At 44.1% G+C, this 287490-nt stretch overlaps 8 protein-coding genes across 9 annotated transcripts in view; 3 read left to right on the top strand and 5 right to left on the bottom strand.

Moving 5' to 3' along the window:
• Positions 1 to 3003, bottom strand: part of LOC116519307 (kinesin-like protein KIF7) — a 41538-nt gene extending 38535 nt beyond the window's left edge. Inside the window, exon 1 of the mRNA XM_032233145.1 lies at positions 2962 to 3003. Within this exon, the coding sequence (XP_032089036.1) occupies positions 2962 to 3003 (42 nt within the window). The remainder of the gene's footprint in view (positions 1 to 2961) is intronic.
• Positions 3004 to 4789: 1786 nt separating this feature from the next.
• On the bottom strand, positions 4790 to 33305 carry LOC116519306 (ammonium transporter Rh type C-like). The gene is given in 13 exon segments (XM_032233144.1): positions 4790 to 4861; positions 7645 to 7718; positions 10510 to 10634; positions 11462 to 11598; positions 12148 to 12168; positions 12170 to 12219; positions 12222 to 12252; positions 12254 to 12286; positions 13284 to 13450; positions 15969 to 16116; positions 22121 to 22271; positions 24694 to 24880; positions 33101 to 33305. Coding segments are annotated over 13 exon segments (1401 nt in total).
• Positions 33306 to 62469: 29164 nt separating this feature from the next.
• LOC116518936 (treslin-like) lies at positions 62470 to 89387 on the top strand. The gene is made up of 22 exons (XM_032232493.1): positions 62470 to 63545; positions 65343 to 65631; positions 67085 to 67326; positions 68269 to 68518; positions 69463 to 69592; positions 70357 to 70499; positions 72275 to 72484; positions 73506 to 73639; positions 75318 to 75418; positions 76147 to 76240; positions 76349 to 76428; positions 77100 to 77339; positions 78313 to 78409; positions 78676 to 78739; positions 80076 to 80222; positions 80840 to 80930; positions 81062 to 81123; positions 82782 to 82910; positions 83887 to 84029; positions 84774 to 86919; positions 88066 to 88185; positions 89069 to 89387. Exons 1-22 carry the CDS (start codon positions 62889 to 62891, stop codon positions 89182 to 89184), a joined length of 5685 nt encoding a protein of 1894 aa, XP_032088384.1. The 5' UTR covers positions 62470 to 62888; the 3' UTR covers positions 89185 to 89387.
• Positions 89388 to 89811: 424 nt separating this feature from the next.
• On the bottom strand, positions 89812 to 116694 carry KIF7 (kinesin family member 7). 2 transcript variants are annotated; one of them, XM_032233329.1, is made up of 19 exons: positions 116404 to 116694; positions 115134 to 115520; positions 113153 to 113353; positions 112090 to 112510; positions 108281 to 108821; positions 106837 to 106974; positions 105824 to 106021; positions 103912 to 104087; positions 102762 to 102871; positions 102279 to 102428; positions 101178 to 101380; positions 99280 to 99477; positions 97663 to 97788; positions 96205 to 96381; positions 95245 to 95460; positions 94253 to 94459; positions 93424 to 93622; positions 92385 to 92525; positions 89812 to 90963 (listed from the first exon to the last, which is right to left on the bottom strand). In XM_032233329.1, exons 2-19 carry the CDS (start codon positions 115459 to 115461, stop codon positions 90593 to 90595), a joined length of 4101 nt encoding a protein of 1366 aa, XP_032089220.1. In that variant the 5' UTR covers positions 115462 to 115520; positions 116404 to 116694; the 3' UTR covers positions 89812 to 90592. The 2 variants fall into 2 exon arrangements, with proteins under 2 accessions (XP_032089220.1, XP_032089221.1); XM_032233330.1 differs by having other exon boundaries at positions 115134 to 115517.
• Positions 116695 to 119512: 2818 nt separating this feature from the next.
• On the top strand, positions 119513 to 129855 carry LOC116519463 (ras-related and estrogen-regulated growth inhibitor-like protein). Its single transcript, XM_032233331.1, has 4 exons — positions 119513 to 120409; positions 121751 to 121804; positions 125680 to 125756; positions 128877 to 129855. The coding sequence occupies exons 1-4, from the start codon at positions 120268 to 120270 to the stop codon at positions 129300 to 129302; spliced, it is 699 nt and encodes a 232-aa protein (XP_032089222.1). The 5' UTR covers positions 119513 to 120267; the 3' UTR covers positions 129303 to 129855.
• Positions 129856 to 143186: 13331 nt separating this feature from the next.
• PLIN1 (perilipin 1) lies at positions 143187 to 163580 on the bottom strand. The gene is made up of 6 exons (XM_032233143.1): positions 163536 to 163580; positions 161882 to 162083; positions 160510 to 160592; positions 159376 to 159610; positions 151998 to 152170; positions 143187 to 143599 (listed from the first exon to the last, which is right to left on the bottom strand). The coding sequence occupies exons 1-6, from the start codon at positions 163578 to 163580 to the stop codon at positions 143261 to 143263; spliced, it is 1077 nt and encodes a 358-aa protein (XP_032089034.1). The 3' UTR covers positions 143187 to 143260.
• A 9533-nt stretch (positions 163581 to 173113) lies between these two features.
• Positions 173114 to 183415, bottom strand: PEX11A (peroxisomal biogenesis factor 11 alpha). Its single transcript, XM_032232434.1, has 3 exons — positions 183303 to 183415; positions 177837 to 177952; positions 173114 to 173844 (listed from the first exon to the last, which is right to left on the bottom strand). The coding sequence occupies exons 1-3, from the start codon at positions 183359 to 183361 to the stop codon at positions 173285 to 173287; spliced, it is 735 nt and encodes a 244-aa protein (XP_032088325.1). The 5' UTR covers positions 183362 to 183415; the 3' UTR covers positions 173114 to 173284.
• A 1260-nt stretch (positions 183416 to 184675) lies between these two features.
• Positions 184676 to 209011, top strand: WDR93 (WD repeat domain 93). Its single transcript, XM_032232436.1, has 17 exons — positions 184676 to 184996; positions 185576 to 185771; positions 186081 to 186145; positions 187346 to 187424; positions 189907 to 190055; positions 191229 to 191264; positions 193109 to 193196; positions 196223 to 196406; positions 197380 to 197450; positions 198135 to 198221; positions 199563 to 199694; positions 200798 to 201011; positions 202401 to 202461; positions 204111 to 204267; positions 205250 to 205409; positions 206238 to 206357; positions 208451 to 209011. Exons 1-17 carry the CDS (start codon positions 184730 to 184732, stop codon positions 208515 to 208517), a joined length of 2133 nt encoding a protein of 710 aa, XP_032088327.1. The 5' UTR covers positions 184676 to 184729; the 3' UTR covers positions 208518 to 209011.
• The last annotated feature ends 78479 nt before the right edge of the window (positions 209012 to 287490 follow it).

Here is a 287490-nt window from a genome sequence, read left to right as displayed (position 1 = left end):
TATGGAACAATCTCCCCGTGGAGATCCGCACCCTCACCACCGCCCAGGCCTTCCGCACGGCCCTTAAGATCTGGCTATCCCGTCAGGCCTGGGGATAAAAAATCTGAGTTCGTCCCCTCCCGAATGATGAATGAATGTTGTGCTTTATTTTTAATATTATGTATTGTCTTACGTCTTTTGTCTTTGTACCCCCCTCCCCGTGTTTTGTAAGCCGCCCTGAGTCCCCTCAGGGAAAAGGGCGGCCTATAAATTATAATAAACACTCTAAACACTCTAAATTATAATAAATTATAATAAACACAAAGCACCCAAGGGCAGGGCAAATGGAAACTAATCAAAGAGAGATGCAGCCTAGAACTAAGGAGAAATTTCCTAGCAGTGAGAAACAACCAACCAGTAGAACAACTTGTCTTCAGACGTTGTGGGTGCTCCATCACTGGAGGCTTTTAAGAAGAGACTGGACAGCCACCTATCTGAAATGGTGTAGGGTCTCCTGCTTGAGCAGGGGGTTGGACTACAAGACCTCAAAAGTCCCTTCCAACACTGATATTCAATGTTCTAAGGACCAGTCTCTGTGGAAGATAAAACACGGCAAACGTCGGTCACTTTTTGTAAAAATGCCTTTACTTACAACATTTACAGATTTAGGAAAGCAAAGTTGTGTGTTGCAGCCTCAAGGCCTTAATTGGTTTTGACGAAGCCTAGTGTCCCGTTGGGTAGGTCAAGATATTCCTCAGACTGTGGTCAACCATTCAAGACCTGTAACATAACTTAGGTGGTGGTTCTTCCATGCCATGAGAAGGAATCTCACCTGGGAGCCCTTTGAGGGCTGGTTGACATATCCCCCCCCCCCCGATGATTCCAGAATAATCTGGAATCCTTTGCAAAGTCAACCACTTTGTTGCTCTAGGCTGTCCATCACTAGATCTTTTTGCAACTACTTTATTCAAATACCCCCCCATCTTGATGACTTTATTTTCTGGCATCCCTATTTTGGCAAAATTTGCATTACATTCATTCTCTTTTTCTCAGTCTTACAACATCTATGAAAGGAACGGTCTTCTCCCTTGATTGGCAGGTTAACTTTGGATTCCTTGATGAAGATGTTGGTTAAAGCATCCAGCTAAAAAAGATCCATCGGGTTGACTCCTTTAAAAAAAAACAACAACTCTAAAAAATTGGGGAGGTGACACTCGCCTGCCCAGAAACCATATCCATTCTTCCGTATGACTTCTAGTTTTATCTTTCCTAATGCTTTCGACAAATTTACCTAGAATGGCAGCTGTAATTTTTAGCTTCCTTTGCCTTCTTTCCTTATCGGTTTTTTTTTTTTTTTTTTTTTTGAAAAAAAGAAAACTAATCTCCAGGCCTTTAAAAAAAAATACACCAGCCAATTTTAGGGAAAGTTATATGCTTTTGCTAAAACTTCAGCGATTTCATTTTAAGAGCTCTATGGGGAAGGCCTCGCTCATCTTTTTATTTATCAATACGCTCTAAAATTGATTGCTCATTACTTCAAAGGTTTTTTTCTTCTCATAACTTGTTTTGGTTTTAGCAATGTGCTTATGAATCCAGGGATCCCACCCATCTCAACTTCCTTATTATTTGGTTGCATAATTGTTTAGTGCCAGAAGTTCATGTTAACAAAATATCTTCATTTGAGTGATAATATTTTTCCCTTCTTCAGTTTCCTTGATTCTGCTGTTTTTTTTTTAAAAAAAAGGAATTCCAAAAGCAGAAGTTGATCACCCTATAAGAGAAAGCAAGAAATCCCATGAGTTTAGCTTACCTTAGCTTAGCTTGGTTTAGCCATACAACGAAATTAAATGCCGCCTTCAGTGTACATTATAACTATAAAAATAAAAACACAAACACACATCCTTCACGTTCTATATAATTAAAATTGAAAACCTGATATTGCATTAATATAGCACTATACCGTAGAATTCAATATAGTTACTGCTCTGGGATAGAAGCTGTTTTTCAACCTATTTGTCTTTGTTTTTTATTATCCTGTACCGCAGTGGTTCCCAAACTTGGCAACTTTAAGACTTGTGGACTTCAACTCCCAGAATTCTCCAGCCAGCAGAGCTCTGCTGGCTGGAGAATTCTGGGAGTTGAAGTCCACAAGTCCTAAAGTTGCCAAGTTTGGGAACCACTGCTGTACCGTCTGCCAGATGGTAATAGATTAAAAAAAGGGTGCCCAGGATGAGATGGATCTTTAAGAATGTTTCAAACTTTCTTAAGGCAGTTGACTTTGGCTGCCAGACCTGCAGTTATATCCCTTTTAGGATCTTTGGCCTGCCACACTCTCATTTCATTATGCTGTTTCATTAGTGTAGTAGTTGGGAGTGGGGAATAGAAAGGAGTAGAATTGTGGAATGTGTTGTTGTCATTCCTTTCTAGAAGCCCAAGGTCATCTTTTGTCTCTGCACCTCTGCACCTGAACGGAACCAGCTGGGTGGGGATGCCAGCGTGGCCGAAGAAGATTGGACCATGTGATGGATTTATGGGTGTGGGGATAAGATCATGAACTTTCAACTGGGTGGAATCCAAAGAAGTTTTTCAGATTTGGGATTCCACAGATGTACCAAGATGTCTGACTTATTAAATTGGAACTTTAAGGATAGTTTTGCCTTGGACTCTGATTTAATTCTACATGATACTTGTAATGCTGACACTCTTCCAAAGAGGGGAGAGGGGCAACCCATGATCCTCTGAGCAATGACGTTGACCCTCTGGAGTGCTGTCCTATCTGCCACTGTGCAATTGGGAAACCATAGATAGTTGTAGTAAGTTAAAATACTCTCTATGGTGCAGAGGTAGAAGGTCAACAGCAGTTTTTCATTCAGTTGTTGTTTCCTGAGAAGTCTCAGGCAGTATAACCTTTGACCAGTGCTACAATGTGAGTGACCCAGATCAGGTCTTCTTTTGTGATAACACCCAGAAACTTAAACTCACCACTTGCTCCATTCGGTCTCCATTGATAAGCAAGATCTGCATGTCAGATCTATTCCTTCTATAGGCCCCTTGGTCTTATGGGTGTTAAGGACCAAGATATCATCTCCACACCACAAAAGCCACCAGTCCACCTGTGTCACTTGGAAATATTTCTTATTGTCTACTTATCAGTCCCTTCTCCAGCTTTGGACCTGACAAATATTTTGTATTCTGTAACCCAGTGTTTCTCAACCTTAGCATCGTTAAGAGGTGTGGACTCTTAATATGGTGGATTATGCAAAATATCTTTAAAAGAAGGATAAAGTTTACTCCTCAGTTATTCTTACTAGGTATATGTACTGATTTTACAGTGGTAGAGAGTAACTTGATTCTGCACCTAATAATGGCAGCAAGACTATTGGTGGCGCAATACTGGAAGAAGGAAGACTTGCCTACAACTCAAGAATGGACATTGAAAGTTACAAACTTAGCCAAGATGGCTAAAATATCGGCATATCTTAAAGATCACTCAAATGAGAGATATAACGAGACTGGAAAAAATGGATTGACTATATACAAAATAAATACGGGACCAAGAAATTCCAGTTAGCCTATGCTTAAGATCAGAAATGATTTAAATTGTTTAAAGTTAGTTCAGCAAGAAGAAGCTAAGGTCAATGTAGAATGTCATTAATTTCTTTATTTCGTTTTTTCAATAGATTTTAGACTGTGTTTGTTAAAAATCCATACCGTGTACGGGTTCTGGGAAGTGGGGGGGGGAAGGAGGAGGGGGGGTTGGGGGGAGGGGGGAGGGAGGGAGGGGTATGCATTAGGCTAGACAAGAATTTGGTGGTAAACTAGAATTATTTTGACATACAAAAAATTGTACTTCGATGTCTTACTGATTGAGGAATGATGAAATGTTTGTTTTAAAAGAAATAAAACTTTGAACACAGAAAAAGAGGTGTGGACTTCAACTCCCAGAATCCCACAGCCCTCTTCTCGCGGTCAAAGGATGTTGTTGTTCCTGCATTGCTTTAGCAGTAAGGTCAACAAAGAGAGCATGCAAATATCTTTCTTGCTGCAAATTTTCGGACCTCGCAGGCTTCCACCAAATGCTGAGGCCTTATGATCAGGTGTCTCTTCTATGGAGATTAACAAGATTTTGGAAGTGGGAGCAGCCAGGAAAGTCACAGAAGGACGGGAAACATTTGAAACCCTCTGAACATAAGGCAGAAAAACAGAAGCCCTTTTCACAAGGGTGGGGAGAGGAAGGGAGGATAAGATTATGATAGTGCAGGCTGGATGTTGGCATTGGAGTGATGCGGTGGCCTAGAGGTGGAGCTCTCACCTCACAACCAGGAGGCTGTGAGTTCGATCCTAGGTAGAGGCAGATATTTCTCTCTCTGGGCACACTAAGAATATATCTGAGCAAAACTCCGCATTGGAGACCGGAATGGCATCCGGCCAGTAAAAACTCTGCTAGCTCCATTCAATTGCCCAGACTCCATCCCACAAGGGATTATGGGTTTGTTAAACGATGATGGATGTTGGCATTTTGAAAATCAGCTGGCCACTAAAGAATATCAGGAAGGAGATTGGAAGCCTGCCTTATAAATTAAAAAAAAAAAAAACCTCCTTTCCATTGAAAGCATATAAAACTCAGACTTTAGGCCCTATTTTTGATGAGTGGCGCAAGATATTTGTGCATTGGTTTCATTTGGACTTTAGTGCCCTTGGAGAACCTGATTGGGTCTGCGCCGTCCTGTAATATTAAAAAAAAAGGAAAGAAATGAGATGGCATATAAAAGAGTTGGCTGTCTTACCCTTCGTCTGTTGATGTCCCAAGTTAAGGGTTAATCCCAGGCTTAGCATTGGAGTCATGCATGCAGTAAAGGTTGCTCTCTTCATCACCCGGCACCTTTGGAAGGGGGACAGAATGCGGGGTGAGTCCGAATCACCTCTTTTTTTTTAAATCCCTCTTCCTTTTGTATCAATTGCTTTTATCCACCTGAAGGCACAGCACTCTCAAGATATCTGGACTAGGGTGTCTGTGGCACACAGCTAGGTGGCTGAGAAGGATGGGAGTTAGAATCCAACACGCCTGGAGGGCATGTATCTTCGGCAAAGCAGGAAAGCTGGCAGCCTGTTATTTGGCAGGCAACAGTGCCACCTAGTGGCCGAACATCTATCCTCATACAGTACATCAGGTAGATTAGATAATACTGTACATAGATGGATGGATGGATGGATGGATGGATGGATGGATGGATGATAGATGATAGATAGATAGATAGATAGATAGATAGATAGATAGATAGATAGACAGACAGACAGACAGACAGACAGACAGACAGACAGACAGACAGAGATAGATAGATAGATAGATAGATAGATAGATAGATAGATAGATAGATAGATAGATAGATATAGGTGGGTTTGGTGGGTGGGTGGGGGATGGATCGATGGATGGAGGGATGAATGGAAGGATGGATGGATAGATGATAGATGATAGATGATGTATGCATGTATGTATGTAGGGCAGACAGACAGACAGATAGATGATGGATGGATGGATAGATGATATAGATAAATGAGAGAGAGAGAGAGATACCGTAGATAAATAGATGATACATAGATAGATAGATAGATAGATAGATAGATAGATAGATAGATAGATAGATAGATAGATAGGTGGGTGTGTGGGTGTGTGGGTGGGTTTGGTGGGTGGGTGGGTGGATGGATGGATGGATGGATGGATGGATGGATGGATGGATAGATAGATGATAGATGATGTATGTATGTATGTATGTATGTATGTATGCATGTATGTATGTAGGACAGACAGACAGATAGATGATGGATGGATAGATGGATGGATGGATAGATAGATATGGATAGATAGATATTGATAGATAGATAGATAGAGAGAGAGAGAGAGAGATATGAGAGAGAGAAAGAGAGAGATTTCTCTTTCTGTCTCTGCTCCCACATATCTATCTGACATATATAATATATGCTGCGTTGTTTTATATCCAGAATAATAAAATTCAAGCACTTTGAAACACTTGAATGTGAGCTCTGTTCCAGAAAAATAATAAAATGCACAATTAGAGCGCTAGGTTTGGCCATATTGATCTCAAGACAGAGGCCATCAATAAACAAGACAGAGAAATTAAATTCCAACATTTTGGCACTAACACAGAAGAGGGAGCATTCTTATGGTATGTTCCTGAGGGGCAGTGAGGATAAACCAGTTTTTAAGTTACCATATCAAAACAGTCCTCAACCTGAGTTAAGGATCACGGATGCTGATTGATTGATTGATTGATTGATTGATTGATTGATTGATTGATTGAAATTTGGACTGGATTTTATCTTCCTTCCTGTTCCGAAAGAGAGCCAATGTGATTGCAGAGATCAAGCTCCTGGATTGGGGATGGATAACCCAGATTCTAATCCACTCGTGGATGCAACCTGGGGGATTTGGGGCCAGTTGTGATCTCTCAACCCAACCTACCTCACAAGGTTGTTGCTGTGGAAACTAGGTGGAAGGTGTCTGTGTATGCGGACACTGAGGTATGTGTATGCGGTATAACAATCCTGAAAATGTCACGTTCACCTTCTCCATCAGATAAGACCCATGTTTAAAAAGGAGAGAGGAAAAAAAGGAAAGAGGAGAGCCTTCTCGGTGGTAGCCCCGACCCAATGGAACGATCTCCCCATGGAGCTTCGTACCCTCACCACCCTCCAGACCTTCCGCACAGCCTTAGAATCTGGCTATCCCGTCAGGCCTGGGGCTAAAGATGTAACCCGCCCGAATGGTATGAATGTTGCGTTTTAATCATGTACTGTCTTATATGTAAAAGTCTGTCCCCCCCCCTTCCTTTTGATTGTGAGCCGCCCTGAGTCCCCCCAGGGAAAAGGGCGGCATATAAATAAACAATCCAATCCAATCCAACCTGGAAGCAGTTTGCACTTCAGAATTGCTTTATGCTTACTGAAATATGTGTTGTGGCTTGACAGTGGCCAGTGGAGCTGGCAGCTGATTCGAACAGTGAGAAGGTTGGGGAGGAACATGGGCCAATCCTGGAGTCTGGGGAAGGCTCGGATGGGGGCTCTGTGTCGGAGGCAGAGAAGGGGTACCAGAGCCGTATGCCAGTTATCAGCTGCCTTCAGAGTCAGACATCAATGAGGCAGACAAACAGCTGGAGCCTGTTCCCAGGGTGCGCATGCGCTGAGTTTCCAGATAAAGGGAACAGCTAAAGAACAGGGGTCGACTTGGGAGTAAGGCCACAGGTGGATGATGACTGCTTCCCCGCCCCCAGGAAATAAAAGAGGAGCAGAAGGGGAGTGGAGTTTGCAGGAGACAATTATTTTGCTTAATTGGTTTGTGACTCTCCGAGACTCCTTGCCAAGATATCGGCCTGGCAGCTCTCCAAGCCAGATAAGGTCTGTGACTGTAATTCCTCCCTTGAAAGACTTTGCTGGATGTGAATGAGCAGAATTCACAGTCAATTAATAAAAGGGGTTTTTGTCAGGACCAAGAGTTTGCTTCATGCTCTCGGTCAGACAATATATATTCCTTTGCTTTCAGCCAGATTACATCCAGGACCATGAAGTAAATCATTGGTGCAGATTCCACAGAGGGAGCTTCTCCCACAATCTGGATTAATTTAATCAATCCAAGTCTAATCCACTTACTTCCCAGTAGACATTATCTTCAAAGCAGTTTTCATCCGTAGGGTCCCCAAAGAAGGGCAGTTTCAAAATTCCACCTTCGGGAAAGAAAACCAAATACTAAAATTCACTTACAGTGCATTTAAATTTTAAATTTTCGTTTTTATTTTCAACTGAGAAAGCACTCTGTACTACGGAACAAATCACAAAAAGGGGAAAAAAATATGTTGGGGAAAACATCCACCAAGATACACACAACAATTCACGAGAAGTGGGGGGGGGAATTACTCTTAAGTTTGATGATTGAAATTTGAAAGAGCTGCCCAATGGGGAACATGAAAGAAATACTTCCTATCATCCCAAGAAAACTGCAGGAATTTCCCATGTCAGTCTACAATAATTGAGCTCAGAGGGAAGATGATTTTACTTTTCTATTTTATTTTTTAACTGAGGCTTAACAAGCCAGAAGATGGCAGCAGGGAGACCTAGACACTGGTTGAGTCATAGAAATTAGAGGTTCATGAATAGGCAGAGATTTCACCTCTTGCTGGCATAAGAAAAACAGCTGTTCTGCATGAGGATTTTTCACTTAGAACATAGAATAATAGGGTTGGGAGGGCCCTTGGAGGTCTTCTAGTCCAACCCCTGCTCAAGCAGGAGACTCTACACCAGGAGTCGGCAATCTTAAACACTCAAAGAGCCACAAAGGTTCTAACTGGAAGCCCACCCCCACCCCCGCACGTTTAATTCTGGAGGCAACCGGAACTCCAGTTCCCACACCATAGAGTCTCCTCCTAGCACAGTGTCCTTTTTCTTCTGCCGACTGGAACTCCAGTTCCCCCACCATAGAGTCTCCTCCTAGCACGGCGTCCTTTTTCTTCTGGCGACTGGAACTCCAGTTCCCACACCATTGAGTCTCCTCCTAGCACAGCGTCCTTTTTCTTCTGCCGACTGGAACTCCAGTTCCCCCACCATAGAGTCTCCTCCTAGCACAGCATCCTTTTTCTTCTGCCGACTGGAACTCCAGTTTCCCCACCATAGAGTCTCCTCCAGGCACGGTGTCCTTTTTCCTCTACCTGTCCTAACCGAAAGCCCTATCAATTGTGGAGCCAACCGGCAACAGGGAGCCGCAGCAGAGGGATGAAAGAGCCACATGCGGCTCCAGACCCGCGGGTTGATGACTCCTGTCCTACACCATTCTGGATAAATGACTATCCAATCTTTTCTTGAAGACCTCCAGGGATTGAATATCCACAACTTCTGGAGGCTAGCCATTCCACTGATAAATTGTTCTCATGGCCAGGAAAATCCTCCTTAGTTCTAGGTTGGATCTCTCCTTGCTTAGTTTTCCTCTCATTTAAATCTTGGCTTTGCCTCAATAACAAATAATATGTTCTCAAATTACATAACCCAGAGAAAGACTCTCATCCATTTTTACCTTCAAGCAGGAGAGAAAATACAAAAAGGCTGGCATTGGAATACAGAATATGATTCAGAAGGGACCCTGGAGATCTTTTTGTCCAACCCCTGCTTGAACAGGAGATCCTAGACCATTCCAAACAATGGTGGTCCAATCTCTTCTTGAAAACCTCCAGTGTGAGAACATCGCAAGCCGTTCCTTTATCTAATTGTTCTCACTGTACAGGAAATTCCTCCTTAGTTCTATGTTAGATCTCTCTTAATAATTAGAATAGAATAAGAATAGAACTGGAAGGGACCACCGAGGTCTTCTAGTCCATTTCCCCTGCTCAGGCAGGAGAACCTATACCATCTCAGATAAGTGACTGTCCAGTCTCTTCTTAAAAACCTCCATGAAGAAGGACTCACAATTTCTGAAGGCAAGCTGTTCCATTGGTTAACCATCCTCACTGTTAGGAATTTCCCATGACCCGACAAAAAGGGCGAACGTCAAAACCGCACCCAACTAAACCGCATCGCTGACATCATCAACGCGGCGACAACAGCCAGTGCGGAGAAAGAAGGGCGCTTTACAATAGCGCATCGAAAGAAAGCCAATTTAACTTAAGGTAAGGGTTAGGTTTAGGGTTAGCTTTAGGGTTAGGTTTAGGTTTAGGTTAAGGGTTAGGTTTAGGGTTAGGTTAAGGGTTAGGTTTAGGGTTAGGTTAAGGGTTAGGTTTAGGGTTAGGTTTAGGGTTAGGTTAAGGGTTAAGTTTAGGATTAGGTTTAGGGTTAGGTTTAGGGTTAGGGTTAAGTTTAGGTTTAGGGTTACTTTTACAGCGCGCTTCTGTCTCCGCACTATTGTCGCCCTGTTGATGACGTCAGCGACACGGTTTAGTCGGGCACGGTTTTGTCGTTTGCCCTTTTGTCGGTGAACCGAATTTCCCCCTTAATTCCAGGTTGCTTCTCTCTTTAATTAGTTTCCAACCATTATTTCTAGAACTGGGTATGTCTAGTCATATGAAAAAAAGGACTAGGAGTGACATGATAGCAGTGTTCCGATATCTCAGTTGTTGCCACAAAGAAGACAGAGTTAAGCTATTCTCCAAAGCACCTGAGGGTAGAACAAGAAGCAATGGGTAGAAACTAATCAAGGAGAGAAGCAACTAGAATTAAGGAGAAATTTCCTGACAGTGAGAACAATTAACCAGTGGAACAACTTGCCTCCAGAAGTTGTGAATTCTCCACCACTGGAAGTTTTTAAGAAGAGGTTGGATACCCATTTGTCTGAAGTGGTGTAGGGTTTCCTGACTAAGCAGTGGGTTGGACTAGAAGACCTCCAAGCCCCTTTCAACTCTGTTAATCTATATAAAGTACAATGCCAGATGTTTTGATTCTTGCCCTGCTTGGGAAACAGCTGACCCCCTCTTCTTTGGGAGCAGCCCCTCCAATACTGAGATACTGCTGTCATGTCCCCATTCTTCTACTTACCTACAATAGCTCCTCCTACCAAAGCCATAGCTAGTGATACTGCAATGCCAGCTGCTTGGAACCCCCCTTGGATGCTGGGAGTTCGATCCTGGTATTCTCCGGTGAAGCCAAACATGTTGATGAGACTGTGAGATGGAAGTGAAGTGGAAAAGAGAGGAAGGTGAGGATTTCCCTCAATATCAAGGACAATTTTTATTCCCAAGTTCTTTTCGGTGGACCAGGGGGCATGGCCAGCTTGATGTCTCTCGTCAAGGCTCCATTTTCAGCCACAACGGCCTCCTGCAGCCCTCTGCCAGTCTCCCTGAACTCCATTTTCACTGCAGGAGGCCGTCATGGCTGTAAACGGAGCTCGGGAGGGCTGCATATGGCCCTCCCAAGCTCCATTTTCACCCAGCAGAGGCACCACAGGCTGATCCTTTGTTGTTTCCAGGGCAGCCCCACAGGTCAGATCTAAGCACCCTGCAGGCCAGATCCCACCCCAGCCCCTGAGCCTGGAGTTTGACACCCCTGCCCTACATAGGCGGCCCAAAGCCATGGCACGACATAACCGCAAACGTCAAAAGCGCGCCGACAACACCGCGGCGCTAAAACCGCGACGTCAAAAGCGCGCCGACAACAGCGCGCCGACAACAGCGCGCCAACAGAAGCACGATTTAACTTAAGGTAAGGTTTAGGGTTAGGTTTAGGGTTAGGTTTAGGGTTAGGTTTAGGGTTAGGTTTAGGGTTAGGTTTAGGGTAGGTTTAGGGTAGGTTTAGCGTTAGGTTTAGCGTTAGGTTTAGCGTTAGGTTTAGGGTTATTTTTAGGGTTATGTTACAGCGCGCTTCTGTCGGCGCGCTGTTGTCGGCGCGCTGTTGTCGCGCGGTTTTGACGGTGCGGTTTTGTCACCGCGCTTTAGTCACACGCGCTTTAGTCTACCGCGGTTTTGTGGTGGAACCGCCCAAAGCACCTCACCCTTTCTTTCCGTAGACTCCTTCTGTAGCAGCGGCAGCAGTGACAGCTCCCACGATGCCTCCAATTAAACCTGGCATTCCGTGAAGGTTGTGGATGCCACAAGTGTCCTGGATATGTAGCTTAGCATCTAGGAAAGGCTAGAAGAAAAGGAAGGGAGGACAAAACATGAGCACTGCACAGAGGAAACTGCCACAAGGATGTGATGTAATGCATTCCAGTTAGCCTATGCTTAAGATCAGAAATGATTTAAATTGTTTAAAGTTAGCTCAGCAAGAAGAAGCTAAGATCAATGTAGAGATGTCATTAATTTCTTTATTTCTTTTTTCTCAATAGATTTTAGACTGTGTTTGTTAAAAATCCAGACCATGTACGGGTTCTGGGAAGTCGGGGGGGGGGGGAGAGGAGGGTGGTTGGGGGGGAGGGGGGAGGGAGGGAGGGGTATACATTAGGCTAGACAAGAATTTTGTGGTAAACTAGAACTATTTTGACACCAAAAAAATTGTACTCCGATGTCTTACTGATTGAGGAATGATGAAATGTTTGTTTTAAAAGAAAATAAAACTTTTGAACCAACAAGGATGTGATGTAATGTAATGTAATGTAAAGAAGTAACATTTCCACTTTTTCTGCTGCTTGGTCCTGCTATCAAGGCTCGGGAAAGCTTGGTGCATTCAGAATGTTCTTACTGTGAAGTAGAAGTATCCAATGGGTTGTCACAATGCCACAGATGAAGCCCACAATGAGGGCACCATATGGGTCAGCATCATTTCAGCAGAGGTTCCTACGGCCACAACCGCCCGCCAGGGTTGCATTTTGAATATGGACCTGTGAAGACACAGCGATTTTAAGTCCTGATTTCCTACTTTGATTATATTCCTTTTTTGCTCAAGGGTCATTTTCACCTCCTCCTTTGACACAATGCAATAGTCTTTTAAAAGTGCAGTCCTACTAATGATTAGCACAATGGCTTTTCTGACCTACTGTGGAGGAGGAAGGAGAAGGAGAAGGAGGAGGGAGAAAGAAAGAAATAAAGAAATAAAGGGTGGGAGGGAGGGAAAGAAAGAGAAAGAATGAAAGAAGAGAAGAATGGAAGGAAGGAGAAAAAGACAAGAAGAAAGAAAGAAAGAAGAAAGAGAAGAAAGAAGAAGAAAGAAAGAAGAGAAAAGAAAAAGAAAGAGGGACAGGAAAGGAGGGAGGGAGGGATGAAGGAAAAGAAAGAGATATAGAGAGAAAGAAAGAAAGAAAGAGGGAAGAAGGGACAGGAAGGAAGGGAGGGAGAAAGGAAGGGAGGGAGGGATGAAGGAAAAGAAAGAGAGAGAGAAAAAGAAGGGAAGGAAGGAAGAAAAAAGAAAGAAAGAGGGAAGAAGGGACAGGAAGGGAGGGAGAGAGAAAGGAAGGAAGGAGGGATGAAAGGAAAAGAAAGAAAAAGAGAGAGAGAGAGAGAAAGAAAGAAAGAAGAAAGAAAGAGGGAAGAAGGGACAGGAAGGAAGGGAGGGAGAAAAGGAAGGGAGGGAGGGAGGGATGAAGGAAAAGAAAGAGAAAGAGAGAGAAAGAAAGAAAGAAAGAAAGAAAGAAAGAAAGAAAGAAAGAAAGAAAGAAAGAAAGGTTATACACACACCTGTGGTGGGGGTTCCATGAAACTTTGTACAAGATAACAGAAAGCACATACACCATTTTTAATGATTGATTGATTGGCAGGCAAGCAGGTAGGCAAGTAGACACACAAGCATTCCCTCCCCCCCAACACCCCTGTAGTAAGAAATGCCATGAAACCTTGTGAACGAGAAGAGAAAGGTGTGGCATCTTGCCTCACTTTACTCACCATGCTCAACCTTCCCTTCTTTTGCAAGAGGCTAGAGAAGGCCACAGAAGTGAGGACACAAGCAGCAAGTGAACAGTAGGTGTTGATGGCCGCTCGATGCTGGGCATCCCCATGGTTGGAAATAGCTGAGTTAAAACTAGGCCAATACATCCACAGAAACAAGGTTCCTGCAATGATAGTGAAGAAGTAGCTGTCAGGCCTACAGCGGTTCCTTTAAGAATCTTTGGTCTGCCACACTCTCATTAAGGGAGGTGGGAAATAGCAAGGGGTAGAATGTGTTGTTTTCAAAATAAAAAAAATCCTTTCTAGAAGCTCACGGTTGTTCTTTGTCTCCGCACCTTTGCACCTGACCGGAAGAAGCTGGGTGGAGATGCCAGTGAGGAAGAAGAGGATTGGACCATGTGATGGATTTGTGGGTGTGGGGACAAGATCATGAACTTTAAACTGAGTGGAATCCCAGGAAGTTTTAAAATTGGAATTCCATAGCATGATGCCAACATGTTTGTTTTATTAAATTGGAACTTTAAGGATAACTCTGCCTTGGACTCTGATTTAATTCCTCGTGATATTTGGAACGCTGACAGTAGCTATTTATAAGGGCAGAGCAGGAATTGCAGGCAGCTGACTCTCCTGGATAAAGCATGAGCGATGAACATAAACCCTTGAGAAGCTCTCTAGCCCAGGGGTCACCAACCTTTTGGACTTCAGGGACCACTAAATTCACAATTTTAAATCCTGCAGACCACTAATATGACCTGCCTAATGACTGGCTGGGTGGGCGTGGCTAGGTGGTCATGTGATTGGGTGGGCGTGGCCAATTCAATGTCATTCACATTGAGGGGTGCCTTGCAAGCCTCTACTTGCCCCTCCCCTCCCAGATATTCCTTGCCTGCCAGGAAGCTGTTGTTGGAGCTAAGCAGCCACCAAGAGAAAGAGTTGGCAAAACACTTCAGTTCAAATTGAATCTGACCAAGAAGGAGGCTCAGCAGAAGCACCTGACTGAGGACTACGAGCATAGGCTTTCCAAGCAGAGGGAAGACCTGCGGGAGTGCAAGGCCAGGTACAGGCAACTGGAGGCTCAGTGGGCTGAGATGGTTAGCCAGTTCCAGGCCACGATGCAGTCCCACTGGAAAGAGGCCCTCCAGCTCTGTGCCACCAGTGGTGCTTCCCTCCAGCCTTCGCCCAAAGCCCCACACCAGGAGGCTGAAGCAGACCCCAAGTCGGAATTTCTGCCCCCCTCCGACCCACACAAAAGACCCCAAAGGAGGAGACTCTCTGCAGCAACACAAGCGTTCATTGCATGTATCCAGCCCAGGGGGTGTAGTTTGAGGACCCCTGATTTAGTGCAATATAAAAAAATGCAAATAATTTTTCTGTGGACCACCAAAATTTTCTCACCAGTTGGTCACCGCTGCTTAGCCCAACTGGGCAGGAAAAATAACTTACTAATCAATTAGTAATATTGATCTGTATAACAGCATGTTTACTGGTTTCTTGTACAGAAATACTTCTGGGTCTATCAGTATGCATTAAAAAAAAGAACATCCAAATTAGGACCTGGAAGTTAAAATAGCCAAACCAGAAAACTAAGCTCCCTAATTGAATGAGATGTTTGCAGATCTGTAAACGGGTAGTTTAGAAAGAGCTCATCAAGAAACTTCTACATTCCTGTCCGTGTGATCATAAGGATCAAAAGAGGTTTCAAGATTTCCAAAACAATGACATGCCAAGCGTATCTTTTCCTGCTTTCCGAGATGTGATGGACACGCAGCTGTGTGCATGACGGATTAAAGGCTCAAAGTCCACAGTACCATCACAATATTTTCCACTTTAAGTACCTTCACTTAGGCTACCTTAAACAGAAATAAAGATAGAGAAAAGGCCAGGGGATGGGCTTCAAAAATTTCAGCAATGGGTTCTCTGCCCAGTTGCTGGGTGGGCGTAGCCATGATGGGCGTGGCCTAGTTGGCCTTTTGCACCACGGTGGGAGGGGGGCATTTTCGCCTTCCCCAAGCAGCTCCAGAGGCTTTCCTTGAGTCTCCGGAAAGGCAAAAACTGCCTCCCCCAGGCTCCAGAGGCCCTCCGGAGACCAGAAACGGGTCCATTTCTGGCGTTCAGGAACTTCGAGGAGGCCTATTTTCCCCTCTCCGTGAGCCTGAGGGGAAGGGAGGAGTGAGGTGGGCAGGGCCAGCCGAGGATGGGATTTGGAGGTTCTCGGAACTGACCATAACATTAGCTACAGGTTCTCCTGAACCTGGGCAAACCCATAGCAGCCCACCTCTGGAAAAGGCCTCTTCATCAGTAGCCTGAGCTCCTTTTTCACTATTTCTATTTGTCTCAGAAAGCGAAGGATCTCCTGTCTAACAGGGAGATGAACTCAGGGGTGGGTTGTGCCGGTTTTACTATTGGTTTGTAACCCACACGCAACTTGTGCACTGTGCACGCATGAGCTGTTCAATGTAAATTGTTCTTAGTGCATGTGCAGAACAATTTACAGTGAATTGCACATGCGCAGTCACTAGAAAACAAAATGGCGGCAGCCCAGCAGCAGCAATGGAACCAATTCAGGGGCGTGGCAGGACTGGGTCGCTGCCGGTTCTGCAAAGCAGGCCTGAATTCCACTACCAGTTCAGCCAAACCGGGCCGAACTGGAAGCAACCCACCTCTGGAGGAACCACAACTCACCAATCATGGCAAAAAGATCTGAATGGTAAACAGATTCCTGCTTGTCTTTGGTCTGCTCGAGGTTGGGCCGGTACAAAATGGCAGTCACGGTTAGGCCAAAGTAAGCACCGAACGTATGAATGGTCATGGATCCTCCAGCATCTTTCACCTGCAGTAGCCGATATAAAAGAGATTGAAGCCTACCCAGAAGTAATTGGTTTATTCTACAGAGAATCAGTATATATCAGTATATAGATTCTGATAAGGAGTCGAGCTCTGTAGCTCAATGGTTAACACATCTGCCTAAGAGGCAATAGAGCACAGGTTTGATTCCCAGCAAGGGTATGGCTAGCTGATGAGAGCTAAATAGCTTGAAATAGATCTATACTAGTCTCCCTTTATTTATTTATCAGCACAAATATAACATACATACATACATACATACATGCATACATGCATACATACATACATACATACATATATATTCTCGTATTTGCGAGACTGCCTACTGCCACATACCTCCCAACGGCCGACAAGATCCCACAGGGTGGGCCTTCAGCCGGACAGTGTCGGCTGGCGGGGCCTCGGAGGAGAGTCTTCTCTGTGGCTGCTCCGACCCTGTGGAATCAGCTACCCCCAGAGGTCCGGACCTCACCCACCCTCATGGCCTTCAGGAAAGCTGTTAAAACCTGGCTGTTCCGGCAGGCCTGGGGCTGTTGACCTTATTATGTAGGGTCCAGCCCCGATCAGAATGTATGCGTGTTGGGAAATTTTTAATTTTTAATTTATTTTTTATTTTTATTTTGTTTTTCTTTTCTTGTTCTTTGTAAGCTTCCCGGAGTCCTCCGGGATTGGGCGGCCTATAAATCTAATAAATTGAATTGAATTGAATATCACAAATGAAACTCGAGCCCAGTTGCTTCACAAGCTAAATAGAACACGTGTACCTTTGGGCATCCGAAAGTTCTATTTCTGGATGTCCCAAAAGGTTTTTTCCAAAGGGCAACTGGACTTTCTTGGGGGTTTTGCATCTCATTCAAGAATCTCCTTCAGTGAAATTCAGAACTGAAGCAGCTTCTTGGATTTGAGACATTTGAGACATTTTATTAAGACTTATAGGCCGCCCTTCTCCCTGAGGGGACTCAGGGCGGCTTACAATCACAAGGGAAGGGTGTGCAGTAACAAGAGACAAACAATAAGTGACCAAAATAAAATGGTAAACCACAACATGCATTCAACAGTCAACACTCGGGCGGGTAAGTTGGAAACCTATCCCCAGGCCTGCTGGGAGAGCCAGGTCTTGAGGGCTGTGTGGAAGGTCTGGATGGTGGTGAGGGTACGAATCTCAACGGGGAGATCGTTCCACAGGGTCGGAGCTGCAACAGAAAAGGCTCTCCTCCGTGTAGTCGCCAGTCGACATTGACTGGCGGATGGAATCCGGAGGAGGCCCAGCCTGTGCAATCTAATCGGTCGGAGGGAGGTAATCGGCAGAAGGCGGTCTCTCAAGTATCCAGATCCACTACCATGGAGTGCTTTAAAGGTGGTCATCAGTACCCTGAAGCGCACCCGGAGACCGACAGGTAGCCAGTGCAGCTCGCGGAGGATAGGTGTAATGTGGGCGAACCGCGGTGCGCCCACTATCACTCGTGCGGCTGCATTCTGGACTAACTGCAGTCGCCGGATGCTCTTCAAGGGCAACCCCATGTAGAGCCCATTGCAGTATTCCAGCCTAGAGATCACAAGGCCTCGAGTGACTGTTGCGAGAGCCTCCCGGTTCAGGTAGGGCCGTAACTGACGGACCAGGCGAACCTGGGCAAATGCCCCCCTGGTCACAGCCGACAGCTGATGGTCGAGAGTCAGCTGTGAATCCAGGAGGACTCCTAAGTTACGGACCCTGTCTGAGGGGTATAAAATTTGACCCCCCAGCCTGAGTGTTGGAATGTCGGCCAAATTATTGGGAGGGAAGCACAACAGCCACTCGGTCTTGTCCGGGTTGAGTACCAGTTTGTTAGCGCTCATCCAGCTCTTAACGGCCTCAAGGCCCTGGTTCATCACGTCCACCGCTTCATTGAGTTGGCACGGGGCGGACAGATACAATTGTGTATCGTCCGCATATTGGTGGTATTTTATCCCGTGCCTCCGAATGATCTCGCCCAGCGGTTTCATGTATATGTTAAATAGTAGAGGGGATAAGACCGAACCCTGCGGCACCCCATATGTTAGGGGCCTCAGAGACGATCTCTGCCCCCCGACCAACACCGACTGCGACCTGTCCGAGAGGTAAGAGGAGAACCACTGCAAAACAGTGCCTCCCACCCCCACCTCCCGCAGTCGTCGCAGAAGGATACCATGGTCGATGGTATCGAAAGCCGCTGAGAGGTCAAGGAGGCAAATTGCTGGGACATTTTGAGACAGCAAAATGAGAAGCAAAATGTTTTCAAGGGGGGAAAAAAAACTAAGAAAGCCCAGTTATCTTTTGACAAGCACCTGTGGGGCAACCATGACTCAGATGATTGAGACATGGCCTTCTGGATCTTCATCCAGACAATATCTCTATAGTATAGTCTTCATTGTCATTGTACAAAATAAATACAATGAAATGGGTTATATTATATAAATATCTTTAATTTAACTTTCCTCTATCTGTACTCAGGAAATATTGCTTTCATTGCTACTCCTACGCAAGAAACTGGAGCCTTGACAAAGAACAAGCTGCAGACTTTTCATTTTGCTTAGTTACACAACCCACAGCACGGACTATGCTAGTATCATAGCTTCTGTTGGCCTTCCTCCCTTCTCCCTCCCTTTACTTTGCTAAGAGAGCTTTTAAGTTGTAAACCAGCAGACCAGGACTATCTTATCTGAAAGATGCCCTGGGAGTCTTTCTGGCTGAACAATGAGATTTTTTTAAAATATATATATATATTGCAAGCAGAAACAAAAATGAAACATTGGGAAAAAAAATATGCATGCAATTGCAACTCCCAAGAATGGAGTTGTAACTACTTTGCCCTTCAGAGGATACAACTCTTATCTCTGGTTTTACAATGGATGGAAGAATAATTCTGGATGTCGTATTTATTCACTCTTCTTGTCCCTTCAGCCTGAAGGAGAATAGAAGATGAACTGTATAAATTTAGCAAACGAGATGCTCCTTTGCTTGCAAAAATAGCAGGTTGAGCTGAAGTCATGGAGATCTCCCTGCATTCCACAAGGCTGGTAATATATTATTTTAAGTCTGCTTTTCCATTCAGACCCTCAAGCTACAATCTCATTCAATCCCCCTTATCTGATTGTTAATCTGTTCTTCTCAGGGGCTTTTATGTACATTCAATCAAAGTGTGCACTACTTGTGCAACCACATTCCAAAGCCACAAGAGTTGTCTCCTGCATCTTGTGGATAAGAAGCCAACGATGGGCTTTGCTCCCTCCCTAATTTGACTCTCATCTCACTTACCTAGTGGGTACGAGCGGGGACTGTAATATAATAGTCTCCCATAAAGTGCTACTTTGACCAGGAACGTGTTATTACCTCTGGGCCAGAGGTGGGTTCCTACCAGTTTGCACCTATTCGGTAGAACCGGTTCATCAAATCTACCGAACCGGTTAGAAGAAGTTCCACCAGTAGACCCGGAAAGCAGGCCACACCTACAGAAGAGGTTCCAAAATTTTTTGAAACCCACCACTGCTAAAGGGTTAGGGGTGCAAGGATCTTGTAACTTGGCAGCTTTAAGACTTGCATGCTTCTATGCCAGAGTTCCTGAGCCAACGTTACTGGAGGAGGAACTCTGGGAGCTGAAGTCCACAAGTCTTAAAGTTGTCAGGTTTGAAGACCCCTAGTTTTTTTTTTTCCTAAAGGGTTAGGATCTTGTAACTTGACAGCTTTAAGACTTGTATGCTTTAATGCCAGAGTTTCTGAATAAGCTACTTGGACCGACCTAAGTACTAATTCATAATTTCATATCCGGTCACATGGGAGGCAGGTCACTCCCATCCGGTCACATGGGTGGCAAGCCACTCCCACAAAGGAGGTCACACCCACAGAGTAGGTTCGAACAATTTTTGAAACTCACCACTGCTCTGGGCATTAAGCAAGATACCGTAACTTATTATCTGGTGATAATAAAATATAAGAATAATACAGTCATAACAAATCCAAGTGAAAGAACACAACAGCTCCATCTGTTCCCTCAAAAATAGAATGTACGCAACATCAAAAAGAACTGGCAGAATGAAATGGGAAGTGTAGCAAATAAAACAACAGCTTTTGATCAGTGGTGGGATTCAAAAATGTTTACTTCCAATTCTGTGGGTGTGGCTTGGTGGGGGTTGTTTGGTGGGCACAGCAGGGGAAGGATACTGCAAAATCTCTATTCCCTCTCCACTCCAGAGGAAAGTTACTGCAAAATCCACATTCCCTCCAGATCAGCTGGGACTCGGCAGGCAGAAAATAGATAGGGGTGGGGCCAGTCACTGGTGGTATTTACCGGTTCTCCGAGCTACTCAAAATTTCTGTTACCGGTTCTCCAGAACTGGCCAGAACCTGCTAAATACAACCTCTGTTCTCAATGTTTTAGAAGCCTTAAAGAGCGGTCTTCATCCAAGGTAATTGATAAAGTAACATGGTGGGAACCAAGCAAGCTTCTCTTAGTAGAGGAGCCATTACCAAGAAAGTCCTGTCTCTTTTTGTCACCCTTCTTAAAGCTGAAGAAAATCTTAGCAAATACTTTTCTGGTGCATGTCTAGTTGTGAGTTTTTCATTCGACACCTAGGAGGTTTAGCAGAGGGGGGGGGGGTTGAGCAAATGTTCCTAAATTAATCTCCCCAATCTGGAGACCTCTGCAGGCATTTGGACTGCAAAATTCCACCCTGCTTTCTAAATTATGCTGGTGGGAAATTCTGGGAATTGTTAAGCAATGAATTCTAGAGAGCACTTACTTGGGGAAAGATGTGTTACAGCAAGGGTATAAAAATGTAACTACCAGTAGTAAGTCACATTGACACTTAGGTTCCATTTTTGCAGTCACTGGGGACCATGAGCAGACAGGCTAATATTTAAATTGGGGTTGGAGGTTATTTAGAAAACAGGGAGCAGTCCTGCAGGAATTGAAGGCACCTATTTTGCCCCTTAAATATTATTAATTTCTTTTTCCCTTTAGACCATGGTGTCATCTACTTTTGGAACATATTTCATGGGTGGTGTTAGGATTTTCTTTCTCAATTGTAAGACTATACCTCGAAGGGCACAAAACCTCTGTCAAAGTTTTATCCCTTAGAAAAACTATGTCACGAATCCATTCCAAAAGATTGTCAAGTGACTGCGTGCATCAAATGCAAAGCATGCCAAAATTCGAATTTCTGAGCCTCTTCCTCCTGTCAGTGTGTTATGATGAGCTAGAAGATGATCTCTATGGGGCGGGAGGATTGGCTCCACCCATGTCTTGTTCCAAGAATAGTCTGGTATCAGGATATTTTCTTAAAGAAATGTCTCTTACACCCAGCCCTGCAAAGCTTAGAGCTGAAGGGAGTTTCTGTCAAGTCCCAAGAACCAAGAACAATAGCTGGAGTTACTTCCAAGTAGTTTCCTTTATTGTTCTTCATTGTTCCACTAGACCTATAAGTGAGAATCACTAGGGAGGAGCTGTTTTAAGCCTCTTCCTTCTGACCAAACTGTCCAAGCTTCATTACCTCTTTGCTCTCTGGAATGTTGCCCCTTCCTCCTAGGAATCCAGATTACATTCCACCCCAGTAAGACATACCCTTAAGCTTAAACCAGGGGTTAGCAACCCACAGCTCTGGAGCTGCATGTGGCTCTTTCATCCCTCTGCTGCAGCTCCCTGTCTCCAGTCACCTCCACAATTGATAGGGCTTTCAGTTAGGACAGATAGAGAAAAAGGATGCTGTGCTAGGAGGAAGCTCTATGGTGGAGGAACCGGACTTCCGTTCCAGAATTGAATGGGGAGCTTCCAGTTAGGACCTTTGTGGCTCTTTGAGTGTTTAAAGTTGCCAACCCTTGGCTTAAACCACTGTCTTGTGTCTGCACAGAGTTATTCAGGAATGGCAAGCAATGACCAAATACACAAGGCAACTTTGTCACACACACACACACACAAAACAGAAATTAAGACAGGGAAGCATCTCTGAATGTTTGAAACCAAGGTGAAGAGCCTTACATGGAGCAGGTCAAGCAGGATATATTCATTGACGGAGAAGAGGGTCACTTGAAACAGTGTCATAATGAGCAGCTGGACGGGGCTGACTTTGCCCAAAATGGCACCAAAGGCGATACAAACAGAACCCACGCAGAAATCTGCATTAATCAGGCTGAGAGGAGAAGGAAGAGACGGGGAAGTCAGAGAGAAGGCTACTGAGGCAACACAACAACGAGCATCTTGGAATTGCAGTTGATCACATGAGCCAGCAGTGAGACATGGCTACAAAAATGACACCTGGAGTTTCATGATGCGCCCTTGAAGTCGTGGTTGACCCTTGGGGATGATATAGAGGATGACATTAAGAGCCGTGGTTGCACAGTGGTTAGAGTGCAGCACTGCAGGCTACTTCTGCTGCCTGCCGGCTGCCTGCAATTTGGCAGTTCAAATCTCACCAGGCTCAAGGTTGACTCAGCTTTCCATCCTTCCAAGGTAGGTAAAATGAGGACCCAGATTGTTGGGGGCAATAGGCTAACCCCATAAAACTGCTTAGAGAGGGCTGTATAGCACTGTAAAGCAATATATAAGTCTTAAGTGCTATTGCTATTGCTATGTAAAGCACTATGAAGCAGTATACAAATGTAAGCTCTATTATTATGTAAAGCACTATGAAGTGGTAAAGGCTAAGTGCTATTGCTATTGCAAGCTAACTCTGCCCAGCACACGCAGTTCAATCTTGACTGGCTCACGGTTGACTCAGCCTTCCATCCTTCCAAGGTGGGTAAAATGAGGACCCAGATTGTTGGGGGCAAGAGGCTGACTTTGTAAACCACTTAGAGAGAGCTGTAAAGCACCATAAAGAGGGATATAAGTACCATTGCCATAGGTAGATTTTATCCATGATGATCTGTCCCTAACCTAGGCTTTTAGGTCATCCAATGAGGCCTCATCAAGAGAAGGTGGATTTCTAAATCTTAGAAGCTCACAATTCTTTTCTTTTTTCCCCCCTTTTTTGCCAGAAAGTATTCAGGCAAATTGGGAAAGGGTCAGATCAGAGCAATGAGGATTGAAGAACTTGATTTGTGTAGCTTTGAGATGATTGACAAGGAATCTAACAGCACTCTTCCAATTTGTCAAAGAGGGCCACCCAGAAGCTTTGACCTGATAGACTTTTTCCATCATCCAATCTGCAAAATTTACAATAATGGTCTTAGCTTGGTCTAGGGCAGCATGAGCTTTCAGGCCCCAACATCCCTTCAGGTACCATCCCTTAGTGCCCATCACTTTTTTCGTCCCATTGACCATCTTCTATTTTTAAAAAAACTGCAAACAGCAATTTTGCATGCTGTAAAGTAGAACATCAGCCTCCAGTATCTTATCCGTTGGCAGGAGACATCTCTGGATTCACAAGATCTTCTAGGATGTCCTCTGGAGCAGGGGCCTCCAACCTTGGTGCATTCTGGCTGAGGAATTCTGGGAGTTGAAGTCCACAAGTTGTAAAGTTGCCAATGGAGACCCTTGCTCTAGAGAACATCCTGAAAGTCTAGCTCATTATTAATAAGGTAAGAGCCTTGGTGGCGCAGTGGTTAGAGTGCAGTACTGCGGGCTACTTTTGCTGACTGCCGGCTGCCTGCAATTTGGCAGTTCAAATTTCAGCAGGCTCAAGTTTGATTCAGCCTTTCGTCCTTCCAAGGTGGGAAAAGTGAGGACCCAGATTGGTGGGGCCACGAGGCTGACTGCGTAAACTGCTTAGAGAAAAGCAGTATATAAGTCCGTGGCACGACAAAACCGCGCTCCACTAAAGCGCGCCCGATTAAACCGCGTCGCTGACATCATCAGCAGCGCGACAACAGCGACCGCGGAGAAAAAAGGGCCCTTTAAAAAGCGCTTTGAAAGCCAGCCGATTCAAGTTAAGGTAAGGGTTAGGGTTAGGGTTAGGGTTAGGGTTAGGGTTAGGGTTAGGGTTAGGGTTAGGGTTAGGGTTAGGGTTAGGGTTAGGGTTAGGTTAAGGGTTAGGGTTAGGGTTAGCGTTAGGTTAAGGGTTAGGTTTAGGGTTAGCGTTAGGTTAAGCGTTAGGTTTAGGGTTAGGTTTAGGGTTAGGTTAAGGGTTAGGTTTAGGGTTAGGTTTAGGGTTAGGTTTAGCGGGGTTAGGTTTAGGTTTAGGGTTTAATTTTAGCTTTAACGTTCACAGCGTGCTTTTTTCGTCGCGCTGTGATGACGTCAGCTACGCGGTTTCGTCGAGCGCGCTTTAGTCGAACGCGGTTTTGTGGTGGAACCTATAAGTCTAAGTGGTACCATAGCAGCCATTTTGTCAATGCACTCAGAATATTCACTGCAAATTCCACCTGTGCCTTTGGTCCAAATTCCAAGTGTGCCTCAAAACAAATGGAGTGTTTCAGATGCTGTTTTTGGATGTCGTGGATATTTATTTTGGGCTCCATAAATGATAAGAGATTCCATCTTATCTCTCTCCCAGTGCACATCTTTGCATTCCTCAGCCACAAATGTAATCTATCTTCGTTATCGTTTCATGCCCGTCTTGTGTTCTGCTACCCAGAAATTCTTTCTTTCCCTGTCCATGCAGGCCAACTTACCTTTCTACTCCAATGAGTATCTTTCCATGCTCAAAGGTGTGGAGCCAGCCCTGCATCAGAAGAGCCCACTGGATCCCAAAGGCAGCGAGGAGAAAATTGAAGCCAACAGCTCCAAAGCCGTAGCGTTGAAGAAAAGTCATGAGGAAGCCAAAGCCCACAAAAATCATCACATGGACATCTTGGAAAGCTGCAATAAAGAAAGAGGCTTCGTTACGTGGACTTTCGCTCTCATTCCACACTTACCTGCATGCTTACCAAGCACCTCGCTCAATGCTGGCTACCAGTTTACCCATGAATGTTCCTTACTTATGCTCTACAACAGTGTTTCTCCACCTTGGCAATTTGAAGATGTCTGGACTTCAACTCCCAGAATTCTCCAGCCAACTGGAGAACTGTGGGAGTTGAAATCCACACATCTTAAAGAGGTTGAGAAACTCTGGTCTACAATCAGCAGCTTGTGCCAGAACATTACATACAATAAGCATCTTCCTTAGGATCCATCACAGTGCTGCCTACAATGCAGATGTTCTATAAAGAAGACTTCAAGCATACTGTAGGAGATAAAGTAGTATGGACAAAGTTCCTTAAAACCTGAAAAACACTGCTTGAGTGCAAAGTGAATTCTTTTCTCTTATTCCCGAAAACCACAATTTATTCTGAATTAATAGGCAATGCTGGTAGACATGATGACTAGAATAAGTTGCAGAGTCAACTTTTGACAGGTGAGGATTCCAGTCAAAGGGTAACACTAGTTGCACGTAGGAGATCTGAGTCCAGTTAATGTCCATTTATTGGTTGATCTTCAAACTATCTTTCATTTTTCTTTCTTTCATTCAATACACCACACAGGAGTGCTGTGAAGAACATCTATTATCAGTGGCCCTTCACTTAATAACCAAGAAAGAAGCCACTCAACTCCATGTTTCAGAATTAAGTGTACTTTTACTGATTATAACCGATGAGAAGCGAAGCAAAGCTGGATCTGAGTAAAAGAGTGCAAAAGCAATAGATATCAATACATGATTCATACCCCACCCCTTGGTACCCCAGTCCATAGTCCAATCATATATCACCACAACTGTCAGGTGGGAAACATCTTCAAACATCATCAAGTTGGAATGCTGGACAGTTGGCCTTGGCGGGAAACTCCCCTCCTTCCACATGCGCAAACGAACGTTGAGAACAACTCCCAATTAACAGTCCTCCTGCACAGATCATTTCCCCCACCCAAATACCATGCCCTCCCTCCCCGTTTCAATGGCAGCCAAAAAGCAAGCAGCAAAACAGAGGCTGACATCAAATAAGTTGCCTTGAATTTAGGAAGATTTATTTATTTAGCATATGGCAAATACATGGACTTACAGTGGTTCACATGTTAATGTCCATTCCACCCAGCCATTCAAGGAGAGGGTGGTCTATGTTGAAAAAAAATCTGACATTAGGTCAGTGTAAGCTATTGATGGACATTCGAACACAATGTAGTGGGTATTTTATCAGGGAGCATCACAGTCACAATGAAGTGTAGAGACAAGACCCCACTTAAATAATGAGACCTGGCAGACACCATGTTGGGTACGGATCCTGTTCAGAGTTGACCAATGCTGGCAAGGAAGATCGAAACCTGGCACCTTTTGTGTAGGGTCATCTCTGAAACTGCCTGTATCTGGGCATTCAGCAGCCCATTTGGCTTTCCACTGTGTGTTGACGTCAACGTTGTTGGACAGCTGTTGAGTAAGTGCCAGAGAGGGCTTCCTGGATTTAAGCCTGCCAATTGATAGATGAGGAAGATCAACGTGCACAGGAAGAAGTGGGTTTCTCATAATTTTGTGGTACTCCTTCACTAAGGACCTAGGAGGACTCATCTCAAAGGATCTAAGCCCCAGAGCCCACTGTAACAGCATTGCAAAAAAGGCATTAAGAGTTGTCAACCTACTCTTGCGAAGCTTCTTCTCTGGTAATATTGTACTACGGTTTACAAAACCTTTACCAGACCAATTCTCAAATACAGCTCATCTGCCTGGAATCCACATTGTATATCAGACATTAACACAATTGAGCGGGTTCAGAGGTACTTCGCAAGAAGAGTCCTCCACTCCTCTGCTCACAATAGAATTCCCTATGCCACCAGACTTGAAATTTTGGGCTTGGTCAATCTGGAACTGTGCCGCCTGTGGTATGATCTAAGAAAAGTGCACAAAATTGTCTGCTACAATGTCTTATCTGTCAACGACTTCTTCAGCTTCAACCTCAATAATACGCGGGCAAACAATCGATACAAACTCAAGGTAAACCGCTCCAAACTCAATTGCAGAAAATACAACTTCAGCAGCAGAGTGGTCAATGCCTGGAATGGTCTACCTGACTCTGTTGTCACATCCTCTAACACTCACAGCTTCAACTTTAAACTGTCTACTGTGGACCTCACCACATTCCTAAGAGGTCCATAAAGGGCGTGTGCATAAGTGCACCAGCGTGCCTACCATCCCTGTTCTACTGTCCCCATCTATTTGTATTCATTTCTTTTGTTCATGTCCATGTTTATATTTATACCTGCTATCTTGTACATGTTTGACAAACTAATAAATACAAATACTAAGGTTTCCTGTCTTCGTAGGGCTGTTGGTGCAATGTGGCTCAAGACGGGGAGCCAGCAAGTAGGAGTAGATTTTATGCAACCCCTTAAGATCCTCATTGTATCATTTAGTCTAGTCTGTCATTGAGGAAGAAGGTAGGCGTTCTGTTCTCACAATAGGTTTGACCAGGCCAAGTATAGTTCTCTAGCAGAATCATTCACACAAAATAATAAAACCAAGTTAATGTCAAACTTACTTATTACTTTTGCGGCTTAGCAGGTTGTGTGAATTCAGCCCCTTTGATTAGTTTATGGTTTAATGCATTGTGGCATCCCACAAAAAGTGTGATTTTGGTAACCGGGAGTACATTTATTGTGTGAACCCAATCAATATTGGCCTAATTTCTAATGAGAAAAAAATGCTATTGCCAACATTTTTTTTGGTCAAGATCTTCAGCATCTAATAGTGAACTACTGGAATTTTCTCTATCTGTATGATAAATAGCAACATTCATCCTATACCCCAGGCAGTGGGGTAGAGAGATATTTTGTCTCCAGAACAAACAACTTCGTAGATCTTTCACCAACTTTGCTGCTCATCATATCCTCAAGATAGGAATCTGCTCTGATGCTGTAAAATGAAAATTGGCAATTATTGGTGGTCCAGGAGATGCCGAAGGCAAGGCAGTAAATTGAAGGTGGGTGTTGTGTTTCTTCCCTCACTGGCTTAGGAATCTACCTTTTCCCCCACCTATTCATGAAACCAGAAAACTACATGCATTGCCCCATTCCCCACTAGTAGTTTTGAGAAGTATTTTCACTGCAGGAGGTTAAAAAAACCCACCATTTGCAACAGATTTCACAAAAATAACAGGATAGATTTAGTTCTGTGTCCTCAGTTTGTTCTGTTCTGGCTTTATTTATTTTTTTAACTGTTCACAGATATATATATATATATATATATATATATATATATATATATATATATATATATATATATATATATATATATATATATATATATATATATATATATATACACATATATTCATAGAAGAGCAATGCATTTCTGCAGCTTACTATACCTTAGTTATGAAATGGCCAAAGAATGAGTGCGAACATTTTTTTTAAAATTTCATTGTACGATCATCCCTCCAGCACTCTGCAACTTTCCTGGCTCCACTTCCTTCCTTTCGATGTTATCAGGAAGGACATTTTTCATTCCTCCCGTTGTATTTCTTCAGATTGCGAAGCGTGGACACCAGGAAGGTTGCAGAATGAAGAAATGTCCCCCCAAAATTAGAGGAGCAGCTGTAGCATGTTTCACCAAGTCAGGAAGTTTGTATTAGCAAGGGAAATTTGAACGAATTTTTCAAGCTTCCTTAGATTCACATAGAAAAATAGAGGAAACATCCCATAGGCGGATGGGAGGCAATAGAATGGAATGGAATAGAATAGAATAACAGAGTTGGAAGGGATCTTGGAGGTCTTCTAGTCGAACCCCTTGCCTAGGCATGTAACCTTACACCACTTCAGACAAATGGTTATCCAACGTCTTAAAATCTTGCTTTCTTTTTCTCATTTGGGTGTATCAGAGACATTTGTTTGGATTAAGGATACAGCAAATTTGAGTGAATCATTGGGTATTTAACCTTCCTTCCTTTTTCCTTCCTTCCTTCCTTCCTTCCTTCCTTCCTACCTACCTACCTACCTACCTACCTACTTACCTACCAACCATCTTACCTTTCTACTTACCACCTACCTACCATAGGTAGAAGAGGAAGAATGATTTATTTGGATAAGTAGTCCTGCCTTCCTACCTACCTATCTTACCTTCCTACCTACCTATCTTACCTTCCTACCTACCAGTTACCTATCTACCATAGGTAGAAAAAGAAGATTGACCTATTTGGGTAGACAGTCCTCCCTCCCTCCCTTCCTTCCTGACAGAGCATCCTACTGAACTCCAAAGCTTGCACAGCATTCTGTGTCCTCTGATTTGTCACAGTAAATACATCTTCTTAATTCATTTATTCATTTCAGTTGGTTTTTATATGTAGATTCATGAAAAAAGAAAAAGATTCAGACTGAAGCCCCATTGCTGCTCTCTGAAAGAAGAGAGATTGGATAACCATTTGTCTGAAGTGGTGTAGGGTTTCCTGCCTAAGCATGGGGTTGGACTAGAAGACCTCCAAGGTCCCTTCCAGCTCTGTTATTCTATTCTATTCTATTCTACTCTATTCTATTCTATTCCTCCAGATTCAGGGCCTTTTCCCACATGCACAAAAGCCTAGCATAAGCATGACTTGGGAATCTGATTCCCCGCCTCCTGCCCTGTCCCCATGATGTTATCTTTCATCTTATCCACAGTCCATGAATGTGACACAGCGTAGGCCACGCTTAGCTGAATCGGGAGAATTTTAAGCTTTTTTTCTGATACTATCAAGGACATTCTTAAGGTGTTTAAAATTGTTTAAACTTCGTCACCCATTCTTTGGAGGGAAGTCGAAGGTGTGGCACTGGCTCAAAAGAGAGGTCATAGAAGCAAAATAGTGCTTCTCCAAAAGGAAACTGGACTTCCTTGGGGTTTTCCCCCCTGGAAAACATTTTGCTTCTCATCCAAGAAGGTTCTTCAGTTCTCAGAACTGAGAATCTCAGAAGAGAGCTGGAAGGGACCTTGGAGGTCTTCTAGTCCAGCCCGCTGCTCAAGCAGGAGAACCTATACCATTTCACACAGGTGACTGTCCAGTCTCTTCTTAAAAATCTCCAGTGATGGAGCAACCACGATTTCTGGTGGCAAGCTGTTCCACTGGCTAACTGTCCTCACTGTTAGGAAGTTTCTCCTCAATTCCAGGCTGCTTCTCTCTTTGATTAGTTCCCATCCATTTCCTTGTCCTGCCTTCTGGTGCTTGGGAGAATAATTTCCCCCCTCTTCTTTGTGTGAATAATTTCCCCCCTCAAATACTGGACCACCGCTATCATGTCACACCTAATTCTTCTTTTTTCTAGACTAGCCAAACTGAAATCCTGCAGCCGTTCTTCATATGGTTTGGTCTTGTGACTGATTTTCACACTTATGACCATTGCGGCATCCCCCCCGCGCGGTCATGTGAACAAAATTTGGGCACTTGGGACGCACTTATGATTGTCACATTGTCCCGGGGTTATGGGATCTCCTTTTGCGACCTTCTGATAAGGATATCAATGGGGGAGCCAGATTCGCTTAATGACTGCAGTGTTTAACAACTGTGGCAAAGAAAAGGTCGCAAAATGGGGCAAAACTCAACTGAGAGGCTAGAGTCTCAGTCTCCCAGTTTCCAGATTGGTGCCTTGACCATTACAGAATACTGGCTCCCTCTACCTATTTTGAGACCTCAGAACTTCAGTAGAAGCTTCTTGGGTGAGAAGTGAAATGTTTTCAAGGGGAGGAAACCCCCCCCCCAAGGAATTCCAGTTGCGATTTGAAAAAGCACTTTTGGGACAATCATGACCTGGATGATGGAGAATCTCCATTGATATGATAGGGAGCAGAGGTGGGTTCCTACCAGTTCGCACCTATTTGGTAGAACCGGTTCGTCAAATCTACCGAACCGGTTAGAAGAGGTTCCACCAGTGGACCCGGAAAGCAGGCCACACCTACAGAAGAGGTTCCAAATTTTTTTGAAACCCACCACTGGTCCTTGGATATGATTATTCTACACTATCATGCTCATATTTATAAAACTCAGGGCCTCTGTGAAAGGTAAGGAGGACTACTGCGTTTGCGGTGCAATCAGAACATTGCATGTGTTGAAGTTGTTTTAACGCAAACCAAAGATGCCTTTTAAAAAACAAGCATACATCATATTCTTATGCATGCCAGTGCTGTGTGTGAGGTAATTTAAGGTGGTTCTGACAAGTGTCGTCAGCATCTTCATATCCGGTCACATGGGTGGCAAGCCATTCCCACAAAGGAGGCCACACCCCAGAGTAGGTTCGAACAATTTTTGAAACCCACCACTGATAGGGAGGGACAGTGGGGATAACCTATATAGCTTTGTGTTGGAAATAGAAAAGCAAAGAGCATTCCAGCTTCGCAGCAGGAAAAGGGCCAAAGGACCAACTTAAATTTAAAAAAAATCAAATTGTAATGCTAGAACATTGAGACACCTGGACAAGGTTCATACAAGGATTGCCTGGAATCTTAATAAAGGCATGTAATTTTCATGTAGTTTTGAAGAGTACAGAGAGATCAAAAGATTCTCTCTTTAAAAAAGAGGCTTTTTGTTAAGCCTTCCTTTCCCCATTTCAGCGTTTCTCAACCTCAGCAACTTTAACATATGTGGACTTCATCCCAGAAACAGACAAATACAGAGATATAAGAGAGGAATTTGGGAGGCAAGTAAAAAAAAAGAAAAGCATAGCAATTAAAGTATTAAGTGAGCAAAAGACAATGGGTAGATGATTTTATTGTTTATTGTTGTTTTGATGCTCCTTTCCTTTTTCCTCTCTTTCTTTTAAAACACAGCAATTAAGGTACAAAGTGGGCAAGCGATGGTGTGGATGATTCCTTTTCTTTCGGTTGTTGTTTTGAGTTGCTTTTCCCTCTCTATCTCCCTCTATTCTCCCCCCTCCCCATTTTTTATTTGAGGCAGATGACATGATTAGAAGTTAGACAGGAAAGAAAGAAAAAGTTTCTTAATAAAGAGTGACATAATTAAAAGCTAGAATAAGTGATAGAAATAAGGGGAATATTAATGTATACATTTTTATTTCCTACAATGAAAGCAGTAATGGGGAAAATGGGGAATAAATTGAATAATGATAAACTGCAACCTAATATAAATGTGTTTTGTTATTGGAAATGCATCAGTTGATTGAATGTCATAGTTATATTTCATTTGAGCAGTTTCATTTGTATTTGAATGTATGGTGCCCAGGTGCCACACTATTCACGCATTGATTTTACATTTTTATTAATAACCCCCCAAAATTAAAAAAAAACTTAAATCATCAATTAAGAGTCCCGTGTGGAAATTCCTTTGAGAAAAGCTGGATTTCAGTTGTGATATGAATATCTTGATTCACTTTTCTATTATTCTCTCCAGACTAACCCTACCTAAGCACCGAAGGGATTTTTCAGATCAGGACTTTAAGGGCTGGCAACCAGAACTTCACTCAGTAAACGAGGGAGAAACTCAAAGCAAAGGCTTATCTTGTACAGATCGTGAAGAAATACATATTGCATGCATACATAAAACAGGAGGAAGTGGCATTAGATATTTGAAGGAGATGAAACAATCCAAACTGTAAGTGAAACGATCCACATTTTCATTTCCACATGGAAATGTAGTACTTCTAAGGGTGATAGATTTCTTCTCCCAAACTCTTGGAGGCATCCCCCAAACCTTCAAAACTGCCACTTTTTAACAGGGCAGGAAAGAGAAAAAGGATTCATTTTAAAGATGAATGGAAATACATGTTATTCGTTATATCTGATCTGGCTTCAGTGCACAGGCGAGCAAAGTGAAATCAGATTAAAGCCTTTCTTGTGGTTTGCAGCCACTCTGTTTTGGGTCGTGATCCAGGATGCCATCCAAGGCAGCGCAGGGGAAGTTGTGCAGCCCAAATCAAACAAAGAAACTCCCTGCAAAAAGTCATGAAGTCCACGGCTGATTATATAAAGCCAGTAAGCCTAGACTCAGGCGGACTAGGCTACTGTATATTACGGCATTAAATCAGGAGCTCTGAGCAGCCTTGTGGCTTTTCTGCCATTCAGAACTCTGCAAAGTGCAACAGAAAAAGTGTGGCAAAGAAACCCAAGGCTGGCTTGTTGCCTGGTATAATTATACTCACAGGGGTACCTGAAGTAGAATTCATTCTGAATATCAGAGATGTTCTTCTGCTGTTTTTCCTCCTCCCAGCCAGCCACGTTCGCCTCCGGGTTGAAGCGCACGAAAATCCCAAAAAGGACGATCATGGCCACCTCCCAGAGGAGGCAAACCAAGGGTAAGCGCCAGCGCATGTCGGTGTTCCTCGCCATCGCGCTCAGGCACACCATGAGATTGACTCCCTCGCTCCTGTGTTCAGGGAAGACGGCAGGAAAGAGAAGTTTGCAAAGTAACTCCACCATCCAACCTGTTCATTCATTTTATGTAATCTGGAGAGAAGTGGGTGTGGCTCTGAGGCTGCCGGTCATCACAGCCACCCGGGAAGGGCATCTGCCTCTTCACTCTCTCTCCTTCTAGTTCAAAGAGAATAAGTCCAGCGAGCATCCTGGCTTTTCTTAAGAATGGATTCCACACATCAGTTCGACATCACAGATGAATGGATTCTGTGTCCAGCATGACAAGCCTTCCCTGCCTTGTCACATTCCAAGTGGAGGTGGAGGGAGATAAGCCAAGGAAGTATCTAAGAAAGACAAGGCCAAGCCATTTGGGGATGATCCTGGGGAGGCAGATGTACATGAATCTATGGGACTGACTCAGGGGTGGGTTTCTGCCTGTCTAACCTCTTCTATGGAAGAGGTTCCACAAATCTACAGTGCTGTTTAGAACCGGTTCCAGCTCCCACCCACCCACCCCGTCCTCACATCATCAAGATGAAGAGCGAGAAGAGGAATTCTGGGAGTTGAGGTCCACAAGTCTTAAAGCTGTCAAGTTTGAACACCCATGGGGTTTTTCTTTCTAAAGGGTTAGGGGTGCAAGGGTCTTGTAACTTGACAGCTTTAAGACTTGAGTGCTTCAAATGCCAGAGTTCCTGAGCCAACATGACTGGAGGAGGAATTCTGGGAGTTGAAGTCCACAATTCTTAAAGCTGTCAAGTTTGAACACCCATGGGGTTTTTCTTTCTAAAGGGTTAGGGGTGCAAGGGTCTTGTAACTTGACAGCTTTAAGACTTGCGTGCTTCAAATGCCAGAGTTTCTGAGCCAACATCTTGGTTGCTAAGCAAGAGCGTTGTTAAGTGAATTTCACCACATTTTACATATTGGCCATGCCCATTCAGTCACATGGCTGGCAAGCCACTCCTACCCGGTCACATGGCTGACAAGCCACTCCCCACCCGGTCACATGGCTGGCAAGCCACTCCCACAAAGCAGGCCACACCTACAGAAGATGTTCTAAAACATTTTGAAACCCACCACTGGGCTGACCTCAAATACCTTTGCAGAGAAAGGATGCCGGTTGAGATCCTGCTCCTTTGACCTCTCTATATTTCACCCCTCAGTTCTTTGCACCTGTATAAGCAGGAGCCAAAGCAAGGGAAAGCTCTTCCATTCTTTTTAATATCTGGAATCCAGACAGGCTGCTGTCTGCTTATTTTTAAGATTTCTATGTTTGTGTGTGCATGATTTAGAGACGTGATGGCAAACCTATGGCACATGTGCCACAGGTGGCATGCAGAGCCCTCTCTTCGGGCATGCAAGCTGTTGCCGCAACTCAGCCCTGCCGTGTATGCGTGCACCTTCCACCACCCAGCTGGTTTTCTGGATCTCTGCCGTGCATACACGGGGCATTGCAGGAGGCACACGTGCATGTAAGGGGGTGGGGCACATGGAGTGGGTCATGTGTGCATGTGCGGAGGTCACACACGCATGCGTGGGAGGAGGGGTGTGTGCGGGGGTCACGCACTCATGCGGAGGGGTGGGTGGGGTGGGGGGTCGTCCATGTGGTTTCAGCACTTGGTGCCGAAAAGATTAGCCAACTCTAATTTAGAGGTAAACTTTACCTTCCTGAAACTATCCTGTTCAAAAGTTTCAGCTGCAACCTTGTGTCTGTTTTTTCTGGGCCCAGTTTGGACTTAATTTGGCAGGATTTCTTTCTGCTTCTGACTGCACCTCTTTTGAGGAAATGACACCTGGCATTTCATCCAGTTTGTCTAAGATATACAGTATGTCTTTGGGCCTGCGTGAGATAGAGGGAAAAGGAGCACATCTTCACGAGACGCTATTTCAAAACATCTCAAATCCTTACCAATTCTAATTTTAACTCACTTAAACAAAACAATATATATATATATATATATATATATATATATATATATATATATATATATATATATATATATATATATATATATATATATATATATATCAGGGATGGGTTCCTGCCAGTTCTAACCTCTTCTATAGAAGAGGTTCCACAAATCTACTGTGCTGTTTAGAACCGGTTCCAGCTCCCTCCCCCTGCCCATCCGCACATCATCAAGATGAAGAGCGAGAGGAGGAATTCTGGGAGTTGAAGTCCACAAGTCTTAAAGCTGTCAAATTTGAACACCCCTGGGTTTTTTTTTTCTAAAGGGTTAGGGCTGCAAGGGTCTTGTAATTTGAGAGCTTTAAGACAGCTTTAAGACTTGCGTGCTCAGTTTCTGAGCCAACATTTTGGTTGCTAAGCAAGAGCGTTGTTAAGTGAGTTTCACCACATTTTACAAGTTGGCCACGCCCACCCAGCCACATGACTGTCTAACCACTCCCACCCAGTCACATGGCCAGCAAGCCACTCCCACAAAGCAGGCCACACCTACAGAAGAGGTTCTAAAAAAATTTGAAACCCACCACACACACACGCACACACACACATTGCAAGCTGTTTGAAGTCAAAGCAGTTCCAGAAATACAACTTCCCCTTTTAAAACCTCGTTTTGTTTGTGTCTGGGGTGAGAAACTAGGTTCCTTGTGAAGGTCCAATTAAATTGATTTATTACTAAAAGCTTATGCATCTTCTCAACTAGTGGTTAGCACCTGCTTGAATACACTCAGCATTGACAAAATCGCCATCGGTCAACTGCACAAAGCAGACTTAGTTGTAACTGCTTACATCTTGCAATGCTATTTTTAATACCATGGGGGGATGGACTTAGTCTGCTTGTGGCTACATAGGGATTCTAGGCTGATCCCTCTTTTGACTGCACCTCCACATTCTGCTACTTCATCTTCTAAAGTATGAGGTATACACTGTAGGTACTCTGAGCAGCTTTAAGCTGTCTTCCACTTTGTGAACCCAGCAGTCAGATTCTTCTTCATGATAATTTTATCACCTTTTATGCACATCAAAACAACAGAATTAATGATCTTGGGATATGTTGGGCCATGATTCTCGTCATCCCCACCCAGTCGAGAATATATTAGCTCTGTAGGATTGAATGGTTACTAAACTCTGGTGCTGGAGAAGACTCTTGCGAGTCCCTTGGACTGCAAGGCGATCAAACCGGTCAGTCGTAGAGATCAACCCTGACTGCTCTTTAGAAGGCCAGATCCTGAAGAGGAAACTCCAATACTTTGGCCACCTAATGAGAAGGAAGGACTCCCTGGAGAAGAGCCTCATGCTGGGAAAGACTGCTGAGAGCAAAAGAAGACAGGGACAGCAGAGAATGATGGAGGGATGGAGTCACTGAAGCAGTAGGCGTGAGCTTAAATGGACTCGGGGGGGGGGATAGTAGAGGACAGGAAGGCCTGGAGGAACATTTTCCATGGGGTCGTGATGGGTTAGACATGACTTCGCAATTAACAACAACAACAACAAGTGCATGAATGAGTGAATAAGTGAGACCACCAGCGCCCCAATGAAGTTGCAATTATATATTCTGTGTAGAAAGCAGTTGTCTCCAGCCCAATAACTTCCAGTGTCTTGATTTAGTTCACCTCTATTTTCCTCCAGATATTGACCAGGGAACTTGAGGTTGTTGTCCTCCCATTCTGGACTATGAACTATGACTTAAGCTGGTTGAGAAACTCTTGATATTAATTCTTAGCATTCCAACAAGCGCTACATGGAACATTTCTTCTCCATTTCTTCTATATATTTAATTGAATGAAAAGGAAATAACTGGCACAGTAATTGGGTAGAGAGAGGGGCATTTCACGTATTTCCCTAGGTGGGAACCAAAGGGGGTATGTCTGAATGGCTTGCCTTTGGAGCAGTGGTGAACTTCAATTTTTTTACCACCAGTTCTGTGGGCGTGGCTTGGTGGGCGTGGCAGGGGAAGGATACTGCAAAATCCCCATTCCCTCCCCTCTCCTGGGGGAAGGATATTGCAAGATCTCCATTCCCATCCCATTCCGGGGCCAACCAGAGGTGGTATTTGCCAGTTCTCTGAACTACTCAAAATTTCCGCTACCGTTTCTCCAGAACCTGCTGAATTTCACCCCTGCTTTGGGGAAACAGCTGTGTCTTCAACAATCTGCACTCTCTTTGGCTTCTTAGGATCTTATTAAATCGCAAGGGAATATATCAGGAGGAAAATCCTCCTGTGGGCAGTGGAGATTCAGGTGGATGGGAACATATGTTGCCAATCACCAACGGTGACAGCCACCATTACCACTTCCAAGTTACAATCAAGTTCAAAAACATCTCCAAGAGGAAAAAAAAATAATTTCTCAAACATTCTCCAACAGAAACATCTTCCACAGAAGATGGAAACATCTGAGATGTCGTAGTACAGTTTTTGGCACAATACATTTTTCTAGGGTTGACTCAGCCTTCCATCCTTCCGAGGTGGGTAAAATGAGGACCCGGATTGTTGTTGGGGGCAATATGCTGACTCTGTAAACCGCTTAGAGAGGGCTGAAAGCCCTATAAAGCAGTATATAAGTCTAACTGCTATTGCTATTGCTAGACCTAAATCTGATTAAGAAACAAACCGCATAACAGAATAACAGAGTTGGAAGGGACTTTGGAGGTCTTCTAGTCCATCCCCCTGCTCAAGCTCAGACAAGTGGTTGTCTAATCTCTTCTTGAAAACCTCCCATGATGGAGCACCTACAACTTCTGAAGGTGAGCCTTTCCACTGATTAATTGTTCTATTGTATTGTATTCCTACCTAGGAAGTATTTTCCCATATTAAAAGCATACACCTTCTCTCTATCTTCCCTCTACCTATTCCTGGTTCTTTTTTCTATTAACTCTTTCCAGGTTCACTCTATCCCCCTGATGGCGAATCTATGGCACATGTGCCAGAGGTGGCACACAGCACCCTCTCTGTGGGCACTCGTGCCGTGACCAGCTGCTCTTCTGGTTTCTGGTGGGCGCATGAGTGCCAGCCAGCTGCTTTTTGGATTTCTGGTGCTCTGGCATGCACGAAAACCAACTGCACATGCCAGAAACCCAAAGACCAGGTGGCCAGCGCATGCATGCGCACCAGCCAGCTTGTCTTTGTGCTTCTGATGCTCCGGTGCGCTTCAGTGCTGAAAAGGTTTGCCATCACTGCTCTATCCTATATAGCTATATGGCAGTGGTAGGTTTCAAAAAATTTTGGAACCTACTCTGTGGGTGTGGCCTCCTTTGTGGGTGTGGCTTGCCGGCCATGTGACCTGGTGGGAGTGGCTTGCCGGCCATGTATTTTTTCTTTCTTTCTTTCTTTCTTTCTCTCTCCCTCTCTCTCTCTCTCCCCTTCCTTTTGTCTCTCTATCCCTTTTTTTCTTTTTTTCTTTCATCTCTTTCTTTTTTTCTTTTTTCTTTCTTTATTTCTTCCTTACTTTCTCTTTCTCTCTGTGTGTGTGTCAGTCTGTCTGTGTGTGTGCGTGTGGGTGTGCGTGTGTGGCAGTGGTGGGATTCAAAAAATTTTGGAACCTCTTCTGTAGGTGTGGCCTGCTTTCCGGGTCCACTGGTGGAATCTCTTCTAACCGGTTCAGTAGATTTGAAGAACCGGTTCTACCGAACAGGTGCAAACTGGTAGGAACCCACCTCTGTAACAAACTACTGTATTTTGGATTCTGCCCTCAGCTGTGTCTGGCACGTTGAACATTCGTGTCAGTACAAAGCGATTACCAATTTGCAAGTGGCTGTTGATCTTTGCATGCTGGGGACATTTAAAAAAAATGTTTAGTAATCTGCTTCTCTGGCAAGTAGAACCACTAATTAATTTGCCTGCCAGGGGAGGATGTAATTTCCCTGAATTACAACTTTGAACAGATTTCAGCATTGTCTACGGTGGCAGAAGCTGCTGTCAGGCAAAGTTCAACCACAATCTAAAGGCCATGGGTTCTCTATGCCTTTTCTGTATTGTTCTTCTGCTGTTACTTATAATGTCACTGAGTCTTCTCCCTCCTTATTCTTAATTTTCTTAATTGTATCTTCCCCCAGGCCAACATTCTGCTAAACACCTAAATCCCACAGAACTGTTTTATGCCTAAAGATATTTACCCACGTAGTCAGTGGTGGGATTTAGCCAGTTCGCACTTATTCGGGAGAACCGGTTGTTAACTTTCCAAGCAGTTCGGAGAACTGGTTGTTGGATAAAAGCTCCTTTTGTTTTTTTCCACTTTACAGGGCTAATCCTGTAAGGAAGGCAGGAAGGAAATTATTCTGGTGTTTCTAGCCTAATGTTTATTGCCCTGCTTACAGAAACTGCCTCTCCGGATAACCCTGATTACATTGAAACAGCTAAGACAAAGCACCCATCGACGTGAGAGATGTTGAGTTGGCCACGCCCACATAGTCACATGACCACCAAGCCCCGCCTTCCCAGCTGGTCATTAGGGCAGAGAACCGGTTGTTTAATTATTTGAATCCCACCACTGCACGTAGTAGGGCTATTTTGCTATTATCTTCGTCATCTTCTCATCTTTTTCATCTCTCCTACTACCTTCTCCTATAAATATATTATTATGTATCAATTGTTTGTATCTTATGATTTATGATTTATGATCTATGACTTATCACTGCTGTTTGTATGTACACTAAAAGCTTCTCTACCAGAGACAACTTCCTTATATTTCTAACCACACTTGGCAAAATAAAGTATTCTGTTCTATTCCATTCCGTTCTGTTCTGTTTTGTTCAGTTCTGTTCCTTGTCCTATTCCATTCCATTCCATTCATTTTCAAAGAGCTCCTACTACTGATCCTGTTACCACAGTATTTATTTAGTCCAGAATCTCTTACATTAAAAAGACAGGATATAATATTTAAATTAGTATAGTGGTCCAAATTTAAAAACGACTTTCAATAACTATGTAACAGATACAAAAATTAAAACACATTGTTTAAAACGCACCTATGTGACTTTATATGGCATTTGAATACGAGAATGTAGCAGTCTGAATAGCATTAGCTATTATTATTATTAGCCAGGAACATATCACTCATTCTACAGGAAATCCTCGTCTTAGGACCACAACTGAGACCAACATTTTTGTTGCTAAGCGAGAAAGCTGTTAAGGGAAATTTCCCCCATTTTACTACCTTTTTTGCCAGTTGTTAAGCGAATCATGGCTGGCTACCCTGTTGACTTTGCTTAAGAGAAGGGGATCACATGACCTCAGGACACTGCAACCGTCATAAATATGGAGTCAGTTGCCAAGCATGTGAATTTTGAGCATGTGACCATATGGGGTGCGGCAATAAGTGTGAAAAAATGGTCATGTCACTTTTTTCAGTGCCATTGAAACTTCAAACAGCCACTAAATGAACTGTTGTAAGTCGAGAACTACCTGTAGATGGTCCAGCAATACTTTGCATGCCAATAAATGTGCAATTCTCCACATTCTCAGTTCACATTTGCTTCACAAAATGGTCACTGCAGTGTATTTACAGATTATTAGCCGATAACCCGGCATTGCCTGGGTATTTATTTATAGAGGGAAAATGTCCGGACCCAATGGACCTAATGTTGGATTTTCCCCCTTACCAGAGGGAGCCCCCTTGTGGAGTACTGTGAAGCCATTACCATGGCAACTTTGCTGCACTGTACAGTAGAAGCCATTTTAAGGCGCAATAGGCTGTATTTTAACGAAACACACACCCCGAGGGCTTTAGGGATGTCTTGCCCCCACAATATTTTTTTGCAGAGAGTAAGTCATCAGTGTACAAAGTTTGGTTGAAATTGCTCAAGGTGTTCCAGAGTTATGCTGGAACATACACACACAGCCATATATATGTGTGTGTGTGTGTGCGCGCATGCGCATACATATATGTATATGTGTGTGTGTGTATGTATACACACACACACACACACATGTATGTATGTATGTATGTATGTATGTATGTATGTATGTATATGATGAAGTATTTACATCTATAGCTCCCCCTTTCCCTGTGAAACTCGGGGTCATTTTTTATGACTTTATCCTTGTTAAAAACAACAACAAAATCCTGTTATGCAGCAGTTGAGAGAATGGGAAAAAAGAGACAGCCTTCAAGGTCATAGCATATAAACTCCAGGTCTGAATGAAACACTGAAACTCTAATCTTCCTTGGCTGAAGTCCATCATTCTCATTAGAGTTATCCTATTCTCCCTCTGACATATCTATGTCCTGATTTAGAAACACAACACAAAACGTGGAAAAATTGTAGCCCCGTCGGTGTGTAGGGGGGCAGTGAGGGGGCAGAGGAGGCAGAAGAGATTTATCCAGCCCATCAAGCTGTGGCAAGGATGACCCTGGGGTCAGGACTAAGACTCGGAGCATTGATCAAAAGCAATTTACAAGTTCAGCTCTTATGTTCTTCCTGGCCCATTACAATTCTATAGGTCAGCAGTGAAACCTATTCATTTTTAGGTCACTTTTCCTGGGGAAAAAAACCATGACAGAAACATGGCAATTCTGCATCTTTGTTGTTGTTAGTTGCAAAGTCATGTCCGACCCATCGCAACCCCATGGACAATGTTCCTCCGGGCCTTCCTGTCCTCTACCATCCTCCGGAGTCCATTTAAGCTCACACCTACTGCTTCGGTGACTCCATCCAGCCACCTCATTATTTGTCGTCCCCTTTTTCTTTTGCTCTCAATCCTTTCCAGCATGAGGGTCTTCTCCAGGGAGTCCTTCCTTCTCATTAGGTGGCCAAAGTACTTGAGTTTCCTCTTCAGGATCTGGCCTTCTAAAGAGCAGTCAGGGTTGATCTCCTCTAGGACTGACCGGTTTGATTGCCTTGCAGTCCAAGGGACTCGCAGGAGTCTTCTCCAGCACCAGAGTGCAAAGACCTGCATCATTCTACATACAGAGAAAAGAAAGAATATGACCTACCATATTTGCTCATCTTTTTACAACTTTTCCGGCAAACCTCAGCCCTTCTGTTTAACGTCAGGGCATCCTGCTTATTATGTCCCCCAGTTAAAATACAGGTTTGCCCACTGAAAATTCGTCAGTTGGCTTTCCGATCAGGAAAACGTTCATTTTGGGAAGTCCTGTAGAATGCTTCTTCCCCTCCAGGGACATTCTAACCTTCTTGCTCAAATGTTCAACATCCACTCTATCTTTTTAGGCTGTACAATTGTATTTTGAAACCTGTGCTCATCCCTACTGCTGAAATTATGGTCCAATACGAGAAATGCTCTGATTTAGCAAATAATTCCCAAACATTTTTGAAAACATTCTAAAAAGTAACATTTAACATAGTTAAATCACTCATTTGACTACCTGAATCTGACTGCCTGTTATGCGTTGAATGTTCTACCATCTGTTGTGCCCTCAGGCTTTCTTGCCAGAAAAGACCTGGCTACTCTCCAGTTTCAAACACCTTCTAGCCCAAATCAACATGTACAACAGAAGAGAGATAAGGTGAAAAGCTCTGTTAGACCCACAAACAGAGTCAGTTACTTTGCAACAAGAAGAAAGAAGACTGAGATCTGGTAAATTAGGTTGCTCACGGTTTTATGGCAGGGGTGTAGAGATCAAGTCAAACCTGATTCGAACTGTCGGTTCAAATCCCTGGATCCATCCAATTCAGTTTTTCGAACTGTTGTTTCAGGTGGCTATGATTCTGAACAACACATGCTTTTGTTTGTAGTCGCGAAAGGTCATTGAATCGCTTGGTTTGACTCTGAGGTTTGATGCAAATCCAGAAAGTCAATTTGATTCAGAGATTCGGTCCAAGTGCCCCCATACTGAATGGGCTAATCAAATCTCTGTGAGTTCATCCTAGGGATTTCGTTCGATGGTGACAGATCTCTAGAATAGGTTTTTGTAACTTTTGCATCTCCTTTAACTGTAGACACGGACGCAAATAGAATAAGAAATGCAATTCAGCTCAACCTAGAAAACAGAAAAGGTTGTGAGCAGATCATTCACGCTCCTGATCAGCCAGCAGCCTTGGTGTTAAATGCAGATGGACAACTTCAGGACAGTGACTCTTCCAGCTCCAGGTTCTTGAGTTCAAGCCAGATTTAATACTTGGCTGCTTTTGACTTTTCTTGACTGGAAAGTAAGCTGAAAAGCCACACCATCTCTGACTTCTTACTGTTGAACAATATCATATACATCGCAGGGGTGGGATTGAAAAATGTTAGCAACCAGTTCTCTGCCTGGTTGCTGGGCAGGTGTGGCCATGGTGGTTATGGTCTACTCAGCCTCCTGCACCCCGGGGTGGTGGTGGTGGTGGCATTTTTGCCCTCCCAAGGCTCCGAGGCTTTCCTTGAGCATCCGGGTGGGTGAAAACCAGGCTCCAGAGATTCTCTGGAGGCTGGAAACGGGCTCATTTCTGGATTTCTGGAACTTCCGGGAGGCCCAGTTTTTGCCCTCCCAGAGCCTCTGTGCAGGCTCTGCACTTACCTGGCATCCAAAATGGGCTGCATGGAGACTCCTTGGAGGGGCGGAGTGGGAGGGGCGAGGCCAGCCAGTCCTTTCAACTACCGGTTCGGCCAACCAGATGTAAAATTAGCATCTGGTTTGCCCGAACGGGCTGAATTCCATCCCTGTATACATGGCTTCTATTCTACTCTTGAGATGGAGGATTTCAGGCATAGACCTGAGTATACAAATGCAGGCCAACCCAGTTGGGACCAGTCGTTGGTTTTTTTAAGGGAGGGAAGCAAGTCAAGAATTGACTGCTTTTTAGCTCCATCCTCTCCTTTATGCCACAATTTTGCACCTGGCCCTTAACAGAGGAATGTCTATCTTCTGGTTAAAAGCAAAATATCACATTAAGCCATAATGAGATTGATGTAGTTTGAGTTCAGCTCACAATATAGATGCAGCCACAGGGCTTTATAAATTATTTCCAGAGTCCAGCTGGACATATTCTCTTCCCAATAAAAGATGGACTTGATGAAGCTGACCATACAGTAAACCAAGGCAAAGGCAGATGAACCATTCGAGATGCCAGCCTATTGTTCCCAATCTTGATATGAACAGCTTTGACCTGGAACAGGAGAAACAAGTTTCCCAGTCTCTCAGAATACAAGTTGGGGAGGCTCCTAGTGGAAATTGAAGCTCTGTAGAAGAAGACCTGATAAAAATCATAGTTGCTTGGGTGATGTCTGCAGAAGATTTAGGTCTTCAGGGCTGCTTCTAAATGGACATTTCTTGGGGAATGAACTTCAGCAAAGCTCCTATCAGGAAGCTACAGGTATTACAATTGATTGTGTGAATTCCTTGAACATGAGGCCAGACCCAGCCCAAGTTGGTGATTAATATCCTTGAAGCTTAATGCTGGACGTGGATGTTTGATGAAACCTTGACGCTTGTTCTGACTTGAACATGGGTGTGGCCTCACCCCTTACATCCCTGACAATAGACTTTGGCTAGCTTAAAGGTTTTATGATTAAGCATGGTCATAAGTGCTCTTATTGGTGGATGCTCTCTTACTTCTTAAAGAAGTCTTCTTGATCATTAAGGCTACTTATCAACGAAGCTCAAGGTGGCATACATGGGGAGGGGAGGGGACATTAACACCCCTCATTTTATCCTCACCATAACCCTTTGAGCTGAGTTGGACTGTGAGATGAAGCTTGGTTCAAAGCTGTGGTGGGATTCAAATTTTTTTACTACCGGTTCTGTAGATGTGGCTTGATGGGCATGACTTGGTGGGCATAGTGCGGGAAGGATACTGTAAAATCTCCATTCCTTCCCCATCGTGGGGAAAGGTTACTGCAAAATCTCCATTTCCTCCTAATCAGCTGGGACTCGGGAGGCAGAGAATAGATGGGGATGGGGCCAGTCAGAGGTGGCATTGACCGGTTCTCTGAACTACTCAAAATTTTCACCACCAGAACTGGTCAGAACCTGCTGAATACCACCTCTGATTCAAAGCCATTCAATAAGTACCCCCAACTTCAGAAGTTGTGGGTGCTACATTATTACAGGTTTTTAAGAAGTGATTGGACAACCATTTATCTGAAATAATACGTGACCCGTCAAAACTGCGCCCGAATAAGCCGCGCCCGATTAAACCGTGTCGCTGACGTCATCAACAGGGCGACAACAGCTAGCGCGGAGAAAGAAGGGCGCTTTAAATAGCACTTTGAAAGCAAGCCGATTCAACTTAAGGTAAGGGTTAGGTTTAGGGTTAGGTTTAGGGTTAGGTTAAGGGTTAGAGTTAGGTTTAGGATTAGGTTAAGGGTTAGGATTAGGTTTAGGGTTAGGTTAAGGGTTAGGTTTAGAGTTAGGTTTAGGGTTAGGTTAAGGATTAGGTTTAGGGTTAGGTTTAGGATTAGGTTTAGGTTTAGGGGGGTTAGGTTTAGGTTTAGGGGTTAATTTTAGGTTTAGCGTTTACAGCGTGCTTCTGTCTCCGCGCTGTTGTCGCCCTGTTGATGACGTCAGCTATGCGGTTTAGTTGAGCGCGGTTTATTCAAGCGCGGTTTTGTGGTGGAACCAAATAATATAGGGTGCCGTACTTGAGCAGGGGGTTGGACTAAAAGACTTCCAAGATCCCTCTGTTATTTCATCAAGCTTAGTGGCTGAGAAGGGATCTGAACAGAGTGTCCTATTCCCAGTCGATCATGTTAACCATTATTCTACTCTTTCAGTTCAAACTAGACTGTTATCATTTTAAAGAATCAAACATTATGGGCAGATCTCCAACTTAAGCACCTGCCTTCCTGGTCCAATGACTTCTCCAAAGCTCTCACCTTCCCTCCCCACCCCCTGCTGGGTTGTGAGACCTGGGACTCACTGCTGAAAAGCCTCCTGCTGCTTCTTCTTCTTCTTGAGGTCACCATTTATGAACAGAAGACGCAGCATTGCTGGAAACCGATAAGTGTAAACAAAGGAAATGAATAAAATTAATGGGGAGAGTAGGACAGGGATGGTAGGCACCAGTGGTGGGCTGCCAATTATTTTACTACCGGTTCAGGCGCGCTCCCACATGCGCAGAAGCGTCCGGGTAGGTGGGTGGAGCCTCCCACCACTACTGGTTCGCCCGATCTGTGCCAAACCGGGAGCAGCCGACCTCTGGTAGGCACGCTGGTACACTTATGCATGCTCCCTTTATGGACCTCTTAGGAATAGGGTGAGGTCCATCGTAGACAGTTTAAGGTTGAAGCTGTGGGGTTTTTGAGGATGTAACAACCGAGTCAGGTAGAGCATTCCAGGAGTTGTCCATGTTAATACATCTGGAATGGACATGTTTAAGAAAAGCTGGTGTATATTTATTTAAATATGTAACATACACTCATACCAGATATTTAATATTATGTTAATTTATTTTATTTCCATAAACAGTATGTACCTGCCCAACTACCAAGCGACCAGAGGTGGGTTCCTACCAGTTCGCACTTATTCGGTAGAACCGGTTCGTCAAATCTACCGAACCGGTTAGAAGAGGTTCCACCAGTGGACCCGGAAAGCAGGCCACACCTACAGAAGAGGTTCCAAACTTTTTTGAAACCCACCACTGGTCCTTGGATATGATTATTCTACACTATCATGCTCCTATTTATAAAACTCAGTGCCTCTGTGAAAGGCAAGGATGACGACTGCGTTTGTGGCGCAATCAGAACATTGCGTGTGTTGAAGTTGTTTTAATGCAAACCAAAGATGCCTTTAAAAAAACAAGTTTACACCATATTCTTATGCATGCCAGTGCTGTGTGTGAGGTAATTTAAGGTGGTTCTGACAAGCGTTGTCGGCATCTTTATATCCGGTCACATGGCCGGCAAACCACTCTCATCCGGTCACATGGGCGGCAAGCCACTCCCACAAAGGAGGCCACACCCACAGAGTAGGTTCGAACAATTTTTGAAACCCACCACTGCAAGTGACCTCGAGAGGCTAACATCCAATTTAAAAGCACAGAAACTAATCCGCCCTCCCCCACAACATACAAATGTGAGGCTACTGACATATCTACGTAAATAAATTCCTCAACTAATATCCTGGGCCTAAATAGATATATAGATAGATAGATAGATAGATGATAGATAGATAGATAGATAGATAGATAGATAGATAGATAGATAGATAGATGATAGATAGATAGATAGATAGACAGACAGACACCCCCCCCCCCAATAATCCGAATTCTGAGTGAGTGCTTTGGTGAACTTCCTATTCCTATGAAAGCTCAATTGATGGAGAGCTTATTAATATAATTCATAGCTGGCACAGAGAGGAGGGGGTCAAGTTATTTTCCAAAGCCCCTGAAGGCCAGACAAGGAATAATGGATGGAAACTTAACAAGGAGAGATTCGACCTGGAAATAAGGGGGAATTTTCTGACACTAAGAACAATCAACCCGTGGAACAGAAGTTGCCTTCGGAAGTTAGGGAGCTTCGTCACTGGAGGCTTTCAAGAAGAGACTGGACTGTCATCTGTCAGAAATGGTGTAGGGTCTCCTGCTTGGGCGAGGGGTTGAACTAGATGACCTACAGCAGTGGTCCCCAACCCCCGGTCCGCGGACCAGTGCCGGGCCGTGGAGTACCTGGCACCGGGCCGCGCAGCGGCCGGGGACCATGATCGCTGCAGCGGCCGGGGGCCATGATCGCTGCAGCGGCCGGGGGACATGATCACTGCAGCGGCCGGGGGACATGATCACTGCAGCGCAAAGGCTCCTGGGCCGTGCGCAAAAGCTCCTGGGCCGTGCGCAAAGGCTCCAGGGAAGAGAGCCCCGCGCAGGTACGCAATCAATGTGTCGTTGCGAACAACGCCCCCCCACCCCTGCGCGCGCTCAGCGGGCCACGGTAAAATTATCAAAGGCTGACTGGTCCGTGGCGATAAAAAGGTTGGGGACCACTGACCTACAGGATCCCTTCCATGTCTGTTAATCTGTATGACTATCTGTCTATCCCATCTCACAAAAAAACTGGCAAAACCCTGCATCGGTTCCCTTTGGCTATAATTCCAGAGGCACGTAACAAAATCGGCTTTCCTGGCACGTTACTCCAAATGTGTTTGAGATTACCATTCTTATTCTTCCTGAATCATTCTGATTTTGGTTTTATTTACAGGGCCTATAAAGTCTTGTTTCTGGTGGTCCCTTCCTATGAGATGCTTCAAAGGTCTTTCAGTCTTTGCATTTTTTTGAACGCACTACTTAGAAGAAGGTTTTGTATTCTTCCCACTGCATATTGTAATTCTTAGGAACAAAAGCTGGCTCTAATCAAGCAGACAAGTCAAGGCCAATGTCACAGATAAGCCATGGAAAGGAGGATTCGGAATACAATGGGGTATCAGTTCAGGCTGTGTAAATGTTGCCTTTTCCAAAAGAGAGCTGGGGTTTCGGAATGGGTCGCTGTATCATATTTTCAGACTGACTACCTTTGGCAATGAGAGCCAGGGAGATACTTTTTCCACCAGAGATGTTGATATCATTGCTTGCATTTTACCCAGCTTTTTAGACAATTCCTGTCTCTCAAAGAAGCCTAAATTAATTCAAAAGGAAGAAGTGGAGGGAGGCCAAATTATAGCTCCATCTTTGGATAAGGCAACCCAGGGGAAGGTAGAAGGGAACCAAGCAATCAACTCTTTCAGGCCAGAAAAGGAAGGGTGAGAAACATGCTAGCATGTATAGGCCATTTAAAATGGAATGGAATAGAATAGGACAATGAATGGAATGGACTAGACTAGACTAGACTAGACTAGACTGAACTGGACTGGACTGGACTGGACTGGACTGGGCTGGACTGGACTGGACTGGACTGGAATGGGAATAGGAATAGAATAGATTAGGACAATGAATGAAATGGAATGGAACAGAATGGAATGGAATGGAATGGAATAGAATAGGACAATGAATGGACTGGAGTAGACTAGACTAGATTAGACTAGACTAGGACAATGAATGGAATGGAATGGAATAGGAATAGAATAGAGTAGGACAATGAATGAAATGGAATGGAACAGAGTGGAATGGAATGGAATAGAATAGGACAATGAATGGACTGGACTAGACTAGACTAGACTGGACTGGACTGGACTGGAATAGACTGGACTGGAATGGGAATAGGAATAGAATAGAGTAGGACAATGAATGAAATGGAATGGAACAGAATGGAATGGAATGGAATAGAATAGGACAATGAATGGACTGGACTAGACTAGATTAGACTAGACTAGGACAATGAATGGAATGGAATGGGAATAGGAATAGGAATAGGAATAGGAATAGGAATAGAGTAGGACAATGAATGAAATGGAATGGAACAGAATGGAATGGAATGGAATAGAATAGGACAATGAATGGACTGGACTAGACTAGACTAGACTGGACTGGACTGGACTGGACTGGACTGGAATGGTCTGGACTGGAATAGACTGGACTGGAATGGGAATAGGAATAGAATAGATTAGGACAATGAATGAATTGGAATGGAACAGAATGGAATGGAATGGAATAGAATAGGACAATGAATGGACTGGAGTAGACTAGACTAGATTAGACTAGACTAGGACAATGAATGGAATGGAATGGAATAGGAATAGGAATAGGAATAGAATAGGACAATGAATGGACTGGACTAGACTAGATTAGACTAGACTAGGACAATGAATGGAATGGAATGGAATAGGAATAAGAATAGAATAAAGTAGGACAATGAATGAAATGGAATGGAATAGGAATAGGAATAGAATAGAATAGGACAATGAATGGAATGGAATGGAATAGAATAGAATAGAATAGAATAGAATAGAATAGAATAGAATAGAATAGGACAATGAATGGAATGGAATACTTTATTGGCTAAGTGTGATTAGATAAGACAAGGAATTTGTCTCTGCTGTAGAAGCTCCGGAGTGACTTTCCCTTCATGAAGCTTCACCCGGAAGATGAGTACCCAAGTAGTCCTCAAACCTTACAACCACATTTATCCACCCTTCAAGTTACAATGGCATTGAACAAAAAAGTAATTTACGACCAGTCCTTCACTTATGACCGCTGCAGCCTCTCTACTGTCACGTGATCAAAACGTGAGTGCTTGGCATGTGGTTACAACAGTTTCAGTGTCCCCGGATGTCAACCCTGAAGCCAAGCAATACGCCTATAGCAAACAGAACTCTGTACCAATACGATATCTCGAAATACCCTTTGAGGAATCTACCCGCCTCGGAGCTTTGTTTGCTGTGGGTGTGTCCCTTGGAACGCTGACCCCGGGGTTGTGTGATTGCCATTTGTGACCTTCCTAGCTTGCTTCTGATTAGCAAAGTCATCGGGGGAAGGCAGATTCACTTAATGCCTGCACTAATTGGCTTAACAACTGTGGCATGACTCTCTTAACAACATAGCTTGACAATAGGCATTTTGGTCACCGTTGTGTTTTTAAATCAAGGCATGGCAGATGGCAGCACAGGACATCAATCACAGCATTTATCAGAAAAAGCTGAGTGCCTCAACACAATGGTCACCAACCGGTGGACCGTGGACCACTGGTGGTCCATGAGAACATTTTGGTGGGCTTTGCATTTTGGCATTTTTTAAAATATTGCACTACATCAGGGATCCTCAAACTACAGCCTCTGGGCTGGATAAGGGCCACTGAAGCAATTACTCCTGCTCGCTGACAGAATGGGGTCCAGAGGTGGGTTCCTACCAGTTTGCACCTATTCGGTAGAACCGGTTCGTCAAATCTACCGAACCGGTTAGAAGAGGTTCCACCAGTGGACCCGGAAAGCAGGCCACACCTACAGAAGAGGTTCCAAATTTTTTTGAAACCCACCACTGGTCCTTGGATATGATTATTCTACACTATCATGCTCCTATTTATAAAACTCAGTGCCTCCGTGAAAGGTAAGGATGACTACTGCGTTTGTGGTGCAATCAGAACATTGCATGTGTTGAAGTTGTTTTAACGCAAACCAAAGATGCCTTTTAAAAAACAAGTTTATATCATATTCTTATGCAGGCCAGTGCTGTGTGTGAGGTAATTTAAGGTGGTTCTGACAAGTGTCATCGGCATCTTCATATCCGGTCACATGGGCGGCAAGCCACTCCCATCCGGTCACATGGGCGGCAAGCCACTCCCACAAAGGAGGCCACACCCACAGAGTAGGTTCGAACAATTTTTGAAACCCACCACTGATGGGGTCCTTCAGGCACTTAACTTGACTGCCTGTTTAGTAGCTCCAGCCCCCCCCCCCCTTCCTCCCTGGGAGTCCAGGCGCTTCAGCAAGTGGCATGGGAATTTTTGGCTGGGCTCCTCAAAAGTCAGAGTTTTGCAGGGGGCCAATCTAGCGCCCGTTGGTACAAGACAAACGTTCATTCTTGGCCGTATTTGAGATTCCTAGCTGCAATGGACCACAAACCTAGGGTTGACCCCAGGCACTTTTCTCCGCTAACAGGTGGCCAAGCTAAGTGCCTGAAGGACGCCATCCCGTTACTAATTCATATTAGTGGTCCAGGGGATTTAAAATTATGGGTTTAGTGGTCCCTGGGGTCCGAAAGGTTGGTGACCCCTGCCTTAACAGGAAACAAGGATGGAAAACTCACTCCTTTTCTTCCTTGAATTGTCCCTATTTTAGACGCAGTTCTTTTCCAGGGACAGAATGCAGAGCCACCTCGGATATCAGATTATTTTTTTAATTCCATGGAAATGATCAATCTTAAGCCCTGCTGCTCTTGATTTGATACTTTATCGGCGTCTTCTCTCTGACGTCTCCTCAAGTTTAAGAGAATCAAGGAGGAGGCCAAGACATTCCTTCATCCGCATTCTGAGCACTTTGTCAAAATTAGGTGCCATTGGTGCATAAATGTGGCACGGGACTGGCCCTAGAGGTCACCAAACATTCAAGAGCCAAACCTGATGCCCTGTACTAGGTGTGGTAGCCATAAGAGAACAAAGGATTATGTTGCAAAAATGTCAACAAGCGGGAAGTGCTGAAGATCAGCCACAAAGCTTAATGTAGACATTATTGTAAGTTTCACCCAAGAATTGGAAAATAACTAGCTAAAGGAATTTGGATTGTCCAGTGATAAAAAAAAGAGGAACATTAGGTCTGGTGCAATTTTATTCCGCTATAACAAAATAAAGTCTTTCCACCCAGTTTGGAAGAATCCAAGACTACAGACTCACCCAAAAATGAAGAAAAGAACTAGATTTCGGCGCTCACAAAATCTTTGTTCTGGAAGAGAGATACTTTGGCAAAGAGGGGAGTGTGTGAGCACCCCACTCAATCATGGAGACCGTGGGTTATGGAGAGCCTGTGGGTTAGTCTCAATCCTCCATATATTTAAACAGGATTATTTTTTTAGGTTAAAACAGGGGTCTCCAACCCCCACTCTGTGGACCAGCACTTGGCCGAGGCCAAGGGTGACCTTCAAAAATTTCAGCAACGGCTTCTGCCCTGATGCTGGGTAGGCGTGCCATGGTGGGTATGACCTAGTCGGCCTCCTGAACCATGGAGGAGGTTTGTTTTTGCCTTCCCCAGGCTCTGGGGGCTTTCCTCAAGCCTCTGAGAGGGTGAAAACTGGGCCCATTTCTGGTCTTCCGGAACTTCCAGGAGGCCCACTTTTCGTCCTCCCAGAGCCTCCGGACAGGCCCCGCACTTGCCTTGCATCCAAAACGGGCCACATGGAGACTCCTGGGTGAGGAGAGGTGGTTGGGGCCAGTCAGGGGTGAGATTTGGAGGTTCTCTGAACCGGCCATAATGTTAGCTACAGGTTCTCCCGAACCAGGGCAAACCTGTAGCAGCCAACCAGCGGTGGGATTCAGCCAGTTTGCACCACTTCAGGAAAACTGGTTGTTAACTTTCTGAGCAGTTTGGTGAACTGCTTGCTGGAAGAAATCATTAGGGCAGAGAAACGGTTGTTAAATTCTTTCAATCCCACCACTGACCCTGGCCGCAGTATGCCAGCCCCTGGGCCGCACGAACAAGCAAAGGCCCATATGTGGGATGCAGGCAGCACATGAAACCACGTTCCCTCCGTCCACAGGAAAAGTTTTCTTCGCGGAACTGGTCCCTGGTGCCCAAAATGTTGGAGGCTGCTGGGTTAAAAGACTATGTGCTCCAACACAGTAAGTAGGTTCTATACTGTGGATTTTAAATTTTATAAGCAGCCTAGAGTCATTGTCTCTAAGTTAAGTGGTCATATAAATGTATTCAATTAAAAAAAAGTTCTTAATTGACTAGGACCTAGTCAAGATCATTATGTGATTTTAATGTGACACCATCAGCAGAATATCAAATATCTGATGGGGGGAAGGGGGAGAAATGCGGTTACTCCTCAACTTTCAACAGTTTATTTAGTGACCATTTAAAGTTACAACGGCACTGAAAAAAAATGAATTATGACCGTTTTTCACAGTTGCGGCCTTTCCAGCATCCAGAGGTGGGTTTCTACCAGTTCGCACCAGTTGGAGTGAACCGGTAGTGATAATTTGGCATGGGTTGCAGAATGAACAGCGACCCAGGCTGGCCACGCCCCTGAACTGGTCCCCCCGGTCTCCGCTGCCATTGCCGGCATGCTTTTTATTAGTATTTCATGGGTTTTGCGCATGGACAAAACAACTTGCAGTGAAATGCACATGCATATCCCTGCCAGGATCCCCATGATCACGTGGTCAAAATTCAAATGCTTGGCAACAGGTTCATACTTATGACCTTTGCTGTGTCCCAAGATCTTGTGACCTCCTTTGGCGACCTTTGGACAAACAGTCCATGGGGAAACCAGATTTGCCTAACAACCCTGGTTACTAGCTTATCAACTGCAGGGATTCAGTTAACAACGGTGGCAAGAAAAGTCATACAATGAGCCAAAAGTTACTTAACAAATGTCTCGCTTAAAAAATTAATTTTTGGCTGAATTGTGGTCACTCTCTAGGACTAGGCACCTGAGGACAGAACAAGAAGCAATGGGTGGAAACTGATCAAGGAGAGAAGCAACCTAGAACTCAGGAGAAATTTCCTGACAGTTAGAACAATTAATCAGTGGAACAGAAATTGCCTCCAGAAGTTGTGAATGCCCCAACACTGGAAGTCTTTAAGAAGATGTTGGATAGCCATTTGTCTGAAACGGTATAGGATTTTCTGCCTAGGCAGGGGGTTGGACTAGAGGACCTCCAAGGTCCCTTCCAACTCTGCTATTGTATTGTACTACCTGTAGGTCTGTTTGCTAACTAGAAGGATGTAGGATCACCACTGGGAGAATCCCGAGGCAGAGAGCAGATTTCAGAATGTGGTGAGGATGAGTGGGTCTTATCACTTCGCACAGAACTCTTCGGTTCTCCAGATTGATTCAGCTGCCATTTCAGGTGAATTTGGCTGCAACTGCAAACTGCAGGAATATTCTGGTAGCGGTAAGAAGCTGTGAAAAGTGCGAATAACAGGGCAGAATCATTTGCTCTTGCCTCTGGCAGGATAACCCGGTTGGATCAGCCTTCAGCCCCTAAAGTGTTTGACCTTAGCCATTCTTAGTGCAACGGTGTTAGCCAACACTTTTTATGCACCATATCTATCATCAAAAGTCAGTTAGTAAACTCCTGGGCTCTTTGGCTGTTTTCTGTTCTCATGCAGTTACTGATAGATAAGGCAGATTATGATTGCATTTACCTCTGCATCGGTTTCAGGTCACCGGGACAAGAAAGATCTGGCGCGGGCCTTTGGTGTTCCTGGAATGACGTCCCAATGATTCATACAGTGGTGTTTATCTAGCTGATTTGTGAGAACTTGTCATTATAGGCAAAAGACCTAAACCTTTGATGGCGAACCTATGGCACACATCTCTCCAGGCATGCCAGCTGTCACCCGTTGCTCTTCCGGGTTCACTTGCATGCCGACCAGTGGTAGGATTCAGCCAGTTCGCACCACTTCGGGAGAACTGGTTTTTAACTTTCTAAGCAGTTTGGTGAACTGGTTGTTGGAAGAAATCATTAGGGCAGAGAACCGGTTGTTAAATTATTTGAATCCCATCACTGACACCAACCAGCTGGTCTTCGCGCGTGCGGGAGTGTCAGAAACCGGAAAAGCAATCCCATGGCATGCATGTACGTGCTGGGAAGCTGAGCTTCCAGTTTCCATTTCATGCTCGCATATGCGCCAGAAACCAGAAGACCAGATGAACAGGGAGCATGGGCACACTGAAAACCGGAAGGTAAACTTTCCAGCATAAACATGTGCACTGGGGAACTGCGCTTCCAGTTTCCAGTGCTCCCCCACACGCACATGGGCTCTCATTTCAGCACTCGGTGCAGAAAGGTTTCGCCAACACTGACCTAAACCAAAATCTCAAAGTGTACTTTTACTGCTTTGAATCAATTGGTGTTGCAAAGCCACTGAATTGGATGCTTTAATTTAATTGTTTTACTTAGAGACTATTGCTGAATTTTTCATATGAAGGCATAATTTTTTGTCTCCCTCCTCCTCCTCCTCCTCCTCCTCCTCCTCCTCCTCCTCCTGCTCCTCCTCCTCCTCCTCCTCCTATCCACTGCAGGATGAAGGCTTCTTCCACATGTTTCCAACCAATACAATCTTGAGCTTTCTTTTGTCACTTGGGCTTGTTGGAAGAAACGTCTATCTGGGTTCAGCTCCAAGTGGGGAAAAAGACACTGGAGACATGGAGGCTGCTTGGAAAGATGGTTTTAATGGTAGACAGGACCACATGGCTTGAGTCCTGAACAGAAAAGGTGATCGCATGCTTCAGTGTTGGTGGAGAAGAGAAGAGAGAAGGGAAGAAGAGATGCTGTGACCCTGGTTTTATGCCCTCTCTGGCCTTTGATCTTGATCTTGTATTCTGATTGGTTGTCAGACTCCCATGGGCCCATGCAGGGGCAACTCTCTAGGCTGCGTTTTGAATCCAGGTGTGGTTGAGTTCTCAGATGCCATGTGGCGAGTTGGGTAAAGGGCCAATATTATCATGCCTTAATCCCATCACTCTGGAGCTGAGGAGGAGAACTCCTTATTATGTAAAGTGAACTAGCTCAGGCTTTAATGGCTCATTGACAAAGGGGGATTGGCAGGAAGCTGCAGGCAGCTATTCTGTCTTTTAAAACACGTTTCTTCCTTTTCACATTCAGAGAAATATTCTGCCTTTTCAATATTTCCTAGGATATTTCATTTTTTTTTCTGGGAGAGGGCTGGGTGATAACTTCCTACAGGCCCATAATACTTGCTGATGCCATCACTCCATCTTATTTTAGGTCTCTTTTGTGGATGCTTTTTATAAAGTGGGATCTGTTCTATGATCACCATGGTCCATCAGCCATCAGTTCTTGCTATGTAACCAGACGATTTCCATTTCAATTCTTTTACTCTCTTGATGATATCGTATAACTTTCGTTTGTTCTCTAATCCATCTGCAGGTCTTTCTATCTTGTCTTGTGATGCCGAGCTTGTATCTTTCCAGGATTTTTTTTTTTTACAAATAGAACATGTATCTTAGGTTTTGAATTAAAAGTAAATAAAAAAAAATGAAGTAAAGGCCTCAGCTCCATTCAATGACTCCAATATTATTCTTAATTTTATTCCAGGCTTTACTGTATTCACTGGAGTTTAGTCGTGCAAACTTCCCTGTGTGTTATGCAAAGATTATATTCTAATCTTAGTAAAGCTTCTCATAGCTTTATAGTGAGCCAATGGTGACATCTAGTGGACATAAAACGGAAAATACATCAATCCCAGTGGTCCCAGCAGTTTTTGATTATGTACAAAATTTAGGCAAAGGAATCAGGAGAACACTGGCTTGTAGGGGGAATATCTGTGCAATATTATAAATTCTTTTGATTTTATATGTATTATAAATGTCCTTATGCTGGCATTTTGCCACGATCCCAAGGAGAAATTAGCCTTGAAAAATTGGATCTAAGACCCCTAGAGAACAATAGAAAAATAGAAAACACTCTTTACTTCCATCAACTGGTGGGTGTGGATGTTTGTCTGAGATATAATAACTCAACTAAGCACAGTAGTAACAATCTACCTTCAAGTCCTGGACAAGAAAATTAGTGTAGGAAGTTATCACCCAGCCCTCTCCCAGAAAAATAAAATATCCTAGGAAATATTGAAAAGGCAGAATATTTCTCTGGATGTGAAAAGAAACAAACATGTTTTAAAAGACAGAATAGCTGCCTGTAGCTTCCTGCCCATCCCCACTTTGTCAATGGGCCATTAAGAAGGCCAAGCTAGTCTACTTTACATAATAAAGGTTTCTCCACTTCAGCTCCAAGGGGATGGGATTAAGCATGATAGTATTAGCCCTTTACCCAACTCATCACATGGCATCTGAGAACTCAACCAAACTTGAGACTCAAAACACAGCCCAGAGAGTTGCCCCTGCATGGCCCCAGGGGAGTCTGACAACCAATCGGAATGCATTTCTTACACAGGAACAGGAAACAGAGAGGTGGGGCTGAATAGATTATAAAAAGCCTAGCAAGCCCCTCCCTCAGGCCTTCTCTTCTTCTCCCCCAACATTAAAGCATGTGATCACCTTTTCTGTTCAGGGCTCAAGCCATGTGGTCCTGTCCACCAATAAATCATCTTTCCAAGCAGCCTCCATGTCTCCAGTGTCTTTTCCTCCACTTGGATCTGAACTCAGAAGGCCATTTCTTTCATCATAACCATGTTACTACTTTAACAATGGCAGTGATTCACTTAACCGGGCCAAGAAAGGTTGTAAACTAGGGCAAAATTCACTTAACAGATGTCTCACAACCACAGAAATGTTGGTTGTGAATTGTGGTCATAAGTCAAGGATTACTTGTATATTGAAGGCAACTCAACTAATATTCCCAAAGATGCTTTTTCAAGAGGCAAGTGGATTTTGTAGCTTTTCTTTGAAGATGTTTCACTTCTCATCCAAGAAGCTTCTTCAACTTTACAGAGCTGAAGAGAAGGGCTGAGGGAGGGGCTTGCTAGGCTTTTTATAACCTGTTCAGTCCCACCTCTCTGTTTCCTGTTCCTGATGAAAGAAACATCCTTCTGGGTTCGGCTCCAAGTGGGGAAAAAGACACTGCAGACATGGAGGCTGCTTGGAAAGATGGTTTTAATGGTGGACAGGGCCACGTGGCTTGAGTCCTGAACAGAAAAGGTGATCACATGCTTCAATGTTGGTGGAGAAAAAGAGAAGGAAAAACAGAGATGCTGAGTCCCTGGTTTTATGCCCTCTCTGGCCTTTGATCTTGATCTTGTATTCTGATTGGTTGTCAGACTCCCATGGAGCCATGCAGGGGCAACTCTCTAGGCTGCGTTTTGATCCAGGTTTGGTTGAGTTCTCAGATGCCATGTGGCCAGTTGGGTAAAGGGCCAATATTATAGCAATAGCAATAGCAGTAGACTTATATACCGCTTCATAGGCCTTTCAGGCCTCTCTAAGCGGTTTACAGAGAGTCAGCATATTGCCCCCAACAATCTGGGTCCTCATTTTACCCACCTCGGAAGGATGGAAGGCTGAGTCAACCCTGAGCCGGTGAGATTTGAACCGCTGACCTGCTGATCTAGCAGTAGCCTGCAGTGCTGCATTTAACCACTGCGCCACCTTGGCTCTTATCATGCCTTAATCCCATCCCCCTGGAGCTGAAGGGGAAAACTCTTTATTATGTAAGTGGACTAGCTCAGGCTTTAATGGCTCATTGACAAAGGGGGATGGGCAGGAAGCTGCAGGCAGCTATTCTGTCTTTTAAAACATGTTTCTTACTTTTCACATCCAGAGAAATATTCTGCCTTTTCAATATTTCCTAGGATATTTCATTTTTCTGGGAGAGGGCTGGGTGATAACTTCCTACAGTAGGCAACTCAACTAATATTCCCAAAGGTGCTTTTTCAAGAGGCAAGTGGACTTTGTAGCTTTTCTTTGAAGATGTTTCGCTTCTCATCCAAGAAGCTTCTTCAACTTTACAGAGCTGAAGAAGCTTCTTGGATGAGAAGCGAAACATCTTCAAAGAAAAAAACCAGAAAGTCCAGTTGCCTCTTGATGGGAAAGAAAAGTATATTTGGGACAACCATGACTTGGATAATTGCACACTGGCAGATAGGACACCGCTCCAGAGGGTTAATATCATTGCCCAGAGGATCATGGGTTGCCCTCTCCCGTCCTTGGAAAAGCTTTATGGCTCCCGCAGCCTTAAGAAAGCTCAAAACATTCTTAATGATCCATCTCATCCTGGCCACTTTTTTTTTTGAACTATTACCATCTGGCAGGTGGTACAGGACAATAAAAACAAGGACAAATAGGCTTGTTGAAAGAAATGTCCTTCTGGGTTCAGCTTCAAGTGGGAAGACGACACTGGAGACATGGAGGCTGCTTGGAAAGATAGTTTATTGTTGGACGGGGCCACATGGCTTGAGCCCTGTACAGAAAAGGTGATCACATGTTTCAATGTAGGTGAAGAAGAAGAGAAGGGGTGAGGAAGGGGCTTGCTAGGTTTTTTATACTCTGTTTAGTCCCACCTCTCTGTTTCATGTTCCTGTGTAAGAAATGTATTCTGATTGGTTGTCAGACTCCCATGGGGCCATGCAGGGGGCTACTCTCTAGGCTGTGATGAGTTCTCAGATGCCTTGTGGTCAGTTGAATATATTATCATGCCTTTCTGTAGCTGCTGGTGAAGTCTTTATTATGTAAAGTGGGCTAGCCTGGCCATCTCAATGGCCCATTAACTGGGGATGGGCAGGAAGCTACAGGCAACTATTCTGTCTTTTAAAACATGCTTCTTTTCACATCCAGAGAAACATTCTGCCTTTTCAATATTTCCTAGGATATTTCATTTTTTCTGGGAGAGGGCTGGATGATAACTTCCCACAGGCTGAAAAACAGCTTCTATCCCAGAGCAGTAACCATATTGAATTCTACTATATAGTGCAATATTAATGCAATATCAGGGGTTTTCACTTCAATTATATAGAATGTGAAGGATGTCTGTTTTATTTTTATAGTTATAATGTACACTGAAGATGGCATTTCATTTCGTTGCATGAGGTGCAATGACAATAAAGTAAACTAAAGTAAACCTGGATGATTGAGAATCTCCATAGATATTCAGCTATCACTCCTGCCTCCTATTTTCTGCACAACAACCCTGTGATGTAGACTGGGCTGAGAGGGAGAGGGAGAGAGAGTGGCAAGTCCAAAGGCACCCACTGATCTCCTATAGCTGAGAATAGATTTAGATCTCCCTGGAGTCTTTGCCAAAACCCTTAACCTCTATACCATGCTGGCTCTCTCTCTCTCTCTTAACCCATTTTTAATGTTTGCACAATAGATTGAAATCGGGCAGTTAACAAATGTGCTGGGTTGACACAACACACTAAACCACAAAGCAAAGGTGAAAATTAGTCAAGCATCGCTCGCAATCCTCTTATCCCTTTGACCGGAGTGCAGTCAGGCGACACGCGACCTTTAAAGTTTTAAAAATCAAAGCGAGGCTGCCTGTCAACCAATCAGCGCCACGCGTTCCAGAGCTCTCGGCCAATGACGGAGAAACGGGAAGAGAATTTAAGAGAGGAAGAGAACGTAGAGCTAGGAAAGGAGTAGAATGACTCCATCATCCCCCCCCCCCCAATCCTTTGCAAATGCACAAAGCCCAAAAGGGCCGGCGGCGTTCACAGTCGACGTCAGTACTTTTCACCCTTGGCAGCTTTAAGATGGTGTGGACTTCTTAGCCCGTGCTTTGCGTTTGTACAACACACTGAATAGTATATGAATGATACATGACATATAATGATATATGGTGCATAAAGGCTAAGTCTGCATTGCTATTACTATTAGTCTTTCATCGTTCCTATCACTCCCACTTATGACTTCAGGACTGTAACTTCGTTGCTTGTATCCTTAAGATTTATATTGATATTGTTTCCTGATTGCTTATTTGTACCCTATGACTATCATGAAGTGTTGCATCTTATGATTCATGACGAATGTGTCTTGTCTTTTTATGTACACTCAGAGCATCTGCACCAAAGGCAAATTCCTTGTGTGTCCAATCACACTTGGCCAATAAAGAATTCTATTCTATTCTATTCCATTCTATCCTGCATTTCTATTCTATTCTATCCTGCATTTCTATTCTATTCCATTCTATCCTGCGTTTCTATTCTATTGTATTCTATTCGATATATAAAGAGGCTGGGTGGACATAACCACCATACTCAGCCATAAATCAACCTCCTCTAAATTTTTGCAAGGCTGGCTGAGCAGTTGAAGTGTCCACGCATAGCTTCAAATTCGCCAGGCTGAGAAACATCGAAGTCAGTAGAGCTTTGCTCTCAAATCTTCCATTTAAGGTTTTAAATCTTAAAGGAGCCGCGAAAGAACTCCCCCCCCTCCTCCCCGATCCTCGAGTTCCTTCTTCCGCCTGCGAAGGCGCCTGCGCCGATGGCAGTAGCCAATCCGAAGAGCAAGAGGGAGGAGTCCACCTGCCGAGCGGAGAGAGGCGGGGTTTAGGCTCAGCCAATGAGGAGCGCGCCAGGCATCCTCTCCCGAGCCAATGGGAAAGCAGAGCGCGAAAGGCGCCATCGGTTGGATGGGCCGGGGCCACCAAGAGAGTAATGGCGGCGGTTGGAGCGGCTTCCTCGGCGTAGCTGGCTGCTCCTCTCCCAAAGGAGGACTGCCCGAGAAGGACTAGAGGCTGGGAGAACCCTCGGGCGTCAGGGATTCCTGAGAACGGCCGTTAACCCTCTTTTCTCTTACTAAACTCTCGAAAGTCTTGTGAAGGGAGGCAGGCAAGCCGTGAGGTAACGGAGAGTAGTTAACAAGGCAACCGGACGGGCAGGAGGATAGTTACTAAGGCAATCGAGAATAGTCATCAAGGTAAGGGGGGTAGTTACCAGGGCAACGGGGGGACAGGAGAGTAAAGTTGGGGGGGGACAGGAGAGCGAAGTTAAGAGGGGTTGTTACCAGAGCAACCGGGGGGGGGGGCAGGAGAGTAAAGTTGGGGGGGCAGGAGAGTGAAGGTAAGGGGGGGGGTTGTTGCCAGGCAAGAGAGGAGTCATCAAGGTAGCAGAAGGGGGGGGTATTTACCAGGGCAACCAAGGGGGTAGGAGAGAAGTCATAGGTAAGGGGCAGAGTAGTTACTAGGGCAAGTGAGGGGAGCAGGAAGATAGGCATCAAGGTGGGAGGGAATAGTTACCAGGGCAGAGGAGGGGGCAGAAGGGTAGTTATCAAGGTAAGAGAGGGGATAATTTTCAGGATAACAGGGGAGGGGAGGCAGAAGGATAGTCCTCCCACCCACTAGGAACAGAGGGGGGGGGGAGCCGCCATGATAGACTTTCCAGGTAGCGCCTCCATTTGCAAAAGGGCCCAGTGGATAGAGTAAAGGGGCTCGCTTGACTTTTTGCAAACGAGGAGAGGGCATTGCTTTTCTTTGAAAAGGGTGAGCTTTGGAGAGGGACGGTGCTGCCGCATTGCCTGTGAATGCCAGCAGAAGCTTAAGTTCCTCATTTCCCAAGCCCTGGCGTGAGCATGCTTGTTTGGAAAGCCAGCCCCAGTGACTGTAGAGCCCAGGGATCTATTAGCCTGCCTGGGATCGGATTAGGATGTTGAAATAAGTGGGGCTCCACCTTGGGATCTCGGTTCAGGCGGATGCCCTCTCCTGGCGCTTGGGATCCTCCAGGATAACCAGCGGCTGAAGCATCATGACCTGCTCCCACAATGTGGTTTTCCTCTTGGACACAGCGGATTCCGCGGAGAAAGATCACCTTCACCTGGGCACCTTGAGGATCTTGAACTTCTTGGGTTGCAAGTTTGGCCTAGCTAAGGTCCGATGGGATTTCAAATTCTTTGACTCCGCGGGAATCCACGCCCGGGCTTCGCGTGTAGGCAGTTTCCGGGAGCTTGGGTCCCGCAGCTGGGAAGACTTTGAGGAAGAGCTGGCGGCCAGGTTCGGGAAGCAGCTCTGCCCGCCGGGCTCACCTGGGCCGACGCCACGATCCGCCGTCACTCGGAACATTCTGAAAGAAACGCTGCTGGACTATCAGTGGGACCGCCCTGAAATAGTCTCTCCTACCAAACCAGTGCTGAGGAGCCAAAAAAACAAATTAACGGTGATTGTGGACAACCCTCCAGCACAATCCACTCACACTGGCTTTGCTAATGCCATTTTCGTCTTATCTCCCTGCCCTCATTCCCGGAGGGAACTATGGCAATTTATTTCTGGGAACTATGCTCCTTTGCCAGAGGAGCTGCCTGCTTCGCATGACCTGGCAGAAAAATTCCTCCCTAAGAGAATTCAAGACATGATGGTCAGTCATAAGGTCACTCTATATTGGATGGACACCACTGAATGGTCCAAGGTAAAAAAAAAATCTCAGATTATTGTCTAGTTTGCTATATCGCTGCATTCATTTTAGAATATAGAGTAGCAGAGTAGGAGACCTTGGAGATCTTCTAGTCCAACCCCCTGCTTGGGCAGAAAACCCTATACCATTTCAGGCAAATGGTTGTCCAATATCTTAAAAATGTCCAGTGTTGGAGCATTCACAACTTCTGGAGGCAAGTTGTTCCACTGACTCAGGCTGTCAGGAAATTTTTCCTTCATTCAAAAATCATATGTACTTTGCTTACTGTTTTATTTGTACTACTTGAGCTGTAATAGAACAAATGATTCCATGTTCATCTACTGGGTTTTATGACTGATTGATCAAATTCAGTTGTAAGTCGAGGGCTTCCTGTATAGGTGTTTCTGATCCTAAGGTTTTCAGACATGCTGATCACCTCTTCACGAATTATGCAAACTGGCCTATGCCTAACAGCTCTTCTTTCTACCAAATGAACAGAAAAGACTAACTGCATAATCCTTGTATAAATATTTGTGCCTTTCTCAACATTGTTTCCTTGGAGGAATCCTTGAAATGTTTTAGTCTTGGGAAACCCTTGCATTCAAACCCTTGCAGAGCTGCCCTGGAAACAGTGAAGGACTGGCCCACAGTGCCTCTGCCAGCAAAAACAGGGTCGAGGGCCGTGGGTGGCTCCCCCCATGCCCCGTTTTCACTGGCAGAGGGTTGCAGGAGGCCGTCGCAGCCAAAAATGTAGCTCGCAAGGCTGTTTTCACTGGCAGAGCGCTCGGGCCACCACAGGCACCCCTGACACAAGTGACGTTGAGCTGGCCACGCCTACCCTGGCCAGGCCTACCAGCCCCGCCTCAACCCCCCATCCTGATGTCAAACACAACCTTGCTGCGGCTCTGAATGAAATCGAGTTTGACCCTAGTGGTGGAGCTCTCGCCTCACATTCCAGAGGTAGAGGCAGATGTAGGGTCTCCTACTTGGGCAGGGGATTGACTAGATGACTTGCAAGGTCCCTTTCAACTCTGTTAAATCCCTGGCTTAGATGCTATTGTAGAAACAGCATTCTCCCTTTTGCAAAGATTCAGTATTCCTGGGGAACACGGAGAAGATCCTCTGTTATTGAAAAGAAGCTTCCAGCAGCCTTAGGTGGGGATCATTATTGGGATGCTGAATTCCTTTTTATTTATTGATTACATTTATTTGCTGCTCATCTCATATTGAAACGACTTGGTGGTTCGTTGTAACATGCGGTGCTCAAGTGAAGAAACCATATTGCAGCTCAGCATAATGATGTGGTTCAAATGTCACAGTAAGCTAAGCACCAATTGTGCAGCTCAATGTTAACCTACCCGTATTTTTCAGAGTATTAAGATGCACCAAGATTTTGAAGAGGTAATTTTTTTTTAAAAAAAGTTTTTGCACTCTGCAGACCTTCCAAACCCTCTGCACGCCTCATTTTTTTTTTTTTTTTGTGAAGTGGGGCATGCAGAGGGTTTGAGAGGCCTGCAAAGTGCTCCTGGGGGCCGGACAAAAATGAGCAAAAAATGGCCCATTTTTAGCTCATCGTTGCCATCTTCAGCCCCCTACAAGCTTCCTAAAGCTTCTGCAGGTCTATTTTTGTAAAGGGGGCAGGGTTTCAGGAGGCCAAAAATGCTGTGTTCAGTGTATAAGGCACATCCAGATTTTCACCCTCTTTGGGGGGGGGGAATGCGTCATACTCCAAAAAATACGGTAGTCTTGTGTGTTGCTCTGTCCTATTATGATTAGCCTTATTCCGGTCATCTTTGATTTGCTTCCTTTCAGCTTCTTGAACCCCCTGATCACCTTGGCTACCTCACCTTGCTTGAAGTGATGTGCATCCTGGGAGGCACCATTTTCCCTTCTGAGGTCTTAACGCAGCATTTAGATCATCAGAAAAAAAGGACCATCCCGGCTCTCCGGGATGCGGAGCATTCGTCTTCCGAACCGTCGTTCCCTCCTTGGACTAAAATGCTGCCTTTGGATTCCTCTTTGAACTGCTTGTTTTCCTCACGCTCTTCTTTACAAACATCCTTCCCAAATCTGGATGGCGTCATGCTCCTGAAGGCGGATGGTAATGAAAAATAACATCTGTGGTTTGTGAGGGTTTACAAGAGTTTGTTTGATAACTATTCAAAGTTACAACAGGACTGAAAAAAGTGACAGGCCCTTTTCTGACCATTTCAGCATCCCCCTCATCACATGATTTATATTCGAATGTTCTCAGCGTTCCCCCCCATGATCATGTGATCAAAAACTCAGATGCCTGGCAACTGGTCCATGTTTATGACTGTTGTTGTGTCACAAGGTCATGTAATCTCCTTGGGTGACGTCCTCAAAAACAAAGTCTGGCAAAGCCAGATTCACTTATCAACCAGGTTACTAACTTACCAACTGCCTTGAATCATTTAACCACTGAGGGAAGAAAGGTTGTAAAATGGGGCAAAACTCACTTAAATGTCTCACTTAACAACAGAAATGCTGGGCTCAATTGTGGTCGTAAGTCAAGGACGGCCTGTATTCTATTGTAGTTGCATTTTAAGCAGATCAAATCAACCCTTCTTATAAGGCACATGTGTGTGTGTTTTTTTATTTGTGCTGATAAATAAATAAAGGGAGACTAGTATAGATCTATTTCAAGCTATTTAGCTCTCATCAGCTAGCCATACCCTTACTGGGATTTGAACCTGGGCTATATTGCACACTAGGCATACTAGGCAGAGATCTTAGCCATTAGGCCACAGGCTCTTATCCGTTTATCAGCGAAGCCAGGGTGAAAGGTATCTATTAGATTTTTTTTTTACAACCCCTGGTAAGCCCCAATTATGGGAGGAAGCTAACTGCTTCCATCATCTGTCCTTCGGCTCGTCACAAGAGTCCATCACGACAGAAACCCAATATTTTTTTTACTGTTGCCTTTGTTATATTTGTGTTTTTTTATTTGTGCTGATAAATAAATAAAGGGAGACTAGTATAGATCTATTTCAAGCTATTTAGCTCTCATCAGCTAGCCATACCCTTACTGGGATTTGAACCTGGGCTATATTGCACACTAGGCATACTAGGCAGAGATCTTAGCCATATATACACACACACACACATACACACACACACACACATGCTGGTCTTGTTGTATTCGGGTCTTTTCCAGCCATCTTCAGGCTGATGTTTTCGGCTTTGTGCTTGTGCAAATAAACCGTGGTCGGAGCTGCCGTCTTTCTATAAATCTTGGTGGGGGGGTGTGGAGTGCCGAAACGTTGCCAAGACAATATCAAGCTTACACGGGAAAAGACACAAATACAACAAGACCAGCATACCTACCCGTGAAAATCTACGATATATATACTCTGTGTGTGTATCTCCCTTTATTTATTTATCAGCACAAATACAACATTATATATGTATGTATGTATACACACACACACACACACATATACAATTTTATTCATTACTGTATACAGAAATTAAAGAAAGTTTGCTTGCTTGATAAACAAAGTAATAACCTTTTTGATCTCTAAAATGGGCAGGAAATGAAGAAGCCCGGAGTTGCGCTGTGGTGCTGGAGCCCTTAACTCTGAACCAGAGGCACTTCGAAGGGACAGTCACGATACATCTTAAAGGCACCATGACAGACTGGAAGTCAGCGCACGTTAGAAATCTTCACACGGAGAGCTGGACACTCCGGAGTAAGCCGATGGGATCTTCAGCTCGAGAGATTTCTTGGTTCCAGCAGTTTGTAAGATATATTCTGTCTCAAGGACTTCATATGGTAAGTCTCTCTTTTCGTTCTGCAAAGTGAATCTCATGATAAGTAATTGATAAGCCTGGTGATGTTGATTAGGTTTCATTAATAAGCAAAATGAATGTTGTCCTCAGCTTACAAGCACAATTGAGCCCAACATTTATGTTGTTAAGTGAGAAGTTTGTTATGTGAGTTTTACCCCATTTTACAACTTCTCTTGCCAATTTGTTAAGTGAATCACTGCAGTTCTTAAGTTAATAACTCAGCTGTTAGGTTTATCTGACTTCCCCATTTGACTTTGCTTGTAAGACGGTCGCAAAAGGGGATCACACAACCCCAGGACACTGCAACTGTCATAAATATGAACCAATTGCCAAGCATCCATATTTTGACCCATGGGGATGCTGCAGTGATCCTAAGTGTAAAAAATGGTCATAAGTCACTTCTAATACTCTTAAGTAAACTTGCAGTGTGCTTTATTTTAACATGGTTCAATATCAGACGTATCCAAAGTGATTTCAAATCCCTATCACCACATAATGGAGTGAGCTCCCATTACTTGTCCCAGCTTCTGCTAATCTAGCAGTTCGAAAGCACATAAAAATGCAAGTAGGAAAATAGGGACCACCTTTGGTGGGAAGGTAACAGCGTTCCGTGCGCCTTCAGCGTTTAGTCATGCCAGCCACATGAACATGGGGACATCTTCGGACAGCGCTGGCTCTTTGACTTTGAAACTGAGATGAGCACCACCCCCTAGAGTCAGGAAAGACTAGCACATATGTGCGAGGGGAACATTTACCTTTACCTTAGACATTAACTGAAGCCACAGAGCAGCTTATCAATTTCAAAGGAGGCTTTGCTGAAAGGATAGTCAAAACAAAATCCCTCCTTCAAAGCATCTTTTTTTTGTTTCCCAGGAAAGGTTTGTACATCCCCTCATTGTTCTCATGTTTCTCTTCTGTTGGAAAGGTGGCTGAAGTGACATTTTCATCCGGAGCTCATTCTCCTTGTACGGGGGTTTTCTCCCCCATCTCTGGCACCACTGCACTTCTTTCCCTGCTCTTTGCTGAACAAGTGGCAGAAGCTGAAGGGTCCCTCCTTCAGACACCTGCGGCAGAGAACACATCCGAGGAGGAGGATTTCTGTCTGCCAGATGTTGTGAGCAGCGTGCTACGTCAAGTTATGGAGGACTCTGACGAAGACCATCAAACAAGTCCTGGTAAGCATGATCTTTTTTTTACCACTCTGTTTTTCAAATGTTCCAAGATGTCTGAAAAAGAACCTTTTGCAGTGTCTCAGTACAGCCAGATTTTCTTGGCCAATGACCTGTTTGGAATTGTTGGGGCCTGTCGGCCACCAGCCCCTCCAGCTGACTCAGATGAGGGGGCCTGGGAGCCAGGGTCAGCATCAAGGCAACCTGAGAGCTCTGAGGGGGAAAAGGGAATGGAGCTGGCAGAGGCAGAGCCTGGACCCTCCATCAGCCCTAGGTCTGGAGGTGACTGATGAGGAAGAGGAGGAACAGCTGGGTCCAGTGCCTGATGCGCAGAGGAGAGGAGAGCAGTGGAAATCTATGGGCCAGTCCTTGCGATGGAAGAGCCACCGCTGCTAGCAAAGCCCCGCCACAGCTCCGGGTATAAAAGGCAGGGGGCGAAGATGAACAGATGTGGCAGACAGCTATTCATCTCCCTTCCAGACAGACTTGTTAGCCTGCTGTGAAAGAGAGACTTTTTGCCGGGGCTGCTGGCGCTCCTAATAAAGGAATCATTGATTTAACTACAGAGGGTTACAATCATGTTTGGAAGACTGTCTTGACTGTCTTGTAAATGCTGATTGTAAATGTCACTATGTACAGAGTAAAGCATAAAAAGCCTCTATATTCCTAACAACTCAGAGTTGCTAGGATTTTGCTACAGTGAGTTCCCCTCCCCCCAGGCACCTTGATTTCCTAACCCATTCAAGGAAGTCTGGATAAAATTAGGTTGGAGAAGGAGATAACCAATTTTATTACAAGCTCATCTATAATATCTAAGTGTTTCTTGCTCAGGGTTGCCTAAAATAGGTTCTATCTAGACATGTGTAAGAGTCGATGCAATTTCTTTCTAATAAAGTAGTGTTTATTTTATTTTTTATTTTTTAAATGTTTCATCTATATATGTTAAACAGAGAGTTTATGTCCAGGATGGGTCCAGCAGGAGCTCACCTGTGCTCAAAACTGGTGTCCTGCAGTCCTTGAAGATTGGTACAATGTGTCAAACCTTTGCGGGCCAAGCTCACGCTTGATGGAATCATTCAGGTAATTCCTCTTTCTTTTTTTGGCTTTATTTTAAATGCTTTAGTTTAGAGACATGGTGGCTCAGTGGCTAAGACGCTGATCAGAAAGTTTGGCGGTTCAAATCCCTAGCGCCACGTAACGGAGTGAGCTCCCATTACTTGTCCCAGCTTCTGCCAACCTAGCAGTTAGAAAGCATATAATGCAAGTAGAAAAATAGGGACCACCTTGGTGAGAAGGTAACAGCATTCTGTGTGCCTTCGGCATTTAGTCATACCGGCCACATGACCATGGAGATGTCTTCAGACAGCACTGGCTGTTCGGGTTTGAAATGGAAATGAGCACCGCCCCCTAGAGTCAGGAACGACTAGCACATATGTAAAAGGGGGAACTTTGCCTTTACCTTAATTTAGAGAAGAGCAAACCTAGACACCAAATACTCCGCGATAACTAGTGCTACTATAATGCCATTAAATTGGAATACATTTCCTTCCCATACTCTTCCAAAGGGTTAGCATTTGTGCTCAGTAAAGTCGTATGTCTAAATAAAAAGAAATGCATCTGGATAAAACCTCATCTGGGCTTGTTTTGTATGTGCAGCCTTTACAGATGTTTTTCAGGTTTTCAGATTCATTTCTGAGTGAAATAATTCTGGGAAAAAGGAATGTTTAACTGTTAGCCCCATGTGCAGAATTTTGCTAATTGTTAAGCCTAGTGAAGAATGGCCATTACTTTTTGGCTTTTATCCATTTTCCTTGGCGTTTTTTTCTTTCTTTCTCTCTCTATAGGATGCTGCAAGCAAGTTCTGCTAAAAACGAAGAGGAAACCCCAACATCAGAAGCGGAGCTGAGACAGTCCCTAGCAGAGTTTTACCAGAAAAAAATTTCTGAGCGGACAGTTTCATCTCACCCCCGAGATCAGAAAAAGAGAGGTATGCAGTTTGCATATATATATTTTTACAATCAAGCAGATGAAAGCACAAGGGAACACATCACCCATATGGGCAGTTCTTGATTTATTACCACAATTAAGAACAGAATTTCCATTACTAAGCAACGCGGTTGTTAAATGAACTTTACACCCAATTTTACAATTATTATTTTTTTTGCCATGGTTGTTACGTGAATCACTGCAGTTAAGTGACTTGTGGTTGTTAAGCAAATCTGCCTTTTCCCGCTGACTTTGATGGACGCCAGCTGGGAAGGCCATCACATGACCCTGGGAATTTGCAACCATTGTAAATACTTGCCGGTTGCCATGCATTTACATTTTGATCATGTGACTAGGGATGCTGCAACAATCATAAGTGCGAGAACCGGTAATACGTCACTATTGTTATTGCTGCTTTAACCTTGAATAGTCACTAAACAAATACAGATTGTTCTCAACTTATGACCACAATTGAGCCCACAATGCATGTTGCTCAGTGGTGGGATCCTCCCAGTTTAACAACCGGTTCGGTGATCGTGCGATTTGCCATTTGATCGTCGGGGCAAACCGGTTCGCCCGGACCAGTCTGAACCTGTAGAATCCCATCTCTAAGGTTGCTAAGTGAGAGGTTGAAGTGCGTTTTGCCCCGTTTTACGACTTTTCTTGCCACAGTGGTTAAGTGAATCACTGCAGTCATTAAATTAGCAACACGGCTGTTAAGTGAATCTGCTTTCCCCATTGACTTTGCTTGTCAGGAGGTCACAAAAGGGGATCACGTGACCCTGGGATGCCACAAGCATCAATAAATATGAGCCAGTTGCCAAGCAGCCAAATGTAAATCACGTGACCATGGGGATGCTGCGATGGTTCATAATTCACTTTTTTTAGTGCTGTTGTAACTTTGAACTGTCACTAAGCAAGGGCTGCCTGTAGGTGTAAGACAAGGATTGCCTGTCATTGTGGCCCGCCGGCTGCCAGCAGAGCTGGCAGCAGAGTTGGACAGTGAGGAGGTTGGAGAGGAACATGGGCCAGTCCTGGAGTCTGGGGAAGGCTCTGATGATTGTAGATTGTAGATTTAATTTATTTGTATGCCGCCCTTCTCCGGGAGGGACTCAGGGCGGCGAACAACTCAAAAGGGGAAAGGGGATACAAACAAAAGGGCTGTGTCAGAAGCTGAAAGGAGGCCGTATGCCAGTTATCAGCTGCCTTAGACAGCAGTGAGGCAGAGGAACAGGTGGAGCCTATTCCTAGTGTACGCATGCACAGAGCTGCCAGAAGATAAGAACAACTAAGAAAGCAGGGTCGACTTAGGAGTAAAGCGACCCCTTGGAGGTGATTGGCCACTCCCATAGGAAACAAAAGAGCGAACGGGGAGTGGGCTTTTGCAGGAAACAATTTGTTCCTTCAGTCGTTTCAAGAATGGAAAGTTCTGTTTGTGACTGTAAGAGACTCTGTGCCAAGTGTTGCCTTGCCCTGCGTTTGGAAACTAGTTATCTGGCAGCTCTTCAAGGTTCGTGTGGATAAATATTCCTCGGAAAGACTGTTTGCTAACCCTTGCTGATTGAATGAAAGGAATTCACAGTTGTGTAAATAAAAGGGGGTTTACCAGGGCCAAGGCTCTGCTTCTTGCTTTCTAAGGAAGCCTGGGTCAGAACATGTGTAAAGATCACATCATTCCTGATAAGCAGTTGTGTGTTGTAGAATCTGTAATGCTACTCATCTGTTGGACTCTAATGAACCATGCTCACATTCCACTTTTGTTTTCCGCTTGAACAGCCGGGGTTCCCCGGACACCCATTAGGCAGAAGATGAAAACCATGCCCCGTTCTCTTCAGATGCTCAACGCTGCCATGTTCAACGTGAAAGCTCAGAAACACCAGCCGGATGGAGAGCTGCCAGCACATAAAAAGCCACGCCAAAGGCTGCTCTCCAGAAGATTGGATGGCAAAGGGGAAAGAAACGGAAGGAAACGGAAAAGCAAGATAGGTGCGTGGAGATCAGCTCTCTGTCATGTGCAGTAGCTAAACCAAAAGTCCTGTGTTTCAGAACAAAGAGTAGGATTCAAAACTGGGTGTCTTAGTGCAGATTTAAAGGAGAATTGCAAACATTCTAGAACAGGGGTCTCCAGCTCCAGTCCACAGCCCGGTACTTGTCTATGACCTGTTGAGAACCAGACCACACAAGCTGCAAGTGAGCGTGCGAAGCTTCATTAGTGCAAGCGGTAGGCACATGCATGAAACCATCCCCTCTCCCACTTCTCCCCTACCACCCATCTGCAGAGTGAGAAAGCTTGTGGACTGCTATTCTAGAACAGGGGTCGGGTCGGCCACCTTAAACACTCAGAGCCATTTGGACCCGTTTCCCACAGAAAAGAAAACCCTGGGTTTTCCCACAAAACCCTTCCCGTGCCTGACTATTTCCTGAGCAGCCACAAAATTAGCATGCGTAGTTGAATTAAACATTCTGTTTTCTTCTGAAACTTTTCTTTTCTTGGATTTATCTATGGTTGACGTACTGGAAGTCGAAAAGCTCAATAAATCGCGTGCCAGCAGGTGTCGCACATTGGCGGTGTGCGACGCATATTTTGAGCGACGGGGAGCCACAGCAGAGGGATGAAAGAGCCACGTGCGGCTCCAGAGCCGCAGGTTGCTGGCCCCTGCTCTAGAAGATTGAAATTCCTCTTCTCAATGAGATAGCTGAATATGGATGCTTGTATATTATAAGAGGCTTCTTAGTGTACTAAGTCAGACCGCATGGAGAAATCTGGCATGTCAATGGTGGAATTGTGAAGTTTGTGAGTGAATAGAAATGTGTTAATACTAGGGAGGAAAAACTCAACAAATGAGAGAGGATCATTTGCCCCATCATTTGACTCTGGTCTTCATACCTCAAGGTTTTCCTGACCCACTTGCTGCAAATTCACCGTTATCACAGAAGCAATTATGTTATATTCAATTGCACTGCCATTATATTCCAACAAGATATTTCATTCTGTGTGTTTTTACAGACTTCAGTACCGAAGATGAAATGCTTTCTTACCTCAATGCAAACTACCAGAACGCTATGATGGATGGAGAAAATTTGTTTGCTCGTTCCCAAGATATGGTGACAGCTGTTAATGCGTTTCAGAACTCCAGTGAGGTAGAGTCATTGCTTACATACACCTGTCTTTGCTTTCCCAGAGGTTTTTCAAAGGTCTTTCAGACTTAAAGCCATTGAAAGGGAACCTAAAGAGAACCAGCTTATATTTCTATTATTATAGAAACATAAATCCCCTGTCTAGGTGGTGAAATGACATTAGCAATCAAGAAAAAGTTTATACTGTATTTTACCAGTCTTTCTAAGTCCAGCTAATTGATTGTCTCAAAGGTGCATTCTCAGGAGGCAACTTGGACTTTCTGGTTTTCTTTGATGACTGAGAATCTCCATAGACATCCAGCTAATTGGGTTTCAGGAATTATTTTTGCCTGCCTACACACAAGCAATAAGGAACATCCTGCAAGGCACCTATTGGTCATGGTCCTTTGTAAGATGGACAATTGAGTTGGTTTCTTTGTCTCTCAGATCTTTTCCACATTATATGCCTTTGGTTTAAAGACCACAAGAAAACTGTAGATGCTAGGATAAGAGATTAAATTCTTCAGTTCCAAAAGAGAATCCCCCCCCCATTTTTTTTAATGAAGAAACAATAAACCTGATTGGATTAGAACAAGCCACTTCCGGTGAGACTTGACTTCAAAATAGTTATGTCATGTTTTCAGCATAGTACAAATTACATTCAAAGATATTGAAACAGAGCAATACGATTTTGTTCTTGCTTGAGAAGGACATCTTGCTGAGAACATCCTGTGAGTGTTTCCTTTTTTCTACTCAAGTGTCATCTGTTCCCATATAAAGGAAGAAAAACTGATTTCATTCTGTCTTAATTTGTTTGCTCCTTAATATAAGACTCTAAGATTTAGCAGTGGCATATAAATCTATTAAATAAGTGTCTCTCTGAGACACTTTTTCCACTGCTTTGTTGTGCGCATTTAATTACTGTATTTTTGGGAGTATAAGACGCTCCAAAGTATAAGACGCACCTAGCTTATGGGGAGGAAAAAAAAATATGCCTCTGCCTCCCAGAAATTTGCCTTCTTACAGCAAACAGCCAATTTCAGTTTCAACACAGCCCAATTAACACAAGCAGCTGATTGTCGGATCTCCCAACAATCAGCTGTTTCAGGCTGCAGGGATTGCCATAGCCTATTGCAGCCTCCACGCGCCCCATTTTTGGCCTCCGCATCCCATTTTCAGCCTCCCCACACCTTGTTTTTGGCCTCAGCGTGTCCCATTTTTCACCAGTTCCAGGTGGCGGGGATCGGAATGGGTGGAAAATGGGACACACAGAGGCCGGAAATGGGGTGCACAGAGGCTGAAAAGGATGTGGAGGTCAAAAATGTGCATGGAGGTGGCAATGGCAATCCCTGAAGCCTGAAACAGCTGATCATCAGGAGGCCGATCCAACCAACAATCAGCTGCTTGCGCTAATCTGGCTGTGCTGAAACTGAAATAGGCTGTTTGCTGCAAGGAGGCAAATTGCTGGGGGGCAGAGGCCAAAAGGTGGAGGCCGGCGGGTGAGCGGAGCTACATTCAGTGTATAAGATGCACCCAAATTTTCACCCTCTTTTAGCAGGGGGGGGTGTCTTATACTCTGAAAAATACAGTAGGTAGCCTCTCTGTTTTTGTGCTGTTATTCCAATGGGCTGTTTTTGTGATTGCCACTTGTATTTGGTGCATATCTGTAGTAACACCTTTATCTCTGATGTTGTGTTCATAGGCAACTTGTCTAGACACGATCCAAAGATGTCTCCTGAAACCCCCCAACACTCTTCGTCAACAACTTGCCACTGATCCTGATAAAGAAATCAAAATCAAAGAGTACGAAGCCTGATTTTTGCTTCTAAAATAATTGACTCAGTTAATTTTAGATGAGGGGGTTCTTCTGCGTATAATGGAGGGATTCAGTTGAATACTTGATGTGATATAGTCCATGATTTAAATTCACTCCCATTATGTTGTTCTGAAAATATTTGCATACCCATTATATAATTAGCCTTGACAAAATGTATTATTTTGTTTGTATGGTGTAAGGATAAAACTATTATTGAGGCCTGATTATGCAGTGGTTAGAATGTAGTATTGCAGGCTAATTCTGCCGATTGCCAGCAGTTCGATCTTAACCTGCTCAAGATTTACTCAGCCATCTATCCTTCCGAGGTCAGGAAAATGAGGACCCAGACTGTTGGGGGCAATATGCTGACTCTAAACCGCTTAGAGAGGGCTGTATGTAAATCACTATGAAGCGATATATAAGTCTAAATGATCTTCCTACTATATATATACATTTGTAGACTGTTTTTTTTCATTCATACTTGATAGTAATTGATTGATGAACAATTAAAATACCCTTAGTATTTTAATTGGTAATTGGTATTAATTGAAAATGTTTGCAGCTTTGGGTGCTGTGTGGAAAATGCTTTTCAGAGTAATTTCTCCCGCACTCCCTCCCCCACAGTCCATTTTTATTGCTATTTTGAACAGTTGAAGGGGAAGGAGAAACAAGGAATATTCCCCTCAATCTGTCTTTTCCTTTTTTTTTTTTAAAGGTGCCGACTTCAAGTGTATTTGCGCCTGGAGATGTGCCTGCTACATCCTTCTTTGCAAAATAAAACAGACAGAATGGAGCAGCTTGTTCAAGAGGTAAATAAAGTGTGTGTGTGTGTTTTACACATCTCTAAAGTCTTGGAAAGTAAGACTTTGTTCTTCACTTTGAGTGTCATGGATTTGGGGACTTTTACTCTCTTGCAGATGACGGAGTTACTTAGGATGTTGTGTTTGACTAAAGATCCAGGATACCTCAGCAGTTTTTTGGAAGAAGTTGTAGATATGTAAGTGATCAAAAGTCAGAGGCAATTGATTTGTATTTGTTTGTTTGTTGATTGGTTAAACATGTACAAGATAACAAGTATAGGTAGGACATGAACAAAGGAAGTAAATGCAGATAAATGGGGACAGTAGGGCAGGGAAGGTAGGCACACTGGTGTGCTTATGCATGCCCCCTTTACCTGACCTCTTAAGAATGGGGTGAGGTCCACGGTAGACAGTTTAAGGATAAAGCTATGGGGGTTTGAGGATGTAACAACAGAGTCAGGTGGTGCAGTCCAGGTGTTGACCACTCTGTTGCTGAAGTCGGATTTTCTGCAGTCGAGTTCGGAGCAGTTTGCCATGTATTTGTATTGATTGTTTGCCCGTGTATTATTGCATTATTTATGATTGTTGTGGCGTCCCAAGGTCTGGTGATTAACTTTTGCGACCTTCCGAAAAGCAACGTCAACGGGGAAACCAGGGTCACTTAACAACTGGGCTACTAACTTTATCAACTGAAGGGATTCACTTAACCAAGAAAGCAACAAGCAAAAGGGGGCAAAATTCACTTAACAAACATCTTGTTAACAACAGAAATGTTGGGCTCACAAGTAGAGGACTACCTGTACATAGATAGCTTGGTATCTAAATTTTGCCAAGATTTAAATCCTGTGGTTTTGCGCTCTCCCTACAGATATCTGGAATCTATGCCCAAGACTCTTGGTGATTTGTACTACAGCCTAGGAACAGAGATTCCCGCTAAGTTAGCTTCTGTCCTCCCAACGGATTTCTTTAGCGATGATTCCATCACTGAGGAGACACAGATTCCGTCCCTTCCTGCCTCTGCCGCCTCTCTTCCACTTTCTAAAGCAGCTTCTTTAAGCGCCGAAGCAGACGAGCTGGAAGCATTGCGCACCCGATCTGCCAAGAAACGGTAGGTGTATGTCAGAAAAGGGCACAATCCCTGCAAAATGTAACATATTTTTCGGAGTATAAGATGCACATTTTTCCCTCAAAAAAGAGGGTGAAAATCTGGGTGCATCTAATACACTGAATACAACATTTTTGGACTCCTGAAACCCTGCCCCCTTTGCAAAAATGGCCGTGCATAGCCTTTAGGAAGCTTGTAGAGTGCTCCTGGGAGCTGGGGAGGGCAAAAATGATTGAAAAACTGGACTTTTTTTGCTCATCTTTGACTCCCCAGCCCCCAGGGGCACTCTACAAGCCCCCTAAAAGCTGTTTATGGCCTTTTCTTTTGACAAAAAAGGGCCATTTTTGGGAGGTTTGCAGAGTGCAAAAACTTTTTTTTTAAAATTTGCCTCTTCAAAATCTTGGTGCGTCTTATACTCCGAAAAATATGATAAGTTCTGTCTACTCCTCCCAGCCCCAGTGTTTCTTCTGCTTCTGTAATTGATTTCTATAGAGCCACAGTATTGGCTGGGTTGTTGAGTGGAAAACAGAGTGGGTGTCATCCTTATGTGTTGGGCTTACAGTGTGGGAATATTCTGAAGTCATCCATGTGCGAAAAACTCAGGTCTTCTGCACCTTAAAAACAGGCTTGATTCATGATTGGGAAGGGAAGGAAACATCCTACATCTTATAAAGAGCCGAGGTGGTGCAGTGGTTGGAGTGCAGTACTGCAGGCCACTTCAGCTGACTGCTATCTGCAGTTCGGCGGTCCAAATCTCACCGGCTCAAGGTTGACTCAGCCTTCCATCCTTCCGAGGTGGATGAAATGAGGACCCAGACTGTGGGGGCGATATGCTGACTCTGTAAACGGCTTAGAGAGGGCTGAAAGCCCTATGAAGCGGTATATAAGTCTAACTGCTATTGCTATTGCTAAAACAGCAGCTGGAATCGAAATGTTTTTGCCTCACTTGCTGAAAACATATGTCTTCTGCTTTCAGAAAGTATCCATTAGCCAGACATAGGAGTATCACAGAAATGTCACAGAACTTACGGCAAATAGAAATTCCTCGAGCATCCTGGAACCGCAGGAGAAAGGTGAAACTTCCGTTCGGGAACAAATGGCTTGCAAGGTTAAAGGGAGGGAAACATGCGCAACGGTTAGAAAGGGCAACTCTGCTTCATAAAGAACTTAGTCCTTTGGAAAGTGTGATCGTTTTTGAGCATAGAAGAGAGAGGCATACTTTACTTCCTGTAGAACTTGGAATGAAGACGTTTTTATTCACTGGTATTAGTTTTCCACTGACAGCTTGTAAGTGATGTGAATTTTGCAGGCTTTCTAACGCTGCGTTCTAAACTTTCAGGACGCTTCTCATGTGCCCCTGGATGCCAAACTGGCACCCATTCCCAAGAAAATGGGAGTACAAGGTATGTCTTCTATCCTAAGATTTGTTGCAAGATTGGTTTCTCTCACCATGTACGGATGGCTTACATCCAAACTAGAGTGTTGTTTCTCCGTGTCATATAACACACATGTGGGTACATGCATAATTTTGTATTTATTTATCTTGCCATGTTTATGTTTACATTAGAGGTGGAGGCCCTTTGAGAGCTGCATGCAATGTAATTTCATTTTAACGTAATGCCGATTAGTGTATATTGAAAGTGACAATAAAGTGTTCTATTTTAAGCAGGAAGTGAGGTGATATTTCTCTCGCATTGCAGGTAGTTCAATGAATATGCTTTTTATCACAGTCACCGACCACCAAACAAAAGAACATTGAAAATAAAACAAAGCAAGATAAAAGATTGCAGTTGGTGGCAGATTCATCAGTGTCATAATTGAAATCTGCCTAATTTTGCAAGCAGCATAACAAAATTTGGCTACATGCAAGGGACGGAATCGCACTGATCTGGGAACTGTACATAAAAAAAGATCATTACAAAAACATCCTCTCCACTCAGTCCAGTTGCTATTTTCACTGCTGCTTTGGCATAACTGAAAGGTTAAAGGAAAGGTTTTAACTTAAAGGCTTACAGGAAATTCAAGCTAATTGGTAAAGTTAGTCATTGCATAGCTAAAGAGATGATTCCTTCACAGATACTATTTTAAAAAAATCTAGCATGTATATGTTACAACTTTCTTTAATATTTATCTTGGGCACCCTTAATTCTGCCATGTATTACATCCACATTGTATCAGTTACCTCAAAACTGACTTGAACTGGAGCAATGAGATGTTTGACTTAAAGATGTTTTACTGATATTTTTCTTAAATATCTTACTGATTGATTGATTGATTGATTGATTGAGAGTTTATTTATATGCCGCCCTTTTCCCTGGGGGGACTCAGGGCGGCTTACAACTCGAAGGGGGGGGGGAACAAACATTTAACACGTAAAACAGTACATACTTAAAAGCACAACATTCATACCATTCGGGTGGGTTACAGTCTTTAGCCCCAGGCCTGACGGGATAGCCAGATTTTAAGGGCTGTGCGGAAAGTCTGGAGGGTGGTGAGGGTACGAATCTCCACGGGGAGATCGTTCCATAGAGTCGGAGCTGCCACCGAGAAGGCTCTCCTCCGCGTAGTTGCCAGTCGGCATTGACCGGCAGATGGAACTCGGAGGAGGCCTAATCTATGGGATCTAATTGGTCGCGTGAAGGTGATTGGCAGTAGGCGGTCTCTCAAGTACCCATGATGATTGGTTTTGTCCAGGAAATGCTTGCGTACCAGAAAATCTCTTGTTTTTGTTGCTTTCAGAAGTGACAAAGGTGAGAAGAAATCTTTTCAATGAAGAAACTCTACCTCTGGGGAAAAGTTCTTTACCAAAGATGGCTCGGAGCCAGTCAGTTTCCATTTTAGAAGATCAAAAACATAAACGCAGCAGATCTAAGGAAGATATTAGAGGTAAGGGAATAATGGATAGAATACTTAAGAGACTTGAATAAAGGTCATGAATGACTTTTTATTTACAACTAGCTGATAACCTGAAGTTGTCTGGTATTTATTTATAAGGGGGAAATGTCCGGACCAAACGTAATTTCTAATGTTGGATTTTCCCCCTTACCAGAGGGAGCTCCTTGTGGACTAATGTGAAGCCGTTACCATGGCAACTCCACTGCGCTGTACAGTAGAAGCCATTTTAAGGCACAATAGGCTGTATCTAAAAGATGATGACTTGCTGTTTATATGTACACTGAGCTTATGCACTGGAGATAAATTCCTTGAATTCCTGTTATTCTATTCTCTTCCTATTCTATTCTGATATGGAATTTCTTTTCACAGCAATATATTCCCTACATCTGATAAAGTGGAGTTCATCCACTATAGCTTATAGGAAAAAAATGTGATTGTGTTCAAGATGCTACAAGTGTTTGTCCTGATAGCATGGAGTAGCAGCTGATTTCAATACAAATTCAGTCCTGAAAAAGAACTTCTGTCCTTGCTTGCTTCCCAAGCAGGAAGCAAACAGATTGCTTGCTTAAGTATAATCTTATTTCTCTACACAACTTGCTCTGTTTCAGCTCATCACAAGCTATTGACCAAAAGCGTGGCAGAAACCCCTTTGCACAAGCAGATGTCCAAGAGGCTGCTGCAGAGGCAGATTACAGGACGGTGAGTGAAAGCTTTGGATTCATTTAATAGCAATTTACCAATCATACTTTGGAATAAAGTCAAAATCTTCCTTTCTTTACTTCTACGTGTCTTACTGCTCCACTAAGTCTCAAACGTTCTTTTCTTCAAAGGTGTTCGGATCCTGGGTCTGATGTTGGCATTGTAGAAGAATCTCCTGAAAAAACCATAACCTGTAAGTACCAATTGACGGGCTATTTCTTTGCAAATCAAAGTGACTCGAGGATTGAGAGACGCTGGTTACATGAGTGCAATTAAAATTATCTTCATAGCAGAGCAAGAAGGGGAAGCGTTCCTTATGAATCTCTAACCTCAAATTCCTCAACAGAAACCTGAGAAATAGCAATAGCACTTAGACTTATATACCGCTTCCCAGTGCTTTACATTCCTCTCTAAGCGGTTTACAGAGTCAAACCTATTGCCCCCAACAATCTGGGTCCTCATTTTGCCAACCACAGAAGGATGGAAGGCCATCAACCTCAAGCTAGTGAGGATCGAACAGTTGGTAGTTGGTAGCCTGCAATGCTGCATTCTAACCACGGCCCCACTACAGTCCTTTTTTCCTTCCTTCCTTCCTTCTCACTTAGCAATAGCACTTAGACTTATATACTGCTTCACAGTGCTTTACAACCTTCCTTCCTTCCTTCCTTCCTTCCTTCTCACTTAGCAATAGCACTTAGACTTATATACTGCTTCACGGTGCTTTACAACCTTCCTTCCTTCCTTCCTTCCCACTTAGCAATAGCACTTAGACTTATAAACAGCTTCACAGTGCTTTACAGCCCCCTCTAAACAGTTTACGGAGTCAGCATATTGCCCACAACAATCTGGGTCCTCATTTTGCAGACCACAAAAGGATGGAAGGCTGAGTAAACCTTGAGCCAGTCAGGATTGAACTGCTGGCAGTCGGCAGAATTAGCCTGCACTACTACATTCTAACTGTTGCGCCACCACGGCGCTTATGACTAAATTCTGGCTTTGGCCAAGAGCCATGCACCAGATACAGCATTGTTATCTCAGCCATGTCACAGGATGGAAAAAGAGACTCAGCCTTTTGACACTGGTACGAGGTGGCTCCAATTTCATCTAGCTTATTATTGGGGGCGGTAAGAGAGAGAAAGGCAGTTTGAAGGACACCGAATGATGCTGACTGTAGCCCTTTATAATTGTGTGTCCAGGTTTAGTGTTGTTCTGTCTCTTAGTGGAGATGTCTCGAACCCTTAGTTGCTAGAGGCAGAGATCAGCAGTCTTCCCTCTGGCCAATGTAGGCTTCTGAAAATGACAGTATCCAAATAATTCTTCATGAACTTTGAAGTGTTCTTTCCTTTGATAAGTGGGGCTTGCAGTATTCCTCAGTATTTCCTTCCAAGGGTGACATAGTCTATATCAGTGAAGGCGAACCTTTTTGGCACCAAGTGCTCAAACCAGAATGCCTGTGCATGCACTGGAGTGCCAGAAACCCGAACACCAGCTGGCCGGTACACATGCCAGCCAGCTGATCTTCCGGTTTCTGGCATGCGTGCCGGCCAGCTGGTCTTCACATGTGCAAGAGCACCAGGAACCCAAAGACCAGCCGGCCCGCATGGGCATGCCTGTTTTGGGCCATTTTTCAGGGCGTTTTCTGGTGTGTTTTGGGGGTCGTTTTCCAGCAATCTGGCCCTTGCGACCACCAGTGCGCCAGAAACCAGAAGAGCAGCTGGAGACGGTATGCGTGCCCACAGAGAGGGCTCTGCGTGCCCCCTCTGGCATGCGTGCCATAGGTTCGCCATCACGGGTCTGTATCGAGCATTGACGATCCTTGATTCTCTCCTTTTCGTTCTCTCTTCCTAAAAGATGGTTTAAGAAGAAGTCCGCGGATCAAGCAACTGATGCAGGATAAATTTCTCTCCAGCAGCATCCACTCCGTAGAGCCAAACAAGGCGAACACAGCACAAGTGCTTTCTGCACAGCTAGAAGAACCAGGTGAGGAGAGAGATCTAATAGGGATGTGTTCTGACTTCCTCCTCCGTCCAGTAACAAATGCCGAGACAAGCTTAACTGGAATGTCCTTTAATAGAAAGACACCAAAACCTCGGTGGCTGAAAGCCAAGCAAAACAAACATATAAGGACCTTGGCAGTAACTCAGACAAACTCAGGCAGCAATAAACACAGATAAGGCTTGGCAGCAATCCAGCCTGCCAAGCTCACAGTATTGTCCTCCAACATTCAATTCCTGCGTTGACTTCTGCAAAGCGGGCTGTGTGCACAAGTAGCTTTTTATAGTCTGGAGAGGAGCCTAATGACCACCAGCAGAGTACAATCACCTTCTGTGATTGCGTAATTGTTCCTGACACCTAGTAGCTCTTTGATGGCGTGCATCCAGGAACAACTCACTGCTGGCCTCCGGCTCACTCTCCCTTCTCCTCCACACTGGTCCAAGGCTCAGGTGCCTCCTGGTGGCCAACCAGCCTCTCTGTGCCCTGCTCAGAGTCGGAACCCTGTCCATGGTCCTCCACCTCCTCCAGAGCCGACTCAGAGGGCCCCTCGCTGTTGGAGTCTGGTGGCAACTCCAACGGCACCTGCTGGGCCACAACAGGGATGTAAGCAAGGGAGAGGTTGTGTTTCCTGACTTGTATCAGTATTTATGTGTCTACTATTTAGAACGGGTTTCTTTTCTTATCACTGATTTAAATCGAAACCAAAGACTTTCCTATTTGCTAATACAGAGCAGACAACCTCCAACCTTCCAGATATTATTTCCCTGAAATTCTCAGCATCCCTCACCAATGACTAGGCTGGGTAAATGATGCCAGGAGGTGTATTTCAGTAGTATCTAGAAGGGCATGGGGCTTTCATTTTGATTTATCACGATAAATGGTAATCCTAGGTAGAGTTTCTCCTGTAAACTTACAGATGCATTTAGCTTAAGCTTGTCTAAACTTGGATTTTTATCCACAGGTCTGGCTTCACCTCCCGCAAAAGCCCCCCAATCTCCAAAGAGTATACTTTTTGGAGAAGTTTGGGGCGGATTTAGTTTGGGGAGAACAAGCTGTCCCCAAACGAGAAGAAAACAATTAATCTTTGATGAGCCTGTTCCTCAGGTAGACCTGCCATCTTTCTATTTTTTATTGTTTATCTTTATTTTTTAAAAAAATATTAATCAAATGTATGCCCATCTCACCAAAAGCAATTCTGGGTGATCACTAACACTGTTTTTCCCAGTTTCTTTGCTCTTTTTAAAAGTTCTTGGATCTAAACTGTAGTTTAACCATTTGTGAGGCATCTGCTTGGCAATTGTACACTTAAAAATGACCTCAGCCTACTGATAGGTAATATATTCTTCCTTGGGCATTTATCTAAAATGTATTAGGATTCAATGACATGAAGTTGCTGTTCATAGAAGAAGATACATGCCCTTTTTAAAGCGGGTTCTTATATGAACTGCAGCTATTCTACAAAACAATTATTACACACCGCAATTCTGCTAAGATCTTTGTTTTCAACATTTCTTGAAAACACTGAGCTGCAGTGACACAGTGTTAGAGTGCAGTACTGCAGGCTACTTCTGCTGACTGCCGGCTGCCTGCAATTGGGCAGTTCAAATGTCACCGGGCTCAAGGTTGACTCAGCCTTCCATCCTTCCGAGGTGGGTAAAATGAGGACCCAGATTGTTGGGGGCAATAGGGCTGATTCTGTAAACCTCTTAGAGAAGGCTGTAAAAGCACTGTGGAGTGGTATGTAAGTCTAAGTGCTATTGCTATTGCTATCTTCATGCTTTAAAAAGTGCACAGCTCATCCTGTTCTTCTCTCTGTATCTCTGATCTTTTCCCATGCTTCTTTCACAGGCACCCGGGAAGAGCTCTTTTCAGTCTTCCCAGGAGCTCTTAAATCCCAAAGATTTAAGCACGCTGAGAAGATCTCCTCGGATTCAAGAAAAGGCACGGCGGACTCCCCAGAAAACTCCAGCCCTTAAAAACTCGGTGGCCAAATGTTTGGGAAATCTTTTCTCCCCTCCGAGACAGAAGAGCAAGTCCTTACCTGCATCCACTGGAAATCAGGAACCCTGCCTGCCTTGGATTGCCGAGAAGAAAAATGGGCGTCCTTCCTCACCCAAAGCAGCAGGACTCCAAACCCCAGAGAAGGCACCACTCTCTGACATGCTGGATGATGTGTTCGCTTTGCCTGCGGAGGGTCCCGATTCACCCATTGTCCTGTCGCCTCCTTCATCCCCATTTGTCCTTCGGGGGAAATCGTGCTCAGAACCGCAGTCCTCCAAGCATTCCTTGAGAATCGCCCCCCACAGAATCCCTACAGTTTGCTCTGAGAACCGGACTCTTGAATCGCGAAGGAATACCTGTCCTGAGCCAGTCTCATCTGTGGACTTCCCCCCTCTGTTGCCAGAAGGATCATCTGCAGCTTTCGAAGACACACATCCAGAACTGGGTTTGACACACATTCAGAAGAGTCCAAACATTAGGACTGTTTCTGAATCCGCTTTGGAGATTCGTTCGGCTTTCCAGTTTGATGGCATCTCTCCGTCCTGTAATGGGTCTGCAAAAGCTGCGAGCCCTTGCACGCGCTCTCCAACTGGGGAAAAGCTAGGAAGAAACTCTTGTAGTCCCCAAGAAACACAGAGTGTCAGAAAGACCTCCCCCATAAAAGCCCTCGGCTCCCCTCCTTCCTTGCCCAGAGAGGAGCATCCCTCTATGGGCAGCAGAAGTCTTGTTGCTGAGACCAGCCCATTCATTAAACCAGAAGAGGATGCTTCATTGGATCAGAGACCTGAACCAATAAGTAAAATAATAAGTCCGAGTAAGAGGAAAGGTTTAGAGAGATGCCTGTCCCCTTCCAATAACCCCATGCGCTTTACACATGCTGTAGTATTGTGCGAAAAACTGGAACTCAGCAAGTCTCTTTCAGATGGTTCTCTTGTCGATCCGGGCTGTAGCAGTAGCATTTCTTCAGAAGAGGACGCTGCGGGTGGGCCGCCTCCGCTCTTCTCAAGTCCTCCCAGACAAGAGCGGGACTCCCCGCTTGCAATCTCAAAACCCGGGTCTGGCGCTTACGCGTTGCGCTGCACTGCCGACAGAAGGCAACGGGAAGCTGCCGCACGGCTGGAGAAGGAGGAGAAGACGGCCAGCTCTAAAGCTCTCGGGGCCACATCTACGCCGCTGACCTATGAGGTCGAGCTTGAAATGCAAGCTTCCGGCCTGCCGAAGCTCCGTATCAGGAAAGTCGCTTCCAAGGCCATGCAGCAGCCTCTCGATTTGTGCGACAAACTCAAGGGGGAGGAAAATGATCGCGCTGTGGGGGATGTTTCAGTGGCCTGGTGCAGTAAGCACCCGGAGAAATTGGAACCCGTCTCCATCTCGCCGTCCTGCATTCGCTCCGCCCACAACACCCCTGGGAAGTTTGGGATGGGCGGGCAGACTTACATATGCCATTCCTATTCCCCCACTCTCTGTACCTCCTCTACAACTTCCCCCTCCCAGGGCAGCACTGGCGTCCCTTGGACCCCGTCTCCCAAACGTAAAGGGAAGGTAACCCCCGAGGCCATCAAAGATTGGCCACGAAGGAAAAGAGCCGCGGTGGGCTACAGCAGAAGCGAAAGGCCGGCCGAAGCCGTTGGGGAAGAGGCAGCCCCACCTCCTGGGGGCAAGGAAGCGTTCGAACTCTTGAGTAGCCGAAAGGTTCGGCTCCTGGGAGACCCGGAACTTGACGGAATTGACAAGCTTCAAGATCCGTCCCTTGGCAGCGATACAGAAGGCCATAAGGATGAGAACATCTACAGAGACACTCTGGTGCTAGAGTCTAGAAAAAGGGCTCAGGAGCAGAGAGCATGGGGTGAGGAGGCCAGCCAGGAAACGAAAAGGCCATGCCTAATAAAAGAGAACCCCGGAGCAGCTGCCTACTCAACCGAACTGCTGAGCACGGGAGAACAGCCCGTATCCTCAAAGTCAACAATCTTGGAGGACATCTTCAACTTCTCAGGTACTTTGGAGGCTGATCGTCCCTACTGTTGTCTTGTCAAGGCAGCTATTAGATAAGTCCCATCTGCCAGACCAGCGGTCACCAACTGGTGGTCTATGGACCATTGGTGGTCTGCAAGAAAATTTTGGTGGTCCGCAGAAAAATTATTTGCATTTTTTTATATTGCACTAAATGAGGGGTCCTCAAACTACACCCCCTGGGCTGGATACATGCAATGAACGTTTTGTTGCTGCCGAGAGTCTCCTCCTTTGGGGTCTTTTTGTGTGGGTCGGAGTGGGACAGAAATTCCGACTTGGGGTCTGCTTCAGCCTCCTGGTGTGGGGCTTTGGGTGAAGGCTGGAGGGAAGCACTGCTGGTGGTGAAGAGACGGAGGGCCTCTTTCCAGTGGGACTGCATCAAGGCCTGGAACTGGCTGACCATCTCAGCCCACTGAGCCTCCAGGTGCCTGTACCTGGCCTTGCACTCCCGCAGGTCTTCCCTCTGCTTGGAAAGCCTATGCTCCTAGTCCTCTGAGTTGCTTCTGCTGAGCTTCCTTCTCGGTCAGATCCAATTTGAACTGAGCTGCTTTGCCAACTCTTTCTCCTGGTGGCTACTTAGCTCCAACAACTGCTTCCTGTTGGAGCCCTAAGGAGCCCGGGCGGCAGGCGAGGAATGGCTGGCAGGAGAGGGGCGAGTAATCACATGACCACCTAGCCACGCCCATCCAGCCAGTCATTAGGCAGATCATATTAGTGGTATGCAGGATTTAAAATTATGAATTTAGTGGTGGTCCCTGAGGTCTGAAAGGTTGGACCTGTGCCAAACCTTTTCATAGAAGTCTAGTTAAGAGTACAAACCTTAGTTGCAGGAACCCAAATTAAAGCATTTCCAAGCAGGTGGCTGTTCAGACTCTCTCAGACCTTGGTTAATTTCTTCTGTGGCTTGTTGATGTCATGAGAAAGGGCTTGAGTCTGGATCTTGATCTTTAATTTTCGTGAGCTTACCAGGATAAACCTATACAGAGCTATTGATACATTGCTTTATTTTCTACTTACGGCCAGTAGACTCCCTGAAAGCTGCTTATCTCTCCTGTAGAGCTCAGATTTTTCCTCCAGTGTTAGATGCCATTTTCTTCAATTAAGTTGAAACCTGTTTTCCCAACTCCAGATACGACTCCACCCAAATCTTCAGGAAACAGCGTGATCTCTGCTAGTGGCCTTTGGGCCCTGGAACAGTCCCCGCTCCTCTACAAGGGCCCTCCTGCAACCCAGAAGAGGTGCCCAAAAGGTATGCCAATTTGCATTTCAAACCCTTGATGTAATGAGTAACAATATTTCAAGGGAGCTAAATTTCCACATTATTGTGAGGGTGCAATTTCCCAGTGCCCTCCCAAAATCAACCAGAGGCTTGCTTATTTGAAAACGTCTCTGCTTTCTTTTGAGCCGAGAGAGGGTTTTTCCAAGACCAGTAAAGGCCCCTGCTCTCTCTGAACGTGGTTTTAAAACACGAGATGTGAAAATGATAGGAAAGAGAGAAGGTGTGGAAGGAGAGGAGTTTGCTGTTGCCGAGTGCCCAAAAGCGGCCACAGGACTGGGGGAGGGAAAACTGTATGAGAACTTCAAAACCAGGTCTTAAGTACTTTTTGAGGAGGTTCAGCATAACTTCAGAAGCTCGCTAAGCAATTGGTCACTACCTGTGTAGCCAAATTAGGATCGATAAAGGGGAAGGATGCCGATTCCTTTCCCTCTTTTCCATACTAACCTAGATGACAGCAAACTCTTGTTCATCTTTCATTTGAAAAGACATTCCCTTGAGTGGGGCGGTAGCCTAGAGGTGGAGCTCTCGCCTCACAATCAGGAGACTGTGAGTTTGATCCTACGTAGAGGCTGATATTTCTCTCTGCACATAATGAGAATATATCTGCTGAAAAAAACTCTGCATTGGCAACAGAAAGGGCATCTGGCCATTAAACACTCAGCTCCATTCAGTTGCCCAGGCTCCACCCCACAAGGGATTATATGGGGTCATTAAAAAGAGATGATGATTGGAAAAGACATCCCCTTAAGAAAGCTAGAAAGTTGTACACACCCTTTAAACAAATTGTGAGTGCCCCCATTTCTGTTCTTAATGGTGTTCCATAAGGATCTTTCACATCTATTTTCTCCTATAGGAGAAGACCTGGATACATTTGGAGCTGCATACGAGGACTTCTCTCTTTTCCGCAGCACGCCATCCAGAAAGAGGTCCATTACCAGGACTTACTCACGGAAAAGGCCACTCAGCTGAAACGAGATGACCGGTGGGAATATTTTGGAGCCAGGTCTTCAACCTCTTTGGGACAAACTTTGCAATCCAAATCAGGGTTCAGTCACCAAAAGTGATTGCTTGTGTGTGGCTGACAGTGACTCATTGCTGAGTTCCAAGAAGAGCAGAAATCAATTCTGTGTTTCAGGGGTCTCCAAGCTTGGACTCTTTAAGACGTGTGGACTTCAATTCCCAGAATTCTGGGAGTTGAAGTCTACAAGTCTTAAAGGGCCCAAGCTTGGAGACCCCTGCTGTATTTTTATAGGTTTTTTTTTTAAGTAAGGGCTGTGCCACTGTATGGCCTTTGCAAGGTTTTAAGAGGAATGTCCAGAACCGAGAGCAGTGAAAGCAACCACTTTTAAATTGTTCTTTTGTAAAATAAATTAATTTCTTTTGACAAGTCGATTATTCAAATGGCCGCTAAAGGCTTAGCGTATCTTAGGTTTCATGCTTAATTATTCCAAGGCTCTAACTTTGATTCAACCACCCTTTTTGAAGTCCTATTCCTGAACCTGTTAGCTGTTATCTGGAGGGAAAGAAAAGTCAAACACCCCTTTGGTCAGGTTTATGATCAAACTTTCTCAAGGGCAAACTGTAGACAGATTTACAAAAAGCTATGGTAGTTTATTGAAAGTACAGCCCAAGAAGCTACTTCAAATATGTGTACATATTTGCAAAGAGATCAAATTTACTGTCTCTTTATTTGAATGGCATTCGTTATGGGAAATCCAGATTTGATGGAAACAACCAGTTTTGTTGTAAAAGGCAACTATACAAAAGTAGCGAAGCCCAGGTAGAAAAAGATCTGCGACATTCGACTGGGTTCATCCATTACACTAAAGCAGAATGCGATTTATACAATCTGGAGATTGTACATGCTGGAAGGGATCTACTCATCATCTCTCTGATTCACCAGTATAGTGGTTTCCGGTAAGACCGCTATCTAGCCTCTGTTTGAAGATCTCCATCGAAGGAGACCACCAACTTTTCCATGATTGGACATTTTCTATCATTAGGAAAGCAACAATGAAAAAAATCTAAGGCAGAGGTGTTCAACGTTGACAATTTTAAGACTTGTGAACTTCCAATTCCAATGGCCAGCTGGGGAATTCTGGGAGTTGAAGTCTACGAGTCTTAAAAGTTGCCAAGGTTGAACACCCCTGATCTATGATTTCTTGTTCTGTCTTCTGGAGCAATTCTGCCACACCTATGGAACAGGCCTTCAGATACAAGGTGGTTATCATGCATCCTTTCGTTAATCCGAGCTATCGTTTCTTCAGATTTTGCATAATGGATGAACCCACCTACTGCCTTTTTGGTAATTTATCCACAGTTATCTTCAGAAGGCGCTTATTAGCTTATTTTAGATGGAACAGTCAACATCTCAGAACTAGAGTGGATTTTTTCTAACGTCAATGATTTCTGGATAAGACAACCCAGGGATGGAGTTCTGGCTGGCCCGGTGCAATTCTTTGCGGGATCTCGGATGCAAAGGGATATCCTTGGCTTGGTTAAATCTTAGGAGAAAATCTGTCTCCATTTGACGAAAATCTTCCACTATCAAGTTATTGGCACTAGACAGTGAGCAGCGCCTCCAGGTGGACGGTAACGGCGTATGCACTAAGTCCTCTCTCTTTCTTTGATTTCTTTCTGAGGGCTCCAGCTGCAAGGATGGTTCCAGCTGGCTTTTTTTGGTAAAATCTTCATGTGTGCTGAGCGAACTGGGTCCGTCCCCAACTGCAAAGATGCTCCTCTCCATACCTGTCGTGAGAAAAGAATCTTTTAGTGAGAGGGATGGAACAACATGGTTGGAGTGGTGCGGTGGCCTAGAGGGGGAGCTCTCGCCTCAGAATCAGGGGGCTTCGAGTTCGATCTTAAGTAGAGGCAGATATTTCTTTTTCTGGGCACAATGAGGCTACGTCTATGAACTCTGCATTGGTAACAGGAATGGTGTCCAGCCAGTAAATATTCTAGCATCATTCAGTTGGCCCAACTCTACCCCGCAAGGGATTATGGGGTCGTTAAAAGTCCAATAACAAATAGAACAACATGGTTGATCTATTTAGGTGGTACATCATATCAATTAGGCAAGTGGCAGGTAATGTTCAAAGCTGTGGTTTGGGTTTCACAAAGTCAGTTTGCATGCAGTAGAGCCATTTTCAATATACTGTACTTTTCAGAGTATAAAATGCACTTTTTCCCCCTCTAAAAGGAGGGGTGGGTCTTATACACCGAATATGGCCATTTTTGGCCTCCCAAAACCCTGCCCCACGGGTCCCATTTTCGATAAAAACAGGCCCATTTTTCGCAAAAATGGGCCGTGTAGAGGGTTTGAGAGGCGTGCAGAGTGTTCCTGGGGACTGGGAGGGCAAAAATGAGGTGTGTGTGGGGGGGAGGCCAAAAACAGGCCTGATTTAGCAAAAATGGGGTGCACAGAGGGTTTGGGAAGCCTGCAGAGTGCTCCTGGGGACTGGGGGGGGGCATTTTTTCCTTGTTTTCCTCTTCGAAATCTTGATGCGTCTTATACTCCAGTGCATCTTATAGTCCGAAAAATATGGTACTTGAGCGATGTACCTAGGAGGCGCATTATATCAACTAGGCAAGTGGCAAGTAATGCTCAAACAAGCTAGACTAATAAGGACAAAGACCAACAGGATCCATGTACTCAGACTTGATACCCCCATAGTGCTGGGAACTCTATGCAGTGCAACCTGCGTGTTTAGCTCCTAGTTCTTCTAGGACAGCATTGCCAGGCACAGTTGGTGCCATGGCTCCTTTGCCAAGATGCCTCTTGGTATGGACCCTGAGTCCAGATGCATGCCGTTCCCATTTGGGAGCATGACTAGATGAACTAATTCTACTTTACTGCAAGTCTACACTAACAGAACCTTGCAAGTCTTGAAAGGACATTTCCCATCTCCTTTTAATGCCTTGATCTTTCCGAAGTTTCTTTCTCTGACCATTAAACAGCTGCAGTTTCCTGTATCTTGCCTGGTAGTTTCCTAGGCAGTATCTCTTCCTCTCTTTCCCCCTAAGTCATTCATTCATTCCATTTTATCAGGTTGTCTTCCTGCCCTCTCTTAGCTGAGCATTTCCTCCTGTCCTCAAGGCCATTTCCTCAGTCCTCTCCAACCAGCAGAAAAGCAAAGGCAAAATTTACCACGCCAGAAACCTGGCCTTACCTCCGCCATGTCCCTCCAGCTGCTTTAACTTTTGGCTTAATTCCTCGTTTAGCCATTTGTAATGAGCCAATTCCTTTTCCAGCGTCTGGATCTTTTGTTCATACTGAAGCCTGCTGTTTGCCTGTCCTTCTTCGATATGTTCTGCAAAACGACGAAGAAAATAAAATCTTGTTAAAAACACAAGAGATGGGGACAAACCATGGACAAATTACTTGCGCAGTAACAGAGACAACAACCCTTTTTTTAAAAAAACCACAAAATTATAAAGCAATAGCTGAAGGAACACAAAAGGAAACTTCAAGTGTGTGCATATGAATACGTTTTATCTTAAGGATAAACATACATTTCTATATGCAATAGAATGTAAGAACAGCTAAAAAATAATGAGCTTATTCCTACGTCACAGTAGAGAGTAGCACTTTAGTTGATCGGACTGATCTTTTAAAAGTGCTCAGCAAGGTTGGAGGTACTTAAATGGGGGGAGCACAAGAAAACAGAGCTAAAGATTTATTTGCAAAGTTGGAAAAAAATCACTCCAGAAGAGAGAAATGACAAGCTCTCCCTCACTGCTATCTGAGATGGTTGGGTCCATATAGTCCCCTAAAGCCCAATTTTGATTAGAGGCTTAACTTTACCATTCATTGTGAGGTTATTCAAAGAGGTCTGCTGTTGTGTCGGTTTTTCAGCTAAATACGATTCTACGGATTCAATGGAAGTGGCCTTTCAGGTTTCCAAATCGGCAGGAGACAAGAATGGAATCGGTTTCTTATGTGGCATCAGTTTATATGCCTTAAGAAATATGGATGATAAACCATTGGCAGGGTTCATTTCAGTTGAGAAGGAGGCGATTTTTCCCAATTCAAGAAGTCTCCAAAGCAGAATGGTTAATTAGGGCATGGCCACCACAGATGTCTCCATCTTCCTTACAGCTCCAACTAGAACTATTATTATTATATAGTGTGTTTTTAGGAGAGGCAGTGCCACCAGTGATCAAATACGGATTTAACAGACCAGGATCGCTCCTCAGTCCTATTATTACCCTGACTCTGCTGGAGCAGGAGCTGAACGTCCTGTTCGTGTTCCTTCTGTTGCAAGGTCAGCTGACGGTCCATCTCCAAGCGCTGACGTTCCAGGGCCACCTCCAACCAAAACACCAGCTGTAGCTGCTCTTCCAGCTGCATTTCCAGTTCGGAAAATGCCACACTCTGTTTGTGCTGGTCTTCTCGCAAGGTCACCACCTGATCATTACATGGATGTTTGGAAGATTTCAACTCACAGCGGTTATGACAAAGGCAACAGGCAGTTTCACGAGGCCAAACTCTACAACAGTTAACGCAGAACTGAACAGGTTGTCAATTTGCAAAGCATCCCTGGACTGCTCTTGAGTTGCCATAGGCAAGAGGGATGGGAAACTGATGAAGCAGCATGGCAGCCATAAACAGAAGCACATTCCAGGCATATCTTTCTCAAGGCTGTCTCCCAGGTTACCCACAGCAGTCGGAGGGGAAGTGATCTCTACAGCCCTGGAGTGCTCCAGTTGGAGAATGTGATTTATGACACACCCAGGGGGAGGGGGGAAAGGGTCATAATTGGGCTGTAAATTACATGGGGTCAGAGCTGGTTTACTTGGGTATGTGCTGACATGCTCCTAATAAATAACTGGATTTCTTTTGAAGCTTGGCTTGAGGCTCATGATTTAATTAGGGCATAAGGGATCTCTTGGAACTCTGGCACAGATACACAATGATTTAATTAGCTAAACGTTCTACAAAACCAATTAATTTCTCAACAAGGTAAAGTGACATGCAAAGAGAGAAGTCTACAGTATCTCTGATGTTCTTCTGAGCCACACATTATTGGATGCCTACCTTATCAAAGTATTTGCAAAGCAGTGCCCGGGTCTCGGAGGAAGAGAGGTAGCTGAGCTTTGCCATAAGGTTCATCTCACATTGGGAAAGAAGGCTGGCTGAGGATCTCAGAACTCGCTGTCTGCAAGTAATGGACTCGTTCTTATATTCTATGGCAGCATCCAGAGCTTCAATGGCTTCGTCCAACTGGAAAAGAATCCGCTCTTCCTAAAAACAGACCAACATCCCCCCCCCCAAAAAAATTATTTGATCCTCATGAGTGGTAAATTGATACTTCAGTCAATTGACTAGAATTCCAATCCTCATTTTATACACCCACCTGTCCATCCACCCACCCACTCAGCCATCCATTTATCCGTTCATCTATCATCTATCTCACCTATTCATCAGCTATGATATATCTCTTTCTTATCTGTCTGTCTATCTTCTATCATCTATCAATCATCTATCTATCTATGCCTTCCTTCCACCCTCCTTCCCTTCCTTCCTATAATACAGTTACTGTTATGGCCACAGATAGAACAAAGGGAGATCATGTTCTAAAGTAAGGATTTCCAAACTTGGCAACTGTAAGATTGGGGGATTTCAACTTCCAGAATTCCCTAGCCAGCATGGATGGCTGAGGAATTCTGGAAGTTGAAGCCCACAAGTCTTACCATTGCCAAGTTTGGAGACTCCTCTTCCAAAGTATCACCAAGTCCCCAAATGAATGATATTCATGGTTCAGTACCAACTCCAAGATACCTGATCATCCTAATGATTGCAATTTAAGTGTACTTGGTAATCTCAACCCAATCTTTTTCATGGAATTGCTGTTGTGAGGATAAAACAAAGGGAAACCTCCATACAGAATTATCTGTATGGAGTGGCACAGCATTTACTAACTTTCATGATGCTTCAACCAAACATGGATTTTGCATCTGGGGTTTTTTGCGTGTGGGTGCAATGGGGTTGTTATCTATTTTCAAAACAGAGCAACCAGATCTGCTTACTTCAGGTGACAGCAAGGTGCCCTGACGTAATTTCTCATCGATCTCCAACCTCTGCTTGAGCAACTGGTCCTTCTCCTGCCGCAAATTATTAATTTCTTGCCTTATGAGCTGCTGGTCCTGTGCGCTGCTGTGACCAAGCTGCCCACTCCTCTGGGTTAGCTCTTTCTCCAAGTACTCCAGACGGCTGGAGACACGAAGAATGTCATCATTCAGAGCCTGAGGCAGAGAGAGAAGAAAAAGATCTTAAGGAACATTCAGTGCCCAACAGTCAGAATTGGAGTCTGCAAATTTGGCAGACTTCAATAACTCCTGGAAAGTAAATGTTTACTGAAAACAGGCCAGGAAAGCAGAATTAGAGAATGTCAACAGATCCCAGGAAGATACACCTGCTTCAAAGTGCTGCAGAGAGATGTTGTACTTACACCTCTCAATGTTCCGAAACTTCTTTCTGAAGTCAAGTCCAAACCATTGCACTGTGGCATCATTAGAATTGCCTAACCTTAAAACGTACTGATTCAGAGCGAGTCACCCTACATTTAACAAAGCTTAAAGCTAAATCACCGTAGCAGAGGAGTTAGGAATCTATATATGTTGTATATATAGCAATAGCACTTAGACTTATATACCGCTTCACAGTGCTTTCACAGCCCTCGTTAAGCGGTTTACAGAGTCAGCCTCTTGCCCCCAACAATCTGGGTCCTCATTTTACCCACCTCGGAAGGATGGAAGGCTGAGTCAACCTTGAGCCAGGTGAGATTCAAACTGCAGGCAGCCAGCAGTCAGCAGAAGTAGCCTGCAGTACTGCACTCTAACCACTGCGCCATCGCGGCTCTTCGTTCTTCATTCGCTCAGCATCTCTTACACAAGTTATCCCTGTGGCCGTCTTTCGTTTAATCTACTTTCTTAACCAAGGTTGATCGCTATAATGTAACTCAAAAGCAACGGGACAATTTCGCCCACCTGGCTAGACCGGAGTCTCTTGTTTTCCAGGTCATTTTTCTCCTGAAGGAGAGCTTCTTTCTTGGCGACGATGGCTTCTCTCTTGGTCAATTCATCTTCTAGCTCACCCAGGGCACGCCTCTGCTTGAGGATTTTTTCCATCTCTACATCCAACCACTTCTTCTGCTCTTCAATTTTCTGATAAGACAAGCAGGAGAAAAAAAGAAACCAAGTTGCCCCAGTGACCAGACATGCTAAACAATGTGTAAGTTTTTTACTGTCAACTGCCAAACAGAATTCCTACTCCAGAAATCCCCCCCATGGCAAGAAGAACCTCCAATCGTCTCCCTGTGGGGTTCATGGCTCACGACTTACAATTAACTTCAGAAAGCAGAATAACTTCGTGATACTGTTTTTATTTATTTATCCATTAATTTGAAATCGAATTCAAAATTCATTAAAGGAAATTTTACAAAAAATGTCAAATCTGAAAAACCATCCCTTAAATCCCTGAGGGCGAATCTCTGGCACACGTGTCGAAAGTGGCATGCAGAGCCATCTCTCCGGGCACGCCAGCTGTCACCCGTTGCTCTTTTGAGTTCCAGCAAACACAAGGGCACCAGCCAGCTGGTCTTTGCACACACAGGAGTGCCGGGAACCGGAAGAGCAGCTTCCCGGTGTGCCCATGCGCACCTGGGAACTGCTCTTCCAGTTTCTGGCATCCCCTCCCCCTGTGTGTGCATGTGCTCCCCTTTTGGCACTCAGTGCCGAAAAGGTTTGCCAACACTGTCTTAAATACAGCATCCCTTTTGCTTTCAATGGTGGCAGTCACTTAGGGAAGAAATAAGCGTGACCTGACAAAAGCTCGCCGACAAAACCGCAGTGAGAAAACCGCGACGTCAAAATTGCACCCACAACAGCGCGCCGACAAAACCGCGCCCACAAAAGCACGATTAGGGTTAAGGTAAGAATTAGGGTTAGGGTTAGGTTCAGGGTTAGGTTTAGGGTTAGGGTTATTACATTGTTTTCATGTTGTTTGTTGAAGGCGCGCTTTTATCGGCGCGCTGCTGTGGGCACGATTTCGACATCACGGTTTTCTCACCACGGTTTTGTTGGCGCGCATTTGTCGTGCGCGCATTTGTCGGTGAACCGAAATAAGTACAAGCCACCATTTTAAAGGGAGTGTCTCTTTGGTAATGGAGAAGATCTATCTATGAGGTCTTCAGGAGTTGAGGATGACTTGATGGCATCATGTAAATTAATCAAACCATCCCTTTGGGGAGAAACATTGGGGAGAATTGGAAGAATTCAAGATCAAAGTCACAACTAAGTCCAGATGAGGATGAGGATGTGTGCGTATCCTCAATATCGCTGTGCAAATAACACCATTGTCCCACTTGTGTTGTGATGTTCATTTTGTCCTTGGCTCTACTTGTGGCCCAGTTTCCTGCCAAGAAGCTCCTGGGCATCCACCTTTACCTGCTGCTGTTCAAGACTGATCATAGAGTCATTGCTGCCGCTCCTGTGCTTCCGCTGGTAGGCAGCCACCTCCTCCGTTTTGATCCTCAGAATCTTCTGATGCTGCTCGTGCTTCAGTTCCAACTCCTAATGATGGAAGGAAGGAAACGCACAATTTAGCTACTGTTTGTGAATCTATTTAAAGCAAGGGAGAACCACCTGGATCTTCTAGATAGCATATATTTATTTTATATATCTTTCTATTGAATTTATATTGCCGCCTTTTCACCCATTTAATGGGCCACATCCCAGTCTGGGTTCCTCAGGCCCACTGGCAGAACCAGGTCTTCAGCGCCTTCTGGAAGTCTTTCAGAGTGGGGACCATTCTAATCTCCGGGGGAATGAGGTTCCAGAGAGAAGGAGCCACCATGGAGAAGGCCATTCTTCTGAGTCCCGCCAGGTGTATCTCCCTCGGGGATGCGACCCACAACATTCCCTCCCTCCTGCTCTGATGTGATGGGCAAGAGACGGTCCCTCAGATAACCTGGTCCCAAGCCATTTAAGGACTTTTAAGGTGACAACCAGCACCTTGAATTGCACCTGGAAACAAATCGACAACCAATGCAGCTCCCATAGGAGAGGGGATACTTGTGCACACCACGGTCGGCACAAAACCGTGCATGCCGCTGCATTTTGCACCAACTGAAGCTTCCGGATGCTCTTCAAGGGCAGCCCCATGTAGAGCATGTTGCAATAATCAAGATGGGAAGTGACAAAGGCATGGGTGACTGTGAGTAGGAATACAGCTTCTGAACTATTTTAAATAATTCCTCAGGTCAAACTCCAACCATGACTACTGAAAATTGATCAGCATTTCAAAGTGAGAATCCTACATGTGCAGCCTCCATCGACGGGGAAAGCAGCAGACTCAGACAGTGAGGAGGTTGGGGAGGAACATGGGCCAGTCCTGGAGTCTGGGGAAGGCTCTGATTAGGGCTCTGTGTCAGAGGCAGAGATGAGGCCAGGGCCATCTGACAGTTATCAGCTGCCTTTGGAATCTGAAATCAGTGAGGCAGAAGATGGGACCAGGGCCGTCCGACAGTTATCAGCTGCCTTTGGAGTCATAGATCAGTGAGGCAGACGAACAGCTGGAGCCTGTTCCCAGTGTGCACATGTGCAGAGTTGCCAGATGAAGGGAACAGCTAAGGAACAAGGGTTGCCTTGGGAGGAAGGCCACAGGTGGATGATGAATGGCCCCTCCCATAGGAAATAAAAGAGGAGCGAAAGGGGAGTGGAGTTTGCAGGAGACAATTAGTTCATTCCTGCATTCTTGCTAAGTACTGCGATGTCTGAAGGATATCAGCCTGGCCACTCTCCAAGCCTGATAAAGGTCGGTGATTGGTGAACTATCTTGAGAAACTGTGGGCCAGGACTTTGCTGGAGAGGAATTCTACTGTAAATTAAATAAAAGGGGTTTATTGGGCCGAGGAATCGGCTTTGTGCCGCTGGGGAAGCCTGGGTCAGAACTGTCTTGAGTCCTATTGCTAATAAAAGAAATACAATTCAAACACAGTAGACAAGCACTGTCTATCTCCCTCTTTTCTCGCTTGGATGCTGCTGGAGCCCAGCTATCTCTACCTTGACCCGATGCTGCCTCTTCTGCATCTCGGTTTCCAGACGTCGCTTCTGCTCCACTTCTTCCCGCAAACGCTTCTGGAGCTGGCCTTGCTGTTGCCGCATCAGCTGCACGTTCCTCTCCAGCCCCAGCAGGCGCTTCTCGTTTTGAGCAGAGAAGGAGGCCAGCCTCTCCGTCGCCCGCTTCTTCTCCTGCAGGATCTGTCCCAAGCAAGAGAGACGATGCAGGGAAAGTAGCAGATGGTGGGACCGGACCAGTGGTGAATTCCGGGAGCAACAGGCATCGTTCCGGTACGGTACTTCAGAGGGCCCACCCACCCGCCTGCATTCCTTAGCTATATTGGATCCAACTGGGCCACTTGCTCGCGTGCATGCAGCATATGCACCTCGGAAGAGCCGAGGTGGCGCAGTGGGTAGAGTGCAGTACTGCAGGCCACTTCAGCTGACTGCTAATTCGGCAGTTCGGTGGTTCAAATCTCACCGGCTCAGGGTTGACTCAGCCTTCCATCCTTCTGAGGTGGGTAAAATGAGGACCCGGATTGTTGTTGGGGGCAATATGCTGACTCTGTAAACCGCTTAGAGAGGGCTGAAAGCCCTATGAAGCGGTATATAAGTCTAATTGCTATAATTGCTATATGGCGCCTGCGTGACGCTCCGCTGAGCAGCTGGAGCCTTGCAGGTGGTGGGTGCGCATGCGTGCACCTGGTAGACACCCGGCCCCGTCGCAGTGTACCGGTTGCGACGGGATCCTGAACCCACCACTGGACCAGACATGCAGCTCCGACAATGAATAGGAACGAGGGAACCATGTCCTCATTACAGGCAGTCCTCGACTTACAACAGTCCATTTAGTGACCGCTCAAAGTTACTGAAAAAAGTGACTCAGGATCGTTTGTCGCGTCACCATTGCAGCATCCCTGCAGTCACTTGATCAAAGTTGGCAACGGACTCACTTATATGACGGTTGCCGTGTCCCGGGGTCATGCGATCCGCTTTTGTGACCTTCTGGCAAACAAAGTCAACGGGGGAGATGGATTCACTCAACCGCCATTCCCTTGATTTAACAACTGCAATGATTCATTTAACAACAGCGGCAAGAAAGTTTGTAAAGTGGGATAAAGCTCGCTGAACCAATGTTTTTCTTAGCAACATAAATGTTAGGTTCGATTGTGGTCGTAAGTCAAAGATCGCCTGTACTTGTCCACTCTTCCTTCTAAGTCTGAGTCGCCAGATGTTTCCAGCATCAGGCAGGGAAATGCATAATCTAGAATATGCATGTGACATTTTAATTTAAAAATGGCCAAAAGAACAAGTCAGATTTGCACTGGCACGTATGATTACAAGCCACAACAGCTGGGTGCCTAAACTAGAATAATTTAAACAATTTTGCATTTATAAATAGTATAAATGGCATCACACAAATTAAAGGTAAATGTAAATGTTCCCCTTGCACATATGTGCTAGTCGTTCCCAACTCTATGGGGTGGTGTTCATATCTGTTTCAAAGCCGAAGAGCCAGCGCTGTCTGAAGACATCTCCTTGGTCATGTGGCCGGCATGACTAAATGCCAAAGGCGCACGGAACGCTGTTACCTTCCCACCAAAGGTGGTCCCTATTTTTCTACTTGCATTTTTATGTGCTTTTGAACTGCTAGGTTGGCAGAAGCTGGGACATGTAATGGGAACTCACTCCGTTATGCGGCGCTAGAGATTCAAACTGCCGAACTGCCGACCTTTCTGATCGACAAGCTCAGTGTGTTAGCCACTGAGCCGCCACGTCCCTTGTCACACAGATTACTCTATGCCATAATACCCCATTTACAGTGGAGGTCAGTCTTTGCTAAACAATCTAAGCCATTTTGGCTTCAGAACCTATGATAATCTCCTTCTTTTCTAGGCTACCTTTGCCTTGCTCTGCGCGGCTTCCACTCTGCTGCGATATTCCTGGAGTTTCCACTTTTCCGCAGGGTCACGAGATTCTTTGCCTTCCAGCTCTCGCAACTCCCTCTGTCCATCATTCAGTTCCAACCGCACCTGCTCGGCTTCCTGCTCCAAATGTTGGATTTTCTGCTGGTACTGTTTGTTCATGGCTTGAGCATGCTTGCCTGAAACAAATAGACGTATGTGACTCTTGTGGCCCTCCAGCAGAGCTGCTGGCAGACTTAGACAATGGGGAGGTTGAGGCCCAGTCCTGGAGTCTGGGGAAGGCTCTGATGAGAGCTCTGCGTCGGAGGCAGAGATGAGGCCGGGGACATCTGACAGTTATCAGCTGCCTTTGGAATCTGAAATCAGTGAGGCAGAAGAACAGCTGGAGCCTGTTCCATGTGCGCATGTGAAGAGCTGCCAGGGGAGGGGAACAGCTAAGGAACAAGGGTTGATTAGGGAGTAAAGCCACAGGTGGACAGTAAATGGCTCCACCCATAGGGAATAAGAGGAGCGTAAGGGGAGTGGAGTTTGCAGGAGGCAATTAGTTCAATTCATTAGGGTGAAGATCTGTTCCTGACTTCTTGCCAGGTAATTGCTGCTACAGCATGGTGTTTGGAAGATATCGGCCTCACCACTCTCCAAGCCTGATAAAGATCTGTAGTTGTGAAATCTCATGGAAGACTGTTTGCCGGGACTTTGCTGGAGAGGAATTCACTTTAAACTAAATAAGGGGTTTTATCGGGACGAGGAGTCTGCTTCATGCTCTTGGGAAACCTAGGTCAGAACAGTGACATGGGAGAAGATCAGCCCACAGAGCTACCTCCTGAACAGAAAGTTGGATATCAAATGAATTAGGGAAAGAATGATGCCGAAAGATACAGCAAACAAAGAAGAAAAAGGCAAAGTCTGATATTCCAAGAGAAAGTTCGGCTAGCCTTTTCCACAAGCAGGGAAGAAGAGAAACAGATGACATGGGGAGGTAGGATTGTTGTAGAGGCCATGAAGAATGGCCTTGAAGAACAGAAGGAAAAGGATCAAGCATGAGTTGAGTTCAACAACAGCTCAACAGCTCTGTACCTGTTTTAATGAGCTCTCCTATCAGGTCTTCTTTCATACGGATGTTGATGGCCAGTTCACGGATCTTCTGGTGGGCCTGGAGTAGCTGCCATTCTGAATCCTTGCCTGGAAAGCTCCCTGCTGGACTGCTCAGCTCTTGTTGCCTACCATCTGGGAAAGAAAATGTAAACGAGCACGGTTTGGTACAAATTTATCACAATAAGGGTTGGAACCAGGGGTGAAATCCTCCCAGTTCGGCCAAACTGGCAGGGACGATTGGCATCGGTTCTCTGAACCAGTGACAAAAATCTTTGGTGGCCCCTGCCCACGCCCGCCTTCTTACTTTTTCCAACTCTTACCATTTTCTCCACGTTTCTCTTGAGTGAGGATTCAGGACTTGGAGAAGGAGAGGAGTGTCTGAAATAACATGTTTATTCCAAGTATTGGGAATAAACAGAATAAACGTTCCTGGGTATTCTTGGCTTGGCTGAAAGTATGCCGTACCTTTAGATAGTTCCAAAGAATTCTCTTGTACTCCCTCTGGGGATTTTGAGTTGCATTTTTTATTCTTCTTGGTTGAAGCCTCCTCTTTGCTGCAGCTGTGGGTTCTGTTCCTACAAGAACACCCAGTTGTTGGGTTGAATGAAAACAACAATCAATAAGGCAGAGGAGACAAGGAACACAATTGCAAATCCTTTGAGAATTGCCTAAATTAAGTCAACTTATACTTGCATATTTCCATGCGATAACTGAAGGGTGTTCTACAACAAATATGAGAGATAAAAGACCGTAGTAAATTTCTGTGTCTGGATTATATGTGGTGCTAAGGCAAAAAAAATCCAGTTGCAATGGATGGCTGTGAAGGTTGGACCATAAGAAAGGCTGAGCGTCGAAGAATTGAAGCCTTTGAACTATGGTGCCGGAGAAGACTCCTGTGAGTCCCTTGGACTGCAAGGCAATCAAACTGGTCAGTCCTAAAGGAGATCAACCCTGACTGCTCTGAAGTCAGGGTTGATCCTGAAGATGAAACTCAAATACTTTGGTCACCCAATGAGAAGGAGGGACTCACTGGAGAAGAGCCTAATGCTGGGAACGATTGAGGGCAAAAGAAGAAGGGGACGACAGAGAATGAGGTGGCTGGATAGAGTCACCAAAGCAGTCGGCATGAACTTAAATGGACTCGAGGATGGGAGAGGACAGGTAGTCCTGGAAGAACATTGTCCATGGGGTCTCAGTGGGTCAGACACGACTTCACAACAACAACAACAACAAAATCAAGGTCTCTTAATCCAAGAGACACAAGCATCATCCTTTGTAGATGCAATTTATAGCTTTGATTTGGACTTTCAATAAGAAGGCAATTTTATTGAAAGTCCAATCAGATCAGACTGGCTGATCAGGCTGAAGATGGGGATGAAACAGATGCTTGCAGAAAGTTTTCTCCTTTAAAAAATAATAATTCAGAAAAATGAATTAGTATCTAGAATCAAGTAGAGGATTTCAATGGAATCAATGTTTCAAACTTGAAGCGACCATTTTGAATTCAATGCAGATGCTTCCTACTTTTTTTTTAAAAAAGCCATATTTGAAACACTGTGGATACCACCAGACCCAACAATCTACAGGAAGATTTAACGTATCACTCATGACTCACCTGTATTGCTGAAGGGACCAACATCTATTCTCGTCTTCCAAAGATGAATCAAAAACATTGTCCAGTGTTTTCATTTGTGGCATTTCCTTTGTCCCCAGACTGTACATATTGTCTCCAGAGAGACTCTGACTTCGAACCAATGAGTCTTCTCCATTGTGAGCTGTGACACTGTGCAGCTATTTAAAGGAAAATGTGCAATGAAGAAAAGGCTGCATGATGAGTCTAAGAATTTGCTTACAGCTCTAAACTATTTCCCCACAAGACGGTTTGCGGTTACTTATAGCTACTAAGATTGAATTTTAATTATCTTTTCCTTGCTTCTCTTTATCTATTTCCAAGGGGTTTTCCCAGTTGCAATGGATGGCTGTGAAAGTTGGACCATAAGAAAGGCTGAGCGCCAAAGAATGGAGGCCTTTGAACTCTGGTGCTGGAGAAGACTCCTGCGAGTCTCTTGGACTGCAAGGCCATCCAACCAGTCAGTCCTAGAGGAGATCAGCCCTGACTGCTCTTTAGAAGGCCAGATCCTGAAGAGGAAACTCAAATACTTTGGCCACCTAATGAGAAGGAAGGACTCCCTGTAGAAAAGCCTCATACTGGGAAAGATGGAGGGCAAAAGAAGAAAGGGATGGCAGAGAAAGAGGTGGCTGGATGGAGTCACTGAAGCATTAGGCGTGAGCTTAAATGGACTCCAGAGGATGGTAGAGGACAGGAGGGCCTGGAAGAACATTGTCCATGGGGTCGTGATGGGTTGGACATGACTTCGCAGCTAACAACAATAACAACTTCCAGGGGAGGAAAATAACTGATTATACCACTAGTCAATCTCATTTTTGATCAGTAAGTTGCACAAGATCAGGTCATGTAATTACATAGGTTAGGGTTCGGTGTGTTACATGAACCCCCAACATTGGGTGAATTGAGAAAACTATTGCTAAGTTAAACATATAATGGGAATACGGTCAACGTGCCTCCTCATTATATTTTTGTTTTATTTTTCATTAATTCATGCAATACCCAATAAAATGATGCTCAAACTGCTTGCCCTATTGTTAGGAAAAATGCATTATGTACATGCATATTTTCAGTGGAGCAACCAGGCCGGGGGCTTGGAATGCGCTAAGGACCCTATCAATTGGCTTTACTATTAGTTGATTAATCATCATGGTTGCCATTTGTACTTATTTATTTTGTGGATGTTCTTATGTTAATGGCTGCCATTTATACTTATTTATTTTGTGGGTGTTTTGTGGCTGTATTTATATTATGTTTTTTTATTAATGTTTAAAATTTCTTTAATTTTTAATTTAATGAGCCACGGTGGTGCAGTGGTTAGAGTGCAGTACTGCAGGCTACTTCAGCTGACTGCCGACTGCCTGCGATTTGGCTGTTCAAATCTCACCAGGTTCAAGGTTGACTCATCCTTCCATCCTTCCGAGATGGGTAAAATGAGGACCCAGATTGTTGGGGACAAGAGGCTGACTCTGTAAACCACTTAGAGGGGCCTGTAAAGCTCTGTGAAGCAGTATAGAAGTCTAAGCGCTATTGCTATTAATTGTTTTATGATTTTAGAGTTGTCAGTTGGTTAAGTTGGATGGCTACAGAAATCAAATCAATAAATACAAACTTTCAAGAAGGAGCTATCATCCTTTCCTCTCCCCCAAGATTATTAGGTGATCGTGCACAGTAGCTTCCAAATTCCTGAAGCATCACAAGAGTTTGGCATCCTTTCAAGAGATTTCACAAGTGCATGCAGAAATGTTCATTTGGACGTGTATGGCAACCTCTTCTAAAAGTGAGTTTATTTAACTGGATGATAGTAGTGGGGTAGGAAGGGAGACACAGCCTCCAAGTTGTCTCCAATCCTAAGAAAAACATAACTCCTGCTTATAGGACAATGAAACAACTCACAAACCTTACTGTGGTTATTACAGGCGGGCTTGAGCCAGCGATGGGACTGATATGTGTCCACAGGAGCTGTGTGGGGCCTTTGGTCAAGCTGCACCAGGGAGACACTCCCTAGCATTTCAGGGATGCCCAAATGGGGCATCTCCATCTTTAGGTGCTTCTGAAGTTGAGAGATGATGTCTTCCTGTTCTCGCAATTTGGCACCCTGAAAAAATATAACGTGAGATCAAATGTGATTCTTCAGGGCCACGGGCACCCCAGTTCTTTATTGTTCCTGGTGTGTTCTGACCGAGGCTTCCCGAGAGCATGATTCTGACAAAAAAAACCTTTTATCAATTGACTGTGAATCCTGCTCATTCACATCCAGCGAAGTCTTTCAAGGGAGGATTTACAGTCACAGACCTTATCTGCCTTGGAGAGCTGCCAGGCCAATTATCTGCTAAACTTGGCAAGGTGTCTCAGAGAATCATGAACCAATTCAGCAAACTAATTGTCTCCTGCAAACTCCACTCCCCTTTCGTTCCTCTTTTATTTCCTGGGGAGGGCATTCATCATCTGGCCCTACTCCCAAGTCGACCCCTGTTCTTTAGCTGTTCCCTTCGTCTGGGAACAGGCTCCAGCTGTTTGTCTGCCTCACGTTTGACTCTGAAGGCAGCTGATAACTGGCATACAGCTCTGGCCCCCCTCTCTGCCTCCAACACAGAGCCCTCATTAGAGCCTTCCCCAGACTCCAGGACTGGCCCAGGTTCCTCCCCAACCTCCTCACTGTCTGAATCTGCCACCAGCTCTGCTGGTGGGCCATAACATGAACTTTGGGATTCAAATGAAGCCAGGCAAGTACCACAAAGAAAGGCCTGGAACAGAATGGAGCTGTTGACCCAAACTCCAAAGATGAGTGACTTCCTTTTCCCAAATTCAGCTAAAAGATGAGTTCTAAAGGAGACCAAAGTGGAGAAAGAGAATCTGGCTGCAAAGATGAATGGCAGGGATGAGAAGCTTTCCAACCTAACAAGGAGATACCTGTGCTTTGTACTGCTCCATAGCATCCTCAAGGGCTGTCAAGAAATCCTGGTTCTCTCTCTCTAAGTGTTCTACTTGCTCCTCCAGCCTCACCATCTCCTCCTGTCTCACCATCTCAGCTCCTCGTTGATGCCCCTCCTGAAGGAAAGAAGAGAAAAAGGAGGGAACGGTGGGATCTTCTTCTTGGGATCTTCAGAAGGTTCTTGGGTCAGCTCCCCAGCCAGACGAAAGAAGGAGCAGAGCATCTTTATAACCGACTCTCAGTATCCACCCAGAGATGCTATTGGCAGAAACATCTCCATGTCTTGTAACCCACGGAAGGCTATTTAATTATATCTCCACCTTGAATGGTCCCCAAGAGCAAACAACAACAACACACACATGCAAAATCACCTATCATGTCCCTTCTAAAGACTTCACAAGCATAATAGTCTCTGGCAGCTCTTTCAAAACCAGCCACAATTGGTTGGTTGCTGGCTGCTTATCTTTAAGACACTCAGGTAGTTAGGTAGGTAAATAGGTGGGTAGATGGAAGATATATTAGATAGATAGATAGATAGATAGATAGATAGATAGATAGATAGATAGATAGATAGATAGATAGATAGATACATAGATAGATAGATAGATAGATAGATACATAGATACATAGATACATAGATACATAGATAGATGATAGATAGATAGATGATAGATAGATAGATAGATAGATAGATGATAGATAGATAGATTGATAGATAGATAGATAGATAAATAGATACATACATACATACATACATACATGAGATAGATAGATAGATGATAGATAGATAGATAGATAGATAGATAGATAGATAGATAGATAGATAGATAGATAGATAGATAGATATGGATGGATGGATGGATGGATGGATGGATGGGAGGGCAGGCGGATATAAATATACAGTAGACATAGATAAATATATAGGTAGATATAGACAGATATATAAAATAAATAAATATAAACCAGAGTATCTGAAAGATAAGCAGCAACCAACCAATTGTGTCTGGTTTTTAAAGATATAGAGATATATAGAATACACCAGTGGTGGGATTCAAATTTTTTTACTATCGGTTCTGTGGGCGTGGCTTGCTGGGCATGGCAGGGGAAGGATACTGTAAAATCTCCATTCCCTCCCCACTCCAGGGGAAGGTTACTACAAAATCCCCATTTCCTCCCAACCAGCTGGGACTCGGGAGGCAGAGAATAGATGGGGGCGGGGCCAGCCAGAGGTGGTATTTGCCGGTTCTCCAAACTACTCAAAACTTCAGCCACCAGTTCTGCAGAACTGGTCAGAACCTTCTGAATACCACCTCTGATATAGTTTGACCCCAGATGTTTCCTCCCTTCAACCAACTCCACTGCCTCTTTCCTCCCACAAATGCCCCCCATCCTGCTCTTCATTTGGGGGTTCCACCACAGTACCTGAATCTTGACCAGCTTGGAACTGGAGGTTTTAGAGTGCGGCTCCTCAGCCGAAGTGCTCCCAATCCCGCTGTCTATGCCGGAGGTCAAGCTCGGCTCACCTGCCCCATTTTCCACCGCACAGAGCCAGCCTTTCACCTGGAGCCCCTGTTCCTCTGTCAAATTGCCCTCCCCTTGCAGTTCCATCAAGAGCTGATAGGCGGCGTCTGTGCAAGTCCGGTAGTGGTTGCACTCTGCTCGTAAGCGAGCCACGCTTTCCTCCAAGTGTCCCTTGACGGGCACCACCTCCGATCGGTGGATGATGCGAGTCTCGGACCGGTGTCTCTGTTCCACGGCCCTCTGAAGCTTCTTGAGACGCAGCTGCAGGGCTTCTACGGGCTCCACCTCCTTGCTGCAATTCACCACAGCCCAATTTTTGATATTCTGAGCCCACCGGGCATAATTCAGAGTAGTCAGGCTCTCATCAAAGTCGGAGGAGGAAGGGCTGACGCAGGCAATCATCACGGTTTTGGCGTTCCCACCTAAGGAGCCTTTCAGGATCCTAAAAACCAGAGCAGGATCTCGTATTAGCAAGACTGAAGAAGAGCAGGAGGAATCAAGGTTAAAGAAGGAACAACGCGGTCCATGTTTTTTTCGTTTTGGGTCATAAATAGCTCCTGAAGAAGGAAAAACCTATCGGAGGCTGCAAATGAAAATAATGATGCCATTGAAGTTTGTTATTTATGCAGTTCTTAGCTTTGAATCAATTTTATTTCAGGGAGCAGGCAGCCCAAATTGATGTAGTAGCCTCATTTTAAAATCCAACCTTAAAGCTTTTTTTAAAAAAAAGCAACACAGCCAATCACCCAGCCTTCAAGAGGAACTTGAAAACTACAGTATTTCTGCACTTAATAACGGCAGCAAGACTGTTGGTGGCGCAAGACTGGAAGAAGGAAGACTTGCCTACAATTCAAGAATGGACATTGAAAGTCACAAATTTAGCCGAGATGGCGAAAATATCTGCATATCTTAAGGACCACTCAAATGAGAGATATAAACGAGACTGGAAAAAATGGATGATTATATACAAAATAAATACGGGACTAAGAAATTCCAGATAGCCTATGCTTAAGATCAGGAATGATTTAAATTGTTTAAAGTTAACTTAGCGAGGAGGAGCTAAGTTCAATGTAAAGATGTTATTAATTTCTTATTCTTTTTTCCAATATATTTTAGACTATGTTTGTTAAAAATCTATACCGTGTATGGGTTCTGGGAAGCCGGGAGGGGGTGTAGGTTGGGGGGGTTGGGGGTGAGGGTGGGGGTGAGGGATATATATTAGGTTTGATGAGGTATTAGATTTTAATGTAATTGACCCCATATGTATACTGGTTTTTTTCTTATATTTTCATTGCTATCATTACTACTATTTTTTTTTAACCTAGGATATGTTAAGCATATTGACATGTAGCGGAGAGGAGGAGTGGGAAATAGAAGGGAGAAGAAAGATGGGAAGAGAAGGATAGGAGAGGGTAAGGGGGGAAGATGGGAAAGATAAGGAGGAGTGGATTGTAGAGAGAGGAGTAGTAGAAAGGGAGGGGAAGTAGAGTAGAAAAGGATGATGGAGGGAAGATAGAAAGTTGGAGGGTGGTAGAAGAAAGAGGTGTATGGAGAGCAGAAGAGCTATAATGGGTTTCTATTTTTCTGGGCATTGTTGACAAGGGGAACTGATGTAATTATTATTTAATACCATATGATACGGGCTATGTATAGTATACATGTGAGTGTGTGTTATGAAAATGAAAATGGAAATAAAAATATTCATTAAAGAAAACTACAGTATTTTTCAGAGTATAAGATGCACCGGAGTATAAGACGCACCAAGATTTTGAAGAGGTAATTTTTTTTAAAAAGGGTTTGCACTCTGCAGACCTCCCAAAAACACCTTTTCAAAAAAAGGGCATGAATTGCCTTTAGGAGGCTTGTAGAGTGCTCCTGGGGGCTGGCAAAATTGATCAAAAAAGGCCCATTTTTTTATCATTTTTGCCCTCCCCAGCCCCCAGGAGCACTCTACAAGCTTCCTAAAGGCTATGCACGGCCATTTTTGCAAAGGGGGCAGGGTTTCAGCAGGCCAAAAATGCTGTATTCATTGTATAAGATGCACCCAGATTTTCACCATCTTTTTTGAGGAGAAAAAGGTGCATCTTATACTCCGGAAAATATAGTACATTTTGCGGGGATCATGCAAAATTGCTCCTACATTTTAGCCTGAAGTAAACTCAACACTGTCAATTCCCTTTTCTGCCTTCCCCAGCCCCCAGGAGCACTCTATAAGCCCCTTAAAGGCTATGCACAGCCATTTTGATGAAGGGGGTGGGGTTTCGGGAGGCAAAAAAAATCCTGTATTCAGTGTATAAGACACACCCAAATTTTGAGGGGAAAAGGTGCGTCTTATACTCTAAAAAAAGGTATTCTTCTGTAGGCCGTTTGGACACAGGTCTTTTAAGAGGGTTAATTAAAAAGATCAGATCCATCCGTGTTTGTATTCATCAGCAAAATTTCTTGGAGTTCCATAACAACCATGGAGAGGATGGAAACAGCCAGTTGATCAATGGCTACAGGTGATCCTCAACTTACAACAGTTAATTTAGTGACTATTCAAAGTTACAACGGCACCGAAAAAAAGTTATTTATGACGGTTTTTCACTTAGAAGTGTTGTGGCATCCCCATGGTCACGTGATCAAAATTCAGACACTGGCCACTGACTCATAGTTACGGCAGTTGCAGTGTCCTGGGCTCCTGTGATCCCCTTTTGCATCAATTCTGTCAATGGGGAAGCCAGATTCACTTAACAACCATGTTACTAACTTGGTTACTAACTGCAGGGATTCATTAAACTGTGGCAGGAAGGTCGTAAAACGGGAGCAAAACTCACTTAACAACAGAAACCTAGGGCTCAGTTGGGGTCAGGTTTATTACTACAGTCAGAGACCAGAACAAATAAAAACAATTCAGGGATTTATCCAGTTAAAAATTCTAGAATAAAATAATAAATAGCGAGAATACTTGGACTTACATACTGCTTTACAGCCCTCTCTAAGCGGTTTACAGAGTCAGCATATTTGCCCACAACAATTTGGTTCCTCATTTTACCCACCTCGGAAGGATGGAAGGCTGAGTCAACCTTGAGTCTGGTGAAATTCGAACTGCCAAATTGCAGGCAGCAGGCAGTCAGCAGAAGTAGCCTGCAGTACTGCTCTCCAACCACTGCACCACCAGAGCTCATTTTAATAACAGATATTAAAATCCAGTCTGTCAGTTACACCTGGCCTAACTATACTAGAATAACAATCCATAAACTGTGAGACCCGGTGTTATTAAATACTAAAAAAAGATATTTGTTCTGGTCTCTGTCTATAATACGTGTGATTTGATCTGATTTTGATTTGATTTGAATACAACTATTGCTTCAGCAAAGCCGATAAGAATAGAAAAGAATAGAATAGAATAGAATAGAATAACAGAGTTGGAAGGGACCTTGGAGGTCTTCTAGTCCAACCCCCTGCCTAGGCAGGAAACCCTACACCACTTCAGACAAATGGCTATCCAACATCTTCTTAAAAACGTCCAGTGTTGGAGCATTCACAACTTCTGGAGGCAAGTTGTTTCACTGATTAATTGTTCTAATTGCCAGGAAATTTCTCCTTGGTTCTAAGTTGCTTCTCTCCTTGATTAGTTTCCACTCATTGCTTCGTGTTCTGCCCTCAGGTGCTTTGGAGAATAGTTTTTAAGAGTACATCCTAACAGTGAGGAATCAGAAGGAGACTACCTGGTGATTTTGGAATCCCGATACGGGATGTGGCTGCTTTTCCGGCGGGGGTCTCCCAGGGCACTGATGACATTGCCCAAAGCCAACAGGCTGGCATTGATCTGGATGCTCTCCTTCAGCCTTTCCCCAGTACATCCAGACTTTACCACCCGCTCAGAACCGGCCAGATCCACAAAGTGAAACTTGGACTTCAGAAGCTGCCCAGAGGTTGGTGCCACCAAAGTTTTCTCCGGGCAGGCGAAGCGAGCGAGGCAGTTGCTGCCCTGCCTTCGCGCCATGGTCACCGTGAAGATGGTGTGGGAACGGCTGGACCTCCGGTTGAGGTGGGTGCTTCCCGTGTGCTTGGCTGCGTTGCCCATTTCCAGCAGGCTCAGAACCTCATCCAGACCTTCAACTTCCGTTTCCTTCACCCCATGCAGCACTGCAACAAGAGAAGGAAGGACAGAGACTGGGCCCCCTTGTTGTAATAGCAATAGCACTTAGACTTATATACCACTTTATAGTACTTTACAGCCCTCTCTAAGCAGTTTTACATAGTCAGCCTATTGTCCCCAACAACCTGGGTCCTCATTTTACCCATCTCGGAAGGATGGAAAGCTGAGTCAACCTTGAGCCTGGTGATATTCGAACTGCTGGCAGTTGGCAGAGTTAGTCTGCAATGCTGCATTGTAACCACTGCACCACCATGGCCCTGCCTGCCTGCCTGCCTTCCTTCCTTCCTTCCTTCCTTTCCACTTAGCAATAGCACTTAGACTTATATACTGCTTTACAGGACTTTGCAGCCCTCTCTAAGCGGTTTTAGAGAGTCAGCCTCTTGCCCCCAACAATCTGGGTCCTCATTTTAGCAGCAAATTGTGCTATCAAACTCTTACTACAAAGGAGGAAGAAAACATGTCCTAAGGGAGGGCTGTCCAAACTTGGGAACTTTAAGACCTCCAGTTGGGGAATTCTGGGAGTTGAAGTCCACAAGTCTTAAAGTTCCCAAGTTTGGACACTCCTGTCCTAAGGGGTTCTTTATGGAGGAAAGGTGGGGGGGGAGAGAAAAGCGTCCTTTGGCTTATACCCATATTCCCCCTGTCATCTTCCCATATCTGGATGTCCTTGCTGGCTGTGTCCACCTGCAACAAGTCTCGGAACTCCTCCTTGTAGACTTCCAGGTAAGAGACACGGACAGTGTAGTTGAGCAGATCGTTCTCATCCATCAGCTTGAAGGCCTCAGCCATGGCGCGAGGGATGATGCCCTGCTCATCCTCCTTGATGGAAGCTGGATGGGAGAAATGGAGTTATCAGAGGCACTGGCTGCAAGGCGGAAGCATCCCCTTCCTAAGGGAAATGGACTGATGGCACTGATACACACACACACACACACAAACACTCGCATTTCCATCAAAGGTAGACCTCCTAACAAAGGCACGTAGGTTTGGCAATACTTTGAAGAAAGCATATTACACAGGTTGGAGATATATATATCTCCATATAGGTTTAGGATTAGGTTTAGGGGGGTTAGGTTTAGGGGTTAATTTTAGGTTTAGGGTTTACAGCGTGCTTCTGTCTCCGTGCTGTTGTCGCCCTGTTGATGACATCAGCGATGTGGTTTAGTCGGGCACGGTTTAGTCGAGCGCGGTTTTGTGGTGGAACCTACATTAATAATAAAACGAGTGTTTTCAGGGTTCTTTTCATCAAACTAATGGAGGGGGGGAGAAGAGAGGAAGGAAGAAAGGAAGAAAGGAAGGAGGGAGGGAGGGAGGGAGGGAAGAAGCAAGGAGGGAAGGAAGGAAGGAAGGGGAGGGAGGATTGGAGAAGGAGGGAGGAAGGAAGGAGGGAGGGAAGAAGGAAGGAGGGAGGGAAGGAAGGGGAGGGAGGATTGGTGAAGGAGGGAGGGAAGAAGGAAGGAGGGAGGGAAGGAAGGAAGGGGAGGGAGGGTTGGTGAAGGAGGGAGGGAGGAAGAAAGGAAAGATGGAGGGAGGGATGGGGAAGGAGGAAGGGAAGGAAAGAAGGGGAGGGAGGGTTGGTGAAGGAGGGAGGGAAGAAGAGAGGAAGGAGGGAGGGAGGGATGGTGAAGGAGGGAGAAAGGAAGGAAGGCGGGAGGAAGAGAGGGAAGAAGGAAGGAGGGAGGGAAGGAAGGAAGGGGAGGGAGGGTTGGTGAAGGAGGGAGGGAGGGAGGGAGGAAGGAAGGAAGGAAGGTCATGGTTGTCCCAAAGGTGCTTTTTCAAGAGACAACTGGACTTTCTGGTTTTTCAGCTGTTCCGAGCTGTAGAAGCTTCTTGGATGAGAAGTAAAACATTTTCAAAGAAAAACTAGAAAGTCCAGTTGCCTCATGGAAAAGCCCCTTTGGGGTAAGCCCTCGACTTACAACAGTTCATTTAGTGACCATTCAAAGTTACAACGGCACTGAAAAAGTAACGTATGACTGTTTTTCTACAGTTATGACCCTTGCAGAGTTCCCACGGTAACAGGATCAAAAATCAAAATCCAGATGCTTGGCAGCTGACTCATTTATGACAGTTGCAGGGTCCCAGGCTCACATGTCACCTTTTTCAACCTTCTGACAAGCAGTGTCAATGGGGAGGCCAGATTCAGTTAACAATGGTGTTACTAACTTCACAAGTGCAGTGATTCACCTAACAACTGTGCCAAGAAAAATCGTTAAAATGTGGCAAAATTCAACTTTACAACTTGGCAACAGAAGTTTTGGGCTCCCTTGTACTCGTAGGCACAGAACTACCTGTATTCATGCCTTCTAAAATAAGAGCGACCTTAAAGGACCTAACTCATGGGGGGGGGGAAACCCTGGGAACCAGAGGTGGTATTCAACAGGTTCTGACCAGTTCTGGAGAACTGGGAGCGGAAATTTTGAATGGTTTGGAGAACCGGTAAATACACCTCAGGCTGGCCTCGCCCCCATCTATTCTCTGTCTCCCGAGTCCCAGCTGATTGGGAGGAAATGGGGATTTTGCAGTATCCTTCCCCTGCCCTGCCCACCAAGCCACACCCACAGAACCGGTAGTAAAAAAATGTGAATTCCACCACTGCAGGGAACTTACAGAGACGTGCTTCTCCAATGGTGTAAGTCTTCCCCGAGCCCGTCTGGCCGTAAGCAAAGACAGTGACATTAAATCCTTCCAGGAAGGCTTCCACCAGCGGTTGGATACAGGTGGCATACACAGACACCTGGTCTGATATTTCGGTGAAGATTGTGTCGAACTGGAAATGTCGGGTATGGCCCAAAGTCACTTCTTTCTTCTCAGGGTCTCCCCGGAGGCAGATCTGGTGCCCGTGTAACTGTTCCTTGGGCAACAATGGCCGAATGCGCACGGCTACCCTGACCGGGGTCTCTTCCATCAAGGGTTGGGTCTTGGCTTTCAGACCCATGACTGGCAAAGGCAGGAAGTCAGGAGAGACACAAGCCAAAAGAAGGTAGCATCTTTCTGCTAGGAGAAGAAAGGAAGGTAATAATCACAGAATAACAGAGCTGGAAGGGACCTTGTATGTCATCTCGTCCAAACCCTCCCACCCACCCAAGCAGAAGACCCTACACCATTTCGAGACAAATGGCAGTCCAGTCTCCTCTTGAAAGCTTCCAGTGATGAAGCTGCCACAACTTCCGAAGGCAACTTCTGTTCCATGGGTTGATTGTTCTCACTGTCAGAAAATTTCTCCTTATTTCTAGGTTGAATCCCTCCTTGATCAGTTTCCATCCATTATTCTTTGCCTGGCCTTCGGGTGCTTTGGAAAATAGCTTGACCCCCCCTCCTCTCTGTGGCAGCCACTCAAATATTGGAAAACTGCTATCCTGTCTCCCCTGGTCCTTCCCTTCACTAGACTAGCCATGCCCAGTTCCTGCAACCGTTCTTCGTGTGTTTTTTTTTAGTCTCCAGTCCCCTAATCATCTTTGTTGCTCTTCTCTGCACTCTTTCTAGAGTCGCAACATCTTTTTTATAGTGTGGTGACCAAAACTGGATGCAGTACTCTAGGTGTGATCTTACTAAGGCTTTATAGAGTGGTATTAGCATCTCACGTAGGTCTAGAAGAGGGAGCTGTGTAGGCAGCTCCTTGGCTCTTCTGGTCTAGTCCCATGACATTCCCAAGATTTAAGAGGAAGATGGAGCCAGAAGAGAAGGTGGGACCTACAACATCCCCTATCCCAAGGATGGGAACTGTGACCAAGGCTGCTCCTAGGGTAGAAGCTGGTCCGTTAGACCCACCTCTTGGTTCCTTCCACTCCCTTTCCAGGAACAAACCACTAGTCCTCTTCATCCGTTCAGAGGCATCTTGTATCCAAAAAGAGGGAGCCGCCTCTCTGTTCCGACTCACCTTATGCCGTCTCCTCCTTGCGAACCAAGACCTCCCCAAGTCCTGGGATAGCCGGCGCCGAGCGATGGCGTCAAGGGGCGGCTCCTTCACCCGCTCCCCCGTCCGAGGAAGACTGGGGGGGAGGAAGGGGGGAGAAGAAGGAAGAGGGGAGATTCTGGATCCGCGGGTCCAGGACGCGCCGCTATCTCTGGGAAGAAGATGAAGCGGCGGCTGCTCTCTGCAGAGCCGGACTGCAAAGCGCATCTGGGAAGCAAACAAGAACCGCTTGAGTTTTTTCCAGATGTTGGCGAACTACAGTTCCCAGCAGCTCCGGTGGAAAAGCATGCCGGGAATGGTCCTGTATCCACATCTGGGAGGGGGAATGGGATGGCGGTGAGGAAGCCGCCTCCTTGGAAAGGAGGCGCATCCTCTTTGAGGGCGAACGCGGGGTGGACGCAGCCTAGCTTTGCTGTTAACTCCGGGAGAAAAATTCTCTCGGGCGATCTGGGTTTCTCCCCCGTCCCCCTTCGGTGTAAACCTGTCCTTCCCGCAGCCTGGGACGCATCAGTAGCAGCCTCTTTTGAGTGGAAGAGTTTTAGGAGGCGGCCTCGGCCATTGTAGGCGAACGGTAGATTTAATTGTGAATACTTTTTTCGGAGTTCTAGAAAGTCTTGCCGCGTGGTCCTTTTAGGGACCACGAAATCCGCTGGGATCGGGCGCGGGGAAGGGAATCGGACTGAACGGAAGGAAAAGAAAGTTTTGATTTTAATGTGAAATGCGCGCCAGAAAGACGGAGGGAATTCTCCAGGCGCCTGTGCTTTTTAGGAGCTAAATCCTGGTGGCTTTCTTTTTTCAATAGCTGGAGAAGTAGTGATTGTTCCAACACTGGACGTTTTTAAGAAGAGATTAGATAACTATTTGTCTGAAGTGGTGCAGGGTTTCCTGCTTAAGCAGGGGGTGGACTAGAGGACCTCCAAGGTCCCTTCCAACTCTGTTATTCTATTCTATTCTAAGTGCACTCCTTTTTCAAATCCAGGAGGAAGGTGGATCTGTTGCTCCACACTTAAAAAGCAGTGGCAGAGGCGGTACATGCTGGGCCCTTTTTGATTCAGCTTTAAAAATTAGCAAAATTCCTTCAAAAAAAGCCACGATCAGCCAGGTTTAGCCAATAGACCATGGATGGTGGGGGAACATGCCCTTGCTCCTTAAAAAGGAGGAGGAGAAAACAGACATACCAGCACATATTTAAGGAGTTGTGGCTGTCTTAGTAAACCTTTTACAAGTTTATTTTGGAAATAATGTGATTTCAAAACCAGAAAGGTAGCACAGCTCCGCTTTAGCCATGAAAGCTGGGTGACTTGGGGCCAATCACCAGCTGACTGAGTTAGACACAAAATGCAACAGGTGATTTTGGGCTCAGCCCAATCCCTCTCACAGGTTTGTTGTGGCCAAAATAGGAGGAGGAAGATGTGTTAAATATGTTCATCTCCTTGAGTTATTTGCCAACATAATAAAGGTGGGATACAAATAAATAAAAATAGTACTGTACTTCCAGTAGTAGTAGTTGTGCATTTTGTTGTGCTTACATTGGCCACGAGAGGGAACCTTGATCCGTACAGATCCAAGCCTGTAGTATTCATCTACATAAAATGAGGGTAGAGGCACCGATGGGGTGCAGCGCCCCAAGATTGCACTACTGGGGAAAAAAGTTGGTGGGATCTTTCGCCATTTTCCACACAAGGTGCTACATCTATTTGAATGCAATTTGTTTCCTTTAAATAAAAAAACTAGAAGGAGGGGGAAAATGATATTTTCCTATCACCACCATTCCCCTGGCCTTTGGCACGTAGGGAAAAAAGTATGATTTAGATCAGTGCCCCCCCCCTCCCCGCCAAACCTCTGGGCATCGGGGACCAGTTTCATGGAGAGAGGTTTTTTCGTGGACTGGAGGGGACGTGGTTACGTGGGCTGCCTATATCCGATGGATGATTAGCGCGGCCTGGTTTCTGGCATGCTGTGAATCAGTGCTAGTCCCCAGACTGGGGCTAGGGACCCCTGATTTAAATAGCAGAAAGGTTGCTCATCTCAAAAGTCAGCAATAATAAGGCAGACTTGGTTGAAGATACTGTAGTAGCAATAGCAATAGCACTTAGACTTATATACCGCTTTACAGTGCTTTAAAGCCCTCTCTAAGAAGTTTACAGAGTCAGCCTCTTGCCCCCAAACAATTTGGGTCCCCAAATTCTACCCATCTCGGAAGGACAGAAGGCTGAGTCAACCTTAAGCCGGTGAGAATCGAACTGCTGGTAATTGGTACAGTTAGCCTGCAATACTGCATTCTAAACACGACACCACCACGAACCTTCCTTCCTTCAATTCATCCATCCTTCCTTCCTTCCTTCCTTCCTTCCTTCCTTCCTTCTTTCCTTCACACTTAGCAATAGCACTTAGACCTATATACCACTTTACAGTGCTTTACAGCCCTCTCTAAGCGGTTTACAGAGTCAGCCTCTTGCCCCCAACAATTTGGGTCCCCGTTCTACCCATCTCAGGACAGAAGCTGAGTCAACCTTGAACCGGTGAGAATCGAACTGCTGGTAATTGGTACAGTTAGCCTGCAATACTGCATTCTAAACACGACACCACCATGGCCTTTCCTTCCTTCCTTCCTTCCTCCCTCCCTCCCTCCCTCCCTCCCTCCCTCCCTCCCTCCTTCCTTCCTTCCTTCCTTCCTTCCTTCCTTCCTTCACACTTAGTAATAGCACTTAGATTTATATACCACTTTATAGTGCTTTTACAGTCCTCTCTAAGCAGTTTTAAAGAGTCAACATCTTGCCCCCAACAATCTGGGTCCTCATTTTACCCACCTCAGAAGGATGGAAGGCTGAGTCAACCTTGAGTCTGGTGAGATTTGAACTCCTGGCAGTGGGCAGAGTTAGCCTGCAATAGCACTTAGCACTTAGACTTATCTACCATTTTATAGTGGTTTGAAGCCCTCTGTAAACTGTTAGATTCAGCCTCTTGCCCCCAACAATCTGGGTCCTCATTTTACCCACCTTGGAAGGATGGAAGACTGAGTCAACCTGGAGCCTGGTGAGATTTAAACTGCCAAATTGCAGGCAGCCGGCAGGCAGCAGAAGGAGCCTGCAGTACTGCACTTTGCACCACCGTGGCTCACAGAAGAATAATGGGACTGCTTTACAAGGTGGCAAATATGACCATTTAGCACCAAAAGCACTGAATCTAGGAAACTTCTCCTCCTGAAGCCTGGCAGATAGATATAAAATTAATTTTTAAAAAAAGATTAAAAGTAATACCTTGGCCTGAAATTGCCTCTTGCAAAACCTAGAGCCAGCCCAACCTGCTTACAGATTCCTACCTTACATGAATACGTTCTATGTGACTCTCGTGGTGTGGCTTTCCTGCATAGGCATATTGCTCTGCCTATGCGCTTTGAACATCGGTAACTGGCCTCATCAGAGCCCCACCCTATATGGGAAGTGTGTGCAACACACCAAAAAGACTTGAGTTCCTCCAGATACAGGAGACTGTGAGTCCCATCCAAATCCTTTAGTTCCTCCAAGGTGGGTCCTGTCTATCGTTAATTTTCATTTTATCCATGGATGCAGGGTGGAGTAGAATTAGCCTGCTACATTTGTTCACTGAGTGACGACCACTGACATTCTGGTTTTATTGCTCTTAAGAATTTGTCAGTAGCTTCCAAGAAAGGAACCCCTTCCGTTCTTCTGGCTTGGTATGATCCATGCAAATAACTCCCACTGGTGGCAAGTGAGAAAGACTCATTCTTGTTTTGACTGAACGGGGGAAAACAGCTGAAACACTCTCCCCAGCTGATAGCCTGGACGAAACAAGAGATCTTTATCCATGGTCCTCCGAATCCCCCTTCGCAGGAGTGCCAGCTTCACTCCTGACCACCACCAGCCTGGGGCAGAGGTGTCTACTTCTACCCCCATAAAAATGGAAGCCAACGTGGTGGTCCTGGGAGCAGACAGCGTGGGAAAGTCAGGTAAGTTTTGGCGACAAAACTATTCCGGGGCGTTTGCAATTCTAGGCTGCGAAATAATCTCTCTCCGCTTAAAAAAAAAAAAAAAATCCACAGAAAGAAATTTGCAAACAGTGCAATACAGTGCAGGGTATCAATGAAAGATGAAAGTTGCCCTGCCCAGAAACAGTAGACAGGTAAAATGTAATGCTGCAACATTTAATGAGTGATACTATGTAGATGTGTGGCTAAACAGTTCTCTCTGCTCCATTAACCAAACAAATTACTAACCGGCTTGTCAAATTCCATAAGTGCTGCAGAGGAGCGAAAGGGAATTAAGGTAGTTGTTCACACCACTAGTAACAATTCTGAGCTTCCACATGCTTCCAGCGCAATTATCGGCATGTTTAACACTGAGTGAGTCTTACTGAATTCAGAGATCTTATGCCCAGCCGCAACCTTAACCTTCTGAGCTCAGATGCTATGATCGCAGTTGCACATTATGTGCTTTTTATAAGTTGCCGACCTTAAGATGTGTTTGGGGAACAAATTTTTGAGCTTCCTTCCCCACCCCCAAAAAATTAATACATGGGTTTATCACTGAGTAAAGCAAAGTCTCTAGAATAATGGCTAAATGTGTTTAGGATGATAAGCAAAAATTTGATGGTTGCAAACAAGCTGATGATTTTTTAGAGGAATTGATTTTCAGCTCTGCAAAAATGGAATAAAGGCTCAAAAGATTGATTCTACAAAAGTTTTAGCGTTATTTTCTATTGAAATTTACAGAGTCTACATGAAATATATAAGGGATGTGGTGGCTCAGTGGCTAAGACGCTGAGCTTGTTGATCAGAAAGGTCGGTAGTTTGGAGGTTCGAATCCCTAGTGCCGCGTAATGGGGTGAGCTCCCTTTACTTGTCCCAGCTTCTGCCGACCTAGCGGTTCGAAAGCATGTAAAAATGCAAGTAGAAAAACAGGGACCACCTTTGGTGTGAAGGTAACAACATTCCATGCGCCTTTGGTATTTAGTCATGCCGGCCACATGATCACGGAGATGTCTTCGGACAGCGCTGGCTCTTTAGCTTTGAAACGGAGATGAGCACCGCCCCCTAGAGTCAAAAACAACTAGCAAGGGGAACCTTTACCTTTATATGAAATATTAAAAATAGGGTAATGTGTTAAGGTACAACGGTAAATTTTGAGGATACGGGTCTTTAAATATTTAAATTTGATTCGAAACCTGGGCTTTATTTTTAAGGGGGGGGGACAGCTTTTTTTTTTGCTGATGAATGATAACGTCCTTTTCCATTCCTCCTCCTGCCCCATCTGTTCTATATAACAGTTTCAACTCCCACTCTTTTTCACAGCTCTGACGGTGCGTTTCCTTACCAAAAGGTTCATTGGGGAATATGGAGACATGGGTGAGTGTTCGGATCTTTACCCAGTTTGGGACTGGTGAATAATCTCTTTCATCCTGGAAATGGTGGGTGATAGGTAGACCATCGAATTGGACACCCACAAGAAACCTATCAGAATATGTTTTGGGTAAGGCAGTGTTTCTTAATCTTGGCTGCTTTATCATATCTGGACTTTAACGCCCAGAATTCCCCAGCCAGCAAAGCTGGCTGGGGAATTCTAGGCATTAAAGTCCACACATCTTAAAATAGCCAAGGTTGAGAAACAGTGGGCTAGAGGGTGATAGGATAGAAAGAAAGATTGAGATTCCTAGGAACATGAAAAGCACACTAAAATGCTAGCCTAAGTTTTGTTTATCCTTGATTAAATCATTCATTTCTTTTGATTAGCATTTTTCAGATTAGAATAGAATAGAATATAGAATAGAATAGAATATAGAATAGAATATAGAATAGAATATAGAATAGAATATAGAATAGAATATAGAATAGAATAGAGAATAGAATAGAGAATAGAATAGAGAATAGAATAGAATAGAAAATAGAATAGGAGAATATAATAGAATAGGAGAATATAATAGAATAGAGAATAGAAAAGAATAGAATAGAGAATAGAATAGAATAGAGAATAGAATAGAATAGAATAGAGAATAGAATAGAAAAGAATAGAATAGAGAATAGAATAGAATAGAGAATAGAGGATAGAATAGAGAAAGAATATAATAGAATAGAATAGAAAATAGAATAGGAGAATATAATAGAATAGGAGAATATAATAGAATAGAGAATAGAATAGAGAATGGAATAGAAAAGAATAGAATAGAGAATAGAATAGAATAGAATAGAGAATAGAATAGAGAATAGAATAGAATAGAATAGAGAATAGAATAGAATATAGAATAGAATAGAATAGAGAATAGAATAGAATAGAATATAGAATAGAAAAGAATAGAATAGAGAATAGAATAGAATAGAATAGAGAATAGAATAAAATAGAAGAGAGAAGAGAAAAGAAGAGAGAATGGGAACTGAACTGAACTCAATTCTTTATTGGCCAAGTGTGATACACAATGAATTTGGAAGGGACATTGGAGATCTTCTAGTCCAACCCCCTCCTCAAGCAGGAGACCCTATACAAGTCAGACAAGTGGGTGTCCAGTCTCTTCTTAAAAGCCTCCAGTGATGGAGCACCCACCACTTCTGAAGGCAAGCTGTTCCACTGATTAATGGTTCTCACCATTAGGAAGTTTCTCCCTAGTTCTAGGTTGCTTCTCTCCTTGTTTCTTTTCCATCCATTGTTTCTTGCCTTGGCTTCTAGTACTTTGGAGAATAAGGAAACTCCCTCTTCTTTGTGGCAGCCCTTCAAATACTGTAATACTGTTTTCACATCACATATGACATATGTATATCATGTCATATATGCTATATGACCACATGTCAGTGGTGGGATACAACCGGCACGCCCCAGTACGAGCATACTGGTGCCTGCTGGGAGCACCAGGTACTGTTCCAGTATGCTGCTCCGGAGGGCCCACCCGCCCTCCTTACCTGTATTTGAGTCTATTGGGGCTTATGTGCACGCAGCGTATGGCGCCTGCACAATGCTCCGCCGAGCAGCTGGAGCGTCATGCTGTGTGTGCATGCATGTGGTGGACGCCCGGTCCCGTCGCACCGTACCGGTTGCAACGGGATCCGGAACCCACCACTGCCGCATGTGTAAGATGGCTAACAACTTGAAAAAGAAAACGGGTTGTAGTTTTAAAATGCAATTTCAAATCAACCGTTCCATAAGGCTTCAAAATCATTTAGCATTTAAAATCCTTGCAAAAGAGATGTTTCCCCCCACAAAACAAAAATGCTAAGAGTGGGGGAACTGAGCAGCAGCAAATTAAGCAGCACAGTTCTTGACCAAGCTCACAAGATACTCTGAAGTGATAAATGATTATTTTAAGATCACAGCGGGCATTTTCAGAACACTTGAGGTAGAATCTAAACAAATCCAGGCCAATTTAGCCAGGCCATTAGCAAGTTTTACACATCTTGTCCAAAAGGAAAATCACTCTTTATTTTAAAGCAATATCTCAAAAGAAGAAATTAGGCTGAAAAAAGCCAGGTCTGCTCATCATACGTCATCCTCAGACCCTTTCATTTGAAAGGAAAATTATTTATGTAAAACTTGTTCAGATAAATGCACAATAATAATAGTAAGCTATAAGCCATAGTTTATATTCTCCAGTGGAAGGACTTGCCTATCACGCTAAAGGGGATTTATTTCATTTGACTTAGTCGAATGTGAAAACACAGTCACTTGTGGTTTCTTTTAAAACCATTCTCAAGCAAACCTTGGCTTGGTCACCAGCTTGTTTGAGGACCAAATCCTCTTTCTTTTCTTTTGCCATGAAATTAGCCAATCTAATATCATGCTTAGATGGTGAAAACATTTTTTAAGCCCAATGAAAAGCCAGCACAGGACATGTGTTAGGGTTGAACTGGGATTTGGAAAAACCCAAGTTCAGATCTCCTCTCAACCATGAGGTTCAGTAGTTTGTCTCTTCTATTTCTATTTCTCTTTCGTAAGGTTGTTGTTAAGGATAAAATGAAACAAAACTTTCTGGCACTTGGATCAGATGCCCCAGATCTGTGATAGATAGATAGATAGATAGATAGATAGATAGATAGATAGATAGATAGATAGATAGATAGATAGATAGATAGATAGGTAGGTAGGTAGGTAGGTAGGTAGGTAGGTAGGTAGGTAGGTAGGTGGGTAGGTGGGTAGGTGGGTAGGTGGGTAGGTGGGTAGGTGGGTAGGTGGGTAGATGGGTAGATGGGTAGATGGATGGATGGATGGATGGATGGATGGATGGATGGATGGATGGATGGTGGGTGGGTGGGTGGGTGGATGGATGGATGATGGATGGATGGATGGATGGATGGATGATGGATGGATGGATGGATGATAGATGGATGGATGATAGATGGATGGATGGATGGATGGATGGATAGATGGATGGATGGATGGATGGATGGGTGATAGATGGATGGATGATAGATGGATGGATGGATGATAGATAGATAAAGAAAGCTAGATAGATAGATGAGATAGATAGATGATTTAGATAGATAGATAGATAGATAGATAGATAGATAGATAGATAGATAGATAGATAGATGCTATAGATAGATGGATGGATGGATGGATGGATGGATGGATGATAGATAGATAGATAGATAGATAGATAGATAGATAGATAGATAGATAGATGGTATGGATGGATGGATGGATGGATGGATGGATGATAGATAGATAGATAGATAGATAGATAGATAGATAGATAGATAGATGCTAGATAGAGAGAGGGGGGTGGATGGATGGATGGATGATAGATAGATAGATAGATAGATAGATAGATAGATAGATAGATAGATAGATAGGGATGGATGGATGGATGGATGGATGACAGAAAGACAGACAGACAGACAGACAGGCTTAGGCAGTTAGACAGACAGACAGACAGACAGACAGACACTGTAGATAGATTGATGATAGATACCATAGAGAGAATGCACACATAACACATACAGTACATACAGAGTGGCACATATGGCAGACTGTGTGCTGTTCTGTGTGTGGTATTTAGAGTGCCAGTTGTATCTTTTTTTCATCCGAACAACTCCAATCAGGGCGAACCAGGCAGAGGTTGGGCAAATGCATGATGTGTGTAAAACGCTCAGGCTTTGCTCTGTGGAGCTGCCCTTTTGTTACCCCCGGAGCCGCTCAAAGGGAGAGGCCAAGGAGGAAATACACAGAAGGGAGGAAAAGGATGGAGTTCTTGAGAATGGCTTGTGGCAACCCGAACTTTCTGCTTTTCCCCACCCAGAGTCTATCTACACTCACAGTTTGGCAGTAGAAGGCAAAGAGATTCTTTTCCACATCTGGGACTTTCCTTACTCGCAGGTAAGGAAGCAAAGATCACTTTAAATACGAATCAGTGTCTGTATTTGTGCGCATGTTTAACTCCAACAGAGTTCTACAGTTACCTTTCAATAACAAAACACATGCCTAATAAAATCATTCTTCCCCTCCGCCTGCATTGTTGTTTTTGAGCTAATAACCATTCAAAGGCTAATGAAGTAAATATATATCCAGTAGGATTGTGCACTGTTCGTTTTAGAAGAGGGTTTTTAGAATACATGGCTGTGCAAACGCAAGACTTTTTTTTGTAACTCATTAAAGCACCCATGCCTGCATCAGCCTGGAAAAAGACATAGTTTCCTTAATGAGTTCCAGACAACTAAGGTGTTTGTGCTTCCACACATTCCAAAGCAGCTTATCTTACATCTAAGGCTCTTGAGTTGACATATATAGGGTAGTTCTTCACTATCAAAGTATGGAAGAATATAGAACATGATAAAATCTCCATGCTGGTTGGTTTTGTAAAAAATAAAATAAAAATCCTTCCGTTTGCATCCTTTAAGAGCTGGATTCATTGTTTTCTATATGCCTCCTGGCTATTACCTATATGTGGTTTAATTTTGAGGTTACTTTTCTTTTCATTTCAAGCAACCACATAAGTATGTCAAGGCGTAACACCGAAAAAGGCTTGGGGAAGAAAAAGTGAGAATAAAAACTGGGCTTGACGTTTAATTTAAATTTAATGAAAATGAAATTGCATTAATTAAGTACAATTATGTGGATGTTTCCGATGCAATCAGGAATTTTCACCTTTGGACATGTTGGGATTTGGCAGATCCTTCTGGAAGGACCCTGGGGGTCATATCCCAAAATTTAGAGAACTGCATTCTGCCTGGGAACACCGGCTGAATGTGGTTCTCTACGTTTTGGTTAACACAGATGTCTCTCACTCATCAGATTTCATTTGGGAAGACGTTGTGTTTTCACATTGCACCAAGCCCTAATATGATTTGCTTGCTTGTAATTGTGAACATTGTGGTTTATAAACCATGTTGTACCTATTTTTATTCCATTATTGTTGTTGTTGTCAGTATTTTCATGCAAACTACTAGATAGTTCTGATAGGATTGGTTAATTTTGACTGTTGTCTCCTTCCCAAAGGATAACATTGTATCCTTCCTTTCAATTAGAAAGGCTGGCAGTTTGGCGGTTCAAATCCCTAGCGCCACATAATGGAGCGAGCTCATGTTTCTTGTCCCAGATTTTGCCAACCTAGCAGTTTGGAAGCATTAAAAATGCAAGTAGAAAAAATAGGAACCACCTCTGGTGGGAAGGTAACAGCATTCCGTGCGTCTTTAGTGTTTAGTCATACCGGCCACACAGTGGTGGGTTTCAAAAATTGTTCGAATCTACTCTGTGGGTGTGGCCTCCCTTGTGGGAGTGGCTTGCCACCCATGTGACCAGATATGAAGATGCCGATGACACTTGTCAGAACCACCTTAAATTACCTCACACACAGCACTGGCATGCATAAGAATAGGATGTAAACTTGTTTTTTAAAAGGCATCTTTGGTTTGCATTAAAACAACTTCAACACACGTAATGTTCTGATTGCACCACAAACGCAGTAGTCATCCTTACCTTTCACAGAGGCCCTGAGTTTTATAAATATGAGCATGATAGTGTAGAATAATCATATCCAAGGACCAGTGGTGGGTTTCAAAAATGTTTGGAACCTCTTCTGTAGGTGTGGCCTGCTTTCCGGGTCCACTGGTGGAACCTCTTTTAACCGGTTCGGTAGATTTGACGAACCGGTTGTACCGAATAGGTGCGAACTGGTAGGAACCCACCTCTGCGGCCACGGAGATGTCTTCGGATGTCTGTAGGCTCTTCGGCTTTGAAACAGAGATGCGCACCACGCTCTAGAGTCAGGAACGACTAGCACAAATGTGTGAGGGGAGCCTTCCTAAGGATGTAGGAGAGCCAAAGACATTGTGATAATATTGGTGCACAAAGGCGCAACTTTTGTAAATACACGAGTTGAGGTTCTGTCCATTTTGTCCAGGTGCTTTTCCAGCCAAGCACACCAAACATTACCGGCATGACTGTTATTGTTTTCCACATTTCCTCAAATCATTATGATTTTCAGTCCAACAAATCTATTAGCCAAATGTTGCAAACCTATGTGTGGCGGTGACGCAGTGGTTAGAGTGCAGTACTACGGGCTATTTCTGCTGATCACTGGCTGCCAGCTGTTTGGCAGTTTGAATCTCACCAGGCTGAAGGTTGACTCAACCTCCCATGAAATGAGGACCCAGTTTGTTAGGGGCAATAGGCTGACTCTGTAAACTGCTTAGAGAGGGCTGTAAAGCGGTGGTATATAAGTCTAAGTGCTATTGCTAAGTGGGAAGGAAGGAAGGAGGGAAGGAAGGAAGGAAGGAAGGCTGTAAAGCACTGTGAAGTGGTATATAAGTCTAAGTGCTATTGCTAAGTGGGAAGGAAGGAAGGAGGGAAGGAAGGAAGGAAGGAAGGCTGTAAAGCACTGTGAAGTGGTATATAAGTCTAAGTGCTATTGCTAAGTGGGAAGGAAGGAGGGAAGGAAGGAAGGAAGGAAGGAAGGAAGGCTGTAAAGCACTGTGAAGTGGTATATAAGTCTAAGTGCTATTGCTAAGTGGGAAGGAAGGAAGGAAGGAAGGAAGGAGGGAAGGAGGGAAGGAAGAAAGGCTGTAAAGCACTGTGAAGTGGTATATAAGTCTAAGTGCTATTGCTAAGTGGGAAGGAAGGAAGGAAGGAAGGAAGGAAGGAAGGACGGAAGGAAGGACGGAAGGAAGGACGGAAGGAAGGCAGGCTGCAAAGCACTGTGAAATGGTATATAAGTCTAAGTGCTATTGCTAAGTGGGAAGGAAGGAAGGAAGGGGTCGTGGTGCCACAGTGATTAGAATACAGTATTGCAGGCTAATTCTGCCAACTGCCAGAAGTTTGGCTGTTCGATCCCGACGAGTTCAAGGTTGACTCAACCTTCCATCCTCCCAAGGTTGGTAAAATGAGGGCCCAGATTGTTGGGGACAACAGGCTGACTCTGTAAACTGCTTAGAGAGGGCCATAAAGGATTGCAAAGTGGTATATAAGTCTTCTAAGCGCTATTGCTCTTTTCTTACTCAGGAGAAGTCAGAGGAGAACTTGTCCAAAGATAAACGCATCCAGTGGGCTGACGGCTTTGTCTTGGTCTACAGCATCTGTGACCGTGCCAGCTTCGACAGCGTCCAGCCCAAAGTCCAGTTCATCAAAGCCGCCAAGGAAAGCCCAAGCCAGGAGAAAGTGCCCATTGTTATTGTGGGCAACAAGCGAGATCTACACCATCACCGGGAGGTATCCAGTGAAGAGGGGCGTCTCCTGGCCCTCTCCATGGACTGTGAGTTCTACGAGGTCTCGGCAGCCGAAGCCTATCACGGAGCACTCATGGTCTTCCATGGCTTAGCAGAACGCATCTGTGAGGCCAAGTTGGCCCTGAAGAAAGGCACAGGAATCCGGAATATTGTCAAGAGCGTATCTGCTGTTTTTGCTCGGAAAAGAACAGACTCAATGTGAAAAAAAGAAAGAAAGCTAATGTTCTGTAAACACTGTGGGAGAACATCCTGTTTTTCCCCCCTCTTATTTGGGCAGAGTGGAGCATGGATTTTGCCACTGTGGAGTCAGCCTCCTCCTTCCGCTAATCCTGAAGGGGAATCAATCCAAGGGGTGGTCTATAGGGCTGTCCTGGGTGCAAATTCAAGAAGAATGGGGCTCTCCAAGGAAGGAAACGGACATGCCTGTCTCTTCATGCTGAAATGCCAGAAGAAAAGGATTTGCCCAAGAGGAAATTAACATCTTGCCCAAATCCACCTAATAAGGTGGAATTGGAATTCGAGAGTCCTGAAATAATGTGTTACTAGTACTGTGTAAGCTCCAGTACTGTAGTCTCTTTGGTATTTACAAAGAGCTATATGGATGGAACATCCTCACTCTGTCCCCTATATAAACAGGGCTGAACCAAAGCTCATCTAACCATGAGTTTACTAGATTAACAACAGCTCAATCTTTAACAATGGGACACGTTGGCTCAGTGGCTAAGACGCTGAGCTTGTCGATCAGAACGGTTGGCAGTTCGGTGGCTCGAATCCCTAGTGCCGCGTAACGGAGTGAGCTCCCGTTACTTGTCCCAGCTTCTGCCAACCTAGCAGTTCGAATAGAATAGAAAAAATAGGAACCACCTTTAGTGGGAAGGTAACAGCATTCCATGCACCTTCGGTGTTTAGTCATGACCACGGAGATGTCTTCGGACAGTGCTGGCTCTTCGGCTTTGAAACGGAGATGAGCACCGCCCCCTAGAGTTGTGAACAACTAGCACATATGTAATAGGGGAAGGAAAGAAAAGGAAGAGAGAAACAAGGAAAGGAAGAGAGAAACAAGGAAAGGAAAGAAAAGGGTGTGAGAAACAAGGAAAGGAAAGGAAGAGAGAAACAAGGAAAGGAAAGGAAAGAAAAGGAAGAGAGAAACAAGAAAAGGAAAGGAAAGGAAAGGATGTGAGAAACAAGGAAAGGAGAGGAAGAGAGAAACAAGGAAAGGACAGGAAAGGAAGAGAGAAACAAAAAAGGAAAAGAAGAGAGAAACAAGAAAAGGAAAGGAAGAGAGAAACAAGGAAAGGAATGGAAAGATGAATGTCAGGTCAGAGAGAGAACCTGGGTGGCCTCATCATTTCTGGGTTTGTCCAGCTCCCCCAGCTCCCCTCTCTGCTATCAACAACTCGGAAGACCCATATCAGCTGCATCTCTCTGCTGAGATACGAGGACCTCTGCCAAAGTCTCCTTCAACCTCCAGTTCTGTCTTGCTTGCTTTTGTTGACTCAGGTTTTTTTTGCCAACCAGCAGCACGGCGGCAAGTTAGATGCTTAGAACTGGATGTCCTCATGCATCTTTCCCTCCCCCCCCCCCGCTCCTTCCTGCCTGACAGCATACAAGGGCTCCTGGCTAAGTGAGACACAGCACACACGCCTGTACAATTAAAGATGTGGCTTCCTTCCAGGCCCTTGTGTGGGTGTGTCAGGACTTGAATAAGAATAGATAGGAGAAGAGCTGCAGTTCTTGTCTCCTGCTAGGAAACAACCCTCAGGCCTCTGCAACTAATGAAAAGTGGTGGTGGTGGTGGTGATTTTTTTCCAAGAGAGAGGAAATTCATTGGCAAGTATCTGTGGAGATTCTCAGTCATCCAAGTCATGGTTCTCCCAAAGGTGCTTTTTCAAGAGGCTACTGGACTTTCTTGTTTTTTCTTTCAAGGTGTTTCGTTGTCACCCAAGAAGATTCTTTAGCTCAGACTGGATGGTGGGGAATGGAAGGATTTATGCTCCTTGCAGACAGCTGGTCATTTGCATTCTTTTTACAGAGTCGTTGAGGCCACTTGGAGTTCTATCTGTGTCTTCAAGGTCACCTGAGTAGTGCAACTGGGTGTGGAGCCTTCTTGGAACTGCTGAAAGGACTGTGTTGTACACTGGAGATAGATGATGTCTTATCGTTCCCTATTCTTTCATTGAGAAGGATCTTTTCTGTCCTGTGTCCCTTCACTGTTGAACACAGGTGCAAACTATTGGGCATGAGTCTGTGTTGTCTGCACCTCAAACTGAAGCGTACATGGTTCCCGTGGCCCGACAAAACCACGCTCGTCAAAATAGCGGTGAAAAAACCGCGTCGCTAAAGCCGCGACGTCATCACCGCGACGACAGAAGGGCTCTTTAAAACAGCACGGCGGCAGAAAGCCGATTTAAATTAAGGTAAGGGTTAGGATTAGGTTTAGGGGTTTGGTTTAGGGTTAGGTTTAGGTTTAGGGTTAGGGTTAGGGTTAGGGTTAGGGTTAGGGTGCTGAGTGCTTCGGAAGGCGCGGATTTGCCCTCCGCGGTTATGTTGTCGCACTAGGGTCCCCTTTTTCCTTAGCGCTTCGGATGGCGCGGATTTGCCCTCCGCGCTTATGTCAGTGCGGATAAGGGCTTCGCGGTTTTGTCGGTGAACCCATGGTTCCTGCAGTCTGCAATTTTTCTGGAAATCCGTTCATGTTCCCGCACCATTCGAAGGGCGTTCATCCCAAAGTGCATGCACTTTTTTTGACACGGAGCAGAAAACATCCTGCAGAAAGCACAGCCCCGCAATACCGTCCTTTCAGCAGTTTCAAGAAGGCTCTGCACCCATTTGCACTACTCCGGCGACCTTGAAGACACAGATAAAACTCCAAGTGGCCTCAACAACTCTTTAAAAAGAATGCAAATGACCAACTCTTTGCAAGGAGCGTAAATCCTTCCATTCCCCACCATCCAGCCAGAGCTAAAGAAGCTTCTTGGAAGAGGGGAAGGGTAAAGGGGAGGAAGGGGAAAGAGAGAAGGGAAAGGAGAGGAGGAAGGAAGGAAGGAGAGAAGAAAGAGAAGAAAGGGGGGGAGGAAGGAGGGAGGGGAGGAGGGAGGGAAGCAAGGAGGGAAGGAAGGAGGGAAGGAAGGAGAGAAGGAGAGAAGAAAGGAGGGAAGGAAGGAGGGAATGTAGGAGAGAAGGGAGGGGGAAGGAAGGAGGAAAGGAAGGGGAAAAGGAAGGAGAGAAGGAGAGAAGAAAGGAGGGAAGGAAGGAAGGAGGGAAGGAAGGAGGGAAGGAGAGAAGAAAGGAGGGAGGAAAGGGGGAAGGAGGGAGGGAAGGAAGGAGGGAATGAAGGAGAGTAGGAGAGAAGAAACGAGGGAAGGAAAGAGGGAGGGAGGGAAGAAGAAGTAGGACCGTTGTAAGATAAGATGGATCTATGGGATGATAAGAAAGCAATTTTCAAGTATATTGTCAACTGTAAGGAAAAAATTGTTATAAATACATATTATTAATAACAGTTATGAGATCATATAATTGTGAATGTATATAGGAAATTGATAAAATAAAAAATTGTTAAAAAAAAAAAAGAAGCTTCTTGGATGAGAAGCGAAATGTCTTCAAAGAAAAACAAAGTCCAGTTGCCCCTTTGGCACTCTTGCAGCCAATCCTTTCCTTCAAGATTATTATGGGTATTTTTAGGGAAAGTGGGACCTATGATTGTTGCACTGAATTTCAAAGTAAGTAAGTAAATCTTTATTACGGTCAAAGACCAGCAATACACATTAGTTTTTACACTATGTTAAAAAATACTGACATTAAGATATAATTAAAAAGTATTGACGTTAAAAATGGAAAATAACATACATCTTCTCAGATTGTTCAGATCACTCCCTGGTTTACCTGGGTGCAATTCTGTTAAGTATAGGAGTAAATACAATGGTCCAAAGATTGTTAGAGATATGTCCAGATAATTGGTACAAGATGACAACTATACTTCTGTAGCCAATTTTTTTCTTATGGACATTGCAGCAGCACAGAACTTTGCCACTGCATACGTGATAACCAGGTTAGTGTCCTGGAGGAGGAAGCCTAGATAAAAATGGTCTGCCCTCCCTGGCAATCTCTCTAATAAGGGGAGAATATGTGCAGACCTACAAGCTCTGTATATAGCTCGCAGCGAATTTCAAAGAAGCAGTGTAATATGAGATAATGATATGGAGAAATGGATCAATAGACATTTCCACCATTATCATCATTCAGGCCAATTTATTTCCAATATTCAAAGGCAAGTAAAATTGCGGGGAAAAACCCTCCCAAAAAATAAATCAATGCCAGGCACAAAATTCATAAATTGCATTACATCAATGTTTAAGAATACCATAACATGATTAGAAGTACCAAACATTTTTATAACAACACATGGATACATGCACACACAATTTGGGTGTATGATGGTGGTGGTGGGTAGAGAATGGATTTAAAAACAGTCCAGTGAGAACCAGATGTACTCTCTGGATAAATGTTCTGGCTGGATTCACAATTGATAGAATCCTAGAATTGGATGCTCCTTAGTGCACATCTCCATTCCCCTGTTTGGTGCAGCATCTACAATAGATGTGGCCATCCAACCTCTACTTGAAGACCTCTAGCAAAGGAAAACATATGCAGCAGCCTATATCACTGGCCCACAGATCATACAGTCAAGAAGAAGCTTCTGATGTCCATCTTGAATCTGCTTGTTATTTTAACCAAGGTTCTGGTCCTGCTGCTTGGGGGCAACAGAGAATACGTTCACTCCCTGAAAATGTCTGTTATTTCTCCTTATAGTCCTCTCTTCTGTAGCCTGACCATACTGAGATCTGTGCAGCGTTCCTTGGTTTCCAAGCCCTTCAACATCTTCATTACTTTTGTGATAAAGCCATAGTTTGTTGGATAAACCCACAAGCTGTGGCAAGCTGTATGGACCCTAATCATGATTCAGTGGTGGGATTCAAAAATGTTTACTACCAGTTCTGTGGGCATGGTGTGACTTGGGGTGTGTGACATGGGAAAAATACTGCAAAATCCCCATGCCCTCCCCACTCCAGGGGAAGGATACTGTAAAATCCCCATTCTCTCTCTACCCCACTAACCTACTTTCCAGCTCCCTTCTCCTGTGCAGGGCAACAGAAGAAGACCCAGCCGATCAGCTGGGACTCCGATCAGCTGGGAGTCGGGAGGCAGCAAATAGATGGGGGCGGAATCAATCAGAGGTGGTATTTGCCGGTCCTCTGAACTACTAAAAGTTTCCGCTCTGGTTCGCCAGAACCAGTCAGAACTGGCTGAATATCACTTCTGTCTTGATTTAAGTCTCTACTAACAGCACTTAACAAAACAATACAATTTTCTGGTGCCCTTCTTATTTTCAACGTTTGAAGTTAAGTCTTAAAATTTAAAAAGGAGTCCTGAGCAGGAGTCCTTTACCACAACTGTTCCTCAAAGCAAAGCCAGCTTCCTGATTTTTGCACACAGAATACTCCGCTTGAATCTTTTGAGGTCCAATATTTCTTAGGCCACACTTTGTGGTGCTTTTGCAGCATCCTGATCAATGTAATCCTCAAGCGTGAAAAATAAATGTGCAGGTGATGTATTTTGGTTTTTAAAACGAAATAAAAACAACAACATAGAGATCTCTTACTTAAGTCTGTCTGGCATTTTATTTTATTTGTAGCAGGCGGAGGAGGGGAAAAAGAAACACTTGTAGAACATATGGAGTACATGGTAGACTAGAAAAAAACTTGATTTGACTGTGGTGTTAAAAGCTTGTTGTTGAATGTGACAAGTACAGTGTATGTTTGAATAATGTCAGTGGATAACTATTTAGTAAATGATACAACCTAATCAAATGTAAAACAAGGGTGTGTGATGTCCCTTGGTTGGTAATGTTTTAATGAACAAATGCATAAAGAATGTTCATGTTATTACAAGTGTGTTACTTGGGGGATATAAATGTATGCCTATTGTGTGAAGAATTGTGTGAAGAATTGCTGCCATGTGTTGACTGAAATCTGTACTTATTTTTTCAGTCAATGATAGATAGAATGGATGATACAATCAGGATTAGTACAAGAATTACTCCATGTAATTCCAAGGTATTTGTGACCTAGTACAGAGAGTAAATGATTGCAAGTTACTCATAAGAGGAGAAGAACTACACAGCAAGCCCATGAATATGCATATTTGGCTAGAATGCTTTTTGCAGCTGAAAAATGAAGATTTTTTTAAAAAGTTGTGCAAATAACTGGTAGATCTGTAAGGTCTTCTTTTGACAAAATGTTGCACATGGACTGTCACAACATTTTGTCAAAAGAAGTGAAAATAGCTGTGTATATGAGCTCGCTTTTGGCATATGGGAATTGGTAAAACAGCAGTGGGAATGGGGCGCTTAAGGAACCCCATATGTGGGAAAACAAGAAGAGAAGTGATACACATCAGTGGTGGGATTCACATACGTTTACCACTGGTTTCGTAAATGCAAGTGCATACCCGCATTCTTGCATCGCATACATGCGGCCTTGCGCGCATGTGTTTTGCTCGCATGTGCGGTGTATGTGCATGTGTGTGGTGTTGAAAATGATGCCAAATAGGATGCTTTGGAGCTGGGGCAGATGGGTGGGTGTGGCAGCCGAACCGGTCCAAACTGGTTGAATACCACCTCTGATGCACATCTCTTCCTACGTAGAATTCCAGCCATCATTGGTTTCTGGGGAGGGGAGAAGATATACCTGGAGCTAGGTAACCAAGTATACCTTCTGAGGTAGGAACGTTCCCTATTTCACATGCTCCTTTTTCTCAGCAGCTGCTCCCGTGGCTGTTTCCCTAATTTTCTCATTCTTGCCGGATAAACTGTTCTTTCCAGCTATTGACTACACGGTCCTGGTTTAAATCAAATGGCACATGGTGTATACAACAAAATGATTTGCTGCATTACAGTACTGTAAACATGCCTGAAGAGACCTTTGCCCAGAGATTTTAAATCATTTTTGTAAGCACAGGAACATTTAGAGATGGACTATGATTCAGATCCCCCACGAGACAAAGATGATTTCATGCAGTTAACCTTTCAGCCCCAAAGAGTTTAAATCTAATGCCCACATTATTTAAGCCCCCCTTTGCTACTGGTTCTAGAAAAAATGAGCAGGGAAATTAGTTGTCTTCCTAGCTTTATTCAATTCCTCCCCTCGAGAAGAGTGCTCCTCTACTCACAATAGAATCCCTGATGCCACCAGGCTTGAAATTTTGGGCTTGGACAACCTTGAACTACGTCGCCTACGGTCGGACCTAAGCATAGTACACAAAATTGTCTGCTACAACATCCTACCTGTCAATGACTTCTTCAGCTTCAACCTCAATAATACACAAGCAAACAATCGATACAAACTCAAGGTAAATCACTCCAAACTCGACTGCAGAAAATACGACTTCAGCAACAGAGTGGTCAGCGCCTGGAATGCTCTACCTGACTTTGTTGTTACATCCTCTAACCCTCACATCTTCAACCTTAAACTGTCTATCCTGGAACTCACCCAGTGGTGGGTTTCCAAAAATTTTCGAACCCACTCTGTGGGTGTGGCCTCCTTTGTGGGAGTGGCTTGCCGGCCATGTGACCTGGTGGGAGTGGCTTGCCAGCCATGTGACCTGGTGGGAGTGGCTTGCTGGCCATGTGACCTGGTGGGAGTGGCTTGCTGGCCATGTGTTCTCTCTCTCTCTCTCTCTCTCTCTCTCTCTCTCTCCTTCCTTCCTTTTGTCTCTCTGTCCCTTTTTCCTTTTTTTCTTTCATCTCTCTCTCACTTTTTCTTTATTTTTTATTTTTTCTTTCTTTCTTTCTTTCTTTCTTCCTTTCTTTCTTTCTTCCTCTCTTTCTCTCTCTCTCTCTCTCTCTTTCTCTCTCTCTCTCTCTCTCTCTCTCTCTCTCTCTGTGTCAGTGGTGGGTTTCAACATTTTTTGGAACCTCTTCTGTAGGTGTGGCCTGCTTTCCGGGTCCACTGGTGGAACCTCTTCTAACCGGTTCGGTAGATTTGACGAACCGGTTCTACCGAACTAGTGCGAACTGGTAGGAACCCACCTCTGAACTCACCCCATTTCTAAGAGGTCTGTAAAGGGGGCGTGTATAAGTGCACCACCGTGCCTACCGTCCCTGTCCTACTGTCCCTATTTATCTGTATCTACTTCCTTTGTTCATGTACATGTTCCTACCTATACTTGTTATCTTGTACATGTTTGACAAATAAAAATAAATAAATTCATGTACTCTTAGTCATCTCTCTGCGTAACCCCCCCTCAAAAAGAAAGAATTTTCTACTGTTTCTTATTCCAGTTCTCTGGGATTTACTCCAATTGCGCAGACATCGTTTTGTTCAGTCCTTGAGAATTATGGGATGCTTGTGTCTTGAAGGACTGGTTGAGAAATGCCTAGGCTAAGATGGAGACAGCAGGGGACAAGGATTGCAAAATTTATTTAGCTCTGCTTCCTCTCCTCTTGCCTGAGCAGAGCCATAAAGGCATAAAGAGAAATGATTAATATAGAGTTGAGGCTGAGATATGGAGCCCTGGAGCTCAAGCGGAAACACTTGCAGCCCAAATTTTGTTCCATTCAAACAGACAACATGCTTCTGTATCTCTTTTAGCTCAAGAGCTCCAGATTTTAGGTACGTTCCCCCAGGGGCGGGTTGCTGCTACACACGCTCCGCACACGTGCACATTTGCATTTAAAACGGCCTGCACATGCACGCAACATTAGAAAAGGGGGAAAAATTACATTTTTGCAATGAAGATTGTTCTGCCCATGCGCAGAACCGAAAATCAAGATGTCGTCACCCGGGATAGAACCGGTTTGGGCACGTGTCGGCTGAATTACTACCTATTTGGCCGGACCTGTCCGAACCAGTATGAATCTACCTCTGCGTTCCCCAGATTTCATCCTCATTTATGGTGAAGGACAATGGGGAAAAGCCACTATGTTTCCAACCTATGTTCAGTTAAGGAAATCCAGCTTGCTTCGGTTCCTGATTTCACTGACCAGTTGCTCTCACTATTAAGAAGTTTCCCCCCCTCTAACATTTAATCAGGAATGGCTTTCCCATAACTTGATTATTCTTTGCTATATAGTAGGACATTAGATACCATGAATTTCTTTTATGTAACAATTATTATTAGCCATGGAGCCTCGGTGGCGCAGTGGTTAGAGTGCAGTACTGCAGGCTACTTCTGCTGACTGCTGGCTGCCTGCAATTTGACAGTTCGAATCTCACCAGGCTCAAGGTTGACTCCGCCTTCCATCCTTCCGAGGTGTGTAAAACAAGGAGTCAGATTGTTGGGGGGCAAGATGGTGACTCTGTAAACCTCTTACAGAGGACTGTAAAGTGCCATATAAGTCTAAGTGCTATTACTAAGTGGGAGGGAGGGAAGGAAGGAAGGAAGGAAGGAAGGAAGGAAGGAAGGAAGGAAGGAAAGGAAGGCCCATGGGGGTGCAGGGGTTACAATGCGGCATTGTAGGCTAACTGTGCTGATTGCAAGCAGTTCGATCCTGACATGCTCAAGGTTGACTCTGCCTTTCATCCTTCTGAGGTGGGTAAAATGAGCCAGATTGTTGGGGGCAAGAGGCCGACTCTGTAAACCTCTTAGAGAGGGCTGTAAAAGCACTATGAAGCGGTATACAAGTCTATGTGCTATTGTTATTATTCAGGTCATGGAAAATAGCACTTAGCACTTAGATTTATATGCCTCTTTACGGTACTTTACAGCCCTCTCTAAGCAGTTTACAGAGTCAGCATAATGCTATTTTATCTCTTTGGAAAGCCATCTCTCCATCTGATTCCTGTTTCTTCAATCCGTCATTGAATTTTTTACTCTCTTGTTCCTCGTTTAGTATCTTGTTCATGTTTGTCTGATTTCTGCAGTGGTACTAAAATAACAAATATTAGAAGCAAATCACACCTACAGGAGTTGCAGGTGGTGATGGGGAAGCATAGCTTGTCTAATTTCTGTCCGTCGTGCAACTGTGGTGTCACAAATGGACACATCGAAGTCAAATTTGTTATTTCTTTCAACTCATGAGGTTTGGGAGAAACCGGTAACAAGATTAAGCAGAGTTCTGCCATAACAGTAGACAAGAAGAAAAGTAAAATGTTCTTTTTTTCACTGCTGCTGTTAAATGTCACACTCCCTCCAAAGATTTAGATGTTAATTTCTCTGCCAAGACTGTAACACACACAAACCAGTCCTATTTATAGACACTAAAGGTGGAAAAAAATTAACAAGATAAGTATTGGGAAGTTATACAATACAGGTAGTCCTCCGTGTACAGTCACAATTGACCCCCAAATTGATGTTGCAAAGTGAGAAATTTGTTAAGGGAGTTTTGACTCATTTTGCAAACTTCTTTTTGCCAGATTTGTTAAGTGAGTCACTGCAGTTATTAAATTAATCACACGGGTGTTAAGTGAATCTGGCTTCAGATTGACTTTGTTGTCAGAAGGCCACTAAAGAGAATCAGATGACACAGGAAAACGTCATAAATGTGAGTCAGGTGTCAAGCATCCGGATGTAGATTGCATCAGCAAAATGAAACAAACCAAATATTAAAAAATTAGGATATTGATGTAGTTCCTTACCAAGCACTTCTACATCGTATTAAAGTAACCAAAATATCTTCGCAATCTCCAAGGCAAGTCACAACATTTCAGCACCTCTTAATAGTTGAAAAATTTGACAAGCCCTAAACCATGGGGATGCTACTCCCGTCATAAGTGTGGGAAATGGTCACAAGTCACTTTTTTTCAGCGATATTGTAAACTTCAAACGGTCACTAAATGAACTGTTGTAAGTTGAGGACTATCTGTCCTTACATGGATGTGGGATGCAGCTGTTGTAATAGATAAGTGTGTAGAAATTTGGAACTGGAGAAACCAAAGTTCAGGTCCTCACAATGGACCTCACCTGGTGACTTTTAGCTTATTTATTGATTGAATGAATTTATATTGCCCGCCTATTCGCCCCTGGTGACTCAAGGCGGCTTACAAAGTATAAAACCTCATTTAAAGCTGTAAAATTAACAAAAAGACCCCAATAAATTAATATAATAAAATCACCCCCCACCTCCCGCCCCAGCAACAGCAGATCATGCAAGCCATTTAATGGCCTCCATCAGAGGTGGGTTCCTACCAGTTCGCACCAGTTTGCATCAGTTCGGTAGAACTGGTTCGTCAATCTACCAAACCGGTTAGAAGAGGTTCCACCAGTGGACCCGGAAAGCAGGCCACACCTACAGAAGAGGTTCCAAAATTTTTTGAAACCCACCACTGACACACACACACACACACACACACACACGCACACACACACGGAGAGAAAGACAAAGAGAAAGAAAGGAAGAAAGAAAGAAAAAAAGAAAAAAAAGAAAGAAAAAGTGAGAGAGAGATGAAAGAAAAAAAGGAAAAAGGGACAGAGAGACAAAAGGAAGGAAAGGGATGGATGGATGGAGGGAGGGAGGGAGGGAGGGAGGGAGGGAGGGAGGGAGAGAGAGAGAGAGAGAGAGAGAGAGAGAGAGAGAACACATGCCCAGCAAGCCACTCCCACAAAGGAGGCCACACCCACAGAGTAGGTTCAAAAATTTTTTGAAACCCACCACTAGCCTCCATCCTGCTCTGGGTTTTCCAGGCCCGCTGGCAGAGCCAGGTCTTCAGCGTCTTCTGGAAGCATGCTAAAGTGGGGGCCATTGTAATCTGTGGGAGAATGAGGTTCCAGAGAGAGGGAGCCACCACGGGGAAGGCCCTTCTTCTGGGTCCCACCAGGTGTATCTCCCTCAGGGATGGGACATGCAACATTCCTTGCCTCCCGCTCTGATGGGTCGGGTAGATGTGACCCGCAAGAGACGGTCCGTCAGATAACCTGGTCCCAAGCCATGAAGGGCTTTAAAGGTGATAACCAGCACCTTGAATTGCACCCTTTCCCACCCAATCAGCCTCAGAGTTTGTTCCATCTCTTTCAGAGGAAGACTGATACTGGGGAGTTTTTTTGTCACAACAATGGCATGGGGAGGTGGGCAGAGGTGGGTTCCGACCGGTTCGGCTGAGTAGGTAGTAACTTGGCCTGCCACGCTGGCGAACCAGTTCTATCGGCGGGGCTGCCATCTTGATTTTCGGTTCTGCGCTTATGCAGCATAATCTTCATTGCATAAATTTTATTTTTTTCCCTTTTCTAATGTTGTGCACATGCGCAGACCTCTTTAGGTGCAGAGGCACATGTGCATGCTCGCTTTACTCGTCTATGCACACATTTTTTTTTCACGCCAAACCGGCAGTAATGCCGGCAGCAACCCGCTCCTGGGAGGGGGAAGAGAATTTTACACCCTCTCCATATCGCAGTTGCGACCCTCCTCCCTCTCCCTCAAAACCATCAATTTTGAATAAACAAGACATCAAGCTACCATCAGCGTGCTTTGGTGTCAGGGTTACAAATAGCATCCAAAATTAAATCAGAGTCCAAGGCAAAGCATTCCTTAAAGTTCCAATTTATTAAGAGAGCCATGTTGGCACATCTGGGAAAACCTGAATCTGAAAGCTTCCCGGTTTCCCCTACCCAATTGAAAGTTCACAAACTTGCCCCACATCCACCAGCCCATCATATGGCCCAACCTCCCACTGCCATGCTGGCAGTTCCACCTATCCAGTTCCAGTTAGGTGCAGAGGTGCAGAGACAAAGGATGACCTTGGTTTTCTAGAAAGGAATTTTGTTTGGGCTACATAGCATCTAACTCTATACAATCCCCCCCTCCCATTTTCCCACAATAGAAAAGGCATAGTAGAATATTAGAAAGTGTGGCAGACCAAAGATCCAAAAGGAATATGGTTGCAGGCCTGACATTTGGTACAATTGTCTAAGAAGCATGGAATTGTCTTCACAAATCTGGTAAAAAGTGGTTATTTTATTGGAGAATTTTTAAAGCTGTGCTAATAAAGCTTGCATTACAACAGTGGATGTAATTGCTGAGGCATGAGGGGCACAGCCAGGAGAGATTTAAACTAAATCTTTTCTGCTTATATGCAGTACATTTAAGCAGTACATTTAGCAGAAGAGTTTGGTTGCCTAGTTGCTTCATTCTCATAGCCCAAAGCCAGAGTGTGGTTTTGTGCATTGCAGCGAATCCAGCCAGCCATGATTCGTGGCTTAGTGTATCGATTGTGATTTTGCAATCTTTGCCATAGCTAAGTGAGATATAAGATTTCAGCCTTTGGAATTGCTGAACTGTGGGTTTAGCCTGTTGTGCGAAGTCATCTAACAGTAACATATAACGCAAATATGGAGACTCTCAATCATCCAAGTCATGGTCGTCCCAAATGTGCTTTTCCAAAAGGCAATTGGACTTTCTTGGGGAGGGGGGGGTTTCCTTTGAAAATGTTTCCTTTCTCATCCAAGAAGCTGTTGTGGTCTTCCAGTGGCCAGCAGAGCTGGTAGCAGATTTGGACAGTGAGGAGGTTGGGGAGGAACCTGGGCCAGTCCTGGAGTCTGGGGAAGGCTCTGATGAGGGCTTTGTGCTGGAGGCAGAGAGGGGGCCAGAGCCGTATGCTAGTTATCAGCTACCTTCAGAGTTAGACATCAGTGGGGCAGAAGAACAGCTGGAGCCTGTTCTCAGTGTACACATGCGCAGAGTTGTCAAACAAAGGGAACAGCTAAAGAGCAGGGGCCGACTTGGGAGTAAAGCCACAGGTGGATGATAAATGACCCCTCCCATAGGGAATAAAAGAGGAGCAAAAGGGGAGTGGAGTTTGCAGGAGACAATTAGTTTGCTTCATTGGTCCGTGACTCTCCGAGGCTCCTTGCTAAGTGTTGAAGATATCGGCCTGGCAGCTCTCCAAGCCAGATAAGGTCTGTGACTGTATATTCACCCTTGAAAGACCTTGCTGGATGTGAATGAGAGGAATTCACAGTAACTTAATAAAAATGGTTTTTTTGTCAGGAGTCTGCATTGTGGTTTGGGGAAGCCTAAGTCAGAACAGAAGCAAAGAAGCTTCTTGGATGCAAAGCTAAACTTTTTCAAAGAAAAAAAAACACCAAGCAAACCCAGTTGCCTTTTGGGATAGCAATTCACACTTAACAAATCCTAGTTTAGCTCAATGAGCAGCAAACCCACTCACTGGCTTAGTCTTTCTTGATGGCGGAGTTGTAGAGTCTTGCGAAGTGTGTCCTCATGTGGGTGGTTTCCAGGCTGGACCGAAACAGGCCTTCGCTCCATCTCCTGCTGCTGGAAGATTTCCAGGCCATAGCAGATTCAGCTTCCGAGGGTGGGCTTTGAGGAGGGGTGAGGGGCTCATCAAGATTGAGGAAGGGAAGAGGATAATGTCCCCGGCTAGACCGCCGTTCTTGCAGCCTCTTGCTCTCGGGAGTAACAAGCCGGGCATCATCTTGTCCTAGGCAAGATTCTGGAGGACCCATCACCATGGTTTCCTCTTCTGTCATCACAGCCCTTGGGAAGGGGAACTAGTGAGTGGAAAGTGGAAGAAAGAGAGGGAGGGAGGGAGATCCCTGGTGATTCAAAGAATGATTTGCTCTTCCCCAAATCTATGTTTTCCACCCAACTCGAGGTCATACTATCAATAACAATGGCATTTCCGGGACTTTGATACAATTCAAGGTTTTCGTCTTTCGGGAACATTGTTTTCTATTCTTGGTTGGTAGGGAGTTTGAAGAATGAGTGGCCTATGTACATTTGTCCGTCTGGATTTCCCCTGAGTGTTTCCTTTGGGAAAAGAAAGAAGAAGAAGGGCTGGTTTTGTTCAATCTGCTTGGCTAAAATTATATACTTTGTGGGAACTTAACATAAGGCTGTGATGGTGAACCTGTGGCACGCGTGTCAGAGGTGGCATGCCGAGCCCTCTCTGTGGGCATGCGTGCCATCGCCAGCTCCTCTTCTGGTTTAAAAAACAGGGTGTTTTTCTGCCTTTTTTGGGGCGTTTTCAGGGTGTTTTTCTGGCTGTTTTCAGGCCCAAATAAGGACTGAAAATGGCCTGAAAAACAGCCCAAAAAACAGCCTGAAAACAACCCAAAATGGCCTGAAAAATGCCCCCCAAACAGGTATGCGCGCACTGGCCAGCTGGTCTATGGGTTTCCAGTGCTCCTGCGTGCAGTGGTGGGTTTCAGGCGGTATGCCCCAGTACGGTTGTACCGGAGCCTGCCCGGAGCACCAGATACCGTTCGGGTATGGTGCTCCGGAGGGCCCGCCCAAGCTCCTTACCTGTCTTTTAAGGCTTCCACGCTTCCGTGCACGTGTATGACACATACAGCGCCTGTGCGATGCTCCGCGGAGCAGCTGGTGCATCCCGGAGGCTCGCGGGGGCGCTAAGACACATGTACATGTGTGCGCGTGCACTGCACGCATCCATGTGGACGCTGCCGATCCCATACCGGTTGGAACGGGATCCGGAACCCACTACTGCTTGCGTGTGCACATGCACATGCATGCATGTGTGTTCCGGTTTGGGCAGTTGGTACCCAAAAGCTTCGCCGTCAGTGTCATAAGGTATGTTACAGTGAATCAAGCCATTGTGGTGAGCCATCACTTTGTCTAAGCCTCTCGGGTAGAACACAGGCCTTGTCCTTGGTTCCTCTTCTGCAATGAGGAAGCATGTGGTGTGAACTCAGCCACCAGCTGCCAAACTCCGTAAAAAAAAAACCCTGCTATTAATAGTTGTTGGGGGGGAGTGTCAGCTGCTCAAGCTGACACCCCAACAGCTAACTTGCTTTTCTGCTATAGTCTAGGATCCTGATGGGCAAAGGGTAACAGTTGATTGCATGCATTTTTTAAAATCAGGTTGGGATACTCAAGGGTTATTTAGTTTAGTTAATGGCAAATGAACGGTTGCTTTGGACTAGATAAACATTAGGGATGGGAAACAGCTCGCAGCTGAGATGTAGGCAGGCAGTGCTAGATTTAGTTCTCAGCAACCGAAGGTGGGACACTCCTGTCTGAAATGTTGAGAGTTGACGGCTGTGACTTAAATTCTAGGCAAGATTCCTTCCTTAGCAGCCAAGTGGAAAAAAGAGAAGAAATTGTCACAATGAGAAAGAAATAAGTAGTAGAATGCATTCTATTCTATTCTATTCTATTATTCTATTCTATCCCATCCCATCCCATTTTTCTTTCCTCCTCCTCCTCCTCCTCCTCCTCCTCCTCCAGAGTTGAGTTGAGTTTTACTCTACTCCATTCTATTCCATTCTCCTTCTTTCCTCCTCCTCCTCCTCCTCCTCCTCCTCCTCCTCCTCCTCCTCCTCCTCCTCCTCCAGAGTTGAGTTAGATTGAGTTTTACTCTACTCTACTCCATTCCATTCTCCTTTCCTCCTCCTCCTCCTCCTCCTCCTCCTCCTCCTCCTCCTCCTCCTCCTCCTCCTCCTCCAGAGTTGAGTTAAGTTGAGTTCTATTCTACTTTACTCCATTCCATTCCATTCCATTCCATTCTTTCCTCCTCCTCCTCCTCCTCCTCCCCCTCCTCCTCCTCCTCCTCCAGAGTTGAGTTAGATTGAGTTTTACTCTACTCTACTCCATTCCATTCTCCTTCTTTCCTTCTCCTCCTCCTCCTCCTCCCCCCCTCCTCCTCCTCCTCCAGAGTTGAGTTAGATTGAGTTCTACTCTACTCTACTCCATTCCATTCGCCTTTCCTCTCCTCCTCCTCCTCCTCCTCCTCCTCCTCCTCCTCCTCCTCCTCCTCCTCCAGAGTTGAGTTAGATTGAGTTTTACTCCTCTCTACTCTACTCCATTCCATTCCATTCTCCTTCTTTCCTTCTCCTCCTCCTCCTCCTCCTCCTCCTCCTCCTCCTCCTCCTCCTCCAGAGTTGAGTTAGATTGAGTTTTACTCCTCTCTACTCTACTCCATTCCATTCCATTCTCCTTCTTTCCTTCTCCTCCTCCTCCTCCTCCTCCTCCTCCTCCTCCTCCTCCTCCAGAGTTGAGTTGAATTATATTATATTCTATCCTATCCTATCCTATTTTCATTTCATTTCCAAGGTTTCATAAAAAGGATGCTAGAGACCAAAACCAAACAAGTGCTTCCCCATTGAGCTACTGCCTCCTCCCTCTTCAGAATGTAGGAAAGTTCTTCACAGCAGGTTGGATTAGATTAGAATAAGAGTCCATCTTGTTCTGTATTCCTTGCCAGAAATGGCTGAGCAGATGCACCAGGAAGTTCCTAAGCTAGAACTGGACAAGCACTTCTCTTCCACTCTTCCCTTTTGGAGACTGACACTAAGAACACAATGCCTACGATTCAGAAGGTGGCATTCAGCCATGCAAGCTGTTCCCTTTGCATCTGCTGAGTCCCCTTTTCAAGTCAGCCCCTTCGGTGGCCACAACTAACAATTAATTATGTGTTGATTAAAGTGACATCCTTTTAATTCAGTCTCAGAAAATCTTGGGTTTTGGCTTCAAGGGAGCAAATTCAAGAAACATACAAAATCTAGTCCTTCCTTCCTTCCTTTCTCTCTCACTCATCTATTTTTCCTTGCTTCCTTTTCCTTCCTTCCCTCCTTCCTTCCTTCCCTCCCTCCCTCCTTCCTTCCTTTCTCTCTCACTCATCTACTTTTCCTTCCTTCCTTCTCCTTCCTTCCCTCCTTCCTTCCTTCCTTCCTTCCCTCCCTCCATCCCTCCCTCCCTCCCTCCTTCCTTCCTTCCTTCCTTCCTTCCTGTCTCTCTCTCTTTGTGTGTGTTTACACATTTTATCTTCCTGTTTCAAATCAGTAATCCCAATGGACTTTGAGAAAGACGTTAATCAAATCCATGAATTACTATATAAAGCCAGTTAAAAATAAAACAGCCTTTTCACCTTCACCTCCAAATTAATGTCCCGGAGATGGAAAAGGGATCTTTACTAGAGATTAGACTCTCAAAACAGGACACAGCTGAGTTAGATTTTCTTCACCATGATTTTCCTTCAGAAAGGAATCAAGCCAAATGTTAAACCTCTTTCTGCAGGGAAAACAAAACCTATAATGGGGAAAGAGCAGAAGTGGGCTTCCCATAATTTAACAATCAGTTTGCCTAGTGAAGAACCAAAAATGTGAGCACTCAGGCGCTTCGCTCGTGCGCACCTTCTGTGCTTGTGTGCGGCTCAGTGTTGGGTTTCAAAATCTTTTAGAACCTATTCTGCCTGCTTTGGGGGAGTGGCTTGCCGGCCATGTGACTGGGTAGGAGTGGCTTGCCAGCCATGTGACTGAGTGGGAGTGGCTTGGCAGTCATGTGACTGGGTGGGCATGGCCAAATTGTAAAATGTGGTGAAACTCACTTAACAACGCTCTTGTTTAGCAACCAAAATGTTGGCTCAGAAACTCTGGCATTTGAAGCACGCAAGTCTTAAAGCTGTCAAGTTACAAGACCCTCTCACCCCTAACCCTTTCGAAACCCCCCCCCCAGGGGTATTCAAACTTGACAGCTTTAAGACTTGTGAACTTCAACTCCCAGAATTCCTCCTCCAGTCTTGTTGGCTCAGGAACTCTGGCATTGAAGCGTGCAAGTCTTAAAGCTGTCAAGTTACAAGACCCTTGCACCCCTGACCCTTTAGAAAAAAAACCCTAGGGGTGTTCAAACTTGACAGCTTTAAGACTTGTGGACTTCAACTCCCAGAATTCCTCCTCTTGTTCTTCATCTTGATGATGTGCGGACGGGCAGGGGGGGGGGAGAGAGCTGGAACTGGTTCTAAACGGCATGGTAGATTTGTGGAACCTCTTCTATAGAAGAGGTTAGAATTGGGAGGAACCCAACCCTGGTGTGGCTTCAAACACATGGCTATTTCATGTGTGCGGCTTCCAGCACACCTTCTCGGGCAGCCCCAGTGAGTAGAGCGGGCGAGGCATGGAAATCAGCTGGGCTGCATGGGTGGGGCGAGCGAGCCAGAGCGTGAGATGTATAGCACCGGAGCCACTGGTCGGAATTACCCGATCGCCCAAACCAGTCCGAACTGGCAGCAACCTACCTCTAGGGAAGAGGCACATAGGACCTATTATTGGTTTCTAAGAGGTAGCTTTTTTTAGCCAGGACTTTGTCCTGATTTCTGAACCAAGAATCCAGACTTATTTTGTCTGCCCAAAATCCGGATAGTGGCTCAGGAAATGGAATGCGGAGAATCTAGGAAATAGCTGAGCAAGGATTATTATGTGGTTTCTCGGCCAAAAAGGATCCAAACCTCACTGAAATCCTGGTTTGGCCTTCTTAGATAAATGCAAACTTTTTAAAAAAATTGTTAAATTTGAATACTGCCCAAGGTGCTTGCATTAAGTGTAACGTGTGCAATTAAAAACCTAAAAATTTAAAACCCATATAAAATACAGTACCTCAAAAAAAAAAAAAAAAAAGCCAGTTAAAAACAAGAGTAAAATATGTGAAAAGTTAAAAGGTGAGGAGAAGGCTATCCAGGTGTCAATTGGCCCCAGGGTTGCATCCTGCTCAATGAGCTCCGTGCTGATTGGCAAAGCCAAGTCCTCAAAGACCAATGAAAGACCAGGATATCAGAGGCCTTCTTACCTCATGGGGTGAGGGTGGGAACCATAGCAGAGAAGGTCCTCTTCCTGGACCCAGCCAGTTGAAATTCTTTCGCCCAGGGGCAGGGCCGGATTTAGATGAAAAGAGGCCCTAGGCTATTCCACTTATGAGGCCCTTTCACCTCCCATTTTTAAGTTTGTAAATTGCATGAGAGACAATAAAATACATCATTACTGTGATATATATCAATATATATCAATATATATAGCTGGCCTCCCGACGGAGGGCGGCTCTGCTCTGCGGCAAAGGCAGTGAGGCCAGCCGCCTCCCCTGCTGTGCTCAGCTGCCCGGCTCCGGCCCCCTCGCCCTCACCTGCCTGGCCGCTGGTGGGCTCCGCGTCGACGGGGCGGCTACTGGGAGCGGCTGCGCCTCTCGCCCAACCGCCAGTGCCGGGAACGTGGGCGGGCTCCCCAACTGCCGCGGCGCTGGAACGATCTTAACTAATACATTTTTATGTTTGTTTATTAGTCATATGCGTAGAATTTATCCTTATTTTTGGTTCAGTGTTTTAGTGTTCACTGTTTTTAGAATAGTGTAATTTTAATTTTGCTAACAAATTGAATGTAGGCCCCTCTTGATCTTGAGGCCCTAGGTTGAAGCCTAGTTAGCCTATAGGAAAATCCGGCCCTGCCCAGGGGTCTTCGTACTTGGCAACTTTAAGACTTGTGGACTTCAACTTCCACAATTCCTCTGCCAACCCAGAGAATTCTGGGAGTTGACATCCATAAGTCTTAAAGTTGTCAGGCTTGGAGATCCCTGCTTTAACCGATGTGATCCATAGCATAAAAGTCTTAGAAGACTTAGGATAACTTTATTGTCACTTTGAATGTACACTAATTGGTATATATTAAAATGAAATTTCGCTGCATACAGCTCTTCAAAGGGTTTCCACCTCTTGTTTACACTACATAAACATGACTAAATAAATATATAAATACAAAATGATGCATATACCCAGTGGTGGGATTCAGCCAGTTCACACTTATTTGGGAGAATCGGTTGTTAACTGTCTAAGCAGTTGGGAGAACCGGTTGTTGGAAGAAATCTCATTTTGCCTTTCCCCCCACTTTACAGGGCTAATCCTATAAGGAAGACAGGAAGGAAACATTCTGGTGTTTCTAGTCTAATCTTTACTGCCCTGCTTACAGAAACTGCCTCTCCGGTTAAGCGCCCATCGACGTGAGTGACATTGAGTTGGCCATGCCCACCCAGTCACATGACCACCGAGCCAAGCCTACCCAGTGGGTCATTAGGGCAGAGAACCAGTTGTTAAATTATTTGACTCCCACCACTGTATATACCCACATATATTATATGATCTTCCCTATTAATCGGGTGAGATGGGTTGACATAACCGGGATAAGATGGTTTCCAAGGTAACTTGTTCCCATGACATGTAGGACGTTGACCAACACCTTGAATTAGACTGGAAGCAAAATGTAGCTCCTTTAGCCAAAGTGCTACATGATCCCTCAAGTCCTGAGAAATTCTCATTCCATACTCCAAACTACTGAATAACCCAGACAAACTCCAGTTTTTATATTTTGTACCTGTGGAATAGCAACACATCTTGGAGAAAGATCTGGAGAGAGTACTTGTTTCTTTTTAAAGTATAAATTGAACATACATGCCATCTGAAATAATTTCTTATGAGATGGGCAGTTTTATAAATTAGATAGATGGCAGATAGATAGATAGATAGATAGATAGATAGATAGATAGATAGATAGATAGATAGATAGATAGATATAGATGATAGATAGATAGATAGATAGATATAGATGATAGATGATAGATGATAGATAGATAGATAGATAGATAGATAGATAGATAGATAGATAGATAGATAGATAGATAGATAGATAGATATGACAGGTGGCTGGATGGGTGGCCTAATTACAGACAATCACCCTTGATGAAATATAAGAGCAGCCATCAATCAACTGGAGTTTTTAGTAGTAACTTTCCAGGATGGGAACTCAATCTAAGACACAAAGTTCATTTATTTCCCCCACTTTTTTGTCCATTGATATGTTAATATAGGTAGGTAGGTAGGTAGGTAGGTAGGTAGGTAGGTAGGTAGGTAGGTAGGTAGGTAGATAGATAGATAGATAGATAGATAGATAGATAGATAGATAGATAGATAGATAGATAGATAGATAGATAGATAGATATGACAGGTGGCTGGATGGGTGGCCTAATTACAGACAATCACCCTTGATGAAATATATATATATAGATAGACAGACAGACAGACAGACAGACAGATACCGTGTTTCCCTGAAAATAAGACAGGATCTTATTTTCTTTTGACCCCTGAAATAAGCGCCTTATTTTCAGGAAGGTCTTATTATTTTTGAGATGCAGGAGACAGCAAACATGATCACCTCATGGCTGCTGCTTTGTTGCAATATTTTTGGGGAGGGCTTATTTTTGGGGAAACAGGCTGGATGGAGAGAGGGAGGGAGGGAGAGGGAGGGAGGGAGAGAGAGGGAGGGAGAGAGGGAGGGAGAGAGAGAGGGAGGGAGAGAGAGAGAGGGAGGGAGAGAGAGGGGGGAGGGAGAGAGGGAGGGGGAGAGAGAGAGGGAGGGAGGGAGAGGGGGGAGGGAGAGAGGGAGGGAGAGAGAGAGGGAGGGAGAGAGAGAGAGGGAGGGAGGAGAGGGGGGAGGGAGAGAGGGAGGGAGAGAGAGAGAGGGAGGGAGAGGGAGAGAGGGAGGGAGGGAGAGAGGGAGGGAGGGAGAGAGAGGGAGGGAGAGAGGGAAAGAGGGAGGGAGACAGATGGAGAGAGGGAGGGAGGGAGGGAGGGAGAGAGGGAAGGAGGGCGGGCGGGGGGGCGAGAGAGAGAGGGAGGGAGAGAGAGGGAGAGGGGGAGAGAGAGGGAGGGAGGGAGAGGGAGGGAGGGAGAGGGGGAGAGGGGGAGAGGGGGAGAGAGGGGGGAGAGAGGGAGGGAGAGAGAGGGGGGAGAGAGAGAGAGGGAGGGAGGGAGAGGGGGGAGGAGAGAGGGAGGGAGGAGAGAGAGGGAGGGAGAGAGAGAGAGGGAGGGAGAGAGAGGGGGGAGGGAGGAGAGGGAGGGAGAGAGAGAGGGAGGGAGAGGGAGAGAAGGAGGGAGGGAGAGAAGGAGGGAGGGAGAAGAGAGAGGAGAGAGGGAGGGAGAGGAGGGGAGAGAGAGAGAGGGAGGAGAGAGAGAGGGAGGGAGGGAGAGGGAGGGAGAGAGAGGGAGGGGAGAGAGAGGAGGGAGGGAGGGAGAGAGGGAGGAAGGAGAGAGAGAGAAAAAAAAGCTGTTTACTGCTAAGGTACTTCTTGGTCCAAAAACTTATGCAAATTTTCTCACCTAATCCTATGGCACCTTACCAAATATGAGATCCACATAGCCAGTTTCAATCCTGTGTCCTTGGTAACCTGGATGGCTTGGGATGTCGGTCTGAAAGCAAGCTGGGAAAATGCAGCAGCTAAAGATTTGATGCTTGCAAGGGCGCTGGAAGGAGGCATCTTCTCTGAGGCACATCCCGCTGGAGACTTGTGGACTACAAGCAAGAAATTTGGAAAACTGTATAATTAATACACCAGACCGTTGTTCTCCTATAGGTTAAAATAAGTTAAACGACTTGATACGTTTTTCTGCCCATGGCTCTCAACGTGTGGTCTGTGGACATCTGGAGGGGCCATGATGTCATCACAGGAGGTCTGCAAAGGCTTGAAGAAATGTTAAATCTTAAGTCTTGGGAGGTCCATGGCCACAAAAAGTGTTTAAAAAGTGTCCATGGTGAAGAAAACACTGAGAACCGCTGTTCTATGTCACTGGAACTTCTCTGCCTATGAGCAGACTTCATTACAGATGATTGGGAACAAGCAGATATTTCGGTATCTCACGTAACCTACATTTAATTTCGTCTCTTTAAAGACCGCAGGCTTCTTCCAAGCAGTGTACCCCACACTGACCTCTCAAGCATTTTGAGTAGGATAGAATAACAGAGTTGGAAGAGACCTTGGAGGTCTTCTAGTCCAACCCCCCACTCAGGCAGGAAGCCCTTCATCATTTGAGACAAATGGGTGTCCTGTCTCTTCTTAAAAACACCCCGTGTTGGAGCATTCACAACTTTTGGAGGCAAGTTCTTCCATTAATTAATTCTTCTAACTGTCAGGAAATTTCTCCTTAGTTCTAAGTTGCTTCTCTCCTTGATTAGTTTCCACCCATTGCTTCTTATTCTATCCTCAGGTGCTTTGGAGAATAGCTTGACTCCCTCTTCTTTGTGGCAACCCCTGAGATATTGGAAGACTGCTATCATGTCTCCCCTAGTTCTTCATTTCATTAAACTAGACATGCCCAGTTCCTGCAACCGTTCTTCATATGTTTTAGCCTCCAGTCCCCTAATCCTCTTTGTTGCTCTTCTCTGCAGTCTTTCTAGAGGAGGGTTGGTTCCCACATGGGGCTCATGCCCCACAGTGGGGCAATTTGGTTTTTTTTATTATTGAAAATTTTGAAAAAAAAAACTTTTACAAATATTTACCTCCCTCCCCCACCCTCCCCCCAAACCCTCCCAACCTCCCTCCCCCTGGCTTCCAGAACCAATACAGGGTATAAATCTTTAACAAAGATATTCTAAGACAGTGTTTCTCAACCTTGGCAACTTGAAGATGTCTGGATTTCAACTCCCAGAATTCCCCAGCCAGCGAATGAAAGTTCTAAGATAAACTTAAAAAAAGGTTAGTATCATCTTTCATTGAGCTTTTAACTCCGCTTTGCTACAATTTGATTTTTTTTTTAATTCTGAGGTGTGACATTTATTTATAGATTAGCAATGAGGAGGTTTTAAATAGACATGAGATTAATGTTGAAATTCTCTGAGGTTTAATACAACTGTTCACATGGTAATAAAAGAAAGTTCTTAGTATGTGTCATGTTTTGCTGTGTGAACTTTCTACTGGAAATGGATGGCAGAAGAGTTCTTTGACTTAAATAATTTAGTACATTAAAAAGATTCCGATCATATTTACAATTATGACATCATTATCTTAAATAAAAGCTTACACATTAAAGTATATTTATGTACCCAGCTAAATTTATGATATTTAATAAATTAAGATGTAACTCAACTCTCTCCTTCCCAAAACCCAATTTACAATGTTAGCTGGACAGACAAGCAGTTAAAAGGGCTCTTATGTTTGCTTTAATGTTGAAAGTTCTAAGATAAACTTAAAAAAAGGTTAGTATCATCTTTCATTGAGCTTTTAACTCCTCTTTGCTACAATTTGATTTTTAATGGGGGCAATTTGAACCTTGTTTAAACCAAGTTAATGGCCTTTAAGGCTTCCTCCACATGAGTTCACTTTTTGAGTGAAGTAAGAATTGTATGTCATCAGGATTTTAGAGATGCTTTGGTGGGGCATGGCCAAAAAATGGTTGGGAACACTGTTCTAGAATCTCAACATCTTTTTTTGGGGGGGGGGGTTCAGTGTCAATCCAGGAACATTCTTTCATCCAATGAAAGAATGGAACATCAGCTTTCCACTTCTGCAAAAACAACAACAAAGCTCCTTCCACAATTCTGATAACTTGGATTTTGAAAACGTTGGCTGTTGTGAAAGGTACGAGTTTGTATGTGGTGTTGAAAAGGAATTCAGCAAGTTCTTTAACAGCCTCAAAGAAAAGGAGGTAGGAATGTTTCTAGCACCACCTTGTGGAATGAGGAGTATTGGAGTGTAAGAAATTGCAACCATTTAATCTCACTTTGTTGACCAACCCCAAAATGTCTTATGAGAAATCAGGACTACAACATTCTAATTCCGAAACCAGAAAGTACCCAGGTTTCATTTCCAATAAACGAAATGAGTTTATGAAACTAACAAGACCAGCATCTCATAATAAGGGAAAACTCTGGCTGCCCAACAACATATGTTGTTGTTGTTTGTTTCTTTTTTAAAAAAAGCAAAAATAAAAGATGTTTTCTCTCTTTATTTGGATACAATATTTGGAGTGAAACCAAAACAACAAATGATGACAGATTATATCCTCAATCTGATTTGTGTCACTTTTTAGTTCAGACTTTGGCAGAGAGGCAAAACTGCCTAATTTACATTCTGTTTTTGTACAATGTTATTAAAGTGGTTTTTTTTAAAAAAAGGAAAATAAATGTGAATACAAAGTAATATCAAATAAGAAGAAGAAAGACAATAAGACAATACAAAGAAAGCCAAGTGCAAAAAACTAACAGAAAAAAAGATACTAAGGAGTAGTTTTTGATCTTTCTTACAGCAGTCATAAGCACAACTACAAATTTATCTCTTAGTCTATGGTTACAACGTAATGTAGGAAGTTATCACTCAGCCCTCTCCCAGAAAAATGAAGTATCCTAGGAAATATTGAAAAGGCAGAATATTTCTCTGGATGTGAAAAGAAAGAAACATGTTTTAAAAGACAGAATAGCTGCCTGTAGCTTCCTGCCCATCCCCACTTCGTCAATGGGCCATTAAGAAGGCCAAGCTAGTCCACTTTACATAATAAAGACTTCTCCACTTCAGCTTCAGGGGATGGGATTAAGGAACTTTACCCAACTCACCACATGGCATCTGAGAACTCAACCAAACCTGGATTCAAAACACAGCCTAGAGAGTAGCCCCTGCATGGCCCTATGGGAGTCTGACAACCAATCAGAATACATTTCTTACACAGGAACAGGAAACAGAGAGGTGGGACTGAACAGGTTATAAAAAGCCTAGCAAGCCCCTCCCTCAGCCCTTCTCTTCTTCTCCACCAACATTGAAGCATGTGATCACCTTTTCTGTTCAGGGCTCAAGCCATGTGGTCCTGTCCACCATTAAAACCACCTTTCCAAGCAGCCTCCATGTCTCCAGTGTCTTTTCCCCCACTTGGAGCCGAACCCTTCATCAGTAACAACACAATTCTTTTCTTTTTATAAGGTCCTGTCTAACCATCAGAACCATAAATCATGTCCAGTTTTTCCTGTTCTATGCAAAAAGTCCATAAAGAATTTCCAGTATGTAATAAACATATTGTCTTTTTAAAAAAAAAAAAATCAAAGAAGTCAACTTAGTTATCTCAGCAAGTTCCATTACCTTCACCAACCTTTCCATCCCGCTGCAGTTATAGTCTAAAGCAGCGTTTCTTTATCTCAGCAGTTTGGCTGGCTGAGGAACTCTGGGAGTTGAAGTCCACATATCTTAAAATTGCCAGGGTTGAAAAGCTCTGCTCTAGAGCTCTGTAAAGGGAAAAGGTACTCAGCATGCTCCCTACACTCAAAGGGAGGAAGGTAAACATGCTCTGATGACAATACCATATGGGCAGTTACTCTCTTGTGTCAGGAACAACTAAGGACTGGTCTACTTTTTGAAAGCATTATTTGTTTGATGCCTGCCCAGTTCAAAGATAAAGGATATGAAGCTAGTAGAAGAGGATCTTGAAATGGTCTATTAGGAGGGCAAATTGGGCATATAATCTGTGCGGGCAAATTCCTTAGAACTATCAGGTGATGGAGCAAGCACTTTGAGATATTTATGGAAGCCCACCTAAAGCAAACGTAAAGTGAGATTTGGCCATTAAGTGTGAAACCTACTGGGTCAGGCTGGACAGCCTCTTAGAGCCCCTTTACTTCTCTATTAAAAGCCACATAGACAGAGTTGGAGCTTGCAAAAGAAACAGGAAGCCAGTGCCTAACCACAAGATGTCCCTATGTCAAAAGCCTACGTCAAAAGCCTATGTCAAAAGTCCAAGTTTCAATTAAAGTTCGTTAATGACACGTACTCCATAAACAAAAGGAGAAGTAAGATCCCATCTCCTTATAAGGTTTTCTCCTCAAGGTAACCACTAAGAAATGTGTTAAGTATTTCCGTGTTGCAATGCTTTTGAGAATGTATAAGAATGCGTGCTTCGATAATGAAGGTTGTTCAGAACTTGCAATGCTAGCCATTTCGCTGGCTTTCTGAACCTGGCTGCCAAATAAACTTTTCCTGTGTCCTGAGAAGTCTAAAGCCTGTCATTTTCTGCAACACACCTAGATTCAGCTAGACCGGAGTTGTTAGATCGGGTAATGGAAAGGCACAGAAGGCTAAAGGCCGCAACAGCTCTTTGTTAACGTACAACAAGTAAGAACAATCCAGTGAAGTTTGAGTCTGACACCAGCCCTTTTATAGGGAGCTGTCAGACCCTTCGACCAATGAGATTAAACCTCTGTTCCCGCCGGAACAGAGGACCTTGGTGGAAACCACTATAGCTGAAGCAAGTATCTAACAGGGGTCATCAACCTTAAACACTCAAAGAGCCATTTGGATCCGTTTCCCGCAGAAAAGAAAACCCTGGGAGCCACAAAGGTCCTAACTGGAAGCTCCCCGTTCAATTCTGGAGCTGACCAGAAATTCAGGTCCCCCCACCATAGAGTCTCCTCCTAGCGCAGCCTCCTTTTTCCTCTACCTGTTGTGACAGAAAGCCCTATAGACTGTGGAGCCGACTGGAAAACCTGCCCCTTACCATAGAGTCTTATCCTGGCACACTGTGCTTCCCCTCCAAAAAACCAGAAACTCCTCTCAAAATTGTGGCACTGAACAGCAACAGGGAGCTGCAGCAGAGGGATGAAAGAGCCACATGCGGCTCCAGAGCCGCGAATTGCTGACCCCTGAGCTAGACCAGTGATGGTTAATCTTTTTGTTGTCGCGTGCTGAAAGTAGGTGCCCCAATGTGCGTGTCCCACCTCCATGTGTGTGGCCCATGTATGCGTGCATGACCCCCCCATGTGTGTGTGACCCCCTCCCAGTGCTCCCACTGTGGCCCCTTTCATGCCCCCTTCCCCCTCCCATTTTTGGCTTCCAGTTTGGGGCATGTCCAAAAAGGGGCAAGGGGAGGAGGGGCGCTTCCCTATTCACTGTTTCCAGAATGGGACTGCAGGCCAGATCGAAACATCCCCGAGGGCCACATGCAGCCCGCAGGCCTTGAGCCTGACACCTTTAGAGCAGGGGTGGGAGACGATGACTCCTTTATGACCTGTGGCTCAAGGAATTCTGGGAGTCAAAGGCCACAGATTGTCAAGGAGCCTTCTTCCCCCACTTCTGCTTTAGAGAATAAATTCAAAATACTAAATTGAAAAAGGTGCCTGCAGATCGTCTTCAACTTACAACTGGTTGCTTAATGACCATTCAAAGTTACCACGGACTAACCCCCCCCCCCAAAAAAAAGCATTTACAGCCTGCTTTCGAGATTTGGATGTTTGCCCCCTCCCCATGGTCACATGACTGCATTTTGGGTGCTTGGCAACCAGCCCACATTCACAGCCCTTCTCGGTAACACTATTGGGTGTTTCCAGCACAAAACACCCTATAGTGAACTGTTGTGACTCAGCAGTTCTGCTGAGAGTTTTTTCGGGATACAAAATTCAGTATGCAGCTGGGGCTTGTGGGAGGAAGTTTGGAGATAAAAGGAGGGATGCTGCCACGCCCCAGTTGCTGGAGTCAACGTTGTTCCTTCATGTGTTCCGTGTCTGGTACAATATTGCTTGCTTATTAATCGTGATTATGCCTGTAACACTTGGATAAGTGCTTTGATATTTCATGTAAACCTGACCCGTGCAGAGGGTGGAAGAACTGCAGCGTTTGTAAGAGCTTTTGTTTTGAATTCTTATCAGAGAGTTGTGTTTATGTTATTTCTGGGCTCGAAGCCAGTTTGAACTGAAAACTGATAAAGAAAAGTCCTTTTTAAGTTTGCCTGCCTGCATTTGTTAATGAGCCGTCAAGGGGGGGTCAGAACAGTGAACAATGGCTTTGCTTAAAAAAAAAAAGCTACATTCCCTTTATGACTGTCACATTTGCTACTACTTCTACAGTTATGTCACTTCCAGGTCGAAGGGATTAGCATCATCATTGCCCAGGGAATGCCCACGTGCCTCCCCCGTATCCATCCTTCCCCTTGCACCTGTGTGGCAGAGACCCAAAGGCCATCTGCCTGACGGGAGGCGCCCATGCATGCACGGTGGAGCTGGGCTGGGGCGAAGGCTGGCATGCCTGCAGGGAGGACTCTTTGGAAATCAATAGGAATGACACTGCCAGGAAATCCCCATTGAGGAGCAAATACGACAGCCTTGAAATATCTTGCTAATCAGAAAGCTGGGGTGCATATGTGAAGTTTTTCAGCTCCAAGATGAGATTTTTTACCGTGGCACGACAAAACCGCGCTCGACTAAAGCGCGCCCAATTAAAGCGCGTCGCTGACGTCATCAACAGGGCGTCAACAGCGAGCGCGGAGAAAGAAGGGCGCTTTAAATAGCGCTTTGAAAGCAAACCGATTCAAGTTAAGGTAAGGGTTAGGTTTAGGGTTAGGTTTAGGGTTAGGGTTAGGTTTAGGGTTAGGTTAGGGTTAGGTTTAGGGTTAGGTTAAGGGTTAGGGTTAGGTTTAGGGTTAGGTTAAGGGTTAGGGTTAGGTTTAGGTTAAGGGTTAGGGTTAGGTTTAGGGTTAGGTTAAGGGTTAGGGTTAGGTTAAGGGTTAGGATTAGGTTTAGGGTTAGGTTTAGGGTTAGGTTTAGGATTAGGTTTAGGGGGGTTAGATTTAGGGGGGGTTAGGTTTAGGTTTAGGGGTTAATTTTAGGTTTAGCGTTTACAGCGTGCTTCTGTCTCCACGCTGTTGTCGCCCTGTGATGACGTCAGCTACGCGGTTTCGTCGAGTGCTCTTTAGTCGAACGCGGTTTTGTGGTGGAACCATTTTTTACAATAGATCAAGCATTGTATTCACCTGAATTGGGCTTCGTTTTCCGATCCACCACCTTCTCCAACTTCCCAACTGCAGAGGTTTTAGCCACCTGGGCCACTTGACTGCTCTTTGCATTCTCTGTCTTGTTCTTCAGGCTGTTCTTGGACTGCTTGTTATTTTCAGCAGACAATCCTAAGACTTTGTCCAGGATGCTCATGACAGAGCATATCACATAGTGAAGGTGAGCCAGAATGGTGTCCTTCAAATCAGACGTAGCCTGTGGAAGAGGAGGAGATGACAGATTAACAGAGTTGGAAGGGACCTTGTAAGTCATCTAGTCCAACCCCCCCCCACTCAAGCAGAAGCCCCTACACCATTTCTGACAAATCACAGTCCAGTCTCTTCTTGAAAGCTTCCAGTGATGAAGCTCCCAGAACTTCCGAAGGCAACTTCTGTTCCGTGGGTTGATTGCTCTCACTGTCAGAAAATTCCTCCTTATTTTCCAGGTTGAATCTCTCCTTGATCAGTTTCCATACATGATTCCTTGTCTGGCATTCAGGTTCCTTGGAAAATAGCTTATGGAAAATAGATAATGGAGAAGGTGCTTTATGGCCATTTTACATTTTCAAGCAAGACAAAGGATCTGTCTGATAGATTTAGCAGAAAGGCAAATAGGAAGAAGGAGATGTCTAAAAGTTCACTAGGCTAGTATAGTCCTAATGGAAAGTTTGGCAGCTTCTAGTTGTTGTTGTTACTTGTGAAGTCGTGTCCAATCCATCATTCCCAGCATTCGGCTCTTCTCCAGGGAGTCCTTCCTTCTCATTAGGTGGCCAAAGTACTTGAGTTCAATCTTCAGGATGTGGCCTTCTAAATAGCAGTCAGGGTTGATCTCCTCTAGGACTGACCAGTTGGATGGCCTTGCAGTCCAAGGGACTCGCAGGAGTCTTCTCCAGCACCAGAGTTCAAAGGCCTTAATTCTTTGGCGCTCAGCCATTCTTATGGTCCAACTTTTGCAGTTTCTAGACAGACCCCAAATTTAAGTCATGAAAGCCTACATTTTTGAGATTAAAGCTATACTTGGAACACGGGACCAGGATGAAATAAATGCAGCTAGGTTATAAATCCTGATCTAATTCACCAAGACAGTTTGCTTCTACTTAAAAAAAAAAAACTTACTTCCTCCACTGGTTTTTGAAGGATAGGTATCTTCTTCTCCAAATGATCCAAACCTTGACATGCCAAAACATTGGCTGCTGCAACTGAATGAGAGAGGGGGGGGGGGAGGGAGAATGTCAAAACAGTGATGGAACAGAAAGGATGGTTAGACACTGGACTACTTGATTTTTGTGTATCTTCACAAAAATTTCACCAAGATTCATAGACTATGTTTGGGTGGTGCATTAAAACCACAGTTACATGACATGCTACCATGTTACAAATTGCATTCCTCATCTTATTATTATTATGTGCAACCCTCAGTTTGGAGAATGGAGCATTTTGGAGAATTCGAACATGTGCTATCCCTCTTCTGGACTATGTCCTTCCAGAGGTTGTTTGAGGGTTATCCAGAAGCCAGGTTTGCAATTCTGGATACGGCACGAAACAGCTGGGCTGCTGCTAGAACACTTCAATATTATCAGTTTTGAGCTTCTTGACGAATGTATCGTATCTTTTCATGTACACTGAGAGCGTATGTATCAAAGACAAATTCCTTGTGTGCCCAATTAAACTTGGCCAATAAAGAATTCTGTTCTGTTCTGTTCTGTTCTGTTCTGTTCTACTCTACTCTACTCTACTCTACTCTACTCTTCTGGAAAATCTCTGAACTATCTTGGAGTGGTCCAATAGAAGCACGGTTCAGAGAAAGAAGAGAACTATATGGAATATTGTATTTTCAACAATGTTTCCCAAATGTGCTTTTCCAGGAGGCAGCTGGACTTTCGTGTTTTTCTTTTTCTTTGAAGACATTTTGCTTCTTACCCAAGAAGCTTCTTGAGCTCTGACCAGATGGTGGAGAATGGAAGGATTTATATTCCTTGCAGAGAGCTGGTCATTTGCATCCTTTTCCAGAGTCATTGACGGCTATTTGGAGACTCAGCTGACCTCAGGATAACCTGAGTATGACCTGAAGAAGCTTCTTGGATGGAAAGTGGAAGATCTTCAAAGGAAAACAAGAAAGTCCAGTTGTCCACTGAAAAAGCACCGTTACGACAACCATGACCTGGATGACTAAGAAACTCCATAGACATTTTCCGCAAAATGTCTTACTTAGCAATACTTCAAGCCATGATGCTTGGAATTCAAATGTGCAAAAGAATTGTAGTCAAAGAAAATGAAAATTTTACTTATGAAGTCACAGAAATAATAGACTGTAATTATTTAATTCTCCCCCAGAAAATCCAGAATACGTGCACCCACCTGGGGCACTACAGAGTGGACGTAAAGATTAAAGCAGCTGATACTGTGAGAAATGAAAACGTGTGTGTGTGTGTGTGTGTGTGTGTATGTGTTTGGGTCTTTTCCAAAATGAAGCTTGTGCGACACTTACGTTGAGGCTCCAGCTTGTGTGCCACAGACTTCACACTCCACAGAGCCAAGGAGCTGGCATCCTGGAGAACTCGCTCACAGGTGGCACATATGGATGCCATTAAGGGGTGAATCTCTTTGGCACTGGCATAGGTCCTCTGGAGACTGGTGAGGGCTGAATTCACTGTGGGAAACTGCAGAACTCTCTGTAACACACTGCTTTGCTGTTCAAGGGGAAAAAAATGGATGCAGATATAACTAGAGTTGCATTATAGTCAGAGGTGGGTTCCTGCCACTTCTAACCTCTTCTATAGAAGAGGTTCCACAAATCTACAGTGCCGTTTATAACCGGTTCCACCTCCCTCCCCCTGCCCGTCTGCACATCATCAAGATGAAGAGCGAGATGAGGAATTCTGGGAGTTGAAGTCCACAGTCTTAAAGCTGTCAATTTTGAACACCCCTGGGTTTTTTTTCTAACGGGTTAGGGGTGCAAGGGTCTTGTAACCTGACAGCTTTAAGACTTGCGTGCTTCAAATGCCAGAGTTTCTGAGCCAACATTTTGGTTGCTAAGCAAGAGCGATATTAAGTGAGTTTCACCACATTTTATAAGTTCGTCACGCCCACCCAGTCACATGACTGCCAGACCACTCCCACCTGGTCACATGGCCGGCAAGCCACTCCCACAAAGCAGGCCACACCTACAGAAGAGGTTCTAAAAATTTTTGAAACCCATCACTGATTATAGTCATCATTTTCTTTTAATGACCCCATAATCCCTTGCAGTCAAGGACTACCTGTACATTATAACATGAAAAAGGAATATAAATATTCGTGGGGCTTGACATTTAGGCTAGGGAATCTTTTCTTTTGTCATTTCACCAGCAGAGGTAGAAGACCTGGCTCACATCCCATTTGATAGTTGCCTGTATAAGAGGATGAGAGATCGATATCTTGGTCTATGTACCAAACAAAGGACCCATTGGGATCCCCATATCAAAACAACTTCTTATGTGCGGCCAGAACTGGAAAATAACATTTAACACAGCACAATATTTAAGCAAAATGGTTCGGTTGAGATTGGCATATGTGGGACTGATTGGGGTAGATTGCAGGGGTGATACCGAAATGAAATTTTTATCATATTTTATCTATATCTTAAATCATCGTAGTCTATTCCAATTTCATTTAAAATCGTATTTTATTCCAATTTCATTTAAAATTATATTTAATCAAATTCCATTTTAAATTGCTTTTTATCAAATTTTGGTAATCAATTGGAACTTTGCGCTTCGATATGGCCCAAGGGCTAATCAATAAAGACTCAAAGTCGTTTCACATTATTTCCAATCCAAACTCTTTTCTGTAACAGTGGCCTGGGTTGCGATGTTTCCAATGAAATAATGATGAAACACCACATCAGTGGCTTTTTTGAAATAATAAATAGCAGACATAGTATCTAATTCATCCAAAATTAAAATTTGCTTTAGCCTGCAGAACTGGATCAGGCCCCCTTAACCTGTTGACTAAATGACTTTTTAAAAAGACATTATTCCCCAGTAGTATAAATGGTGTCTCACCAGACATTTGCTGATGTTAATGAATTTGTTTTAGCCATTTTGAGAGTGATAATTATAGCTTTATTATCAAAAGGAGGGTCCCATGTTGGGACAACTTACCTTGCGGCTTCCATTCTGCATTACTGGTTTGTTTTTGGCTGACATTGTGGCGCATTAGCCTGCAACTAAATCATGGGATACGTATAAAATGTTGCATAATAGAATAGAATAGAATAACAGAGTTGGAAGGGACCCTTGAAGGTCTTCTAGTCCAACCCCTTGCTTAGGCAGGAAACCCTATACCACTTCAAACAAATGGTTATCCAACCTCTTCTTAAAAACCTCCAGTGTTGGAGCATTCACAACTTCTGGAAGCAAGTTGTTCCACTGACTAATTGTTCTCACTGTCAGGAAATTTCTCCTCAGTTCTAAGTTGCTTCTCTCCTTGATTAGTTTTCACCCATTACTTCTTGTTCTGCCCTCAGGTGCCTTGGAGAATAGTTTGACTCCCTCTTCTTTGTGGCAGCACCTGAGGTATTGGAACACTGCTATCATGTCTCTCCTAGTCTTTCTTTTCATTAAACTAGACATACACAATTCCAGCAACCGTTCTTCATATGTTTTAGTCTCCAGTCCCCTAATCATCTTTGTTGCCCTTCTCTGCACTCTTTCTAGAGTCTCCACATCTTTTCTACATTGTGGCGACCAAAACTGAATGCAGTATTCCAAGTGTTTGCCTTCCCAAGGCATTCTAAAGTGATATTAACACTTCCCGTGATCTTGATTCTATCCCTCTGTTTATGCAGCCTAGGGCTGTGTTGGCGTTTTTGGCAGCTGCTGCATATCTAGGGGTGATGTAGGGAAAAACGGAAACCCACTATCAATTAATGCTCAGTTATCCCACAAAGGAGTAAATGCAGGAGAGTTTCAATAAACCAAAGAAATTATATCTTCACATGGCACTTAGGTAGGCTATGACATTTTTGGCCACAACACACAACAAGTCCCCCACCTTACAGCAACTATAAAAAGGAACAATACAATGACCACACCTTTTCCCTTCAAACTTTCCCATGATAGGGGTGAGTTCATAATGTGAGTTGTATTAAGGATATGAAAATTAATTAATTTTGCCATGAACAAAATGAAGAGGGGGCCAACCTAGTTTCCAAAACACCTGAAGCAACGGATGAAACTCATCAAGGAGGGATAAGTGATCAAGGAGTGAAGCAACCTAGAACTAAGGAGAAATTTCCTCTGGCCCAAAGCTAATCCGTCTCAGATGGGTTCAGTCCGAACCTGTTCCTTCCCATTCAGACCCTACAGCTAGAGGAAGCTGGCTACAAAAACTGTTCAGCCTCTGTAGGAAAGCCAGTTCTTTGCATGCATGACTGAATCCTGAGGATTTTAGCTAGGATGGGGAAAAACAAGCTCCTATTACAAAACCTGCCTTTCAGCAGCCAATTTCAAAGACCATCTGCAAGTGTCAACTGTACAGGGAAGGTACTCACAGGTTGCAGAAGTCAAGAAGTCCTGAACAGGGTGCCAGCAGTGCCGTCTCGACTGTGGAAGAAGAAACTCATGCCCCAGACTGTAATGCAATGAAGCCCCACCTTCCAGCTCAATAATTCTGCCAAGCTTCTTCGGGGATTAAGCAAGATGGCTCCCCTGGGCCCCTGAAACTCAAACCGATGTCTGAAATACCAGCCAAGTGGGACTTCAAATTAGGGAAAGAATTGCCCAAGCAACATGACAAAATGTGAAAACTCTCGGGATCTTTGGAAAGTACCTTACCCAACTCTTTTTGAGGTGAGGTGGAGGATGTTAGGTGCTTTTACGGAATTCCTTGCTAATCTTCCTATTCTATTTTTAAAAAAGAGACTTGCCTGTTTAAGATGCCAGGGTTTCAAAGTAAACAACCTGGTGCCCAGGCTTTATTTTCTACATTAGCTTGGAAATTCTTGGCCTACACCAGGGGTGGGTTCCTGCCAGTTCTAACCGCTTCTATAGAAGAGGTTCCACAAATCTACAATGCCATTTAGAACCGCTTCCAGCTCCCTCCCCATCCCCGTCCACACATCATCAAGATGAAGAGCGAGAGGAGGAATTCTGGGAGTTGAAGTCCACAAGTTTTAAAGCTGTCAAGTTTGAACACCCCTGGGATTATTTTTTTCTAAAGGGTTAGGGGTGCAAGGGTCTTGTAACTTGACAGCTTTAAGACTTGTGTGCTTCAAATGCCAGAGTTTCTGAACCAACATTTTGGATGCTAAGCAAGAGCGTTGTTAAGTGGGTTCCACCACATTTTACAAGTTGGCCACGCCCACACAGTCACATGGCTGGCAAGCCACTCCCACAAAGCAGGCCACACCTACAGAAGAGGTTCTAAAAAATTTTGAAACCCATCACTGGCATAGACCTGGAGGTATACAAGCCTTCGGATTGTAGCAGAGAGAGAAATTCTGGTGAGAGAGAATTTCCCTGAGGATGGGCTCCAGCATGAGTCCGAAAGCTTATCAATAGCATTAGCAATAGCACTTAAACTTATATACCGCTTCACAGTGCTTTACAGCCAGGAATGGGCTGCAAACATTTCAGCAATGGGTTCGCTGCCTGGTTGCTGGGTGGACATAGCCATGGTGGGCATGACTTAGTTGGCCTCCTGCTCCACAGCGGAGGGCGTTTTCTCCTTCCCCAGGCTACGGGGGCTTTCGGGAGGCCAAAACTGGCTCCCCGGGGCTCCAGAGGCTCCCCCGGAAGCCAGAAATGGCATTTCCAGCCTTCCAGAACTTCCAGGAGGCTTGGTTTTCCCCGTCCTCAAACCTCCACATGGGCCCAGCACTTACCTGGCATCCAAAACAGGCTGTGTGGAGACTCCTGGGAGGGGTGGGGTAGGGAGGGCCAGCCAGGGGTGGGGGTTTTAGGCTCTCTGAACTGGCCATAACGTTAGCTACGGGTTCTCACAAACTGGGCGAACCTGCAGCAGCCTACCGCTGTTTACAGCCCTCTCTAAGCGGTTTACAGAGCCAGCCTCTTGCCCCCAACAATCTGGCTCCTCATTTGACTCACCTGGGAAGGACGGAAGGCTGAGCCAACCTTGAGCCTGGTGAGATTCGAACTGCCAAATTGCAGGCAGCCGGCAGTCAGCAGAAGTAGCCTGCAGTACTGCACTCTGACCACTGCACCACCATGGCTCAGTCTTTAAAAGATTAAACCTTTTGATCCTGGCGACTGAGACAGATTGGATTCTATAACACCACCTCTGAGTTGTTAAAGACACATGCAACTTTCCAGTCTAAGAATATAAATGGATTAGGCCAATGCTGTATGTGGAATCATCTGCAGTGTTAGTCAGGGGAGTGTGCAGAGAGATACTGGGCCTGCCGAGAGTAAGATCCCCATATTGTGCACTAAAAGCCAATGCAAATCAGCCATCCCTTCCCACCGTATTTATCCTCAACACCATTACATTTCATGTTAATTTGTGCAACGCCAGCAGCAGTCTTCTTGTTGTCATGGGTAGTATAGTTGTTTTTGGCAAAGTGGGGTCCTTTGTCCTCTCTGAGCTTAGTTGTTTTCTTGTCCAAGTTTCATTACCCAACTGCACTTTAACCTAGTTTGGCTCATGAAACATCTGCAAGAAAACAACCAAGCTCAGAAAGCACCAAGGACCAGTTCAATCTTGACCTGCAAATATTCTCTTTGTCAGGCCGGCTTTTGAGCCTCTCCTGCCCTCAAAGGACAAGCAACCCATAAACCCCACTTTTACCTTGTTGTCGTTTTTTTTCATCAGAAATATTAAGATGTTTCCTAGTTTGGTTATATTTTTTTTCCTGTATTTTGGTTTCAAACCCGCCATCCTGGGCCCAACGTTTGGGAAGCCAGGCTCTGCCTGTCACAAGCCAGGACAAAGGGTCCTCCTTAAAAAAACCTTGGTCCAGCTGGCCCAACTGGTAGCCCCTCATAAGGGCCCCTTTCCAGGTTACAGGAGAAGACGGTCAACGGTTTTGAAGGCGGAAGAGGGCTCTACGCCCCAATGGCAGATAAAGCAGCAGAAACATCTTCTAGGAGAAGGGAAACTCTGATTACAAACCTCCACTGCCTTGTGGCTCTATCCACTACTGGAAAAGGCTTCGGGAGTCAACCTCAAGGCAAAATCCGGAGCCGGAGTCGCGGAAGCAGTTCGTGATGTGTACAACAGTTCTGGTAACTCCTGTGACGCAGATGGGACCAATCGTATCGGCTCTGCTGTTCCATTGCATTATTTCAATGACCTGGAGAGGGGAGGATCTGCTGCTTGGTAACAGTTCATCCTCCATATTAATCTACCCAAGCCTCGTGCTCTGGAGAGGACACTCCAGCTTTACTTCTTTCCAGAGCACATGTCAGGCCTGCAATTATATCCCTTTTAGGATCTTTGGCCTGCCACACTCTCTATTATTTTCCTATGCTGTTTCATTAGTGTAGTAATTGGGAGGGGGGAATAGAAAGGAGTAGGATTGTGGAATGCGTTGTTGTCATTCCTTTCTAGAAGCTCAAGGTCATCTTTTGTCTCCGCACCTCTGCACCTGACCGGAACCAGCTGAGTGGAGATGCCAGCATGGCCGAAGAAGATTGGACCATGTGATGGATTTATGGGTGTGGGGATAAGATCATGAACTTTCAACTGGGTGGAATCCCAGGGAGCTTTTAGATTTGGGATTCCACAGTTTGTTGCCAATATGTCTGTCTTATTAAATTGGAACTTTAAGGCCTTGGACTCTGATTTAATTCTGCATGATATTTGGAATGCTGACACTCTTCCTTTGGCAAAGTCCTGGGGCTATAGATCAAAGTATGTGATGGGGACCCTCATAAAACTTCTGCTAAGTCAAGGTCTATCCAAAAGCATCCATCCACCATCCATGGCAATCTTTCTGGATGTTGTACATCATATAAGGAAGACCTTTGTGAACCCATAAGCATAATGTCAGTAGGTGGCTCGGTGGCTAAGATGTTGAGCTTGTCGATCAGAAAGGTCGGCAGTTTGGCGGTTCAAATCCCTAGTGCCGCATAACGGAGTGAGCTCCCGTTACTTGCCCAACTTCTGCCAACCCAGCAGTTCGAAAGCACATAAATAATGCAAGTAGAAAAAATAGGAACCACATTTGGTGGAAAGGTAACAGCGTTCTGTCCGCCTTCGGCATTTAGTCAGGCCGGCCACATGACCACAGAGATGTCTTCGGACAGCGCTGGCTCTTCGGCTTTGAAACGGAGATAAGCACCGCCCCCTAGAGTCGGGAACGACTAGCACATATGTGCAAGGGGAACCTTTATCTTTACTTTTAAGCATAATGCCAGGGCTTGGTGGGGTTTTTTGTGGCATCGAAACCACCTATTTCTTTCTTTATTTTTAATTTAAAAATATGTTTTGAGAGTCAGCTACAAGAAGTAGCCTGCCAAGCACCAAGGGAAATGCCAGCTACTCCTTTATAACTATGAAAAATCCTTCAGAGAATTCCCCAGTGTTCAACATGTTTCACTTTCATGCTAAAATAAATGACATTTATTTTTGTTGCCCTGCCCCTTCCCCCTTTGCATGTTTAATGCTTTTCACCCTAATCCGTTACTCCATGATGTAGGCAAAAAAGCAAAAGAGGTTATGTAAGCTTGAAATTCTTCCCTTCAGCCTGGCAAAGAGTCACCGAAGCGCAAAGGGCAGCTACCATTCCAAAATGAAATATTTGGCCACAACTAATAAAGACACAGCATATGCAGAGAAATTTAGCCAGCCTCTTAGGACATGGAGGTGTTGGTAGAGAAACTAGAAACTTCATTTAAATTCCACCTCCAGTTCTTCTTGTTTACTCTCTCGTGTGACTCTCATTTAGTTTCTCATGCACTTCCATAATGCAACTTCAGGGCCCGTGAAATGCATTCCACTGCATTTCAGTGGAATGACACACGGCTTCTCCAGGAAGAGCATTAGGAAAAGCCAATGACTCCCATATCAAAATGGTGCCGGAGTTTAGTTCGGTTACCAGTCAAACTTTCCTATAAGAAAATATTCTCCTCCTTTCCTTTCCTTTCCTTTCCTTTCCTTTCCTTCCCTTCCCTTCCCTTTCCTCTCCTTTCCTTTCTTTCCCTTTCCATTCCTTCATTTCCTTCCCTTCCTTTCCTTTTTCCCTTCCTTTCCTTCTTCTGTTTCCTTCCCTTCCTTTCCTTTTTCCCTTCCTTCCTTTCCTTCTTGTGTTTCCTTCCTTCCTGGGATTCGGACCCTCACCTCTCTCCAGGCCTTCCGAAAAGCCGTCAAAACCAAGGTGGCGCAGTGGTTAAATGCAGCACTGCAGGCTACTGCTAGATCAGCAGTTCAGCGGTTCAAATCTCACCGGCTCAGGGTTGACTCAGCCTTCCATCCTTCCGAGGTGGGTAAAATGAGGACCCAGATTGTTGGGGGCAATATGCTGACTCTCTGTAAACCGCTTAGAGAGGGCTGAAAGCCCTATGAAGCGGTATATAAGTCTACTGCTATTGCTATTGCTTTGCCGGCAGGCCTGGGGTTGATGAGTTCCCCTCCCCTCTTGACTTGTGTGGTTGCGTGATTCTTGCTTATTTTAATTATCTGTATTCTGTTCTATGTTCCCCTTTTCCCCTTTTTGAGTTGTTCGCCGCCCTGAGTCCTTCCCGGAGAAGGGCGGCATACAAATAATAAAATTCAATTCAATTCAATTCCCTTCCTTTCCTTCTTCCCTTCCTTTCCTTCTTCTGTTTCCTTCCTTTCCTTTTTCCCTTCCTTTCCTTCTTCTGTTTTTTCCCTTCTTTTCCTTCCCTTCCTTTCCTTCTTCTGTTTCCTTCCTTTCCTTTTTCCCTTCCTTTCCTTCTTCTATTTCTTCCCTTCTTTTCCTTCTTCCCTTTCTTTCCTTCTTCTGTTTCCTTCCCTTCCTTTCCTTTTTCCCTTCCTTTCCTTTTTCCCTTCCTTTCCTTCTTCTGTTTCCTTCCTTTCCTTTTTCCCTTCCTTTCCTTCTTGTTTCCTTTCCTTTTTCCCTTCCTTTCATTCTTCTGTTTCCTTCCCTTCCTTTCCTTTTTCCCTTCCTTCTTCTATTTCCTTTCCTGCTTGTGTTTCCTTCCTTTCCTTCCCTTCATTCTTTCCCTCCCTCACTTCCCATCCCTTCCCATCCCATCTCATCCAATCAATTTTAGTTTTGTTTTTCTTCTTTGTGGGTGTGTGCAGCCTTCTATTTATTCTATTACCTTATTTATTAAATTTACTTGCTGCCCATCCCACCTTGGGGCTAACCAATTTCGTTGTATTTATTTTGTACAATGACAATAAAGGCTATACTATAATGTAGGTGGCTTTTTACAGTTTAGTTTTTACCTTTTTTTTTACTAATTACAGTTTGGTAACGGTTGTTAAGTGGATCACTGCAGTTGATGTTACTAACCTGGTTGTTAAGTGAATCTGACTATCCTGTTGACTTTGCTTGTCAGAAGTTCGCAAAGGGGGACCACATGACCCCGGGACACTGCGACCGTCATAAATGTAAGTCAGTTGCCAAGGGTCTGAATTTTGATCACGTGACCATGGGGAAGCTGCAAAGGTCGTAACTCTGAAAAAACGGTCATGTCCCTATTTCAATGCTGTGGAATGTTGAACGGTCACTAAGAGAACTGTTGTAAGTTAAGGACTACCTGTATATATCTTACCATCTTCTTCTATATATATAAAAAACGGCTGTGTTTGCGTGCGTGTGTATTCCAGCATAACTCTGGAGCGCCTCGAGCAATTTCAACCAAACATGGTACACAGATGACTTACTCTCTGGAAACAAATACTGTGGGGGTAAGACATCCCTAACACCCCTCAATTTGTGTGTTTTGTTAAGATACAGCCTGTTGTGCCTTAAAATGGCTTCTACTGTACAGCACAATGGAATTGCCATGGTAACAGCTTCACAGTACTCAACAAGGGGAAGGGGGGGCGGGAAATCCAACATTAGAAATTACACTTCTGGGGGCACAGGGAAAACATTTTTAACTAATTGTTGCTGAAATCAGGACTCAGGAAGTTGCTTTTGCAGGCTTTACTGTACAAGGGGGCTCCCTCTGGTAAGGGAGAAAATCCAACATTAGAAATTATGTTTGCTCTGGACATTTTCCCCGTATAAATAAATACCCGGACAATACTGAGTTATCGGCTAGTGCATTATAAACAAATTGTGGACTCGTTTGCAATGTGAAAGGTTTAGATATTCTTTTATTTACATTTTTTCTCAGCCAAATACAATTGCACTTATTTCAGAGAGAATCAGAATGCTGAAGAAAAAGGCACAATACTGTTTCTTAGTCCCGACTGCCAACTGAGGTGAACAGTTTCACTTCTAGTAATGCATAGTTTAAGTACAAACACATACACACACAAAAACACTTCTCCCTCACCTCCACTGCACATTTAGCACCTGAAAACAATGCTCCATACAGTATACCCATTTTTTTCGGAGGGGATCAAATGTGTTTTTGATGAACAGGTGCTCACCTTGATTGCAGAGGCAAAAGAATGAGCCTGGCATAAAAACTAAAATATTTTTTTTAAAAAAAACTTCACAGTCTGACCAGAAACAAGAATACCATATTTTTCAGATTATAAGACACACCGGTGTATAAGACGCACCAAGATTTCGAAGAAGTAAGTAAGATAAAAAGGTTTTTGTCCTCCCTGGCCAGCAGGAACACTCTGCAGGCTTCAACAGGGCTGGGAAGGCAAGAACGTCCCATTTTTGTAAAAAAAACAAGTGGAAAACGGGCATTTTTTTGCAAAAATGAGGGCATTTTTGCCTTCCCCCAGCCCTGCAGAGTGCTTCTGGGGGCTGGAAGAAGGCAAAAACATTAGTTTTTGCAAAAATGGGTTGTTGGGGTGGGGCTTCGGGAGGCCAAAAATGGCTGCATTCGGTGTATAAGACTCACCAACATTTCCATGCTCTTTTTTGGGGGGGGGGGCGTCTTATACTCTGAAAAATACGGTAGGTAAAAGTTAGCTAGAGACAGCAATTTGGCTGCCTGTGAACACATAGTCTAATGTTTCTGGTTAAAGAGGGTTTGTTAAGGTCCAGAATTCATCCCAGATAACAGCAATAAACTCTTATCAACCAATGCTGGGAGCGGGGAGGAGGGAAGGAATTAGATAAATGAAAAGGCAATTCTATTTCAAATTCACTTCGAATCTGCTGTTTTCTATCCCAGGAAAAAAGACTGACCGGCTCTTCACCAAAGCTTGACACCATCCCATCCTGAGTAGTGATAGTTTTGCTGGTTCTGTTGCATAGCAGGAGAAAAATCTCCAATCAAGGGCCCATTAATCCCCCCCAAAACTTAACCCAGGTCATTTGGGCAGCCCAATGTGACAGCACAAGGAAAGAAGAAAGAATTCAACTAGGGGTAAAGATAAAGGTTCCCCTCGCACATCTGTGCTAGTCGTTCCCGACTCTAGGGGGCGGTGCTAATCTCCGCTTCAAAGCTGAAGAGCCAGCGCTATCCAAAGATGTCTCTGTGGTCATGCGGCCGGCATGACTAAACCCTGAAGGCACACAGAACGCTGTTCCCTTCCCATCAAAGGTGGTTCCTATTTTCCTACTTGCATTTTTACGTGCTTTCGAACTGCTAGGTTGGCAGAAGCTGGGCCAAGTAACGGGAGCTCACTCCATTACGAGGCACTAGGGATTCGAACCGCCGAACTGCCGATCTTTCTGATAGACAAGTTCAGCATCTTAGCCACTGAGCCACCGCGTCCCTTGCTACTAGGGGTAGGGAGGACCAAGCTCCATCATCAAAGAGGGGAAGCCAATATGCACCAAGGGTGAAATGCCGCCGTGCCAAAGGGAAGCCCTGATAGAACCTCAGTGTTTCAACCGTAAGTGCGGCCTCATCACAGTAAGGATTCCCACCAGGGAGGAGATAAGACCACACAACCCTATAACTCCAGGGTTGGTCTTGTAGATGCCCAGACGGTCCAACGGGCTGAAGATGTCACAAAGGTTCTTCACCGTATCCAGCAAGAGGGGTGGATAGTCCTTTAATGTGAAGAACACAAGCAGGAGGAAAGTCTGTAGCTCCCCGTTGGTAAGGAATTGGAACTTCTTCTTGCCAAGAGTCAAGGCCTTTTCAGGCTTCTGGCTGCACGCTGTCTGCTTCATGCGCCAGCAGAGCTCATAAAAATCCTTGATCAGGTTTATCACCAGGGAATAGTAGTAGCACTTGGTCGCCCAGTTGCGCCACTTCTTCTGGTTGATCTCCGAGAGGAGCCCAATGCTCTTCACCCACAAGACGGTGTCACAGGCGAAGTACATCACCCGGTTCACATTGGAGGCTGTCAGACAGAAGCGAGGAACGGCGTAGGGCAACTGGGAAGCTTGATGGGTGGCCACCATGGCATGCACAATATTGCCAAGTCGAAACACTGCAAGAGAAACCAGAGCTGAAACATGCTAGGGGAGGGGAAAGACCTGGAATCTTATGGTGCTACTCATTCATTCCTTGCAGCCATGGACTCCATCAGCTTTGGACCATAATTCAATATCTCTTTTTTGGGCTACCTCGTCTAGGCATGACTCAGAGGTGGGTTCCTACCAGTTCGCACCAGTTCGGTAGAACCGGTTCGTCAAATCTACCGAACTGGTTAGAAGAGGTTCCACCAGAAAGCAGGCCACACCTACAGAAGAGGTTCCAAAATTTTTTGAAACCCACCACTGACACACACACACACACACACACACACACACACACACAGAGAAAGAGAAAGAAAGGAAGAAAGAAAGAAATAAAGAAAAAAAGAAAAAAGAAAGAAAAAGTGAGAGAGATGAAAGAAAAAAAAGGAAAAAAGGGACAGAGAGACAAAAGGAAGGAAAGAGAGAGAGAGAGAGAGAGAGAGAGAGAGAGAGAGAAAGAAAACACATGGCCAGCAAGCCACTCCCGCAAAGGAGGCCACACCCACAGAGTAGGTTCGAAAATTTTTTGAAACCCACCACTGGCATGACTGTAGCTCAGCCAATAATGATGGTGTGTGTGTGTGAGAGAGAGAGAGCCGCACACACCCAAAATGACCTCCCCCAGAATGTTCCAATCACAGTGTGGTTTGAGTTTCTGGTGCCACTTCTGGAACACTCAGAATGGCTGATTTCCCACAATATAACCTTTTGTGCATCCTTATTTCTGCCTGTCTAGCTCATAAGAATATGAGTAGATCCTTGAGAATATCCTACAGTTTTAATCGATAGCAATCCGAAGAGGACCCCAATGGTCAGGGACTCTGAGAGTCCTGGTCCAATATCTGAGGTCTCCAAATTGCCAATCCATAGGGAGTTCTTATAATCCTTTGCTTGATCTCTAAAACTGGAATGCTGCTCTTCCACCTGGAGCTTTGCCAACCCATAAAAGACAACCCACACAGAGTCTTCTTTTGGTAAGCCCAGGTCATATTTAAATGTGCGATACTTAAGTGCCCTTTAGAACAGAGCTGATAAGGATGAAAATGCCTCATTGCAGCGTACAAATGTTAACACATCAACGCATAAAAAAGTGGAGGAAATAAATGAACTTTGTGTCAGATTGAGTTTCAGTCCTGGAAAGCTATTACTAAAACATTCCATTGATGGCTACACCTAGATTTCATCAAGGGTGGTCTTCTGTAATTAGGCCATCCACTCACCCACCCACCCTCCACCCATCTGTCAACTATCTATCTATCTATCTATCTATCTATCTATCTATCTATCTATCTATCTATCTATCTATCTATCAATATGTAATATCTATCTATCTATCTATCATCTATCCATATGTAATATCTATCTATCTATCATCTATCATCTATCTATCTATCTATCAATCTATCATCTATCCATCCATATGTAATATCTATCTATCTATCTATCCATCATCCATCCATCCATCCATCCATCCATCCATCCATCCATCCATCTATCATCTATCTATCTATCTATCTATCTATCTATCTATCTATCTATCTATCTATCATCTATCTACCTACCTACCTACCTATCTATCTATCTATCATCTATCATCTATCATCTATCCATCCATCCATATGTAATATCTATCTATCTATCTATCTATCTATCTATCTATCTATCTATCTATCCATCCATCCATCCATCCATCCATCCATCCATCCATCTATCATCTATCTATCTATCTATCTATCTATCTATCTATCTATCTATCTATCTATCTATCTATCTATCTATCAATCTATCAATCTATCATCTATCCATCCATATGTAATATCTATCTATCTATCTATCTATCTATCTATCTATCTATCTATCTATCTATCTATCCATCCATCCATCCATCCATCCATCCATCCATCCATCTATCTATCATCTATCTATCATCTATCTATCTATCTATCTATCTATCTATCTATCTATCTATCTATCTATCTATCTATCTATCTATCATCTATCTATCTATCTACCTATCTATCTATCATCTATCTACCTATCTATCTATCATCTATCATCTATCCATCCATCCATATGTAATATCTATCTATCTATCTATCTATCTATCTATCTATCTATCTATCTATCTATCTATCTATCTATCTATCTATCATCTATCTATCTATCATCTCTCTCTCTCCATCTTCTGCAGGACATTAGTATAATAATCTAAATAAAGAAAACTTTCAGTAACTATGTAAAGAATATAAAAAATTAAACGCAGAAGGAATTTAAAGCATGCATGTGACATTCTATAGCATTTGAGGCCCAGAAAGTAGGTCTGAATAGCTTTATCATTGCCAGGAACAAATTGTCCATTGTACATGTTCCATAAGGATTGTGGCATATAAATTAGGCCTCTAAGTGTACCTTTAGAGTATGGGAAGTACTTACAGGAAGATTGCTTAATGAGCTGGGAGTAGAAAGCGGTTAAACCAGCCACAGAAAGAAAAAAAAAATCTGATCTAAAGGGGGAAAAAAAGGCTCTTTCCTTTCTTTTGGTAGCCCTTTGAATGTTTTGGACCAAGCTGCAGTAATGGGATCCCTCACCATTCCTGCAATTAAGCCCCACCATTAAAAGAAAGGCTGAGGGGCATATACCAAGCCCCCAAGCAAGGACATTTATCATGGCAAAACCCAACATACATATACTAGCTCCCTAGCTTCTGGCTAAATGCCATGAATGTGGATGATTTTAAATGGAAATGAAAAGATTGCTGTGCTTAAAAATGCAAACACCCCATTGGGAAAGGATCAGGCCAGTCAAACAGGCTATTCCCTCCCCAGCCCAAAATAAATAAATAAATAGCAATAGTACATTTCTCATGCATGCGAATGAATGAAACATAGATTAGGACACAAACAATCCAGGTCATGGGAATGCAATAATCATGAAATGACATGCTAATTGTGGAATTTTGACTAATAAGCAAAGCAGACTTTCCCATTCAGGCCCAAGGAATGAAGATCAGCAGGTAGGAATCAGCAGTTCTTATTTGGAGAAAGCCATAATGTCAATCCCCCCCCCCCCCCCCCCCCCCCCCCCCCCCGCCCCAGGCCATCAAGGTTTATTGATTCAGGAAAGCAGGAGGAGAAAAATATAGAATTTAAGCCTCTGAGCATAGATCTATTTAAGCGGCTTTGCTACCAATATTCCTGCAGTGGACAAATCTGGATGTATTAGGTAATTCCAATCAAAGACATCATAGGAGCTACAATCCTTTAAGGTAAAGCTAAAGGTTCCCCTCACACATATGTGCTAGTCGTTCCTGACTCTAGGGGGCGGTGCTCATCTCCGTTCCTGACTCTAGGGGGCGGTGCTCATCTCCTGACTCTAGGGGGCGGTGCTCATCTCCGTTTCAAAGCCAAAGAGCCAGCGCTGTCCGTGGTCATGTGGCCAGCATGACTACATGCCAAAGGTGCACGGAGCGCTGTTACCTTCCCACCGAAGGTGGTTCCTATTTTTTCTACTTGCATTTTTACGTGCTTTTGAACTGCTAGGCTGGGATAAGTAATGGGAACTCACCCCCTTACGCGGCGCTAAGGAATCGAACCACTGAACTGCTGACCTTTCTGATTGACAAGCTCAGCGTCTTAGCCACTGAGCTACCACATCCCTGCTTGGGCAACATTACAAAATTCCTAATCTGTAATCCAATTTCTTTCTCTCTCTCTCTCTCTCTCTCTCTCTCTCTCTCTCTCTCTCTCTCTCTCTCTCTCTCTCTCTCTCTCTCTCTCTCTCTCTCTCTCTCCCTCCCCCTCCCTCCCTCCCTCCCCCTCCCTCCCTCCCTCCCCCTCCCTCCCCCCCTCTCTCTCTCCCTCTCTTTTTGTTCTGTCCCACCCACCTCTCCCTTATTTTGAGACGATCAGCAATCCATTTCTTTTTCTTTCTTCAATAGGCAGTATCTAAAGCTGACATACTCACTCTTGCGTCCTGAGCTCATGCTTGATTCCAGAAGTCTGAGCTTCATAACCACTTTCTCTCGGTGACTCTTACGCTCTAAAATATAGCTAAGCAGCATGCATGAGTACTGAGTTGCTCTGGAAAGGGAAGGAAAGAGAGGCGCATCGCTGGTCACACATCCCAGGCAAAGCACAGGCAGCGTCCTCCCACGGTGAAACCAAGAGATATATGGATATAACATAGGAGCTCAGGTCCCTCCCCATGCAAAAGATGCCACAGGACAGTTTTGCTCTAAGGCAAATGCTCTAATATATAGTTTTGCACAGAGTAACGTTGCTCAATCAGAGGAGACGCTGTAAGTGGCACATGAGAATCTATTATAGTTAATTATTCTATTTCCAAAAGCATTTGCTTGTAAAAAAAAAAAAAGGAAAAATATTTGCTTCCTTCCAAATGTCTTCAGCTGTGATGGCAAACCTACAGGTGCCAGAGGTGGCACGCACAGCCCACTCTGTGGAAACACGTGCCATCGCCAGCTGTTTTGGGGCCTTTTTCAGGTCATTTTGGCCCCAAAATGGCCTGAAAAACAGCCTTAAATTGCAACCCCAAATTGACCTTAAAATGGCCCCAAAACGGCTAGAAAATGGCCTGGAAAACGGCCAAAACAGGTATGCACATGCCGGCCAGCTGGTCATAAGGTTTTGGTGCTCCAACACGTGCAAATGCACACACATGCACGCATGTTCGGGTTTGGGCACTCAGTGTTGAAAAGGTTTGCCCAGTGCTGGCTTATCAGGAGAATAATGGTGAGGCAAGTGTTAGCCCCAAAGGTATCATAATGGAATGGGATGAATCAACCCATAGCCAATTCCTTGCATCTATAGAGAGACCTATCATCAATGATAGGTTGCAATGCTATATTTCCTCCTTTTTCCTTCCTATCTGAACATCCATGGAGCTGAACCAACCTTTTCCTGTGTTACACATCAAGCTGCAGCTTGGGATAACCGGCTTGGAATAGGACTTTTCAGATTGGGGTTCAGTTTCATTTAAGACTGATTCGTTGAGCCTAGAGCTAACATCCAGTACAATTTATTGCACAGATGTTTGCACTGTTGCGAAGATAAAACTGGAGGAGTGATTTCTACCCCCACGCACTGCCTTGAGGGGATGAAGGGGAGGTGAGTGGTGAAGCTGCCCAACAAATGGCAATCCCTTGAAAAGTAGCATGCGATGCTGAAAGATCAGGTTACATAACACCAGGAAATAACAACACAAATCAGGTAAGGTTGCATGCATTGGCAACTCTTTGGCATGGTTATCCCCACCCCCACCCCGCTCAACAACTTTGGGGGAAAGAGATGGGGGAAAATTACTACGTAGAGGTATATGTGCTGTTCGTGATTCTCACACCTATAAGGTAAAGGTTCCCCTCGCACATATGTGCTAGTTGTTCCTGGTGTTCATCTCTGTTTTTTTTAAACGATGCTCTCAAAACATATTTTTAAATTAAAAATAAAGAAAGAAATAGGTGGTTTCGATGCCACAAAAAACCCCACCAAGCCCTGGCATTATGCTTAAAAGTAAAGCTAAAGATTCCCCTCGCACATATGGGCTAGTCATTCCCGACTCTAGGGGGCGGTGCTTATCTCCGTTTCAAAGCCAAAGAGCCAGCGCTGTGCGAAGATGTCTCTGTGGTCATGCGGCCAGCATGACTAAATGCCGAAGGCGCACAGAAAACTGTTACCTTCCCACCAAAGGTGGTTCCTATTTTTCTACTTGCATTTTTACATGCTTTTGAACTGCTAGGTTGGCAGAAGCTGGGACAAGTAACGGGAGCTCACTCTGTTACGTGGCGCTAGGGATTCGAACCGCCGAACTGCTGACCTTTTCTGATCGACAAGCTCAGCATCTTAGCCACTGAGCCACCACGCCCCAGGTTCTCACACCTATACAAGGCAGTAAGATCATCATGCTCACATTCTTTCCTTTACTCAAAAGTCTTCCCCTATGGAATCATCAGGCAAGTTCTGTTTCTCCTACTGGGTTTTCTTTTCCATTTTATTGATATTTTGTGGGATGGTGCCGGGATCGTTTCCCCTTCATGATCTGATTTCCATCAAATGGGATCTCCTTCAGTCTTCTACCACCCTGTCCAAAAGCTTCCTTGGCTGGGAATCCAGGGAATTGTGGTCCCAACACATCTGGAGGGCACCAGCTAAATATACCAGGTTTGGGAATTTTTACCTGTCTGGTTGTGTACAGTCCACAAGGTTAACAGTGCTCCAGGACATCATGCTGGTCACATGACCACAGAAATGTCTTCAGACAGCGCAGGCTCAATGTCCTTGGAGATGAGCACCGTCCCCTATAGCTAAAAGGGACCTCTTCACCTTTACAATCCACAAGAGAAGGTAACTTTGACCCCCCGACACCTGTTAAATCTCAGCAATTCTCCACTCTCTTTCATTGCTGACAAGCATTTTTTTTTGTTAGTTGCGAAGTCATGTCCGACCCATCGCAACCCCATGGACAACATTCCTCCAAGCCTTCCTGTCCTCTGCCATCCTTTGGAGACCAGTTAAGCTCATGCCTACTGCTTCAGTGACTCCATCCAGCTGCCTCATTCTCTGTCGTCCCCTTCTTCTTTTGCCCTCAATCTTTCCCAGCGTTAGGCTCTTCTCCATTGAGCATTATTTTTACATTGTGTGTTTTCCATAATGGGAGTGGAGCCATGTTTGCAAATACACTCAGGAGTGAAGAGCGATGAAGAAATATGTCAAATATAAATTAAGGAAATCAGACCTACTAATGCCTCTGTTGAAGCAAGCCTCAACGCAAGTATTCCTACAATTCCTTCAAGTTACCAGGTTTGTGACTGTCATCACACAATGGCCAACCATGATGCATGTGCAGGGCCGGATTTAGATGAAAAGAGGCCCTGGGCTGTTCCACTTATGAGGCCCTTTCACCTCCCATTTTTAAGTTTGTAAATTAAGTTTGTATAAAATATGTGAAAAGTTAAAAGGTGAGGAGAAGGCTATCAAGGTGTCAATTGGCCCCAGGGTTGCATCCTGCTCAATGAGCTCCGTGCTGATTGGCAAAGCCAAGTCCTCAAAGGCCAATGAAAGACCAGGAGATCACAGGCCTTCTCACCTCACGGGGTGAAGGTGGGAGCCATAGCAGAGAAGATCCTCTTCCTGGACCCAGCCAGTTGAAATTCTTTCGCCCAGGGGCAGGGCCGGATTTAGATGAAAAGAGGCCCTAGGCTATTCCACTTATGAGGCCCTTTCACCTCCCATTTTTAAGTTTGTAAATTACATGAGAGACAATAAAATACATCATTACTGTGATATATAGCAATATATATCAATATATATAGCTGGCCTCCCGACGGAGGGCGGCTCTGCTCTGCGGCAAAGGCAGCAAGGCCAGCCGCCTCCCCTGCTGCGCTCAGCTGCCTGGCTCGGCCCCTTGCCCTCACCTGCCTGGCCGCTGGTGGGCTCCGTGTCGATGGGGCAGCTACTGGGAGCGGCCGCGCCTCTCGCCCGACCGCCGGTGCCGGGAACATGGGCGGGCTCCCCAACTGCCGCGGCGCTGGAAGTATCTTAAACAATACATTTTTATGTTTGTTTATTAGTCATATGCGTAGAATTTCTCCTTATTTTCGGTTCAGTGTTTTAGGGTTCACTGTTTTTAGAATAGTGTAATTTTAATTTTGCTAACAATTTGAATGTAGGCCCCTCTTGATCTTGAGGCCCTAGGCTGAAGCCTAGTTAGCCTATAGGATAATCCGGCCCTGTGCATGTGAGCCTTAACATGTTGCGCAAACTCAGTATGCATGAACCAGAGTCTTGCACAACACCAGGGAACAGGAAGCAGATGACAAGGTTGTGCAAAGATACCTATAACCTACATTCACACATCCTGATTCATAGAGTGATGAAGTCCAAGGGGGTGCAGGAATACCTTGCCTTACACCTGATTGGTTGGTTGTTCCAGAACCCATGTGTCCTGTGGACTTGAAACTTGCCAAATTTTCTAAAACATTTTACAGTAAAAATTATCACAAAAGCATCTCATGACATTAACATAAAACATCGTAAAACATTTCCTGAGATCCACTGCTGAAGTTTGAGACTGCTCCATGCGGGCTGCTCTACGCTAAATATCTCTCAGAACTTCTAAAACTTTTCCAGTGAATCCTCTCATAAGGTCAACCTACTCTCCAAAGCACCTGAGGGCAGGACAAGAAGTACTTAGGTGTAAGATCATTCAAGACAGATCGAACCTAGAACTATGGAGACATTTCCTGACAGTGAGAACAATTTATCAGCAGAATGATTTGTCTCCGGAAGTTGCAGATGTTCCATCACTGGAGTCCCAAAGATGCTTTGTTTTTTTTCAAGAGGCAACTGAACTTTCTAGTTTTTCTTTGAAGATGTTTTGCTTCCAAGAAGCTTCTTCAGCTGTGACTGGATTCCTTTCCACACTATCTGGTCAGAGCTGAAGAAGCTTCTTGGATGAGAAGCAAAAAGCCTTCAAAGGACAACCATGACTTGAACAACTGAGAATCTCCATAGACATCCATCACTGGAAGCTTTCAAAAAGAGACTGGACAGCCACTTATCTGGCATGGGATAGGGTCTCCTACTCGAGCTGGGGGGACTGGACTAGAAGACCTCCAAGATCCCTTCCAAACCAATGATTCTATGTTCTGTATAAAAAAAGGAGTTGAAGTGGGGATGGTTGTGGCAACCAGGATGATTAGGGGACTGGAGACTAAAACATATGAAGAACGGTTGCAGGAACTGGGCATGGCTAGTCTAGTGAAGAGAAGGATCAGGGGAGACAGGATAGCAGTCTTCCAATATTTAAGGGGCTGCCACAGAGAAGAGGGGGGGGGTGTCAGGCTACTTTTGAAAGCACCTGAAGGTCAGACAAGGAATAACGGATGGAAACTGACCAAGGAGAGATTCAACCTGCAAATAAGCAGGAACTTTCTGACAGTGAGAGCAATCAACCCATGGAACAGAAGTTGCCTTCAGAAGTTGTGGGAGCTTCATCACTTGAGACTTTCAAGAAGAGATTGGACTGCCATTTGTTGGGGATGATTTAGGGCAGGGGTCTCCAAACTTGGCAACTTTAAAGTCTTCAAGTCTTCAAGTTTGAAGACCTCTGGTTTAGGGTCTCCTGCTTGAGGTGGGGGGGGGAAGTGAGGGGGGGGGTTTGGACTAGATGACCTATGAGGTCCCTTCCAACTCTGTTAATCTGATCTAATCTTAAATTCATCAGAACCCAACCAGATGGGTGCCCTAGCCCAGAGGTCTCCAAACTTGGCAACTTCAAGACTTGTGGACTTCAACTCCCAGAATTCTCCAGTCCAAGGGGGATGGGGGCGAGGGGTCTGCAAGTTCCTTGCAAAGGAAGGAGGGTCCCGCCACCCCCTTATTCTCTCCCCACCCTCTTGCGCTGCTCCCCCCTCACCGAAAGAGTCGCTCCCGACCCTGCGTCTGGTTGGTGAAGTGCACAAAAGCCTCCATCATGCCACCTGCAAGCCCCGCCGGACCGCTCCGAACTCTGGACAGGAATCAGCTGTTTCTCCGGGGGGCGGGGCGGGGCTGAATCGTGGCCACGCCCCCGGCGTTCCATGGCCTTTCCCTTCCTTCCCCTTCCGCCGGGGGGGGGGGGAGGTTGCCATAGCAACGCGTCAACTTCCGGAGACAGGTGTGCACTGGTGGCGGGTGGACAGGTGTGCGCGGAGGCAGGCGGAAGCCAAGAAGAGGAGTTTGGAAGCTTTGATTTGGGCTCCTCTGCCTGCCTGTGTGAATCATTCCCCCCCCCCCACTTTGCCTGAATTTCCTTCTTTCCCTCCTTTTTTCCCTCTTGAACTTTCCCCTTCCTTCTTTCCCAAGCGGGAGAACTGTAGCACCCATCATCCCCAGCTTTGATGGGCTTTGCAGTTGGACGCCTCTAAAAGCCTCCCCAGGTGCTGCTTACCTAGAATGAGGGGCAGGCCTTATGCCAAAGCACAAGATTTCTGGTTGAGGTTGCTGCTTTTGGGATGCCCTGGAATCTGTTTTGTTTCGTTCTGTTTGGGTTGTGTTTTGTTTCCTTTTGTGTTTCGTTCTGTGTTTTGTGTTGATTTGCTTTTGCTTTGGTGGTTTTCATTTTATTGGCTTTTTTTGGTTTGTTTCTGTTTTGGTTCCTTTTATTTGTGTTTTGTATTATTTTTATTTTTTGTTTCAGTTTGTTTCTGTTTTGTTTGTTTTGGTTCCTTTTGTTTGTGTTTTGTATTCTTTGTTTTTATTTATTTTTTGTTTCAGTTTGTTTCAGTTTGTTTTGGTTGCTTTCGTTTGTGTTTTGTTTTGTTTTTGTTTAGTTTGTTTCGCTTTTGTTTCTGGGTCTGCCCAAACTTAAGGGACTTTGGACAGCATACAAAAAGTCCCTCCCTCCAAGAAAAAAACCAAAATAGTCCGATATTGCACAACAGTGTTATGCTATGTGGAGAGCTGGCAAGAGTGTGTGTAGGATTGCAGTAAAGTAATAAATTGGTGCAATGGTTAAGGCACCTGGCTAGAAACGAGGACATTGTGAGTTCTAGTCTCACCTTAGGTATGAAAGCCAGCTGGGTAACTTTGGGCCAGTCGCTCTCTTAGTCCAATCCATTTTGCAGGATTGTTATTGTGGGGAAAAGTGGAGGAGAAAAGAATGTTATGTATATTTGGTGCTGTGAGTTATTTATGAGAAATAAAAGTGGGTTTAAAAAAAAAAAACCTTTAAAAAAACTTGTGGATGATCTTTGTTTCTCTCTTTTTTAAAACCAAATTCCATCCATCCTGATTAATAATTGGATTGAATTTTATTGTAGAACTCAGTCGAGTGCAGGGCAAGAGTGCTGAAGAAAAAGAAAGATGCCCTTCTATCTTCGGAAGCAGCATTTTGACATCCCTCCGCCCACCGAGAAAGACTGGATTAAAAAAGACGAAGAAGAAAATTTCTTCCTCAATGATCCTGACCTGATCCTAGACTCCTTGCCTCAGCCTTTCTGCATGATCAATAAAATATTGAAAGACTTGTTTGAAAGAGCCTGGGATCGAATAGAAGAAAGGCGGCCGTTACAAGAGACCAAGCAGCAAAGTTTCACACCCTTACTCTGTCACCCTACAAATAAATTCATGGTAATCTAAAGCTCTTCCAGATAAATAATCCAAGGAAACCTTCGATTATGTGACATTGGCACCATATTTTATTTTCCTCCACAGTGTCACCCCCTTGGACAATCAAACTGGTTTTATTTTGACTTAACTATGGTATAATTTCAGTGATATATGAATTGGACGTTACCACAAAGACATAAATCTAAATATTTCTAGATCATCCCTTCGCCTCAGAGATCCCTTATGTATAATTCCATCAAAACTATTAAAATTACCAAAGGTTTATTAAACATATTTTTAATGAGCCAAAGATGTTAAAGCATGGAACCATTTAAAAATCAAATGAAATAAAAAAGATCACCCCCACATATAAAGACATTGTAGTATGGAGGGATTGGAATTATGATGGCATTCATGTTGTATGGTCATGTTTCTGAGGTAGACATCATATTCTATTCTTTTGAATCTTCACATTTCTGAGGTAGACATGTTCTCTTCTTTTGAATCTTCTTGTTTCTGAGGTAGACACCATGTTCTCTTCTTTTGAATCTTCTTGTTTCTGAGGTAGACATCATGCTCTCTTCTTTTGAATCTTCCTAGGTTTCAGGAAGGGTAAACTGCCTGTCAGCTTCCGAAGGGTACATCTTTATCGGGCATTCCACTGGGATTTCTGTCTTCAGCTCAACCACCTGTGAGAACTTGTGTACTTGGGAAGCCACCAAACTTGAAATTTGCACCATTCAGCTGTCAGTCCTCGGTGGGGTCTCCCATGTTCTTGGAACAGTGGATGAGATGGGTAGGTAGCTATGCATGTATATTCTTTAAGAATAAGTGATTAATTTGCAGATTGGTTCCATAATTTATTATGACTGTCTTCAGCAAAGTCTTGCAAAATGAGTTTCAAGTTTTTCCTTTTGAGTAGCCGGAGAGAATAAATTCTGTTTTCTTCAAACAGAAGAGAATGTACATGATTTTCATTTACGGTAGCATTCTCAGCCAATCAAAATATGGTTACTGAATAAATAAAGGGACCATTTGTGGTTTGGCTAATGAACATGAAGGAAAAATTGCCATCCCCTAGAATCATTCTTGTTTTGTTTTCCAGGTTTTGCACGTCTTTTTTGCTTTGTCAGGGAAAACCTCTTGCATATAAGATCCATAAATGAAGTGGTGAGTTTGTATCGTATTAACTGCTTAGTGCTTATCTGTATCTACCTGTCAATTTTCACTTGTCTACCTGAGGGGAGAACAAGAAGCAACGGGTGGAAACCAATCAAGGAAAGAAGCAACTTAGAACTGAGGAGAAATTTCTTGACAGAACCATTAATCAGTAGAACCACTTGCCTCCAGAAGTTGTGAATGCTCCAACACTGGAAGTTTTAAAGAAGATGTTGGATAACCATTTGTGGTGTAGGGTTTCCTGCCTAGATAGGGGGTGGGTCCAGAAGACCTCCAAGGTCTCTTCCAACCCTGCTATTCTATTCTATTCTATTCTATTCTAAATTCTAGCTTTTTGAACATCCCAGTTATCAATGTCCATTGTGGGATATCCATATTGCTGTAATCTTAAAAATGTTTTTTAATTGAATGTCTATTGCCAGTTTAAAATCTAAACAGAATTGGGTCTGGTTAGTACTTAAAGAGGAGACTATAGAGAGAGAATATAGATTAGATTTAGAAGGGAAGTAAAATCTAGGAGAAAGCTGTATCAAACCACTTGCATACTGCAACCAAGAATAATGCATGGACACTTGAAGATTTATTAATTTGGACACATGTCTTCTGAGTGCACTTTTATGACCCATCTGGTTAATCACTATGGGAAAGAAGAACAAGTGGTCCTCAATTTACAACAGTTCATTTTGTGACCGTTCAAATTTACAATATAAATTTGCAACATTAAAAAAGTGACTTTACGACCGTTTGTAACACTGAACAACGGTTGCGTGTGATCAAAATTCAGACGTTTAGCCACTGATTCATCTTTTGGATGGGTGCAGTGACCCCAGAGTCACGTGATCCCCTTTTGAGAACTTCTGACAAGGAAAGCCAGGTTCGCTTAACAACTGCAGTCATTCACTTAACGACGGTGGCAAGAAAGGTGGTAAAACGGGGGCACAATTAATGATTTTCTCACTTAGCCATGGAAATGTTGGGCTCAGTTGTGGTTGTTAAGTCGAGGATTTACCTGTACCAGGCTGATTTTTTTTTTTTTTAACCCTCAGACCTTCTCCGATAAAGACTTTTGCTCTTCTGTCAGATTCCTCAGGGTTCAGCTCTGCGGCCAAAATAATGTAGTATTAGACTCCTTGCTTTCCTGGTTCAACAGGCCCAGCCTGATCTCATATTTTGTATTCTCCTGTTTGTCAGGAAGATATCAGCAAACGGAACATCTGCGTGGCACTGGAGCTTTCTCAGGAGTGTGACTATGCAGGATTCCTGCTACAAGGCAAGTCTTAGCCTCCCTTAACCATCTGATGGGCTTGAAGTCCAGATCCACAGTTGGGTGGTGTTCTGACCTAGGATTCCTTAAAAAGCATGAAGCAGAGTCTTGGTCCCGGCAAACCCCCTTTTATTTACACAACTGTGAATTCCTTTCATTCACAGTCAGCAAGACTTTAGCAAACAGTCTTTCAGGGGAATATTTATCCACACGAACCTTATCTTGCTTGGAGAGCTGCCATATAACTAGTTTCCAAATGCAGGGCAAGGCAATACTTGGCACAGAATCTCTTATAGTCACAAACAGAACTTTTCACTCTTGAAATAACCGAAAGAACGAATTATTTCCTGCAAAAGCCCACTCCCTGTTCCCTCCTCTTTTGTGTCCTATCACTTCCAAGGTGTGGCTTTATACTAAGTTAACCCTGCTTTCTTAGTTGTTCTTGTCTTCTGGCAGCTGTGTGCATGCACATACTTGGAATAGGCTCCAGCTGTTCCTCTACCTCACTGCTGTCTAGCTCCCTCTCTGCCTCCGATGCACAGCCCTCGTCTGAGCTTTCCTCAGCCCCCAGGACTGGCCCATGTTCGTCGCCAAACTCCTCACTGTCACACTGTGCTGCCAGTTTTGCTGGCTGCCTCCAGGCCACAACAGGTGGTTTTGATATAAAAAAAAAAGTCTTAAAAACTATCCCTTCCTACTGACGTACTTAATATGTCCTCCTGATGATGAAATTTGAGCCCAAACCCTGGAGGCACACCATGAATTTTTTTAATCTATTCATAGATTTCATAACCTTGGCAAGGTTTGGTTATTTTCCTTTTATATGGAGATGTGGAATACATTTCGATATCTTTATAATGCATATATATATACCAACAACAGTAATTTGCATCATAAAGAGCCAGCTTGTTTTTTTTTTTCTTTTTCTAAAACTTGATTTGTAACGTGCTGTTCCTTTGTTTAGAACAGTTGTGTTGAAATCCAAGCTGCATTATTAAGACAAGAACTTTCCAAACAGTATTTAATAGTTCAGGTTTGGAGACAACGCATACTTTTGAATGTATGTTTCTTCTTCTCTTTTTCCTTTTCCTTTTCCTTCTCCTCCTCCTCCTCCTCCTCCTCCTCCTCCTCCTCCTCCTCCTCCTCCTCCTCCTCCTCCTCCTCCTCCTCCTCCTCCTCCTTCTGCCATATCCGCCATCGGACATTGGCGATCATCTTGGCAATCCTATTTTTGTCAACAGCCGCGTGAAAAAGTGCTGACGAGTTTTGTCCAAACCAGTCCCTTAGGTTTTGAAACCATGATGTTCTTCTTCTGCCTGGACCTTGTTTGCCTTCAATCTTTCCCTGGAGGATTAAGTGAAGGATGCCGTATTTTTCTGGGTGTCGCATCACATGTCCAAAATATTCTAATGTTCGCTTTTTAATGACTTTGATGATTTGCCTTTCTTCCCAGACAGCTTATCACCTACTCATTTCTGATTTTGTCAACCCAGCTTCTACGTGACAGCCGCCTATAAATCTACATTTCAAATGCTTCTAGTTTCTTCAAGTGGTTTTTTTGGTCAGAGACCAACTCTCTACTCCAGTGGTCTCCAACCTTGGCAACTTTAAGACCTGTGGACTTCAACTCCCAGAGTTCCTCAGCCAGCAAGCTTTGCTGGCTGAGGAACTCTGGGAGTTGAAGTCCACAGGTCTTAAAGTTGTCAAGGTTGGAGACCACTGCTCTACTCCGTACAGCAGGATAGAAAAGATGTCACATCCGACAAACCTGATTTTCAGTCTTAGGCTTATGTCATGCCTGCAGAAGCCCTTTTTCATTTTGAATGTATGTTTGCTTTTTTTTTTTTTTTTTTTTTTTTTGCACTTTGGAAATCCATCTTGAGCAGTTCTTCTGCCACTGACTTCCCTTTTGTATATACTCAGAAGTTTAAGGAATTTCCATTAGAAATTTTCTGAAAGTCCCCCCTGGTTGAACAATGGTGGACAACTGGCAGCCTCTAAAATCTTACTTTCCTTTTCTTTTTTTTTCAGTCTGAGCCCGTTCCAACTGCAGAGTTACCTTTTGGGTCATTTTAAAGTGGAAAATAATAAAATAACTTTGGTATCAGCATATATGCGCTGCCCAGAATAGTTTTTGTTGAAATGGGCAGCTATATGAATTTGACAAATAAATACATAAATAGGCTTAACATAGTTTTAAAAAACAACAGAAAATCTCAGCTCAACTTGTATACGTCCCACTTGCCTCATTCCCCTAAATTGGTCCTGTCATCCATCTAAACTGGACAACATTTACAGCTGCTGTTTGTCCATCTTTTACTTGTCCCAGAATTCACAGTTCGTGAGCAGGGGCAAAATACTGTGAATCTGGTCTTGTTGTTACGGGACACCATTAATAATAAGGGCCCTTGTGCCTTTTAAAGGACTGTGAGACCTTTCTTCTCCTTCCTGATTGCTTAATGTGCTTTCTTCTGATTTCTCAATAAAGGCAGCTCTGAGACTTGGCTGGAGATTTATCGATTGCCTAAGGATGCCTGGCTGAAGGAGACCGAACCTCTCCATGCGATTGCTCTCCCAGGTTCAGCATCTGTCAAGGACATGGGACTCAGCCAGCTGCCAGTGCAAGAGAAATCTATGGTAAAACCCACTTTTTAAGAGGTCCAAATGGTCAGCAGCTCTAAAGGTTTTCCATCTAGCTAAAGAAATATCACTAATGTTTTCAAGGCACCTTCTTGCTAAACTACCTGGATTCTTAACCCAACATTTAAACCATATAATCTGCTACCAATGATGGTGTTGCTATGTACTATAATATAGGTATGGCTGGAGAATGATCCCATATCTCTTTAATTGTGTTAAAAGTGCCTAAAACAGTTCAGTTGTTTATGGGGCTCTTCCTGGGAATTAACCTTAATTCTGGATTATTTTCTTAAAATTTATATCTGTTGATGCCAGATAGAAGCATCCTGGCATTTTCTTCTGACATAATACTACTTATCTCAAGAGCACAGGGGTCACCAACTTTCTGACCTCAGGAACCACTAAATTCATAATTTATAATTTCATAAGCCCGTGAATCACTAATATGATTTTTAAAAAAGATACATAATATTTAGGTAAAGGTTCCCCTTGCGCATATGTGTTAGTCGTTCCCGACTCTAGGGGGTGGTGCTCATCTCCGTTTCCAAGCTGAAGAGCCAGCGCTGTCCAAAGACGTCTCCGTGGTCATGTGGCCGGCATGACTAAATGCCAAAAGCGCACAGAACTCTGTTACCTTCCCACCAAAGGTGGTTCCTATTTTCTACTTGTATTTTTACATGCTTTCGAACTGCTAGGTTGTCAGAAGCTGGGACAAGTAACAGGAGCTCACTCAATTACGTGGCGCTAGGGATTTGAACCACAGAACTGCCAATCTTTCTGATCAACAAGCTCACATTTTAGCCTCTGAGCCACCGTGTCTCAAATAATATTTAGTGCAATATAAAAAAATGCAAATAATTTTTCTGTGGACTACCAAAATGTTCATGAACCACCAGTTAGTTGGTGACCACTCCTCTAGGATGTCTCTCCACATTTAGAAATTAATGAGTGGATCTTCTTTTATTAAAATGAGCCAAGATGATAGAAGGCTTTTCAAATAAGAATCAGAACATCTTTGGGTTTCTGGTGTTACTGTTGTTTGGTTTGGGGGTGCTAAGAGCTGAACTAATTCCATATGAGTGTAGTTTTACTGTAGGTTGAGTCAGAATACCTACCTTCTAGTGTTGTTCTATGTATTTCTGAACCCTGGGTGTTTTTGGATTTCTACAGCACAAGAATGTTGATCTTCAAGGAGCTGAAGATGTGGTAAGCAATCCTGTCTTTGAACTCTGTGAGGTTGTTAAAGGGCTGAAGCAGCCTTGGTCAGACAACTAGATTGCCAAGAAGTCTGCTTTGAGAAGGAATTTGTAAAAGTGGGCACCATGGGTATATTTTTAATTCTGTATATGTTACTCCCATGTGACACACGAGACAGCAATGTGTTTACAGTTGTCTCTATTGATCCTTGGAAGGCTTTTGTCCCACTTTGAATAGGTACATTGGAAAAAGGACATTTTAACAACAACAACAACAAAAATTGGATTGGTGGGGTGCTGCAAAACAGAGGGACAGTCTGTGGCATCCCTTTTATTTCCAAGACTGCCTGTCAGGTCTCATAAACTTTCATGGAAAATGAAAATGGTAGATAGACACTGCAGCACAGTGATTCCTTGCGCCAGAAGAAGAGAACAAGAGAATTGGGGATTATAGGCAAAATCCTGGGTAAAAGAAATCTAGATGACAAAAAGGAGCATTCTGATAAATTGATAGAGGGATTTGGTTGCGTGCAACATTTATGTGACTGCCCACAATGCATTTGCAAAAAAATAATAATAATCTACAGGCACTCACCCAACCCCCAAAAGGTTGAATAGTCCTGATCTAGTAGATCCCGTTTCTTGATATCTTTCATGACTGCCTTGTCAGTCATGAATGGTGGTGAGTGAGAAGACTTCTTCTAGAAGTCTTCTAGGGCTTGTTTCCTCCACCAAACTTCAAAGAAAGCCACTAAGTTTTGACTTTAAAGCTGAAATGGCACTCTGGGACTATGAAGTACCCAACCACTCTTCAGAATATAGTTGATTGAGTACAGCACCACGCTAAGCATCTGGTACCAGATGTTGACAGAGTGATGAAACATTGTGACATGACAACTTAGACACACACACACACACACACACACACACACACACACACACACACACACCCTTTCAAACTTGTGCCCTGATTCTTGACACAAAGACATAGGTCATGGGATTCTCAATGGGATGTTGCAACACATGTTTCACCGTTTAACCCTTTCGCCACTCCTCACCCCACCCACCCCCCTCATGCTCACCTATGAGCTCTGAGGAAAGTCTGCAAAGTCTTAGCCTGATAGGTTAATTATGTCTGAAGGGGAAAGTTTTTAGGACAGGGCAACAATGTCATCCAGAAGTCTGCAGTTCTCCTTTAGACTGTTGGACATATTTGGAATATTTCAAATTTAACATTGGGCTCTTAAATTTCAGCCACTTTCTAAGACTGTGGGCACCTTAGAAGATGTTTATTGGTAGAGAAAGGACAGTAGTAATAGCTCTTAGACTTATATACCACTTTGTAGTGCTTTTACAGCCCTCTCTAAGCGGTTTATAAAGTCAGCATATTGCCCCCAACAATCTGGGTCCTCATTTTACCCACCTCAGAAGAATAGAAGGCTGAGTCAAATCTTGAGCCTAGTGAGATTTGAACTGCCAAACTGCAGCTAGCAGTCAGCTGAAGTAGCCTGCAGTGCTGCACTCTAACCACTGCACCACCTTGGCTCTATAAAGTCATTGATACTGTCTGCAGCCAATCATAAAACACCTATTTGCCATTTATGATGTTGCTGTCTTCCTCCTCCTCCTCCTCCTCCTCCTCCACCACCACCACCACCACCACCACCACCATCTTTAAGAAAGTCACATGAAGCTGGATCTCTGATAGTCAGTCACATAAAGTGACATTAGTGCCCACAGAACCATGCTGTCTATTGATAGTCTAATCAGAAACCGCCCTACTCCTAAAATCCTGATTTTATCAAGGAGCAGCGATAACACATTGTTCAGAATTGCCGTTTTGATTCTTTGTAGGATTTGCAACAGCTACTAACCAAAATTGAATCTAAGCTGCTTCCCCCCGTTCTGCTGTTGAAGGTCAGACCACCCAAACCTCTTTCAGGTTAGAACCTACTCAACTCCTTTCTGCTTTCTCAATGTTTGTGCTTCGTTGTGCTGGGGCAAACAAGCAAGAACAATCAAACTATGGAAAGCAATAGGTTCCTGCCCTTTGGACAGGGGTGGGCTTCAAAAATTGCAGCAACGGGTTCGCTGCCCTGTTTGCTGGGTACACATGGTCATGGTAGGCATCGCCTAGTTGGCTTCCTGCACCATGTGGGGGGACATTATTCACCCTCCCCAGGCTCCAGAGGTTTTCCTTGAGCCTCCTGGAGGGCAAAAACTGCTCCCCTCAGGATCCAGAGGCTCTCTGGAGGTTGAAAACAGGCCTATCTCCCAACTTCTGGAACCTCCGGTAAGCCCGTTTCCCCCCTTCCCTGAGCCTCCGGGCGGACCCTGCTCTTACCTGGTATGATGAAGTGACGTGGAGACTCCTGGGAGGGGCGGAGTGGGAGAGGCAGGGTGGGTGTGGCCAGCCAGGGGTGGCATTTGGGGATTCGCCAAACTGGGCAGAATTCTAGCTAGAGGATCACCTGAACCGGTGCGAACCCCTAGCAGATCACGCATGGTTCCTGCCTTTTTGGAACATCTTGCTCCACCCCCCAAAGTGAGGTCGGCTCCAACCCTTCTGACCAGTGGTGGGAGTCACTTACCTTTGCTACCGGTTCGCAAATGTGAGCACGCTTGCATGTGCCACCTTCTGTGCATGTGCACCGCTTGCATGTGCCACCTTCTGTGCATGTGCACCGCATGCATAGAAAGTCGTGTGTGGGTGGGCGGGCGGAGCCTCCAGCAGTTGCCGCTACCGGTTCGCCTGAACCGGTAAGAAGCGGCCAAATGCCACCTCTGCTCCTGACATTCTGCAAATGCTTAAAGACCTTTGAAAGCTATGGAAAACCTTGCCATTTATTTCTAATAGCTCACCATTGAATGATAATGACATGACTTCAGGGTGCTCCAGAGCCATAGAAAGGTGGTTTGGAGTACCTGTCGCAGTGGTGGGTTCTGGATCCTGTTCCAACTGGTATGGTTGAAACGGCCCCGGCGTCACCCACATGGACGCACACCCTGCGCGCATGCATCGTACTTGCCTGCGATGCTTCTGCAAGCCTCCACGATGCTCCAGCCGAGCATCACACAGGCGCCATATGCACCATGCGCGTACGCAGAAGGACCAAAGGCTTAAAGGACAGGTAAGGAGCTCGGGTGGGCCCTTAACGGAATGGTACCCGGTGCTCCGGGCAGGCTCCGGTATGCTCGTACCGCCTGCAACCCACCACTGGCCTGTGGGATGTCGTATTGACTCTTATCCGTAAAAGGTAGCAGGGAAAAGTATTACTTGGAGGGTGAGCAAGAATTTCCCCTATAAGCTGAATGTAAGTCAAGTTAGGAGCAGAAACTACTGAAAAAGAAAAAGGGGGCAGCGATCAGAAGGTAGCGGTAAGAAAGAAACAGAAAAAGAAAGGGAAGAGTGAGTGTGTGAGCGAGCTGGGATGGAAGGAAAGAAAGACACAAAGAGTGGTTCAAGAACTTTTTTTTTTTAATCACTTAAAATTGCCGGCAGAGAATCTGACATTTCAGTTAGCAACCCCATTGCTGACACAAGCCTTTCTAATCTTGTCTAAGAGGTTTGTGTTAATTATGTTGATTCTTATTGCTATGTTATTATAATTGTTGGTAACTACTTGCATTGACTACTTTTTTAATAATGGGGTAATGAAATATTTATATTAATTGGACGGAGAGATGCAAACGGCTTCATTCTTTAGGGGGAAAAATGAAGCAGAGCTAAGTTGTTATGAAAGAAGAAATGGTGGACCTTGTTTTACAAGGCTGATTCATTGCACCTCGTAAAGCTGCACCAAGAGGGATATACAGTATGTCTTCAGACATTATTACGTCCAATATTCTCAAGGGACCAGTTGAAAGGAAGGTGGGGGCATGTTAATTTTGTGGAGCTGCTGCCTGTGCCAGGCTTGGGTGTTGGTGATCCCCTTGTGGTCATCAACATATGAAAGAGCATGCTTATCTCTCAAGATGCTACGGTTGTGGCCCACCAGCTGGCAACAGAGTCGGACAGTGAGGAGGTTGGGGAGAAACATGGGCCAGTCCTGGAGGCTGAGGAAGGCTCAGATGAGGGCTGTGCGTCAGAGGCAGAGACGGGGCCAAGGCCGTCTGGCAGTGATCAGGTGCCTTTGGAGCTAGACAGCAGTGAGGCAGAGGAACAGCTGGAGCCTGTTCCCAGTGTGCGCATGCGCAGAGCTGCCAGAAGAAAAGAACAACTCATAAATCAGGGTAGACTTGGGAGTAAAGTCACAGATGGAAGGTGATTGGCCCCTCCCATAGGAAATAAAAGAGGAGCGAAAGGGGGCTTTTGCAGGGAACAATTCGTTCGGTAGTTAGATTCGTTTCAGGAACATCTGTCCGTTAATCTCAGAGACTTTGTGCCTAGTCTTTCAGCACCTCGTGTGGAAAATATTTACATGGCAGCTTTCCAACCTAGATAAGGTCTGTAGTCATAAATATTCCTTTGAAAGACTGTTTACCAGACCTTTGCTGAATGTGAATGAGAGGAATTCACATTTGTTTAAATAAAGGGTTTTTGTCGAGACCAGGACTCTGCCTCGTGCTTTTTGGGGAAGCCTAGCTCAGAACATTGTGTATTTGCTCATGTTTCTTAGCAATTTTGAGATACGAGGACTTTGACTCCCAGAATTCCTCAGTCAGTATGTGTGGATTTCAGCTCTCAGAATCCTGGGAGTTGAAGTTCACACATCTTAAAGAAGCCAAGTTCGAGAAACACTGCCTTAAGAAATAAGCCTCACGGTATTCCTTGAGATTTGCTCCTAGGCTTTCAACCTGAGCCTCTCACTTAATCAGTTCACCTATTTCTTTTCTCTCTCTCTAAAAGTCCAAGAGATTATAGCTTCCCAAAATTAAAGGTGAATAAACAAAATGAGCAGAAGCGGGTTTCAAGGGAATTGGATTGATGGAAAGGGTTTTTTAAAACACTGTTTTGCTGACATTCAGCAAGTGCATTTAAGAGTCCATTTGAAGCTTTAATGAAGAGTGACGAAGGACATGTGATCGGCCTGGGCTACAACAACTTGATCAGAGAGTGCCAGATGGAATGCCTGCAAGAGATTTTTAACAGCAGGTTCCAGCAGTACCTGGAGATAGAGGAGGATCTGGAGAGCAAAGAGGAAACACCTAGGTAAGAGAAGGAGAGGATCTGCTACTGCTGTCGATTTCCAGTTGTATTGTTGAGAAAATATGATACAGTGGCTCAGTGGTTAAGATGCTGAGCTTGTCAATCAGAAAGGTTGGCTGTTCGATGGTTCAATTCCCTAGCGCCGCGTAATGTAGTGAGCTCCCATTACTTGTCCCAGCTTCTGCCAACCTAGCAGTTCGAAAGCACATAAAAAACGCAAGTAGAAAAATAGGAACCACCTTTGGTGGGAAGGGAACAGCATTCCATGCACCTTTGGCGTTTAGTCATGCCGGCTGCATGGCCACGGAGACGCCTTCGGACAGCACTGGCTCTTCAGCTTTGAAACATAGATGAGCACTGCCCCCTAGAGTCGGGAATGACTAGCACATACATGCAAGGGGAACCTTTACCTTTAACTATGTAATTCTGTTGCTGAGATAAAACTGGTAAGGTGCAGGGACCTTCACCTGGTTTCCTAAGATGATCTGATAACGTTTTTCTGATTTTTCTAATAGCCTTCCCATAGTTTTTCCAGTCATTTTGGCCATCAGGATTTGAAACATAATTGATTTGGAGGAAGCCACCTTACAGAAAGCTACTTATATGTGCATTTTAATTGGAAGATAGGAATAGCAATAACACTTCATAGTGCTTTACAGCCCTCTCTAAGCAGTTTATAGAGTCAACAAATTTCCCCCAACAATCTGGATCTTTATTTTACCAACCTCAGAAAAATGGAAAGTTGAGTCAACCTTGAGCTGGTGAGGATCGAACTGCTGGCAGTGAACAGTGAATTAGCCTGTGATACTGAATTTTTATCGCTGCGCCACCACAGCTCCTCTTCCTTTTGGGAAAAATGTGAGCAGCGTACAAATAACCCTAATAAATAACGCTCCTCCAAGCCAGTGCTATTGGCTTCCTTAAATCTCTTGATAATATGTGTGTTTTCATGAATTGTTGTCTCTGTCTATTTCAGTTGTGCAAAATTCCATTTTCACTTAGCTGGCCGCACCTTTCAAACTGGAACTGAATTAAAAGCTGAGACAGGTAATTTCCCATGCTGGGCAGCAGTTGTGGGATTCAAAAACTTTTACTACCGGTTCTGCGGGTGGTGGTGTGGCTTGGTGAGAGTGGCTGGGGAAGGATACTGCAAAATCTCCATTCCTTTCCCACCCCACTCCAGGGCAAGTATACTGTATAATCTCCATTTCCACCCCACTCCAGGGCAAGGATACTGTAAAATCCCCATTCCCTCCCCACCCCACTACCTGGCTTTCCAGCTCCGTTCTCCTAGGCAGGGCAACAGAAAAAGACCCAGCCGATCAGCTGGGACTCGGGAGGCAGCAAATAGATGGGACGGAGCCAGCCAGAAGTGGTATTTGCCGGTTCTCCGAACTACTCAAAATTTCCGCTACCGGTTCGCCAGAACCAATCAGAAATGGGTGAATCCCACCTCTGCTTGCGGGACTTTTAATAGTCCTGATGAAACTCCTTCAGCAGAATTATAGTTTGAATATGAACACAGTCAAACATGTTTAGGCCAGGAGTCTGCCCTCTGTGGTGGGATTTCAACTTGCACTTTGCATTTCAACTTTGTTTCCTGATTTTCGTTTTCCCATGCTCCTTCCAAAGGAAAGAACAAGGGGGATTGGGAAAATAAAATACTTTGCCTTTCCAATCTTTCTCAGGGCCTTAACTCTGAGTGCCTTTTGTTTTGTTTATATTTTCTAGACCCGCCTGTCGCGTTCAGTGTTCACTGGAGCAATAGTCACAATCTTTGCTTCTATTTCCTGAGTCGTCCACCCAAGGAAAGACATGGTAATGCGACTGTGGACTCTCCCTACAAGAATTTTCTGAAGTTTTATGTGCATTTCAGAGTTTCTGGCGATATATTTCAGACGCCTCAAGGCACAGTTCAATGTGCAGACTGTTTTATGGGGAGGGGAGGGGTTTGAAATTCAACAGCCAAATCTTGGTAACAGATCATATTTCATAAAACAGAAAAAAAAAACAGTCTAGGACATCTGAATGACAAGAATTTGGCGCTAGGAGTTGCCCCATGATTTTAGCTCAATTTATTAGCAGAAAAACAAGAAAAGCAAAGTCTAAACATGTTTTGAAGAGTAGCTTTAGAAAATTAGCCACCTGAAAAATTCTCTTTTGCAAAATATATTATGAGATTGCACATTTTGCTAAAGCATAGTTTGTTTTTACCATAGTTGTGCTGAATATGCTAAAATTGATTACATTCATGCAAGATTTGTAGCCATAAATTGCACTGGAACGACAAGCATATATGTGTGAGGGGAACCTTTACCCAAGTTTACATAACATGTTAAGATGAAATCAGAACTGAAAATCACTCCATGAGGGTTATCACAATGTTGACAGTGAGTCTTTATTGATTAGCCCTTGGGCCATATCAAAGTGCAAAGTTCCGTAAACAAATAATTACTAAAATTTGATAAAAGCAATTTAGAATGGAATTTGATCAAATACAATTTAAAATGGAATTGCAATAAAATACGATTTAAGATGAAATCGGAATCAAATACAGTCTAAAATGAAATTGGAATAGAATACAATGATTTAAGCTGTAGATAAAATAGGATAAAATTATACAGCTTGACACAATGGTCAGATATGGGAGATTCCATTCTATACCCTACAATGAACGTCTCCGCATTTGTGGAGCGGCAGAGGTAGAATACCTGGTTTATATCCTATTGGATTGTTGCTTGTATAAGGGGGTGAGAGACAGGGACCTTGGTCCATATGAAGGACCCATTGGGATCCCCATATCAAAACAACTTACCTTATGTGCAGCCAGAACCGGCAAATAACATTTAACACAGCACAGTACTTAAGCAAAATGGTTTGGTTTAGCACAATGTATTTATTTAGGTTCTGGGTTACACAGTTGGCCCATCTCATTCAAAGCTCATAAATGCTAAAACACATAATCCAGCACCACCATGGGACTCTGGATTGCCAGTTTTTGTAGCAACTTGCTAATAAGTTGGATTCTATTTAGTCCTAAGTGTAGCAGTATGAATTGAAAAGAGAAAGGTGGAGAATCTAGAATGGTTCTAAGCAGAAGATGATGTTCTTTTCCTTACTATGAGGCCCATCTCTCATACGATCTTCTGTTCCTTCCAGATTCTGATCCCAAACCAGATATTATTTGGCCATGCGCTGCTCCGATTGTATATTCAACTGTCAGCTCTTGCTCGTCTTACTTTGCTTTTGCCTGTGAAGACAGGGTCATTACTTTGTGGGACACATCAGTTGGTGAGCTTATTTTTTTATTTATTTGATTTGTCATTCGTTTACAAAATAATAGGTATAAGAATAAATGTGAGCATGAATGAAATGGGGACAGTAGGACAGGGAAGGTAAGCACAACAGTGCGCTTGTGCATGCCCCATTTACAGACCTCTTAGGAATCGGGTGAGATCAATAGTAGACAGTTTAAGGTTAAAGTTATGGGGATTTGAAGATGTAACAACGGAGTCAGGCAGAGTCACCACCCTATAATCAAATGTCTTATTTTATCACATGCGGACCCCAAATTAAATTTTATTGGAAACCTTGTTGGGGAGTTTGGACTTCAAATGTATATAAAAGCAAAAACCACTCACACCAGATCACGAAATCTCCAGAACCGTAAAGCCTACAAACTTGAAATGTGACACCTATATTCCTTTTGGCTTCTAGGTGCTCGCTTAGAAAGGATTTTTCAAAATGACCTTCAGGTCATTAGAATTTGTTATATTATTATTAACATGCTCTGATGCTAAGGAGTTCTACTCCCCTCTTCCCACCTGAAAAGATTTCTGTTCAAACTGCCACTTGGGCGTGGCCAGCGTGTGACTCATCCGACCTGCTGGCTGGGAGTTTGGAGAGGAGCTTGAGGCAGAGAAGGAGATAAGATAGGAGAGGTATCAGTGGGCAAGGCTAAGGGAGAGAAGGGGATAGGAAAGGGGAGGTTTCTGTGGGGCAAGCCTGTGGGAGAGAAGGGGAGAGAAGAGACCGACCTGTAACTACTCATTAATTTTCAAGCTGTAAGTGTCGATTTATTAAGCCCAATCACATAGTTTCATAGTGGAGCATGGATATCCAGTTACTACTTAAATGTTTAGGCGATTGTCCAATTCTAGAAGACTTTGGACAGTATGCAACATGGGCTGGGCTTGTAATTCAGTTTATAAGAAGAAACCTAATGGCAATTTGGGGTAGCTTGATTGATTGATTGATTTAGGACTAGCTTAGGCTAGTATCCACTCTGTACTAATTTCTTCAGAAAGCTGACTCTGGTATAGTGAAATAAACGATTAGGGGAATCCTGATGAAGAGAAGCCCGCTATCCTACGTCTTCATTTGTGCTCTTCCAGGGTTTCCATTCTGTGCCATGGTGCTTCAAGAAGACTACGCCGCACGAAGCATCCAATTCATGCCACGTTTGCTGCCATCCAGAGAGAAAACATCTTGCTGCAGTAAGGATCCTGCCCACACCATGGTGCAGCTTTTGGTGCTCTGCACAGATGGATCCCTTCACCTGCTCACATCAGGGACCAAAGAATTTAAGTCCAAGTTATTAGGAATTAGGTGAGGCAGCCCACATAAAGGTAAAGCCCACATTTGGGGAAATTGGGATGAAGCTCATGAGTGGCATTCTCTGGCCCTGATTTCCCCTGAAGAAGAAATATACCCCATCTTACCAACTCCTATCCCATGACTGTGTTCACGAGGAAAAGGCATTGCATTTTATTGCTGTTGGGGGATGTCCATTGGTATGACAAGCCAAGATTAAAGGTAAAGGTAAAGTTGCCCTCACACATATGAGCCAGTGGTTCCCGATTCTAGGGGGCGGTGCTCATCTCCGTTTGAAAGCCGAAAAGCCAGCGCTGTCCAAAGACGTCTCAGTGGTCATGTGGCTGGCATGACTAAATGCTGAAGTCGCACAGAACGCTGTTACTTTCCCACCAAAGGTGGTTCCTGTTTTTCTACTTGCATTTTTACGTGCTTTCGAACTGCTAGGTTGGCAGAAGCTGGGAAAAGTCACGGGAGCTCACTCCGTTACGTGGCGCTAGGGATTCGAGCCGCTGAACTGCCGGCCTTTCCGATCGACAAGCTCAGCATCTTAGCCACTGAGCCACCGTGCCCCTTAAGCCAAGATTAGTAATGTCCTTATTTGAAAAGAATGCTGGAAATTGGAATCCACTGTAGTTGCAAAGCGAGGGTGTGTCTTAAAACAATTTGAGAATGTTGTTCATTGTTAATTCATTCTGTTTGTTCAAGAAGACAAATCAGAATTTAAAAGAGCGGATTGGGAAAACAATGAAATATCTATGACGGGGCAGATGTATGAGGGTCAGAAACATGCCAAGAAAAGAATTTCTCCATTGAAGAATGTAAACGTGTACTAACCCAGTTCAGAGAACTGGTTTAGAATTTTTTTTTTTTTACCTTTCTTCCACCCTTTTTCATGATCCGTTTTCCATAATTTCACTATATTGACACATTCTTGGAGGTTCAATGGTACTGTAACATTTCATTTTTCTTAATAAAGGCCAGATGGATTTGGGGTTGGTGTTTTCTCATGGCCAACATGACTGCTATTGTTTTTCCCTGAAGAACAGAAATTTAATCTTTGTAGATTTTTTTTTTTAAAGTTTAGTGGGAACCTCTGGTGCCATCCTAGAATGTTATCCTGGTAGCATGAGGGCTAATAGCATAGTCTGTGTAGAAAAATGGAATTCTGAGAAGCATTTTATGACACCCGCACACACTGTCTCTAGATTGATTTACTGAATAAATAGGGTTATTGCGCAATGCAGGATGACTCTTCTACGTCTTTATGGTCCTTTTTAGATCAGAATCGAAGAAAGACTGAAAACATTTCTCTTAAATAGTTATATGACTTACACCTCTCTTGGCCATGGAATATGCTTTCCTCAAGTGAAAAAAGTACATAACCTCTCTTTTTTTAAATAGGCCTGAGGTTCCTGATCAGACAATCAGCGCTGTGGCCACCATCCCAACTTTGCCCGATGCTGTGAGTGCCATCTTGTTACTTCCTTAAAATGTCTTGTCTCTCCAAAATCCAAGAAACCTGAAGGTGGGAGATCAGGGAGAGATGCTTAGCGATGAAATTTGAGATGAAATATCTGAATATAAAATCATCAGTTATGACCCTGGATTTCTTGTGTGTTGATATGGCAGAGATGGCTGAATGATAAATGCCGTACCCTACCAAGATCCATGTTAATGGTGGTGGTGGCATTTTTTTTTTAAAAAAAATTGCATCCTGCCTTTATTATTATTATCACAACAGAATTGCATCACAGCGGCCAGTTGTTTCACCGGATTTAGCATTGATTACTAGTTGGGCCCCACCTAGGGGCCTAGGACGTTGGAACGTATTTTCATAATATATGTGCGGATCCAAGCAGTGCGGCTTTTTGCATTTGACTGATGGTGATTTTGTCAATTTTTAACTGTTTTATATGTAATTCCAGTACTTTTGGAATAGCACCCAGTGTGCCGATTACCACTGGAATTACCACTGCTGGTTTGTGCCATAATTGTTGAATTTCGATTTTTAAGTCCTGGTATTTCATGATTTCTTCATGTTCCTTCTCGTCGACCCTGCTATCACCTGGTATTGCGCCGTCTATGATTGTAACCTTATTTTTCTCAAGCAGTGTGATATCTGGTGTATTATGCGCCAATATTTTGTCCGTTTGTATACGAAAATCCCATAAGATGATGATGATGATGATGATGATGATGATGATTATCTTCTATATACTGTATATATAAATGGCTCTGTGTGTGTGTGTGTGTGTGTGTGTGTGTGTGTGTGTGTGTGTATTCCAGCATAACTCTGGAACTCCTTGAGCAATTTCAACCTAACTTGGTACACAGATGACTTACTCTCTGGAAACAAATACTGTGGGGATAAGACACCCCTAACATCACTCGGTGTGTGCGTGTTCTGTTAAAATACAGCCTGTTGTGCCTTAAAATGGCTTCTACCGTACAGCCGCAAAATGGCTTCTACTGTGCAGAGCAGTGGAGTTGCCATGGTAAGATACTTCATAGTACTCCACAAGGGGGCTCCCTCTGGTAAGGGGGAAAATCCAACATTAGAAATTACATTTGGTCCTGACATTTCCCCCCCCCCCCCCCCATAAATAAATACTCAGGCAATGCCGGGTTATCAACTAGTTACAAATAATTCAAAGTGGCAAACATATCCAACAAACCTTCCTTCTCCTATTGTCCCCACAAAAATAATCCTGTGAGGTGAGTTAGGCTGAGAGAGAGGGAGTGGCCCAAGGTCCCCCAGCTGCCTTTCATGGCTAAGGTATGACTAGAACTCCCTATCTCCCAGTGGGTGGCTCAAGGTCATCCAGGTAGCTTCAATGAATTCACAGTCTCCTGGTGATTGGCCCAAAGACACCCAGCTGGCTTTAATGCCTGAGCCAGGACGGGAACTCACAGTCTCCTCTTTCTAGTCTGGTACCTTAACCATTAGATGAACTGGCTCTTTGTAAATTGTAGCTGTTGGCTTAACATATAGAAGTCATAGGGTTGTGGGGTGGCTGCTGCAAAACAACACCCGTGTGTGTGTGTGTGTGTGTGTGTGTGTGTGTGTGTGTGTGTGTGTAAGATCTGCATGTCATTCTTCATTTGTGCCAGGTACTAATTTTCTTCTGGATTGGCGTCATTAATCTGATGGACACCACGACAGATGAGATCATTTGCCAATTCACAATGCCATCTTCATACAAAGTTGCATCACCTTGGCAGCCAGTTTTTTCCATGGATACAAATGGCAGCTGGTTGGCCGCCCAAGGTAAGGAGTTCTGGAAAGGGAATTTACACCACAAACACATAAGGAGAGGCATGCTTTCTTGAAGCATGTCTTGAATTTCTTCAACTGGCTTTCTCAGCTCTCCAGTGCTGGCTCATCTTCAGCTTTTCGTTCTGTTTCTACTTTAGAAGAGGGGATGTTAGATCCTGCTAGTATCCTCTTTGAAGCAGTTCCACATTTGTGCCGTCATTTTATAAAATGTTTTGAAGGTGATTTAACAATTGTTTCCATGTTGGTTGGTCTCAGAGCATTCAGAAGGACAGGAAGCTCAGTTTGTCTTGTGTTCTGACCCAGGCTTCCCAAGAGCCTGAAGCAAACTCCTTGCCCCAACAAAAACCCCTTTTATTAATTGACTGTGAATTCTGCTCATTCACGTCCAGCAAAGTCTTTCAAGGGTGGATTTACAGTCACAGAACTTATCTGGCTTGGAGAGCTGCCAGGACGATATTTGCAAAACTTGGCAAGGAGTCTCAGAGAGTCACGAACCAATTAAGCGAACTAATTGTCTTCTGCAAACTCCACTCCCCTTTTGCTCCTCTTTTATTTCCTTTGGGAGGGGCCATTCATCATCCACCTGCGGCCCTACTCCAAAGTCAACCTCTGTTCTTTAGCTGTTCCCTTGTCTGGCAACTCTGTGCATGCGCAACCTGGGAACGGGCTCCAGCTGTTCGTCTGCCTCACTGATGTCTGACTCTGAAGGCAGCTGATAACTGGCATATGGCTCTAGTCCCCTCTCTGCCTCCGACACAGAGCCCTCATCAAAGCCTTCCCCAGACTCCAGGACTGGGCCATGCTCCTCGTCAACTTTCTCACTGTCTGAATCTGCTGCCAGCTCTGCTGGCTGCTGGCGGACCACAACATCTTGTTTGATTTCTCTGTTACTATAATTCTTGATTAATCAATCCAAAGTGGACCTTCTAAAATAGCATTTGCATCGCTAACTCTTAACATTGCAATTATACAGGGGAGTCAAAGGCTGGTAAAACAGAAATGGAGACCATCTTTATTTATGACTTCAACACATACTCTTTCATGGAAACGTTTGCTGCAAAAGCTCAGAATCTACCCGCTGCTTTCCCAGAATTGACCTGGGACAAACGTTGTGATCTTTTTTTAAATAACAAGTAAGTTGACAAGCCATATTCTCCTTTGGGATATTTATTCTTAAGCAATGAAACTAACTTTTTTCCATGTATGACTGCTCTTTTTTTAAAAAAGCAAACTCCTGACAAAATATCATTCTGAAAGGCAGAATTAAATATATTGTAAGATGGCATATTAACTGTATTTAGTTTCTTTAATTTCATTAGATATGAGGGGCTTCCTTTTTTTTATTGTCATTTTGCCCACAGTTTAGTTTGGTCCATTTAGTCTTTCTGGAACGTAGTCCCTGGCCAAAATCAGTCCTTCCATTCAAAAAGCTTCTTTAAATCTTAAAAAAAAGATCTAACCCTTTCTGGCTGAACTCTTCTTCCAGACTTGGTTATTCCAGGACAAAAAAAACAACCTACAATTTCTACAGTACTTTCCTGAAATGTGCACTTTATCCATAAAATCACTAGATGGCAATATGACACGTGTAATGAATTTATGACTGGTTAGCTAAATTGTACTTCGAAGATGAATAAGAGATAGGTGCTGCTTCAAACAAATGAGGTTAATGTTTAATTATTATGTAAGTTGTGTAATAACTACATAACAACTTGGGGCTTATTTGATTTCATCTTAGCTTGTTATGTTTAATTGAAGTTTAATAGAATAAAACTGGAAGGGACCTTGGAGGTCTTCTAGTCCAGGCCCCTGCTCAAGCAGGAGAACCCATACCATTTCAGATAAGGGACTGTCCAGTCTCTTCTTAAAAACCTCCAGTGATGGAGCACTCATGATTTCTGAATCCCACCCCTGGGTTCAGCCCAGGGAGCTGGAATCACTCTTTTGTGTCTCCTGGCTAGTTTGCAGAGGCTGTCCACCATTAGCCAACAGATGCCAGAATGCTGGACCCTACTGCAGGAACATGCAGCTACCTTCAAAAGGAAGATGTTTGGGGAATCGAACCTATATAAGGAGTCCAGGTTGGTTCTCTTCTTTGTTATCGTCATCTCTCTTCCCCCCTCCCCTCCCCCGAGACAGATGCTGAACCATAATTGCTTTGACCAACCCAGAACAGGTGTTGTTCTTTGTGTTTCCTATAGCGAAGATATTTTGCATATCAACTCAGGCTAATATCAGGCAATAAAGAATTGCACTCCAAAATATGGGCATGGTAACAGATTGAGTTCCCTATTTTTATACTCCTCTCCTTCATTAGCTGGGTTAAAAAGTGCCCATGTTTTCCTTCGCCCCCCACCACTTTTGACAATGTTTGCTACGTGTCCCCTTGAAAAGCATGTAACTGAAGAAAGGTTCCCCCCCCCCCCCCCCCCCCAGAAGTGAAATGAAAAAGATTAATTAACCTAACCACTTGGTGAATTTTAACAGCCAGAATCCTCAGCAATGGCTATGCTGATGTGGGCATTTGGGGAGGTAACCTCCACTCGTTTGAAAGGCGTTTCAGGCTGAGCAGAAATATTTTAGTTATAATTAGACAGGTTTTGAAACAGGGCAGTTCTTTTGATGATTATTTGCAAAAGTCCTGTTGTGTTGATCCTGTATATTTGCTGTGATAAGGAGTTATCATTGATGTGGCAAGTCTCCGTTTCAAAAGTTGACTCTGACATGTTCCTTTAAATCAGGGGTCGGCACTCAAAGAGCCATTTGGACCTGTTTCCCACTTAAAAGAAAACACCGGAGCCACAAAACCCTGACTATTTCCTGAGCGGCCACAGAACTAGCATATGCAGTTGAATTAAACGTTCTCCTGTGCGCTGCTTGGAGAGTCCAAGCATGGGCTAAATTCAGTCTATCTGCCCTAGGACGAGTAGATTTTTCTTTAGCCACGCTTCCTGTGCCTCATTGAGATCAGTTTAAAAACTCAGTCCACCCGTTTGGGCTAAATTTGGTGAGCTCCTCAGTTCTGAGAAGATAGACTGGGACTCTCCAAACAATTTACGGTTCACCGACAAATGCATGCCTGACAAATGCGCACTGACAAAACCACGCCAACAAAACTCTGCCGACAAAACCGCGATGTCGAAATTGCGCCCACAAATGTGCGCCAACAAAACGCGCCATCAACAAACAACATAGTGGGATGCGAAAACAACGTTACAACCCTAACCCTAATCCTAACCAACCCTAACCCTAACCCTAATCGTGCTTTGTGGGTGCGGTTTTGTGGGCGCGGTTTTGTGGGTGCGCTTTTGTGGATGCGCTTTTGACATCACGGTTTTGTCGGCGCGCATTTGTCGGGTAATGCAATTTACAGGGTTTTTTTGTGTTTGTTTAGTAGAAATAATTGGTAGAACAGCTTAGTGTCGGTTTGTCTTGAGTTCTTGCATTGCTGAGAGGTCTGTCGGGGCTCATTGGCGCTTCTGATGCATATTTTGAGTGAGTGAGCCGCAGCGGAGGGATGAAAGAGCCACATGAGGCCCCAGAGCCAGGGACTGCTGATCCCTGCTTTAAATCAAACATTGTCCAGTGAGAAGGGAAATCTAAAAGTGTATTTTCCACTCATGCCTGCTACTCTTGTTGTGCAAAGACTGGATTCAGATATTTCAGTTAAAGGCAGCTTGAACAAATCAACTTTGTTTCTGAATTCATACATATTTTTTAAAAAGTGCCTCTAAATAAGTCCAGCAACTTTATGATTTCTTGGGTATACATACAAAGGTACTTTTCCCAAGTCAGATGTTGGTTTTGTTTTATCCCTTAGTTTTTAAGGGATGGAGAATGAGGTGTCCCAGATCAACATGAGCCTCCAAAATTTCCATCAACTGTACTGCAGAATTCTGGAGTGGATTCTGAGGGACTCGAAAATGGGCTAGGGAGCAGATTATCTACCCTAGTAATAATCTGTTCATACCTCTTGATAAGCCTTCTGTTGAAGGGCAGACAACCACTGGACAATGGAAAAGTAAAAATGTAGTTATGGGACACTTGATTCACTAGCCACTAGGAATCCTGACTAGCGATGTCTAGAATCCTGTGCCCTTTGGTACAAAAACTTGTACTTTATGTTGTTTCCAACAAAAATGACCTCACTTATATCAGTTCTTTTCTGTTTTAGCTTTTTTCCCGGGATTAGCGAAGAAATAATACATGTTGAACCAGTACCTGAAATACCATCAACCTAAGCAGCAACTTTGCCATCTGATTCCATTTTTGGACGTTTTTGAATTAACATCTGGTTTCTTGCAAATCATCACATCATTTAAAAGGAAGGAACAAGATCAGAAACCAGTTGTGGAGGAATTCAACAGGAGTCTCCAGTTTCCTTTAGAGGTTCAAGGAGTAATCTCTGTTATACAGTTCAAAGTGCAGAAGATAGGGACCAAACACCCAGGAAATTAAGTTCTAAGGTGCTAAGGAACACACAAGAAATCTCTACCAATATACTTGTTTTTCCTCCTTTTTTCATCCACTCAGACAGATCTTAAGCCTGAAGATAAAGCCTCCATTTGGTTATTTTTTTATGGACCTGAGCAATAGATGTCGTTAGTACTCTTTTTACAAATAAACATAGCTGTTACTGTCATAATATTGAAACTTTCAGAAAATGAAATAATCTGGTGCGATCTGATTCCAATTCCAATCTACTTGGACTTCAGTAAGGCATTTGATAAAGTAGGCCATAACTTATTACTAGATAAAGTAGAAAAATGTGGGTTAGACAGCATCACCACCAGATGGATTCGTAACTAGCTGACCAACTGCACTCAACGTGTAGTCCTCAATGTAACTGCATCTACATGGAGGGAAGTATGCAGTGGAGTACCCCAGGGCTCTGTTTTAGGCCCAGTACTCTTCAACATCTTCATCAATGATTTGGATGAGGGGATAAATGGGCAACTCATCAAATTTGCAGATGACACCAAGCTGGCAGGAATAGCCAACACTCCAAAAGGCGGGCTTAAGATACAGAAGGTTCTTGACAAACTTGAACATTGGGCGCTATCTAACAAAATGAAATTAAATGGTGAAAAAAGTACGGTTTTATATTTAGGCAAGAAAAACAAAATGCACAGGTACAGTATATGTGGTATCTTGCTCAATAGTAGTAACTGAAAGGGATTGTGGAGTCCTAGTGGACAACCATTTAAATGAGCCAGCCATATGCAGCAGCTGCCAAAAAAGCCAACACAATTCTAGGCTGCATAAATAGAGGGATAGAATGAAGATCAGTTTATAATGCCTTGGAATACTGCATTCAGTTTTGGTCACCACAAGGTTAAAAAAAAAGATGTGGAGACTCTAGAAAGAGTGTAGAGAAGAGCAACAAAGATGATTAGGGGACTGAAGGCTAAAACATATGAAGAATGGTTGCAGGAATTGGGTATGTCTAGTTTAATGAAAAGAAGGACTAGGGGAGGCAGGATAGGTGTCTTCCGATATCTCAGGGATTGCCACAAAGAAGGAGTCAAGCTATGCTCCTGTCCTGAGGGTAGAACAAGAAGCAATGGGTGGAAACTAATCAAGGAGAGAAGCAACTTAGAACTGAGGAGAAATTTCCTGACAGAACAATTAATCCATGGGACAACTTTCCTCCAGAAGTTGCGAATGCTCCAACACTGGAAGTTTTTAAGAAGATGTTGGATAACCATTTTTCTGAAGTGGTGTAGGGTTTCCTGCCTGAGCAGGGGGTTGGACCTCCAAGGTCCCTTCCAACTCTGTTATTCTATTCTATTCTTCTATTTCAATTTCATTGGGTAGACGTCCAACGTTAATCCTCCATTAATGGTTAGTGGTATTCCCAAGCCAATAGAGGACATTCTTCAACATCCCTAAGAATCACCATCCATTTAGAAGGATGAGATGCAACGACAAATCATGTTTTTTAGCATTATGTGAGTAAATGAAGAGAAACCTGGGGATCTTTTTCCTTTTTGCCAGCCCATCGCAATTCTGTTGATTCTGTTCAATGTGACCCTGAAATAATGAATTGTTGATTCACAGAACATTTTAAGTTCCCAGTGTTGCCTGTCTGTGCCGCGATATGTGAATCCAGCCATTGTTGCTTCCGAATCCAGCCATTATTGCTTACGAATCACTGGTTAGTTCAGTGAGTCTTCCGACTAAATTTTATCTGAGAGGCTGGATCATACTGTCTCTTCCACTAAGACCGTTCAGTGCTCCTTCGCTGTAAAAATATATGTAGAAAAGGAGAGCTTTAACCAATTTAAAGGGGGGGGGGGAGCTAACAATATTGCAATATTATGAGCCACGGTGGCGTGGCGGCAGCGGTACAGTGGTTAGACAAACAAACTTGATCTGAAAAAGAACAGTTTAATCTAATCTTCCAAAGTTACATGTTTTAGGACATGTTACCTAAATATGCAAACATTTAAGCAGTGATGGCACAGTGGTTAGAGTGCAGTACTGCAGGCTGCTTCTGCTGACTGCTGGCTGACTGCAATTTGGCAAATCAAATCTCACCAGGCTCAAGGTGGACTCAGCCTGACCCCATAAAACTGCTTAGAGAGGGCTGTATAGCACTGTAAAGGAGTATATTAGTCTTAAGTGCAATTGCTATTGCTATGTAAAGCACTATGAAGCAGTATATAAATGTAAGTTCTATTATTATGTAAAGCACTATGAAGTGGTAAAGGCTAAGTGCTAAGTGCTATTGCTATTGCAAGCTAACTCTGCCCAGCACACGGAGTTCAATCCTGATTGGCTCAAGGTAGACTCAGCCTTCCATCCTTCCGAGGTGGGTCAAATCAGGGCCCAGATTGTTGGGGGCGATAGGCTGACTCTGTAAACCGCTTAGAGAGGGCTCTAAAAGCACTGTGAAGCCATATGTAAGTCTAAGTGCTATTGCTATTTGAAAGTTCCAGGCCCCACCCATTTATCCGAGACAGAATGCAAATGCCATCTTCACAGCCTTTCTATTCCTTCCCAAGTTTCTGCATTTAAGCCTCCTTCAGTGTGGTCTAAATAGCTTTGCAGTCTTTTGAAAAGCTGGGTCCTATCAATTTGGATAACTTGCTGCTGGAACCATTAGAATTAGAAGCTGGGATTAGAAAACAAAAGGCCTTTATTTATTTATTTCATTGTCACCAGATGACAGTGCAAGCTCAAAATCATTCTAAGTGATGTTCCACCTCCCAAGAAGGCCATCTGGCAGTTACAAAGCACCAGCAGAAATGATTGATGAGACATTAACAAAGGGCACCCTGGCATACTTGCAGGACAGAATGTTAGTGTTGATTAAAAAAAAAACAACATTCTTGAATCCCTGCTCTACGGTGATAATGGCATATTTACAAAGGGTGTGTTTTCCTCTTTTTAAAAACCCTATAATTTGGCTACAAGAGAAGATAGAAATGTTTCCAAAGAAAAAGGGAACAAAGACGGCCTTTTATGTTTCATTAAGGTCTAGTTTTGAAATCACCCAACACTCCCACTCCCCCGAGTAAATAGCGGGAAATGATACATCAGGAAGAGCAGGGAGGGGATTATGGGTGTCAGACCAGCCACTTTACTGCCACTGTCCTTCCAATTACTTTCATCATCAGTAACAAGCAGGTTATTGAAAAGGCTCATGATTAACAATGGATTTGTTTTGATAGTTGACAATTCTTTCTGAAAGCTGTCCAGATCAACAGTACTGTCTGAAACTTGCACAGTCTTTTCTTAATATCTGTTGTAGGTGGAGGAGAAGGAGCAGCAGAGCCCAGGGGTGGAGTCAAGAGAGAAATTAGCTTTGAATCTCTACATTCCCACAAACTCCAACCCCTCTTGAATTCTGTTAGCCCTTATCCAGTGCCAAAATAGAGTTTGCCATTAGTTGACTACATTCCCGTGCATAGGCATGGGCAAAACATCAGTTAATGTATGGCTTTACAGGAACGCGGTGGCTCAGTGGCTAAGACACTGAGCTTGTTGATCAGAAAGGTTTGAATCCCTAGCATCGCGTAAAGGAATGAGCTCCCGTTACTTGTCCCAGCTTCTGCCAACCTAGTAGTTCGAAAGCATGCTAAAAATGCAAGTAGAAAAACAGGAACCACCTTTGGTGGGAAGGTAACAGTGTTCCATGCACCTTCAGCATTTAGTCATGCTGGCCACATGACCACAGAGACATTTTCGGACAGCGCTGGTTCTTCAGCTTTGAAATAGAATTGAGTACCGCCCCCTAGAGTCGGGAACGACTAGCACATATATACGAGGGGAACCTTTACCTTTTTAATGTATGGTTCTTGTCTTTTGTGTCTGGCATTAGGCTAGTTTTTCACCTCTTGTGCTGCCTCATTCATGTGATTGACTTATTTTATTTGCTGTTGCCAGAATTTTGTCCTCTCCGAAGCCCACTGAAATAGATCATGGGCTGTGCATGTTCCACACCAAATTATTTTAGGAGATATCTAGACTAAGCTACTGGAATTGGTGGGTTGCTTGAATATTAACAATGGTGCTATGCTCTATCTTTGCAAGTTATGCCACGAAGGGCTTATACTTCTGTTCCAGTAAGCACTGTTCTACTTCAACACTTTTCTCCAAGCTGACTCATTCCAAATGTTCTTGGACTCCAATTCCCAGAATTCTCACCAATCATGAGCTTGCCTTCTCTGCCTCAGTGGCCACATAGATGGAAACAAGCTATGCTGCCAAGAATCCAATCCTTCCATACACATTCCCAAGATAATTGGGTTTATTTCCATCGTCTTTAGCATCAGTTTATTTGGAGGTTAAAAAAAATAATCATCCTGTTCTTTTCCCACCTTCCCAGCATTTTCTAACATCAATTTATATATTACAAGTGGTTTGTAGGTCACTATTTCCCAAGGAGCATTATCTTACATTGTTCGTTGTTCTTTTCTGCACTAGTAAAATGATTTTGTTCTCTCAGGCTTTTTGAAGTCCCGGGTTTTCTAAGAAATTTTTAATTGAAAAGATTAAAATATTTATCAGTCCGAAAGGATTTTTAGATCATGAAAAACAGGTTTCCTTTGTAGGATTTCCTGTGGAATCTACAAAGACAGATCAGGAAAAAAGAAGGACAGAAGCATTTCTCCTAGAGCCATGATGACCACCCTATGTTACGCGTTCCACAGGTAGCATGTGTTACCCTCTCTGCAGGCACATGAACCGTCGCCCACTTCAGCTCCACCACCCATGCACGCACCTCCCTCCAGACGGCTGATTTTTGGATCTTGCGCATGGTGAAGAAGTGCATACATGAATGGAGGGCAAGGGGGGTCACACGTGCATGCGAGGTGCCCCCCACACCCTGTCTTTGGTTCCAGGAGGCTTCAGGGAAGCTGTCTGGACTCAAAATGGGGTGCGGGGGGAGGTTGCATGTGAAAGCATGGGGGGGGGGAAACGCAGTGAGGCTCACTCGTGCATGCACACATTGCACTATTGTCACTGCCCCTTCATTTAATAACCAAGAAAGAAACCACTCAACTCCATGTTTCAGAATTAAGTGTACTTTTACTGATTACAAACGATGAGAAGCAAAGCAAAGCTGAATCTGAGGAAAAAGGCGTGAAAGCAATAGATATCAATATATGTTTCAATCCCCTCCCCTTGGTACCCCAGCCCATATTCCAATCATAATTCACCCAACTGTCAGGTGGGAGACATCTTCAAAAATCATCATCAGGTTGGAATGCTGGACAGTTGGCCTCGGCGGGAAACTCCCCTCCTTCCACATGCGCAAAGAGATGGTGAGAATAACTCCCAATAAACAACCCTCCAGTACAGAATGATTCCCTCCCCAAATACCATGCCCTCCCTCCCCGTTTCAATGGCAGCCGAAAGCAGCAGCAAAGCAGAGGCTGACAACTATGGACAAAAAGATTAACCATCACTGTCCTAGAGCTACAGTTCTGAGGGAGGATGTTGTTGGGAATCCCACCGTCCTTCATGCGTTTCCAACCGCAACAGCGTGAGGAGGTTTTGGAGTGGGGATTCCTGATGGGGAAGTCCCTGTACTCCATGGTAGATGGGCAGCCGCCTCACCGAGGCATGGACTCCTCCCAGCGTCAGGCCTTGTGTGGAAATGACTTTGAGAGGCGGGAGGAAGAGTCACAAACTGGATCACCATCATACAAAAAATATCTCGGCTCACAGAAGGAGAAGAGCTGTGGAAGGTATATCAGAGACAAGGGAGAAGAAGAAAAAGAACACACTCACGCCAGAGAAAATAAAGAATCCTCTACGTCATGAAGCTTCCTGATTAAAGCTTCAAGCTGTGCTACTGAGGTGGATAAAACGGCAGACCTTTCGTACTGCTGAAAATTTAATAATGGTTGAGGATGATTTGTCTCGTCTGTAATAGTGCATTTGCTGCTGCTTCTTTCATTTTCTGTTCATAGGTTTGTTCAGCTAACCCTCCACTCAACTGCATCTGGGTTATAGTAGAAGAGATGGGCACATGAGGATGAATGTCTGATTCAAGCAGCAACTAGAAGGGGCAACGTAATCATGGCCTAGCCAAGGCAATATCCTTGGTTGACAGAACCCACTGGACCATTTGTTGTTGTTAGTTGCAAAGTTGTGTATGACCCATTGCGACCCCATGGACAATGTTCCTCCAGGTCTTCCTGTCCTCTACCATTCTCTGGAGTCCATTTAGGCTTATGCCTACTGCTTCAGTGACTCCAGCCACCTCATTCTCTGTCGTCCCCTTCTTTTGCCCTCAATTGTTCCCAGCATTTGGCTCTTCTCTAGTGGCCAAAGTATTTGAGTTTCTTATTTGGTGGCCAAAGTATTTGAGTTTCATCTTCAGGATCTGAGTTGAGTTGAGTTTATTAGACTTGTATGGCCTTCTAAAGAGCTATCAGGGTTGATCTCCTCTAGGACTGACTGGTTTGATCGCCTTACAGTTCAGGGGACTTGCAAAAGTCTTCTCCAGCACCATAGTTGAAAGGCCTCAATTCTTTGGTGCTCAGCTTTCCTTCTGGTCCAACTTTCACAGCCATACATTTCAACTGGAAAAAACATAGCCTTGACTATACGCACTTTTGTTGGCAAGGTGATGGACCATATCCTAATCTTATGTGAAGAACCAGCTGGGCTAAAATGGGTTGGATAGCTTGATTGGTTTCACATCTCATGTGAATAGTCATGAAGACTTTGACGGGGTTTGGTAGTGTAGAAGTGCATAGAGATGATCTTGAATAAAAAAGATGAGCTTAGTTCAAGAAACCATGAGAAAGCAACTCAAGATTGCCTGTCTTCAAGAAGGGAAAAGAAGGAGAAATGCTATCGAGTTTTCAAGATTATGAAACCACAGGCTATATGAATGAAATGGAATTCTAGTATTTCTCATCTCTTTATTCCTGATTTGATCTATCTTGTACCAGGGCTGCCCCAATTGGGTTATGTGTTCAAAAATTACTGGATTGGCAAATGGTTTATAGGTAAAGTAGGATAATTTATTATACATTGGTTATACATTAAATAATACCCCCTTCGTATATCTTGATTGTCATAAGGCACATGAAGAGCGCTTTGAACTCTAGGAGTCATTGAAAAATTCCAACCTAATCATTCTGGCACAGAAGGGTTAAATGTTTTTGTTTTTAATCTTCATTAATATTCCTAGGCCCTTTCCTACCTTTCTGAAGGAGCTGACTGGACTAGACAAACTAAAAAGAAGAAAACATTTTTAAAAAATAGACACGCCAAGAAAAACAACTGAGCAAGTTTACTAACAATAAGGAAAAAGACATTTCAGCCAGAAAGGCAGAACAAATGAAGTAGCTCAAATGTTTGATGACATCTGATGGGCCAACCCATTTAAACATTTCCATTATGGAGTACAATGAAAGAGTATTTGTGAAATCAGTACCACTGCCAGCGCGCGCGGACACACAAACACACACACACAAACACACACACACACACCTTGTTAACAAGTTTCAACAGGCAGGTAATTTTTAGAGCTACTGTTGCAGTTCTCCTCATCCTGGCTCCTTAGAAAATCCTAATCCAACACTGGGTAAAGAATATGCATATTTCTGGTTCCACATTTGCTTGATCATATCTGTATTCCATCTTTTTCAATTTTTTTTAAAAAATGGCTATGTCCCATTTTCACTGAAGTCTCATCTTTTTAGAAAATCCAAATTTCCAGTAACACTTAACATTTTGTGTCTGTTTTTCTAGCGCCGTGATAGCTAACCTTTTGGTCATCGTGTTCCAAAAGTGCATGGACACCCATCATGCAATGCATGTGTGACCACATTCCCCCAGTGCATGCATATGCGACCCCCCCCCACGTGTCCCCTGGCCCCGGAGGGCTCTGTGTGCCACTTGTGGCATGCATGCCATAAGTTCACCATCACGGTTCTAGTTTATAGGAGTAAGAGGAACTGTATGTCTTGATCCCTAACCAAGAGTGAGATGCCAGATAATAAATTCTGAACTTTCAAAATATTCAAGATTATATAGACACATTGTCATTTGAATAAACCCCTTTATTATGCTGGCTGGGGAATTCTGGGAGTTGGATCAAATGAAGATTTGAAAAACAAAGTTGGACATCCCTACACTATAAAGAGACTCGTGAGAATAAAAGCTACATGCTCCACTCCCTAACTTTCAGCACGAACAAGGTGTGATGCTACTGCTTTATCTTCTGCCAATGTTATTAAAACTGCAAAGACAAAGGGTTGGCTGTGCCTTTTATCATTAGTGACCTAGTTTGCCACTGAAAAATGCAAGGGCAGCATTTTTGTGTATGAAGTCACTGTTGTAGCCCTGGCTGCATTCATGTCCTCCCACCCACCCGCAGTGAGCCAGGTCTCAAGGTTTCTATCATTTATTTGCATTTCTCACTTCCCACCCCCTCACTTCTGAAAATGAGAAATTCCACCATAAACCTGCTAGCATTTATCACCTGCCCCCAGTCACTGTCCCAATCCTCTAAGCCTTTGCTGATGCCTTTAAAAGTGATGATTTACTTCCTCCAAGGACGGAAAAAGTACATCCAAATAAGAATCAGTATGTATGTATGTATGTATGTATGTATGTATGTATGTATGTATGTATGTATGTATGGTGGGTTTCAAAAATTGTTTGAACCTACTCTGTGGGTGTGGCCTCCTTTGTGGGAGTGGCTTGCCACCCATGTGACCAGATGGGAGTGGCTTGCTGCCCATGTGACCGGATATGAAGATGCCAACGACACTTGTCAGAACCACCTTAAATTACCTCACACACAGCACTGGCATGCATAAGAATAGGATGTAAACTTGTTTTTTTAAAGGCATCTTTGGTTTGCGTTAAAACAACTTCAATACACGCAATGTTCTGATTGCACCACAAACGCAGTAGTCATCCTTACCTTTCACAGAGGCACTGAGTTTTATAAATATGAGCATGATAGTGTAGAATAATCATATCCAAGGACCAGTGGTGGGTTTCAAAATTTTTTGGAATCTCTTCTGTAGGTGTGGGCTGCTTTCCGGGTCCACTGGTGGATCCTCTTCTAACTGGTTCGGTAGATTTGATGAACCGGTTCTACCGAATAGGTGCAAACTGGTAGGAACCCACCTCTGGTATGTATGTATGTATGTATGTATGTATGTATGTATGTATGTATCAGTGGTGGGATTCAAATAATTAAACAACCGGTTCTCTGACCTAATGACCAGCTGGGTCAGTTGGGTAGGCGGGGCTCAGTGTTCATGTGACTGGGTGGGCGTGGCCAACTCAACATCACTCAGGTCGATGGGCGCTTCGCCTTAGCTCTTACAATGTAATTAGGCTTAACCAGAGAGGCAGTTTCTGTAAGCAGGGCAATCAAAATTAGGCTAGAAACAATACCAGAATGTTTCCTTCCTGCCCTCCTTACAGGATTAGCCCTGTAAAGTGGGAAAAAACAAAAGGAGATTTCTTCCAACAACCAGTTCTCCCGAATAGGTGCGAACTGGCTGAATCCCACCACTGGTGTGTATGTATGTACGTACTACTCTTCAGGGATTGCTGATCACTGTGATGGAAAGCAGTTTCCATAAGGCTTCTTGAAGAATTTTGCCTATAATAGAACTCTGATGGAGTAACCCATATACCAGGAAGCGATAAGGTTATGGGTGGCCAGGGGAAGAATATCTTGCAATTATTCTTAGATGCTGGCATAATGAAGAGGAAAGTCCTGAAAATTTGTGGCTTCTAAAATGTGTGCACTTGCATTAATGTACCAGTTTTATTCTTACCTGGGTTAGTTGCTCTGTGATTTTTTTATTTGTTTTGCAGCGAACGGAGCTCCCATTCCAAAACAAAATGCAAGGCTAAAGATCCAGCGTCATGTGTGTTCTTCAGTTTTTTTGCTAAATAATGACCAAATCGCCTCCTGCAGGGGTGGGTTCTGGCCGCCATTACTACCGGTTGGGCACCCGAAAAGTTTTAAATGCAAATGCATGCGCATTTGCACTTAAAACGATCTGCGCATGCACACAACATTAAAAAAGGAATAAAAATTAGATTTTTTTCCAATGAAGATTGTTCTGCCCATGTGCAGAAGAGAAAATCAAGATGGCGTCACTGAGGATAGAACCGGTAGAGTCACTTGTCCGCCAGAGTTACTACCTATTTGGCCGAACTGGACCAAACAGGTAGGAACCCACCTCTGACCTTCTGGAATTCTTTGTATGATTTTGTGGGAGAAAAATGAGATCATTTTCAGAAAAAAAAGTGAAATTCTACAACTGGATTTTAGGCCTGGAGCTCCTATTCCTCAAGCTGTTTTTTTTTTTTTTTCATTTCTGTAACTGTTACACAACAGTAACTATAATTTATTTATGAATCAAATTTTTGTATAGATAGAGTTCTTGACCTACAATCATAACTGAGCCCAGATTATGGTTGTAAATTCTGGGGATAGTTAAGCAGGTAACTGTTCTGACCCCCACCTTGCCCATTCAGAAACTACAGCCACACACAGCTTGCAAAGGAATGTTTTTATCAGTCCCGGCTCTTGCTGGCTGCGAGTCCAAAATAAACACAGATAAATTCTCTGGCAAAAGTAAACTACAGCAAAACAGGTTTATATAAATCAAAGCACTTATCCAAGTGCTTTTTCTCAATGATTGCAAACAGAGACTTGACTAGAACAGGAACAGAATGGAATGGAACGAATGTTGACTTCTGCAACTAGGGCGTGGCACCATCAGTCTTTTATCCACAGGAGGAGATCCTAATGAGCCACAGCTGCTCATTATCCTCTCCTGTGAGTTGGACAGCCCTGCATCCCGAAACAACTCACAGGAGGTTTCTGCTGAGTCACAACAGGTAACCACATGACTTTGACCCATTGTACAATCTTTTTTTTTTGCAACAATTTTTAAGCAAACCATATCACCTTTTTTTGATCCACTTAATTTTTTTTTCATCCGTCTGATACCAGTTTTTAGCCCATGGCGGATTTGAGTTAGATCCGTTGAATATAGAGATCCAGTTGAATATAACCGGAGTAATCCAGGTTAAGGAAAGATGATTACGATCAAAGCTAAAATCTCAAAAGACCAGGGGGAAAAAAAGGCTACATCTCAATTATTTCAACTACTTGGGCCCTGATATTGCTTTGGAAACTAAACATATTGTTGAAGCCAAACGTCTATTAGAATTCGTTTTCCAGTTAAAGGTCAAAACAACAAATTCAAACCAGCTGCAGCCTATAATTTCTATCCACATTGTAATTGTTGCGTGATTGCATTATTACACTTCCACCAAACGGATACGTCTCTGGTGGAATTTTGCTCCATATGCCGGAACGGCGATTAGCAATTCAATTAATTAAGAAGCATTTCACAATGTTGATTATTAAAATACATTTTTTTAAAAAAAGCAATGAATTCTGTATGAAGGTATCAAAATTCATATGGTTTTCGGCCTAATTAGAGGGACTTTGGCTTTTGAGCCTCTCAAAGGACAAGCAACCCATAAACCCCACTCTTGCGTTGTTGCTGTTTTTTCATCAGAACTATTAAGATGTTTCCTAGTTTGGTTATATTTTTTCCTGTATTTTGGTTTCAAACCCGCCATCCTGGGCCCAACGTTTGGGAAGCCAGGCTCTGCCTGTCCCAAGCCAGGACAAAGGGTCCTTCTTAAAAAAACCTTGGTCCAGCTGGCCCAACTGGTAGCCCCTCATAAGGGCCCCTTTCCAGGTTACAGGAGAAGACAGTCAACGGTTTTGAAGGCGGAAGAGGGCTCTACGCCCCAACGGCAGATCAAGCAGCAGAACCATCTTCTAGGAGAAGGGAAACTCTGATTACAAACCTCCACTGCCTTGTGGCTCTATCCACTCCTGGAAAAGGCTTCAGGAGTCAACCTCGAGGCAAAATCCGGAGCCGGAGTTGCGGAAGTAGTTCGTGACTGTGTACAACAGTTCTGGTAACTCCTGTGACGCAGATGGGACCAATCGTATCGGCTCTGCTGTTCCATTGCATTATTTCAATGACGTGGAGAGGGGAGGATCTGCTGCTTGGTAACAGTTCATCCTCCGTATTAATCTACCCAAACCTCGTGCTCTGGAGAGGACACTCCAGCTTTACTTCTTTCCAGAGCACATGTCAGGCCTGCAATTATATCCCTTTTAGGATCTTTGGCCTGCCACACTCTCTCTTATTTCATTATGCTGTTTCATTAGTGTAGTAGTTGGGAGGGGGGAATAGAAAGGAGTAGAATTGTGGAATGTGTTGTTGTGATTCCTTTCTAGAAGCCCTTTTGTCTCCGCACTTCTGCACCTGACTGGAAGCAGCTGGGTGGAGATGCCAGCATGGAAGAAGATTGGACCATGTGATGGATTTATGGGTGTGGGGATAAGATTATGAACTTTCGACTGGATGAGAATCCTAGGTAACTTTCAGAATTGGGATTCCACAGATGTGCTAAGATGTTTGACTTATTAAATTGGAACGATACCATTGTCTTTTGAGACTGAAGTATGCCAATGATTTTGATTTCACAGCACTCATGGGAATTTTGCTGTACTTAGAAAATAATGGCCTTCGAATCTAGAGTAAGCACCCTGAGCCATAAAATATCCACAGGGGTGGTGGTGGTAAAGACAGCCCGTCTTTCTAACGATTTTAGAGTTTAATGCTAACAGTAGTTTAAATAAATATAGAAATATTCATACAACAATCCGCTTCCCAAAAACTCCAAGTGCAAATTGAAACTGACTTCTGCATATATACTAAGTCGGTTGAGTGCTACGGTGGCCTAGAGGTGGAGCTCTCACCTCACCATCAGGAGACTGAGTTCGATCCTAGGTAGAGGCAGATATTTCTCTCTCTCCAGGCACAATGAGAATGTATCTGCTGTACAAAGCTCCACATTGGCGACAGGAAGGGCATCCGACCATTAAAACATTCAGCTCCATTCAGTTGCCCAGATTCCAACCCGCAAGGGATTATGGGGTTGTTAAAAAATAAGATATATATTCTTGGTAAAGCAAACTTTACGGCTGCCGTTTCTGACTGCAGACATCCAGTAGATGTCTCAGTGATATCACGTACAGGTAGTCTTCGACGTGCGACCACAATTGAGCCCAAAATGTCTGTTGTTAAGTGAGACATTTATGAAGTGAGTTTTTCCCCATTTGACAACCTTTCTTGCCACAGTTATTAAGTGAATCCCTGCAGTTGTTAAATTAGTCACTTGGTGGTTAAGTGAAACTGGGTTCCCCGTTGACTTTGCTTTTCAGACAGTCGCAAAAGGGGATGATATGACTGCAGGGCCCAGCAACCGTCACAAATATGAGTCAGCTGCCAAGCGTCTGAATTTGGATCAGCTGAATTTGGATGAGCGGTGGTGGCGCAGTGGTTAGAGTGTGGTACTGCAGGCTGCTTCTGCTGACTTCCAGCTGCCTGCAATTTGGCACTTCGAATCTCATCAGGCTCAAGGTTGACTCAGCCTCCCATCTTTCCGAGGTGCCCCCAGATTGCTGGGGGCAAAAGGGTGACTCTGTAAATTGCTTAGAGAGGACTGTAAAACACTGTGAAGCAGTATATAATCTAAATGCTATTGCTATTTAATATCTGTATTATGGAATTGAGACTATTTGTACCAAAAAGTAAATCTCCCTTTGTCTGGAATAGCTGTTTTGAATACAAGGGGGGGGGGAGAATGCACCCCAGCCACACCCACCTTGGCCATGCCCACCTCACTCCCGGCCCTCTGAGCTCAAACACAACCCTGATACGGCCTTCAATGAAATTGAGTTTGACACCCCCGTTCTAATAACTTCAAACTTATTCACTGAGTTGTCACTTGGGCTGATTCATCACTATTGTCCCAAATAAATAACCTGCCTTCCTGCCTGGCTGCTATCACCTCTTTCCATAGTTAAAATCTGTGCCTTTAAACATCTGCACACTGGGCAAAAATGTCGAGGAGAAGCTATTTCCATCACCGCATCTCCATGATGAGAGAATAATTAGGTAGCTTCTGCCTGTTATTTGCAGATGTGAAAAGCACAGAATTTACTGATTTAAACAAGCACATAATCACGGCACCAACTCTGTCTTGAGATTTGTCTATTACCATCCTTTGCACAGTTCCAAAGGATTTTTATTTATTAAAAAAAAAGAATAATCTTCAGTCTGGAAAAAGCAACAATTTGCTAAAACAATCAGGATGAGTACGTCAGGGTTCCAAGTAACACTCCCAACAGAATCAAAACTCAGAGGCAATAATAATAATAAAGCAATAATTTATTAGAGATGTCATTGTCAGCGCTCCAATTAGCATCTAAAATTAAATCAGAATCCAAGGCAAAGCATTCCTCAAAGTTCCCATTGATTAAGAGAGCCATGTTGGCACATCTGGGAAAACCTGAATCCGAAAGCTTCCCAGTTTCCCCCACTCAGTTGAAAGTTCAAGAACTTGCCCCCACACCCACAAGTCCATCCCATGGTCCAATCTTCCACTGCCATGCTGGCAGCTTCCACCCATCCTGTTCCGCTCAGGTGCAGAGGTGCAAAGACAAAGGATGACCTTGGCTTTCTAGAAAGAATTTTGTTATGGCTACATAGCATCTAATGCTGTACAATCCCCCACTCCCATTTCCCCACAATAGAAAATGCATAGTAGAATAATAGAATGTGTGGCAAGCCAAAGATCCAAAAGAAAAGATGGCTGCAGGCCTGACAGTCATATTGACATATCTGGGGGAAACTGGAATCTGAGGTCCCCATGTTTTCCCCACCCAAAACCAAAATCAAAGATCCATCCCCTTCCATTCCCATCTGCATCACATGGCCCAATCAGGTCACTGTCTCAAGTTCAGCCAAAGTCCAGTGACTCCTCCCCAGGTGCTGTTGAGTCCCAAGGTCCCAAGGGAAAGAATGTTGTTTATGATTACATGCCACATCATTCTACCCTCTCCCTTCCCATTCTCACAGTCTGCTCAACTGTTGCTGTGGCAGTCCTGAAGACTCTAATCAAAGGTGGCTCCAGGGCGTTTGTATGTGCACTTGTATATCCACACACATTTGACAAATGGTGGCTCAGTGGCTAAGACACTGAGCTTGTCAATCTGAAAGGTCAGCAGTTTAGTGGTTCGAATCCCTAGCGCTGCATAATGGAGTGAGCTCCAGTTACTTGTCCCAGCTTCTGCCAACCTAGCAGTTCAAAAGCACGTAAAAATGCAAGTAGAAAAATAGGAAGCACCTTTGGTGGGAAGGTAACAGCGTTCCGTGTATCTTTGGCATTTAGTCATGCCGGCCACATGACCACAGAGATGTCTTTGGACAGCGCTGGCTCTTTGGCTTTGAAACGGAGATGAGCACCGCCCCCTAGAGTCGGGAATGACTAGCGTGCATGTGCAAGGGGAACCTTTACCTTCACCTAAAGTTATATTCATATAGGTTTCAAAGTTAAAAATGGCAATTTACATAGAAACGTGCATAGAAATACAGAATAGGATTCTGTTACGGAGGGATTTGTATCTCTTTCTAACTTGCAAATATAGAGTGCCTATGAATGATTTCCAAATTCTGTTCTATCTCTTAATGATTCTTTATTGTTTAATTGTGTCCTGAGAGATTTTCCCCTTTACTTGACTGAATCATAGTTGATCAAATCATGGGTTCTATATTGCTTGTTAAATCAACAATAATGGTAGTATGGACCTTGACTACAAAAAGGTTGCATATTCTCAAAGCAGATCAACGTAGTGGCTTGTAGGTTTTTGGATTCTCCTTCAGAGTTTAGTGGTGAAAGTGATCCTCAGTCAACGCTCTGAGCTCCAAAAATCACTATTATTCCATTGCTACTGTAAAAGCATTGCTCCAATCCATCACTTGTCATTTTTGTTGTTTCACTACTGCAATCTTCCAGTATTCCAATTCTAGGCATGCTTCCTTCAGATCCATCTTTCCTTACCCTTCGGTAACTCTCCATGGGTGTTGATGGTGCCGTATACATTATTAGATGTGTTATTGTGCCGTTTTTTGGAGTTTGGACCAAAATTTGCAGCCAGCAGCCTGGGGAGAGGATACTGTGATGCAGATGGATGAGAGGGTGAATTTGATATAGCAAATTTCATCAGCTGTCCTTAGTCATTTCAGCCGTTGGAGGGGGGGGGATGGAATGGCTGCCAAGCTGAGTATTTAGGAGAGGAGAAAATATAAATTGGCTTTCTAGGCAGAAGAGAAGCAATGCATTCTCATACCGAATTCCAGTTTTAGCTTGCAACAGTTTTTGTCAAGTTGCAGTTTCATCTGGATGTACTGTAGGTTTGGCTTAGGCTAATAACAAGCAGTCAAGTAGTATAACACATCTCTTCAACCCGATAATGTATTGTCAGTTTTGTTAAGGATGTTAGTACAATGTCTTCCCCAAGACTCTTTCTAAGGAGTCTAAATTTTCATCCACTTCTGCTTTGATTAACTATGAGAGATCTATAGAGATCTGTAGTCCTTCTATAGACAGTTGCTATGAATGGCTACATCCCAACTGGGGCCAGCTGGACTTGAAGGCCGTATGAAATCTCTATCCTGGAATTTCGTCCTCCTACTTGCGGTGTGCAGAGCTTCGAATGCGGTTATTGCAGGCAAGGTCTGCCCACAGTCAGGAGTTCAATCCTGATCGGCTCAAGGTTGACTCAGCCTTCCAACCTTCTGAGTGTCAACTTGCAAAGCAGTCATGGTCTGCTCTCGAGTTGCCATGGACAGGAAGTGAGGAGAACCGATGGATCCATGTTCAGAAGCACATTCCCTGAATAACTTTCTCAAGGTTGGATCTCAGATTACCAGGTGTGTTTTTTTACAGCCCGTGAAAGCGCCTCATTGGACAATGTGATTAATTACACACTCTGGGAGGAGGGGGGAAACAGGGTCACAGTTGAACCATAAATCACGTGTGGCAGAGTTGACTTCACTTGGGAAGAGTGCTGGCATGTTGTTTCTAATAAATAACTGGATTTCTTTTGAAATTTTGCTTGAGGCTCATGAGTTAATCAGGGCATTTGTCAGAACCCTGACAGCAAGGTCAGTAAAATGAGGGCCCAGATTGTTGCGAGCAATAGGCTGACTCTGTAAACCGCTCGGAGAGGGCTATGAAGCACTGCGAAGTGGCATACAAGTCTAAGTGTTATTGTTACCCTCTCCCAGAAACCTCCCCTACCAATCTCAGCCTTAATATCAATTGACAGCTTCTTTCCCTGATAAATCAACTGTCACAAGGGCTCTTTCATAGCTCAGATAGTATGCCAGAAGGTTTCTTAGTGGCACCACTGTCTACCCTGCTTAGAGATGCAACCATTCTTAGTAGACCTCACCTGTAGACCATCTACTGGGCCACCTCCATAAACTCCCAATGAGTCATTATGGCCTAAATGCTGCTTTTATTTTTGTTAGATTATGTCTGCAAAGTCAGTGAACTGGTACAATTCTAAATGAAAATGCTCATTTCTTGTTCCCTTGTGTTTTCATTTCCTAAATCCCGTGTACTTTCCATCCCAATATTGAAAAGATTGGTCGATTCTGAGAGTTCTTTTTTTCTTTTAATAAAGAAAATGACATTCTCATGTTCCATCAGCCAAATTCAATTGACACAGGGCATTTTCAGCACTCAGAGAGATAGACCTCACCGTCTGCCTACATAACTCTTAATATAAAGAGAAGGTGTGTTTTTTTTTTTAAAAAAAACAGAAATAAAGTGAAAATCCTCAATCATTATCCAGCTTGGGATTCAATACAGGTGGCCCTCGACTTACAACAGTTCTTTTTGTGTCCCTTCAAAATTACAACAGCACTGAAAAAAGTGACATGACCATTCTTCACCATTCTTCAAAAAGGTGACTTATGACCATTCTGCATTCTTCACTATTCTTCATGGTGACATCACCATGGTCTCATGATCACAATTCAGATGCTTGGCATTGCATTGGCATCCTTCAGTCTCAAAAGACGGTGGTATCGTGCTCTGGAAAGAGGTAAAGCTGGAGTGTCCTCTCCAGAGCACGAGGCCTGGGTAGATTAATATGGAGGATAGACTGTTAGCTAAACAGCAGATCCCCCCTCTCCATGTCACTGAAATAGTTGGAGCTGATACAATTGGTTCTAACTGCATCGCAGGAGTTACCAGAACGTGGTTGTACACAGTCACGAATTGCTTCTGGGACTCCGGCTCTGGATTTTGCCTCAAGGTTGACTCCTGAAGCCTTTTCCAGAAGTGGATAGAGCCACAAGGCAGTGGAGGTTTGTAATCAGAGTTTCCCTTCCCCTAGAAGATCATTCTGCCGCTTTATCTGCCGTTGGGGTGTAGAGCCCTCGTCCGCCTTGGAAACCATTGACCATCTTCTCCTGTAACCCTGGAAAGGGGCCCTTATGAAGTGCTACCAGCCGGGCCAGCTGGACCAAAGTTTTTTAAGGAGGTGTTACTCCTCCATCACTCACCCTTTGTCCTGGCTTGTGACAGGCAGAGCCTGGCTTCCCAAACGTTGGGTCCAGGATGGCGGGCTTGGCAAACGGCATGAATTTATGTTGGTTGCAATGTCCTGGGGCCACGCGATCCCCTTTTGCGACCTTCTAACAGACAAAAGTCAGGAAGGAAGACAGATTCACTTAACAACTGTGTTATTAACTCAACAATTGCAGTGATTCTTTCAACAACTGTAGCAAGAAAGGTGATAAAATGGGGCCAAACTCAATTAACAAATGTCTCACATGAGCAGGAGAATTTTTGGGCTCAATTTTGGTCGTAAGACAAGGACTACCTATATGGCCAAGCTCACTTTCTCCTCTAATTCCTATCCTTTAAAATGCCAAATCCTTTTTATACAATTATTCCCATGGCCATTGACCTGTTTATTCAATGCTAGTCCCCCCCACCCCAGTCCATGTTTTCTAGTTGCGTGGTTGAAGATAGCTTTGTTTGGTGATTATCTTCACCTCTAATTTCTCTTCCTCTTTACTGCTTCTTTGAAGGAATTGTGTTTTAATTCAAGGTGACTAATTCTGTCAATGTAATGTATGCAGATTCTCTCCACCGCTACATTATTTTATCTATCCTGACAGCGAAGCGGCTGGCGTCCTGATAAATCAGATGAATTATCTCATTCAACGGTAATGACATTTCTATTTTATAATTACTTAGCGGTGATACCCGTGTAGAGCCTTCCACCTAATTTGGAACAGCAACGGTCAATCAAAACACACTTCATCTCGGGATATCACAAACGCCATCTTATCCTTTTAAATCTAATATAATCCTGCAAAGGTTTAGGAGATAATTTCTAGCTTAAGGTTTGCAAAGGAGTTGCATTTTACAGTAGCGCTTCTAACTTCCTCCCCAGGGAAACTCACCTGGCCTTTAATTGGATGTCATTTAAATGCCATGTAACCTTTGTAAAAAAAAAAAAAAAAACCAAACCAAACCAAATATCTAGACTTCTATATCTTAATATTATTTCTGAATTTTTCTTGTACCTTTAAATGAAACTCTTATCTTGTGCTTCAGGATAATTATTTCAGGTATTGCTAGTCAAAAAGGCATTGATAATTATACTGGTACCCAAAAAAATATGTAAATTATTCTGGATCATCAGTGTCTTAAGACAATGGCGCTGTTCCAAAAAAAAAAATCCTCAACCCGTTTATCTCTTTTCTGAATTCTCATTATACGGTGAATCATGAGCCAATTAAATGAATTGAGCTTTTAGAACATATTCAGCTACCAAATAACCTCCAAGCTTATATCAACCAGTGTTGTCTGTGAATGTGGTCACTTTATCTTTAACTGACCCAGTTAAACACAAGCTCAGTCCATACAGGAATGCCAGGAGAAGAACTTGACCTGAAAAAGAACAGAGTTTCATTCGATCGTTTTGCATCTTTTTGCTGCTTCCATCTTTTTGCAGCTTCCAAAGTTGTGGGTTTTAGGACATGTTACCTAAATGTGCAAAGATTTAAGCAATGGTGGCGCAGTGGTTAGAGTGCAGTACTGCAGGCTGCTTCTGCTGACTGCTGGCTGACTGCAATTTGGCAGTTCAAATCTCACCAGGCTCAAGGTTGACTCAGCCTTCCATCCTTCTGAAGTGGGTCAAATGAGGACCTAGGTTGTTGGGGACAAGAGGCTGACTCTATAAACCGCTTAGAGAGGGCTGTAAAACACTGTGAAGTAGTGTATAACTCTAAGTACTATTGCTATTATGTGAGATTTGTTGTTGTTAGTTGCGAATTCGTGTCCCAGCCATCACGACCCCATGGACAACGTTTCTCCAGATCTTCCTGTCCTCTACCATCCTCTGCAGTCCATTTAAGCTCATGCCTACTGCCTCGGTGACTCCATCCAACCACCTCCTTCTCTGTCATCCCCTTCTTCTTTTGTCCTCCATCGTTCCCAGCATGAGGCTCTTCTCCAGTGAGTCCTTCCTTCTCATTAGGTGGCCAAAGTATTGGAGTTTCATCTCCAGGATCTGGCCTTCTGAACGGCAGTCAGAGTTGATCTTCTCTAGGACTGACTGGTTTGATTGCCTTGCAGTCCAAGGGACTCACACGAGTCTTCTCCAGCACCATAGTTCAAAGGCCTCAATTTTTGGTGCTCAGCCTTTCTTATGGTCCAACTTTCATAAGCTCTATAAATAAATCCAGTCTATAGAGTCTCAGTTGCACTAGTGAGGGGGAATATAAATGCCCGGGGTAATCAGAAGCTTGATGTTCTACTAGAATAGCTGAGGTGGGCAGTCTAACCTTAGCCCTGAAGATCTCTTTCTTATGTATGTCTCACCATTGATGACTGGGCTTGATTGTTGGTTGGATGTCACCCTGGGCACGTTAATGTTGGATGTGAATGGCTTGCTGGAACCTTGGATGCTGCAACTGGCTGGCTAAAAACTATGGGCAGATTTATGGTTTATCACTTGGAACAGGAGTAAGTGAGTTGATATATAATCATTCTGCTTCACTCTTGGCCAGCATCTCATTAGGCTGCAAAGCTAGGTGAAATGAATTCAAGCCACCTTCCTTTTCCCATTCCAGGAATCATGTTAGGGAGATATATTTGGCCAGCAGCTCTGGTTACCACTTGTAAAATGGCTAATGTCTATTATCCGTCTCTGCCGTTTATCTGTTTGTGAAGCAGTTGCCGTCTTTTGGAGTTTTGTTTAGCTGCCGCAATCTATTCCTTTAAAGTTTAAAGGAAACCTGGAAACAATGGGGAACAGGTGACAAGTAATAAATAATAAAATGGATGATCCGAGGAAATGGAAAGGAAGATTTGATAAGGCGTTTTCCCAACTTCTTTGCAGCATAAAAGCAGGAACTGGGGAAGAAAAATTGTTCTTTGATAAACCTAAACCAAAACTGCAAGTATCATGTTAGCAGATTATTTTGCAATGAAGTAAAGAAGTATGCTGGTGTTTAGTACATGCTTAGTAAATTCACATGAAAAGAAGGACTAGGGGTGACATGATAGCAGTGTTCCAATATCTCAGGGGTTGCCACAAAGAAGAGGGAGTCAAGCTATTCTCCAAAGCACCTGAGGGCAGGACAAGAAGCAATGGTGGGAACTAATCAAGGAGCGAAGCAACTTAGAACTGAGGAGAAATTTCCTGACAGTTAGAACAATGAATCAGTGGAACAACTTGCCTCCAGAAGTTGTGAATGCTCCAACACTGGAAGTCTTTAAGAAGATGTTGGTTAACCATCTGAAGTGGTATAGGGTTTTCTGCCTAAGTAGATGCCCTTCCTGTCATCAATGCAGAAATTTGTTCAGCAGATATATTCTCAGTGTGGTCAGAGAGAGAAATATCGACCTCTACCTAGGATCAAACTCACAGCCTCCTGATTGTGAGGTGAGAGCTCTACCTCTAGGCCATTGCATCACTCCTACCTTAAGGCAGAATGGCCTGATTAAATGGATATGTGTTTCTGTCAGCCTGGAAGGAAACTGTCTTTCAGGATTCTTGAAATGTGTTAAATGCAGGGGGATATAGCAATCTGATGCCATATGGTCTAGGTTCAATTCCTTGCTTTAAAATGATGAATGGTCATGCTGATATAAACATATGACTATTTTTGCATGGACAGGAAAATGTTAAGGACTCCATCACTGGCTTCTTTCATAAAGGGACTGGATAACCATTTATCTGAAAGGGTGTAGGATCACCTGCTTAAGCAGGGGGTTGGACTAGAAGACCTCCAAGGTACCTTCCAACTCTATGATTCTGTTCTATGTTCGTAGGTTCCTTATTCTGGTTCGTTAGCATATTGCACATGCTCGGTCTTCGGGTTTGTTCAGGGTTCAGCATATTTGCAGCCAAATTAAGTGGGCTACACAAAATTCACCCCATCATCTGAAATCCCAGTTGTTCCTTCCAGGTTCTGCTTGTATCACCACCTCTGTCAAACAATTATGGAGCCGAGGTGGCGCAGTGGTTAAATGTAGCACTGCAGGCTACTTCAGCTGACTGCAGTTCTGCAGTTCGGCTGTTCAAATCTCACCGGCTCAGGGTTGACTCAGCCTTCCATCCTTCCGAGGTGGGTAAAATGAGGACCCGGATTGTTGTTGGGGGCAATATGCTGACTCTGTAAACCGCTTAGAGAGGGCTGAAAGCCCTATGAAGCGGTATATAAGTCTAACTGCTATTGCTATTGCTATTCGCAAATACTCTAGCAATTTTTCTTTTTTCTTCATTGCATTTTATTCAAATACCAAGTCCATCAAAGCTTTCATTATCAGATAATAACACTTTCATTTAGGGTCTCTCTCTCCCTCTCCCTCTCTCCCCCTCTCTCTGTGTCTCTCTATTGTAACTGTGTGTAGTGTCAGCTGCAAATCTCCCGAAGAGAACTGTAAATAATTTAACCTGTAATTTTTTCAGGACTGCACAATGACTTACCATTTGGGATGTCCTATAAAAGATATTACTGCTCAGTTGCTAGTTGGAATTTATCCTTAGCACACAGTCTGTAATTTATACCGATTGAAGTTGACGGTCAGAGAGCTCTCTCACTCCGGTGGCCTTTCTCTTTGGTGTAAAGCTTTTCCAAAGTAAATGTTTATTGGCCATTACCTCAATGAATTACAAAGTACATGCCATGCATCACCAACCACTAATAGATGGCAGGCAAAGCAGAGAGGCTGATGGTTGACCACTTGTTTTCATCATGTTGAGCCGGAGATGAAAGAGCAACAGAGCTCAATGATGATGTGTGATATCACCCTGAAGCGGATACGCTTCAGGGTGCTAGTTATTACTTATAAAGCCCTACATGGTATTGGACCTGAGTACTTGAGAGACCGCCTTCTGCCGATTACCTCCCACAGACCCATTCGATCCCACAGATTAGGCCTCCTCCGTATTCCATCTGCCGGCTAATGTCGGCTGGCGACTACTCGGAGGAAGGCCTTCTCTGTGGCTGCTCCGGCCCTTTGGAACGAGCTCCCCATGGAGATTCGGACCCTCTCCACCCTTCAGGCCTTCCGGACGGCCGTGAAGACCTGGCTGTCCCAGCAAGCCTGGGGTTGAGTTCCCCCCCTACACGAATTTGCTGTGTCTGTTGTGCTTTTAAGTTGTTCGTATTGTCTGATTGTTTCTGTCTTACTTTTTGTAATTTCCCCTCCCTTGGCTTTTGTTCAGCCGCCCTAAGTCCCTTCGGGGAATAGGGCGGCCTACAAATTGAATAAAATCCAAATCCAACTCCATATTAAAGCTAATATAATATATACACAAGTGATTTCCCTTCTGTTGCCGTGAGTACGCTGACTGGGTGACCAGCAGCTTGTTAACTACAAGTCAAGTTTTCTCGCATGTCCTTTCCATTTGCTTAGTGACATCATGCAAGGACAGGCTCATTGACCAACACTTTCATTACAGGTAGTCCTCAACTTACAACAGTTTGTTTAGTGACCATTGAAAGTTACAACAGCACTGAAAAAAATTGACTTACGGCTATTTTTCACATTGGTGTCCGTTGCAGTATCCACGCGGTTATGTAAATAAAATTCAGATGCTTGGCAACTGACTCATCTTTAAGACGGTTGCAGTGTCCTGGGGTCACATGATCCCCTTTGGCGACCTTTTGACAAGCGAAGGTAATGGGGAAACCAGACTCACTTAACAATGGTTTTCCTAATTTTACACTGCAGTGATTTGTTTAACAAATAGCAATAGCACTTAGACTTATATACTGCTTTACAGTGCTTTACAACCCTCTCTAAGTGGTTTACAGAGTCAGCCTCTTGTCCCCAGCAATCTGGGTCCTCATTTTACCATCCTTGGAAGGATTGAAGGCTGAGTCAACTTTGAGCCAGCCAGGATCCAACTCCAGGCTGTGGGAAGAGTTTACCTGCAATACTGCATTCTAAGCACTGTGCCATTACAATCCCTTCCTTCCGTCCTTCCTTCCTTCCTTCCTTCCTTCCTTCCTTCCTTCCTTCCTTCCTTCCTTCCTTCCTTCCTTCCTTCCTTCCTTCCTACCTACTTAGCAATAGCACTTAGACTTACATACCGCTTCACAGTGCTTTACAATCCTCCCTACGTGGTTTACAGAGTCAGCCTCTTGCCCTCAGCAATGTGGGTCCTCATTTTACCATAGTTTAGTTTATAGTTTTAATATAGTTTATTAGAATTTGTAGGCCGCCCTTTTCCCTGAGGGGACTCAGGGCGGCTCACATAAAACTAGGAAGGGGGGATACAGACAACAAAATAGAGACATATACTAAAAATAGTAGGCAACATCCATACAACATTCGGGAGGGGCAATTATCCTTATCCCCAGGCCTGACGGGCGAGCCAGTTCTTCAGGGCTGTGCGGAAGGCTTGGACGGTGGAGAGGGTACGAATCTCCACAGGGAGCTCGTTCCAAAGGGCCGGGGCTACTGCTGAGAAGGCCCTCCTCCTTGTGGTTGCCAGCCGACACTGGCTGGCCGATGGAATACGGAGGAGGCCTAATCTATGTGATCTTATTGGTCGCAGGGAGGTAATTGGCAGAAGGCGGTCTCTCAAGTATCCAGATCCACTGCCATGTAGGGCTTTATGGGTGATTAGTAGCACCTTGAAGCGCATCCGGAGATCGACAGGTAGCCAGCGCAGCTCGCGGAGGATAGGTGTTATGCGGGTGAATCGAGGTACACCCGCGATCACTCGCGCGGCTGCGTTCTGCACTAGCTGAAGTCGCCGGATGCTCTTCAAGGGCAGCCCCATGTAGAGCACATTGCAGTATTCCAGCCTGGAGATCACTAGGGCCCGAGTGACTGTTGTGAGCGCCTCCCGATTCAGGTAGGGTCGCAACTGGCGCACCAGGCGAACCTGGGCGAATGCCCCCCTGGTCACAGCCGTTAGGTGGTGGTCAAATGACAGCTGCGGATCCAGGAGGACTCCCAAGTTGCGAACCCTCTCTGAGGGGTATACAATTTGACCCCCCAGCCTGAGTGATGGTATACTAGTCAGATCTTTGGGAGGGAAACACAACAGCCACTCGGTCTTTTCTGGGTTGAGCACAAGCTTGTTAGCCCTCATCCAGCCCATAACGGCCTCAAGACCCCGGCTCATCACATCTACCGCTTCATTGAGTTGGCACGGGGCGGACAGATACAATTGAGTATCGTCCGCATATTGATGGTATCTAATCCCGTGCCTGCGGATGATCTCTCCCAGCGGTTTCATGTAGATGTTGAATAGTAGGGGGGGATAAGACCGAACCCTGAGGCACCCCATAATTTAGGGGCCTAGGGGACGATCTCTGCCCCCCCACTAACACCGACTGCGACCTGTCCGAGAGGTAGGAGGAGAACCACCGTAGCACGGTGCCTCCCACTCCCACCTCCCGCAGTCGTCGCAGAAGGATACCATGGTCGACGGTATCGAAAGCCGCTGAGAGGTCAAGGAGGACCAGGATGGAGGAATGTCCTTCATCTCTGGCTCTCCAGAGATCATCCATCAATGCGACCAAAGCGGTTTCTGTGCTGTAGCCGGGTCTGAAGCCTGACTGGAAGGGGTCTAGGTAGTCTGCTTCCTCCAAGGACCGTTGGAGCTGGAAGGCCACCACCTTCTCAACAACCTTCCCCAGGAAGGGAAGGTTGGAGACCGGGCGATAACTATTAAGGACAGCTGGATCCAAAGATGGTTTCTTTAGGAAGGATGGAAGGCTGAGTCAACCTTGAGCCAGTGAAGTTTGATCTGCCAAATTTCAGGCAACCATCAGTCAGCAGAAGTAGCCTGCAGTACTGCACTCTAACCACTGTGCCACTGTGTCAAGAAAGGTTGTAAAATGGGGCAAAACTCACTTAACAAATGTCTCACTTAACAACATACATTTTGGGCTCAATTGTGTTTGTAGGTTGAGGACTACCTGTATTTGTATATACAGTGATAGTTTGGTACTCAGCTGCTTTGAAACTCATTGAATTTGGTACTGAACACATTTTGATGTGAAAATTTTGTCCTGGTACTCATTGTTTGTTTGGTACTCCACACACAAGCTAGAACTTGTCAGTGTTAGCTGCCTTGTGACTCACTATCTTATTCCTTATGTGAAAAATTTTTTTGGTACTCATTGAACTGCCCGGAAACAACGATGAGCACCAAGGTACCATTCAGAAGGTTCATAATGTAAAAGGAGAGGAGATATTATGTTTAGAAAATTCATTTGGAAGGTTTCTAACGTCAGAATTCATTGTTTTGAAATATTGCAGTTGAACTAGACATATCCATCAGTTCCAACTAGTGACATTCTGGGCAGCGGATGGTGATAGCTATGTGGCTAAACCCAAGCTTTAACCTATTTCTGTTCTGAACACCAACTACAACTTCATTTTTCCCAAAACAGGATCCATTCCAGCTAGGTACTATTTTTTTTCTAAAAGAATCAATCAGCTCTTTCTATCTTTTGTAATATTTAGCACCTCAACAAGATGTGCAACATTTTTCCAGCCACGTTGAAGGACTTCCAAAATCTGAAAAAGAACAGGATAATAAATTAGGTGGGCCTAGGTCCTAGGACAAAAAAAACAAAACCCTAAGGTTGATTTAATGCTATTTAGATATCAATTTCAGTAAAATTAAATTCGGCTAATGGGATTATTCTGGAGTGTATGTAATCTTTTTTATTTTCTTGATCACATTAAAAGCTTTTAGGGAAGGTTATTAGGGATCCCATCCATCATGTTTCTTGTTCTAAACCCTGACATGCTTATATTCCATTGATTAGTTTGGTGACACAAACTTCTGGATCATACACAAACTCTCGCGAAAGTCCTCTTCTTCTCTGGATAGGCACCTTGAGATCTGACTAACAGCCAGCACAGAGTCAAACTAATTGCTTTGCTGGAGTCTGTTGCCAGCTTGTGCAAGTTCTCAGAATGAACCAGGAAGAGAGGATTTGTGTACTCATCCATCTGTTTATCCCACAGGATCAAATGAACTGTTGGTGCATGACACCTGCTTAATTTGTTTTGATTGAATCAACTTTGGAGACAAATGTTCTTTCCAGTTATGAAAAGAATAATTGGCCCCATATCATTCTAGACCATGGAGGGTGGATTTTTTTTTTTTTAAGTGTACCGTAATTTCTTGCCCTTGAATGTCAGGAATGTTTAACTTCACTCTAATTCACATTTCATTTCCATCTGAGAAAAAGATCTCAACCTGTCTCCTGATAATTTTTTTTTGGATGGGGGCAAAATCCAAATGTAAAAATAAATAAATACGTGCATGTCCCAAACTAGTGTCTTATTGCTGAGGACTAAGGATCTCTTAAAGGGTAGACCCAGGCTTGTTCTATCTTCTGTATGAGAAACTATCACATTGAATAATTTCAAACAATACACTAGAAGTAAACTTTAAGAAAAGCATCCTTTTTGGGGGGGTTATTTTTCTCCTATTTTCTGATTTTAGAACTGGGTGATGAAACAACTGGTTAAAAAGTATTTTATTCTCTTCCAGTAATATATGATAATCCCCTTTCTGAAGGTACCGTAAGTTTTTTGTGGGCAAGCAAATCAGCATCTTCCTCAAGAGATTTCCATACTAATTCACGATGAACAATTGTATTAAAAAGAGAGGCTCCGTTGAGTTTTTAAAAGACTTAAAATTAGTTTAATGCCAACAGGACCTTTTAATCTCATTTAGTATCATGTGGTACATAAAAAGGTAAAAATGGATTCAATCATTTGGGAATCCCATGCAGATCCAGATACATCAGTGATTATAAGACACCAGTTTTCTAGCAAGATAAACAAAATAACAGAGTTGGAAGGGAGCTTGGAGGTCTTCTAGACCAACCCCTTCATCAAGCAGGACACCCTATACCCGGGATGGTGAACCTATGGCATGCGTGCCACATGGAGCCATTTGTCAAGGCATGTGAGGTGTTGCCCTGTCAGCTGGCCAGTGCGCATGCACTCGCTGGCCAGCTGACTTCAGACTTTTTTAAAGCCATTTTCTGCCCTCCCCAGGCTCCAGAAGCTTTATAGGAGTCTGGGGAGGGTGAAAAAAGCCTCTCCCCCCACCACCCCGGAGGCTCTTTGGAAGCTTCAGGAGCTTCCCTGAAGCCTCTGGAGTGCAAAAAACCGCCCCTATGGGCAAACCGGAAGTTTGGGAATGGACTTCCGGTTTGCTTGTAGGGTCGGTTTAAGCACTCCGGAGGCTTCAGGGATCTTCAGGAGGCTTTCCTGAAGGCTCCGGAGGACTAAACATTTAGTCCTTCAGAGGCTTCAGGGAAGCCTCCTAAGGTCCCTGAAGCCTCCAGAGGGCCTCCGGGTTGGAGAGGGGGCAGGGAGGCTGTTTTCACCTTCCCCAGGCTCCTATAAAGCCTCTGGAGCCTGGGGAGGGTGAAAATATGGGAGGGGGGAGTGCCTGTTATCCGCGCATGCACACTGGGGGTGGGTGGGTTGTGAGTTGCATTATGGGTGTGGCATGCCTGCACACGACCCCCCTGTGCTCCCTCCTCTTATGGCACGTGAGCCAAGAGAAGTTCGCCATCACTGCCCTATACCATTTCAGACAAATGGTTGTCCAATCTCTTCTTAAAAACCTTTAGTGATGGAGCATCCATAGCTTCTGTAGGCAAGTTGTTCCTCTGATTAACTGTTCTGTTAGGAGATTTCTCCTCAGTTCTAAGTTGTCTCTCTCTTTGATTAGTTTCCACCCATTGCTTCTTGTCCTGCCCTCAGGTGCTTTGGAGAATAGCTTCACTCCCTCTTCTTTGTGGCAGCCCTTGAGATATTGGAAGACTGCTCTCATGTCTCCCCTAGTCCTTCTTTCTATTAAACTAGACATACCCAGTTCCTGCAACCGTTCTTTCTATGTTTTAGCCTCCAGTCCCCTAATCCTCTTTGTTGCTCTTCTCTGCACTCTTTCTAGAGTCCAGATCTTTCCTGACCTGTGATTCTTTAGAGATTCAAGAATAAGGCACCTTAGAATCATGTCACCCCACTCCTTCTTTTCATTAAACTAGACCTATCCAATTCCTGCAACCATTTTTCATATATTTCAGATGTAACGTTTTTGTTATAAAATAAAGCAGAGGCAGGTTTAAAATACAGGAAGAGCTTCAAATCAAGGGAGGAGGTTTATCTTGTTAAGTGATTCCATGGACTTTGCTGGTCTGCTGGAAAGGTTTCAAGAGGTGATCATATGACCTGAGATACTGCAAACATCATTAATACCTGCTGGCTGCCAAGGACCTGAATTTGAAAAGGTGAGGACCAGCGGTGGGGTTCAAAAATTTTTTCTACCGGTTCTGTGGGCATGGTGTCAGCGTTCCAAATATCATCCAGAATTAAATCAGAATCCAAGGCAGAGCTTTCATCAAAGTTCCAATTTAATAAGAGAGACATGTTGGGACATCTGTGGAAAACCCGAATCTGAAAGCTTCCCAGGTTTTCCTACCCAATTGAAAGTACATGATCTTGCACCCACACCCACAAGTCCATCACCTGGTCCAATCTTCCACTGCCATGCTGGCGTTTCCACCCATCTAGTTCCGGTCAGGTGCAGAGACAAAGGATGACCTTGGGCTTCTAGAAAGGAATGTTTTATTTTGACCACAACACATTCTACTCCTTACTATTCCCCCTCCCAATTACCCCACTAATAAAACAGCATAGTAAAATAATAGAGAGTGTGGCAGGCCAAAGATCCTAAAAGGAATATGACTGCAGGCCTGACACATGGCTTGGTGGGCGTGGCATGGCTTGGTGGGCATGGCAGGGGGAAGGATACTGCAAAATCCCCATTCCCTCCCCATCCCACTAACCTGCTTTCCAGTTCTGTTCTCCTGTTCAGGGCAACAAAAGAAGATCAGCTGGGCTGCTGGGAGGCAGCGGGGGCGGGGCCAGCCTATTTGCCTGTTCTCCGAACTACTCAAAATTTCCACTACCGGTTCTCCAGAACCTGTCAGAATTGGCTGAATACCACCTCTGGTGAGGACCAGTTATAAGTCACTTTTTTGCAGTGCCATTGCAACTTTTGAACAGTCGCTAAATGAATGATTGTAAGTGAAGGACTATCTGTACCTTCTCCTTTAGAAAAGGAAGGGAGAGAGACACAGATTTTGAGAAAGCGGTGTCAGGAAAAGAAGTGAACATTAGAAAGAATGTTCGCCCCCTCTATTTTTAGCCCTGGCCTCATCCATTGTTTGCTCCAACCCCATTTATCATTTGCTACTCTCCAAGAGCTCATTCTGACCGGAAAAAAAATACAGTTAGCATAAATAAAGGCTGGTAAAACTGGTCTAATCTGAAGTACAGTGGTAGCATTAAAAATAGAAGAAAAGAATAATCAAACGGCCAATTTTCTTCTCTATTCAGCTCAGTTCCATGGAGCGGTAAGCTTCTAAGGTATGAGAATCTTCCTATTATTTTAAATGACATCTCCATGGTAGCAAGGTTTCATGGCTTCAAGAATGAACCAAGAGCTTCTATTTAACCAAAGAGCATGATCATCAATTATGGGGTTGGAAGGATACAAATGGAAGCAAACCACCATTTGTCACAGTCAGTTCACACATTAATTAAAAATCCAGCCTGCTTCCTTGAGTGTTATGACAAACAATTGTTCCTCACTTCCTACTATATCATGGACAAGATGTCGTATTAATGGTTGGGCCTTTATCCTTCTCAAAAGAGAAGAACTTCACCTGATGTATCATTTATTTTGAGTTTGCCTGCCTATGTGCAGGTATTGTGCAACGACTTTCTGCTTTGATAAATCCAAAGCAAACACAGCTCTTAATTTTCCAGCTGGCTACACAAATTCTTAATTAAAGTCAACTTTCTGTAGAAATTGGTTTTCACAACCTTTTGCCCCACAGACTTGTGTCAATCAAAGTCTACAGAATCCACCAGCAAGAGTCAATATGGTGAAAAGAAGAGAGAGTCCAGTTTCAGGAATCCACGGGTTTGCTCTGAGAAGATTTGAGATCTGCAGCTGATGATTCAAAGAGATAATTGTGTAATGTCATAATGAAGAAATCCCCAGATTTCATTTCCCCCCATGATCTTATATCTTGAAGTGGAAGTTTGGAGTTCTTTCCCTTGATATCTATAGTGACTATTTCATGGTTTACACTACACATTATTTTATAAAGCCCCTGCCTCAAATTAATGTGAAACCATTAATACTCGTGATGAGATAGGTGGCAAACAAATTTAATAAATAAAACTCAATAAAACCACACTATTAGTTTTCAGCCCTATACAGTAATCAGAATGATTTCTGCAGCCCCGTATAGGTTGTAAGCCACATGTAATTTATCCTTTGTGATAAATTGTACTGAGTATTCTGAAACATGTAGATTAGTTTTTGCAGTATTTTAAAGGCAGAGAATTCATTTTGGATTTGCCTCACATTTTGGTGCTCTTGGAAGGAAAGAGAAATTTCTTTGAGGATCCTTAAGCTATAAAGAAGCCACAACTGGTTATTCTGAAGAGTAATAAGAATGTCATTGAAATATTAACCACCGTTACTCATAAATCAGCTTTTCCCCTCCCTCCAGACAGTCTCAATTGCAATTGTTCCTCTGGTAAATACTTTCTCCGAGATAAAATTATAGCCTTCTGAATGAATATAGTTTTCAGTAAACACATTTGAAACAATGATTAGAATCTCCCTTCTCACTTTTCCTTCTTCCTCTGATTCTAGCAATTTGTCTTTTTAAATAAAAGAGCCCCGAATTGTTAGAATTACACACAAATGCACCAAGATTCCTGCTACAGATTCAGTGAATAAGAATCAAATCTCTCCAGGTTCCATTTCCAAATATAACTGAACCCATCTAATAATCTTTCAGTCCTTGTGCAGCTTAAGCCCCCAAGGGAAGAAGCCTGTAGATTGGTACTCACAGAATAAGAAAACAGCATAAAGAGGCCTTGGCTCTTGTATAAGAAAACAACATTCAGATGGCTGTGTGGTGCTTCAGACTTGATCCCACAGGAAACATGAGGAAAATGCATTACTATTTTAAGGTTTATGCTTGTAGTCCAAAGGGATCTATGACAACTCACCATAGCCAACTCTCCACAACCAACTTCTTCCTGTCCCTTAGCATCCTTGGGAGTCCATTTAAGCTCACGCCGACTGCTTCAGTGGCTCCATCCAGCCCCCTCATTCTCTGCTGTCCCCTTCTTCTTTTGCTCTCCATCATTCCCAGCATGAGGCTCTTCTCCAGTGTGTCCTTCCTTCTCATTTGGTGGCCAAAGCATTTGAGTTTCTTCTTCAGGATCTGGCCTTCTAAAGAACAGTCAGGGTTCAGTCAATTCTATTCAATTCTATTCTGTTCTATTCTATTCTATTCTAATCTATTCTATTCTATTCTAAATCCAAAGCACTCGGAAGCTCTAATAGTCAGGACCCCGGAGAGCTCCTTGATGATGCTAGGTTTTCCATTCAGTTGAGTCTGACTCTTGAAGATTCTATGTAACAGGTTTCTTCCAATTTTCTTACAAGAATGTAACAGGATTCATTCTACAAGAAAAGAAATGTTGCTACAACATTTATTTTTGGTCATGATTCAAAACTATGGGTTCTTTCCCAACATGGTTCATCTTGAGAGAATGTTGACTGAATGGACATCTTGGTGGGCCCCACGTGGCAGGAGCAAAACAGAATATCATCCTCAAAGGAGCAAAGTCTGGGAGATTGCTCACTGTCTTATCTCTCCCCCACCCCAACAAACTTCCCATCTCCACCACTCACCTTTGTTTGCTATTTTCCTGGGCAAGTGGTTCACTTTCAAGATTGAAGTTGTTTACAACTTTTCCTTTACCTGTGTAAGTTCCAAGCATTCTTGGAAATACAGATGGTAATTAAGTTGGACATTGTTCTGCAGCAAGCCAATTTCCCATTTAATGTTCTTTGTTTAATTAAAAGAATCTAAAAAGAAAATTCAGGTTGGGCAGGATTTCTGGTTCATTCTAAATGGAATTTCCATGGATGCTACATTAACCATCCATGCTTCAGAGTCTATGCATAACAGTGCCTCTTTATTAGCTATTGATCCTGCAACTTAACTTTATTTGAGTTGAATTAGTAATCCAGAGAGAGTCAGTCAGCCAAACTTTCCCTCCTTAAGGTTACAGTATCTATCTATCTATCTATCTATCTATCTATCTATCTATCTATCTATCTATCTATCTATCTATCTATCTATCTATCTACCTACCTACCTACCTACCTTCCTACCTACCTACCTACCTACCTACCTACCTACCTACCTACCTACCTAAATGGCTGTGTTTGTGTATGTTCCAGCATAACTCTGGAACGCCTTGAGCAATTTCAACCAAACTTGGTACACAGATGATTTACTCTCAAGAAACAAATACTGTGTGGGTAAGACACCCCTAAAACCCCTCAGGGTGTGTCTTCTGTTAAGATGCAGTCTGTTGTGCCTTAGAATGGATTCTACTGTACAGTGCAGTGAAGTTGCCATGGTAATGGCTCCACAATACAAGGGGGCTGCCCCTGGTAAGGAGGAAAATCCAACATTAGAAATTACATTTTGTCCAGACATTTTCAACATGGTGGTATCATTTTTCTTGATGCTTCTGGAGGCAAAGGGAAAATATTTTTAACTAATTTAATTGTTGCCGAAATCAGGGCTCAGGGAGAAGTTGCCCTTGCCATCACCTTTTCAGGAATTGTGGTAATTTTAATGGAAAAAGGGAAGACAGCCTATTCCACACTTACATTGCCACTTATAATACATTCCTTTTCCTGTCTAATACAGGATTGAGATAAATAAATACCTGGGCCATGCTGGGTTATCAAGTAGTATTAAATAAAATAACAATCTGTTTCTCTGCTTTATTATTCCTTAGTATTTTGCTTACATCATGCAAACAGGTTGAAATCACTGGAAAAAGCACATGATGTAAGCAAGCAAGCATTACTATTTGCAATCAGTTGGGAAGCTTCATTTTTCTAACCTAAATTTGCCTTTTAAAATAAATTCAGTAACAGAACAACACACCGTGAAACCTGCTCTCCACAGGACACAATCAGTAGAGTTTTTAAATTATTATTTCTCTCTGGATTTCTATTTCAGTACTATTCTTCACATTTTTACCTGGAAAGGAAATTCTGTGAAGTGTGATGCTCTGATACAGAACTCTTCGTTCTGTTAATTTACACACTGTTGCAACTTGCCAAACTCTTTTTTTATTTCAAGATTATCACATTGGGGAAATCTCTCTCTCCTCCCTCCCACTTCTCCATGAACTGGCTGAAAATCCACTAACTCTTAACAAGGAGGTTCCTTCTTTCTGGCAATTGAATTGCCCCTGGGAGAAGCCCAATGGTGATTTTTGACATTGTTTAATACTAATTTTACGAAAGATTAAAATGTACGATAATAAACATTATGGTAAAACTTAACAATCCAAAGGTTCCTAATAGCTGAAAAGCAATTAACAAATTCCAAAAGTGATTAGAAAAAGAAATATCCTTTTAACCCAGTACCCTTTTAAAGAACCCAACCATGGTTTAAACCCTGAAGCCATTTTTGGAGCATTTTCAGGGCTGCCACGCTGGTACGCTGGTTGGAGCTGGTGGGAACAGAAAGGGAGGGGGATAGAGATAGCTGGGCATTTGTAGCCAAAATAAAATTCTTTCTCCTGGGAACCAAGGACATTTTCACCAGGTGCTGGGCAGGTGTGGACTGAAACCATCTGAAGTTGGAGCTGTGACTGGATTGGACCATGTGATTGACATGTGGACTGGGGGAAAGAACTTTGACGTTTCATTTGGTTGGAGAAAACAGCAGGACCGTCAGAGTCAGGTCTTCACCAGATGTGCCAGTATGACATGCCTAATAAATTGCAGTGGCTCAGTGGCTAAGACTCTGAGCTTGTCTATCAGAAAGGTTGGCAGGTTCGAATCCCTAGCGCTGCGTAATGGAGTGAGCTCCCGTTACTTGTCCCAGCTTCTGCCAACCTAGCAGTTCGAAAGCACATAAAAATGCAAGTAGATTGTCTCAACATATTTTAGACTGTTAAAAATCTATACCGTGTACGGGCTCTGGGAAGTCGGGGGGGGGGAAGGGAGGTGGGGTGTTAGGGGGGAGGGGGGGAGGGTGGATATATAGTAGGTGTTAGATTTCAATGTAAGGTGATTTCACATGTATACTGTTTCTCTTTAATTTCATTGTAAAAATAAGACAAGCTAAATATATTGACATATAGTAGAAATACACCAAAGGGAGGAGTAGTGGGATAGAAGAAAGAGGGGTAGAGAGGGCGGGAGAGAGGATGGGAGGGAGGGTGAGAAGGAACGGAGGGAGTGGACTGGGAAAGAGGAGTGGTAGAGGGGGAGGGGAAGTAGGGTAGAGAGGAATGATGGAGGGAAGATGGAAAGTTGGAGGGGGGCGGAAGAAAGAGGTGTATGGAGGGTCGAAGAGGTATATTGGGTTTCTATTTTGGGGGGTATTGTTGACAAGAGGAATTGCTGTGTTTATTGTTTAATGTTGTATGGCCCCGGTTATGCACAGTATATATGTGACTGTATGAAAATGAAAAATGGAAAATAAAAACACATTTTACTAAAAAAAAAAAAAAAAAATGCAAGTAGAAAAATAGGAGCCGCCTTTGGTGGGAAGGTAACAGCGGTTCGTGTGCCTTCGGCCACATAATAATAAATCTGTACTTTGAGGAACATCTAGGCCTCAGAGGTTTGATTGCAATGGGTCTGTTACTTGGAAACCTGACAATGGTTATTACTTCATCTTCCAAAGCTCAAAATCCACCAGATACTGATTTCTTGTGGTCTTCTTGCAAGAGGCAACAGTATGGAGCACTTGTAGGTGATCTCCTTGTCCAGAAAGGAATGATGAAGTCCTTTGCAGGTCCACTGGCTGAAACTTCATTTTCCTGTGATTGTTCCCTCTGCTTTTATGGGGCCATATTCAGTTCACCATTTCACACACACACACACACACACCCCAGAAGCCCAGGATTCTTCTTATTTTGTTGGTAGCCTAAATTCAGAATCCTGATTCCAATTTTGTAATGCAATTTATTGCATTGTAAAATCAATAACACATGTCAGCAGGTATTAATAGAACTCGCTGCTTCCTCACCAGTTTGCCTTAGACATCACTCGACCAAAGAAATGTCAGTATTGACCATTTTAAGCCGAGGGCTGCAGGGTAAAGAAGTAAGATAGATTACAGACTCAAGATCAAAATCCTGGAAGTTCATGAATTACTTTGGAGGAATTAGGTTGTTGTGACAAAATTGCTTTTAATGTTTTCTCCTTTTAATAAGAACCAGGAACTTGAGGGTAAGGCAAATAAATGGATCCTAAAATTGCGGCAGAGAATGAGGTGGCTGGATGGAGTCACCGATGCAGTCGGCGTGAGCTTAAATGGACTCCGAGGGATGGTAGAGGACAGGAAGAGGACAGGAAACATTGTCCATGGGGTCGTGATGGGTCGGACACAACTTCGCAACTAATAACACCACCACCAAGCAATTGAAACCCTGACACTATTGTATGTGCAAGCCATACATGTGCAAAAGGGCGAGACTTTATTTGCAACAACAAATCTGTCATCTTGCAGATTTTGACACCCACTCGTCCCACAGGCCCTAAATAAGCCAGCAATGATGTCCTGGAGAAGAAGGAGAAGAAATATCCACAGAAAGGGAAGAAACTGGGAAGCTAACCCACTTATGGCTTATTTGCCATATCTTAAATTGGGGTATTCAAACTCGGAGTCGGGAAATCTCCAGAGGGCCAAGAGCAACCTGAAGACTGGTTTTTTTTCCTCCTTTTTAAATAGCCTGTTCAGATTTGCTCCAGCTAAGTGGCATGCTGTCAAAACTCATTCTGGGCTTAGCTCCTCATTTTGCCTTCCCAAGCTTGCAATAGGCAGTTCAGTCCTGCAGACTTTGAGAACGCCTGTGCTAGACGGCTTAAATTTTATTAATTAAAAGTGGCATATTAATTTCCTGCCCAATTCTAATGCCAAGGACAGGAATAAACCAGAAGATGGATGAAAAAAAAAAAAAGAATAGCGAATGTCAAGATCTCTTGGTAAATGGAGCTTGGTTTTTTTTTTTTTTTTTAAAGAGGCACTAGGATTAGGTGACAGCCCAAACTGGCATCCAGCATTTCCAAAAAGCAGAACAGGAAAACATTGTTCCCTTCAAACAGAGAGTGGGTGGCTTCACTTATCTCAAGCAACAGGAAGCAGTTGCAAAAGAATAAAAATTGGGCCGGGGATGCTTTGTGGCAATAGATGGACTGACAGCTTCATCTGGAGATGGGTGAGACCTGCAGCTATTACAATTATGCTGCTGTCCCCTGGTAACCTTTAGATCTATTACAATTTGCATCCCTATTGAAAAAGATAAAGCCCAATCAGTTGAAATGCAAAGCTGAAACAACCTAGAATTTGGAGAGACAGAGGATATAAAACGGTGGCGGGCAGAAGGATGGAAAGTGCATCTTGATTCTCACACCTTGTTTGAGACAGGAATTCAGGGAGGAAGACTTCGCATCAGGCCACTTAAGTTATTGTAGAATGAAATGGTAGCAAGGAACCTCATGGGTCATCTGTTTTAAACATTCCAGGAATTGGGCCAACTGCAGGAATCCAGGCAGTTCAAATGAATCAAGGTAAAGGTTCCCCTCGCACATATGTGCTAGTCGTTCCTGACTCTAGGGGGTGGTGCTCATCTCCGTTTCAAAGCCAAAGTGCCGGCGCTGTCAAAAGACATCTCCGTGGTTATGTGGTCGGCATGACTAAATGCCAAAGGTGCACGGAACGCTGTTACCTTCCCATCAAAGGTGGTTCCTATTTTTTTACTTGAATTTTTTACGTGCTTTCGAACTGCTAGGTTGGCAGAAGCTGGGACAAGCCACGGGAGCTCACTCCATTATGCGGCGCTAGGGATTCGAAGTGCTGAACTGCCAACCTTTCTGATCCACAAGCTCAGCGTCTTAGCCACTGAGCCACCTTTCAAATGAATATATAAGTTTATTGTAGGCTAAACCTCTTTGCAAGAATCTGAACTACTAATGGTCAAAGCAAATTGGCAGTAGATAAGAGTCAACAGAATTCAAGGTGGGCTGGGGTTAGATCTCTTGTTGGGCACAAAGAGACTCAAGACTGATGATAGGTTTGACTCCTCCCTCAGGTTCCACCTGGGCATCTCTTAAAAACTGATCACTCCATGAGCTGGCTGTTGAACCATCCCATTATTCATGTTCACATAGTACATTACAATAAAGTACCCACAATGGGATGGCCTTGCACAACATACTAGCAAACTAAGAATAAAATAAACCAGGATATAATCAGACTGGCAACATCACTTCTATAGTAGGACAGGGAATTCAGCCATCCAATCAGTGGTGAGATTCAAAGTTTTTTTTTTACTACCAGTTCTGTGGGTGTGGCTTGGTGGGTGTGGTGTGGCTTGGTGGGCGTGGCTTGGTGGGCATGGCAGGGGAAGGATACTGTGAAATCTCCATTCCCTCCCCACTCTAGGGGAAGGATACTGTGAATTTGCCATTCCTTCCCAATCAGCTGGGACTCTGGAGGCAGAGAATAGATAGGGGCGGGGCCAGAGTCAGAGGCGGTATTTACTGGTTCTCTGAACTACTCAAAATTTCCACTTCCGGTTCTCCAGAACTGGTCAGAACCTGCTGAATACCACCTCTGCATCCAATGTTGGCCACTGAAATTCATATTTCAAGAAAGACTATAATTTCACCCAGCCTTCTATGGAAAGGTGAAAGAAGGAATGCAAGATCTTTGAACACAGAGCATGTAGGCTATTGCTGAGCTACAGCCCATCCCAGTGTCCCAGTTTTGAAAACGACTGATTAAAATATCTTGTTCTGATACATTTAAAGAAAAGATCTTTGAAGTTTTGAAGCTTGCCACAGATGCCAAATTGTAGCCATTTAAAGCACGCCCCACCAATGAATGTTTCTGAGGGTGGGAGCTGGGTGGTGCAGGGAGGAGAAGAAAGAGGAGAAGAAAGAGATTTCCACCCCTCCCCTTCCACTATCTGAAAACAAATCATCACCCTGCAAAGAAACAAAATGTACAGCTCCGAGCCTAGAATAATTACTTGGCAAGCAGAGTGTCGTTGAAATATCAGGTTATTTTGCCAGCCGGTAAAACTGAAGCAGAAATATAAAAAGTATTGTCACTTTTTTGAGAGAGAGAGAGAGAGAGAGAGAGAGAGAGGAGAGAGAGAGAGAGAGGAGAGAGAGAGAGAGAGAGAGAGAGAGAGAGAGAGAGAGAGAGAGAGAGAGAGAGAGAGAGAGAGAGAGAGGTATTATGGAATATACTATTCCATAATATATTTCTATCCCAGCTTCCCTCTAAGACTGTGTTTCCTAACCTTGGAAACTATGTGTGGAATGCAACTCCACTCACCAGAGTGCCCAGGGCCATGATGGTAAAGCTATGGTACACGTGCCACAGGTGGCATGCAGCAGCCTCTCTGTGGGCATGCGAGCCGTTGCCTCAGTTCAGCTCCACCACGCATGCGCTTGTGCCCCTCCCGCCAACCAGCTGATCATCGGGTGCAGGGGGTGGAGCCTGTTCGGGATGTACATGCGCATGCACAGGGGGATGTTCAGAAGCCGCGCGTGCATGTACCAGGGTGGGTTATGGCCACCATTATTACCGGTTCGGCAGGTGGCGCAGTGGTTAGGGTGCAGTACTGCAGGCCACTTCAGCTGACTGTTATCTGCAGTTCAGTGGTTCAAATCTCACCGGCTTAAGGTTGACTCAGCCTTCCATCCTTCCGAGGTGGGTGAAATGAGGACCCAGACTGTGGGGGCAATTTGCTGACTCAATTTGATAAAAATCGGTAAACCGCTTAGAGAGGGCTAAAAGCCCTATTAAGCGGTATATAAGTCTAATAAATAAATAAATAAATTTGCACATCTGTCCATCTATTAAATTTATATGGCCACCCATCTCACGAATGAATGATGACCACATCTCATTCTGATACATTTAAAGCAGAGTTCTTTGAATCTTCCCACAGATATACAAGGCTACAAGTTAAATTGGGAAGTTGAAATAGCAGCCAAGAAGTTGAGTGCTAGCTAGCCTGAAGAAGATTTGACCAAGCCAAATGTAGTTAGGCACAGGTAATTTCTTTTGTTTGTTCCAATTTGCTTTAGCAGAGCTGTTATAATAATAGTGTGCCTGTAGATTAACTGGCTGGATAGAAGGTCTTTCCTTCCATCAACGGAATTCATTTGCATAGAGTATTTATTGAGTATATTGTTCACGGAGTACATTATATTAAAGGCACTAATAAATATTGTGAACTTCCTGGGAGAACTCATTAGCATTCCGCATAATCTACTGTCACCTTTCTCCTCCGGGGCATCTGTAAAAATACGAATATGCAGAGTTGGATTCATCATTTGAAAAGGAGAGATGTCGAAATCCCCTTGCTTCCCAAGAGAATTGCGTAGTGTTGCCTGGGTGAACTAATTTTCACACGAGAAGCTTGAAGCCTGGGCATTTAAAAACACAAGAAAACCAGCCAAAACCCTCCTCATCTAGGGTTGGGATTGAAAAATGTAGCAACCAGTTCTCTATCTGGTTTCTGGATGGGCATGGTCTACTCGGCCTCCTGAACCATGGGGTGTGTGTGTGTTTTAGCCCTCCCCAGGCTCCAGAGACTATCCTCAGGCCTCCGGGCGGGTGAAAACAGCCTCCCCCAGGCAGTGGTGGGTTTCAAAAATTGTTCGAACCTACTCTGTGGGTGTGGCTTCCTTTGTGGGAGTGGCTTCCTGCCCATGTGACTGGATGGGAGTGGCTTGCTGCCCATGTGACCGGATGGGAGTGGCTTGCTGCCCATGTGACCGGATGGGAGTGGCTTGCTGCCCATGTGACTGGATATGAAGATGCCGCCGACACTTGTCAGAACCACCTTAAATTACCTCACACTCAGCACTGGCATGCATAAGAATATGATGTAAACCTGTTAAAAGGCATCTTTGGTTTGCGTTAAAACAACTTCAACACACGCAATGTTCTGATTGCACCACAAACGCAGTAGTCATCCTTACCTTTCACAGAGGCACTGAGTTTTATAAATAGGAGCATGATAGTGTAGAATAATCATAGGAGCATGATAGTGTAGAATAATCATATCCAAGGACCAGTGGTGGGTTTCAAAAAAGTTTGGAACCTCTTCTGTAGGTGTGGCCTGCTTTCCGGGTCCACTGGTGGAACCTCTTCTAACTGTTTCGGTAGATTTGACGAACTGGTTCTACCGAATAGGTGCAAACTGGTAGGAACCCACCTCTGCCCCCAGGGCGCTGGAAGTCCTCCAGAGGCTGGAAAGAGGCCCATTTTTGGACTTCCGGTACTTCCAGTACACTCATTTTTCACCCTCCCCAGGCTCCGGAGGCTTTTTCTGGGCCTCCAGGAGGGCAAAAATGGCCTCCCCGGGAGCTGAAGGCCCTCTGGAGGCCAGAAAGAAGCCCATTTTTGGACTTCTGGTACTTCCAATAGGCCAATTTTTCGCCCTCCCCAGGCTCCGGAGGCATTCCTTGAGCCTCCAGGAGGGCAAAAACAGCCTTCCCTGGATGCCAGAGGCTCTTCAAGGGCTGGAAAGAGGCCCATTTTTGGATTTCCGGTACTTGGACGTCCGGTAGTGGACTTCCGGTTCTTCTGGTAGGCCCAGTTTTTGCCCTCATCCAGGGGTGGGATTGAAAAATGTTTGCAACTGCTTCTCTGACTGGTTGCTGGGTAGGCATGGTCTACTCAGCCTCCTGAACCATGGATGGTAGTGTTTTAGCCCTCCCCAGGCTCCGGAGGTTTTTTTTGAGCCTCCGGGAGGGCAAAAATGGCCTTCCCCTGGTGCTGGAGGCTCTCTGGAGGCCGGAAACAGGCCCATTTCCAGACTTCCAGGAGGCCCGTTGTTTGCCCTCCCAGAGCCTCCGCGTGGGCCCTGCACTTACCTGGCATGATGAACAGGCTGCATGGAGACTCCTGGGAGGGGAGGGGAGGGGTGGCCGGGGCCAGCTGGTCCTTGCAACAACTGGTTCGGCGAACCAGATGTAAAATTAACATCCAGTTCACCTGAGCCAGTGCAAACCGACTGAATTCCACCCCTGCCCTCATCCTAAATTTATTCTGCTACATGGGCAAGGTTTTTAGAGGATGTTAGTTTTGAGTCTTCCATCTAAAATAATTTGTGGATAACTAGGATGTTCTTAATATATTTTGAAGAATGGTTGCAGCAATGGGGTGTGGCGAGTCTAGAGAAGTGAAGTGAAACGAATTGCTGCCGTCGTTAAGTTAGTGACACTGTTGTTAGGTGATTCTGGCTTCCCGGCTGACTTTGCTTGAAAAGAAGGTCAGCAAAGTATTAACACTGTGTTAGGAATATAATCTAACGGTTGGGTTGGCAATATATAAATCATGTAACAATGTTGTACCTGTTTCTTTAAACCATACTGTAAAATGTGATTGGTTGCTGTTTTCTTCAATCGGCCATAAGAGGGAGCCAGAATGACTGTTAGCTCTCTCTCTGTTTTGTTAGATGCTGGGCTGATCTGATCTGAGTGTTTTGGAAGCTGGCTGTTAGAAAGTGCCGTGAGCTATTGTAAGTTTTTGCAACTGTTAGCAAACTTTGTGTACCAAACTGATTATATGATACTAGACTATGTTATTTGGATTATCCCTTAACTGAAAGACATTGATGACTGACTGTCTTATCCGTGTATGACTTGGACTGTTTGATACATCTATTTCCACGAAATTAAAAGCCTATTTAAACTGCAGTGTCTCTGTATGATGGTTTATGTGTTCTCCAACACAACGCACACAACCCTTCGCTGAACGTACTCGCTCTCCCAACGGGGAGCTTACCTAACTCACTGCAACGGTCATAAAGACATGCCAGTTGCCCCGCCTTAGAATTTGGATCACGTGACCATGGGATGCTGCAATGGCCATCAGTGTGAAAAACGCCCCCCCCTTTTGAAATTTGTACACCTCAACTTACAAAAGTCACTAAGTGAACTGTTCTAAGTTGAGGACTACCTGTGTTAAATATTTTAGCCACCTGGCAGTATTTCTAAAAATATATCCACACAAAGCTCAGCCCATCATTGCTCTTTGCTAAAATGATGATGATGATGATGATGATGATGATGATGATGATGATGATGATGATGATGATGATGGAGGAAAGAGCAGGAAATGAGTTTCCATGCCATGATTGTATATTAAATCTCTTGCAGGCCCAGCAGCTGCCAATTGTTCCTTCTCATCTTGAAGGTTGGTGTGGGGGGGGGAGGGCGGAACTAAAATGGATATGGAGAAGCAGCTTCCCCGCTGAGCTCCTTATGATATTTTATTTGTCCTTGAAACCTCTGCTAAATGATTCGTTCTGGTGTTGTCACGAAATCAAAGGCCACACATCAAGAAGTGGAGAATTCCTAAGATGTAGAACTTATCTTCAGAAAGGAGCCTCAGTAAACATTTAGCAAAGGGTGTGTTTTCCCCTCTTTTCCAAAAAATAAAAGCAAAACAACAACAACAACAACAACACGAACACTTCAACATCAATCTATGCTTCATTAACTTTTCATAGTGTTATTCTATATAGACTAGGCTAGACTAGACTAGACTAGAATAGAATAGAATAACAGAGTTGGAAGGGACTTTGGAGATCTTCTAGTCCAAACCCCTGCTTAGGCAGGAAACCCTACACCACTTCAGACAAATGGTTATCCAACATCTTCATAAAAACATCCGCTGTTGGTGCATTCACAACTTCTGGAGGCAAGCTGTTCCACTGATTAATTGTTCTAACTGTCAGGAAATTTCTCCTCAGTTCTAAGTTGCTTCTCTCCTTGATTAGTTTCCACCCTTTGCTTCTTGTCCTGCCCTCAGGTGCTTTGGAGAATAGCTTGACACCCTCTTCTTTGTGGCAACCGTGAGATATTGGAAGATTGCTATCATGTCTCCCCTAATCCCTTTTTCATTAAACTAGACATACCCAGTTCCTGCAACTGTTCTTCATATGTTTTAGCCTCCAGTCCCCTTAGCGATTTCCGGATGACACCCTTTAGAGGAACAAAGAAAGGGACAGAGGAGCGAATAGAGACCGATGGATGCAGAAGAATATCAAATCTGGATCCCGTTTATAGAAGCAAATAAGAGAATAGGAGAAGGAGATAAGGGATTGTTCAGCTCCTAAGTGTGGTCTGGCAGTCCTTATGTAATTTATACAGGCAGCCCTGGACTTACAACAGTTTGTTTAGTGATGGTTCAAAGTTACAACGGGCCTAAAATGTGATCAAGGGCCGTCCGTGTTTCATAGTTGTGACCTCTGCAGCATCCCCATGGTCATAGGATCAACATTTGGACGCTTGGCAACTGGTTCATCTTTATGAACGTTGCTGGGTCCCGAGGTCACGTGATTCCCCTTTGGCGACCTTCTCCCAAGCAAAGCCAGATTTGCTTAACAACCAGGTTACTCGCTTAGCAACTGCAGCGATTCACTGAAGAACTGTGGCAAGAAAGGTTCGCAAGATGGGGCAAACCTAAACAAAGTTAAGCCTCACTTAACAAAGGTCTCGCTTAACAACAGATATGTTGGGCTCAATTGCGGTCATACGCTGAGAACTACCTGCAATTTATTTGATTAATAACTCAAGCACTGAATTTGAGAACCCAAGGCATTAAAAATGCTGATGAGTTTTGTTTAGGTTAGCAATAAAGTATGCTTCATTCATTATTCCATCTCTTTACCGTTGTGAAATTTTACATTCTCTTATCTTTCTTGGAAAGCCTCGTGGTTCAGAAATTGACCTCTGTTGTCACAGCCTCTGCTTTCCAGCAACTCTCTTCTTTTATTTCCTAGAATGCCTTGGATGTTGAGGAGAGGGGGAATCTTGTCGCATTGGTGTCATACCACAACCCGACACAACCCGATACAAAACTGGTGCCCTATTAGCAGAAGGCTCTCTGCATCAGAGGTGGGTTCCTACCTGTTCGGATTGGTTCAGCCGAGGAGGTAGTAACTCGGCCTGCCACGCTCCCCAACCCGTTCTATCGGTGGTGGCGCCATCTTGATTTTTGGTTCGAACAATCTTCATTGCAAAAATGTTATGTTTTTCCTTTTCTAACATTGTGTGCAGGCACAGACCTTTCTAGGTGCAAATGCACACCTGCGCAGAGTGTGGTCTTTTTGGTGTCCTTGCGAGTGAAGCTAGTTGTTCTGACCCCGCTCCGTACGGTGAGTCACGCCGACACAAGATGACTGTTAGCCAATTTATTCACTGTAATTACTCACAGACAAGACTTTGGCAGCAACCCAGACTCTCACAGATAAGAAATACACACAAGAGCTTCTCCAGCTTTAGTATAACGGTTGTGTCCTGCAAAAGGTCTCCTCCCAAAGTCTCTTCTTATATACTCTCTTGGGAGGAGCCAAATCACAACCACCTATGTCTCCGTAATTGCTGCCGGCGCTTATCTGCCCGTCTCTGCCTGGTGTCCGGGACCACCTCCCTTTGCTCCTCCCCACTGCTCCAGGGCCTGACGTCTTCACCACTGCTCCAGGGCCTGACGTCAGGGACAAACTCCCTTTGGCTTTCACCTCTGCTCCATGCCTCAGGTGCCTCCTGGTGTCCAACCAGCCTCTCTGGTCCCTGCTCAGAGTCTGAACCCTGCCCAGGGTCCTCCACATCATCCAGAGCCGACTCATAGGGTCCCTTGCTATCGGAGTCTGTCGGCAGCTCCAACGGCTCCTGCTGGGCCACAACACTAGTGCATGCATGTAAAAATGTTTGCACATTGAATCAGCGGTAATGCCAGCAGCAACCCACCCCTGCTCTGCATCCCTTATTTGTCCAGATCTAGAATGTAACTTTTCACATTTTCTACAAGAAAAAAGCAAAAACAAATGACATTTAATTACTGGATGGATTGAAATTTTAACACCTCGCAAGTGTGTTGGTGTAGAGTGGCAAGAATGCTGAGCAGGGCGTGCAAAAAATAAAATTCCCACCGTGCTTAATTCTCCAGTTGAGAGGAGCAAGCGTGTCCTATTTAAAAAAAAAGGACTAGGAGCGAAGGCCATTTCTTCACTGCGGGCTGTGGTTTTAGCAGAAACTGAAACAGAGAAAATATCGCTATTTTTTTAAAAGTGCTGATTAGTTTATTTTGACCGTGCTTAAAAAAAAAAAAAAAGGAAGGAAGGAAAAATGGATTAACTGGCTTCAGACACAGTTGTGTGACCTTGATGGTGTAGGTAAGAGTAGATGCAATAAGAATAGAACAGCTGCTAAATTGGACATGCTTTCGGATACCTTATTGAATTTTGGTAGGACCTGAGTAACAGGCCTAAAAATAATAGCAAGTTATTGCTAAGAGGCAAGAAGCAGAGTGGTGTTTAACAAACCCATATCAGGGTTTTTCCCCCTAAAGGGTGAGTACTGAACTCCGTTTCACAGGTAGGAATTGAATGTACAGTATTTGCAAACAGGATGATGTGTGGTCTAATTCTGGATAGAAAACTCAATGCAGATGATAGAACTGTAGGAAGTTATCACCCAGCCCTCTCCCAGAAAAATGAAATATCCTAGGAAATATTGAAAAGGCAGAATATTTCTCTGGATGTGAAAAAAAAAGAAACCTGTTTTAAAAGACAGAATAGCTGCCTGTAGCTTCCTGCCCATCCCCACCTTGTTAATGGGCCATTAAGAAGGCCAAGCTAGTCCACTACATAATAAAGACTTCTCCACTGCAGCTACAGGAAAGCATGATAATATTGGCCCCAACTGACCACATGGCATCTGAGAACTCAAACAAACCTGGATTCAAAACACAGCCTACAGAGTTGCCCTTGCATGGCCCCATGGGAGTCTGACAACCAATCAGAATACATTTCTTACACAGGAACAGGAAACAGAGAGGTGGGACTGAACAGGTTATAAAAAGCCTAGCAAGCCCCTCCCTCAGCCCTTCTCTTCTTCTCCACCAACATTGAAGCATGTGGTCACCTTTTCTGTTCAGGGCTCAAGCCATGTCGTCCTGTCCAACAATAAACCATCTTTCCAAGCAGCTTCCATATCTCCAGTGTCTTTTTCCCCACTTGGAGCCGAACCCAGAAGGACATTTCTTTCATCAGAACATAGAAGTAAAATGATGTTGAGACTCCAGAAAGAGTGCCGAGAAAAGCAACCAAGATGATTAGGGGACTGGAGGCTAAAACATATGAAGAATGGTTGCAGGAACTGGGCATGGCTAGTGTAGTGAAGAGAAGAACTAGAGAAGGAGACATGATAGCAGTCTTTTAATATTTGATGGGCTGTCAGTTGACACCAAGATTTCATGTGATATCACCTCCCATTTCTCCACTTGCAGAACCCCTCCCCCATTCCACCTGGGGGGGGGTATACCTACAGTACTTTTGGAGGCTGTAAGATTTGTGTTTACCTGAGAAATTTGGCCGCTGCCCGCTGCCTAAAGCACATCCTTGAATTTTCATCTATTTCCATTTCAAGGGGAAACCCTACAAAGTTAGCAAGGGGATTTTCAGAAAAGGATAGTCACAGCCCGAGCCAGTCTAATATTAAGCCCTCTGCTTCCCGTCAAAGTATACAGCAGCTAAGATCAGCCAAGCTGAAAACTCTCCAACTTTATTAATCATCAGTATTAATAACTTGTTCCATAAGCAAGCATTGCTTTCCTTTCATAGCTTGCAAAATATGCTCCCTAAGGCTGGCTCTAGGCTATGCTTAGCCCTAGGCATAGCTTCATTGAGAAATGTTCACAGATGCTATTCATAGAATTATCTTCTAAATTGCATGAACCAGACAGCTATACCATCAACTGCTTTTGGGGGGAGTTCCAGAAGAAATAAAAGGAGGACAAATCTGTTGCTGTCCCAGTTAGAATCTTTTCTTCCCAAAGGCAGGATCTCCTAACCAACTGGATCCAGGAGATCTTTTTGTGTGGTAATAACTTACTCCTATTGAAAGGCAGCAATCTACTTTAACGTTGGCAGTATGTAAAGATTTTACCTGCATGCCAGTGGTGGGTTTCAAAAATTGTTCGAACTGACTCTGTGGGTGTGGCCTCCTTTGTGGGAGTGGCTTGCCACCCATGTGACTGGATGGGAGTGGCTTGCCGCCCATATGACCGGATATGAAGATGCCGACGACACTTGTCAGAACCACCTTAAATTACCTCACACACAGCACTGGCATGCAAAAGAATATGATGTAAACTTGTTTTTTAAAAAGGCATCTTTGATTTGCGTTAAAACAACTTCAACACACGCAATGTTCTGATTGCACCACAAACGCAGTAGTCATCCTTACCTTTCACAAAGGCACTGAGTTTTATAAATATGAGCATGATAGTGTAGAATAATCATATCCAAGGACCAGTGGTGGGTTTCAAAAAAATTTGGAACCTCTTCTGTAGGTGTGGCCTTCTTTCCGGGTCCACTGGTGGAACCTCTTCTAACCCGTTTGGTAGATTTGACGAACCGGTTCTACCGAATAGGTGCGAACTGGTAGGAACCCACCTCTGAGGCAAACCCAATTACAATTCCTATCGCTCAACTGTTTGGCCAAGATCAAAGGATTAAAAAGTTTCTTTTTGTCCTTTGAAGAACGGTTGCAGGAATTGGGTGTGGCTAGCCTAGTGAAAAGAAGAACTAGAGCTTGACACCATAGCAGGAGTGAAATGCTACCGGTTCGAACCGGTTAGCCCAAACCAGTAATAAAAAATGCTACTGGTTTGGATGAACTGGTACTTCTAACGATCAGCTGGGTGACCATCAGCTGTGCCACGCGATTTATATTAGCTAGAATTATCAGATTTCCTGCTTGCTAGCTAATCTAAATCGCGTGGTACAGCGGATTCTCTCCCCCCCCCCTTTGCTGCTCTAATTAACCTTTGCAGACTCGGAAGGCTTCAAAATGTTCCTTTTTTTAGCGCTGCATAGGTGTACCTCATGCACGCATGCACCCAAAGTGTGCACTCGGTAGTAGGCTCACCAAACCAGTAGCAGACTTCAGAGGATTATACCGCTGCATTATAGCAATGTTCCCATATTTGAAAGGCTGACACAAAGAATAGTGGGGTCAACTTATTTTCCAAAGCACCAGAAGACAAGACAAGAAACAATGGATGGAAACTAATCATGGAGAGACGCAACCTGGAATTAAGGAGAAACTTCCTAACAGTGAGAACAATTAACCAGTGGAACAGCTTACCACAAGAAATCATGGGCGATCCATCACTGGAGGTTTTTAAAAGGAGACTGGACAGCCACTTGTTTGAAGTGATCAGGGTCTCCTGCTTGAGCAGCGGGCTGGACTAGAAGACCTCCAAGGTCCTTTTCCAACTTGTTATTCTGTCTTCGTCCAGCCCCTGTAGGAATCTGTCAGTCTTTACACTGCAACAGTTCAATCAGGGCTGATAGATGTGGTAGAAAAGGTGCTGGGTGGGCAGACTGTTATAGGGGTGGGACTGAAAATTTTTAGTAACTGGTTCTCTGCCCTGTTGCTGGGTGGGCGTGGCCATGGGGGCATGGCCTCCACAGCCTTCTCACAGGAGGAGGGGTTGTTTTCACCCTCCCCAGGCTCCGGAGGCTTTCCCTGAGTCTCCAGGAGGGAAAAAACAGACTCCCCCAGGCTCCGGAGGCCCTCTGGAAGCCAGAAACGGGTCCTTTTTTGGACTTTCAGAACTTCCAGTAGGCCTGTTTTTCACCCACCCAGAACCTCCGTGCAGCCCCTGTACTTACCTGGCATGATGAACGGGCTGCGTGGAGACTCCGGGAGGGGAGGGCGGGGCCAGCCGGTCCTTGCAACAACCAGTTCTGCAAACCAGATGCAAAATTAGCATCCGATTCACCCGAACTGGTGCAAATCGACTGAATCCTATCCTTGGTTATATAGAATTTAGAATTTAGAATTTTATTAGAATTTGTAGGCCGCCCTTTTCCCTGAGGGGACTCAGGGCGGCTCACACAAAAACTGGGAAGGGGGGGAATACAGACAGTAGGACAACATGTAATAAAATAGCAAACAACATACATTCATCATTCGGGAGGGGCAACTATCCTATCCCCAGGCCTGACGGGCGAGCCAGTTCTTCAAGGCTATGCGGAAGGCCTGGACGGTGGAGAGGGTGCGAATCTCCACGGGGAGCTCGTTCCAAAGGGTCGGGGCTACTGCTGAAAAGGCCCTCCTCCTTGTAGTTGCCAGCCGACACTGGCTGGCCGATGGAATGCGGAGGAGGCCTAATCTATGGGATCTTATCGGTCGCAGGGATGTAATTGGCAGAAGGCGGTCTCTCAAGTATAGTATACAACATGTTCCTGGGATCATCATTTTGGGGGTTTTGTCTAGAAACTCCAAAGCATGGCTGATCTCCCTCACTCCTCAAATGTAAAAGAGGCATCTTTGGGAGAAAAGAAGAGCTCATCTTTAAGCACAGTTAGGGGGGGGGGAAATCTCTTAGTTAAGCAGATTTCTGCTGCTGTTCAAAGCAGAATTGCTTTCCTTGGTTTTCTGCTTTGTTTGGATGATCCCAGGTGAGGGAGTAATGTGAAGAAATTAGAAAGCCTGGTGAATTCTCAGCAGGCAATTAATTGCTTTTTAAAAGGGTTTCAGGTTCTGGGTGAAAATAGCCAGCATTTATATTGCTAAATAAGCAAAAGGTGTTTGAACTCCAGCCCTGCTGCAATGCATTGGGACCTAGGTGATGTTGTCCTTGGACACAAAGATGATTAACAAGCAGGTACCAGAGTGCATAAGATCAAGCATGTCACTAGAAGGCAAAACACACACAACTGCGTCTCCCTTACTTTGGTCAGGTCATGTGGGGGAATTCATTGGAAGAAAGCAATTATGTTTGGAGGACTTAGTGATAAAAGGAAATCAGGCCATCAAAGAACTTGGTGGTTGGACACCATCAAAACTGATACCAGCCAGAGCATGGACCAACTCAAAAAAGTAGACAAGATCGGTGTCAGCGTTCCAAGTATCATGTAGAATTAAATCAGAGTCCAAGGCAAAACGATCCTTAAAGTTCCAATTTAATAAAGCAGACATCTTAGCACATTGCTGTGGAATCCCAATTCTGGAAATGACATCAGAATCCCACCCAGTTAAAAGTTCATGTTCTTGTCCCCACACCCACAATCCATCACATGGTCCAATCTTCTTCTTCCACGCTGGCGTCTCCACACAGCTGCTTCTGGTCAAGTGTAAAAGTGCAGAGACAAAAGATGACCTTGGCTTCTAGTAAAGAATGACAACAATACATTCCACAATCCTACTCCTGTCTATTCCCCCTCCCATCAACTATACTAATAAAACAGCATAATGAAATAAGGGAAAGTGTGGCATGGAATATAATTGCAGGCCTGACAATCGGAAGACGTTGAGAGACCCATGGAATCGCCAAGAGTCGGACTCAACTGAATACATAACATCATCATCACCATCATCATCTCATCATCTGGTGTTGGAGTTGGAGCTCATGTCCTATCAAAATTAGTTTGATGAGCCATGGAGGCGCAGTGGTTAAAGTGCAGTACTGCAGGCTCATGGGTGGGTTCTGGCAGTCAGTACTGCCAGTTCGCTCGTGGTCACGCTGTGCGTGCTTGATTCACACTGCATATGCATGCGCAGTGAAATAAAAAAATGATGATGCCCAGAGAATCTGTTCGGTGGCGTGGCAGGCCTGGGTCGCTGCCGGTTCCAGCGGCCCAAGCCGCCAAACCGCTACCAGTTCAGTTGAACCAGTCCAAACCGATAGGAACCCACCATTGTGCAGGCTACTTCTGCTGACTGCCACCTGCCTGAAATTCAGCAGTTCAAATCTCACCGGGCTCAAGGTTGACTCAGCCTTCCATCCTTCCAAAGTGGGTAAAATGAAGACCCAAATTGTTGGGGTCATAGGCTGACTCTCTAAACCGCTTAAAAAGGACTGTAAAACACTGTGAAGAAGTATATAAGTCTAAGTGCTATTGCTAATTCTCACTATTCACATACTGAAACTTACTGAGGGCAGCAATGTTCCAGGCCCAGAGGAACAGCAACATAAAAAGCCACACAAAAAGGTAAAAGATAAGGTATGATTACAAGAAATTGATCATCTCTTTTAAAAAAAATAACTTCTTACACAAAATACGTTCAGATCTCGAATTTTCAGCAAAGGGATAAACTCCCTTTTCTTCTGGAATATTGTATCAGGTTTACTGAAGGAAGATAAATTCCAGATCAATATTCCCATTCCAGCTTCAATTTGGAAGGGTTTTTTATGCAAATGTAATTAAAAGTAAATACTTCCCTTGTTCAATTGAGTCTGGTTCTAGAAGGCTGTGCTCATCTCTGTTTCTTAGCCAAGGGAGCCAGCATTGTCTGAAGACACTTCCACTGACATGTGACCAGTATGACTAGATGCTGAGCCACATGGAACACTGTTACTTTCACACCAAAGTGGTGCCTATTTATCTACTTGCATTTGCATGCTTTCAATGGGCAGATAGCTGGAGTAAGAACAGGAGCTCATCGCATCATCATGCAGCGCTTGGGTCTCAAACCTGGGCTGTCAGTTTTCCAGCTGAGAAGCTCAGTGTCTTGAACGGCTGAGCCATTGCACCCCTATGAAAATTTATTTATAAATCTTAATCATGAATTTGAATTGTTCCAAAGAAGACACCTATCGAATGGTACCAAATAAGTCAAGTGGAAAAGAAATCAGTGGGAAAATGACCCCCATCCAGCATTCTATTTTGAAGGACCATTCTGACATGAACTGTTTCACAAAGCCTTGGAAGCCTTGGAAAGTAAATCCATTTCAGTTTTGTTCTTGTTTATGCTGTCAGTTAAGACGTGCAGGGAGTGGTGCAATAGAGTCCTGTTAATCTCCTGCAAGTCCACCTTCGCATCATATGCTCTCTGCTCTAATCTTCCATCATTGTTCTCATTACTATCACCACCGTAGCAACCATCCATCATTTCCTAAACCTTCAAGCAAAATCCCATGGCAGACATTCAAAGTGAAGCAACAGTAATAATTCAAAACTCTTTATCTGTCTGTCTATCACCTCCTACAATTCGTACCTACTGTTCCCTGGAATCGGAATTGATGGAAGGAGGTGTCCAAAATATCTTGAGGATACCAGATTGCCCTTCCTTATGAAGACTAAAGAAGCATCCAGCCAGAATTAGGACTGTTTTGGGGTGGTTTCCACTATGCTTTCCAGCAGTCTCTTCTTCTGAGCTACCCATGGTGGGTCCTAGAAGAGAGAGAGATGGGTAAATTAAACCACAAATTGTGTTGTTAGTTGCAAAGTCGTGTCCGACCCATTACAACCCCATGGGCAATGTTCCTCCAGGCCTTCCTGTCCTCTACCATCCTCTGAAGTCCATTTAAGCTCATGCCTACTGCTTCGGTGGCTCCATCCAACCACCTCCTTCTCTGTCGTCCCCTTCTTCTTTTGCCCTCCATCTTTCCCAGCATTAGGCTCTTCTCCAGGGAGTCCTTCCTTCTCATTAGGTGGCCAAAGTACTTGAGTTTCATCTTCAGGATCTGGCCTTCTAAAGAGCAGTCAGTGTTGATCTCCTCTAGGACTGACCGGTTGGATGGCCTTGCAGTCCAAGGGACTCGCAGGAGTTTACTCCGGCACCAGAGGTCAAAGGCCTCAATTCTTTGGCACTCAGCCTTTCTTAGGGTCCAACCTTCACAGCCATACAGCCATGTATGGCTGTGACAAATTGTATGCTTATGTAATGGTGTGTAGGCATGAACTTGAAGACAGGAGGAAGAGCCACGGGCTGGATAACCATCATTCAAAAGAGATCTCAGTACACAGAAGAAGAAAATTGTGAGAAGTGTTATCAAAGGAATCCTCCCTAATCTTCTGGAAAGTAAAAGGAGAGGGGGGGGAAAAATATTTTCACCCTTGCAAGACTAGTTTCCGGCCTTCCAGAACTTCCAGGAGCCCCGTTTCCCCCCCTCCCCAAGCCTCCGTGCAGATCCTGCACTTACCTCGCATCCAAAATGGGCCACTTGGAGACTCCTGGGAAGGGCGGGGTGGGAGGGGCCAGCCAGGGGTGGGATTTGGAGGTTCTCCAAACCGGCCATAATGTTAGCTATGAGTTCTTTTGAACCTGTAGCAGCCCACCCCTGATTTAGACTGTGCACTCTTACTTCTCATACTAAACTACAGAGAAGACATGAATTGAACTAAAACCTTGTTGGCTTAAAAACTCAACATTGCTCAGTTGAATCCTGACAAACCTATATTTTTATTGGACAAATGTCCTTTCAATGAACATTTTTGGCTTCTTTTCTTTCTTGGGTTAATTCTTTTCTTGTTTCATCAGCAGAAGAGAAGCTGATCCTCAAAAGACCTGTTTAATTTCATTTCTAAGAATGCCCTTAGAATACTTTGTGCCAACGGCGCATCATTTCATACCGTTGTTGCAGAAAGTGAAATATGAAAACTACTGAAGTTCTTTGATGATGAAAGCATATAAAGTATTTTTATCTGCTCGGGGCGGAGGTTGAAGTAAAACAATCCTGCTGTTGGAAATTAGATCTCATTCCTTCCATTTGAGGTTCCAAAGTAACTATCGTTTTCCCATAGAATCACTGCTTTGCCTGTCCTTGTTTTCAATCAAGTTCATTTTCACTCGTTGGCTTTTCATGTGTTCTGTTTATAATCTTTTTCTGCTGGTTGGATTATCAAGAGGCCACAAAGATTCACCAAAAAAGGGAGATGTTGATTCTCTTGTAAAATAGGTACTGAATTTCTGTAGGGTTATTTTTTTTAAAAATCAGATTGCAAGAATATACAGGGTCAAAATAAAATCATAAAAATATTATTTTGATAATATGATATTTACAAGTGAATAAAAAGGGACCGAAGGGAAGGTGAATAAAGCAAGTGCCCATCTTGGTGCCTTCCAAATATTTTGAACTGTAATCATCATCCTGTTTTAATGACCCCATAATCCTTTGCAGGGTGGAGTCTGGGCAACTGAATGGAGCTGAGTTTTTACTGGCCAGATGCCCTTCCTTTCACCAGTATTGAGGTTTTTTTCCCCAGCAGATATATTCTTAGTGTGTCCAGAGAGAGAAATATCTGCCTCCACTCAGGATCAAACTCACAGCTCTTGAGGTGAGGCCCCCACGTCTAGGTCACCACACCATTCATATTTTGAATTATAATGAGGGTTGCCAATGCTGGTTATAGGCAGGCAATAGTCCCACCTATGCAGAAGACATTATAAGGAGAAACTGTAGGTAGTCCTCAACTTATGACCACAATTAAGTGTTAGGTAAGCTCCCCGTTGGGAGAGCGAGTGCATTCAGAGAAGCGTTGTGAGAGTTGTGTTGGAGAACACACAAACCAACATAGAGAGACATTGCAGTTTAAATAGGCTTTTACTTTCGTGGAAATAGAGGTATCAGAGTCCATCAAACAGTCCAAGTCATACACAGATAAGACAGTCAGTCATCAATGTCTTTCAGTTAAGGGATAATCCAAATAACATAATCCATAAACATACAAACAGTCTGGTACTCAAAGTTTGCTAGCAGTTGCAAAAATTACAATAGCTCACAGCACTTTCTTACAGCCAGCTTCCAAAAACACTCAGATCAGATCAGCCTAACATCTAACAAACAGAGAGCTAACAGTCATTCTGGCTCCCAAGAGCCAAGGTGGTGCAGTGGTTAAATGCAGCACTGCAGGCTACTGCTAGATCAGCAGGTCAGCGGTTCAAATCTCACCGGCTCAGGGTTGACTCAGCCTTCCATCCTTCCGAGGTGGGTAAAATGAGGACCCAGATTGTTGGGGGCAATATGCTGACTCTCTGTAAACCGCTTAGAGAGGCCTGAAAGGCCTATGAAGCGGTATATAAGTCTACTGCTATTGCTATTGCTATTGCTATTCCCTCTTATGGCCAATTGGGGAAACAGCAACCAATCACATTTTACAGTATGATTTAAAGGAACAGGTATAGCATTATTACATGATTTATATATTGCCAACCCAACCATTAGATTATATTCCTAACATTAAGCACAACATTTCTGTTGCTAAATGAAACATTTGTTAAATATTGCCCCCTTTTACAACCTTTCTTGCCACAGTTGTTAAGTTACTCTCTGCATATGGTGATTTAGTAACATGGTTGTGAAGTGAAACCAGTTTCCCCATCGACTGTGCTTGTCAGAAGGTTGCAAAAGGTGTTCAGATGACCTTGGGACGCAGCAACCATCATAAATATGAGCCAGCTGCCAAGCCTCTGACTTTTAATCATGTGATCATGGGGATGCTGTAAAGGTTGTAAGTGTGAAAAACAGCCATAAGTCACTTTTTTCAGTGATGCTATAACTTTGAACGGTCACAAAATGAACTGTTGTAAGTCTAGAACCTTTCTCTATAGTGCAGGGGTGGGCAACCTTAAACACTCAAAGAGCCACAAAGGTCCTAACCCAAAGCCCCCCCCCCATTCAATTCTGGAGCTGATCGGAAGGCCGGTTCCCCCACCATAGAGTCTCCTCCTAGCATGGCATCCTTTTTCCTCTACCTGTCCTAACCAAAAGCCCTAACAATTTGCAGCTGACTGGAAAACCCACCCCTTGCCATAGAGTCTCCTCCTGGTGCACCCTGCTTCCCCCTCCCCCAACTGGAAGCTCCTCTCAAAATTGTGGTGCCGACTGACGATAGGGAGCCACAGCAGAGGGATGAAAGAGCCACATGCAGCTCCAGAGCCGCAGGTTGCTGCCCCCTGCTATAATGTTCAGTATTTATATAGTTATGGATCGCTAATATGGGAAGAGAAAATACATAGTTTGTTCAGAGGGCTTAATGATGCACCTTGGGAAAAGACCATAGGATGACATTTCCTCCAAAGAATAATAGAAGCCGTTTTTGGAACCGAAAAGGTTTACTTGGACAGTAACCATGATATATGGAAGCAGGAAGGATTCGTAAAACTCCATTTGACAAGCACATGATGGAGTGAGGAGCGAAATAGATCTCCCCCCCCCTACAGAGGTGGTTGTCTTCATCAATTAGTTTTCTTTCCTCAAATGGCAACCGAGACAAATTATATCCTCTCAGCAGTATTTCTCACTGACCCCTTAAGTCCCGTTGGCAGGAATATCAAGAAAGGCGAAGAGGGTTTGGAAGAAATGCTTTGGAGATTGCAAATTCTACAGTCATCTGTGGTACCTTATATTCCCTCTCGGCATCGACTCAATTCTTCGTTTGCTATTGAAGTTGAGATGCAAATTATTTAATTAATAATAATATTAAGTTAATAACCTCCTTTGATGCTTGGTTCATAGCATTCAGCTGAAGCCATTAACCTATTCAGCTCCATAAATTAGGGATGATTAGTGTGTTCCACTGAATTTGGAACAAAAGAGCGGGCAAGGATCAGAAGAACAACTATTTGTTTAGGATGGTATGGGGTCTCCTGCCTTGGGCTGGACTAGAAGACCTCCAAGGTCCTTCCAGACCTATGATTTCTCTTCTCTTCTCTTCTCTTCTCTTCTCTTCTCTTCTCTTCTCTTCTCTTCTCTTCTCTTCTCTTCTCTTCTCTTTATTCCCTATTCTATTTTATATTCTACTAGCCAATAAACTGGCATTGCCAGGTATTTATTTATAAGGGGAAAATGTCCGGACCAAATGTAATTTCTAATGTTTGATTTTCCCTCTCATCAGAGGTAGCCTCCTTGTGGAGTACTGTGAAGTCGTTACCATGGCAACTCCACTGCGCTGCACAGTAGAAGCCATTTTACAGCAGTACAGTAGAAGCTATTTTAAGGCACAACAGGCTGTATCTTAACAGAACACACACACCAAGGGGTTTTAGGGGTGTCTTACCCCCCATAATAGTTTTCTGCAGAGGCTAAGTCATCTGTGTATCAAAGTTTGCCAAAGAGTTTTGCTCTACAGTCTTGGTAGTTCATGATGATTCTTAGTCCTCCATACTAATTACTCCCCCCCCCCAAGCTTGCCGCATGTTGATATTTAAAAAAAAAATCAAATGAACCCAGTTCTTTGACACCAAGATTGCATTATTATTCTGCGGTTTCTCTTGTTGTTCTTGTTATTTTGGTAAAGCAATGAGTTGATGAGCTTGTCGTGTGTAAATATACAGCAGTTTGAGCCAAGTTCAATGATTTTATGGTTTGGGGCTCGAGGAATTGCACACAACGTGCACTTTACAGGCGATAATGAGGTTAAGACAGTTAGGAGGAAGTAATTAGGAGGCATACAATTAAAAAAAGGTTGAAGTAAAGGTTCAGAGGGCTTCGCAACAATTTGACACTTAATTGTGGTGACGTTCTTGGATACGTTTTGATGCCATTCCTCCTTGGAGTTCAAGGAAATAAATACTGGTTGGAGTCATACAACAAAGTTAACCCAGGTGAAGAGAGAGAGAAAAAATCTAATTCAAAGAGGAATTTGGCTTCCCCATTGACTTTGCTGGTCAGAAGCTCCCAAAAGGGCCACATGCAGCTCCAGAGCCGCAGGTTGCTGCCCCCTGCTATAGTGTTCAGTATTTATATAGTTATGGATTGCTAAGATGGGAAGAGAAAATACATAGTTTGTTCAGAGGGCTTAATGATGCACCTTGAATGCATGACCTCGGGACTCTGCAACCGTCATAATCGTGAGTCAGTTGCCAAGCATCCGAATTATGATTGCATGACCGTGGGGTTGCTGCAATAGTTGAAAATATGAAAAAGGATTATAAGTCACTTTTTCCAGCACTGTTGTAATATCGAACGGTCAATAAATGAACTGTTATAAGTCGAGGACTACCAATATATATCCCAATTTCTTTCTTTGCTGCTGGAAAATACCCTCTCACCCCATCCAAATGAAGCTAGCCACCTCATCCAGTGTTAAAGCTACCCTTTAACGGTGCAATTCAATTATGACCTTTAAAGCGCTCCATGGCTTAGGCCCAGGATACCTGCGAGACCACCTACTGCCACTGGTAGCCTCCCACCGTCCAGTGTGATCCCACAGAGTTGGCCTCCTCAGTGTGCCGTTGGCCAGACAGTGTCGGCTAGCGACCCCCAGGGGGAGAGCCTTCTCTGTGGGAGCGCCTTCCCTCTGGGATGAGCTGCCCCCGGAGCTTCGTATAATCCCCGACCTCCGATCCTTCCGACGCGCCCTAAAAAGTTGGCTTTTCCAGCAAGCCAGCCTGGCCTGAACAAAACAAAATAAATGATTGATCATTGTTAATTTTAATTCAAATTTTTTTTAAAAAATGTTATTATCAATTCTAATTGGGTTTGTTTGGGATATTCTATTTAATTTTTTAAAAACTTTTGTATTATGTGTTTCTTTTAATGTTGTACGCCGCCCTGAGTCCTTGGGAGAAGGGCGGCATATAAATCTAATAAACCTAAACCTAAACCTTTGAGTCAGGGATGGGCTTCAAAAATTTCAGCAACAGGTTCTCTGCCCAGTTGCTGGGTGGGCGTGGCCATGGTGGGTGTGGCCTAGTTGGCCTCCTGCACCATGAGGGAGGGGAGGCGTTTTCACCTTCCCCAGATTCCTGAGGCTTTCCTCGAGCCTCTGGGAGGGTGAAAACCTGGGCGGGGTGGGCAGCGCCAACCAGGGGTGGGATTTGGAGGTTCTCTGAACCAGCCATAATGTTACGGGTTCTCCCAGAGCAGCCCAACCCTGCTTTGAGCTGAAATGTCCATGTTTTTTTGCTGCTTAAGTGCTGTTATAGCTGGAGCCATTCCATTTCTCGAAGATCGTATAAAACGATTTTTGTTGATCTCATTCCAGGAAAGTAGGCGTGTTCTCTTGAAGTAACAACAGCAATAACTAAACACGAGGAGGTCGATGTCTCTCAATAGTGTCTGATTTCCTTCTTTTGAGGAAGAGACGGCCGTGATGCAGACTGCGAGATCATCTGTAGAAACTAGGATGGCTTTTGAAAAGCCAATACCTTCAAATGGAAACATTGTCAATGTTGTGACAATAAAAGCAGATCTGTTACATGACACACATAAAGAGGCTTTTGATCCCGTAAACAGCTGTTCAGCTCAGATTCTCCCAGGAGGTAAGGAGCATCAAGGAGCATCTATCCTTTCCAGGGACTTCCTGTCTTCCGGCTTGGCTTGGAAGCTAAGCAGCATTAGCCCTGGTTCAAACCTGAATGGGAGACCACCAGGGGGTTAGCCTGTAGGCTAAATTGGGAAGCCCCCGAGTTGACAGCATTGAAATCCTCTAAATCAATAACCTCTCGGAAGAAAACATTATCAAACCACTTCTCTGTTATTAATGAAAGAAAAACGACATTGATTTGCTTTGGAAGAGGTCTATCATCAATACAGCAAGAACGCTAAGACTCCCTCAAGAACCTGCAGTGAAATTCAAGACTTGTTTCTTGAAGTTGTAGGATGCCAATTTTGTCTTGATGCATTCAGTGAATGAAAGGCAAAGGATGGGAACTGCTTAAAAAGCCATTTGCGGGCTAAAGCGTTCCACAAACCAGCCTTGTGAGCAATCTAACTTTCATTTAACAAGAGTTATATATATCTTCTATCTACATATATATAAAAACAGCTGTGTGTGTGTATCTATATTCCAGCATAACTCTGGAACGCCTCGAGCAATTTCAACCAAACTTGGTACACAGATGACTTCCTTTCTGGAAACAAATTCTGTGGGGATAAGACACCCTTAATACCCCTTGGGTTGTGTGTTCTGCTAAGATACAGCCTGTTGTGCCTTTCAATGGCTACTACCGTTCTGCCATAAAATGGCTTCTACTGTGCAGCATAGTGGAGTCGCCACGGTAACAACTTCACAGTACTCCACAAGGGGGCTTCCTCTGACAAGTGGGGAAATCCAACATTAGAAATTAAGGTGGGGTCACTTTTCTTGAAGCTTCTGGGGGCACAGGGAAAACATTTGGAACTAATTTAATTGTTGCCGAAATCAGGGCTTTTCCTGTCTAATACAGGATTAGGATTAAAAAAATACCCGGGCAATGCCGTGTTATCAACTAGTATTTTATACAGCCCTACTTGGTTTAAGCACGGTTTGTTGAACGAAATAAAATTGGCTGGTTCCACACAGCACATGAAAGCCATAATTTAGACCAGTTCAACGTTTTCAAATGGAGAACCATGCTCTTTTGGTGACTTAGCGCACTAAGGCACACCAAGAGAAGGACATGGATGGACTAGGAGAAGAAACATTAATGTTGATTGGACTTCATCCCCTTTCACAGCAAATTCAAAATTAAATTAATAAATCATCATAGATATATTCCATGGGTTTCATAATCTCCTCCTAATTAAAAATGATATTTTTGGGGGTGACTTTGCAAAGGTGTCTATTGGTTTTGAATACCCATCTGAGAACCTCTACTATCCCTGCTATCAAAGTTTACCAACTACAGTGGTTGAGTTCAACACTAAGCCAAAACCTATGTATCCCCATGATAGCTTAGCTACTATGACCCAGGCAGGTGCTTACAAGAACTCAAAACAGTAAGTAGTGATGGACAATCAGGCAAAAGTGTTTTGTTTGAAGATGCTGAGCTTGTTGGCTGGAAAGCTGACAGGTCAAATTCAAGACAGAGTGCTGCGTGCGACCGGGTGAGCTCCCGTTGCTTGCCTCAGCTCCTGCCCACCTTGCAGTCAAAAACATGCAAATGTGAATAGATAAATAGGTACCACTTCAGTGGTAACAGTGTTTCCTGCACCTTGCTGTGTAGTCATGCTGGCCACATGACCACAGAAGCATCTTTGGACAAGGCTGGCTTCCTCGGCTAAGAAACGGAGAGGAGCAATGCCCCAGGGGTGAAATCCAGCAGGTTCTGAAGAACCGGTAGCGGAAATTTTGAGTAGTTCGAAGAACCGGTAGCGGAAATTTTGAGTAGTTTGAAGAACTGGTAGTGGAAATTTTGAGTAGTTTGAAGAACCGGTAGCGGAAATTTTGAGTAGTTTGGAGAACTGGCAAATGCCATTTCTGGCTCGCCCCAGAGTGGGTTGGGAATGGAGAGTTTGCAGTATTCTTCCCGTGCCATGCCCACCAAGCCATGCTCACCAAGCCACACAATGCCCACCAAGCCACGCCCACAGAACAAGTAATACAAAAAATTGAATTTCACCACTGCAGCACTCCCTAGATTCGGACACGCCTGGACAGAGAAAGCCTTTATTTCACCTTTAGCCATGCAAAATGGTGTCCATGGGTTCATGAAGAGTCAGAAGTATCTGAACCACACCACGGTGTGTGAGTAAGACTACAACCTTTGCCGCTAAATCAAAAATAGATTAGCCAGAATATCAATTGGACATCCAAGGGAAAGTGAAGCTCTGATCAGAATTGCATCATTTTTCATGGGATAAGAGTAGGATTTTACATTTTTGCCAATGTCGCAGTGACAGGCTCTCCCGCAAACATTAAATGAGAAAGCTTCCTGTGACAGGTGCACATTTTTCAAGGAATGGATGTAGAAACAGCTGCCATGCTCCAGGTAATGAAACAATCTGTGGGGGAAAACTTGGAGAATATGCTTGCATTTGCAACAAGCGAGAAATGTTTTGCTTCTTAAATTCAAAACACCGTACTGGCAAACGACAACAATCACCGGCCTTCCATGGCACGGTACAATTTGGATTTAAAACCACAAAAACAGGGACGGGAGAGTCAAGAGAAAGGATTTGAAATAAACATGCTCATTTATCCTCAAAACAGTAAGCCACCATAATGGTAAATCCATCAAACAAATAATATCCATTCTGGATTAGACTTCAGCTCATGAACGCAACCAAAAAACCAATGGCCTGAATCGGCAAATGTTGTAAATTAATTGGAACACATTTTCCCCCCAAATGAGAATGGAGTAACGTTGTCAACAGGCAGCAAGTGTGAAACGCAACAGCTCCTCCCTGTAATGAACAACATGTGTGACCTTTATTGTGGGTATTCAACACCACTCGCTCCTCTGCCTCAGTGGTACTGTTTGACAAAACGCTTTACCGAAATTGGCTTGCAGCTTCTTTGATGGGTATTTTTTATCCCCCTGCAAAGTCCCTTTGACTGGGAGGGTGGGGCTTTTCTTTCCAATCTCACTTGCTGGTGTTCTCGGAGTCAGTTTTCTTCCAATGTCCTTCTGCTGATCTTTTCATCTTTTCATCCGATAAAAGTTTAGCCATCACTGATATAAGAGAATTAGAAAGAAGACTCAATTCTGTGCCGTAAAACAGATTGCAAGACTTTCCTATTCATATTTCCTATTGGGTGACTTTATTGGTAACAATAAATGAATAAATAAGTAAGTCAGCTTTTGAAGACCTCTCCAGACTGCTTTTGTTAACCATTAAAGAAGGAAGATTGTCTGTTGTTCAGAATAAGCAAAAGTCTGGGGTAGGAAATGCGATTCCCATTACTGACCACAGTTGTTGGATGTTTTTCAGAATGCCATTTAGTTCATAATCTTATAATTTTCTAAAAATTATAGCAGTTCTAAAAGCTTATGCTGAGCAGAAAATGCCACAATTAAATTATTATGTATTGGAGGGATCTTCTGATCCAATTACGCTGAGATAACATTTCTCCAAGTCGGGAACACTCTGGGAATAGGGGCTTGCTTGATCATGAAAAGTTCCTGGCTGTACCGCAATGGAACATGGAGATTCAGCAAAATATAACATTGCAAGGGTTGACTTTTAGAACGTGAAATATTGACCTCTCTCAGTTTTCTGCTCTCCTTTACCAAGGGTATTAGAATGGTCTGGGCCTTGGATTTATTTGTTTTATTATTAGTTTGTCAAACGGCAGGTATAAATATAAACATGGATATGAACAAAATAAATGGGTATGAATAAATGGGGACAGTAGGACAGGGAAGGTAGGCACGCTGGTGTGCTTATGCACGCCCACTTTACGGACCTCTTAGGAATGGAGCGAGGTCCAGGGTAGACAGTTTGAGGTTGAAGCTGTGAGGATTAGAGGATGTAACAATGGAGTCAGATAGAGCATTCCAGGCGTTGACCACTCTGTTGCTGGTTGTGTTTTCTGCAATCGAGTTTGGAGCGATTTACCTTGAGTTTGTATCGATTGTTTGCCGGTGTATTATTGAGGTTGAAGCTGAAGCAGTCATTGACAGGTAGGACGTCCTAGCAGACAATTTTGTGTACTATGCTTAGGTCCAACTGCAGGCCGCACAGTTCTAGATTGTCCAAGGCCAAAATTTTGAGCCTGGTGGCATAAGGGATTCTATTGTGAGCAGAGGAGTGGAGGACTCTTTACTTTTACAAATTCCAGGATTCCCTAGAACATCATATCAAATCAAAAAATGGGCCCCAAATTATAAAGACAGACAAAAGGGTGAAAGAATCCATAATGTTAAAAATGAGACAATCTTCTAACATCGACAAAAAGAGACAAAATAATAATAGTAACAATAATAGGGTGCAATTCAATAGGGTGAACACCATTGAAATTGACAAAATCACCATCGGTCAATTGCAAAGGCAGCTTTACTTGGAAGAGCTTCCATCCTGCGATGATATCTATAACACCATCAAACATCAACATCTGCCTAGCCCAGTTCCTTGGGAGAGATGCACAGAAATGTCAAAGCTGGTGTGAACATCTGGCCGACTGTACGACGAGCAATAATAAAATAATATTATTACCTTTGCAAGAAAACCTAGATGCCTTCTGTTGAAAATGTTTTCAATTCTTTTGAAAGGGTCAGGACAGGGATGAGACACCTATGGTTTTCCAGTTGTAGCAGAGCAATAGCTCCAGCAACTCCATCCAATGGGCTCAATGTTGGGGTACTGCAAGTTGAAGCTGATGAATCTACAGAAAGCCATGTGGTCTACTTGCCTCCAGAAGTTGTGGGAGCTCCAACACAGGTGGTTTTAAAGAAGCAATTGGACATCCATTTGGCTGAAATGGTATAGGGTTTTCTGCTTGAGCAGAGGATTGGACTAGAAGACCTCCAAGGCCTTCCCTTTTCATTATGTGGTCAAGAAGAAGGAAAAGGTATTTTTCATACCCCCAAATATCAACGGTGGTGCCAGGTGGGCCTCTCTGAGGAGAAAATTCCATAGCTTAGCCGCCTTATTGAGAAGAGAATTTGTGTCAGGGTTCCAAGTAACAGAACCAACGCAATGAAACCTCTGAAGCTTAGGTGTTCTTCAAAGTATAGACTTATTAGGCATGTCCTATTGGCACATCTGGTGAAAACCCGACTCTGAAGATCCCGCGGTTTTCCCCAACCAAATTAAAAATCAGAGTTCCTTCTCCCAGTCTACATATCCATCACATGGTCCTATCCGGTCATAACCCCAACCTCAGCTGATTTCAATCCACACCTCCCCAACACCTGGTGAGAGCGTCCTTGGTTCCCAGGAGAAAGAATTTTATTTTGGCTACAAGTCCCCAGCTATCTCTATTCCTCCGCTCCCTTCCCCACAGCTCCAACGAGAAAAGCTGTGACAGCCTTGAAGATGCTTCAAAATGGTTTCAGGGTTAACCATCGGCTTCATTGCTGCTCTTCATACTTCAGAAGAGTGGAGCACTTGTAGAAAAACTTACATTTGTTCATTTTGAAGCACGAGGAGTTCTAAGTTAGGTCTGAAGCTTTCATTAAAATCAGTTGTGAGGAACCTGTAGTCTTCCAAACGCTTATGAATTACAATTTTATTATCTTTCCTGGAATCCAGTGACAAATTTCCCACTGCCGTTCTGTTTATTGGGGTGCTACATTATAAAAGACATTCATAGCTGAATCAGACACCAATTAAAAAAATAGACGCAGTAAAAAAATAACTGGAACATTAAAGCTTTCAGATTTGGGTTAATGTCAGGGTTCCAAATATCATCTAAAATTAAATCAGAATCCAAGGCAAAATATTGGTCAAAGTTCCAATTTATTAAGAGAGCCATGTTGGCACATCTGGGAAAACCCGAATCTGAAAGCTTCCCAGTTTTCCCCACCCAGTTGAAATTTCAAGACACCCACAAGTCCATCACATGGTCCACTCTTCCACTGCCATGCTGGCAGTTCCACCCATCCAGTTCCGGTCAGGTGCAGAGGTTGACCTTGGCTTTCTAAAAGGAATTTTGTTTTGGTTACATAGCATCTAACTCCTTACAATCCCCCACCCATTTTCCCACAACAGAAAAGGCATAGTAAAATAATAAAAAGTTCCAAGAGGAATATGACTGCAGGCCTGACAGTCGTCACATCATATTCATTGATACAAAAGACATTTTTGTAACTAAAACCTAAAAAGAAAATGTTTTTTCATTTGCTGAGGAGAAATACCACATTCCTCGGACTTGTTTCAATTCTGCTCAGGCTAATTGAGCTGGAGACATGAATTTTGCTGAAGTTTGAACCATGGCCGACAAAATGTCAAACATTCATAAGCAAAGCGTGGGGTAAGGAATTAGGCCAACTAAGTTGGAAATTCTTCTCTCGTTACGGTTTGAAACGAGGGCATAAAATTAGCTTTGTGTTCATCTATGTGGCTCCTTACTAAATGTCCTTCTGTCCATTTATCTACAGGAAGTAAATGGGACCATTTCCAGCCTTCCAGAACTTCCAGGAGGTCCATTTCTCCCCCTCCCTGAGCCTCTGTGCAGGCCCTGTGCTTACCTCGCATCCAAAATGGGCCTTGTGGAGACTCGTGGGAGGGGTGGGCGGGGCCAGCCAGGGATGGGATTTGGAGGTTCTCTGAACCGGCCGTAATGTTAGCTATGAGTTCTCCCGAATCTGGGCGAACCCGTAACAGCCCACTGTCTTTCTTCCAACCAAAGTATCTACACTTCCCTGCCTTTTGGCCCTCTGGAATGCAGCCCCTCCTTCCTGGGAATTCAGGCTCCATTCCACCACAGTTTGGCATCTGCCAAGTAGATTTGAAACAACTGTACAGGAATAAATAAAGGAAGACCAAAGGAACGAAATAGGGCATTTCAGCCCTGTTTTGATTCCCCCCTCCGCTGCATCCACAAGGCCAGTAATTAAAGCCAAGCAGTCCATATGCAGACTCAGGCATTTGCCATTTGTCAAAACGGCTGTGAGCCAACCAAGGTTTTGCAGAGCTGGTATGATTGATGAGCCTGTTGTAATTGAATTAGTTGAGAGGCATTGACCTTTCTTATGTATCCTGCCCTGGAAAGCAAGCAACAAACCCAAAACAATGTTTTTATGAATGTGTTGGGTAACATGGTCATCAATTGGCTCCTGATAAATAAGAGAGAGGACATTTGCAAGAAACAAAGGCAGAGCACGGAGAGGCACAGACTCTCCACTTTGGGGACAAAAAGAAAATCAGACAAAGCCCATTTGATTTGGAAGAGTGGATAGTTTTGGTTGTGTTTTTTTTAAACAACGCAGCGGTGCTGGATTGGGCCAAAAATCTAGCTGAATCTATTGGTGTATTTGATGCAGGGGTGGGCTGCTACCGGTTTGCACGGGTTCGTGAGAACCAGTAACTAACATTATGGCTGGTTCGGAGAACCTCCAAATCCTACCCCTTTCTCATCGACAAGCTCAGCATCTCAGCCACTGAGCCACCACTTCCCATTTTGGAAGGGATTAATACCAGACCAACAATCAAACAGTAAACAATACCCCAATCAAGGAACTACCAAGAAGTAAACATTCTCACCAAGACTGACTCGGCAAGCCACTGTATTTAAACAGACAGCAAATTCCACTCCCTTCTAGCACTGAGGATATTGCCTAGTTGGGTAATAGCAATAGCAGTTAGCAATAGCAGTTAGACTTATATACCGCTTCATAGGGCTTTCAGTCCTCTCTAAGCGGTTTACAGAGTCAGCATATTGCCCCCACAGTCTGGGTCCTCATTTCACCCACCTCGGAAGGATGGAAGGCTGAATCAACCTTGAGCCGGTGAGATTTGAACCGCCGAACTGCAGATAGCAGTCAGCTGAAGTGGCCTGCAGTACTGCACTCTAACCACTGTGCCACCTCGGCTCTTCTTAATGAAATGTTTGCCAGAAAACAACCAAGCTCAGAGAGCACTAGGAACTCCACAGTTCAACCCAGAGCTACAAATATTCTCTTCTATTGGCTAGACATGATTCATCCATCTAGCAAGATTGGAACGAATGGGGTTGAATCTGCAGGAAAACCGATCTCAGCTAAATATTGGAAGATTTGTCGTAACTCTACAAGCTGTTTGATAGCAAACAACTATCAAAACAGAAAGTCATTGCCAGGGCTGTTATAATTACCAGATTTTTGCAGTGAGTCCAAGATTGGATTCAACGTCTTCCCTTTCCAAGTTTGAAAATTCTAGGCTATTTCTTTTTCCAACATCCGAAAAAGAATATGCTTTCTTTCTGCAAGCTACTGGGCAGTCAAAAGGCAGGATCAGTTTAAAAAAAAATGTATACACACTTTCCCCTTGCAGATCCTCACTTGGTCTCTCATGCAGCTTTTTTGGCTTCTTGGCCTGAACTCAGTGATCAATGCAGCTCCCTAAAGGAACTTGACAGTTCACGAGAAAGTAAGCATTCAGAAATCAGCATTAATCATTTCTCCATGATGGCCCGGCCATATGCTGTATTACTCGAGGAATCATTGGCTCGAGTCAAGTAGCTTCCTTTGTGTGAAAGAAAGCGTTCAGCAATAGGTGTTACCTCTGCAGGCAACATACAAATTATAATTAGAGGGAGGTGTAATTAAAGCAAATGACAATGGTCTAGTTGTTATTGTTGTCAAGAGCCTGCAATTTGGTTGCTTGGCAGCCAGGGGAAATCATCTCTGCTTTGTCATGAGCTTAGGAAAAAAAATTTGCTCCGATATGCTGCAAGACTTGTATGCTCCTCTTCTTCTTAAGCCAGGGGTCAGCGACCCGCAGCTCTGGAGCCCCCTGTGGCTCTTTTGTCCCTCTGCTGTGGCTCCCGGTTGCCAGTCCACAATTGATAGGGCTTTCAGTTAGGACAGGTAGGAAAAAAAAGGATGCGGCACTAGGAGGAGATTCTATGGTGGGGGAACCGGACTTTTGGTCGACTCCAGAATTGAATGGGTGTGTGTGTTTGTGTTCCGTTTAGGACCTTTGTGGCTCTTCGAGTGTTTAAGGTTGCCGACCTCTGTCCATTATCTGACCATCTCTAGGTCTCAAAGGTGCTTCTCCCTGATGAAAGAAATGTCCTTCTGGGTTCGGCTCCAAGTGGGGGAAAAGACACTGGAGACATGGAGGCTGCTTGGAAAGATGGTTTATTTTTGGACAGGACCACATGGCTTGAGCTCCTGAGCAGAAAAGGTGATCACATGCTTCGATGTTGGTGGAGAAAAGAAAAGGAAGGGCTGAGATGCTGAGACCCTGGTTTTATGCCCTCTCTGGCCTTTGATCTTGAGCTTGTATTCTGATTGGTTGTCAGACTCCCATGGAGCCATGCAGGGGCAACTCTCTAGGCTGCGTTTTGAATCCAGGTTTGGTTGAGTTCTCAGATGAGTTGGATAAAGGGCCAATATTATCATGCCTTAATCCCACCCCCTGGAGCTGAAGTGGAGAACTCTTTATTATGTAAAGGGACTAGCTTGGCCTTCTTAATGGCCCATTGACAAAGTGGGGATGGGCAGGAAGCTACAGGCAGCTATTCTGTCTTTTAAAACATGTTTCTTTCTTTTCACATCCAGAGAAATATTCTGCCTTTTCAATATTTCCTAGGACATTTCATTTGTCTGGGAGAGAGCTGGGTGATAATTTCAACCCCCCCCACACACACACACAATAGGCAACTGGACTTTGTTTTTCATTGAAGATGTTTCGCTTCTCATCCAAGAAGCTTTTTCAGTTCCATTCAGTTCTTCAGAACTGAAGAAGCTCCTTAGATGAGAAGCAAAACAGCTTCAAAGAAAAACAAAGTCCAGTTGCCTTTTTGTGGGAGGGGGGGGGAGAAGCACCTTTGGGACAAGCATGACCTGAATGATTGGGAATCTCCATAGACGGTTATTTCTCAGTTTGCAGTCTCAGGAATACAAGGCATTGAATTCAGTGGCCTTCTTCGCATGGAATTCACATTCAGTAACTTTCTCCATTTCAGCTATGTAGATGGATGTTAACCCATCTGGAAATTATAACCAAAACCTGAAGGTTCTGAAAAATTGTCTGGTCCACCATTTGACTGGAATAATAGAAGGCTCCTGTCTTGAGTAGAGTTGGACTAGAAGACTTTTGAGGTTCCTTCCATCCAGTGGTGGGTTTCAAAAAATTTTCGAACCTACTCTGTGGGTGTGTGGCCTCCTTTGTGGGAGTGGCTTGCCGACCATGTGACCTGGTGGGAGTGGCTTGCCAACCATGTGTTTTCTTTCTTTCTTTCTCTCTCTCTCCTTCCTTTTGTCTCTCTGTCCCTTTTTCCTTTTTTTCTTTCATCTCTCTCTCACTTTTTCTTTATTTTTTTCTTTATTTCTTTCTTCCTTTCTTTCTCTTTCTCTTTCTCTCTCTGTGTGAGTCTGTCAGTCTGTGTGTGTGTGTGTGTGTGTGTGTGTGTGTGAGTGAGAGTGGTGGGTTTCAAAAAATTTTGGAACCTCTTCTGTAAGTGTGGCCTGCTTTCTGGTGGAACCTCTTCTAACCGGTTCGGTAGATTTGATGAACCGGTTCTACCGAACTGGTGCAAACTGGTGGGAACCCACCTCTGCTTCCATCCCTATGATTCCATGTTCTATAAGGTTCTTGGAACCAGGAAGAGATGGGGCCAAGTGCTTAGAAACTTCTACTCAGATTTTTTTTGAAGTCTTCTAATTGATGTTTTTCAACTCTGAAGAGAATCAACATTCAAGAATCAATATGAGTAGGGTTTTTTTATAGAGGGGACATGGGCTCCTTTAATACTTGGAATAGGTTTACAAGTAAGAAGTAAGTAGACGAGGATTCTAAGGTGATTCCAGGAAGTGGCTATTTTCATAAATAATTAAGAAGGACTTTATGCATTTAATAGGTTTCAGATATTTCTTGTCGACCACCAAGCTTTTTAGAACTACTTAGCTCCATTACGGGGTAGGTTAATATTTTTTTTTTAAAAAGAGAGATCACAAAGAGGGGAAGTTGAATTACAGTTAGATCAGAGGTGGTATTCAGAAGGTTCTGAACAGTTGTGGAGAACCGATAGCGGAAATTTTGAGTAGTTCGGAGAACCGGTAAATACCACCTCTGACTGGCCCCGCCAGTCTCTGCCTCCCGAGTCCCAGCTGATTGGGAGGCCATGGGGATTTTGCAGTATCCTTCCCCTGGAGTGGGGAGGGAATGCAGACTTTACAGTATCCTTGCCCTGCCACACCCACCAAGCCATGCCCACAGAACCAGTTGTAAAAAAAAATTTGAATCCCACGGTTGAGTTGGAGCTCTGGCAGAGGTGGGTTCCTACCAGTTCGCACCTATTCGGTAGAACCGGTTCGTCAAATCTACTGAACCGGTTAGAAGAGGTTCCACCAGTGGACCCGGAAAGCAGGCCACACCTACAGAAGAGAATTCAAATTCCAAAAATTTTTGAAACCCACCACTGGTCCTTGGATAAGATTATTCTACACTATCATGCTCCTATTTATAAAACTCAGTGCCTCTGTGAAAGGTAAGGATGACTACTGCGTTTGTGGAGCAATCAGAACATTGCGTGTGTTGAAGTTGTTTTAACGCAAACCAAAGATGCCTTTTAAAAAGCAAGTTTACATCATATTCTTATGCATGCCAGTGCTGTGTGGGAGGTAATTTAAGGTGGTTCTGCCAAGTGTCATCGGCATCTTCATATCCGGTCACATGGGCGGCAAGCCACTCCCATCCGGTCACATGGGCAGCAAGCCACTCCCACAAAGGAGGCCACACCCACAGAGTAGGTTCGAACAATTTTTGAAACCCACCACTGATCTCTGGTGTATTTGTGCATGTATTAAATCAAATCCAATGTTTGTACATTGCTGTCAACAGTGTTATCCCCAACCTCACAAATGGACAGGAGAATGGCGTGATATTTTATCACGATTTTATCACAGGCAGCTTGTAGACTGTATTTCTCGCTGCGCTACATTTGCTTTTTAAATGCTACAGACCTGATCTGACTTCCCAAAATGCTATGTAGCAAATAACTTTGTTATATGGATGAATTTCTGCCACTTTCAGAGCATTGTTTTTTTTTACTGCCTCGTTTTTTAATTCAGATTCAGTTCCTCAACCTTGAGAATATTTTTATTTTAAAATGCACTAAAATACGTGCCTGTGTCTCCAAACTTACGAACGTTTGATTTGCAATTTGGACTAATCTATATGCTCTAAGAGTGTGCATTTGCATGCTTACTGAATAACTTAAGTCTTTATTCTTGCATTGGTTAAGAGGAGAAAAAGAGAGGGGGGAAGAAGGAGAGGAAGAGAGGGGGAGAGGGGGAGAGAGAGAGGGAGAGGGGGGAGGTTCCTCTTAAATATAAGCTGCACAATATGTATCTCCCACATTTACTTGGTGCAGGGATCAGATATAACCTGTCTGGACAAAACATTATATCTGTACCAGGGGCATAGTTGGAAACTAATTCATATTCATACCAAGCTCGTTCATATATTTTTTTTGTACTCTAGAGTGGAATTGGAATGGCTTTTTCCAGATGTGTTGGAACTGCAGAATTTCCAGTTAACTTTGGGAAGCGTCTTGAGACACTTCAAGCAATGGAAAAGCTTAAGAGCAAATCAGATCACATAGGATAAAGGGCACACACATTCGATATTCGTGGATAGGTAAAGGGTCCCCTCGCACATATGTGCTAGTCGTTTCCAACTCTAGAGGGCGGTGCTCATCTCCGTTTCAAAGCCGAAGAGCCAGTGCTATCTGAAGATGTCTCCGTGGTCATGTGGCCAGCATGACTCAACGCAGAAGGCGCATAGAACGATGTTAACTTCCCACCAAAGGTGGTCCCAATTTTTCTACTTGCATTTTTACATGCTTTCGAACTGCTAGGTTGGCAGAAGCTGGGACAAGTAACGGGAGCTCACTCCGTTACGTGGCGCTAGGGATTTGAACCGCCAAATGACCGACCTTTCTGATCGACAAGCTCAGCATCTTAGCCACTGAGCCACCGCACCCCTGTTATTTGTGTTATTATAGTATAATAATATAAAAATAATACAATGCAATATAATAGGGAACTGGAGGCTAAAACATGGAGAATGGATGCAGGAAGGTCTAGATTAGTGAAAGGAAGGACCAGGGGTGATATGATAGCAATGTTCCAATATTTGAGGGATTGCCACATAGAAGAGGGGGTCAATCTATTTTACAAAGCACCTGAAGGCGGGACAAGAAGTAACGGATGGAAACTAATCAAGGAGAGAAGCAACCTAGATCAAAGGAGACATTTCCTAGCAGTGAGAACAATTATCCAGTGGATGTGCTTGCTTCCAGAAGTTGAGAGGGTAGTCCATCACTGGAGGCTTTGGAGAAGAGACTGGACAGCCTTTTGTCTGGAATGGTAAAGGATTGTCTTGGGGGTTGGACTAGAAGACCTCCAAGGTCCCTTCCAACTTTTTAATTCTGTTAGTCCTCTTCTGAGCTGCACTAAGAAGTAAGTGGGATGCAGTAGCTCAGTGGCTAAGATACTAAGCTTGTCGATCAGAAAGGTCGGCAGTTCGGCGGTTCGAATCCCTAGCGCCGCGTAATGGAGTGAGCTCTCATTACTTGTCCCAGCTTCTGCCAACCTAACAGTTCGAAAGGACGTAAAAATGCAGGTAGAAAAACAGGGACCACTTTCGTGTGCCTTCAGCATTGAGTCATGCCAGCCACATGTCTTCGGACAGCGCTGGCTCTCCAGCTTTGAAACGGAGATGAGCACTGACCCCTAGAGTTGGGAACGAGTAGCACATATGTGCGAGGGGAACCTTTACTTTTACCTAAGATGTAAGCCCTAAACTTGGGCTGAGAAAAGCACATGCAAACCACAAAGTCCAATCCCACCTTCTCAGGCGAGCGAGCTGTTTTCCCTCTTTCCGATGTTACCTGCTCCAGCAGAGCCTCGGCTCCCCCATTATTCATAAATCAAGCTCAGAAGGCTCATTTGTTTCAGCCTGGCTCTGGCATCCTGTCTGATACCTTTCATTAATTTGGTGTATTTTGTCCTCAGCGCATCTGGTAAGTATGGATTGATTTCTCCCATGCAGCCTCGGTGCCAAAACGCCTTTAGCTGAACAAGAATTTGTGCCTGTCATCAGTCATTTGCTGCTTGCCACCGCCAGTTCGCAGACGCAACTTTGTAAGCACAAGACTCGTGTACCCTGGCTGCAAGCGAGCAAGGAAAGAAGCAAATAAATTACTTAATTATATTGATATGCAAGAAGGGAAGTTCTTTTTTTAAAAAAATAAATGGGCAGAGAGCAAGAAGAGGAGCTGACTAAAGAATAAGATAACTGCATCCTATCTCCTTTATCTAGTGTTTTTACTGTTCAGTGAGTTTGCTCTGCTCATTCTACCCTATCTTGATCACTGCTTGGCAAAGAGGTGGAATAGAGGGGTCTACGACTGTGATGGCAAACCTATGGCACGCATGCCAGAGGTGGCACGCAGCACCCTCTCTGTGGACATGCACGCCGTCGCCCCAGTTCAGCTCCGCTGCAAATGTGATTTGATTTGATTTGATTAGGTTTGTATGTCGCCCTATTCCCAAGAGACTCAGGGCGGCATACAAACTGTGCATGTGCCTCTTGCTGGCCAGCTGATCTTTAGGTCTCTGCCATGCATGCACAGGGGGGCTATGTGCGTGGGGGAGGCACATGAGCAGGGCACATGCAGGAGGCACCCATGCGCATTGTATTTTGGGAGTTTGTGTGCATGCACACACGCGGGCGCACATGTGCACTTTAGGCATTCGGTCCGAAAAAGGTTATCCTTCACTGGTCTAGGATTACTATCCACGGTCTCTCACCGTGGCCTGCTCACCGCAGCCAACTTGTCATGGCCAACTTGCCCCAGGACAAAAGTGACATAATGTAGAAGAAATTGCGGAACAGAATCATCAAAGGAAAAAAAAATGCAAAAGGAGGGACAAAATGAAATGAAATGTGAGTGACACAAATTCATTTCTTAAAAAAAAAATATTTTAAACATTTTAAATAAAATTGTTGAATTGCCCGGCAGCAAGTTGGCCGCAGTAAGTTGGTCGTGGCAAATTGGCCATTGTGGGTTGTCCCATCCTGGCATTAGAAATTCACAGTAAGTGTCAAGAGCATGACCTGAGACCCCAAATGGAAATCCTTTGCCAATAGTTTCCCTCTCCTGCTCCGTACTGTACCTCGCTTGTTTGTGAATTATGGTGCTATGCTGGTCTAGATATTGTGCTAAAGCATGGTTTGTTGGGAGAAGGGTTGATTACACCTGGGTCACCCCTATTATCAGGCACATAAACAAAAGTTAGCAATAGCAATAGCAGTTAGACTTATATACCGCTTCATAGGGCTTTCAGCCCTCTCTAAGCGGTTTACAGAGTCAGCATATCGCCCCCACAGTCTGGGTCCTCATTTCACCCACCTCGGAAGGATGGAAGGCTGAGTCAACCTTGAGCCGGTGAGATTAGAACCACTGAACTGCAGATAACAGTCAGCTGAAGTGGCCTGCAGTACTGCACCTTAACCACTGTGCCACCTCGGCTCTTGCAGAACATCGTGGAAAAACATGCTATGTTCAAACCTGCCATGACTTTGTAGGATATACAAATTAGTGTGAGCTGTGTAATCTCTGCTAGCAACAGCCAATAGTATGGGGATCAGGCCCTAAACCAAGAATGGCACACAATGATTCTCCCAAGCTGAGATCTCTATTGTTTCACACCTGTAGACAAACTCTTGCAGATTGAGGGTTCTACTAGGTGCATCTTGGACAGATACATTCTGAGACGGTTTTCTGCAAAGTGGTTCACTCCAACTGCCATAATTTCCAGGTTACCGTCTCCTACAAATCCTCAAATCCTCCAGGTAGTAGAGATAACAAAGACTGGGTTCACGAGTCATGCTAAATCAATACAATCCAAGGTGGCTGGATTTGCTCAACCCATTAAATCAAAAACAAACACACAAGGTGGCTTAAACATGCTCCACGAAAGAAGTGCCACTTTTCGCATCCGCTACCAGCTTGTTGCCCTACTGGTTGGGGGATGATGGGCATGGTAACCCAGCAGATACAGTGGAATGATGAACTACCCTGGCAGTCTGTTCTTATGTGAAATTTCACTTTTGCCAGCTGATTTGGACAGAGTGCCTCTTTGGCATACCAATACAATACAATACAATACAATACAATACAATACAATACAATACAATACAATACAATACAATACAATACAATAACAAAGTTGGAAGGGACCTTGGAGGTCTTCTAGTCCAACCCCCTGCCTAGGCAGGAAACCCTATACCGTTTCAGACAAATGGCTATCCAACATCTTGTTAAAGACTTCCAGTGTTGGAGCATTCACAACTTCTGGAGGCAACTTCTGTTCCACTGATTAATTGTTCTCACTGTCAGGAAATTTCTCCTTAGTTCTAAGTTGCTTCTCTCCTTGATTAGTTTCCACCCATTGCTTCTTGTTCTACACTCAGGTGCCTTGGAGAATAGTTTGTGGCAACCCCTGAGATATTGCAACACTGCTATCATGTCCCAACAGAAGGTCTGTCCATCATGGATGAGATAGACCTTCTTTGAGGAAGACACCCTGAAGCCATGTCGGTTTTGAATTCTGTGCTATATTTTCTGCTGGTTGGGAACTGGAAGCAGGGAGCAACCAGTTGCTCCAAAACCCACTGAAAAATTGTTCTGACCCAGGCTTCCTTAGAAAGCAAGAAGCAGAGTCTTGGTCCTGGCAAAACCCCATTTATTTACACGACTGAATTCCTTTCATTCACAGTCAGCAAGGCTTAGCAAACAGTCTTTCAGAGGAATGTTTATCAACACGAACCTTATCTTGTTTGGAGAGCTGTCAAATAACTAGTTTCCAAACGCAGGGCAAGGCAAAACTTGGCACAGTCTCTTGTAATCACAAACAGAACTTTCCACTCTTGAAACAACCGAAAGAACGAATTATTTCCTGCAAAAAAAACCTCCCCGTTCGCTCCTCTTTTGTTTCCTATGGGAGGGGCCAATCACCTCCAAGGTGTGGTTTTCTCCTAAGTCAACTCTGCTTTCTTAGTTTTTCTTGTCTTCCGGCAGCTCTGGGCAAGGACATACTGGGAACAGGCTCCAGCTGTTCCTCTGCCTCACTACTGTCTAGCTCCCTCTCTGCCTCTGATGCAGAGCCCTTGTCTAAGCTTTCCTCAGCCCCCAGGACTGGCCCATGTTCCTCCCCAACCTCGCCACCGTCCGACTCAGCTCCCAGCTCCACTGGCCACCAGCAGGCCAGAACAAATCACAGTGACATACTGTATAGATAGGGCTTGTTCATCAGTTCATAATATGAAGCTCAAAGCTGAGAAAAATGTTGATCCACCTTTGATCTCAAGATGGTGCCTCTAAAATCTTGATGGATTAATTTCTCAGCAAATCATGGCTGTTACAAGTGCATTGTGACATTGTGAATGCTCAGTACTGCACTGAATACAGCTGCCCCATGTTATAAATAGAAAGAGGGTTACATTAGCATTCATTTACTGCACAGGATGATATTAAGAACTGGAGGGTCAATGCTGAAAACAGAAGCCTTTTAATCAATTGTCAAATATAATTACAGTGCAGAGAACGACACAAAACTTAGGATTTACAGTGAAAGGACACCATATCTAATCCTCTCCTTGAAACTGATTATCAATGCATTATTATTATTACCTGCAGATTATTTATTATTATGAAAATATCTATCATGTATTTCGATAGTGTGCGTCTTGCAAACATCTCAAGAAGAAGCAAGAATTTCAATGTTTCCTGGGTTTTGGCCTCTTTCGCGGCCGAAAAGAGTGAGCGACGCGCCTGGCCTGGCCACCAGCCCGCTTCGTTCTCGGCCGAAAAGAGCGAGCGAAGCTCCTGGCCTGGCCACCAGATAGCTTCATTCGTGGCCAAAAAGAGCGAGCAATGCGCCTCAACGGGCTGCTTCTTCATGGACTGGCCACACATGCGCTTAAATAGGGCCACATTTTGGGGGGTAGGGCTTAATTTTAACGCATGCACATAGAACAGTGCTGGGCCCTCTTTGTGGGGTGGGTCATATTTTAGGAGAAACGC

This window comes from Thamnophis elegans, chromosome 16 (assembly GCF_009769535.1).
Source record: "Thamnophis elegans isolate rThaEle1 chromosome 16, rThaEle1.pri, whole genome shotgun sequence".
In the NCBI taxonomy this organism is placed as follows: Eukaryota; Metazoa; Chordata; class Lepidosauria; order Squamata; family Colubridae; genus Thamnophis; species Thamnophis elegans.
Note: the sequence above shows the minus strand (reverse complement) of the source record. Positions and strands in the feature narration are given on the sequence as shown.

Coding starts and splice junctions, on each gene's coding strand:
- PEX11A (XM_032232434.1), bottom strand. CDS start 183,361: ATGATGGAGGCTTTTGTGCACTTCACCAACCAGACGCAGGGTCGGGAG. Junction 177,953..183,302: donor GGTCGGGAGCGACTCTTTCG/GTGAGGGGGGAG, acceptor TTCCCTTTCCAG/AGCAACTCAGTACTCATGCA. Junction 173,845..177,836: donor CATGAGCTCAGGACGCAAGA/GTGAGTATGTCA, acceptor TTTCTCTTGCAG/TGTTTCGACTTGGCAATATT.
- KIF7 (XM_032233329.1), bottom strand. CDS start 115,461: ATGGGTCTGAAAGCCAAGACCCAACCCTTGATGGAAGAGACCCCGGTC. Junction 106,022..106,836: donor TGGAGCAGTACAAAGCACAG/GTATCTCCTTGT, acceptor ATATTTTTTCAG/GGTGCCAAATTGCGAGAACA. Junction 99,478..101,177: donor CCGCGCAGAGCAAGGCAAAG/GTAGCCTAGAAA, acceptor TGCTTGGGACAG/ATCCTGCAGGAGAAGAAGCG.
- PLIN1 (XM_032233143.1), bottom strand. CDS start 163,580: ATGTCAGCCAAAAACAAACCAGTAATGCAGAATGGAAGCCGCAAG. Junction 159,611..160,509: donor TTCAAAAACCAGTGGAGGAA/GTAAGTTTTTTT, acceptor CCTCTTCCACAG/GCTACGTCTGATTTGAAGGA. Junction 152,171..159,375: donor GAAAACGAAGCCCAATTCAG/GTGAATACAATG, acceptor TCTTGCTTGTAG/TCCACAAGTCTCCAGCGGGA.
- LOC116518936 (XM_032232493.1), top strand. CDS start 62,889: ATGACCTGCTCCCACAATGTGGTTTTCCTCTTGGACACAGCGGATTCC. Junction 76,429..77,099: donor TTGGAAGAAGTTGTAGATAT/GTAAGTGATCAA, acceptor CTCTCCCTACAG/ATATCTGGAATCTATGCCCA. Junction 88,186..89,068: donor CCAGAAGAGGTGCCCAAAAG/GTATGCCAATTT, acceptor TTTCTCCTATAG/GAGAAGACCTGGATACATTT.
- WDR93 (XM_032232436.1), top strand. CDS start 184,730: ATGCCCTTCTATCTTCGGAAGCAGCATTTTGACATCCCTCCGCCCACC. Junction 193,197..196,222: donor ACCACCCAAACCTCTTTCAG/GTTAGAACCTAC, acceptor GCTGACATTCAG/CAAGTGCATTTAAGAGTCCA. Junction 204,268..205,249: donor CAGCTGGTTGGCCGCCCAAG/GTAAGGAGTTCT, acceptor GCAATTATACAG/GGGAGTCAAAGGCTGGTAAA.
- LOC116519463 (XM_032233331.1), top strand. CDS start 120,268: ATGGTCCTCCGAATCCCCCTTCGCAGGAGTGCCAGCTTCACTCCTGAC. Junction 121,805..125,679: donor TGGGGAATATGGAGACATGG/GTGAGTGTTCGG, acceptor TTCCCCACCCAG/AGTCTATCTACACTCACAGT. Junction 125,757..128,876: donor GGGACTTTCCTTACTCGCAG/GTAAGGAAGCAA, acceptor TTTCTTACTCAG/GAGAAGTCAGAGGAGAACTT.